This window comes from Poecilia reticulata, chromosome 11, assembly GCF_904066995.2.
Source record: "Poecilia reticulata chromosome 11, P_reticulata-male-v2, whole genome shotgun sequence".
NCBI classification, from domain to species: domain Eukaryota; kingdom Metazoa; phylum Chordata; class Actinopteri; order Cyprinodontiformes; family Poeciliidae; genus Poecilia; species Poecilia reticulata.
In genome coordinates, this window is record NC_088840.1 from 12,569,912 (window position 1) to 12,841,000 (window position 271,089).

At 40.3% G+C, this 271,089-nt stretch overlaps 13 protein-coding genes and 1 long non-coding RNA gene across 25 annotated transcripts in view; 5 read left to right on the top strand and 9 right to left on the bottom strand.

Annotated features, from left to right (window-relative positions):
• The window catches only part of poc1bl (POC1 centriolar protein homolog B (Chlamydomonas), like), an 18,301-nt gene extending 2,820 nt beyond the window's left edge, over nucleotides 1–15,481 (bottom strand). Inside the window, exons 1-9 of the mRNA XM_008421809.3 lie at nucleotides 15,281–15,481; nucleotides 11,491–11,944; nucleotides 7,724–7,893; nucleotides 5,462–5,651; nucleotides 5,176–5,361; nucleotides 4,882–4,999; nucleotides 3,067–3,243; nucleotides 1,281–1,412; nucleotides 825–935 (exon numbers count right to left, since the gene is read on the bottom strand). Coding sequence (XP_008420031.1) covers nucleotides 825–935; nucleotides 1,281–1,412; nucleotides 3,067–3,243; nucleotides 4,882–4,999; nucleotides 5,176–5,361; nucleotides 5,462–5,651; nucleotides 7,724–7,893; nucleotides 11,491–11,876 — 1,470 coding nt within the window. The 5' untranslated portion in view covers nucleotides 11,877–11,944; nucleotides 15,281–15,481. The remainder of the gene's footprint in view (nucleotides 1–824; nucleotides 936–1,280; nucleotides 1,413–3,066; nucleotides 3,244–4,881; nucleotides 5,000–5,175; nucleotides 5,362–5,461; nucleotides 5,652–7,723; nucleotides 7,894–11,490; nucleotides 11,945–15,280) is intronic.
• Nucleotides 15,482–43,452: 27,971 nt separating this feature from the next.
• rmp24 (ribonuclease MRP subunit p24) lies at nucleotides 43,453–62,726 on the top strand. Its single transcript, XM_008421810.3, has 5 exons — nucleotides 43,453–43,812; nucleotides 48,415–48,437; nucleotides 49,572–49,801; nucleotides 61,262–61,455; nucleotides 61,581–62,726. The coding sequence occupies exons 1-5, from the start codon at nucleotides 43,718–43,720 to the stop codon at nucleotides 61,741–61,743; spliced, it is 705 nt and encodes a 234-aa protein (XP_008420032.1). The 5' UTR covers nucleotides 43,453–43,717; the 3' UTR covers nucleotides 61,744–62,726.
• Nucleotides 62,727–63,749: 1,023 nt separating this feature from the next.
• rp9 (RP9 pre-mRNA splicing factor) lies at nucleotides 63,750–72,006 on the top strand. Its single transcript, XM_008421811.3, has 6 exons — nucleotides 63,750–64,075; nucleotides 64,177–64,207; nucleotides 64,303–64,432; nucleotides 67,426–67,517; nucleotides 67,814–67,875; nucleotides 70,227–72,006. Exons 1-6 carry the CDS (start codon nucleotides 63,924–63,926, stop codon nucleotides 70,429–70,431), a joined length of 672 nt encoding a protein of 223 aa, XP_008420033.1. The 5' UTR covers nucleotides 63,750–63,923; the 3' UTR covers nucleotides 70,432–72,006.
• Nucleotides 72,007–76,485: 4,479 nt separating this feature from the next.
• Nucleotides 76,486–174,883, top strand: elmo1 (engulfment and cell motility 1 (ced-12 homolog, C. elegans)). Of its 7 annotated transcripts, none has more exons than XM_008421812.3 (23): nucleotides 76,486–76,650; nucleotides 117,065–117,221; nucleotides 124,188–124,228; nucleotides 124,362–124,434; nucleotides 124,544–124,594; nucleotides 124,685–124,854; nucleotides 128,209–128,244; nucleotides 129,784–129,883; nucleotides 130,303–130,454; nucleotides 130,539–130,617; nucleotides 131,392–131,433; nucleotides 131,743–131,793; nucleotides 131,978–132,100; nucleotides 133,042–133,170; nucleotides 133,956–134,060; nucleotides 135,015–135,123; nucleotides 146,684–146,820; nucleotides 163,419–163,582; nucleotides 165,599–165,711; nucleotides 169,068–169,175; nucleotides 170,385–170,467; nucleotides 172,359–172,436; nucleotides 173,558–174,883. In XM_008421812.3, the coding sequence occupies exons 2-23, from the start codon at nucleotides 117,144–117,146 to the stop codon at nucleotides 173,756–173,758; spliced, it is 2,223 nt and encodes a 740-aa protein (XP_008420034.1). In that variant the 5' UTR covers nucleotides 76,486–76,650; nucleotides 117,065–117,143; the 3' UTR covers nucleotides 173,759–174,883. The 7 variants fall into 7 exon arrangements, with proteins under 7 accessions (XP_008420034.1, XP_008420037.1, XP_008420038.1 ...); XM_081612973.1 differs by lacking the exon at nucleotides 76,486–76,650 and adding an exon at nucleotides 77,005–77,578; XM_008421813.3 differs by lacking the exon at nucleotides 76,486–76,650 and adding an exon at nucleotides 105,551–105,698.
• A 2,747-nt stretch (nucleotides 174,884–177,630) lies between these two features.
• On the bottom strand, nucleotides 177,631–187,925 carry pex1 (peroxisomal biogenesis factor 1). Of its 2 annotated transcripts, XM_017307499.2 has the most exons (25): nucleotides 187,705–187,907; nucleotides 186,611–186,757; nucleotides 186,364–186,447; nucleotides 185,976–186,090; nucleotides 185,781–185,858; nucleotides 185,185–185,690; nucleotides 184,144–184,263; nucleotides 183,897–184,020; nucleotides 183,621–183,727; nucleotides 183,431–183,516; nucleotides 183,221–183,353; nucleotides 182,446–182,542; nucleotides 182,192–182,362; nucleotides 181,965–182,119; nucleotides 181,683–181,869; nucleotides 181,408–181,574; nucleotides 181,051–181,185; nucleotides 180,889–180,953; nucleotides 180,640–180,782; nucleotides 179,887–179,990; nucleotides 179,553–179,729; nucleotides 179,172–179,414; nucleotides 178,436–178,600; nucleotides 178,105–178,235; nucleotides 177,631–177,868 (listed from the first exon to the last, which is right to left on the bottom strand). In XM_017307499.2, the coding sequence occupies exons 1-25, from the start codon at nucleotides 187,810–187,812 to the stop codon at nucleotides 177,793–177,795; spliced, it is 3,624 nt and encodes a 1,207-aa protein (XP_017162988.1). In that variant the 5' UTR covers nucleotides 187,813–187,907; the 3' UTR covers nucleotides 177,631–177,792. The 2 variants fall into 2 exon arrangements, with proteins under 2 accessions (XP_017162988.1, XP_008420042.1); XM_008421820.3 differs by having other exon boundaries at nucleotides 185,185–185,858; nucleotides 187,705–187,925.
• Nucleotides 187,926–188,012: 87 nt separating this feature from the next.
• Nucleotides 188,013–190,144, top strand: rbm48 (RNA binding motif protein 48). The gene is made up of 5 exons (XM_008421822.3): nucleotides 188,013–188,189; nucleotides 188,785–188,975; nucleotides 189,078–189,223; nucleotides 189,324–189,880; nucleotides 189,955–190,144. Exons 1-5 carry the CDS (start codon nucleotides 188,043–188,045, stop codon nucleotides 190,015–190,017), a joined length of 1,104 nt encoding a protein of 367 aa, XP_008420044.1. The 5' UTR covers nucleotides 188,013–188,042; the 3' UTR covers nucleotides 190,018–190,144.
• On the bottom strand, nucleotides 189,882–192,216 carry clxn (calaxin). Of its 2 annotated transcripts, none has more exons than XM_008421821.2 (6): nucleotides 192,032–192,216; nucleotides 191,735–191,893; nucleotides 191,311–191,415; nucleotides 190,556–190,707; nucleotides 190,295–190,399; nucleotides 189,882–190,209 (listed from the first exon to the last, which is right to left on the bottom strand). In XM_008421821.2, exons 1-6 carry the CDS (start codon nucleotides 192,105–192,107, stop codon nucleotides 190,162–190,164), a joined length of 645 nt encoding a protein of 214 aa, XP_008420043.1. In that variant the 5' UTR covers nucleotides 192,108–192,216; the 3' UTR covers nucleotides 189,882–190,161. The 2 variants fall into 2 exon arrangements, with proteins under 2 accessions (XP_008420043.1, XP_081469101.1); XM_081612975.1 differs by having other exon boundaries at nucleotides 191,735–191,850; nucleotides 192,032–192,137.
• Nucleotides 192,217–200,532: 8,316 nt separating this feature from the next.
• On the bottom strand, nucleotides 200,533–210,497 carry sytl1 (synaptotagmin-like 1). The gene is made up of 15 exons (XM_008421824.3): nucleotides 210,340–210,497; nucleotides 208,904–209,029; nucleotides 207,948–208,099; nucleotides 207,742–207,853; nucleotides 207,601–207,655; nucleotides 207,470–207,503; nucleotides 207,347–207,387; nucleotides 206,054–206,173; nucleotides 205,769–205,935; nucleotides 205,508–205,610; nucleotides 205,247–205,408; nucleotides 203,690–203,768; nucleotides 203,496–203,595; nucleotides 202,887–203,092; nucleotides 200,533–201,675 (listed from the first exon to the last, which is right to left on the bottom strand). The coding sequence occupies exons 2-15, from the start codon at nucleotides 209,026–209,028 to the stop codon at nucleotides 201,533–201,535; spliced, it is 1,599 nt and encodes a 532-aa protein (XP_008420046.1). The 5' UTR covers nucleotide 209,029; nucleotides 210,340–210,497; the 3' UTR covers nucleotides 200,533–201,532.
• Nucleotides 210,498–214,371: 3,874 nt separating this feature from the next.
• cd164l2 (CD164 sialomucin-like 2) lies at nucleotides 214,372–217,545 on the bottom strand. Its single transcript, XM_008421823.3, has 6 exons — nucleotides 216,870–217,545; nucleotides 216,490–216,576; nucleotides 216,135–216,227; nucleotides 216,026–216,058; nucleotides 215,727–215,886; nucleotides 214,372–214,786 (listed from the first exon to the last, which is right to left on the bottom strand). Exons 1-6 carry the CDS (start codon nucleotides 216,946–216,948, stop codon nucleotides 214,771–214,773), a joined length of 468 nt encoding a protein of 155 aa, XP_008420045.1. The 5' UTR covers nucleotides 216,949–217,545; the 3' UTR covers nucleotides 214,372–214,770.
• A 1,669-nt stretch (nucleotides 217,546–219,214) lies between these two features.
• Nucleotides 219,215–219,908, bottom strand: LOC145553779 (uncharacterized). Its single transcript, XR_014089823.1, has 2 exons — nucleotides 219,776–219,908; nucleotides 219,215–219,578 (listed from the first exon to the last, which is right to left on the bottom strand). It is a non-coding gene; the product is annotated as an uncharacterized LOC145553779 (long non-coding RNA).
• Nucleotides 219,859–223,174, top strand: gpr3 (G protein-coupled receptor 3). The gene is made up of 2 exons (XM_081612745.1): nucleotides 219,859–220,097; nucleotides 221,571–223,174. The coding sequence occupies exon 2, from the start codon at nucleotides 221,600–221,602 to the stop codon at nucleotides 222,590–222,592; it is 993 nt and encodes a 330-aa protein (XP_081468871.1). The 5' UTR covers nucleotides 219,859–220,097; nucleotides 221,571–221,599; the 3' UTR covers nucleotides 222,593–223,174.
• A 1,392-nt stretch (nucleotides 223,175–224,566) lies between these two features.
• On the bottom strand, nucleotides 224,567–233,812 carry wasf2 (WASP family member 2). The gene is made up of 9 exons (XM_008421827.3): nucleotides 233,551–233,812; nucleotides 231,552–231,715; nucleotides 231,297–231,431; nucleotides 231,065–231,218; nucleotides 230,535–230,652; nucleotides 230,320–230,438; nucleotides 227,718–227,876; nucleotides 227,004–227,473; nucleotides 224,567–225,781 (listed from the first exon to the last, which is right to left on the bottom strand). The coding sequence occupies exons 2-9, from the start codon at nucleotides 231,682–231,684 to the stop codon at nucleotides 225,624–225,626; spliced, it is 1,446 nt and encodes a 481-aa protein (XP_008420049.1). The 5' UTR covers nucleotides 231,685–231,715; nucleotides 233,551–233,812; the 3' UTR covers nucleotides 224,567–225,623.
• Nucleotides 233,813–235,402: 1,590 nt separating this feature from the next.
• Nucleotides 235,403–244,897, bottom strand: LOC103472307 (uncharacterized). 2 transcript variants are annotated; one of them, XM_017307528.2, is made up of 5 exons: nucleotides 241,595–244,897; nucleotides 238,681–238,769; nucleotides 236,644–236,780; nucleotides 236,227–236,494; nucleotides 235,403–235,550 (listed from the first exon to the last, which is right to left on the bottom strand). In XM_017307528.2, the coding sequence occupies exons 1-5, from the start codon at nucleotides 242,004–242,006 to the stop codon at nucleotides 235,530–235,532; spliced, it is 927 nt and encodes a 308-aa protein (XP_017163017.2). In that variant the 5' UTR covers nucleotides 242,007–244,897; the 3' UTR covers nucleotides 235,403–235,529. The 2 variants fall into 2 exon arrangements, with proteins under 2 accessions (XP_017163017.2, XP_081468870.1); XM_081612744.1 differs by lacking the exon at nucleotides 235,403–235,550 and having other exon boundaries at nucleotides 235,557–236,494.
• A 124-nt stretch (nucleotides 244,898–245,021) lies between these two features.
• ahdc1 (AT hook, DNA binding motif, containing 1) overlaps nucleotides 245,022–271,089 on the bottom strand; it is a 28,714-nt gene continuing 2,646 nt past the window's right edge. For 2 of the 3 annotated variants that reach the window (XM_008421828.3, XM_017307526.2), the window contains 5 exons: nucleotides 256,577–256,769; nucleotides 255,043–256,346; nucleotides 252,366–254,068; nucleotides 250,481–252,149; nucleotides 245,022–246,495 (listed from right to left, as the gene is read on the bottom strand). In XM_008421828.3, the coding sequence (XP_008420050.2) occupies nucleotides 250,487–252,149; nucleotides 252,366–254,068; nucleotides 255,043–256,242 (4,566 nt within the window). In that variant the 5' untranslated portion in view covers nucleotides 256,243–256,346; nucleotides 256,577–256,769 and the 3' untranslated portion in view covers nucleotides 245,022–246,495; nucleotides 250,481–250,486. The remainder of the gene's footprint in view (nucleotides 246,496–250,480; nucleotides 252,150–252,365; nucleotides 254,069–255,042; nucleotides 256,347–256,576; nucleotides 256,770–271,089) is intronic. The other variant, XM_008421829.3, reaches the window with a different exon arrangement.

The window sequence follows — 271,089 nt, forward strand, 5'->3', positions numbered from 1 at the left end:
TAGGGTTAGGAAAAGGGTTAGGGTTAGGCTGTAGAAATGAATGGAAGTCAATGGAATGTCCCTTGTTGGATAGTAGCGTACGACTGTGTGTGTGTGTGTGTGTGTGTGTGAGTGCGTGTGTTTGTGTGTGTGTTTTTGTGACAGGTGAGCTCATCAGCAGTGAGAAGGGCTTGGCCCTCTCAATCAAACGGACATGAAGACAAACCCCAACTCTTCCCCTCGGGTGTCATTTCAACAAACTGGCCTGGCAGAACAAAAGATGCCACGCTCCCTGGGCTACCCTTTAAACAGAGGGTCAGGTAATCAATCTTCATACTTCCTCCTCTTCACATCTCATCCATCTTTCAGGTGCGTCGAGGCCTGCGACGCTCGTTTCCAATTAAAAGGCTCACTTGTGGCGCCGCTGTTTCTGGCTTCTGACTTGTTTGTCCAGGCAGTGCCGCTCGCTTTACCTGGGAGGCTCATGTATCTTTTAAATGGTTCTTATGTGGGCCAGGCATGGGAGAACAGGAGGTGGGTGCTGGAGGCTTCTTAGGTTCTTATTTCACAACGGAGAGCTATTCAGACATTGATTTTCAGCTCCGCATGTCTCATTTGTGACTGAGGACAATCCAAGATTTCAAGCAGGTGGAAGATAAAAAATGTTAATTTTTTTTTGTCTAATTCAAGCATTAAATAAACATAGTAGACAAATAATCTGCTGCTTGGCAGGATTCAGATTAAAAACTGTCTGTGAATTGACAGCACGGTGGACTTTGAGCAGAAAACACTGATGTTCCGCTTTGCAACACAGAGCGACAGAGAAGGGTTAAACTAATCATTACCTGGTTGCCTCCCTGGCCGTGGCAGCCAAACAGAGAAAGCTGGGCTCCAATGGGACTGTGATCTGGAGCGTTGTAATCAAGACACTCTGATTGTAACCCCGAGCTGCGTACCTGAACAGAAAAAAAAATTACAAATTTTCAGTAACAATAAGAAGGTGACACTGTAGATTGACTCCTGTGATTGACTCTCTACAAGCAGGTCATATAGAGAGGCCAAACACAGAGCAAAAATAAAACAAAATTAAAAAACAGGTTTCTACCTGCTGTTTCCTTGTTTTCCAATCAGGACACACCTATCCAATCAACTACCTTCAAAAACAGTTTGTCTTAATCCCTTTGTATCTCTTCCAACTAGATCTTGTGTAAAAGAAAACAGCGTAAAAAATGATACAACGCTTCTGCTCAAACATGCTAAGACATATCCTGGAATAAAACAGATGATTATCAGAGACTCACAGCCCCGTGCCAGCCTTCCCGGTCCTCAGGGATGTGTAGATCTGGGTAGATGTTCTTCAAATACCATTCAAAGCTTTTGCATTTCAGCTTGTCCCTCAGCTGCTCCCGCTGCGAGATGTCTCCGTAGTTCTCCTGTAGAGATTGATGTTATTTGCTGTGTGTACTTGTATCTTTTGTTTTGATGCAACTCAGTGTCTTCCATCAGCCCAAATTAACTTTTGGCGTGTTCCGAACACCAGCAGGTTTTGACCCAAAATATTCAGCAGCTACCCACTAGAAAATTCAACATCCGAAGGTATTTCCTTACTCAGCATCAAAGTCCTGTCCAAATTCACACCTAATTAAACAAAAGCAAGCATTCACGAGAGGAAAATACAAGTTCAAGCAAGGTCAAGCAAGACTGACCGAATGATAATGCAAACTATAAGTCGTACCGGATGTGAAAAATGTTTATCAAGTTAAACCTTTGAGATTTACCAGTGGTGTGTCCACTTTTGAGAGCCACTGTGTTTACCTTTCCTAATGTTTATTATTTAAAAGAAAAAAAAACCAAACAAACACAGAGATCCAGAAAGCAAATATTAACATCCTGGATATGACGGCTGAGCCGGGCGATTCTACAACTGCAATCGTTTCAGGTCCTCAGGATAAACTGTGCAGGTGTGCATGAAGCCGTCGGGCTCCACCTAAAGCAATTATAACCCCCACACACCCTAATCCTTTGCTTTACCTGAGGGGGTGGAATGGGAAATCAATGTGTTGCAGAAACACAAGGCAGATGTAGCTGCTTTGTCTAATATTTGAAGACAAAACTAAAAAGTGAAATTCGCTGGAAGGAAAACAGTGATTAATGCACAACAACCTTCACTGTAGAGATATGCAGAAAACCCTTTAAATGTATATTTCACAGCATATTGTCGCAATTAGAAAAACTATTTGAGTATATTTGTTTGATTTAAAAAAAAAAAAAAACACAAGATCATAGAAATTTAAAACTTTCTATGAATTTTTATATTGTAGTAAGTAACTTTCTGTTTTACCAAGGGTTCAGATACAAAGAAAAAAAAAACACATCTTTACCACAGGTTCCAGTAATTTTTTTTTTTAATTAGTTAAGAGCTTTTTATTTATTTTTATAATTTCTAGAACTCTACGTGTTAACATCTCTCATATTCACTAGAATAGTCAAAGGGCACCACAAATGTATGTGGAAAATCCTGCAAAGTTGTTACCTGACTGATGGAATAATTGTACCCAATGAAAGTTATACAGCTATTATTACCACACCAATCAGAACCAATGGCATGTTTGGAGCTCCTTTTACAAACAGCAGGAGATCAAGTCTAGCACTGCTGTGTTCAATCTCCCCCTGACCAGGTAATTTATTGTTTGATCAAAGATCCCCAACATTAATAATATATGTTTTTTTCAGAAAGGTGTAACTGAGATTCATGAATTTTTCATGTCGCCCAACTCTGAGAGACCTGAGAGCCACCGCACACACACACGCTCACACACACATACGCACACACACCTGCGCACGCCCATGCACATACGCAGGCCTGACCTGGTGAGGCAGACGGGGTGAGATCACATGCTGGCCGGTGAATTATATCAAATTAAACATCAAAATCTGACGTCAAGCATAAGAACATTAACATGCTGCTGAAAAGTAGACCGAGGATCACTTGGAGCTTTCTATCCAGCGACAGCTGAACAAATATTAGCGAAAGGTTAAATATTATAAGGACATATGTTAGAAATATTTTGAATTTGAGCGTCAGACCTTTCTGGCTGGAGGGTTCCTGTTGTAGAAGTGCTGTTTGTAGGAGCCCATCCAGACCTCCGCGGCCCGCACGGTATTCTGGAGAAAGTTGGGTCGAGCGTATGGGGCCTTTTTAGGGAACACGTGGCCAACGTGGGAGCAGGGATGGATCTCCAGACTGCCGCCGCACTGCCACACCTGTGGGTGCCAGAAAAGCAAGACAATGTAGTCGAAAAATAGCTGTTTGTTCATTCTAAAATTATCATTTAAAAATTTTTATTATCTTTGTCTATTTTTATTTCATTCAAAATCGCTTTAGTTTTGATAATGTTTTTAAAATGATAAATATTGTAAATTACATTTTTTTTTTTTTAAACAGATCCTCCCAGACCAGAAGCCAAATCGGCTGCTTTCCAGCTCTAAATCTTGAGATACAAAGAAAAAAATAAAATGCCTGATTTGCATTGGAACATAGTGACATCTTCTACCATTCCCTTGATCTTGTAGTGATAAATTCTTCTGAACAAATGTGTTAAAATGCTCTCTATCATCAATCCGTTAGAAAATCGCCCCCTGCTTTGGTATTTTAGCAACATGGTTTGCAGGATTGATGTGTGCTACTTGAATGTCCATCAAAGAAGTATGAAAAAACAAAACAAAAAAAAAAGACTCAAAATGAAAAGAACTTCTCAACAGCATCATTATTGTTTGTTTATAACCAAATGGACAAAACGGCAGTCATTTCAGCAGGCTTTTTTTCCACTGTGCTTTGTTGTTCTTTAACACTCCAGAATAGAGCCAAAAAACCAATTCAAAAAACATTAAATATGCATAGCGACAAGTCCCAGAGGGTGGCATTTTTTTCTTCACATACATATCACCTCACTCATTCATCTTCACAGCGAGGGAGGATACAGCCATAATTTCGCAAGCGGTCTGAAATCTTTACTTTTCGGGCTGACTCATACATTTCAAAAGCAAGGCGAAATTAGAATGTCATTAACTTTCAGAGGCCAGACCTCACTGTGATCCAAAACTAACATGAATCTTTCTAACATCAACGCAGCAGTGACTGTTAGTATTCATACCGATGAATCATGGACTTACAATTGAAACCGGTTGTTTACGTGCACGGTGTAAAACGAGACACGACCAACGCGTTCGCATGGTTTGAAATTCAATCAGAATAAGGTTTTCCTTTTTTTAGGTCACTTAAAACGCAAAGGAGGAGTTTTCAGTTTTATTTGTTGTTTACATGAATTCATCTAGTATTTGCAAGAATTATCTTTTAATTGACTTTTACAACAGTTTGCTGGCCTTTTGACTCATTCTTCCAGATGGAACAAATGGAACTGAAGTAGGTTTTTAGACTATCTTGCTTTAACAACTCTTTTTTTAAGCTCTGCCCAAAAATAAATCCCATAGGATTTGTGCTTGCAACTCCAAAGCATTTAATTGTTGTATTTATATCAATTTGTAACTAAATCGGTTGTATCCCAGGTGTCAATTTGAGATTTAAAGACCCATTTACACCCAACCAAAAACTTTAAACTGATGCCTCGAGACACTGGATCGATATTTTCCAAACTGTTTAAAGCCACAGCATTCCTGTCATACAATTATACGTTTGAAGACAATAGCACAGCTTTGTCTCATTAGCCTGGCATTTGGAAAATGGAAATACTTAACTGACTGAAAATAGGAAAAGTTAAGTCTGAATTAGCGTCAAACAGGAAGCAAAAAGTTCCATCTGGTTTCAGCTGTATTCATCAAAAAAAGATGGGCCTCACTCTCAAATAGCAATGGCTGTTTACACTTATCTAGAAAACAACTCACTCTGAAAGAAAGTTCCAGGTTTTCTCCTCCCCACACCTCCATGCCCATATCATATGTGCCAAGGTATTCAAAAAAGGCTTTGCTCACAGCAAATAATCCTCCTGCCATGGTTGGAGACCTGTTAGGAGACAGATATATTTTTTTGTGTATAATAAAAAAACAAAAAACAAGTTAGTACTGTGTGCTTCCTTGAGGTTTTAAAAAGCAGATCTCTGCCTTTTTCATATGCTGTTGTGGTGAAATAATTGTGTATGCGAGTATTAGCCTTTTGAAAGGCCCCGTGCTCGATCTAACCTGATGGGCTCAGTGCGAGACTTTCGCTTCTGACGTTCCGCTTCAGGAACAGAGTGCCACTGAAAGGTGAGTCTCCAGTCAAAGCCTCCAATCATCGGCTCGTCTGTCTGCATGTAAAACTCAAAGTTGTTCCAGTCAATGGTGTCGATCACAGGGCAGACGATGGTGCTGGCGTTCTGAGCAATCCTATATGACATGGCAAGAAAATACAATTTTAGTTCAGGAAATAGTTCAATAACTTGTCTTTAAACTTCTCAGAGAGATCCAACTCAACTGAATCGGTTACCTTTCCAGCAGGGGCTCGATCCAGCCGGGGACACACTCGCAGTGGCAATCGAGAAATGTCAGGACATCCCCTGTAGCGTAGGTGGCGCCGATGAGACGCGCGCGTACCAGCCCTTCCCTTTTGTTTGTGCGAATGAGCCGCACGCGTTGCAGATTACTGATGTACTCAGCAAGCTGGGATTTCAGGTAGCCTGTTAAAAACCAAAAAAAAGGTCCATCATTAAACTCATTTCTTTTTATGCTACTTTAAAAAATAAAAAAATAAAAAAAACACAGACTTCAACTGTAGCATTTAATTTGAGACGATTGATACACTTTTGTCTCCTAGTGTTAAGGAACACTGCAAACCCCAACAAAGCTATTTCAAAAAGCATAAAGTACCACAAACAATGTTTTAAGTTCTCAGTATTTGGTTTATTTTGCTTCTAAATAGACATATTTTCTTGTAGAACGTTTTGAGCAACAGTTTTCCTGGCCTTCTGATCACCTTTTTTTTTTTTTAACTCTTTTATATGTTTTGTTTAAATACCTTACTCTTTTTAGAAATGTTTACTTTTGTCTCAAAAGACATTTAAACAGACCTACAAATTGTTTAAGCAACCAGTTATTTTAAAGTAGTTCTGTAGGGACACTATGACTGTCACCCCAAAATGGGCCCCATGAGGACACCGGCCAGGACAATTAGGAGGTTTAAGGAAAAAATGGTTCTTTGCCCAGCTGTCTGCCATTACAAGCATAAAACTATTCAATTCCTTTGAGCTTAGGAGCCTTTTTTGAGCAAGAATATGTTACAAATATGAGAAGCGACACATCAAAGAAAACACAAAACAGAAAATCTCCAAAGAGCTTTAAATCTCCAAAAAAGACTATCAGAAAGCCTGGAAAAATAATCAATCGATTCCAATTTCATACTGCAAAGAAGTCAACCTTAGTACAAGAAACTTAAAATTGCATCCTTCATCATTCATGCTTCCATGAGCTGTTTTACCTCATCAAGCCTAAGCCAAAAAGCAATTTGTACATGTCAAAAAGCTCAAAAGACTCAAGAGCTAAGAACTAATCCTAGATGATTTTTGAAAATGCCATCAACTCCACTTGTTACATACTTGTCACATGGAATGAGACATGTGCGTCGATACTGACTTAAAAAATAAACACGAAAGAGTTACTGGGAATATTTATTTTTCTTGGCCATCTGTGCAAAAATAGAATAAGGAATCACCCTGTTTGGTTGGAAAACTGAAGAAAAAGTATTTAATGTATGAGTCAATTTCTCCCTGCAGTATACATTTTCTGATTCCGGAGTGGCATGTCTAGCACTCAGCTGGGTAACATTGGCCAGAGGTGGCAGAAACGATGTCATAGTGGCTCAGCGCTCCCTGAAGTCATCATTATGGTGTAATGTCTCCGACAGACTAGACCAGCTGGGTTCTAATACTAATTCCATTAGGACAGACGTCCAGCTCTTCCTATATCCAGTTTCGGACATGAAGTCGGATCATTCCCAGAGTTAGCGCATGTCTGCTGAAAGCAGATATTCCACTCACTGATGAAATCTGCGTGAGGAAGCTAAAAGCTCTGTAAAAGCCAGAGAGTACACTTACACCGAATAGCAATTATGTCTCAGAAACTCCACCCTGGGTCAAGAATACTCAACACTGAAAGTTTGAATCATTTCACACTGTCTTGTCGTAGATTTGACCTGACATAGGAGACGGCTATCAAAACAAAACCACACATTTGCACAAGCATGAAACCCAGAGAACAGGGCAAGTCGAGGCTGGAGCCGAGAGCTGCGGTAAAATAAATAACTCTGCAAAAGCTGCTCAGTTCAAATATGCACCACGGTATGTTTTTAATGCCATACCCTGCAGCTCATTCTCATTAAAAATATGTTTATTGACTTCTGTCAGAAGATAGTCTTGTAGTTACATTTGGAATTGACAGAGCCTTGCAAAAGTGTCATAAGCCTTTTTGAAGCGGCGTTAAATACAAACACACTTTACATTTTTCAGATTTTTTTTTTTGTTTTGCTCAAAAAGTTATTTTCCTTCCATCCCACAATTATGAGGTATTTCGAGTAGATCTATCACAAAGAAACCCAATAACATGCATAAAATTTGTGGTTGTAATTTGACAATAGGAGTTTCAAAGACTTCTCCAAGACAGCGTACGCAAGAGCATTTCATTTGGAGCTACTCCTTGAACTACTCCAGCATCTCAGTCAGCAAAACAACCTGATGGTTTGTTGTGTGTTTCAGACCTCTGTCACTGAAGTCATCGATTAGGATGATCTCCTTCAACAGGATGGCCGGCGTGGACTCCAGCACGCTGTGAATTGTCCTCAGCAGAGTGGACCAGGCCTCATTGTAGAAGGCGATGATCACAGAAGTTGTGGGTAAATGTCGGTAATCAAACTTCTTAGCCCGGCATCTGAGGTATGCATGTGGAGAGGAGGACAGAGTTCACATAAGCTATAATATATACATCTGCAAAGTGTATTTACAAAGTATCAGCACGCTCCATTTTTTTTCCCCTTTTCTTTTTAATGTCTTTGCTTGGAAGAAGAAGATGTTTGGTCTTAACCCAGATGGCAGTCATTAAAACTATAAGGAGTTGCAGAAATATGGATGTTGGTAAGCAACATACCACTCCGGTGCTTTAGGAGAGAGAAGGGGAATGAGTGCAAACAGAGAGATGAAAAAGAGTCAAGAAGATCAGAGGGAGCGGGAATAAAACCGAATCGATAAAAAAAAAAAAAAAGAAAAGTGAAATGATTTAATTTGAAAGATCAGAGAATGAGAACAAAGTGAGGGATTTGGAAAGAAAACGGACGTTTTACTGTCTGTTTTATGGTTGTGATATGATTGCAAGAGTTTAAGGCACTCGTAAAGACTGAAAGTAGCTTGGGGATAACTTACTAACCAATTAAAACGTAAAATTGTAACAAATAATTAAGCAAACACCAAGAGACTGCTTTAAGTTGTAAAGAGGTGACAGCAGTTGTAAAATGAGATAATTAATCCTGTTTTTCTGTTTGTCTCATGAAATCAGTTGCATGCAAAAAAAAAGAAAAAAAAAACCCCTCCAGCTTCTGCCTACAAACATATTTCCATTATCTATGCATATAACCAGTAAATAATTTATATTCTTATTAAATGTTGTTGTTTTATGAGCAGACTGGGCAGTTTTTCAGCCTCGGCACGCCGGAGTGCGGTGCCGCTCTGGCAGAGACATCCACCTCTAAAGGTAAACGCTAAGCAGTCAGTAATGCTAAATGGGACTGCGACAGCAGCAGTTGCTGCTTTTCATGCACAAGAGGCATTATGACTTTTAAAGGTCAGAGTTTTAGTACTCTACCACTTTATAGGTATGCGATCAATCTCAGCAGGTTCAGCAGGTAAAAAACACAACTGATAACTTCTGTCTTAACACTATAAATGAAGCACCTTTCAGGGCAAAGACTAATAAGTATTGGCTTTCGAAGCCTTTCAGCGGTCCAAACAGTTATTCATTCAGCCATTTTCTTCTACTTAATTCACTATCAGGTCGTCGGGGACAAGCTGCTTGAGAAGAGCAGCCCAGACCTCCGTCTCCCCGGTCACTTGGACCAGATATTCCGGTGGAATCCCAAGGCATTCCCAGGCAGGCCGAGAAATGTTAGTCTCTCCAGAGTGTCCTGCTGGGTCTTCCTCTGGGTCCCAGTGGGACGTGCCCTGAACACCTCACCAGGAAGGCACCCAGGAGGCATCCTTACTAGATGCCCGAAGCGCCTCGACTGGCTCCTCTCAACATGGAGGAGCAGAGGCTCTACTATGTGTCCCTCCAGGACAACGTTTGGCATGATGGATTATGTTCCGAGTCAAAATAACGTAGGTCCAAAATGATTCATTGGACTTATTGTCCAATGAATTAACTAATTCTGCTAATTGATTAATCATTAAAGGAGAATACACACTCTAAAGGCCAAATGGTGAAAAAACAACAGACTCAACGCAGTAACTAAGCCAAAACTGTACAAAAAACACACATTTTATATCATGTAATAAGGCTGAAATGATTAAACAAAGTAATTGTGATGAATGGATTATTGTTGATGTTAGAAATATCTTTTTTTTACCTGCAAATGCATCCGTTGCTACAAGTAATCAAGCTAAAATAACGCCTTCTCTATGTGACAAAATAAAAAGTTTATTTTCTTGTTTAAAAAAGTTATTGAAATATTTGTTTGCTTGCATTATTAATGCATTTCTAATATTGTATAAATACGGCTTGGTTAAATGAAAAATCTGCAAAATGTGCCAATTGTTTACATAATTAATTGAGACAAAATAATCAGTAGAATAATTAATTGCAGCTTTAAAAACTGTATGTATATGGGATTTTTTTTTCATTATTTCCAAGAACTATTTAAACAGTTTCAGCTTAGTTGTAAAATAATATAACTTTACAAAGTGTTGGTAAGAAATCAGTCCAGCAATTGTCCACAAAACAAGTCTGTGGACAGGTTTAGATTTTTTTAAGCACAGACCAGGGAGTTGTTGTGTATTCTGTCACATCCACAAAGAAATCTCATGAGTCTCTCGGGAACTCTTACAAGCCAAAACTATACACCCACCTATACGTGCTAATTCTCTTCAGACGTATCACTTCTACTATCCTACCCACACCAGGTACTCAAATATGTATTAAAACTCTGACAAGGGATAAAAGTGCAGCTGCCACATGGTAAGTCAGCAGTTCCTCAGGACATGAGTCATTCTTTGTTCGAGAGAGATTGTTTCTCCCAGGACTACTTGCTCGTGTTTGATAGTGCTGATATGAGAAATATCCCTATCTCCAAGTTAAGCACAGTGTGAATTGAACCTCCCACATAGTTTCCTCAAACTGATGAGGAGAAAAGAAAAAAGTTTATTTTCAGTCCATTTTTTGGGGGCGGGGGTTTATACAGGTATCACAGTGGAATAGGGGGTTTATTTCTTTTTCACTGAGGCCAACACTGTTTAAAAGATCTGTGGAAGTTAAGATCTAAGTATAACAGAAACTCCACCATCCGTTCCATCTACATCTGGCTTTCATTAGTGACAGAAGCCAGCGAAGCAAGGCGGAAGGGCAAATTTCTAATAAAAAGGTGTTGCACTCTGTGTTTTATCACAGGTGTCGAGCTAAGAATAGCTGAGGTGGAGTAAATGTATTCAGACAACTTTAAACCGGCTTCAGAAACCTCTGTGGTACATCTCAGGAGCCTCCAGCATTGTTTCAACCTGTCAATGGAAAAACCGATTCCAGTGAAAGCCAGATCTGGCCAGAGGCAAAAGAACAGTTTTGCCATCATACAGGATCTTCTCTGGCCTGGGAAACCGAAGCCAATTAAACTTAAACTAGGAAAGTTTAAAAATGCAGTAGTTTGACTTCGTCGGCATCAGTTTCCTAACTGATTTCAAATTTTTTGTTGTTTTAAATCCTGCTAATAATCATTTCAGTGCTTCAAAACATAATGTATTAGTAGTAGTAGTAGTAGTAGTAGTAGTAGTAGTAGTAGTAGTCGTTTTATTATTATTGAACCTAAAGATTTTAAATCACAGACAATTAAAAGGTAACTACTCTGTTGGATTTTCTTCAGTCTTTCTGTTACCTGATCAAAGTCTTGCTTTCTCTCAATCTTCACTCACTGCCTGAATGAAAAGCAAACTTGTCTCACAATGTAATAAAAAAAAAAGTTTCATTTTAAGCTGAAGATTATTGAATTAAGCCAGACTTTACTGACAACTCAATAATTTATGCTTTCTAGTCTGGGGTCCATTTCATAGACATTTTTTTGCTGTGGTTGTTTGAAAACAAAATGTTAAAGCTTGACCCTCGTTACTGACTCCATCAAGTCTACATTGGGCTTAGCAGGAAGTGTGCACCTTAATTAAATTCTCATAAAACCTGATGAAAAGGTGAACTTTACCTGTGTTCCCTCATCACCACTGTGGGCGACATTTCAAATTAAGAGGTGATTCTGGTCTGGTATTCTAACCTACTCACTCATTCATTCTGTGGTCCTGGATGTGCCGATGGAGGGAGATCTTGTCGCTGACGTAAATGTTAATGGCGTACCGCTCCACGCTCTCCTCTTGCTGCTTCTTCTCTTCGGGACTGAGGTTGAGGTGGGTGGCCTGGCCCCACTCCCCCGGCGCGTTGACGTCTGCTGGAGGCTTAACATAGACGGGCCTGGCCAGCTGCCCGTCTATCCCGCTCTCTTCTAAAGCCAGCTGCCTGGCCTGGAGGTTTTGCTCCTCCTCATCTTCTCCTGCAGAGGAAGACGACGGGAAAGAGGCTCGTTCCAGCAGAAGATAACCCAGCCACAGGAGCCACAGCAAGAGGCCGGCCTTGGCCAACACGGCCAGCTTTCTGGAGCAGCGCCCCCTCATGACGGCGAGCGACCGCAGAGGCAACCGTGACGGGCTGAGCTTCAGGGTGTCCGTAAGGACACAACCATCTGACGGAGAGGAAAGAAAAAAAAAAAAAAGCTGAATGAAAATATTTTACACACATTTATTACACTTGACAGATGCGGAAAAACGGATAAAAGAACAAAACGCATTTTCCCCCAGAAAGATTAGGTCTCTTTCTAATTTCACACACGCCTTGGGGACACAGCTCAAATCGAGCCAACCAGCAGTAATCAACATCGACATCATAAACGTAATCGCGCGCTCGGGGCAGGACTAAAGTGCTCATTAAGTAGAAATTGCACAGATGGAAGAGGCTGAATGATGGTGGAGACTACAGCGATGCGGCGAACAAATCGAGTGTGCGATACACCCCAATGAGAAATAGTGTTTGCCAGCCTGATGAACTTCATTATATTGATGTAGCTAGAACCGCAGGACCTCACAGCAAGGCGCCACAAAAACGGGTAGAAAATAGCACAGTTTTGATCTATCACCTAACGTTTCTAATCATCCTATTCAAGCATTTCTCCCAATAGGGATCATTATTCCAATTCATGTCAGCGTCATTACTAAAAAGTTCTTCACAGGCTTGAAGTCACTTGCGAAAAAGCTCATATCTTTTTGTTGTTTTTTTTTTTTTTCAATTTGAAACTGTCCACGAGATCTATGAAAAGATTTTGACCAAACTCATTATTTACTTGTTTGAATTTGAGTGAAGATTTGGAAAACCACAACAGATTTTGTTTTGTTTATGAAATGCATGTATAAGCAGGCCCACAACATCACAGAACTTCCACTACATCCACTGATAGCATGAAGGGTTTTCCCACATATTTACTCCTGTTTGGTGTTTCGAATCGGACGGACGTGTGATGTTTGTTTCCAAAAAAACTCAACCTTAGTCTCTCCTAACCAAAAGGTAGGACTGTATATGTATGAACATTCAAGAAAGTAGCTATTTTCGTGCACACATTAACTGATTTGGGCAGCTCAAAATATGTTTGCCTAAACTGTATTGGCATGTTTTCCTGTCTTTCCCATTTTTAAGAGTGTGTGAGACAAAATGATTGTGTCACATAAAAGCATAAATTACAAAAAAAAATGCAAAGTTGCACTTCTTGTTTGAGATGCACCGACAATTTTGCAAAAAAACCCCCAAAAAAACATTTTTGCTTCCAGCTTTATTTAAGACATCACAGTGGTCGCCAGAATATTCTCAGATAAAAGATTGCAGTTTCAGCCTCTCCAACTCTTTTCTTTCGAAATGCAGCACAATCCCTCAAATCCGTCGACCTTATTGTGTCAGTGCCAAGCGAGGCTTTTGTTTGAATTCAGATTTTTTTTTTTAAAAACGAACCTCACGTAGAGTTTCTCTTTTAGTCCACGGAGCCAAAAGGTAAGGACTGCGAAAAATATTTGCAAAAGGACAAATCTTCTTTTGCTAATTAAAAGCAGGATTAGCTGGAGTTTGTGAAGGAAAACACCGAGTAATTTTAGACGTCCACACCTGACAGATGAGCTTAATGTACCAAAGAGTAAAAGAAGGTTGGAGTAAAAAAGAAAAAAAAAATGGCCCACTTAGTTGGTTGACACTGAACTGAAAGTAATCACATAATTGGCTTGCATTAATATTAAAGCAGGCTGACATTTACTGTTGTGCTAGACACTGCCAGGCAGGCTTAGTGGTAGTACTGATGCATGCACTGCACAAGCCAAAAGTGCTTCCCTTTTTTGCACAGAAGAGCCCAGCAGTTTCCCATTTCCACGAGAGACAAATTAAATAGTCAGAATCGTTTGCTTTGCTGTGGTTTCAAACTAAGAGCGGCAATTAGAATGAAAATTGTAAAGGCTGCTATGTGAGCGCTGGCTGAGCCGTGATACAAACAGAGCTTAATTTTCTCTGAGTCCTTTAAGGCGGCAGCGCAGCCCTTTCACTCCGGTCTGGACTCTGGCCAGAGGACTCTGGACTCCTGAGGTTTCAAAATGGAGACGCCTGCAAACAAAACCCCCTTTTATTGGCCGTCCATCACACCTTCCACCCTCTCCCTGAATCCGATAGTCACACCGGGGAGCTTTCTGTAAGATAGCAGCGGGATGCAGCTTTAATCCTGACCCACTTGTTTTTTTGATTTTGTTAAAAATGTCAGAAAACCGGATAGACGTGTTAACGTTTCCACTCACTTCCTGCAATGAAAGAAACTGAAGGCTTTGATTTTGGATTTTACAACATGACATTATAGAAAATCCCCACCACACACACACACTCACAAACACACACACAAACACACACACGTACACCAGCTTTTCCTAGTTAGCCTGGAATGAACAGTATGTGTGGCACATGAAATGTCGATGGCTCATTTATCCTTCATCAGTCAAGAGGAGGAAGACAAACAGCAATAAAGGGCGTCATATCTGCGAAGAAAACACCAGTGGAACAGGTTGCACCAGCAGCAGCTGACAGGAAAGCATGTGTCTCTCACACCCTAGCTGACCTTTTTCCTTTCTTTTCTTCTTTTTTTTTAAAGACTTTTGGAGAAATGGATCAGATATATACATATATATATATATATATATATATATATATATATATATATATATATATATATATATAAAAATAACTTTTTTTTTGACAACACAAACAGGTCTGACCTGATTTCTTTCTGTCTTGACTTATCACTTTCTAATGAGTAAATATGCTGAATAAAGTGACTCTCTTCTTAAAGAGATTTAAAATAAACCCCCAAACAAATATGTGACACATAAATTCATGCATGGCAAATACTCTTTAATTTTGAGTCCCGTTTTGTCAGCCCAGCCCCGTATCAAATCGTGCAATCACGCTCTTATTGTTTCTTGCTCGTTTCTGTTACATTGCAATGGATTCAAGGGGAACGTGGTGGTAGTGGGAAGAAGAGGAAGAGACAGACCGAACGATGAGAGAGCAGTCCAGCCGCGGTCTCAACAAACAGCTCAGCAACAGGTCCAGGGATCTGTCAAGACTAAATCACTGTTACGATCCCAATTTGTCTGGGGTCACAGGGAGAAAAGCGATAAGGAGCAAACTTTGACTGTTCGTTACGTTAACGATCACCGTCGCCGCAGATCTATAAGAAGATTATCAGCAAAAGTGATGCGGAAGCGGAACGTTTCATCTAGAGTTTGCAAAAACCCTTCAGGGCCATTTCCAGTAATGCTTACCTTCTTCCCTTACGCTCTTCCACTATAAAAACTTTATAACTTAGCGAAAGAAAAAAAAAAGAAGAAGAAGTTTAACGACGTTACGAGGGAAACTTGTAGCAAACTTAATATAATGAAGGTGACAGATGGGAGGGGGAGAAAAAAGTGGTTTCTGTTCAAAGAAGACGGGCTCAGCTTACCTTCTCGGATAGGTTACATTTCTCAGAGTGTCTCCAAAGTCGCTAAGGCCGTTTTTCTGTCCGCCTGCCTGCGGTCGTCTTCCAGTTAAACCGCTGGCGTGCAGATGTCAGCATACCCACATCCTCTCCTCCGAACTGGGCTCTCTTGCTCTCCCTGACCTGCCTGTGGCGAAAGACTCGCGAAGTCCAAACAGGTTCCGATGTGACCTTTCAAAATAAAAGCTCAATTGTATTGACATTGACCCTGAGCAGTAATTGATTTTTATTTATTTTTTTTACCATAAATATTAAGTCGTAAGATTACAGGGGATTATTATTATTATTATTATTATTATTATTATTATTATTATTATTATTATTATTATTGACTCGAAACTTTTTCATTTATATATTTTTGGACATTTTCCTCCACAATTTAAGCGAGAAACACAAATTTGGGAGAAGCAATAACCTGTGTAATAACCTGGTGTGCACAAACTCATAAAGCAACTTCTACACATCCATATACATTAAATATGTACATGTGTATGCATACACAAATATGACTTTACATGCTGATGTACACATACTGCACACATACATATTACAGAAATATATACAAGGAATAAAATGATTAAAAGTGGAATAAGTACTTTAAAAATAGGAAATATTCATAGGTTTATATTTATAATTTCAGATTCGTCATGTTTACTGCAACTGATGTAGTTCAGAACTGAAGGACACTGAAACCTCAAAGTCAATCCAAAGATGCTTCAAAGCATCTCTGGTTGTTAAGGAGAAGGAGAAAAGAAAGATAAAGTTAATTGAACATCTGAGAAAAAAATTCTTTATACTGTATCTTTTTCCAAAAGCAATCAGTTAGACTACAGTAATATAACTTTGTACAATGTTCCTTGGAGGACGTTCAATGAAAGGTGCGTGACAGTGTTTATCAAACTCCCATTCATTCTTTTGTAAGAAAGGAATGCTCCCAAGCTGGATTCACCAAGGGCTTTTTTTAATTGTAGCCAATATTTTTGGCCTATCTTTTTTCTTTTTTTTTTTTTTTTTGTGAGTCTGCATCAATTTGTTGAATAGTGTCTTACTTTTTAACAACTGTGTTTGTTTTTTGCCACTATCCTGCGTTCTTGTTGTAACTGACCTGCTGATATTTGTTGTTTTGGGTCTCATAATTTAGGCCATGTTAACATTTGCATTTAATTTATTTAATGTGAGTACATTGCATTGATCATCACCATGGTCTACATTTATTTCTTGAGTTGTATTCCAGCCTACATGGTTTTGATTTGATCATATTTTTTTTGTGCCTCTTCCTGGAAACATTTCAAAAATAGAAAAAAAATAAAAAGGAAATATCATAATTTCATTCATAACCAAAGTCATGAATGAAGTATTGCTATTTGTAGGCGTTTTATAATCCCCCCCCCCTCCTGCCATTTACAAACGTCGTCTTTCCAAGAAAGTATTAAAGCAACCTCTTTGTACCTCGCTTCCTGTGGTGTCGGCTTTAGTTAAGTTAACTTGACTGGAGGGGAACTACAGCCTAGTCCCTGTTGCCTTTGCTTTTAATTACAACTTCAAAGATCTTTCTGTGTTTATTCATTCATTGAATTTATTCTTTTTTATTGAGCTACAGAATTTTAAGCTCATTCCAATGACATGGAGATAAGCACACACAAAAAAATCCCTCTACATGATGCAACCGGTTTAAACAGAACAAAAGTATCTATATTTCAAAAACACACTGAATGTGGTTGTCGATTGTTTTCTACATCAACTGAGGCCATCTCAGGCCTCCAAGGCCATAATTACAATTAGTGCTGCATAATGCACTGCTGGTAGAAGCAGTACCTACGCATGTTTTATTCAGGTCAAAGACTATATCTATAACTATCTGTAGACTCAGAAAGTTAGAATATCATCAAAAAGTCTAAATATTTCACATGTTCAGATCCAAGTGAAAATAAAACTTAGGATTTATTATGGATTTTACATATTCTCCCTGTGCATGTGTGGCTTCCCATAGTCCAAAAACATGCATGTTAGATTCATTGGTCTCTCTAAATTAGGATATGATTGAGTGCATTTTTGCGTGGTTGCTTGTCTCATTTTTGTCCATGTGATGGGTTAAATTTAAGTGTCAGCTTCAGAGTAAACATATACAGTTGGATTCAGTAACTTTATTCAATTTCAAGCTACCTAACTCAGACTCCTTTTTCAAATTCTCCCCTGACATTTGCGGTATTACCGGCTTGTTATTTGCTTTTGTTTGTTTGCTTGTTTATTTGTTTGTTTGTTTTCTTGGTCCACTGTAAAATTAATAACACGCATTACCGTGCACAGTCATCTCCTATATATTTGCCATTGTAGGCTGAGTTTGTTTTCCCATACTCCCTAGCTCCTGCTCAGACCGGATCGTGCTTGCAGATAGCGTGCCATGTGTCAGTGCAGGCTGTTGTTAGGCAAACACCTGCGTCGCTTGGTACCCTGCCAATATCTTGTATTCTTTCAACTCTTTACTGCTCCTTTTCTTCCTTCCCAAATTGAAATCCGTCTAAATTATTCTCTGTGAGATCATGTTGTCCAGTCCACATGAGGGGGAACGGCAGACCGACTTACTCTGGGTAGTTTAAAAATGATTCACTGTCAGCACCAGTCATTTTTTGGAACGTTTTTGTAGATATTTTAAACATTTTAACTAGACCACAGCGTGAATAAGCTTCATGTTGTATTTTATTGTTCAAGTTAACATCAAAGCTTTTACAACAAAATCCAAAGATCTCATGTTGAGCTGATCTGGGGGGGGAAAGAAACAGCAACAGTCTGTGTTTGATCTCGTGCCATCAAAGCTTAGGGACCAGATGGAACAGTTCAAGCAAAGAGCGCCATCTAGTGAGTATAAAGCCGGTCCTAGTGTTATTACATAGGAGTAATAGATTATCACATTAATGGAGATAAATCAAGCTGATTAGAGATTAGAGAAGTCGATAAATGGTAGCAATATCATGCTGGTGGTGATATTTCCCCTGGTGACAATCAGAAAACCGATCTGCCAGACAGACAGCAGTCAGTGCCCTGAACCACTGCTCCTCTACCCATCTGAAAATGGAATTTTAAACTAAAACACATCAGGCCTATTTTGTGTTGCAGATGTCCAATTTATTTAACCGAGTGATTTAACCTTCCAAGATTAGACGCTGACATTCATCCTGGGTTTATTGAGTGCAGACTTGTGCTGAGTAATGGTGAAACAAGCGACGTGTGGATGAACTTAAGCTGTCCTCTGTGCCTGATGTTCATTTACTCTCCTCATGCAATAAATCAGCGAGAGAGGAGGAGGGGGTCACATTGATGGGACAGGCTCCTTTTAATGTAATAGAGATGGATCTCTGGCTCTCGCTCTCTTTTAGCTTGTACTCTAGCCGCAGTGCTGAAGACACAATGACCCCACCACTGGCGACGCTTGTAGGTCTCTTCGTGACCTTGGCGATGAGATGAGTAATTGTCATTACACAGGCCGGTCACTTATTCACATTTTTCGTGAAGTAGGTGGAGGAAATATCCGTCATTATTACACTAAATTGCTGCAGCACTGTTTAAGATATCGCAGCCTAAGTAGTCTGCAGTGTGTTCAGCTTCTGTCTGTATCCATGAGTGGTTTAGACTGAGGCACTCAGAGGAGGAGACGAGGAGTGGAAAGTTAAAGGCAAGCGAGGAAATTGGATAACAGAACCTCAAGGCCAGAAGGGCATCATATGTTATGATGCACTGTTAAGGAGATGAATCCGTTCTCCCCAGAAAAAAGGGTGTTAAGATGACCCTTTTGTCTTTTGAGGGACGTCGTGCAAACCTTTCTCAGATGTGCTCCCGTTTCACTGTTTCGCTCCAGCTTCCCTCGTTTGGCATCTGATGAGGTGTTTTGGTCAGGTCAGCACTTGTTACGCCAAAACCTTCAGCGTCTTATGTCGGGACTTTATTCAGTAGGCCCAACCCAAGGTAGTGCATTATTGAGAAGTGGAAGAAAAACGACTTGTGGATTTCAATCATTTATTCACGAATAAACACAGCCACTTTTTGTCCGATACCCCTAAATAAAATTCAATAGAACATAATGCTACTCCTGTCTGCAACATAAGTCCAGTCAGATCCATCTGTTCTTTGAAGTTTCTCTTGGTTCGTTAGAGAACAATGATGAATGATCGACATCATTAAGAGCAAGACACAGGATAGACAGGCCCAGGGATGAAGTTGTTAAAATGCTTAAATCAATTTAAGGCAATATCCCCAAGTCTTAAACATCTCACAGTTTGCTGGTAATGCATCACCTTATTAATGGAAAGCGTATGGCACCACTGCAAACCTACCTAGACATGACTGGCCACCCTGAGCAGACAGGAGAAACTGCACAGATTCCCCAATTCAGGTGGAAATAATGTGTCTGTGTGTTCCGTAAATCTTGCCCTCACAGAAACGTGTCGACAAGGAAGTTGCTGTAGAAAGAAAGCAATAAGAAATCTTGTTTGCGGCTCACCAAAGCACACAGCTTGCACGCAGCAAACACGCTGAAGGAGGTAATCTGGTTTAGCATAAACAATCTGAGATTCAATCAAACTGATAACCACTTCAATAAGAGCTTCCTACATTTTGTACTCAATTATCTAAAACTTTGTCATTTTCACTGCACAGACAATTTAAACTTTGGAAAACAACAAAAGCAAGCTTGTTACACTACGATAGTGGGGGGAAAACATTTCTTTTTGATCAGATGATGTATCTATTGGTTGTCTGAAGTGGGAGCTATCGCTTTTGAGTTCGGCTCGACGAAAATGTTTGGATAAGACTCGAGACGCTCGGTTTACACTGATTCATCTTTTTGTTGCACTTTTCTATTTTGAATAATCAAAACAGGGTCCACTTGTTTATTCAGCTGAAGTAGAACCAGAGGAAAACCAGCGTCAGAGAGCGAGGAAGGAGGGAGGTAGGGAGGGCTGCAGGCAGATGAGCAGAGCAGGCGAGGGAGGGAGAGTTTGTCTGCGTGCCAATCAGCCCACTCAGCAGTCAGTCCTCGCCAGCCAGGGGTCCCAGCGGGAGCGTCTCAAAGGCAAACACACACACACACACCACAACCACCCCCTCAGTTTTCCCCAATCTCTCTCAGCCAAGCGCCAGACTTCTCAGGTCTGTCCCTCTGTCACCTAGGCAACCCATCTCATTCGGGCCAGTGTGCGTCGAACTTGTTTGTTTCACTTCTGCCTCACAGTCCGAGTCGATAGGGTGTCGGAAAGGAGACGGAGAGGGGAGGGAAGAGGGGTGAGAGAAAAAAAAACACAGAGCAGAAGACTGTGTGACATGCAAACTAAAAAAGCTGAGACAAAGTTCGGCGCGTAGGGGAAGAATGCTTTGTCTATTTCTTTTAGAACAGGATAGTTGGTGCGTCCCTCTTTTTCATTTACAGACAAACAGTATTTACAATCACAGTGCCCTGGCAAAGTGTCAATGCCCCTTTGACCCCTTCCGCATTCTGACACGTCACACACACAACATTTCATTTGGATTCTCCGTGATAGATCAAACGCAAATAATTTTGGAAAGGAGGTAAATACTGCATCCTTTTCAATGTTTTTTTTTTTTTTTTACTTTACAAACAAAATTATACATTCAGTACCCTGATATCCATAAATTAAATACAGAGCAATAAATCATTTTCATAAGTCAGGAGAGGAGCCTCAATTTAAGCATTATACAGTGGCATCTACACAGAAGAGGTAAACAACCCTTAGGCATGATGGTCAGATGAGACCAACATTAAACTTTCTGGCCTACATATAAAACTTTTTGTTAGGAAACTACCCGCACCTCGACTTTGACACACCGTCCCCGTGGTAAAATTTGATGGTGGCAGTATAATGATGCTACTGATGTAATCAAACTGATCTTGTGCTGTCGGGCAAAGAAGAATGCAGAAAAATATTCCTTCCATGGAGCCATAGATCAGCTAAGCTGGCGGGGACATAACCAAGAAGATATGCAGCAAAAGAACAAACACAAATGCACACGACCGGTTTTTAAATCATCCCTTCTGTCTCAAAATGATCGCCTTGTGTACACATGTTTATCTCTGTAGATAAACTCCAAATAAAGTGTTTTGAAATGTGCAGTTATTATAAAAACACCTGCATGCAATATAAAAGAGCAATAGATAATATTAAAATGAAGCTATTAAAATGAGTTTGAATGTCAGCACTTGCTAACTCATGCTTCAGGTGATTCATCACTTTTTGTTCCGAGTGTTTGTTCCAACAGAAATCTGGCCGTTAAATGGCGCCACACTTTTACAACATCTCAAGAAATGATTTTGTGTTTTTACACAGCAGGATCGCCGAGTAAAGCAGAAAAGAGAGTTTATGTTGCTTTTGTTTGTTTTCCTTGCAGAAATACAACTCCCTGCAGCTCAGCTGTGTGCACAGGCACAGATGCACCTGTGGGTCAACGCAAACATCAGATATAATCAGCCCAGTTGTTTGAAACGCATCCAGGCAGCATCGGGACCCATTCTCGGGGCCCCCGTTGAGCACCAGGCCCCGTTGTTTCCCCTCTATTTGTTCCTGATAACACTGCTGGAATTGTTCCTCTGCTGCATTTCCCATTAATCAAAAGCGCCCGGACAATAGAAACGTTCAGCGCCAGGGTGAACGGGGATGTTTTCATGGCTGCTGCTCTTTAGAAACACCGAGCTTCATCCCAAACAAACAGTTTACACCAACAGCTGCTGACGCCCCGAAACTTTCATTACAGTGCACTGCAGAGGTATTCGCACACCTTTGCAAAGCACTTAGTCACATTTTAGTCATAAGATTTTATTAATTTTATAGGAACTGTATGTGATTTGACAACACAGGACTATAAGGAGGGGAGGAATTACAAATTTTCACCAGTAAAAACATTAGGTGTGACATGGATTTGTATTTAACCCCCTTTACTGTGTTTAAGATTTTTATTTATTGCAGATTTTTCTCAAAAATTGTCAAAAACTTTCATACTTGTACTAAACAACTGCCTCAGCTTTAATTGATGTCAGATTATAGTCCATGATCTAAACAGAACAGTAGTAAAAATCACTGTCATAAATAAGCACAAATATTTCCATATTGGTACCACAAACACTTTGATTTTTATTGTCAAATACCACAAAATCCTGGAGGGATTAAAAATATGTTCAATAATATTATTTGATTTTAAGAATTCATTGATATTTTAACAGTTTGTGAACAGGTTTTATCAATACATTCTGGCACAACCGGCCCTTTAAGAGCATTCATGATCTGGATTTGGCCCAAAACAAAAATGACTTTGACACCCCTGCTTTAGAACAACGGCCTTAAAAATACAACCAAAGGTAAAATTGAATCATGTGGATAAAGAGCAATTGCTATAGAGACTAGACTATAGAGACTTAACAAAATGCTCTGGTTGGGGTTGCAATGTGAGAAAATGTGAAAAAGTTGATGGAATATGATTAGTTTTGTGGGGCAGTGTATTTGCTTTACTTTCAGTCAGATGACATCAAATCAAGTTTTACAAGCAATAATCAAACAAAATGTCTTTTTAATGTTTTAGTCTTTAGAGTAAATTAGAGGGAAGGTCACATTAAATTCACATTTTCTTTTACGCCTCCATCTTTACCAGCCCAAAAGAAGGCTGGATGTTCTTTTTTCTTTTTCAAACCAAAATGGCCAGAAACGATCCAGTTATTCTCTATATTAACCCATCAGGACAAACCGCTTTTAAAACAAAACTCTCTCACAACTGCTCATCTGTCGTATTTGAGTGAATGTAATGAGCTTGTCGAGGTTCTCATTGTTTGCTCAGCGACGGCAGTGATGGGTTTTTTTGGGTTTTTTTCCTCAGTGAATGTACTTTGCGTCGCTCTCTACGACCCTGCGAGGATCACTGTAGGTGAAAGAACGCTTGATTCATGTCTGCCCTGAAGGGGACCTTCAGGGCAGACCCTTTTAAAAGTTTGTGGGAATTCAGAGCGGATGAATAAACCATAATGAGAGAGCGCCGGTGGGAGCCGGGAGCTGAAAGTGAACACCTGTCACTGTCAGCGTTCTGAGGCTCGCTGCCACCAGCTGGCTGATCAAAGAAGGTCACCTTGTCTGTGGGACCTGAGGAGAGGGATTGGCAGCTGATAACTCAGCAATGGACTATACTCCCTCTGAGGACAGAGAGTGGGGACACTTATCATAAGCTGACCTCTATCTGCCATCAGCTGGAGATTCATTTTTCATCTTCTGTAGATGGAATCACTCTTCCCTGTCCTCTGCTTCTCCTCCAATGGCCTGTTTGCTCTCTGTGTTTTTCACATCTGTCTCCTCAGCATCTTACTTGCCTACACTAACATTTTTAAATCTTTTCTACAACTTTTTTTTTTTCTGTCTGTTGATACAACAGATTTACATCTGCAATTCTTTTGGGACTTTCTTTGTTTTTCTTCATCTCTGTTTCCACTGTGCCTTAAACAAGACTGTGTACAAAACAACCATGCAAAACAATATCTCAACCATTGACCCGACGAGGGTCCCCGTTGTCAATCAGTGTTGCTTCCTAAGTGGATAGTTTGATTTCACAGATGTTTGATTTACTTGGAGTTATATTGTGTTGGGGGCTGCACAGTGGCGCAGTTGGTAGAGCTGTTGCCTTGCAGCAAGAAGGTTCTGGGTTCAATTCCTGGCCTGGGGTCTTTCTGCATGGAGTTTGCATGTTCTCCCTGTGCGTGCGTGGGTTTTCTCCGGGTACTCCGGTTTCCTCCCACAGTCCAAAAACATGACTGTCAGGTTAATTGGCCTCTCCAAATTGCCCCTAGGTGTGAGTGTGTATGTGCATGGTTGTGTGTCCTGTGTGTCTCTGTGTTGCCCTGCGACAGACTGGCGACCTGTCCAGGGTGTACCCCGCCTCTCGCCCGAAACGTTGGCTGGAGATGGGCACCAGCACCCCTCCCGACCCCACTGAGGGAAAAAGGGTGCAAGAAAATGGATGGATGGATGGATATATTGTGTTGTTCAAGTGTTCCCTTTATTTTTTGAGCAGTGTATAATAAAGAAAAGAATTGACACAAAATCTGATGTTTTGTTAACTTGTTCAGTGGAAGTTGTCTTGTTTTTATTGGCTGTTTTACGTTTTTAACTTTACGTTGGGGAAATGGAGATTATATTCTTCTCTATAGCAAAAAATAAGAAGTTTTCTTTGTGTTTGGATAGCTTTTGGTGGAGAGTTAAGTTGTAAGCAAAACCTTTTGCTCTAAATCAGTTCAGTCTGCAAACTGCAGCTTAAGCGTACTAGTTCTCTGTTGCAACAAGGCATCACCTCAGATGTGGAAAGGTTTTTAATCAGTTCATCAAATCCAAGAGGAGAGTTGAGTCAGATTTATCTTATGTATCAAATGCTGATGAAATACAAGATTTAAATAAAAACCCCAAATTTTAACATTTATCCCAGCGAGGCTGATCTTCATTCCTACAAGTGCTTTGTTCTGGCACCTTACAATAGCTTTCAGATAAATCATAGAATATCTGGCTGTTTCTGTGCCACAGAGACAGGTATTTGCTGTGAAAAAACTGTGATCTAAATCTCTCCAACAAATAAACCTTTCAAGGGCAGCCCACACACACACACAGTGAAGCAAAAACTGCTAGGGATAATTACATAATGAAAAGGTTCATCTGTGTGAACAGGTAATGAAACTCAAATATCCTTGATGGTAGTCAATTATCATTGGATTTTAAAAAGCTCCAGGTCGCCATTAGTTAGAAAAGTAATGCGTTTTTTCTTTTTTTTTGGACTACTTCCTTTCATTTATTGTCTCTGTGTTACAGATTTGTTGCGTGCAAAATACCCAAAATCCCAAGTCTGCATCAAAGACAGATTTTCTTTCCAACAGAGAGGACTGAACCGTCTGAAATGCCTCTTTTGAAATATTTATGACTTGTATGAAGTCACAGAGAAACACAAACACATTTGAATAAAATCTGACACTTGACTTACAGGCACTCCTCACACAACGACGTTAAAAACACAATAAAATTCAAGAACACAAGTAAATCAGACACATAGCAGCGACAGACGATTGGACTAAGCAGTCCAAGGCAGCACAGGTGAGTAGAAGGCTAGGAGCTTAGACTCTGGTAGCAACTGGGAAAAAAGTACACGACAGGAAATACTGACGGCACAACAGGACAGGCACAACAAGGATCAGGGAACACAGGTGGGATTAAATACACATGGAAGGTAATCAGGGGAAACGAGGTACAGCTGGGGACAATCAAGGGGTAGACGGGACAACACGGAGACACAACTGAACACAGTAAACTAAATGAACACACAGGAAAACCAAATCCTCACACGTTTTCTTTCCACTGAACTTTCCACATGTGCTTGTATACAAAACGCCGTCTTTCACAATAACCTCTTTGCATCTTACCCTCCTTGTGAAAAGGCGTTAATGACTGTCTGCTTCACAACTGTCAAGCCAACAGTCCTCCGCATTATTGTGTCGTGAGTAACAAAACATTTCTGTCACGGAAATCTTTTTTATTAATTGATGTTAGTCTATAATGAAACTAAATAATTTGAGTTTCACATTTTGCACCTGTGCAGTTTCTCCTTGTAGCATCTGGAAAAACCTCCAGGAGGCATCCTGACCAGCTGCCCAAACCGCCTCAGCTGACTCATTTGAAACAGAGGAGCAGCTGCTCTGCACCAACCTCCATCTAGGACCAGTAAATCGAATAGTTTGCTTTTTTGGCTCCATTTGTTTTTCCTTCACCATGTCCAGACAGGAGTGATGTCCTGCCTCATCTTGTCTTGGGCCAGACACTTGAACTCCTGGAGGCAGCAGTCTTTCTATTTGAAGTTGACATCCTTCAAATGAAAAACAATTAGTGCTCAACCTCTGCTATAATATATGTAGGTAATAGCTTCAAATTTCATGTTGGCATCATCCCTTTAAATTAGTAGGTTTTATCCATTTAAAAAATGTATTTGTTGCCAGAATGGTGGGGGGGGGTTCCTTTTTACTAATATTTAGGCGTTTTTATGAAACATGGCCTGTACGCAGTAGATTCCTTAGTAAGCTGCATTAAATCAACTTTTTTCTTCTTTAGAGAGCCCAGCACCAAACACCTGCTGAAAGCTCACATTATGATACACATATCGGCTGTATTATATGGTGCTGACACGGCAATGACTGAAAATGCTCCCTATTACTTCCCCTTTTCAAAGTGCTTATTCAGCTTCAAAACAACTGATAGCGTACTCTTTCTCGCATTCAGATGTTTTTGTGCGCCTTCGCTCCGCAGCGGTTGAATAAGCTCGCACGGCAAACTTGCATAATCACAGGGCTACCGAGAGTAGAAACAATGCCACTTGATTGAAACCTTGCTTCTCTTTTGTGTACCAAAATGGAGCAATGCCAACGGGATGATTAAGGAGAGGGTTTGTGTTTTCAGGGTAAGTGCAACCTAAGAGACCTTCCCATTCAAATGACTAAACCCTGTTCTGAACATTGTTTTGCTAAGCACTCAGTTTCAGCATTTTTAAGTTATTGAAGGCAGTGCCGGTGCCACTCACAGCTCCGGAAAATTTGTCAAAATTGTCAGCTGTCAACCGAGGTGCCGCCTCTCCTATTTTTAATAAATCATCCCCTCTCTTTTCTCCTTCCTCAGGGAGAAAGAGGAGAGACTTTCACCCCTTAACTTCCCTCCTTCAGTCTAATGTATGATTCTTCTTCTCTCACTTTAGTTTGCCGCTGCATGTCTATCTTAATCTTTCCAGGCTCCGCTTAAACCCTCTTCTTTCCCGTCTTTTGGGTTTCTCAAGAACTTACCATTGCTAAATGAATCCTCCTGTGAGTCCTGGCACGTTGAGTATCTCAGTAAATGCTCAGGCTCTTTGGAAGGAGTCCAGGTGCTTCAAATTCTACAAAGTCATGCAAGAGGTAGGGCGTAATTAATGCAGAATGTGCTCTTTTCCGCACCTTCTTCTTCTGTCTCCCATGCGCTCCCCATGCGGTCAAGCGATCCCCTTGCAACTAAAATCCCATTATGACCTTGGGTGTGAGAGTAGATCTACAGCTCCTGGAACAGGAGTAAGGAATTGATTACTTTGCCACCTGCATACTCTATTCTCAAAGTGAGCCTGATTTGTATTGGCGATCCTTCATCACAATGAGCAAGCTTGACTTTATGAGACCTACCTCTCCACTCTTTCATCTCTTGAGTACATTTAAAATGCTGAAATCGATTATGCGCATCCAGCCGATTATTATCCAGTCCGTAGTGACAGTTTTCTGTCTAAAGTTTCAGCCACTGCAGAATATTTTATCAAAGGATCTGGTCACAAGCTGAGAGAAAATCTTTTTCCTTACTTCATCACTCAGGTTCAGGCTGTTTTCTATTTCTCGGAGCACAAAACTGAGTATATTTCTCCTCGTGTCATCATCAAACAAGCATCAGTGTTTTGACATATGCTGCGGAAATATCCAAAATAGCACAAAGTGACACCTCTGGCAAGTCCCTCCCTTGGCATAACACTCCCTCAGTCTGTCTGCTGCTTCCCCTACTCTTAGCTGAAAGAAATTGCTTTACTTGGCACAGTTACAAAATGCAGAAGTGCTCTGTGCACATAATCCAACCATTTCAAATGTTTTTTTGTTTTTTTTAAACATATTGTCAGGTCAAGATCTCAAATGTATGTGAAGTACCAACACAACGTGAGTAATTGTGAAGTAGAAGCCCCTCATTTTTAAAAACAACAGTAAAATTGCAAATCTATACCAGCTTTCCAAATCTAAAGAACCGTGCTTCCAATCAGTCGCGATTTCTGAAAACATACCTGATATATACATTTTTCACAAAAATTATGTTTAGAACATTGGACCTGCCATTTGGATCTAGGACTCAACGCAACAGTGCAATAAAATTATTCCACATCAATGAGATTAGATAAAGTTTTCCCAACTGTTTTTACTTTTAAAATGTTTGTTTTTTTATTATTAGTTTAGACAGTAGTTCATGGTAGTAAAATAAAATCAATGTTCTCTCATTTGAAACATTTGATGGGTTCTGGTACAAAGTTACTTTATGAACATGAAATAACATTTCTCACTTTTTTTGTTGTTGTTTCTTCCTGTGTCATATTGTGTCATGTATAAAAGATGCGAGTAATCACAACATCCCGTCACGTCCCAGACGCTTAGACGATCATTGCTGTTTACACAGGAAGTCTCTCCTTGGAGGCATTACACTCCACGGGAGCTTTAGCGATGCCGGTGGGTGGATTGTGCTAACCACTTGCGTCTGGGTTGTAAACAGTGAAACCAGCAGAAACAACTTGTGAAAAAGTGAAGAAAACTCCTCGGTGGTTGCCATTAGCCCTGCTAGCACAACAAACCACACATATTGATTATAACAATGTCGGTTTAGATGTTCTGTTGTTCATCTACATTAAGATCCACCTCAAGATAAAACAGGAGGACCATGGCAAAGCCTTATTAACTCCTGATTTATGTACTGGTAAACAACAGAGTGTGTTTCTGAGACATGAGCTCCAAGTTTCTCAATACTTGGCTGTGCTCGGCTTCCGTTTTTTTAATTCTGATTGGAAACAATTTAAATTGAGCGAAACCGAAAACAGGGTCATTTCACATACAGATATGTCTTTGAATCCAGTGACCGACTCAAACACTGATGACAGCTTCGTAACCTAAAGCACACGCTCTCTCACACTCGCTCCTTTATTACTGTGCAGTTGAACGGGTAAAGCAGGAACACCTGATGTGCTACAACTCTGTGATCTCTTCCACCCACAGATGCTCATAAAGAAGGATTTATCTCCAAGCACGAGGAACATGGCAACAGATTCTTTCACTATGCCTTGTCTGTCCTTATATTACTCAGGAGAATTTTGTTTTTTTCTTTTAAACTGTGTCCTTCTGCAAAGTCTGTTGTTGTGATCAGTGCGACCTGGATTGCAATATTGTCCTATATGTCTGCAACAGGTGGCTTCTTCCCCTATAGACTTTGGAGGGCAGTGTGTATGGTTTCCAAGACCTTCATTTTAAATGCTTTCCATTTTCCCTCTGGGTTGCAAGAAATTAACTCTGGCTTGAAGAAAACAACTTATTTTCTAGATTTCCTGAGTAGGACTTTTGATGTATGTTTCACGTTTAGTTGCTGAGGATGCAAACGTAAGAAAGAGAAAGGTGGTCTCATGGTGAAAATACACTTTTATTGAATAACAAAAAAGTAAAGAACCAAAATAGAGTCCAAAGCATCAGGTCAGCATGATACATAGATTTTTCAAAAATGATTACAAGATCTTTTTTTTGTTTTGTTTTGTTTTAATAACCTTATATATTTATGCCTAGTAACAAAAGGGACAGCAGCAATAAATATGTTATGACATATTTCAAATAAATAAAATTAAAATAATGAAAAGTTGGAAACATTTTTCATTGAAAAAATAATTTCATTACAAAATGTTTTACATGTCGACTCGTTTCATTTCTTTACCAGTAATACTGTAGTTGTAGGGAGCATGTTTAATTTAAATTTCCAAAAACTGGAAGATTCCTCATATATGAAAACAAATGTGCTTTTAGGGCACTCTGATGAACAAAAATCCAACAAGTGATACTTTTATTACCTGTTTTGAGAATCCCAGATTTTGATTAATATATATATATATATATATATATATATATATATATATATTTTATTTTTTTTTTTTTTTTTTTTTTTTTTGGGGTATATGTAAAGTGAGGATTCTGGTCAGAAAATCTGTGACTTGATAGGATTCCTATGTTCCAGAGACTCAGTCCATCATCAGCAGGGCAGACAGGGCAGCGGACAGTCAAAGCAGGCAGCTCCACTGGCTGCAACACAAGACACGAGTGGTAGGAAGAGGCAGGACCCATGTCCTGTGTTGCAGCCTCTGGCCCAGCCAACGAGTCACCTTCAGACCTGGACAGCAGATCCACTGTGAAGAGGAAAACAGGGGGTCATAAAGGAAACAAATTTGAGGGGGTGAGCTGGAAGGGACGCCAGATAAAGTCGGTCACAATGGATTCTGTATTAGAGAGACGTGGGAAGAAGATGAGAAAATTTTGGAGGTGCAGAGAGAAAGAAATGACAATCCAATGAGGGAAGGAAATGAACACAGAGTGCTAGAACATAAGGAAAATGCTAATGGAGAGTGAACTGCCAAACAAAGGCTCCAAGCCTTGGCCAGCCGCCTAAAGAGATACACGAGAGAGAATGAAGCCAGGAGGATTAACCGGCTCTTCGCCACCCAACCAGCTAAAGTGTACTCTCAATGGCAGGGTAATAACAACAGAGCAGACCCACCCAGGCTGGAGACTGAACAATACTGGAAAGGCATATGGGAAAGGGAGGCGTCCCACAACAGCAATGCACAGTGGCTAACCTCTCTACGAGAGGACCACAGCAACCTCCCTGAACAAGCCCCGGTAACCATCACTGTGGCAGATGTCCAAGACAGAGTCTCGGGTATGAAAAACTGGACAGCACCAGGACCTGACATGATCCATGCCTACTGGCTTAAGAAACTCACTGCCCTCCATGAGCGACTGGCAGCCCAACTGAACCAGCTGCTACAAAATGGGACTCACCCTGAATGGTTAACTGAAGGGCGCACAATCCTGATACAGAAGGAACCCTCGAAGGGTTCAGTCCCATCCAACTATCGGCCAATAACCTGTCTCTCTACAACATGGAAGCTCATGTCAGGCATCATAGCGGCTAAGATAAGCGGGCACATGGATAAATACATGAGCAAGGCACAGAAGGGCATAGGCATAAATAGCAGAGGAGCCAAACACCAACTCCTTGTAGACCACACAGTTGCCCGAGACTGCAAAACCCGACACACCAACCTGTGTACCGCTTGGATTGATTACAAGAAAGCCTATGACTCAATGCCACACACTTGGATCATTGAATGCTTAGAGATGTACAACATCAATAGGACTCTAAGAGCCTTCATTGCAAACTCGATGGGGCTGTGGAAAACCACCCTTGAAGCCAACTGCAAACCACTTGCACAAGTGTCCATCAAATGTGGCATATACCAAGGAGATGCTCTGTCCCCACTGCTGTTCTGCATAGGCCTGAACCCTCTCAGCCAAATCATCAACAAGACTGGCTACGGATACCGACTCAAGAATGGGGCCACGATCAGTCACCTCCTCTACATGGATGACATCAAGCTGTACGCCAAGAGCGAGCGAGACATCGACTCACTGATCCACACCACCAGGATCTACAGCACTGACATTGGGATGTCATTCGGACTAGAGAAGTGTGGTCGGATGGTTACAAAGAGAGGGAAGGTCACCCACACAGAAGGGGTCTCACTCCCAGAAGGAACAATAGCAGACATAGAGCACAGCTACAAGTACCTGGGAATACCACAAGCAAATGGCAACCTCGATGAGGTCACAAGGAAAGGAGCCACAGCCAAATACCTCCAACGAATAAGGCAAGTCCTGAGAAGCCAGCTCAATGGCAAGAACAAGATCCGTGCAATAAACAGCTATGCCTTACCAGTAATCAGATACCCTGCCGGAATAATTAGCTGGCCAATGGAAGAGATGAAGGCCACGGATGTTAAGACTAGGAAGCTACTAACCATGCATGGAGGGTTCCACCCCAAATCCAGCACCCTGAGACTGTACACGAGCCGTAAGGAAGGAGGCAGAGGACTAGTGAGTGTGAGAGCCACTGTCCAGGATGAAACATCCAAGATCCATAAATACATCAAGGACAAAGCGTCAACAGACGATGCGCTCAGCGAATGTCTCAGGCAATGGGGAACAGAAGACAAGGTGCTGGAAGTACCATCATGGGAGGACAAGCCCCTACATGGGATGTACCACCGACAAATAACTGAAGTGGCTGATGTCAGGAAAACCTACCAATGGCTGGAGAAAGCTGGACTCAAGGACAGCACAGAGGCTCTCATCCTGGCCGCCCAGGAACAGGCCCTAAACACCAGAGCAATAGAGGCTCAGATCTACCACACCAGAGAAGACCCAAGGTGTAGGTTGTGCAAGGAGGCCCCTGAGACAGTCCAGCACATAATAGCAGGGTGCAAGATGCTGGCAGGGAAAGCATACATGGAACGACATAACCAAGTGGCGGGCATAGTGTACAGGAACATCTGTGCAGAATATGGACTGGAAGCCCCGAGATCAAAGTGGGGAACACCCCCAAAAGTGGTGGAGAATGACCGAGCTAAGATCCTGTGGGACTTCCAGATCCAGACAGACAAGATGGTAATGGCGAACCAACCGGACATTGTGGTGGTGGATAAAGAACAGAGGAAAGCCGTTGTGGTGGATGTAGCAATACCAAGTGACTACAACATCAGGAAAAAGGAACATGAGAAATTGGAGAAATACCAGGGCCTCAGGGAGGAACTGGAAAAGACCTGGAAGGTGAAGACCACAGTGGTGCCTGTGGTCATCGGGGCCCTCGGGGCAGTCACCCCCAAACTGGAGCAGTGGCTTAAACAGATCCCAGGAACAACATCAGACATCTCAGTCCAGAAATGTGCAGTTCTAGGCACAGCCAAGATACTGCGCAGAACCCTCAAGCTCCCAGGCCTCTGGTAGAGGACCCGAGCTCAGAGGATGAAACAGACCACCCGCGGAGGGTGAGAAGGGAATTTTTTTTTTTTTATATATTTTATTTTTTTTTTTTTTTTTTTTTTTTTTGGGGTATATGTAAAGTGAGGATTCTGGTCAGAAAATCTGTGACTTGATAGGATTCCTATGTTCCAGAGACTCAGTCCATCATCAGCAGGGCAGACAGGGCAGCGGACAGTCAAAGCAGGCAGCTCCACTGGCTGCAACACAAGACACGAGTGGTAGGAAGAGGCAGGACCCATGTCCTGTGTTGCAGCCTCTGGCCCAGCCAACGAGTCACCTTCAGACCTGGACAGCAGATCCACTGTGAAGAGGAAAACAGGGGGTCATAAAGGAAACAAATTTGAGGGGGTGAGCTGGAAGGGACGCCAGATAAAGTCGGTCACAATGGATTCTGTATTAGAGAGACGTGGGAAGAAGATGAGAAAATTTTGGAGGTGCAGAGAGAAAGAAATGACAATCCAATGAGGGAAGGAAATGAACACAGAGTGCTAGAACATAAGGAAAATGCTAATGGAGAGTGAATGAAAGCAACGAAGAGAGGGCCAAACGGGGCGCTGCACCTCCACAGACACCACATTTATCACTCGGCGAATAAAAATAACCTTTTTTCACCTCACAAAGAGGGTTCCCGCATTCCTGGCTACATCTTATATTCACTGCGCTTGACAGCCGGAGAAAAACACTCCTCTGTCCTAAATTGCTTTACTAGAAGGTTAATAACTACCAGCCACTCAGGCCCACAGAGATATGTCTGTTCGGAAGCCCTGCGGTGGAATCGGTGCATGTCATTGGAAAAAAAGATTAAATTGTCATGATAGGTATGCAGTATGCAATGGAAAGAAACTGAATGCTAATGTAAAAAATTTGATACGTGGGCAAACCAAGCAATTGGATACACTACCCATTGGTCTCGTGGTGCAGTCCCCAGAACACCTAAGACCTGACTTTCAATTCACCAGGTCCCTTTAAAATATCATTGACAAAACTTACGATTAATCACAGCTACTTTTTATTTCACGTCCAAATCTGAATGTTTATATGACCTAAAAGGGTGGCGGTCAACAATGTTAGCCTGGAGACCTGTAAAAATCACACATTGTTATTTTGGTGATTTGGATTGGTTTTTTGTTGTTGTTGTTGTTGTTGTTGTTTTTAAACGGGTCTGAATCCAAAGTGAGAAGCCTTTGGACGTCCACAATGGGACACAGACCAGAATCATTCTCCCAGACATATCCTCTGCTGAAACAAAAAAAAACTGACTTCTCTCCAGCAAAAACAGAGAGAGAAAGAAAGAAAGAAAGAAAGAAAGAAAGAAAGAAAGAAAGAAAGAAAGAAAGAAAGAAAGAAAGAAAGAGTCTCTTTGGATCAGAGAAAGTAAAACATTATGCCTGATTTACTGTGGGCACTTGCCAATTCCAGTTCAGTTCAAATTTATTCTTTGGTTTTATTCAACTTTCTTTTCTTTCCAAGCTTTATCTCAGGATTATCATTAGGTATTAAAAGTTGAACATCTGTTAAACCTCTTTCTTTGTCTAACAAGAAACAAAAGAAACCATATCCTTCTGACGACTTCAATCAGATTAGGGGACTGAGATAACTAAGTCCATTAACATAGTTTGATGTAGCTATTAAATAACTAGAAGGTGAACATCTAGAACATCTCAAAGCCTCTTGTTACTCTCTGTGATTGTCTGTCGCTATCTCTAGGGGAGTGTGTAATGTAACAGTCATTAAAAGGTCAAAGCTTAGTGAACTCTTAAGTTTCTGTATCATTAACAAAGGTCTAAAAATGTCATGACTGCATGACATTCCCTTTGCAGATAGGCAAAGGGAATGTCAAAAGACCAAAACAATTTTTTCCCCCCTGACATTTCTTCAAAAAATTACTGCTGTGGTGTGCTTTATTATCCCATCTTGCAGCCCTATCAAAGACGCTCTCATCAGCCTGACTGGTTAAAACCAGGCCTCTGATTTCACGACGCTGTACGGCGAAGCAATTACACGACTATTTTTCCTCCCGCCTAGTTCAGTGCATGAAAATGGCTCCAACCTAGATTTGAAACCACAGGGATATGAACTCAGAGGACGGATGAAAAGGAGATGAAGGACAGAGCGTCCAAAAAAAATAAAATAAAATGGCGAGACTAGAGAACCAAGGGCAAAATGCAGTTTGTACAACCCGCATTCTTTTCTCAAAAACGCAAGAGAGGGAACACAGTTTGGAAGTAAAATGTAGAGCTGAGATTGTGAGTAATGTGGATGTTTTTGAGAGGGTTTTGAATTTGATGTTAGATGTGTTTGCAACGGTAAGACAAAATGAAAGTGGCTCGGGAAACATCTCAAATCTAAAGGACATCAAATCTCACATTTCTGCAATCAAACTCTACAGAACAATCATCAGAAACAGAATTTTTTGCAATAACAAAAAAATAAATAAAAAATCTTCCATTGCTGTGGCAATGCCTTTCAATCCACTCCCTGGACCACTGGGAGAAGCAATTATTAAACGATTGAATATGATTAAAAATAATTAGAGCTTTTGCACTGTGAGAAGGACAATGATCAGACAGTGAACTGCAGCAATTGTGAGCACTGTGCATCCCCTTATAGAAGATTCCACCCTATTCAAAGATTCACACAAAAGGAAGCTGACAATGGTGCATCGTGCCAGTGGTAACAATGGCCTGGCTCCTCTGATTGCAGTGAGATACGGAGGCAGAATTCATGCATGCAGATGAGGAAATTCAGCCCGCACGGTATGATTCCTACATACATGGGGGGGGAAATAGTTCTAAGAGAGAGAGAAGCAAACTCAATTTTCCAAATTTACATAACGCCCGTGCCCCTGTCTTGCTCCTGTTCAGTCTGAGATTCATGCTCATTCATAAAATAACAGGATTAACTTGGTGGAGCAAAGACAGAAGAAAACAAATACGAACTGGAAGATAAATGGCAAACAGACAAACTGTTATCTGCAACAGATAACAGCATTAGTCTTTATGGGCAGTGGTGATTTCTCCTGATCTTACAGTGTGTTTCAAAAGTACTTTCACCGCTTGAATGTTTCAGAATTTCCACAGTGCAGCCACAAATCTTAGTATATTTTATTGGGATTGTACTTTATGTGACAGACCAACACAAAGTAGTACAGAATTGAGAAGAGGAAGGACAATGATTCATGGTTTTATTTATTTTTTTATTATTCTTATAAATAAAAGTGTAAAAATTGCGACGTACGTTATTTCCAGCATTTTTTCTTGTGCACCGGTTTTGTTGTTTTTATGTTATTTTCTATCCGCCGAGTCTGTTGTGTCATTCGGAGACCAAGAAGATGCAATAAATACAATATGTTGCGACTGCACTTACTTTACCCTGCTGCAACTCAACTGCATTAACTACTGTAAGTATTACTTTCATAGGTTTTACATTGAAAAAGATTGACTTTTAGTCTTGACAAGAATGGCGTTTGCACACATCTTTATATATATTTTTCTTCTATGTGATTGTATCACGTTTTAATATTAAGTCAGATGTTATGATTAGTCACGCAGTACTTGTTTACCGTTTTACTTGAGTCACTTCTTGGATACCTACTTGAGTAAAAATATGTTGAAGTAGTGCTCTTACTTGGGTACAATTTTTTTGCTACTCTACTCTGACGTGCATAGATGTTGATCTCGGTTAAGTCCTGCGTTATCTACTCTAACTCTCCTTTTTGTTGATGTCTGCGTGCTAATGTAGGCTAAATGATTACAAATCATCATTAGGTATTTTGATGTCCTGTTTGTTGTTCGCCTGACAGCTCACTGAATTTTTTTTTTTTTACATGTAAAGAAGCCAAGAATGATCTGATCACTCACAGTGAATTCTAATACAAGGATAAAATTGTAGTTTTTAATCGTTTCAACTTGCGTCCTAATCAGGCAGTGTGGATGTTAATACAACTAGGTAAGGGAAGGGCCACTCTTGCTGGTTTACATGCTGCTTGTGTACTTGCAGCTGTAAAAAAAAAATCCAACATGTTGTCTAGGGGATAAATATTATTGGCAGAAAGTTGTGCCTGGCCATCCTGTCTCCATCTCCAAGCAAACCAAACCCCTTCCGTTCTAACTCGGCCAACTGGACCAACCCTTAAGAAGAAAATATGTCACTCAGTAATTTCAACACGTGATCCTTAGCTCCATCAAAAATTTAAAACTACTCCATTATAGTGCATGCTGTCTAAATAAACTCTACATCTGGATCTAGAAAGATGTAGGCAAAGTTGCGTGCCACAATTGCTCCCCTCTGTCCCTTGCCTTGGCTCTCCTGTGAATGCCTCACCATTGTGTTAGGTTATTTATTCTGGAACTATCCTATTCTAGGAACCACTCTTTGCAGAACACCTTTGTTTGCCTTCACAATATTTTGAATGGAAAACGTACTCTGTACCAGCAACTCAAGCTCGTGTACACCGATACATCAGCCAGTGCACAGACCAGAGAGTGATGTACACATAGACACACACACACAGACACACACACACACACGCACGCAAACACACACACGCACGCACACACACACACACACACACACACACACACAAACCTTGTTCAGAAAGACAGAAACAGTCATCTTCTTGTAGCCAAAGTTGGTGTCCAATGGGAAAATATACTTTAAGGGAAATATGTAACAAGGTCAGACAACTGGAAAACCTTATGAAGTTTTTAAAAAAAAAATTCACAAAGAAAAAAACACACTACACACACACAAAAAAGAAATCTTTCAGGTTTTTAGATGTTCTGCTTTCAGTAACACTTGAAGTGACTCAGCCTTCTTCACAACTAATCTCCAGGGGGGTAATCACTTCAAATGTTGAATATAAAATGATACTATTCTTGCACATTTGCTTGGGAAAAAAGCTACTTAAAGGCCTCCGGCTATTGATTACTGTGTAAAACAGGCAGAAGGTGAAGGATAATACTCTGGAAGTAACATCTGAATGTTGGATAATAATCAGTAAAGTGTGGACTACTTCCAAGCTGCACATAGACAAGAATCATTCCCGATCAAGTAAAGCATTGACCTTGTCCCTCTCCTCTATGATAATTACATCCCGAGTAGATTGCATCTGAAGAACTTGTGCTCTCAGACACTAAGTAAAAAATGAGAAACACTTCAATAAGCTGATTTCTAGAAAAATCAGATTATATGCACACAGCAAAAAAAAAAAAAAGAAAAACACTGAACGTTAGCTGTCGTTAATTTGTATATCAAGCCGCATAATTACACTTATTACTGAACAAACCCACCAGTGTTCCAGGCAATATACAGAAAGTTATAGCTCTGCAGGGGAATGACCTCAAACAGATGAATAACTGTGATTCGCATCAGTATGCAGGAGAAAACCGACTGAAGGGGACCCTCAGGTTGTTATAGCTGCATGACTGGCTGAGTGAGAAAAGTCATCACAAAGACACTGAGTGTACCCACACGAATGCATGCATTTAGGCGCACTCACAGAGCAGCGCCGGGCCTCTTCTCCTGAGCTCTCTCAGCACAATCGGAGGCGGTGTTGCGTTTCAGAGGCGACAGCTGACTCTGTGGCTGCTGCTGCAGCTAATAGTGAGACTGGCATTTCCTTGCAAATGCTGACGGGACACTTTTGGGGGTGCCTCTTCTCTTCCTGCTGGTGAAAGAAGAGCCCTCTTAGTCCTGCCTTATCCGAGGTATGACCCTGTGTGTGTATCAATAGCAGAGTCACGGGTACAGCCTCCATCATCCACAAGGGACTTTAAAAATCCCCTTTCACTCATTTTAAACATACACACATCAAAGATATCCAGTTTTTTCTGGTTTTGAAAAAGTCAAAGTGCTCCAACTTTCATGGCAACCTGACAACCTCTTATGCTGCTCATCATAATTTCAGGGTAAGTGTGATGTTGAGCCATTTTTTGTAGAGAACAAAGCCACAAAATTCTGTTTATTGTTGTCAATGTCGTATATGACAGACTAACACCAAATAGTGCAGTGGTGCATTTGAGTCACCCCCCATAAATCAATACTTTTTAGAACTGCCTTGCACTGCAATTACAGCCGTAAGTCTTTTGGCGTATGTCTCAGAATGTCATGTATTGTGGCTGTTAAAGAACCCAAATAGAGGTAGGAGGATTCATAAAACCAATAAGGTGCAAACTGAAACAGGAAAAAACCCCCTGTGACAAAGAACAACCCAGAGAGAGAGAGAGAGAGAGAGAGAGAGAGAGAGAGAGAGAGAGAGAGAGAGAGAGAACAGTGGAATACCAGGAAAATAAAGAGGCATGTCAGGTTAAGTGGATATGGAACATCTGTGGGTGAAATATCACACTGGGAGAGAAAGGGGCATGAAAGCTACAAAAAACACAGGAGGAGGAGCAACATTGGAAACTATGGGCATAGGTTAAAAGACAAACTGGTCTTTTATGTAAAAATGAAAGCGATCATTTGAAATGACATGATTAACTGAAAAAGGTGCAAAACAAAAGTGACAACGTAGAGTCAGACTCAGCTGATTATTTAAAGTGTTGCACAGCTAGAGATTTACCCATGATTCTTTGGAAAATAGCTCAGTCTCAGGTAGATTGGATGAAGAAGTCTATATATTCAGAGAATTCCCAAGGATTCTCAACTACATTTAAGTGTTGACTTAAATTTCATTCTAGCACATGAGCTTGCTTTGATGTAAATGACTCAACTGTGGACGCAGCTGGATGTTTAATGTCATTTGTGGTTTATGAACCTCCAGCTCAGCCTGAAGTTTTCTGCAGCATCTAACAGAGTTGCCCTGTATTTAGCTCCATACAGTTTTTCATGAACACAGACCACATTTGAGGTGCCTGTTGTGGAGAACTCCACTGGATTATACTGCCACCAACCCCAAGATGACAGATTCAGGGTCATGTGCAATGACAGCTTCATTGCACCCACAGAGGTTTGCATGTAGACTCATAAATTCAAAGTCTCCACTTACCAAGTCTCCTTCTTTCACACGTTTCCATTTTTCTTTTTCTTTTTAGATAAAAGTCAAATCTACAGCGTACACAACTAAGAATCATCCTGTCAACCAATTCTCCCACCTGAGATGTGAATCTTTGCAGCTCCTCCAGAGTAGCATGGATCTGATCTGCTTCTCTGATTTGTGCTATGGCTTTCAGTGTTTTAGGTATGATTTAGGTATGATTATACTATACTTCAAAAGTACGCACTGCTTTGTTTCTGTCCATGGCATAATAAAAACAAAGCAAATTGAACTTTGTGGTTTTGTTTCTTTTTGAAAGGCACTGGAAGGGTTAACGGCACATCCGCGTCACTGAGAGGAAAGAAAACTACTTTCCGTCTCAGTCCTGGAGCGATTTCCTTCTAGAGGCGCTTCACACTACACCGACTGGGGATGTGGTCACGCTCTGAACATCATTTTCAGCCTTCCTGCCTGGGTTTATGTGTGTGTGTGTGTGTGTGTGTGTGTGTGTGTGTGTGTGTGTGTGTGTGTGTGTGTGTGTGTGTGTGTGTGTGTGTGTGTGTGTGTGTGTGTGTGTGTGTGTGTGTGTGTGTGTGTGTGTGTGCGTGTGTGTGTGTGTGTGTGTGTTCCCCCCAGCCTCCCAGCCTGACCCTCCTTTAGAGTCAATTTAAACCTGCAGTGAAGGCGAATCCCTTCATCCGCGAGCTACGCTCTATTTCAATCATTTGTGAGCGCTGACATAGCCTGATAAAGAGGATTTACTGGCGGACAAAGTGAGGAGCAATCCTTCACACTACCTTACTCCATCGGTTTCTGTAAGCGCTATATGTCCCGATGATTTAATAACTGGCCAGTGCCTGGTGACAGCTGCCATCTCCATCCATCCACTAATTCAAGAGCGCACGCATCCAGACAGAGATAAACTTGGGGGGTGACAAATACATATCACGCTAATATGAAACCAGAAACTAGACTTACTATAATTTCCACATTTATTCGGCTACAGACCACCAAAGTTGAAGTAAGTCAATTTTAAAAAATGGGGGGGGGGGGGAGCGGGTTGGGAGGGGGGAAAATAGTAGTTTAGAAATGATGTCATCAGACATTTCTGCTTTACAATGAATTCCCAGTTAAATACGAACAAACGCAACCTTGTTGAAATGCTGAAATAAATCGTCTATTTTTCATATATATATACACGGTGTAAAAAGAACCTACCGTTTGAAAGATGTGAATAAAAGTCGCCGCTCATCTCTTTTGCACATTGGCGGTATTTGCTGCATGCTGTTTCTGGCGTTAAGTCTGTCCAAACCCCTTTGTGTCGTCTCTCCTGTCCTCTCACGGTCCCTTGCTCCTGTGTCTGCCAGAGTTCTTCTGTTACAGCCTATCCAAAGGTGCGCACTCACTCGCACAGACACACAGCCTCTCTCTCCCTCCCCGATGCTCCTTCGAACTATATCCAGTTTCACTCCAGCTCCTTCTTTCTGAATTCCCTCAAAATACACTCCGCAACCATTTCCAGCAGAAGCACAAGCGAGGGAGTTATACTCGCTGGGATAGTCAGCGAGTATGCTAACTCTAAAAAAAAAAAAAAATAGTAATAAAAAAATGTTTAATAGGCAGAGTGCGGATATAGCGATGTCTATACAGCTATTCTAATATTATCCAATGATAGCGTTCTCATTGTCCAATAAGATTTAAGAAATGCTGTGACGTCAAAGATCGTGGAACCAGAAAAGACTGCCGAGGAAACTTTGAAGTTGTCAATTAGGATGTTAATCTAACGTCGGTGTTGGGTTGTCTTGATGACAAATGAGAATGTAACTTCTGATTGGTCACTCAGCATTAGGTTAAACTAATGCTGAGTGATGAATACGAGGAAAAGCAACCATAAAGCCACCCATTAATAAGCATGGTGAAGGATGTGTCATAATGTGGGCCCCTTTCTCATCCAAAAGGCCAGCTCCTTATCATAAACTGTTTTTTTTTTAAACAGGTGATTTTAAAAAGAAATTTTCAAGACAAGTAAAATTCTGCAATTACTGAGTATTAGCCAGTAAATGATAACAACTAAATTAAAACAGAAGTGGATTATTTGACACAAAATAGACCGAAACTGAAATGTCAGGTCTCTGTTGAAAAGAAAAACAGTAAGTATACAAAAGGCCATCTCCCAAAACACAACTTGTTTTGAAAGAAAGAAAGAATAAAACTGGCTCCAGAAGTAGAAGACCACATAGAATGGTACTCTCATCCACTAAAAACAAAAACACAGAGGCTACAATTTACACAGGCTCACCAAAGTTGTACAATAACACACTGTAAAAACATTGCCTGCTCTGACATGTCTTCCTTTCAGCAACCGCATCCTAGTTTGGGTTAGAATTTGACTTAAAGCACATGGAAGGATGGATCCCTCCTGTCTTATTGTGAAATCAGCTGAGCAGTGTTTAAATGGCTTTGTCTACCTTGCGGATAATGGTAATCTTTTTCTGACCACAGTGTGGCCATCTTCTGATGGCTACATCTCAAACAAGTTCCTTGAACATGACAATGAGCCATGGCTTCCATGGCAACCAGATCTCAAATCAGATCTCCCTGAGGGCCTATATGGTGAAATGAAAGATTTACACCATAATTATCCAGCTGACAAATGTTTAGGCGCATGGTGCTACAGACTCAGGGGAATGTTTTCAAAATATTGTAGAATTAAATCCATGAATAATGGCAGTTCTGAAGTCAAACAGTACTAAGGTCTACCTAACAAAGTAGATGGTGAGTGTATATTGAAGGAAAAAAATAAATCCCAATTCCTTCCTTTTGTGAGACTTGTGTAAGGTTATTGTGCAGAAACTCTGCCAGATATTGTATTTAATCATATAAAACATGTTTTCATCTTGTGATTAGCAGGTGACCCTTTTCTAGTCACACTGACTACTCAGTCTGCTTTAAACTAGAACAACTTTCAACCAGTTCCACTTGGTAAGCATGTTTTGCTTGTCAGTTGAACTTACAGTTTTCTCACTGCAAGCTGGCGGCTCTATCCATTGATCCACATTTGTCATATAAAAACTGGAGAAGAAGAAGTGGAAATAATCTCAATGGAAATTCAAAATTACTGATTTTTCAACTTGAATGTTAAAATGTTACTTTCAATGCACTACATGAAACACATTATACAGACTAATTATAAACAATCCATTTCTGTTGATTATGGTGATTTTTCACTTAAAGTTAATGAAAACATGACATCTACAATAAGTCTCATATCCGACCAATAAAAAACACTTTTTAATGCAAAAAAGTGATCTAAATGAACAGATATAATGCCTGCATTAGGGTTATCTTCAAAATATACTTTTACTCTGACCACCACCATAGTGAGACAGAGAGAGAGAGAGAGAGAGAGAGAGAGAGAGAGAGAGAGAGAGAGAGAGAGAGAGAGAGAGTTTTACTCGGTTTCCCATGATGCAACGACGCTGACGTCAGAGCCATGCGACGCAAAGTTCGTGTGTGATTGCCCGGTGATCATCTTCACACTTTATATCCACCTATCTTAGGATAACAGTGCCAACAGTGTTTACTTTCGCTTCTTTAAAGTCTCGGTTTTTACTACACGACTATTTCAGAGTTCAGTTTTTTTCTGGTTGACGTAATTTCCGTTTAGTTAGGGAAGACTCTTCAACAGTCACACGAGGAGACCGTTTTGGGTTTTTTTTTTTTTTTTTTGAAAATGCAGCTACGTCCTGGTGAAATGGCTGCACAGTTTCTGCTGGAGGCGTCTTTAATGTATGAGGAGAAATGCCCGGAGCTGTCACGGTATCTCATGTAAGAATTGCTTCTTGTCAACGTTAAACGTAGCTTTACATTAAAGCCACACCACTGTGTGCTGTATCCGTGTAATGACACAAAGAGTCCGCTAGGTGGAAGACCTTCATCAATAACTGAGGGCAATTTAATTTTATTGGTTTAAAACTAGTAACTTTGTTGTCACCGGTATTTTAAAGCACACTAATAGCCCACCGAACCAGAGTTGACCGATTCTAAATTAACATTGAATAATGCAGCCATAATAAACAGCACTAATCAGGTTTTTTCCTGGCTGATTTCCGGTTTTCTCAGAGGTCTTATCTGAGCGTTTCCTGTTAGACGATTCTGCTTCTTTATTCTAAGGACTATAAAACTAAAGAGTAACACAAACCTGCTCCTTCGACAAAGGTAGTACTTTTGAATCGAGAAGAAAATAAGCTAAGTGCAAGACTGTACCTATAAATACCTCAAAGAATATATCCCTCAACCTTATGCATTAAAGTTTATGCTGTTGGTTGATGTGTTTATAGTCCATGGGGACTATTCGTTTCAACTGACTGGTTAATTAGCAAAATTAGATTTTTCTGTATTTCAATATCTGACCAACCATTAGAGCCGATAAAAAGATAATTAGCCATTTCTGATCAAATTATACTCTCCCTTGTAAATGATAACTGACTCTTAATTGTCATATTGTGATGTGTTATAACCAATTATTAATTTATTTATTATACTGTAAAATACATTTCATTGGTTTAGATGCAACTTAACACCAAACTTCTTTTTGTCTGTATACTTAATCTGTTTTCTTGTGTCTTTATAGTTTTTGTTTCATAAACATGGAGAACATCACACATTCTTTGATTTTCTTTTTGATGATTGGCCAATTCTTGGTTAGGGGTATTGCCTTCTTCCAATTTACCACAACTGTCACAGTTTGCTGCTTCATTAGTGTTGCTTTTTATTCTGCTTTGTATCCTTAGTCTTGACTGGACCGTTCAAACACACGAGTGTTGTTCTCTTGTAGCTTTGACTGTATGTTCAGGGGTCGTTGTTTTGCTGGAGGGTACATTTCTGCTCCGGTTTCAACTTTTCTGCTGCCTCTAACAGGATTGCCTCGTCTTTAGTCACGTCCAGCTTTCCTCGAAATGGGACCAACTTCTCTGTCGCTGCTGAAAAAGGGCATCGCAGTGGCGTGATGCTGTTTTCCCAGTGTTTCACTGGTATGTGGTTAGTTTTCACGTAGGCCAACATTTTCATTTTTATTTCATCTGACCAAACTATTCAGGCCTATATAGAAATGCTGCATTCATAATGAAATGAAAAGAGACACCAGTAGACCTTTTTACTGATCAGGTGGCTTCTGAAGGCAGTTTGTTGAACTGGATTAATAACTTTAATCCTCTCACTCCACATTATGTTACTCCTTGATGATACCAAAGCTTTGCTGTCATGCTCCGAATGTCGGTGGTAAAAAATTTTTCCAAGAGCTTTAAAGCGACATAGCTCGAAAGTGTCTGTAGGAATGGAAACAGAAACATGAGTTCTACTGTTTAACCCAAATCAGGGGTATTTTACAGATGTGTGTGTTATCATTCTGTCACATTAGTACTCTGGTCTAGTCCTCATATTTCCTGGCTATAATAACCTGTTATATTGCTGAACATTCTGACAGTTTTTAACAGCAACCGACTGTGCAGCAGGCACAATTTCGAGGTGCATTTCTAGACGGCTATCAAAATCCATTTTTACACCAAAGTGCCTGGCAGGGAAGACATAAACATTACCCGCAGCCAAAATTTTACACTTGACTTGATGAGCTAATTAAAGTGGCTTCAGCCAGGGTGAAAAATGAGAGGCTGAATAATAGGTAGAAAATTACTCCGATAAGAATCCCCATTTTAAGCATCTCTAGACGTGAAGAACTGTGTTAAGGTTATTGTCGGCGTCCATTAAAATAACCCCAGTAATGCCTCTTTGTTTTTCTTTGTGCTTCCACCATTTTCCATTTGCATTGAGGGTCTCTCAGCCATTATTTCGGTAGAATGTTAGTTTGTGGGTGTGTAATGCTCATAAATACAGCCAACTAAATGTGGTGCTAATAATGCCTACTGCTGCTGTCTTCACCTTTTTTCAGTCTACGGATGACAGCAAGTGTCAGTGTGCTTTGATTACATGTCTTTGTCCATCCATCCATTTTCTTTACACCCTTGTCCCTTAATGGGGTTGGGAGGGGGATGCTGGTGCCCATCTCCAGCTAACGTTCCAGGCGAGAGGCGGGGTCACCCTGGACAGGTCGCCAGTCTGTCACATCTTTGTATATATATTTTTTTAGAAAAGATACTTTTAGAGTTTGATAATACTGTTTGTGAAATTGTGTTAAAAGTTTATCGTGACTCGAAAGGCATGACCTGATGTACAGTACCTATGAAAAGTATTCACCCCCATAGATTCTTTTACCCTTCTATTGCTTTTACAAAGCTATCATGATTGACAACAAAATTTATGTTAACAACTTTGCCATTTAACATTAATACCAAAATCAAAACTGATTTCCACAAAATAATTGCAGGTAAATACAAATATGTAATGCAACGTAAATGACTACATAAACACCCCATAATTTTGCTTCAATTATTTTTTTGGATCCATCCCCTGACATGTACTTTGTAATAAGCTTTCCTCTGATTTGCTTGAAGTGTTCTTCTGTCTTCATGCTGTAACGGTAGCTAGGAATATTAATTAACCAGATATAGGTGTCTCTATAGTACAACCACTTGACAAACACTTACTCAGGTGATCTATATTCCACTTATTGTGAGACTACTAGAAACATTGCTTGGACCTCTGTTAAATTAGGTCAGTCACTTTCAAGGGAGTGAATATAAATGCTGTCACTTATCTTATGTTTCGTATTTTTGTCATTTTTATATAAATCAGTTTTTACTTTGACATTAAAGTTTGTCAATGTCTTTTTTTTTACCTTTACTTAAACAGTTTGATTTTGCATGAAAAACAAACACAAAAGAGTTATTACAGTAATACTTTTATTGAAGCCCGAATGAAAACCACTTTATAATTGGTGAAAGTTTTGCCTAATCTCTGAAAATAATTCTTAAAGTCTTGTCTAATTTTCTCTCTTGAGCTGGATGTGTAGTCACGCCCTTTAATCACCGCTTTGACTCTGCATCTCAGTTGGGGACAGCAGATAAAATATAATAAATCACGTATGTTGTCTACCATCACAGCGTATGTTTAGATTAACATTGAGTGTCTACAAGAGTTAATATCAATATCAGTTCCAGTTTTATTTTAAGTGTGTGTCCCTCTTTTCTTTATGAACCACACAGTCCTTTACAGATCGCATCTCCCTGCTGACCGCAGTTCATGTTTACAGCACATATCTCCCGTCTCTATCACCACAACGAAGTATGCACTTAAAAGGAGATGCATGACAAGTATGATAATGAGTTCCGTGCAGTGGGGTGTGTCGTTGTGGTCTGCAGTTTCTGGGAGCCAGCTCATCTGAGAAAAAGGAAGAAGGCTGAATTCCCAGAAGACCCCAGGGTCTTTGCTTTGATTGCGTGCCGGAAAATTTCAAAACAAGGTTTTCTGCAATCAGACTGTGTAGTAGTCGCTCTCCTTTAAGGTTAAACTAAGGCAGTTATTTGAATTGTGGTTTTGCATCTGGATCTTGAGGGAGTCGAATATTATGTTGCCTAATTAGCAGAAAGTGTTAGAATAAACAGCTTTCTGAAGAATTTAAGCATTTTTTTTTCTCAAACCGTTCAAGGTCCTCTGCAGAGAACTACAGCTTGTCTTTAATTACGCGTCTTCTGGAAAGGCTTCGACATAATCCGAAAATGTTTTCCAGTCCTTAATGAGTAGTAGCATTAATGACTGGACTTGGTATTTAAATCACAAATCTTTGTCCACCACAGAAAGCATCAGATTCATTAAACCCCATCTAGCTCTAATACAGACAGTGTTTCAGAGAGAATCAACATACATTGAAGTTTGTTTTTGTAAATGTGACAAAATGTGAAAAAGTTCAACGCTGGCCCACAGTGGGATGCAGCATCCTTCCGCTGTGGGCCAGCTCCAGATTAAAAACAACCCGATATCTCCTCCCTCTCTTTTCCATAAGCCTGACCCGGCCTCACGTGCAGCTGGATGCCAAATGACCCCAGTCATTGATTCAGGCCCAGAGCTAATTTTAGCAGGGCTTATCGGTGGCTTAGTTAAAATGTTTGTGCAAATATCTAATTGAGAATGCTCTAAAAGTAGACGAGGCCCTCTGGGAAGGTGAACTTGCCCTATATTGCTCGGGAGAGACCCCACCGGGTTTCCGGTTGGAGTTTTTCCACCACACATAACAGGAGGAGAGAAGTCGGTGTCAAACATTTTTTTTCTAGATTGATTTTTCCACCCTCTAATAGGTTGTTTCCGGAAATCCATTCATAGGCGAGAAATAAAGAAAAAAGTTATATATATTTTTATTTTGTTATGCACAAGTAACCTAATAAAATGCACAAGAAAGCATACATATATTTTTTTAATGATTTAAATTATTTACAATTTTATTAAAGCCTAATCTCATCTCATGTTCTTCTTTCACAGGCATCTGCCATACCAGCCTGAAAGTAAGTTGAATCTTTTCTTTTTTTTTATCTCTGGTCTCCCCTTTCATTTGAAGTTGTCCTTTAAATTCTTGCATGTGTAAAAGCCAGAACCACAAAACAAAGTAGCGAGCAGGACCTTGTCACCGGCTTGTCAAGGTTGATGAAACTCACTAAATCCGCGGCCAAACATACCCCGCCGTCCAGCTGTCTGCAGCAGACTGCGGGTTGGGATCAAGCGCGCGCTCGCACACGCGTGTTCTGACCCGTGCCAACATAGACCACATCAGGGCGCGGAGAATGACGCTACTTAACAAAGACTGCTAAGGTTTCACTCTGCAAATAGAACGGGAGCCGGTGCTTTAGAAAGAAACAACTGGCTTGTCTGCAGAACACACAGTATTGTTGTGAGAACAACTAATTGGACTGTGGAATTAAAATCTTAGGAATTAAAGACCCACGATTATTAATGGTCTGAAAACGTAATGCGTTCTTGTGTCTGTTCCTGTTGGTTGAATATTTAAAGAGTCCTACTTCAAGTTACGGAACTTGGCTTAAATTTGGTTCCAAACTTATCATTTAGTTTAACTTTTTTGCTTTGTTCACTATATCTTTCTTATCAAGGTTTGTTTTGTTTTGCCTTCATGCACCTTACATAGAGATTCTCAAGCTGGGCTCATCAGCGTGAGGTTGAGTTTGCGTTTTGGAGAGAGGGAAAAATGTTTCTAAAGTTAAACCTATAATCAACTCATGATGCTCTATATTGTGTTCTTTCTCTTTAATTAATCATTGTAATATATTCCAATTAATCAATCACGATTGATTAGTAGTGACTCGATCCAATATAGTCTTTCAATTTCTAGTTGATTGACTGTATTGTATCACAACAGGGACATTTTGATTCAAAAATATATTTTTGTAATATATTCATATTTATTTCTTAAAGTATGGCATAAGGGCTTGCTGGTCAATTAACATATTTGCAATTCTGATTGATTTTTAATAGATGAGACTGAGTTTAATGTGATTGGAGATGCATAAATATAATTAACTTTCTCAATTGCTATTTAGTTTTCCTCTTTTTGTACCACAGAAATGTCAGCTGCTGTAATTTGGTAGGTTGCGGAACATTTGACTGATTTCTTCTTGTCATTTCAGGACAAGAGAAGATAAACAAAGTTTGGGTCCACAGCTTGTTGCAGGACATGTCATTGTGTTCGTACTGCTGCCAGTGGCTGAAGCCCGATAACCACCGGGTGCGGCTGCGGCCAAAGCGGCGTCCTTCTGCGCGGGTGAAGCAAGTGCTGCTTAGGAGAGCCAGAGGAAAATGGTTGAGCCTGGCGCAAAAAAAGCTCCTGATCCGCTTCCAAAAGTCGCCTTCAATGGTGGTGAGTAAAGATAACGCTAGTCTGAGTTTAGAATTTCCCTTCTATCCAAAATCATAATTTTAAGGCAGAGTTGCTACAAAAATCTATGTAAAGCAGCCCAGCTATGTTTAAATGTTGCAGAAAATGTAACACTCTTGAAAAATCCCTTCAACTGGATGTGTGGTGGTGCAGTATTTTGTTATTCCAGTACATAAAATCCTACGTTAATTAAAAGTTAAAGGTTTTTTTTTATTTTTTATGAACTCATATAACCTGGCTTGATGATCAATTTGATGGTATGTTGTTGATGTATGTTTGCAGGTCGGTGTATAAAGATAATTCTCCAATCATTCTCTTGACTTTGAACCCAAATTTGCTCATATGCAAAGATAAACAATAAAGTTTATCTTTATTATTTTCCACGTTAGAAAACAATCCCTGTTGTAATACAAAGTAGCTATTTAATAATGTTTTGTTCATGCCTCTCCCTTTACCATGGCCTTTAGTTTAATATTTGGCGTACCTGGAAGAGAATCCATGTCCTCCGCTGCTGGTCACACTGCTTCTTTTCCCCCTGTCCTCCTAATGGATGGCACCTACCAGTGACAAAATGGAAAGCATATTTTGGCTGTCACACTCCCACTCTCCTGGTTATCTCATTTAGAAGAGGGTGCTGGTGATGGATTGTGCAACCACGGGGTCTTCTTTCCCTTCTATCCGTCAGCTGAAATTGGAGAGAAACACTGAAGAGCCCGTCTGACATTCACCTCATGCTGCTTCAGTGAGAGCACTCAATAAACTCTGCCTGGGTTCATTTGCTTTGCAGAATCTTTGCCTCACGAGAAAGTCTGAACCCTTCCCTTATTGTTTTATGCAATTTACTTTAAGGGCAAATGGGGTAGATAGCGATGGGAAGTAGCGAAAGGACGAGCACAGCAAAGTTCTGAACGTGAAACAGCAGTAGCAGTAATTTTAACACCCGTTGCTCGCTGTGTGCTCTTCTTCTTCTGCCTTTGTGGACTCCTGTGAGTGCTCCATCAATATTACCATAATAAATTGTCTCACACTGAAGTTGTCGACTCCTTGACACCAATCAGAGAGGAGACAGCTGCTTAATAGGCGGTCAGAATCATGAGCGAGCAGGAACTCCGTCTGTGACAGCACTGAAAATAACAATCACATAACTTGGCATGTTTATACAGTGGGAGCATACATGGATCCATAGATAGAAAGACTTGTGAGTTTTTGAAGTCATGTCTTCCATCAATATTGATATGCCATGACCTGTTGAACTCCAGTGTGTCTATTTGGATTTTTTTTATGTGCTAGACAATGGATGCAAAATGAGAGATTTTGTAATTTTTTTGTTCATTTATTTATTTATTTTGAATATGCAAGTAATACCTAGCTTCTCACTTGTTGCGTAATACCATACATCGCACAACAGCAAATAAAAATTGAAGGAAGCACAATAACTATAGAACACTATAACCAAGGAAAAGTAGCTGGCATAACCAAAAAGGAGTGAATAAGAAACAAAGCTTATTGTCCCTTTACAAGTAAAAATCAGAGAAGTGTCGTAATCTGTTTATTTTAAGCCATTTTTACTCTTGTATGTGTAATAATGTGAAGAAAAATAACACCAAGAATGTTTATTAGTCTATAAATAGTTGTTGTTTTTTTAAATTGCTCCATGATTCAGTGGAGTTTGATTCTGAGTTCTCAGGTGTTCAAAATTCATTGCAAGAAATCCCAGGAAACACAAGCATGTATAACTTTTTTTTTTTTTTTTTTTAAGAACTACCAAGTCTCATTTTGCAAGGTTGTATTTATCTCATCCCTTAGTGTTGTGTTTGCAATGGAAAGATACCTTTTAAATCAATTTATCAGCTAGAAAATACCTGTCTGAACTTTAATTGAACGTCTCTTTAACTCTATTTGATGCCACTGTCATCATGGAGTATTTATAGTGTATGAACTCGTGAATAAAATATGCTCCAAAATTATGCATCTGTTACTTAAATTGGATTTACAGATGGGAGCAAAGTTGTTGGTACCACAGAACATGTAATAAGTATCATTATTTCTGGTTCAGCTTCAGCCAAGATTAGCTCTCCTGTTAAACTACGCTGTCATCAAACGTCCTCTGTGTTTACTTTGGGCCTCACTCAGCCGTGACTGCGCATATCTGCTCTTACTCACGTGTCAGCTGTCATTACAACGAACAGTGTTTATGCAGAACTGTCACATGACTTCCTTGTGAAATTATCTGCTCCGTGAATGTCACCCACAGATATTTTTATTCTGTTTTTTTTTGTTGTTTTTTTTTTTTGTTCAAATGGTCGCTGCCCTGTCGTCTTCTGGCGAGTCGACTGGAATTGGCCTCCACCTGCCCTCAGTTGAGGGGCAATAGCAAGGTGTTTGTTGGATCGGTAAAGATGAGAGAGGAGGAATGTGGAGTGGTCCTCTTTGTTTAGCTCCTAGATTCCATGCAGATGAGCAGAGCATGGCAACAGCAAAGTGGCAGGAGGAAAATATTTTCTAGTGTTCTTTAAACATAGAAGATGGCAGTCATGGTTTCAAAATAGAAGCGGCAGAGGTGCTTCAAGGACTGTTTATACCTGAGAATTTTCCTTTCTTCTATTTTTACCTCACCTCCACTTAAACGGCATACTTCCAAAAATATTCAGCTTAGATAATTAATTAAATGAACCCTGTTTCGTATACGGTATGTGTGTGAAAAAGATTAATCCCAGTGTGAGCTCTGGCTCACTCGAGAGCTGCTCGCTTTAGTTCCGTTTTAAGTTTCCCTGATGAGATAAAAGTCAGAACTTTGCTTTGTTTTTTTCCACCTGTTATATTGTTAGTCATTCTCAGGAAGATAGCGGTTAATGTTTATGGGAAATTAAATAAGTGAACACTTAAGTGTTCCCTTTATTTTTTTTTAGCAGTATATATACCTCCAGTACCTTTTTTTTAAAAGCAGGTTGTAAAAATGCAGAGATGCTTACTTGCTTTATTTTTACAGCGGGGTAGCTGAGAACTCAGACTGTGAGGTGTTTGTCAGTCTGAGAGCCAGACTCTGTAGCTCTGACTTGGAGGTAAAAGTAGAAAATGTTTTAAATTTATTATTGATAAAAATCAACCCTGGTTCAAAGGGCCCAAACCGTAATACTCAGCATTTTACAATTGTTTTGCTTTTTATGTTGTTTTTTTTATGTATTTATGAAACACACCAAGTGTGATAAATGCTGAATTGGCAAAATGTAGGTTCCTTTTTTATGTTTTAAAAACAAACATCTGCATTGGTGATTCTTAGTTCTTTTCATTTGAGCACTTTGTGGATGTTATTCCTTTTTTTAGCAGGACAGACATAGATGGTTGGTCATTTTGCAAACAAAAATATTCTAAAAATCCTTTTGCAGGTTGTTGCTGTGTGAATTTTAAATTGACCTGTATCTTCACAGTTGAGCTGTGAGTGAAAATACAGACACAAGAATACCTGGCACCATCTAACTGCTTTTATTTAGACATAGACAGATTTTATTGTCACTCAGCTGCTCACCTGTAATCGACATACTTATCATAATTTTACTTAAAAACAAAAAAATCAGCAATAATCCCATAGCTGAGCCTTTTAAAGCTCCAACCATGAACTGCTGACAACCCAGTACAAAATATAAATACTTGTAGTTTCTTCCAAAGTCTTAACAACTTGTTCAGAAGTTCAATTGACTCTAATAGCCTGGATAAAGCAAGTAGACTTTAGTCTATCTATGTTCAATATTACATCTACATTAAAACATTTTACATTCCCTTAGCTGGAGTCTCCTCTGTCTTCCTTTAGACTTGTTTAAACTCCTTTGCTAGTGCTTTACCACTGTGTCAACACAGAGCTTTATGGCTGTGCTCACATTTGTCTGATCTTCTTGCTGTCAAATACAAAAAGCCGCTTCATCAGATATGAATCACGGCGCTAGGTTACTGTAACCAAGTCGCGATTGCATGTGTGTGTGAGTGTGTAGCCCCTGACACAAGTTTATTTTAAACCAGGTATGAGTATTAGCAGATCTTGGTACCCATTGTTCTTGTTCGCTTGAAGTGTCAACATTTGTGCGGTCCTGTTTTAGACCGAAGGATGCTGTGAGTTACTTAAATTAGCTCGTGAACTATTTATTAATGCTCCACATTATTTGTTTTTGTTTTTACATTCTTTTGAGTGCCTTTTTTTTTTACCCATGTGGTTCCAAGGAGATTGCTTGCAGCTTTGTCTCTAAAGTTTGATGCTGGTTTAAGAAAAACACGTGCCCGTTGTAAACACACTCATTCACTGAGATGCTCAGAATATTTATACTCAAAGCCGTAAATCACCCCTCACCCTCTAATTTCACACCATATTGCCTCCCTGACGTGTGTGTGTGTGTGCATGTATGTGCTGCCCTTGGGGTGGATGCCAACACACAACAGGCTTTCCTCAGCCCTGCGGAGCTTATGTCCTGCAGATATTATAAATCAGAAATGTTTATGCATGCTAGACAGGTTATCTCGCAGCGGATATGGAAATAAGTTGGATTGCAGCCCCCACAAGAGGGAGACGGACCGTAAATGGAGCGAAGAAGAACAGCATATTCTCCTCTTCCATATTTCCCTCCGTCCTCCTTGAGAGTAGATTTACACTTCTCGGGAGGATCATTTATTACAGTGGAGACATATTCAGTTCAGTCGTTTGCCCCGCTAAATATACTCACGGTGTTTTGGGTAGTTAATGACCGAAGAGAACTTGGATTCACTAACAGTTGATTTAGTTGTCCGGTTATAATCACTTTTTCTTATTTATTTTTTTTAACCTCACGAGCCCCTTGTTCTCTCCTGTCATGCCGTTTGTCTTCAAGCAGACATGTTCTCAAAAACAGGACAAGTATTGCACGTAAACTAAACAACTTTCCCCTTAACAGAAGAAAAATGGTAGTATTAAATTCTTGTACAGCTTTAAATAGTCCTTTCATTTGAACATAAAATAGTGCATTTTATCATTTCTATTTCATATTTATGTATTTTTTAAATTAGGGTACACACTGTCCAGCTAAATACAAACAGAGACTTACTACATCGTTGTGGCATGCCATCTATGTTGCTCTCTGCCTCACGTTATTTAATCTTAATGTTATTAATAATTCTGTATACTTGTGATCCTTTTGTTGCTTTAACTGTAATGAATCATGTTGGTCCTTATTTATGAGCCCCCAGTGAGCAGCTTTTGGATTCCTTGACTCACCAGGATTTGCGGTTCTTCTCAGCTGTAACTGAATCCAGCAGCACGTCCTCACATTAGTGACATTCATGAAGCCACCCAGGCCCCATTCATCACCTCTAATGATAATCGGTGATTTCTAAATTCACATCTGTCTCCAAGCTGTTTTGTCCATTTCTCTGTGTGTTAAACATCTTTGATGTGAAAAAACACATTGGAATCTTTTTTGTGCGTGTCCGCAAGACAAAGATGTAGTTCCGGTCAATCGTTTAGTAAGATTTATTTTAGCTGTTCTTTTTGCTGCTTTTGTGATTGTACAGCTCAATACTTGAATTATTATTATTTTTTTTTTCAATAGGAGCTGAGCACAGAAGTTTAAATTCATAGTGGATTTTTTTTTACGCTTCAAAACAATATGTGGAGGCTTGAATATGCACATACATAAATCCTCCTAAGTATTTCAGTAGGTGCTGGAGGTTCTGCTTATATCATGCCGTACCATACCATTTTATTTCTAAAGCATAGCAGCTGACCGAAGTGCTGTGCAAAAATAAAAACAAAGAACAACAGTAAAACAAAAAGACAAGTATTAAACAATAGGAATAAAAACATCACAAACACACAGAGTGCAACATCAAGACACTCACTCTGGGCTTAAAACCAAAAGAGAAAAAATGTTTTTAAACTAGCTTTAAAAGCAGGAAGAGACAGGGCTGCCTGACCGTTAGCAGGAACTCATCCCGCAATTTAGGAACCAAAGGCTCCGTCTCCTCTAGTTATGATTAAATTCATTAGATTATTATGTCATAAAATTATATCTTTGATAGTCTTTGGTAAGGAACTCTGTAACAACATGTGCAGGCTGGTATAACTTTTTCGCACATACCAGGGAGGAAGAGGCAACAGATTATAAAAGTTCAAGCATCACGATTAAAATCATCTTGTCCAATCTGACTGACTGGACATTATCACAACGCCACAGACTACCAGTAATTCAGCAGAAGCCTCTCTGTCCTTTCTGTGGTGCAGTTTGACTTGTATCAGATGAGTGGCGCAGGAGAAAATGTAACCTCTATTATGACCAGAGACTGACTGGAAGAGATAAATGCACATGACATTTTTTATTTATTTTTTTCTAAAATGGCGCCATGTCGCAGATTACATACACTTTTCTCTGCATTTATCGAGCCGTTGGCCTCCAAACGGTGAAACTGTCTAATGGCATCCGATCACAGTGATCAGCTGTTGTTATAGAAAAGCTCAGCCATGCTGGGACGCGTATCGATCACCCCCGGCTGCTCTTCTTCCTTCAGGTTCATTGTGCCGAATCGATGTTCTCTGTGATGACTTTCACAGCCCAGCAGATATTTGTCTACATCACCATCAACACATTGCACTTACAAACATTTGTGATGGGTGATTATCTGAGCTCAGGATCTCAACATGCGTTTAATTCAGTCAGTCGCCGTGTCGGTCGGCTCATCTTCATCCCTTTGGCTATATCACAATGCTAAGGTCAGACTAATCAACCCAAGCCAACCTCTGGCACCAAGAGAGAAATACGGGAAGGGGAGGTATTTATGCAGCCGAGGCTAAATATAGAAGGAGTCCATCTGCAAAATTGATTTATATGGGTCTGTTTGGGCTTGTGTGTCTTTATAGGTTTAGCTTCTAAGCTTATTAAATCCTAAAGCTATTTCTTTTAAACGTATGCATAAGCTCATGCTTAATGAGACTGTGGCTCACATTGCAGATGATGCTCCTGGTAAATTTGCTCTTAATTTAGAGAAACTACCAAGTCCAGAAGTTTATACACACAGACTTGAAATTTGTTTTATTTAAACCATTGGGGATGAGATTATATGTGCTGACTCAAATGTATAAACACCCCCTGACCCGCTAATGTTTGGTCGATTCTCTGTTTGGTCCAAGCAGGCAGCTGCACATTTCAGTCGAGCTTGAAGGTGTCGCTTTTGGAGCAAAGGCTGTTCTTCTCAATTGTCACCCTTTCAGTTCTTGTTGATGTGAAAATGGCTCCACTGTGGACGGTGACATCAGCGTTTCTGCAGCTTATTCTTTTAAGTTGTCTGATACGTGATCAGTCCGACCCCAAAAGGATTAACGTGTCCGTGCGCAGTTTGTTATGTAAAACAGTTTGTTCAGAATTGCAATATGACATTGCCGTTTCTGCCCAGCCTGTGCATGCGTGAGAACCAGTGTTCTTCAGTATCCAGGCATCGTGCGACTTGACAGATGAATTAGTCCTGCCTTCATAACAGCACCTGCCAACAGCATTAAACTTAATAGCTGCATCTGCTGTCATGCATGAAATCCAAAACTAAACAGCTATGATATATTTGTTTTGGGGTGAAGGTTAAGCATTTCTGTCATCTGTGTTGGCCATTGAGGGAAAAAAACACACACACACAAGCATGCAAGTCTGATAAGAAACTTTATATATTTGTTTTGAAGGATAAGGGCTGAAAATACTTCTCTAAAAATACACAACATGGAGAGAATAATAGACTGATAAAAGAATCCTATGTACTTTTTGATCCGTCTGACCATATGGTCAACCTCCATTTATTTTTTTTAACTTTCACCAATAGAAAATACTCTTAATATTCCTCCAGATGTGCATAAATAGGTTCTTATCCCCTGTTCTGTCCTGAAGCATTTCACCTGTGCCATATGCTTGATTGACCATGGTGCTTATTTGTCCGCAGCCAGACTCGGAAGATGAAGAAATTAAATCTCTTCATGGCAGCAGCTCACGTGTGCCCCTCCAAGTTGCATTCGCAACATGTCAAAGGATTAGCGTAAATTAAACAGGCACACGTGGCGCTGTGGCTTGGACTTCCTGTTATATCCATTTCGTAAATCTAGTTCCCCAGCAAAAGAGCTGCCGTTTCAAAGTTGTGTTCCAATACTGCAGTGCTGCAGGGTCTTCTGGGTCGGCAGTGCAAAACGGAGGATAAACCAGCATGATGTCACAGCAGCTGTAAACATCTGTAGCCAGCTGTCCGTCTGCGTTTCATCCAGAACTCTGAGCAACACACCCTTCAGTACAAGCCACTCCATCAATCCCAGCAAACATCGTGACCGGTCAGCGAGTTCAAACCAGTGAAATCAAAGCGTTTACATAAGTCTCTATGACCATAATTCGTTCCAGTATGTGTTGATGAAGGCTGCAGTAGCTAGAGCAAACCGTAGCTTTCAGTTTTCTGTTTGGGCTTAATTTGATGAAGCTGTAATGATTTACCGGAAGGCAGAGGTCGTTGTTGCCGGAACACCAGTAGAATGTGATAGGAATCTTTCCTGCCTTACTGCTCATTTCTTCAGATCTCTGTGTGTATTGTTTCATTTCTGTTTGTCGCCAGATAAACAATATCTGATGACATTGACGTTTAGAGGCAACATCAGCCTTTAAACATCATAGAATATTACATGCTGAAAAATTTGACTTGAAAGGACTTACCAAGTAAGCATTAGCCTGTTTCTGGTAGGAAGGTATACCAATTCTTTAAGAAATTACACTTTTTAAAAAAACTACAAATGTTGCATGTCATGCTTTTGCTGTTTTTTTTAAATTATCTTGATAACACACCAACCAAATGACTGGAGGTTTCTCTGTGTGGAGCATACACTTATCTTACTATATCACTTACCTTGCTCTGTAGGTGGTACTGGCTGTCATTTGACTGAAAGACGCCTCACATATGTTTTCCTTAATTTCAAGGCAGACGAATTTAGCAGGTACAAGTACAGGTGACAATGTTGTTCAAACTATAAAAGCGTTATGAGAGTAATGCTGCTTTAAAACTACAACAAGCAGGTTTGGGGTGCCATGTTTGTTAGTCAGCAGCAGGCTACTTGAGCAGATAGCCTGTCTAGCCAACTAAATATCTGTTTGTCTCCAAGTATTACTTTATAGACAACATTATGAGCAAAAAGCATATTTAATAAAATAGTTACCAAGTGTTGTTGATATTTAGTCCAAGTTTGTGATTATTAAAATCAGACAGTAAACTTAGTGCTATCAAACAGTATTTGTCTGCTTACAGTTTTATGTTTTTCTTTTTTTTTCTTGCTTAATGATTAAGTTCATTATTAATATCTCACAAGAACAATCCGACTTAATATAAACATTTGTCTTCTGTTTTTTGTTTTGGTTTTTTTCCCTAAGGGAAAAACCAACATGGCCCAGCATCATGTCAATTATCTGCTTACATAAAGTCTGTCTGATGAAGATCTCAAAGGGCAACACATAAATAATAACAACAAATAAATGGTTTAGTGGTGAAAGTTCCCATGTGAGAGGCTGGCCTCCAAAAATTACTTCTAGACCGGATTGGTGACTCATCCATGAAGCCTCAGTTAAAGTCAGTGTTTATGATACAACAGTAAGAACAAGCAGATATGACATTAATGGAAACGTTTCTTGGTTACAAAAACAAAACAAGCGTTTCTTGGGGGTTTTTTGTGATAAAAAAAACAAAAACATAACTGACCAAAAGAAACCAAAAGACTCACAGCACCAAAAAATATCCTGATGATGTCAATGAAGACTTGTGTTGTGCAGGAGGTCAGTAATCCAAAGAACATGTCTAACTCCTCCTCTGAATGGTTCTTAAAAAAAAAAAAAGGTTTTGGAGTGGATTAGTCAAAGTCCTGGCTTAAATAAATTTGAGGCTCTACAGCATGAGCCATTTATGCTAGAAAACCCATATATGGCTGAATTAAAACAAGTCTGCAATGACTTGTTTGTAAAAGGCTCATTGGCAGTTATTGCTAATACTGGCTGAAAATAATTCTGTTAACTGAAATAATTAGTTAATTTATCACTTTTTAATTTAAATCATCAATAAATTAGCTTTTTGGTGCATGTTGCAGTTACATGAACCCTGCATTAGGTTCACATATTCCTGACTACTCTAGACTGTGTTTCTGCAGAGCATTGGCTGGTTCTCCTTTGAGCCACGCCCCTGCGTAACAGTGGGAGGGTCAGTGTGAGGGCCTTTATAAAGCTGGACACGCAGACTGGTGTAGTAAACACTTTCTACTCAGTCAGTTTGAACTCCGGCATCCTCGACTCCTCAACGCATACCACCTGTCAGACTCTTGAAATGGCTACGTTCGTCTCGGTGAGTTTTCCACCTCCTCAGCATTTGTCAGCAGCTCCAACCGGTTTTAAAACTTTGCCAACTCTACATGACTTGAGACAGACTAGATTTGCTTTTAATCATGTTAGGAATTAGTTGAACAATTAAAATCTACGGATCATTTTATACGTTCAAAAACATTGCTTCAAGGAGAAAACTAGTGGGTTGTTTTTGCTGTTAAAAAATAGTTTTCTGGCTTTTCTTTTCTTCTTGGAAACTTTGGCTCTTAATATGATTTCAATTACTGTGTTTTTAATCTGGTTCAATATGATTTCAATTACTGTGTTTTTAATCTGGTTCAGTTGCTTTAAATTTATGCTTTAAAAAGAAAAGCAAACTGTTGGAAAACTGCACATTTTACAAAAGGTTGTTGATCACCTCTGGACTTGCTCTCTTGATCAGTCAATGTGGTTAAAATTACCTTTTTTTGTAAGACTCCAATTTTCACTAATTTGATTACTGACGATCTAACTCTGTAAGCAACAACACAATTGTATTTCTTCATGCTCGACTCTAACCTAATGAGCCGCTAATGTTTACTGGAGGCAGGGATCTTGGACTGCCGTCTTGAATCATGAGGTTCTAAAAATGGGAACATTTCGCCTTCTGACGTTTACTGGCGTCTACTGGTTTTTCTTCGACATAGCCAGATGTTTTATTTTCCGACATCCGCATTATATGTCAGGTTTATTTTTTATTTCTCTGCTTTGAGATAGGTCATGTGTAAGTGTGTCGGAACTGTATACTCATGAAGAAATTCTGTCTAGAGTATTTAACGTTTAGAGCCGACATCTGCTATTCAAATAGGCCAAACTGCACAGCAACAGCCCCATCATATCAATACCGCTCCTGAAAAATACAATTATGTTTGACGAGGGTATAAAACATAAACCTGACTACTAAGTCTTGAATATTCTCCCAGAAATGTTTTGTGAACTAAAAAAAAAACTAAACTTTGCTGGACTTTTTGACGAGCCTGCATCCACCTTGACCTGAAAACTTCATTTCGCATGAGAACTCGGGTCATGAAGAATTAATGAATATGTCCTGTTTCTCTCATTATTCCAGATGGCCACCTGCCACGCTTGCAGTAAGACATCCATACACAAAGGGGTGAACAGAGATTTTATATCCAGCTTCGCTAAGACCCACAGCACACCAGGGAGCGCTGGCAAATACAAGACTCCCCAGTCCAGCAGCAGATCCAACACGACCACACCCAAGACCCCTGGCAAAGATAAGACACCGTCTAGTACACCAAGGTACATTACCCAATCATATTGATGTTAATAATTAAATCATAACTTAAGTTTTTTTGGGGGGTTTTCCCAGCATAATTAAAATCTACATTTATCTGAGTTTTGTATCTTCTGTCTCATTCCTTTAGATCCTCAATTACTTCCACTACTTCAGGGTCGAGTTCTTCTTCCTCCAAGTCTTCCTCCAAATCCAAAAACTGGGTGGTTCAGCGTCTCAGCAAAATCCTCACACGAGAGGACAGCCAGGGCAAAAAGAAGGGAAGCTTGAAGGACTTCCTCTCCTCACTTTGAGGTCCTCGCTGACTTTTTGTCGCTACTCTCGCTCTTAAAAAAAAACGAGAAGGAAGACCAATGTTCCAACTTGTTTACAGCACAGGCTAACGAGGAACTTAAATGGCATAAGTTTCCGAGGTGGTGTGGGAAGGATCAGTGTTGCCGGGCTGATTGGAAGGGAGCTCCTGAACGTCCTAAAATTCATAACGAGAAGCGTTGAGCTTTCAATCAGTTCCCGCACATTCTGCTGTGTCAGGCGAAGTGGAATGCTTCCTGAAAACTCCTAAACTGGAGTTGGTTCTCTTACAATGTCTGCTACTTTTGAGGCATTTCCACCAAGCTTGTTTACACACCAATATTCTTTAGTTTTTCTGCATCCACACATTTATGACATGCAACCACATGCAAACAGAAACTTTACCAGCTTCCTTTCATAGGTTGATTTCCTCTTTGTTTTTTTTGTTTTTTCAAAACAAGCTGATCTCATACAATGTGATGTAAAAAGTTTTGGAATTAATTTTTTTTTTTTGCTAACTCTTAGCCTTTAATTCATTGTTAGGCATTTATAATGGCATAGGGAGGCTAATCATGTCTGTGTATATATTTTGCCAAAGCAATTTTGTATATGTATACACATTTTTTTGAAAGTGTAAGTCAAAACTGACAATATTCACAAGTTTAACTGAGAAAAAAAGAAATCACACGTTTACATATCACACAGTAAACTTTATTATTTTATTGTCTGAACATTGAATATCATCAAAACTCCTTAAGAGATTGTTTGATAACTCCTTGGGCTAAATACAGTTACTCTTTTAAACAATTTCTTAAGAGCATTAGTATTAAATGAATCTAGTGTTTGTTTTTTTGTTTTTTTGTACTGACTGATTTCTTGCTATACTGTGGAAATGTTCAGTGAATTGTATTCTGAAATACCTCACATTTGTATTCAAACTGCTTCTGAAATTAAACTTTTTCAATATTAAAAAACTTTCACCATTCATGCTCTTTTTGTGTGATGCTTTGTTTCTTGCACCTAGCCTGTCTGATTAAGGAGAAGGTCTTGATTAGAGTTATAACATAGGATAATCAACTAATTTTATGACCTAGAAGTTTAATGCATTTTGTGAAATGATGCATAATAGTGATCAGCTTTTTTTTGGATCCTTGTTAAAAGTGGTCTGTTAATAGCTAACAGACAACTTTATGTGCAGTAAACAACTATAAAGCAAATTAAAATTATTTAGTTGCTTGCAGAAATAGATGTTCTTCTGATAAGTTTGTCACATGTTCCCTCCCATCTGTTAATGGTTTGCAGAAACACGTTTCGCTGTGAGTTCTTAGGTTCTGTGTGACCAGAGCCTCTTCTCCCCCATTTGCTAAGTCAACCACATGCAAACAGAAACTTTACCAGCTTCCTTTCATAAATTGATTTTCTCTTTTTGGTTTCTTCCTTAAATGCCACTAATAAATCAAGTTTTTTATGATGGATGAAACAGAACTGTGTGAGATGTTCAAAGCTTAAGGTGATTTTTTTTCCCCCATTTATTTAGGCTTTAGATTCCGGCTTTAGATTTTCAGATTTCTTTTTATAAACCATATTATTGTTATTCCGCCTTCCAAATATGTGATTTGCAGCACGTGTTGGGGTATAATATAACACTACAATAAAATGGATTTGATTTTTGATTATAAATGTGATCTATTCCAAAGAGAGTGAATATTGTTTTTATGGTACTGTTAATTGAAATATGATCACACATGGATTTATGTCAATTATACAGGTGGCCAGAATAAATTGGATAGAAATTACAACAGGAAATGTTAAATCCAATATCAACAAGTGTAAAATTTGTTATGGGCTTTGTAATATAGACATTTATACCAGTGTAAAGATGTTATTTTAGGTCAGGGTATCTTAAAACGTTGAACGTGTCGTTTTCGTTTTGCTGGGGAAAAAAAATCACACCATGTCTAGAGTTTTTTCCCACCCGTGTCCTGCAGATGGCGCTGAACTTTCAATAACCAGCCCGACCGCACAGGAAGTAGAGAAACTAGCAATTAGCAGTTAGCCAGCCGTTAGCAACCTAAAGGGACGAGTTTGCGTCAAAACTCTCAACTCGAAATGCTTTATAATGCATCATGAAGTGCAGTAAAGTTTCATTTAATTAGAAGAAGTGCTTGTTGTCGTTAAAACCATGTCGGGAAGAAAACGAACAAAAGATAGGGAGAGTGAGGACAGAAGGGAGCACAAGAAACACAAGACATCCAAAAATGAACTGGACAAACTGAAGACACAAACGAAGAAACTCAACCAAGAGGTACAAAAACTGAAACACATCGAGACTTTGTAAGTGACTTTAAATACTACTTCACATTAAAGAAAGATAATTTCTACGTGTTGAGTTAAAAAAAAAAAAGAAATTAATTTCTTTATTTTCTTCTGTGCAGTTATGAAAAACCCCCACCAGGGTTCATTAAGGTACCGTTTTGAAATGCATACAAACTCATAAAATGCTTTTCACTAAAGGTTTCCTTTAAATTTCCTCCCTTATTAATAACATTTTGTGTTTACAGGAGCACGAGGAAAAACCAGAAGACTGTATTCCTGCTGATCCTGGAAATGAAGACGCCAGGAACTTCCTGGCAAACGCCCCCACCAAGGGGCTCTGGATGCCTCTGGGGAAGGAGGTGAAGGTGATGCAGTGTGAGTGCATTCAGTTACCCTCTACCTGCATTTATTCTGATTGGAACAAAAATGTGCTCTACATTTGTTAAGCGGGATTTTTCACAAGCATATTGCAGTTCTGATTAGCTAAACTCCCAATACAACACATGTTTATGTAAAAGTGTTCATAGAGCGTGTTCTGGCTAGCACTGCGCTATTGCAAATACTTTGTCATCACAGTTTTTTCCCCAAGAACTATTTGGAATGCAGTATTTGTTGTATTTTACATTTCAAGTGTCATGAATTGACTCAGTACATCCCTAAAATATACACCAGGCTTGTTAGATGGAGTCTCACAATAAGCCCAAATAATGCTAGAGGTAACAAAGTGTTGGAAGCATCGTATTGACTGAAAAAAAAAAAAAATTGAGAAGGGTGGAATGATTGTTGCAGTATTCAACAATCATATTACTACATCCCAGTTAACTTGGTGTCCTGCAGTCTGGGACGGAATAGAATTTATTTTTTTCTTTCTCAGATCTGGATAACTTTAAATTAAAATAGATCATTGAAATGTATTTGGATTTCCAGACTTCTTTCTGTCTCTTATTGTCTGTTAATTGTGTACATTTATGTGTCCATTAATCTATTCTTCGATCCATGTATAATTGTGATATATGCATTTGAAAACCTACCTACTCATCCCTTTATCTTGCAGTACATCTAGTTCTCTCTGTTTTTTTTTTATTCTATCTGTCCATCTTCTCTACAGAGCAAACATTTGTCCATTTGTTTATTGATCCATTCCTCTCTTTTCCATTCATTAATGTTTAAAGACTCACCAGTGTAGAAAAATCCACTATAAATTCGTAGAACCAAACTTTCTGGCCTATTGGGCTTTGTCATTGATTCTAATATATTTCATGAAAGCATAAAATCTCAGCAGGGAATTATTGGAATGAACCATTTACTAATCGGCAAATTTTCCACTCAGTTCCTCAAAGTCTAACATTTTGAGGATAGATTCCTTTTTCTGTCATTACGATCTAACGTTTTGAGGAACTGGTGGTACATCATATTTTCAAATATTCAGGCTTGAAACATATATCATGAATCTGGATTTCTGTCCAAACATTTACGTCCGTGGTCTTAATTCTTTTCTGTAAGATCTCAGTGAGACCAGCAGTGTTTCATTTCTAATGAAATTAATCTATTGTCCATTTCAGTGAGAGCCTTTTTTAAATGTTTTGCCTTTGAGAGGAGCATGTAAAAGACCTGCAACTACATGATTTCACTCTAAAGGTCACGCAGATAGTTTGTATCTATTTGTGGGAAAACCAATGTTGAAATGAGAGTAAGCCTTAAACTAAAATAATCATAAATTATTGTTAAACATCAAACTATGCAGTACCATTTCCCGAAAGCACTACTACATGTATTAAAGTACATTCAGTAAAAATAAATTAGTTGTAGGTGACAGTAGATATATGGTCTTTTTTTATAAAGACCATAGCTTTAGTTTTAAAGCGCCAACATGACTTGACAGTAAATCCTCACCAGTGACTCCGCAGAAATCTCGGAAGATAATAAAACCTCATATAAACACTTGTGATTGATTTTTCTGGCTAACAGGAGAGAGAGCCTAGTAATGGCGTTGTAGAGATAACATTCTGTTGTTGTGACACATTAAATAGTGTCATTATACTCTGGGTCCATTCATTCCTTCATCCCACACATTGTCATGCTGCTGGAACAGTCAGGGACTCTTGAGAGCACACAGAAGGTCTCTCCACTAAACTGGCATTTGTTCAAAAGACTCTGTCTTTTTTTCTCTATCTTAGCCCAGTAAGTAAATAAGAGACATTATTGTTCATGTGCTGAATCATCTGGTGTAGATTCTCAGGCATCTAGGACATGACAAGTAATGAAGTAGAAGGGAATTCACCTTCTTGTGTCTTTGAAGACATTCCACTATTCATTCCAAAGCCTTCTTAAGTTTTGAATATAGTTTGAAGTCGCAGACTTATATGTTAATGATAGAATAATCACTAATAGGACCATTAAAAAAAAATACTTTAAGGGTTCTATTAGGAAGATCCAGTGTCGGACAGAATTACTACATCCCTGCAGTTTCTGTCTGTCTGCTAAAGTTTTATTTTGAACCTAAATGTATTATTTACTAGTTAGTTTGGAGACACTCAATTCTTTAAAGATCGGAACTGGTCCGATTCCTTTTTTTATCAGCTCAAAACAGGTGGAAAAAAGTTGTATTCAATAAATTTGTTAAAAGTTTAAAAGATAATTTTATAAAAATACCTATCCACGCACAGGGTTTTTATGCACCTTTTTTTAGTTCAATAACAATAAGATTTAAAAAAAAATTCTTATCAGCTGGTTAAACCTCAAAGAAAATCCCAAATTATCATCAGCCTGCAAGTGTCTGATTGGTGCACCTCTGGTTTGGTTCTCATGAAGCTGAATGATTTAATCTTGCACTCGCTGTGGCAAGCAGCAAGCTGTTGACTAAAGACAAAAGACAATCTTTTTTTATTATTATTTTTGGGGCCTGCCATAGTAAAGCATAGGAGAGCATTGAAATGCCTCCATGCAATGCATGGAGGCATCTGTCTATGTGTTATTATAATACATTCCTTTCACTGTTAATGCAGCTCGTACCGCTGTGTGCACCCCCACCATATATACTCGTCATGCGGGTTATTACTTCTATTGTGTTTGTGTGTGTTTTATTTTTTTGTCATGCGTTGAATGTTAAATGGCATTATTTAGGCTAACATTAGCATTTTGGCTAATTTTAGTTTATACACTAATTTTAACATACTGAATGGAGTACGTCCATGTTGCGCAACATGCTTGTGACTCTCCACATGCTGTTGAGAACATTGTAGCTTACTTCAGCATTGATGCTAATTTATAGCACCAGGATGCTGGGTTCCAACTTACAGGCACACCTTGGTAGGCCCCTTCAGAAATGTTCCAGTTTTAAATTAATATTACTACTTGTCTTTCTGCAGGTTGGAGGTGCAAGCGCTATGGTCACAGGACAGGAGACAGGGAGTGTCCTTTCTTCATTAAAGGCAACCAGAAACTGGAGCAGTTCAGAGTTGTGAGTTTAACTCCTATTGATGTGAAACAACTTCACTAATGATTGCAACAGACTGTAATGCAGCTTGGCTGCCTATTGCCTGAGACAGAAGAGAACTCTTTGTGGAAAAACTCAGCCTCTGCAATGATTACTATAAGTGCAGTTTTGTCTTTTTTTATCTCTTTTATTGTCTTAGTCTTTCTAAAAGTGCTTACAAAACATTGCTTGGAATTTGCAGGGGCAGCCCTTTTCTATTATAGGAATGGTAGCAACTAATCTCTTTTTCTTCCTTTTAATCATACATTTTTAATTCGTAGGCTCATGAAGATCCCATGTATGACTTAATCCGAGAAAACAAAAGAAATGAAAAAGAAACCAGGTAAGCATGTTTTGTTTTTGTTTTTGTTTTTTTACGTCAGCATGATTCATATAGGTACACGTTTTAAACAGGAAGAAAGCCTTTTCTCAGCCACCCTCAGGTAGCCAAGACCTCTGTACAGTTAAGACGCTGCCATTTATGTTTGTTGCTCCTCCAGCAGGTTTTGGTCAATTTCAGATGACCTGGAAATAATGTCACAGCGGCTGGTTCTCTGTGCCCTCTGCTAACAAATAGGGTTTGACACCAGGATGTTTGAAAGTGAGGTTAGTTCACCATGAAAACGCGCTGTGGGGGTGCCTGAGTGCATGCAGAGCAGCAGCAGCACACTCACATGTGTGTGTGTGTGTGTGTCTCAGCTTGCATTACAAAAAAGGTTATTGAAAGGCCAGAAGCATTTTAAAGTTTAAGCTACGCAGCTCCCTGCCACATTCATGTTGGCCTTTTCTTTGAAGTGAAGGTGAGAACCTGAGCTGGTGTGTCTTGTACTTGCATGAGCGGCGTTAGATTTGGTCATTCAAATAACTTCTTCAGCGCTAACGCAAAGATTCGTACTTCACCGAGGTGGTTACATTGTTTCTGTTGACACTTGTTTTTCCTCATCTCTGTCCTTGATTTATTTGATTTATTTTTTTTTTTTTGTCATGCTCAAATTGAGTCTTCACTGTCCCTTTTTATTCGTCTGGGTTCGGAGGGATGAGAGAACGTTAGCAAAAGCCTTAATTATATTTCCCCAATTTTAATTTTCCGTCCAGTCCATTATTAAAAACTTTAATTTCATTGTTTTAGTACATAAATTCCATCAGTTCCTTTTTATTTCCTCAAGTTAAATTTATGACTTTTAGGATTTAAATTTAAGACTGACATGAATAAAAAAAAATATTAAGGTAAAATTGCTAATAAACTGAAGTGTAACAAACATCTAAAACTTTATCCAAACTATAAGGCGGCAGATGCAATTAATCTACTTGCATTAAAAGAATAAGACGGAAACTTAGCTGAAGATTTGTAGCTTAAATGATTCTGATAGTCTGACAAAGACAATCTGTTCAAGCGTAAAGCGCAATTTTCATGATATTTTATTAAAAGAAAAAGGTTTCTTGTGCGCTCACTAATGGTAGTCTAAACTGTTTCATTTTTATTTCCCTTGAAACAGTCCTCTTAACAAGCAACCAAGAAGTGGGGCCTGCTGAGTAGAAGGTCGGCGAGGGTTCTGACTTTTTGTAGCTTTTATGTTTATATTTATAAACAAATCCCATTATTAAAATGATTCAACATCTTTACACCAAAAGAAAATATAAAGGAAATTTCTCAGAGGAAATGAAAGCACTGGATTCATTCAGTGTGCAGAAACACATTTAAAAAAAAGAAACCTAAATCAGATTTAAAGGTTATTATGTAAGCGTGGACAATTAAATGATTATTGATCACCTCTGACATTTGAAGAAAATCATCTCAATGTAGCTTCAGCTTTATTTCTCCTTTCTTAGTCAATTGTTTGTGTCACCTCCTCCTCTTTTTAAAAACGAATTACATGATTTTCTTGTGGGAATTTACTGTTTACAGTAAGCATGGAATTTTTAAAAAAAATTTAAGTTTAAAATATTTAAAGGTTCAGGTCTAGGCCATTGTGTTGTTTTTGTGGTCTTCATTGCAAGGACACTTATAACGTTTCGCTGTAACATTTCAAGCGTTCTTTTCTTCAATGCTTATGGCTTCCCGTAGGATCACTTGTCAAGTTTTTCTTGCAGGATCTCTTGACATTGTGTGAGCCGCTCGAGTCTGTCTCTCCCTAATTTCTGACGGATTGTTTCTTTGTAGTACGTCGTCCATCTTTTTATAAGATGGAAGTGGGCGGGGATGTTTGTTTGGTCTGCAAGACCTAAAGCTGTCATCTTTGTAATTTTCGGTTGGCTGCAACATTTACAAGCGTATTTCTCCGTTTTAGGTATGGGGTACTGCATAGGGGCAGCATCATGCTGTGGGGCTGAATGTTTTGGCAGTACTTCCTATTAATCGTTCACTCCACAAATCTGACCTTAAAAGACAAGTTACACTAAGGAAGCCATTGTCGAGCAAAGGCCTGAAAGAATGACTTTTTGGAAAAAAGTCCAAAAAGTCAGAGGCGAGAAAAGAAGGATGCAGCTACACATGCTACTGAACACGTAAAATTGAATCATGGTCATCAAAACATATTGGTGCTAAAAATACTATTTCTCTTATGCCTGACCGAAGTGACACTATTGGGGGGGAAAGGACTCTGTCTGGCTCGCCGTCCTGAGGATTTAACCCGGCTGTATTTCCTCCCAGATCCGGCCGTGGTGCCTCCTCCTTTCATCCTCTCTTCTTTACAGGATTCAGCAACTGCAGCAGCTGCTCCAGGACACCACCTCTTCCTCCTCAGACTCGGACAGCTCTTCCTCGTCGTCGTCTTCTTCTTCGGACCATCATCGCAAGAAGAGGAAAAAAAGGAAGGACAAGAAGAAGAAGGAGAAGAAAAAGAAGAAAAGGAAGCGAAAGCACAAATCGTCCAAAACCGACAACTCCGATTCAGACTGAAGCTGATGTAGGAAGGGCAAAATGTGGAACTTGGATGTAAAATCCAGTTTGTCCTGCAGAGTGCTCTGGGGAGGCTCATTTAAGCCTTTCTCAGAGAATTCACACTGTAAAACTGTAAATCCACTATGCATGACTTCTCTCAGCTGTTTGGTTCCCCTCTCTGTCATGATTTGGCCAGATCTGCATGATGATATGAAGACAAAAAAAAGAAGCATTATTTCTGATTGTACTTTTATTTCTTTTATGTTAAGCTGTTCATTTCATCCAACAGTGATTGTAGACGTGTTGAATTCAGAGAGGTGGAAAAACTCCTAATAAAAAGCAGCAGTTGGTTCATGTTTTCCGCTGCAGCCAGAATGTTTGAATGCTTGTAAAGGCCCAGAAATGTTTGGAATGACTTGAGGTTGGAATATGCTTATTTGCTCTATAAAAAAAAAAGACCACAGAAATGAGAAAAGATTGTATGTGAATAAATTGTCTGTGTCCAGAGGATAAAGAAGTCTCTTTTATTTTATACTTTGTAGCTGTACAAAAAAATGTCTGTCATCTTTGGCCTCGATTTAATGCGCTTGACTTTTTTTTTTTTTTTTTGTGGGGGTTTGATATTTTGAACATGGTGTTGAGAAGCTGTGTGGAGCTCAGACCATTAAGAGAGAACCGGGCTGACCTTTCTGCAAGTAGCCACAACATTTTTCCTCTGAACATCTCTGGTTTACTGAATACTGCAGTGTTTCTGAAATGCTCCTCTTTACTCCGCGATCCCAACAACATGGAGTAGCCCACGATTAAGAATTTGTTATATTTTGTCAAAAAAAAAAACTCACCAAGAGTATGTACTCCGCTTTTTAAATTTGTACTGCTATTGCCAGAATCTGTATTTTGTCTAGGGGGGAAAAAACAAATTTTAAAGAAAAATTAATATGTTTTAATGGTGTGTTTATATAGCTTACAATTTAGTCTAGAGAGAGTAAGTGCAGAGTAATTTTGAACCCTTGCCACAGATTCTCTTGGCTGTAGGCTTGGACTTTGGCTGGACCATTATTACTTGTGGATATGTTTTGATTTAAACCATTTCCTTGCTGTATTTTCTGGTTCCAAAAGCGTACATGTTGGGTCTTATTTGAGTAGAACACCTTCCTCCACATGTTTGTAGCGTTTCCGTTCGTGCCAACATTGAAACAGGACAGCTTTTTGGCTTTGTGTGATCATCAACTTTCCTGTGGCCTCTCTTCCATTCATGTCTTGGCAGGGTTGTCGACGTACCATCCTTTTTTTTTTTTCATTTTTTCAGAATGTATGTCGAGCGGTTCTCTGTGACATGTTTAAAGTAGAGGTTGCACAGTGACAGTTCTTGTATGAATGTTGCCGTGGGCGCAGTCCTGCATAAAGCATTTCTCTCCATTCCCAGCAGTAAGAAAGGGAGGTCTTCTCAACACATGGGGGCTCCAACTACCCACTGACAGCACATGTGTAAAAGCAATAGAAAACTTGTTCTTGCGCACACCGCTTGCTTTTGTTTTCCTGGGCGGCTGCTCGTATAGCCCATTTTAAAAAAAAATAAAAAAGAAACAGCCATGTGTGATAGTATTATAAACTAACACCTGATTTAACCATCTCCACAACTTTATCCCTGACCTAGCTGGTGTATTCTTAGGTCTTTTGTGATGCTGCTTGTTCATTAATGTTCTCAAATGTCTGAGGTCTTCGCAGAACAACTTTCAAATCACACTGGTCCATTGAAGGCAAGTAAAGTTGGTTTTTATTTAGAGGGTGTTTAAGGCATATGCTACACTTTTTAGAGTGTTACTTGTACAAATGTTCCTTCCACCTCAGAATTGTACTTTATGTTGGTCTAATAGTGTTAAGGTTTGTGGTTGAAACATGACAAAACGTGAAAAAAAGTCTAAGGCCCTCTCTGTATTAAAACCAACAAAGTTAGGTATTTAGGAAAATTTGAGGAAGTCTGATACTTTCCTTCCCCACCAACATGTGTCCCTGTGGAAATAAACTGGAAACATTCCCTCTTCCTAATGGCCCTGATAGTGAGACAATTACGGCAGACCAACAGGGACCAGCCAAACCAGATTTCCATTTAGATTCGAGTCTGGAGCCTCGTGAGCCGTTCCAACGGCTGTCGGGAAAATACGTGTGTTTCTGTGAGAAATTGTATCAAAGCGTGACAGATCATCCGGTCAGGAGAGCCATTTTCGCTGCCGATTCTGAGCAACATAGTTTTCATTTATCCTTTCATCTCACTCCCCTCTTTGCTTGTGCACCTTCTATGGCAGCTGCTCTGTTTCTTGTTTAATTTTTTTTTTTTTTTTCATTCTTGTGCTTTCATTGAAATGCAGAGATAAATCCCCTTCGGTGAAACGGTCAAGTTTAGGACGATGAATCTCTCAGATGAGATCAGCTCACAGGGAGGTGCCGCCACATGCAGAGCCTTTGGTCAGTGGAATCGTTTTATTAAAGCAGTTTGTCATTTTGGACAAGAGGCAGGTCAGACTCAATGTCCTGCCTCACACACTTAAGTTTGGCCTCTGCACACTGCTTTTGAACATAGAAGATTTTTTTATGATCACAAACTCATCCTAGAAATCACCTTTTCTAAGGTTGCCAAGGAAAGAACCATGAAAAAAAAAGGATTTTACATAATTAAAAAAAAAAAAACCTTTCAGTAGTGCCAGTCAAAAATGAACAGAAGACGTAACCTGAACATCCCAGGAATCCTCATATGAGATTAATCCAAAATACGTCTCAAAATTAGGGGGGATAAAAGTTCAAAAAGAAACGGGAAGACTTCTCCAACAGCCTCATGTGAACTCATAAGACAAACGACGGAGAGAAAAACAACTCACTCCCTAAAGCGCCGGCTTCATCTGTTAAACCTGGCGGTGCCTCTGTCGTGGCTTGAGCGAGTCTTTCTGATAATAGAGCTGGCATGGTGGGGTTTATTGTCTCTCTCCAAATAGAATGTGAGCAGGATGGTATAGAAGAGCCTTCTGCCTGCTCAGCCTCAGCCAAGTGCATCACACAACTCTCCAGTCTTCGAAGAAAAGCATCAAAAAGCTGAAGCGACTGAGGAACTTTACAGGGTGAAAAGGGGAGTTATGGTGGGCTGGTGGGCAAATAGCAACCCCCAAACATTAAAGCATGTTTGTTGCAGCAAGTTAACTAGTTCAACTAAATGTGCAATAAAATATACATGACTTTTCTACTATTTTTTTGGGATTTTGTTACAAAATCACCACAAAATTCAGTGTAATTTCATTTGGGGTTTCATCTGGTAGATCAAGACAAGGTAGCACATAAATGCCCCAATCAAAGTCCAGATCTGAATCTAATAAAGAATCCATAGGAAGACCCAAACATGAATTTTCACAGACACTCTCTCAATCCAATCTGACTTTATTGGAGCTGTTTTACACAGAAGAGCGGGCACAGATGTCAGTCTCTAGACGTGGAAAAGACTCACAGATAGAAGTGACTGCAGCAAAATGTGTTTCTATTGACTCAGAACAATAGTTTTTTGTTGTTGTTGTTTTCAGTTTTTGAATGATATTTTCTTTCAATTTCACAATCAGGCCACACTGTGCTCGTCTATCACATAAAACCCCAATAAAATATATCGAGCTTTGTGGGTACATGACAGAAATGTTCAAAGGGAAGTTATAACTTTTGTGAAGAACTGTTTTCGGGGAGGGGGGGACATAAAAGATCTAAAGTGGGTAACAATAGTGACTCTTACTGCTTTGTCTTCGCTTTGCCAAATGCATTAGCTGGCTCTTTCAAACTTTATGCGTCTTAAAAACTACTCATCTGCTTCTTTAAAATCGCAGATGAAAGGACAACTTTGTCAGACCAGTTTAAGATTTAGTTTCTTAAACTGTCACAAAAAGAAGAGATCGCAGTGCCTCACTTAAGTATAGAAATGGCTTTCCTTTATGAGGCAATTAATTCTCCTCTTTGAATTGTTTATGGCTGACCTGTGTCACAGGATGCGCATCCCCCCCCCACCCCCGACCCCCTTTATCTTTGGATCGTTCCTTCCTTGGACGCCCAGTGTGCTCGGCCAAACGAACAGCTTAGCTGAGGACACAGGCCGTCATTAAAATAAGCTGAGGGTTTTGCATCCCGTGCTTTTCAGAAAGCAGAGCCCAGACAGCAAGAGAGGGCACTGGGAGCTCTCTGCTGGGTGTGTCGCTTCAGATTATTTAGCAGGAGGAACAGGGCTCCTGTATAATCCCCCTCCTGCTGCTCCTGCTGTGTGATAAGCAGCACCACTGTCTACCGCGAGACACCACTTCTTTATCCCCCACCGTGCATACACACACACACGCACACACACACACACACACACGCACACACAAACACACAGAGACCAAGGGTTCAATATAGCAAACAGCAGGTAATTACCAAAAAAAAAAAATTAAGGGCAAGTGGCCCCATCTGGCCCTGCGGAGTTGTTGCCTGTGATACACAGAGGCCCTCGGGTTTGTCCTCTGATGAAACTGCGAAATAAAGAGGCGCATGTCCCTCAGTGAGCTGTACCAGGATTGCTCCCAACATAATGTAACATTAGAAGGTCATAATCTCACCCTCCGAACGGCAGGCCAGATAGAGCGCTCAATAATTGTGAATTATTGAAGCCGTTGTCCCCGTTTACTTTTCCTCGCCTGCAGGAGTGGACATAGATATGCCTTTTGTTTGATCCATCAAAATGAAAAATAAACCCAGGTGCCACCCATAATGTGTTGACCTATGTCCCCTCATGCGGTCCGAAGCATTTGTTGTGGGCAGGACGGTGTACATGTTAATCTATGCTACTGAAAAGTAGCTTAGAATTAGTCACATTTATCAATCATTTTTGGTTTAATGTTATCAAACGTGTAAGGAAGCATTGTTAAAGGCTCACAGAAACTGTCCATAAGTCTGTTTTGTTCTAGTTTTTTATGGCAGGGCTAGTCTTTGCTAATAGCATCGTTGCTCGTCTGTGGACCTTGTTGTCCTCACAGCCTCTCATGTACAGTATGTGCAGGAAATAGGAAGGAAAGAGACTTGAAATTGAATCCAGGACAAACGGGTCAAGAACTCCTGCATCTGCAGCAGGTGTGGTGCTCTACCAACCGAGCCGTCGCCTGCTGGACTTTCTTATTGCTAAAGGGAAGCTGTTCCTTTCCACTATCAATTTGTGCCTGTTTGTTTGGATTTCACTAGTAGATTAAAGGTAATCTCCTTATTTCCTTGGATAAACTTTTTTTTTTTTCGTTAATTTGCATTACCTGATCTATGCCTGTATGCTTGTTTGTAATGGCAGTTTTTGAGTTTTCCTGGGATGGAAAGTGGCTTGTCCACGGTGTCCCGCTCCACCTGTGACCATGCAGGATTAAAAGGATATTTCAAGACTTTTGGACTAAAGCTCTGTGAATATGTTAAAAGCAGATAGTACCGTACCCAAGGTAAATAACTCTTTATTCTGGTAAAAGAGTTTTTAGGTTGATAGTAAAATCATTTACCAACAGAATTTATGTGATAACATTTAGAGCATTCTTGTATTTTGTCTCTGAACCCAACTGAGTGTGGCTGAGTACTGATCTTTATCAGAAACAATGATGTCATATAGGTAAAAGCAGGTGATCAAATAAAAAGTGTCAATTTGTGCCTACATGGGACCGATTTTACCCCTGGGGTGGGACACAAATCAGGGCAGTCCTGCACATACCATGTAAAACAGTTCCCCATTCCAACTTCCTGTATATGCATGAAAGCAATACAAAACTTGTTCCAGGAACAACAGACAGTTTTTTTTTTCTTTTTATCTCTGATTTCTGGTGCACCTCCTTTCTCACGCCCCCCCTGGTCAACTGCACATTTACTCCACATCAAAAACCCTTAATGGACATTTTTGAAATATAAATGTAATATGTTAAACGTGTTTTTGTTTTTTTTTTTGTTTGTTTGTTTGTTTTTAATCGTCTGCTTTTTGTGTTTGTTTTGTGTCGCTGCTCCCTTCGTGAATCCTGCGTATCTGGCAGCACCGAGGCAGCCAGCAGACGGCAGAAGAAAGGAGGAAGTGGAAACATCAGCACTATCTCTTCAGGGTGGGAGGAAACACCAAAGAGTGGCACACAGACACACGCACGGAGCGTCGCAGCGGCACACACACAAACTCCGGACATCAGCGCTGTAGGGGAAGAAGTGTCCTCCTCGACTCGACAGGTTTGTTCAGTCACGTTTCCGTTTTTTATATATAAATATATATATTTGCGGCTTACATTCAGCTTCACCTTGCTTTGTGTTATGCGCTAATTGTTGATGTACCGCGATGTTTTGGTTCTGTTTTGCCTCACAGAGCCTTTTTCTCCCCCGTGTGTGTTGGTTACATTGTAGCGGGATATTTCTGTGTTTCCTGTCGGTTCTCTCTCTCCCTCTCTTCCTCTGTCTGTCTCTCTCTCTCTCTCCGCGGCTTTCTCCTTCACCCGCTGCACGTCGCTTACTTTGTGAAGTGGCCTTTAGCGGCTTTTGGGCGCCGTGTTCCCCCCTCTGTTTTTGTATTGACACGCATGCCTGTTGTTCTGTATGGAGAGCCATCGCTGTGTCATTCACAGCGGCTTTCACACCCAAACGCGTTTCAGCCGCGGCGGAGGAATTAAAGTGGCCGGTGGATTGTTCGCCCTGCGCTTCTTTGAGTTCTGGTTTCGTGAAACAAGTGCGCAGCGGCCGTGGAAGTTGCGTGTTTCGCAGGGACGTTATGCGCAGCGAGGAAGCTGACGTTCCCGCTGCCCTCCTCGGGCTTGTTTGCAGAACAAGTGCGCGTTTGTTGTTCTGGATTCAGAAAGTGCAAGCACCTATAGATGCCTTCATTAGCGGTCTCCGACTCCGGCCCCGTCAGGCTGGCCGCGCTGTGGGCCAAGAGGAAAGCTGATGAGCACTGAAAGCCCCTCTGCTTTTCTTTTACATCACACCGATCCACGTGTGCGTTGCAGTTGCGTTCATCGCATTTTCGTCTCCTTCGCATCTCTGCGTGAGAAGTTTCCGAAGGCTTTTGCCTTCGTTCCTATTATATGCATCAGATTTATGTGTCAGAAACTTTTGGGAAGTGTTGCGTTTTTACTGGAGGCAAAGAAACATGATCACCGATATGCAGGTTGGTTGCTTGATGGCTTCTGTAGCCCATGTATTACATCTGATATGAGGGAAGCTTCCCCTGTTTGACCTGTTGTTTTTACTGAAAGTGGTTTTTTTTTTCATTGCGTTTATTTAAGAGGATAGATTTCCCAACATTAATTGATTTTGGGTGTGAAAGCTTGTTGGCATGAGTAAGATATAATTGCAAAGCTGTTTAATCAGCGGAGTGACACGGTTCCTAATCTGTAAGGTTTACTTCGGCATGGTCCACATTTGGGAGCTATAACTCCATCCCTTCTTTGGAGGCTGTGTACAAGGTTAAGGGATGTGTTCATAGAAAAGTTTGGCTATTCTTTAAGAAGCATATCTGGGAGGTCAGACACCAATGTAGGACAAGAAGTGGTCTTTTGATTCATTCCTTCCAAAAAGGGTTCTGACGGATTGAGTTTCCAGTAAGTTTCCGAGGAGCTTCTTAAACGTTGGAATGATACACAAGTGAGACTTTTGGCTCGTGCTTTTATGTTGTGAGGCAGTTTGATGTGCAGGCTATAACCAATGACTTCATCATACTTACATTTCAACTTAAAAATTGGCACAATGTGAATTTTCTTCTTTTTTTTTAAAGATATTCTAGTCTACTTAGGAGGTACGGTAGAAATCGTACCTTCATTTATGCAACTTTAAATGACGGGCAAAGTTGGAAGTTGTTCCATGTCCGTCTGTTTCTCTTCTTGCATGTTTTGCATGTTGCACTTCGTTTTTTGTTGAGTTCTCCGTAGTTTATGTACCCCAAAGAAATTACTCTTGGTAGCACACTTGTTTTTAGTGTTTTCTTTTTTAATCTGGGTGACTCACAGAATATGGAAAAAAAAGAAAGATGTTAATATAGAATGAGTGAAATAAATCACTGGTGCGCACTTTGTAAATATCTGTTTTAAATTTCAGATTTTGGATACAATATCAAGTCTTTTCAATTGAACAGGTTCAAGTCTGATTCAGGCCCCCAAGTCATTGTTGTAAAAGACCAAGTCACAAGTCACATGACTCGAGTCCCCACCTCTGAAATCTCCTAGTGTTGTTTCTGTTTTTGCTAGCTAGCAATAGCGCTGTAGCACACCTACCCGTTTCAGGAAGTTGGGGCAAAACAAGAATTTAAAACCTCTGAGTCTTTTGCTTCATAGCTCATGGAGTCGTTTATGGTGTGCTTAATGAATTTTGCACTTTGTGAACCATTTTGATCGATAGTGACTTTAATGAGCGTGTTCAGTGGCTTCCTGTAGTCGTTGCTGAGGACATTCCTTTTAATACTCTCGATGTTGCTGTGATACAAGTTCATCTGGCGCTGAGTCATCAGCTGGTGGCTCAGCTGTGAAAAACTGGAGATATTGCCCTTTGCTACAGACATATGCATAAAATATAATGCATCCAAGCTGTGGAGCATTAGCTCTGACTTTGAGCATGGTTCCTAGTGAGAACAAAAATGTGTTTCCCTTCTTTCCCGTTTTTATGGAGACTATGTAATCTAACTCATTCTTCTGTTGGGCATCAGATGCAGACTGAGCCGCCAAGCCCCACTGCATTATTTTCTTATAACAGCTGAATTTAAAACACGATTTCTTGGTTTATTTAAAAGCTTACGTTTTCTGCCGGTGCATTATCACCTCTCATTCTTGAGAGTTGTCGTGTACATGAATGTCTGTGTGCCACTGAAATGCAGCAGTGTCTTTTTTTTTTCCTTTGTGTGTTTGCAGACAAGAGACAACTTTACTTTAGATTAATTTGCTTTGCTTTTATGCTAATTAAAGGTTTTTCTACGCTACACAGAAGCTACATGTACTCGACTAGCTAATCCTATTCGATCTTACGAGACATAAATCTATTTGTCTGTAGGTAAAAATAAGCATACTAAAACAAATAAGCCATTACAACTCCTGGAATCGGACCGTTTTTCCCCTTCACACTTCATTCTCTTCTTTTCAGTTATCTAAGCAACTTCTGGTAGTTATAGTTAGATACTAATGAAGCACTTACTTTGATAGCTCATCATGCATGTTTTCTGTGTCGAACCAGTCTAACGACTAGCACAAGTAAATGTGAGGATTACGAAGAAAACTACAGGACTGTGTGCAGTCCTGTCTTAGTTTCTTCTGGGCCTGAATCCGTGGAGGATCTCATCACAGAAAGTTATCGCTCTCTTCTTCATTTAATTAGTACATCAGGTTAAAGTGTGAATTGCTGCTGCGACTTTCTATCAGGGACATGCTTGAATGATGAAACGACGACCCTGAGGAGTGACCTACGGGGAGATTAATTGTAAGGTCAGCGTCGTGTGGGTAGTTCTCATTTCACCGAGCTCTATAACCTTTTGTTCTGCGTGATTGTGATTCTCCGTCGAGGCAACGTGATGAACTTGTAGCTCGCATCTTTTCAAGCCGTTCCTTATGAATACTACGGAGGAAGCCCGTTGAGATACAGCATCACAAACTGCATTAGTCTGAGAGGCTCTAAGGGTGGCTTATTGCTAAGAGTTCTGACTATGCTTCCCAGCATTGCAACTAACATTTAATTTAAACTAATATGAAGCTTAAATGCTGTGACAGACTGGCGACCTGTCCAGGGTTGTCTTACCCTTCCGTTGGTTCCCACAACGTTACCGCGTTAAAACCGTTAGGCCTCTGTGCTTCTATTACATTATTCGCTTGGCAGACATTAAGAGTTCACCGAGTCGTAAAATAAACGTTATCTTACAGACGTGCTCAATTAAGCACTCGCACCCCGACGTCTACCTGCCTTACCGACAGGTTTTTTTTTACTTTTACCACATACTGTAATTGTCTTTGAGATTCTTCACAGTTCTTTATTACATCAGAGGAATGCAAACGGTGCAGAAAATGCCCTGTTTGCAGAGGAGCACATGGGGAGTTTGAAGAGGAAGGCTCGCTTCAGCACAGAGCTGATGGCGTTGAAGCTGAAAATGCTGTAATACCTCATTAAGTATTTAAACATGTCAGGAAACAACCTTTGTAAACTTTGTTTTTATTTCTCGTGTGTATTCTTGTAGCACTTTAGTTATTTCAGTTTTCTGTTTATTGAGAGTATCACTTTTGTTTGGGTTTTTCTTTGTGTGTGGTGTGCATTTTTATTCGGCCACGCTGAATACCTTGGAGAACCGTCTTTTACTGCAGCTTATGCATAGGAAGTTTCTTGGCTTCGTGTCTCTTGTCAGCTTTACAATTCTCAAGACAAAATGTCTTTCCAAACAATCAACTCTGTCCAGCTTTACTGTCCACAGCATGGTGCTGCCACCGCCATGTTTCACAGTAGATATGATGGTTTTAACATTAGTGTTTAACTTTGGTTTCATCTCACCAGAGCGCGTGCTTCCTGTGTACTCTCTGCAACTTTTTCAGATTTACCATTTTATTTCATTTTGTTAGAATGTATCAGCACAAAGGGGGCTGATAACAAATGCACACTCTTTTTTTTTATTAATATTTTCACATGTAGGAGATACGAAACATCATTTTCCTTCAACTTAATTTTGTGGATGTGTCACATAAAACCGCCTGTAAAATGTACTAATATTAGTTTTTTTTTATTTTTATTATTAAATGTGGAAAAGTTTCAAAGAGCATAAATACTTTTTTTAAGGGACTGTGTATTAAAGTTTGCCGGTTTTAGCTCACTCTTCTACTGAACAGGTATATACAACTTAGCTGTCTAGCTTTGCATGATTCAGCGTAGCAGAAGCATCACATTTCACTTTAACAGCCACCTGAGGGACTTGTATGTCAAAAAGAATGCACACCCATGCAAAAAGCAGTTTTATTAGCCTCAGCGAAGCTCATTTTCTTGTTAGCTAGCTTTCCTAAATAAATATTTCTTTACCTCTATGCGGTGTTACACTTCCAACAGCAGCAATGAACTGCCTGAGATTTAAAGAGCTAGGCAAAACACAACATCCTCGACTTGCATCATGAATTAAAAGCCAAATAGACACATTAAAAAAAAACAGAAATTGAGTGCTTTGATCCCCCTTTTTTTTTTTTTTTAGATATTCAGGTCTATTCCAGAAAATCTGATTTATGGACAGAAACTGAGTGGCTGGGATGGGTTTTTGGGGCTACAAGTGCTTACTCCTTAAGCACTTGTAACCAATTAGTAGTAACACATGTTAGATTTTATTGTGTATCTATCTGACTCATGCCTCCCTGTTTGGCATCCTCTCACCACCTTCCGAAGTGCAGTCTCGCCAATTTCTTGCAGTTCTCGTCACATTCCCCGTCCTTGCAGGTTGTCGTCGTTCTCTCATTAGCTTACTCTCCTTTGAGTGCACGGTTTCCATCAGTTTTAACACTTTTCTCCCTCCATCTTTTGCGCTTCCCTCTCATTTGCTATTGCACAGCCCTCATCCTCCTCCTCGTCCTCCCCCAATCCCTTCATCCACTTTCTCCTTCTCAGTTGTCACTCCCCAGGGGAAGTGGAGGTATGTAAATTGTTTTCTCCTTCATTTATGCCCCGCTTGCTATCTGCCCATCTTCGTGAGCCACCCCCCGCCTCCTTTCTTTTTTCCTAAAAGCTTAGAATCGCACCATTAAATAACAGAAACGGGGAAACTTCCCAAAGTCTTTTTCCGCAGCAATTAAAATCGTGTGTTAAATGATGAATCTTTGCGGTATCTTCTTGTCCTGAACGCATTGAAGCCCCTGTCGTTCTGTAGCTTGAAGGTGGACTCATTTGCAGTTCCAAATTGGATGAATGTTGCCTTGCATAATTGCTCCCTGTGGTATGAAGTTAATTAAAACAGTGTGTAGGTACTAAAGGTGCAATGGGACGGCGCTAGACAGCCGAGCAGACAAAGGTGGGTGAGAAGACATCTCAAAGGTAATGTTGTCATGTTCTGCTCTACGTTTTGCCTCTGGTAATATTCATGTAAATCACCGCGTAGCCAGAGTCCCGGGCCTTCTTTTATGTCCTCTTCCCCTCGTCTCACCACACAGGTTTTCTGCTGGAGATTGAAAGAGATAAATACTTTATCTTGTGAATCATTTCCGTCGTGATCATTAGCCTGACCGAGTGATGAACCAATATTAGAAGAAATACAACAATCAGGCCTTTTCTGGCGAAAACCAGTATGTTTTCTGTAAAGGCCATGAAAAAATGAACCAGTTCCAAGCTTTAGCTGATTGGGTTGGTGCATCTTTAGCTTTCACTTTTCTGGCAAATTACAGCGTTTTATATAACCTCCTGGTATTTATAGTAGTTCATGATGGCATTCTAAGACATTCTAAAAGTTTCCCAGTACATTTTGTAGCAAAACAGGCCCACAGTATATCATACTTAACAGTGTCCGAAAGATCTTTTCCCACATTTATACCATAAGTCAAGATCTAACTGGATTGTATATTGCCAAAAAAGATCTTACGTTGTCTGACTAAAGCCTGGTTTCAGTTTAAGTCCCAAATGACTTAAAGTTTTCATGTTCACATTTGTGATTGTAAGGGACATAAAGGCCTTTTCGTAGTATCCCTCTGGATGTAGCTTTGGCAATTTGGGGCAATATGGACTTAAGATAATGTGATATTTTGTTGTATTAAAAATATTTTGTTGATGATAATAAATGTGTCAGGAAAAAGTATTCTTAAATTCATCATAATTACAGATACCGCTCTAAAAATAAAATTACTAATTATCAACAGGCTGTCTTCTTTGCACCATTTACACAAATGTGTGCAGTTGTAACTCCCACAATTGGAAATAATATTTGGATCCCTTGGCACTGGGAGTTTACAAACATCAGACTATGTCTATATGTTGTTAAATTTCAGTTTTATTAGGCTAATGATGTTCCTCTTCAAGACTTGTCAGATTTCCAGATGCTTTTAGCTTTTTAATTATTACACTGACTATAGATGTGGGTAAGTTTATGTGAGTAGTAGCTGAGTAGCTACTTTCCTTGCACCATTTCCTGACTTATCAAGTTATGTGTGGGTGATTGGGTTTCCAATTTTGAAAAGTGGCTTGGAGAAACTGACCTCAGTATCACGCTACATATATACAATTAATTTTTAAAAAGTAGTAAGTAGAATTTAAAAAAAGCTTTACAGTTTGTTATTGCTCTGTTTTTTTAACTAACTGTTTGATTTACTTTTTGTTTTTTTCACATGCTAAAATATATATTTCAGTTGAACGGAAAAGCAAAAACAATTTGTGGAAAAAATGGTATCTAACTAAGTAAAATGTATTTCAGTGGGTCATATTACTAATATGGTATTTTTCCCCCCCACGTTAAATTAAAATTATTCAGATTAATGGTTGGATTTTACACATATTTGCGTGCGAGGTTGTGCTTTTGCTATCAGGATCTGCCACTGTAAGAATGGATTTCAACACGTAAGCCCTTTGCATGTGCATGCTCTTTCCCCAGGGCGTTCAGGATCTACTGTAAGTAAATCTGGGGACCCCGAGGTGGAGTTTTCTGTCCCGACTTCATGCGGCGGGAAGACAGCCTAAAAGACCCAGAAACCGATACGGACGCCTTTGTGTGCTTGCCCTTGCCGCTGCATTCCAGCTGCGGAGCTTGGTAAACACAGAGAGAGCCCGTTTGAACAGTGTATCTCTATGTTTGTGGTATTTAGGCTTTCCCAGCTAAAAGCCTTTCAGCCTCAAACCCTACTGACCCACCATGATAAACGGTTACAGAAAGAGCCTCTCAGTCAAACGGATAAAGTTCTCCTCTCACCCCCCCAAAAAACAGCGCGGGGATGTTTGAGATGACATAGAATCCTGGGGTTTTTAAAAGACAACCGAGTCTGTGAGGGTCGACTTGGCGTGTTGGTGATCTTGTTCTTATGTGATGACGGTTGCGCATTGTGTGTGATTTATAGCATTTGTGCACATGTGCACCAGGAAGCAGAATTTCGCTGCTGTGTCAGTTTTTATGGGTTGCCTGCATCATTTTTGCTGCATAGGTTCATGCTGGTGAGTTTTGTAGGAGCTAATCGCAGGTTTTTTTTCTGCAGCAATTACCCACCGAGTGAGTCTCTTTGTGTGCGTTTTAGTAACAGATGCTTCTTCAAACCATGTGAGCACTGTTCAGTAATACGGCTCAATGCTTGATTGGTTATTTTCCGTAGACAGCTGCTTTTGTGGTTAGTTCAATAACTTACTACTACTACTTTAAGTGTCCATTCTCCTGTTTGCCCCATTTCTGTGTCCATGACGATCGTCACTCAGGCAGTTCATGAGTCCTGATTTCTGTCACTTGAAAGAGGTCTAAGAATTAAGCATGGATATGTTTTTGTTGGAACGTTATCAAAGCAGAAACCCCAACAGTTCTAGATTGAGACGTTGCAAACCTTTTGCTTCTTCACATCGTTGAAGCTGGCGTCTGTTCGCTGAATTGCATTTTGCAATGCGACTTGCGGCCTGTACTCAGCAGGGATGCAGCCTTCTGAGTACTTTTCTCGCTGACGTCATCAGACATTTGTAGTTTTGTCCCATTTCCCTCTTGTATTGTGTGTCTTCGGAATGGGCGATTAAAGGCTTAGATGGAAGCATAACAAAGTCCTTAAACATTCCCAAGGTTTAAAGGATTTCCTCTTGTAAGATCAGCAGGTGCTTGAATGCTCCCAGTCACTTTAGGATCTTTTAACCCCTTTGTTCAGACTTGAAGAATTGAACAACTTCCATTTCCAATAGCAAAAACTGGAAAATCTTGAAATGAGTTGGTAACCTACAACATCGGAACATCTTTGCAAAATGCAAGACAATAAAATTCTACTTTCCTTTTTAAAATATCGTGTGAAAGCCCTTAAATAAATAGTTTGCAAAGGACAGTAAATAAACGCAAAACTCTGAACAAACTCACTGGTGAAAGCGCAGACAGTTGAGCAAGTCAGCAGATCAGAGCTGCCATTGTTGACTGCTGTCGTGTCGTAAATGTGCCTGTGGTTTGCCAAATTGAAACGAACATTTGTCTTTTGACCAGAAACTGTGAGCTTGAAGAAAAGCCTGGCAAGCTCTGAGCTGTTTTTGTTCAGAGTGAAATGGAAACCCTGCCATGAGAATGTTGACTGATATCGGTCGAATTGTTAAGCATACCACAAACTGAAGGCTGGTGCGGCAGTGGGCTCATAAGGAAAAGTAAGAGTTGTTGTATTTTTCATCTTCTCGCTCAAGCGCATGCTGTCTATGTGTTTCCAGCTATGAAGTTCACCTCAGGATATAACTCCATTTTTCAGTAACTTGGCCAGGTACGGCTAAAACTAGGAAAACTAAGTTAAAAGGGCGAGTAAGAACTTATAGATTTGCAAACCTTTTCAAGACGGTGAAGGTAAATCCCAATGAAATGAACTTTGGGGTCAGGGCAGGAGACAAAATTAGTTTTTTTTCCACAATGCTGTTTGCTAAACAAGCTGCTTAATTCTTTTCAGCAGTGCCTCGCTCATGGTGCATCTGTGATGAGGTTTGTGTGTTTTTTTGCAACTTCACTTTTTTTTAAACGATGCCTGTTGCATCAGGCTAAAAGTCAACTTTCACTAGCATTAGCCTCTAGAGTGCTGGAGGCAGTGGACAGAGTTTGATGTTTCTTTCTCCATGCTGGGAGTAAAAGGATGTAAAAAAAAAATTTTTCCTTTCGTCAACATTTTGGTTTTGAGATTTTCTTGGTTTTCTGGCTGTTTTCAATTTTATAACTGTAGAATAAACATCCATCCATCCATCCATTTTCTTTACACCCTTGTCCCTTAGTGGGGTCGGGAGGGTTGCTGTGTCTATCTCCAGCTAACGTTCCGGGCGAGAGGCGGGGTCACCCTGGACAGGTCACCAGTCTGTCACAGGGCAACACGGAGACACACAGGACACACAACCATGCACACACACACTCACATAGAATCAACAGTGAAAAAAAAAGTACTTCATGGGAAGGAGAAACTATGATTTTACAATTTGTTCTGTCATTAATTTTTATAACATGTAAAGCATGCTCAGTAATTAACGTCCTGTAAATTGAAAGCGTATTTCTGGAAAAATTAAATATTTCATTCGCTCAAATATATTTTCTGAAAAAAAAAAAAAAAAAAAGAATTACACCCAAGTAAATCTGACTCTGAATTTCTATAGAGGCGGATATTTACAAGTTCCTACAGGAACGATGGATGAACGATGTCTCTGCTCAGATTTATCGTCCCACTCGCTGTGGCCGAAAGAGAACCTAAAGCCTAGTCTTCAGACGGCTAATTACAAAGTTTTCTATTAACTTTTTGAACAGAGTTCCCACCTATATAAATCTGGCTTTTAATTAATGTATCGCCCAAGATAACAGATTTAAACCCATTCTGTCACTACTCAAGGCTTGCCATGTGATTTAGCAGCAGGTTTTTTTTTTCATTAAACTAGTCAAGGCTGCAGAGGAAGGGAGAAAGAGAGAGAGATTGAGGACGAGTGGAGCGCGCCTCACAACGCGCCAAGGTCATCATCTCGCCTGTTCCTTTTTGCTGGGAAACTGTAAGTCTTGGACTGAAGATGTGTTGCATTATGCTGGAGCTTCTTGAGAGACTCTGAATAAATCAAAACAGAGAAGGACACCTAAAACACTCTCGTTTTTTTTTTTTTGCTCTCACACTTTCTGTCTTTATGTCTTTCTTAAATTAACTTATTCAACAAAAAAAACAAACATTTTTCAATAATTTAGTGGAATGAAAAACGATCTACTCGAGTGCTTTTCCTTAGCCATACTGACCACTCAAAGCATTTTACACTAGAGTCGCATTCAACCAGCTGCACTCGCAATTGGTACACATCCACTTTGATATGGAGGTTTGTGAGCAAGTTGGGGTTTAGCACAACATCGTGTGATGGTGGAGGAAGCTTGAAATGAACTCGCAGCTTACAGATTTCGTTGATCATTTCAGAGTGTTCTCCTCATGCCTGTTCTGAGCATCCAGTTAGCACTTTACTTAAAGTAATGATGTTTTGGTAAAAAAAAATATTTGTGTGAAATTTCTATTTGCCTAATAAGAATGTCAGAGATGCAGCATGTGATATTCTTGGATCTGCAGTTTTTGTAAGCAGAATTGTATGCTTCAGTTTGAAATGGTGACACTGTAGTGCTATTTTTTGGACGATCCCAGGACTTTCATAGCGACGGCAACTGAGGCTGCAGTGAATGAAACTCACGCATTCTGCCGAATTCTGGTAATATTTTTACTGTACTTCGTCTGCGTTGTCTGATTTTGAGTTTTTAGCATTGAAAAAAACATGTAAATATTCCCCAGTTTCTTATCCGCTGTGCCCACACATTGAGCACCCGCGGCGGCAGCGTTAGTCAGGACGTCTGGGATAGATCCACTTGCTTAAAGCTTCATGAGTTATCTTTCTTGCTCTTGCCGTTAAGCTGAGTAGCAGCCTGAGGTGAGCTCCTGTTGTTGTTAACAGGCCGTGAAGTGAAACTATGGTAATCCTCATACCCTGGCGGTGCCTTGGTGGCAACAAAAAAATGTTGATAAGCGTTGCGTCTGCGAAACAGCCACAGCCAGGATTATTCTTCTATTAGCTTTGCCAACGATTTGCTAAAGGTCGTGTTGATCTCTGACCGATGTGGAACAACAGGTCAGCAAGTGTATGCTAATGGATGGATTTTTTTGTTTGTTTTTTTTCCTCGGGCAGGGTGAAGTCTTGGTTCATGTTTTCATTTGCTCCCAAGTTTATTTTCTGTCTTCAGAGTTTGCGGTCATAAGAAAATGGATTTCAAATTTGTCACTGGATATTTCCCTAGTTGTTTTAAATTAAGTCCAAAATGCAAACAGTAGCTATATAGTTAAGCTGTTAGACGTTTGCTTTAACATACTGAAAAATAACATGGTGTCAAAATCAGGAGAAAAATTAAACAGGTTTGTGAGAGTCACCATTTAGGGTGCAGGTTTTTCTTCTGCCTGCTGGTACTAATCGGTATTTGTGCTTTCTTATCGCTCTCTCCTGCTGCTACGGTTGTGTGTGGAGCTACAGGTTTTTCCTACCATCTGAGACTAAACATCCAGTGATTGTTTTGGCTCTCTCAGACTCAGCTGAGACGCCACCGTTTGTGGCCCGAGCAGATCCCCCATCTGTGAGCCACCTGCTTTACCTCGTGTCACCCTGGCCGCTCGCCGGCGTCCACGCATCAGACTTTCCTCCGTTTCCTGCTGATGTTGCGCACTGTCCACACGCCTGGCCCTCATCTTGCACTTCCCCGCTGCCCTGCACCGAAGGATAAATGCGGCTGCATCTCGGCTCGTCGTGCTCGGCTCTCATCGAGAGCAGAGGTACAGCGATGGCAGACGAGCCGGGCTTAATGCTGCCTCCGGGGCACGCTACTGTGTTTGTTCTTCTTGCTGTCTGAAGGAGCAGGCTTAGTTCCCGGTGTTTGTATTTTTATTCATGAGTGTCTGACTTGTTTGGCTGGATTTTCCAGCACAGACAGCACTGCGACAAGAAAGGCTCAGCTAGGAAAGGGAAGTTTTACAACAACAGTAGCGAGACCTGTTTAGAGCACTGTGTACATTTAGTACTTTACAGCAGTGATTTTGCGTTAAGGGTGCATTATGCCAGTGGTAATGGGCCTCTTCTGAGCTGTGGCTGGAAGGTGACCCACTTCCTGCCTCTGTCTGCATTAGTACCCATTCACATCCTGTTGACAGAAAGTGTGAGCAAGAAAGGTCAAGAGATGCAGACACTACCCAATGTTACAAAAAAAAGTTAATGATTTTATCAAGATTTCAGTGAAAACATTTTTGATTTAACCCTATTAACACAAACATTTATATTGTACTAATATTTTCAAAGAAATATTCCTACTAACAGGCAATTATTATTGCCTATTACAGTTGTAATAAAGTTACAAATTAATAGATCCCAATATTTTTAAAATGGCATTATAATCGGTTAAGATCTCTATTTAGGTGACTCTCATGGCTGCTTCATTTACTGAACTCCAGATTGGCTGGTAACGGAGGCGAAACCTAACAGCCGGTCTCCAATTTCAAACATTTCGTAGCAGTTTATGCAACAATAAACAAAATTTTTTTAAACCATTGCGCATTTTAATTGGGCTGTTTAGACAAAGAAGAGTGATTACCCACGTAGCAAATGGAGGAAGAAGGCATTGCGCCTCCAGTTATCTTCCTGTAGGGGAAAAACGTACCGAGGATTGAGCATTCAGAGCACTTCTGGTCAGAGTAACCATCTGATGTAAAAAGTACAATAGTAAATAATAATAAAGGTAACAGAGTTTTAAGTGAACACTGTTTTACACTTGCTTTTTTTTTTATTAGGTTGGCAATCTGACACAAACAAGGTGTATGTGTTTTATTTTCAGGGCGTTTTGGCCAGGAAGATCGCTTGTGGCACATTATCTCTTACCTCTGTTTCCCTCCCACAAATAATCATTGGCTGCAGTGTGAAGAACTACCCAATTTAAATTTGACTACGATTTAAAGGTTCATAAAATAGTGTTCTAATGAACCACTGACATTTTTGAAACTGAAGTTGGTTTAAGACTGCATAAACCCACTTTGGTTTGACCCCCTTTCAGGTCTTAATTTCAGGGTCGGGGATAGACTAACCTGGATTTATACCAAATGGTTATCTACTGCTTGTCAAATACAGACTGTTTCATCAAACTCATTCTAATAGATTGCTCTTTCGTCTATAACCAAATTTGTTTTTCAAATTGTTTTACTATTTTGTTGTAAATTTTGATTTAATTGGGGGGGGGGGGGAAATAATCACTCTTAAAACTAACTGCATTGTGTGAATGTGATTCAAATGGTCCCAGTAGTCTTAGTTTTTAGAGCAGTGCAGCATGTGGCATTAACAAGCGACAAACTAACAAGAAAGTAGTTCAATCAAACGACAATCTAAATAGATTTGAATTTGTTTAAGTCTGACAATAATTGTCAATGATGCTAACATTTATAAGAATTGTGTGTGATGGACTTGATTTTCTATGTGAAACTACAACACTGAGACTGAGGAGCAACAGGTGGAGGAGGGGCTGCTCTGCTTTACACTTTATTTGGAAACGTATTAAAACGACATCCAAACACTAACAACTGCTTTAACAACAGAAATGTAGCCGTTTTCAAAGTGTAACTTTTTAAAACTTGAATATTCGGAACCAGAAGATGCACAATTTTCTTTTTAAGTTTTAGTTAGGGTCGCATAATTTTAGTGACTTCCTACCCGCAGAAATATAAAACCAGACATGAGAAATGCCCACGACTGCTTCTCGTCTTTCCCCTTTTCTTCCCTTCTCTTTCTCTGCTGCACATAAATGTGTATTACATGTAATTAACCCGTAAAAGGCAAAAATAAGTTCTTTGAATCTTCAGCTCCTGTCCAAAAATAGTCAGCCTCCGGCCTCATTTCATTTCTCTGCCACAAGCAGAGCCCCCACCCACAGTCGTTCCCTTTAACTTGACAATAATAGACCAGCTACAAGCAGAGCTCAAACGAGTGGTTTTGAACTCGCTGCAGAAGGGATGAAAAGGATTTTCGCAGTGGCCAGTCACCACACTGTTTGGGTGGAGGAGAGCTGGCACCTGACCCACCTGACCACTTGGGTATGAAGCCTCTAAGTCGGCCGGTAAATACAGGGAAGGGAAAGTATGAGTGGTGGAAAGGGGTTTTTTTTGTGAAAAAAAAAAGAAAAGTGGCAGACAAACAATTAATAGAAAAGCGGTTGAAAGTTGAGGGTTTGTAATTTAAAGGGCGAGGCCAGAGATGGGGCATCTGTCAGGCAAAGGGAGGGCTGTGTGGTGAGCCTGTGCACCATGCGGGACATGGAAGTTAGGAAAATAAACCGAGCAGACGAGAGCAAGCATCTCTGAGACAGAATATAAAAAAAAAGGAAAGGGAAACGGCGTGCATGGAAAATATTTAGAAAACCAGCTACACCATATTATTCAGGGAGCATGAGCTCATGTGTGGCTGTGTGTGTCTGAATGGTACTGATGAGCCGTTGGGAGCTGGTGAAAAAAAAACAAAAAAAAAAACATGTGCCTCCAACAGAGTAGGCAGGTAGTCATTCAGCGTGGCAGATAGGCAAAGAGCGAGCACCGGCAGGGTGGGGAGCAGTGTTCTGGTGTGACCGGGTTCTGGAGCCACAGAGGGCAGGGCGGTTTGTGTGTGCACCCTGAATTAAGGGGCGGGGTGAGGTGGGGTGGGGGGGTGTTTGATGCACAACCGCAGCTGGGGTTGTGAGGAGGAGTGGCGAGGTGTGTGGACATGGAAGGGACAGAGAGACAGCTGGCAGGCCAAAGGCTACGTTGTAACGAGGAGTGTGTGTGGTAGCCACAGTGACTCCTTTGTTCCCACTCGCTTGTGCCAGTCGCAGCGAGTGGACGGCCTATCTGTGAAGTGACTGAACCCTTTCATTGCACCTAGACCAGATACACAGTCTAGCTTCGCGCTCGGCCTCTGCTCGCATGAATAGGAATGTGACTCAACACATGCGACCCACCGGAGGAGACGAAACACGATGCAGAGCTCGGGAGAACTCGTGAGATGAGATGAGGTTTTGGCAACATTTGTAAGAATTTTTGTTTTTATAAGGTTTTACAAATCACATACTACTGTGTTTCCAAATCTTTGGATCCCAAACATATTAGTTTCCGACTCGTGAAATAATGGTGTAGGAGACTCATGACTCCCGCCGCTTGAATACTGAAGGCAAAACTGTAACATCATAGGTCTAATATACTTTTTCTTTCTTATTTCTTGCAGCATTACTAGACATATAAATGCGCTGGTTACACATCATTATTGTTATATAGCTTTTTTTTGCTTTTTTTTTAAAGGTCCAACTGGTGTTAATTTGAAACCTCTGGGTTGTTGGACCCTACTTTAAAAACCTTTGTTTCAGAAAAAAAAAAAAATCTGTAATCGGTGATGAATGGTGCTGCAGGGACACAACTCGAAAGTTTTGGCTTTAAAACTATATTCTTCATGTTTGAAAAATTCACAACCAAATAGTCTGTTGGATTCAGCAGGTGGCGTTAATTACATCTACATTCAAAACAAGAATATCCTACGCACGGCTAAAGCACTGCTAAAATGATTGACGTTGTTTCCCGTTTGCTCTCAGTGATGAACTCTTCAGGTCACACCAGTGGTTTTCCTTGCCTGATTTTAAAAGCTCGGGTTGTTGCGCTTAAGATGTATCGTCACCGGATATAATCTGCTTTCAGCTGCAGTGTGAACGTGGCCTAAGTTGAACGTTGCTTTGAAAAACTGTGTAGGTGCTATCTGTTAGCCAGTAGTTGCATTTTGTCTGGGTAAGCGGAATGTTGCCTTGCAGATTGTTCAAAGGGCCATTTATGCTCCCATCGTGCAAATCAATTGGTCCGTTTGTTTCTAGCACTGCCCTCATGTTTTTAATACATTTGTTAAGTTGGCGTTGTTCTTGGAGGATGTTGCCACTTCGCGTTTCCGTCACTGTCATTATCTTTTTCTGTTCCATCCTATTTTGTCGGTCACGTGTTAGCTTTGCTACGCCACACGCACAGCCCTCACAGTTAGCAGTTATGTAACACACCAGGGCAAGAGCTACTTCCTTTCTTATTTCAAAATTGGAGAACATCGACAAAAATGTTTAGCAAGCGCCAAACACTCAATTCAGAGACACTTTCAGAGTGAGTGTTTAAGTCTAAAATCATTGCATCTAAGCAATACAATAATTGGTAGGATGTTGTCCCCCAGGCAAAGTCACAAATTGAGGCCACGTTGAGGCCACGCACGCTCCATGTTTGTCTTCTCACAAGGAGTTTGTTATGACAGATGTTTTTCCAAAATAGAGCCAATAACCATGCATTCCATAATGTTAGTGCTCCCGTATAACACTTATTACGCTCGCGATGATAGTCATCAGTGGTAACATAATTGCAGCACCAGTAGCCTGTGTCCTCTCCTAATTTAATGAGTGCTGTTTGTGCAGCCTCTGGAGTTACGGTGTAATAAAGTCTTTTTTTTCCTTGTGCACATGTGCACCATTTCTGTGCTGGTTTGGGAGAAAACCAGCACATTCTAGGCAGTTGTCACTGCCTAGAATGTGTTCATCAGGGTGCAAGGTCACATGAGAGCCATTATTTGATCTCTCTTGTATTAAAAAAAAACAACTATGCGAGTGTGTGTGTTGATGTAGGCATTTATCTTTCGCTGCACAATAATGTTCTTCGGATTACCAGAAGTCTTTTAAAACCACACGCTAATGTAGGGAGGATTTACTTAATAGCTTATTTTTCTCTCTTCATAGAAGTTTAACCCCATAGTACCCAGTTTGTCTCTACCAACTGCATTTCATAGCGATTCTAGATGTTCTGGAAGCTTTGGTGATGCTTGACTTCCTCTTCTGAGAATCTGCTACATTAATTTCAAGTAGGACATGTAAAAATAGCAATGAATCTGTGTGCATCTCAATCTAGGCTAGCTTGAGCCAACAGGGGATAGAGCATTCAAAGCTGGGCAAAATGACGGTCAAACTGGCACTTAAGTGGAGGGAATGCTCTCAAAAATGTGCCGAGTGGTAGTTTAGGTCTTAGCACATTTTAAAGCCACTGAAGAGGCAGCAACGGATTATAAATTGGTGAGTTATGATTATGGCCTGACCTTTTGGTTATTACGTACTTCAGTGGAGATGGTAATCCTCTGAGCTATTGAATTTAGCTAAGTGGAGACCATGTTTCCATGTAGAGATGTATAGGATGTCCACCGCAGTCCGTGAGAAACTAAAATATGACTTGCAAATGGCACCAATTCTGCCTCACCTTTTGTTTTTTTTTCTAAGCAATGAAAATCGCACAGAACCCCAGACGACCCTGAAAAAGATATGTATGGAAATGCGATGTATAAGTAAAATACATCGCATTTTACTTATAGATATAAGTAAAAGGGGGAAAAAAATGCAGATGAAACAAAGGTTTTCTCTCTCATGATCTCTTCTCTGCTGCTCACCTCTCATGTTTTCTCGAGGGTTTGGGTTTAGGGACCGAGATGATTGATGGCAGAAGGTTGAAGGGCAATTAGTCTAACGTCTATCATCCATAATAATTTTTCATTTATTGTGCCAGCAATAAACTTGACACAATAATGTTGATACACCTCTAAAACTGTTACTTTTACCATTTTTTTGAGAGTAGCAGTATGAATCAGTATTTTTGAAAATATGAATACATTCGACTGCTCTTCTTAAAATAATTGGTGTCCTGAAGTAGCCTACTCAGTAATTACATTTTTTCATTGATTTTATTATTATTATTATTATTATTATTATTATTATTATTATTTTTAATAGCACTGTTTGTGTTTGTGTGGCTCTGGCCGTCACAATATTCAATCCCAGAGATGCAATCTATTTTCAAAAAAATTGCTAAATTTCACAATGCTTTTTATCATCACTTATCATTTTTAAAATAATCACCTCAAGTAACTTTTAAGTCTGCATCTCCCATCCCTAGTGTCCAATGTACTTTTCCTTTATTGCCTTAACCCTTATATTTTATAACAAGACCCAATTATAACTCATAACCATTTTTCTGGCACAGGTAACAGAGTTTATTTTAAATGTCCTGGTTTTTCCCGTGCTTTCTGACAAGCTTCCCTAAGGGAAACAGGCCCACTGATACTTCACCATGCACACTTGATGCCCTTGAACCAAGTACTTTTTTTACAGTCTTGCATAAATAATAAAAATGTGTCTTTATAAGATTCACTGGTTTGAAGTGCAGTATTTGAAGTATACAATCGGGGGAGGGGGAACAAAACAGCCACATTTGTAATTAGCGAATAACAAATAGAAAAACATACTTTGTCAGACGTCTTGACTTAAAAGTTTCTATATCTAACAACCGTGATTAAGGGCCGTTTAAAGTATTTAGTTAACCTCCATAGTGTTGTTTTTGGATGGTGGGACTTCATTCCTATCCGCAAGCGACTCTGATGAGCTCTAGATTCACTTTTTTAATTGCAATAATATATGAACAAATAATCTTTCTGTGCACAGAACTGTCAGGATTTTCCCCGATTACTTTTGCTGATCTAAAATGCTGAGTGAAATGCCATAGTGTACCTGGTGTTTCAACAATTTGTCATGGAAACACCCTGTCCCGGGATGCATAATCCTTCCCGTAACATTTATCTCATTGTAACACATGCTGTCCTTGCTTTTGCACTGAGCAGGAGGATTTAAGCTCGCGTAATGTAACAAAGCAGATCTAAAAAAGCCATCTGACCATCAGCTTAGCTGTAACCTTTTAGTTTAAAACCCAAAGACTGCAACCATAACTCTTCAGCTTTTTATAACCAACTTTTAGTGTCTCATAACGTTTTATGCTTGTGGTATATAACTGAAATTTGGTCTTTAAAGTCTGTCTTTCTTATTGTGTTATAATTAAATAAGGTAGGAAAACATAATCACTTAGTTTTTTTTTTTTTTAACTTACAATTGTTATTTTACTAATTATTATTTGAGGACCGCACTGCAGAGTTTGATGCAGTAGTGCTGTTTTCACCCTGGCCTGCTTTAAAATGTTTTGAGGTTCTTGTTTACATAAAAAAAAAAATCACTTTTACACAGATTTGTGTAAAAGCTAGAGATTTGTTTTACTTTGTTTTTTAGGCTGTATAATCTGTATAATCTTTGAACAATTCCTCATAAAGGGCTTAAAACATCAATAGCGGAACCAGTTATGGAAATGCTTGGCTTGCAAAATTATTAAAACCCTGTGAACTTTTTAAAAAAAATGTTACATCCCAACCACAATTTTTACTATATTTATGCAACAAACTAAAGGATCATTGCAAAGTGGAGGGAAAAGGGTACCTGAATATGACATTTTTAAAACAAAGATTCTTTGTAGAATCACTTTTGCTGCAATTACATCTGTCACTTGAACTTCCACCAGTGAGGATGGTGAGCTGTGACTTCTAAAGGTAGTTGCACTGAATTTTATTTGGGGGTATCTGATTATAAGGGGATGTATAAATATGAATGTCACAATTTTCTAATACTTATTAGATGCTGCTGTGATTGGTCCATCACATAAAATATCAACAAGATGCAGCGAATCCATAATGTAATATGACAAAAAAAAGCAAGACTATGTGTTTCTTAACTTTTATTAAGCTTGTATGACACATGCCTCCAGCATAGAATGTGATTTTTCTTAAGTTGTTTTTGAGATCATGTTGACCAAACGCTAATTAGTCTCCTTTGCCACGCTGACCATGATGTCAGGCAGTATAGAATTATGCTTTCTCTCTAAAATGAGTGAGATTAAACCTTCATTTCCAGCATTGTTCTCCCATAATCCCTGCATCTCTATTCCGAGATTCGCCGGCTGCTCGGAAGACGGGACACAGCTCATTTTCCAGCCTGGTTTACTTTTCCCGTAACGCCGGGGCTTTTTTGTTTTCATTGATCAGCTGTGCCAACGCCGAGTTCGTGATGGGCAGCGATTATCTAGATAAAGGAATATCCCTCAAGAGCCGTGTTGTTTGCTGGGATCAGAGATCCTTAGGATGTGTGCATCTTTTCCTATTGTCTGGTGTGTTCTTCTTCTTCCGACGTATGAGTTGTAATTTTAGCATATTTTGAGGAAGTGGAGCTTTAAGACCTTTTTTTTTTTTTTTTTTTGTAAACTTGGAAGACTGTTGCACTTGACCTCACCGAAGTGAACGATCCGTGCCAGTTAAAGTCTGTTTTTCAGGAATTCTGGCCTATTTTAAGAACCAACCAGAAAGCAATTTGATTACACAATCGCTGCTTTTGTAGGGGAGATATTTTTGCTGCTGTGGGAGACTTTGTATGAGCCAGAGTACAGCCGGCATATGGAAGTGGAGAGGTATTGATTCGCCCGGCGGGAACATAGTTTGATTGGTCACACATGGCGGCGTGGGACTGCAGCTCATCATGACTTAATGTCTGTCCTGATGTCTTTTTTTTTTTTTTTTTTGCTTCTCCCAGTTTCATAATCTGAACTACATAGTGATAAAAAAAAAAAAAAGAAGTGGTCAGTTTATGTTTAAAAAGGTATTTCTGAAATGCGCCCACTTGGACTGAGAGGGGGTGTAACGGAGATGCTCTGATGCGCTGACTGTTCTGACAAAGTAGTCAAGGTCACTCCATGATGGAGGCGTTTTTTTTTTTTGTTGTTCTGGTTGTGAATGAACAATGTTTCGGTGGTCTTTCCTAAGGACTCATCACTCTCCACCTCCTCCAACACAGCCACACATACACAGACATATACATACAGGCTCTCACAGAGACACAATGACACTACAGACTTGTTTCCATGACTTTCTTCTCTAACCAACCGAAATGCGCCATCTATTCCCTCCTTAGTCACATGACCTGACAGGGGTTTTTTGTTTGGTTCCTACCATCCCCACCATATTTTACCCCCCGTTCACCCAAACACGCACAGACGAAGGGGTCCAGTGAACTTTTTCAGGATGACTTGTTCCTTGAAACGTGGCCCCAGAGGCTTTAATCACTATTGTCCATGGTGATCATCCAGAAAGGAGACCCCACCCCCTCTGCTCTCTGCTGCTTTTGAAGCACTTTAATGTTCTCTGCGACACAAACTTCTACGTTTCAAAACAAGAGAGGTACGCTTGAACCAAGTTCAAGTTTTTAAGGATAAAGGAATTCAGAGTCCTGTGCGGAGGGGAAAGTAGAGGCTGTGGTTTGAGTAGAAGCTGGAGAAATTTCTTGACTGTTTGGTGAAATACAATGTTTTTAGTTGGTTAAATATCATCCTAGACACGGCAAATGACTGACAAACAGCCCATTGATTCGCAAAGATGTACGAAAAAAACGTTAAAGTCTAACTATTTTCCAAGTATACGACAACGACAGGATTACTTGGTAAAATCCTTTTCATAGATGATGACTATACACTGAAGTATTGTTGCTCTATTTTAGATTCCTTTCTGTTCCTTTAAGTATCCATGCTTTCTCATCCAGCATCATTCCTTTAGACAAGCCAAGTAAGACCACAGAGGCCTGCAGCCAGGCCCCAGCATCTGTGGCTCTGAGGACGCACACAGCATAGCTGACATGTTTATCTCCCAAACCTAAGTCTTTAGGTTGGGTAATGCAGAATTCCCTTCTAGGAAGAGTACAATTGCAGACTTCTCTGTCTGCAGATATAATTTACGTTCTCTTTCTGCTTAATTAGCCACTATGTGACTTCCCAAATCTAACTTTGTGAGAGATATTACTTTATATTTTCTGATTATATTCATTTTTATTCGATGCAAAGCTACTGGTACCAGTTACACACACTTTTAAACTCTTTTCTAGACACAAACATAGTTCTTTTGTTATTCCAAAAGTTAGCTTTGAATTTATGAAACTGAATGGACAGTCAGATGAATGAATGATGGAAGACGAGGTGGATGGGTGATGGACAAACAGATTAATTGACAAATGGATGCACGCAAGGATGGATGGAGTTGAATAAGAAACGGATGGATGGATTGATGGATAAGTTGATGGACTGATTAGATGATGGAAAAATAGATGGATGATCAGATTGATTGATGGTGGATGGATAAAGAAATGTATGAATGACTGGTTAGACGGATACGTAATTAATGGATGGAGGATAATGGATGAACAAACATGAATGAATAGATATAGAGATGGACAAGAAATGGATAAAAGCTGAAGGATGGGTAAATGGAAACTGGACAAACCGATGAATGATGGACCAGTGGATGGATACATGGTCATACGGATTGGATGATTTTTTTTTTTTCCACATTATTTATTTACTTTTTTCCACCTGGAAAATGTCTAAATCAAACTCCGTAGTTTTCCGTTCGCCTTCTGTGTGTGTGTTTGTGTTTCTTTGTTATAAAAGCTTCCTGCTCCAGATCAACTTTCTTGGCCACTGATTCAAACATTCCCCTAAGTCAGTCGTACTATATTCTCCTGTTTGACAGAAATACACTGTAGAGAGAGTGGGTGTTTGACCTGATTATGCTGCTTCCAAAAGGCCCCGAGAGCACAGGGTCACATCGTCAGTGACTCAGTAACCCTGTGGGTTCTCCCACTATTTCACACTCGCGCTCATTCTCCCTCTTCCACACCGACTGCGAAAAGGCTTCCAGGGTAAACACCTAATTGCATGCCTCTTTTTGGTTTTAAAGCTCTCATTGCCGCCCTCGATGCTGACTGATATTGAGTTATGCAATGTGGGAGGATGGCATGTTATTTTTACATCCAAAGAGGAAACGACATTGGGTTTGAACGGAGCCTATTGTTTTTCTGTTAGCAGGGGAATAGAGGAAAAACAACACGTATAATAGTTACCTTACGCAATGCTCTTGAATTATGCGCGCTGGAAGTGGACGGGGATTTAAATGTACGCTTTTGGTACAACGTTGCGGATTATGTTTTATAAGCTTTTAAGACATCTGAAATGATCCTGCGCAGAAATGAATCAGAGATGGATAATGACACAGTTGGACATTGTTCATTCATGAGAAACGCTTTAGGATCTGTCCAGATGGTTGCATTTGACCACTCCAGTTGTCTAGCTGTTTACTCGAATAATATTTGTTCGTTTAGACTTTATAGGTCAAACCTTACTTCTCAGTCTCAGCTCTAACCCTGGACATTGTTTCTATTATTTATTGTGAGAGTAAAGTAGGAAAGCTTTATTCACCACATCAGCATACAACATTGTTTTTCCTGCTCCAGACGGAAGATTTGCAGTGAAACCAAATGCAACATGGTGGGATAGGCTGGCAAAAGCACAGTTTTATGGTTTTCACACAGTAGTTAAACGAGTAAAACGTGATCTAATTTATCTATTTTGAAAGAAGAAAAGCAATTATTTGAACTCCAAGTAATTATAAAACATGACTTATCACAGGTATGATATGAGAAAGTTGGTTGTTTTCATCTTTTTTCTAAAAGAAATCTTACCATAAATGTATGCAATACATTTAAATACAACCAAATAGGCAATATAATTATTGATATGACAGTATATTTTTTTAACGGGGGAAGTACTGTTTGATGTTTCCATCTTGCTCGCTCACTTGATGGTGCGATTATAATTGATGTTAGTAAGTGTACGTTGACATTAATGACTCCCTCTGTGAATCATAGACATTGATTTCCATCATTTCCCTCTGCCTTGACATTTGCATAATTTCCATATTAGTTTTCAGCTTTTCCCTCGTATTACAGACGCAGAATCAAGAAAACGAAAATGTCTGGGTGACTGAACTAAGTGAAGCTGACTGTAGCCGTGAGCATGTAATTTACAGGTAATTAACTCCCTTTGAAATGGCAAAACCAGGAAATGCAGGTGTAAAGCACCCGGTGACGGCATCCACTAGGTATTTAAAAGATCAAGGATTGCATCTATAAAAAAAGTGACTCATCTGGAAGGTGATGTTTTGCATTTTGTCTATTCCATTTGCGCAATGTTGACTCATTTTTTTTCATGAAACCTGTTTTCTGGTAATTGCACTGTTAGAGAAGTTGGATGTTGCCACCACACAAGCCCGTGTGAACACATTCCAGTTATTATTTTAGGATAACAGGAGGATACTTAAACAAACAGTGGCCAGCAAGACTCTGGTAAAAACACTGTGCCTGACATTTCATGCCGCATGATACACCCAGGAGTGTTTTGGTCCAATTAAGTAGGTGCTGAAGCTAGCAGTTTGGCGTCTGTTGTTACTGGCTCTTTGCTCTCCGTTTCACACTCTGGCTGTTAATGTCAAACGAAAGGTAGAATTTGGAGAATTGCACAATTTGTCATTTTACAGCACCAAATTTCTACTTATTTATTGGGATTTTATGTCATGCGCCAAAAATCAGAGAAATGAAAAGAAAAAGGGTTCATGGTTTTTAACATTTGTTCACATGTACAAGATCTGAGAGAAGTTTTGTCTGCTTCACTGAGGCAAATGTCACAGAAATGTTTTGGGATTTGATTCCAGTTGGTTTTTCGTCTAATATTCTTTTATTATTTAATTGTCTCGTCCTTGTTGCAGAGAGACCCAGAAGCACTGCATTTTTTTTACTGCCAAATTATTTGTTTTTATGTACTTTGTATGAACAAGCCATTATGGAGTCGGATGCAGTTGCTGTAATGTTTTGTAGCCCGACCTGCTTTGAAGTGCAGTGTGATATGTGGCGAATTTCAGTGGAGATGTGTATAGATTAATGAACAATTTGGAAACAAAAAGGGCTCATTTCTTCTGTTTTTCTATATTTTTGCAGTTACCATATGAACTACAGTCATGTGTGTATGTTACTGAAACGATGATTAAAGGTTAAAACTCCTAAGTGGAATACAATTAAATGCATGTTAAATAATAGATCATCCCCTGAGGTTTTGTGCTCATATCTTCCCCAGAAATCATGTAATTTAAGCAAATTGTGCAAATGTACTGATTCATTTCATGTTTAAAAAAAAATAAAAATAAAACTTATAAATTGGGAAAATGCAGTTACAGAACCCAACCCACAATAAACCGGCTGACGTCAGTTTCTGTTTGACATGTTTTCTCAGACACGCATTTACGTTTTCGTCTCTACGCTGCCACCGTCATCCAGAGCCATTTAGGGGTGAGTGCAACCATAAGCTTGCATTCCTGAAATACCAACATTACAAACAAGCAGTCATGATGCAGGCTGCAGGCAGAGCCACGGCTCCCTGATAATGGCTTCTCGTCAGTGAGACAAACAAAAAATTGCAGATAATTATTTTTGGTTCTTACTCGGGTCATATTTTCCGGTTTGCGGCGATAAATAGGCAGAGTGGATTGTTTTGTTGTTGTTATGCAGACGACGTTTAAGGCTCAGGTGCTCTCAATATGAGAGAAATTATTTTTCAAGTTGCATTGCCTAATCGGCGGAAAATACGGCTGATCCTCACTGTGTCCATGCAGAATTATGTTTGTTTTTTGTTTTTGCAAACCCTTTGTTAAATTCCCATTTCTTAGGTCTTGAAGAGATTAGGGTGTCATTTCATCACTGTAGCCTTTGAGTAAAGTAAACTACATTAAATAATCTGCTTGGATTTCCTACAAAAAACTTCTTTATGAAATTACCAAAACGCCACAAGTACCAAATAATACAATTTTACAATTTATTTATTTATTGAAAACAAAGACGATGCACAATATAACTCCAAGAAGAGAGATGTGCTGTACCAGATTATAGCTCCAAGTGTTAATTTCCACCTGTAGATCCCTGCTGGTAATTTAAAAAATTTTTTAAAGGAGACAAAAAAAACAACAAAAAAACCACATAAAAACGGATAATAAGTGACCAAAAATGACCAGCATCCCAAATGGACAATTCTGGTCATTTTTCAACCTTATTGAACAGCGATGAGGACTGTGTAGAAAAAAAAAACCGTCAACAACATAAAAAAAACTAAACCCTGACTCAGCCTCCAGGAGTAAACGACGGCAAACAAACAAACAAGGCACCATTTAACCGAGGCTCCGATGACTAATGAATAGTCCTTGTGCTGTGACACTATTTTACACAGTTAAATAATGAGCCATTATGAACAAAGCTATGACACACAGCACACCTACGAGGCTGAGTAACTCGCAATAAATCCCAGACACATGGAGACCGTTTGTGTTCTGTGACACTTTTAAGTCGGGCTTGAGACTCCTTCATGAGGAACTGAGGGGACGTGGGGGAGGGGATGGGCGGCGCAAACTGCTCGTATATCTCCTAGCCATCAAAGGGGAGGTATTAGCATAGCCGAGAAGGTGTGAAAAGAAGCCAGTCGAACTCCTTTCTAGCCAAAGGGGCTGCTTCACTCTATTGAGAGGTTGCGAGTTTGTTTCCAGCCCCCTTTCAACATGTCGGAATGGGCAATTAACACCATCTTGCTTTCAGTCAGATGAGTGGGGAAATGTTTCTGATTTTGTGTTTGTCACTGAGTGAATGTGACTTTTTAAATTTGTCATTAAGTCCAGAAAATCACTATGTTTGTAAGTTGGTGGAAAGTGGACGAACTGAGTGGTCAGCATCTTAAAAGGGGGGGGGTCAAAGGGAAAGCATTATGGCTTTACGGCCACAATGCTGTCATGTGGCTTTTAAGGCAGATGATCCACTGGTCTCTTGGGTTGAATTCACAGGCTCAGGGTCTTTGTTGACAGAATCAGTCATGTGTAGGTACCAGTCACCAGTAAGTGGTGAGTCGTTAACGCCAAGGTGACGTGTTTACGGGGCTGATTAAGGCAGTTCAGCACAGTAATTTAGAGTTTGACTGTGTTTCAAAGCAGGGTGGGTGACAGCTTTGAGAGGGTTGGAACATCAATTTACTAGCAAATAGTTTTTTTTTTTGTTTTTTTAGGCAAACAACAAGAGTGAGGAGAGGTGCTAAAAGGCAGGATATTTAAAAGAAAAACAAAGACGTTTGGCCAAGACTGCACCATTGTTGAGATTTGCTCCATTTGGGAATGAATACCTCTGTGAAGATGAGAATGCATGTAAAAAAGGGACACATGTCAGTACTTGCACAACTTAACACAAAGCAAGACAGTTCTGTCTAGGAATCATCCAAAACTACCACAGTTTCGCTTTTTTTTCGTACGTTTTTTTTTCTTGCAACGCTTAAACCCTTTCAGCCCGTGTCTCTGGTGCGACGAGGGTAAAAAAAAAAAAAAGCTTTCTGGTTCATGCTTGAATTGCAAAATAACAGCGAGACAATTAAACAAAAAGGCTGTGATTTCACGAAACATTTTTGAACATTTTTCCACTGTTTACATGTGGACGAGAAGTGAAACGGAGCAGAGGATATCCACTTTCCATAATGTTTTTGTTACCGTGGTCTGGACTTTAAAGTGATTCTCACAACATAATAACCTGGGCTGAACGTTATCTACACAAAAAAATTAAGCAAGCATTTATAACGTAATCACCATGCTTCCCAGCTGCTGCAAATATAACTTGTTTAAATAAATGTGGTTAATCTGTTGTCTCACTGTGCGCCGGGGCAGCTAACCTTATTTTCTAAGGTCATAATAACATTTAAGTTTGCTTTTGCCTAAATTACTAACTGCACTGCAGCCATACACTCTTTACCCTCTGTTTGCTTTCACATATTTTTTCCCACTTGACTCAAAACCTTAGAGGGGATATAATTTTCTTCCTCTGGCTTGTTTGTTTTTACTGGTGTTGCTGGAGTGGACGAAGAAAAGATTCTCTCTGGGAATGTAAGTTGGAAGCAAATATCTTGAATGTTTGCATTTTTGGGGCTTGCAGGAACCAAAGCTGACCTCATCCTGGGTGGAGTAAACATCTGTTTTTTTTTTGTTGTTGTTTTCTGCGTCCCGTTCATAGAGGAATAGCTGGGTGCTGAGTCTGAAATGGCTGTCAGTTTTGACTCAGAGTAAAAGTGACCACAGTGACGGAATGAAACTATCTGTATGGAGGAATTTTTTTCTGCCATCATCCAAGAGCACGCATTTTCAGTCTGAAAGCAGGATTTCATGTCTTTTGAAAGCAAAAGTATTCACAGTTTTGAGAACAAAAGACATGCAATCCTGCTTTCAGAGTGGAAAATGTGTGCTCTTGGATTATGACAGAAAAATTCCTCCATGTATCTGAACCAGAAAGTTTTCAACTTCTCAGCCTTTGGTGTGGTGGATGCATTCAGTTCATGCAACTGAATGCATGAACAAAATCTTCTTAGAAAGGCATGTTTTGCAAAAAAACAACAACCAAAAAACAAACAAAAAAACTTGCATTACATTTCGCAAGGATTTCAATTTCACTCTCCTTTTTCTTGAGATGTTGGTCTTTATCAATACACGTGAATAAGAACTTTGTCAGCGTCTTCTTTATGTCACTTCTTCTTTAAACTTTGCCGCCTTTTCACCAACAAACCTGTTTCCTCTTTCTCAACAAACGCCTACTTCCTCCTTCTGTGTCTCTCAGAACCCTCTGGGTTGCTCTTTTCCTCTACCCGAAGCGCTGCACAGACCGTTGTGGAGCTCTCGCCTTTGGCTTGTGATGCTGAAAAAGCTCTCCGTCCGTCTGAAGTTGCTTAGAGAAAGCAGCTTTTCTTTGTTTTCTGTCGCAAAGCCGTCGCATCTTTGAGAAGCAGGTTGGTGTTTTTATTTAGGAAGACTCGCCGTCCTGTTAGTTGTCAAGTTTGTTTTTTTTTGGGGGGGGGGGGGTAAGTTTTCACATCTTTGCTGTGTGTTTTCTTCACGCGACACAGGATGCAGTAGGCCTCAGGGTGTGGTGGTTGTGTTTGATCTACTTTCTTCAACGGTGCTATCGTTGGAAACAAACGTTACCTTTAGAGGCATATTCTGGAGCAGCTATAATCTATAAGTGCAGTTTATGTGCTCTTTGACTGACCTAGTGCATAAGTTTTATTTGTTTCAAGTGCAGAAGCCATTTGTATCAAAGAGACATGACATTTTAGAGGTTTGAGCTTTTGAGGTATCATGATTTGAAGGACGGAAACACTCTGAATGTGGTTTGGGAGAAAAAGGCCCTACTTATTGGAAAGTAATTACTAGGCAATATGAGGATCCCCACAAATGCTCTTTATGGATTGCATGTTTTCCTGTGAGGCCTTATTTTTGCCCTACATTTTTTTTCCTACTTTTGGCAAGTGTAGTCTCTTTTTCCTACCTCTTATTTTTTATAGCTTCCAATGTTGTGATTAACGGGGTTTTGCAGAACGTCATCCAAGGACCTTTAATTGATTCTGACTCACTTGTTTACCTCAATCTGCTTGCTTTCCCTGATCACATCGGCGCGCTTTGGGTTTGCTCGTACCTTGTTCTGTCGTTCTGCCTCTCTTTCACCTTACCTCTGTCAGAGGTATACCGTAGACTCCGCCTGGCGTGTTGCCCGCTGAGGAGCACCACAGCTGCTTTATGTCACCTCCTATGATCGAGACTTTAGCAAGTGCTCCACTGACTGCGTTGCTGGAGTTGCTACCTGCTGGTGGAAGAGTCGTTTGACAGGATATCCTGGCTGCAGTGGTGTTGTGTCATTTGGGTTTGGTTTCTGACAGAGACCCGGCGGCAAGAGTCACCAAGATGTTGTCGTCTTTTCTTGTTTGACCGCCAAACATTTGAAGATGTAACCCATCCGCTACAATGTTATTTAAGAGGAACTAGTCGAGCTCCAGTATTTTTTAAACTGTTGGCAGTCGTATGTTTTTGTCTCGGAGGATTGCACTTCCTCCTTTGGTTGAACGCCACACTCTTAAAGTACGACCCCAGACTTCACCTTTTTCCCCCTTTGTCTTCTGTCTGCATTTATAGCTCTTTCTGCTGATCCTTTTCCCCCCATTCTTTTTATTGTAAATGTTAGCAATGAAGAGCTACAGCTTTGAACCAAGTAGGAAAGACAATACCCCATTATTTATTTAAATGCTAACTAATTTATTTTACTTTTTAAAGCAGCTGCGTTTTTTTTTACTCTTAGCTCTCTGCTCTGCTTTTGCATGAATATTTTTGCAAAAATATCAAATCCCAGATGTTCAGACAGGATGGGTGACAAACACTGAACATTTTTTCACATCAGCAGTTTTATACAGTGACATACAGTCACAAGCCCACTAACCAAAATAATTTGTTGTGGTTCACAAATGGTAAGAACTGGTTAATTGTTATCAAAATAAATCACAAATCTTATCACAAGGAGATTTTTATTCTTTTTTTTTTGATGAAAAAGCAAATATAACGGCTGCCAACCCCCAATTGAGAGTGGGAACAAAAGCAATTTTCTGTTTTCAAGCTAGCCTTCCTTGTTTCTCCTCGCTTCCTGTAACAATCTAAAAAAACCTCCACCTCTAAAATTTTTTTCTTTTTTTGCTCACAGCACATAGCAAACACCTACTGTGCATGTTGTGCTTTTTTTTTTAAGATAAAATATCTCAGAAGGTGATGCAGAGCAACTGAGTGCTAACTTTAAAACCCGCTGCCAGTTGTGATAAACTTCATTTATCCTGACCGTGATGAATGTGGTCAAATGTATCTTTGCTCTATGCTGCCACACAACGTTACTACAGTTACTATGTTGTGGGAGATCTTTTGACGTCATCGCTTGTTTCGGGGGATTTTTTCTGACTGCAGGCCTTGTGACAAGTCCTTCCTTGTTTTGAACGCTGATGAATCCATCTATGTATAAATTTAAAACATGTGTCCTTAAATATCGTAGATAGTTACTGTATATTTTTAAATATCGGAAGTGTCCAAGCCCTAAACATTCAGAGTCGGCGCCATCTCTTTGATTCAGTCATTATTTATGTAGCTAAATTCAGCTGCTGGGTGTTTGTGTGTGTGTGTGTGTGTGTGTGTGTGTGTGTGTGTGTGTGGTGGGGGGTGGGGGGAGGGGTGTGAGAGTCAAACATTTCTCCAGGATTAGGAGTGAAGTAGCAGCAAGGTGAGGATAGACTAATGAACTTGATTAACTAGTCAAGAAGTGTGAGCTGATTCATGTAAGCAGAAGCTGCAGCTGTTAGCAGCCCTGCACGACTTCAGGTGTGTGTTAGCAAGGAGGTAACACATCAATAACGACCTTGAAGAGGCAACTGGTGCTTCTCTAAAGTCACTGCCAACGTCTTCGGTATAGAAAGGGTTAAAAACATGTGCTAACAGTCTTAGTGAATTCTGTAGTGAAAGATGTAATTCCTGAGAATAACAAAAAAAAAAATCCATTGGATATAATTACCAACAATCTCAAGAGTGGATGTTCGAGCAAGTTCACCCAGAGGTCAGGTTGTGTAATCTGCAGAGAAACCGCCAAAACAGAGTTGCATCCAATCAATCAATCAATCAATCAGATTTTATTTGTATAGCACATTTCAGCAGCAAGGCATTTCAAAATGCTTCACATAATTAAAATAAAAACGGCATGTGACATTGAATAAACAGTGAGAGAGGGAAAGAGATTTTAAGAAAGCATTAAAACGGAGAAATAAAAAGAAATTAAAAAGTAAAGATAAAAACATTAAAGAGATTTAAAAAAAAAACATCAAGAACATCAAAGACATCAAAACCCACAGTCTAACCCTAATTTAGGATCGAAGACTTTTTAGACCTCACATAGTACGGTAATTACTTAAAAAATAATAATAAAAGAAAAAAAAACATAATTTGTTTGAAGAAAGTTTTATGAAAGAAAACATTCAAAGTAGCATCTGGATAAACTACAACGTTTCTTGAAAGCGTTTCTTTTGAACAGTTGTATAATATCTTTCTGTGCTTGTTTGTGAATAGAGAAGCTTTAATAAGCTTGAGGCCATCTGCCTGACAATTGAATCTGCAGAAACTGGGCCCTGCAAAAGGACAGTAATCTCAAGTGCAGCAGCGAATCTTAAAATGCAATCAGAAAGCAAAACCAGAGCGTGCGTCTGTAGGCTTACAATGAAGAGAGGGCCAAAATCTAAAGATACCCATCTTTAGATTTGTCTGCATGCGAGATACAGACTGCATTGGCGATGCATGCTGTCAAACGATGGAATGAATTTTGTGTTTTTATAGAACCGTTTCTTCATTTAGGTCATTTTTAATGTAATTTTATGCCACGATGAGGAAAGCAAAATAACTTTGTATTGCTTTTGAGTAAGACCACAAAACTGTTTAGGCCTCTTCTGGCTCAAGTAATAACCACTCTTGCTCATCTAGAATCAAAATTATAACAACACGTTGCAAAACCTTTGTTCTGTCATACAGGAGCCAAAGGGTGTGTTATACAAACACACAAAGTGCAACATAATCACCCTGTGTGTGTAATGTGTGTGTGCAGATGTTGTAAGGTGTCAAGATCAAAGCGAGTGCAGCTCTCAGCCCTCGTGCACAGAGTCTGTGACCTTTTGTCTCAGTTTGCACATAAAGGATGGAGCAAACAAGCCCAGAGCCCTGCAGCAAGCCGGGCCCTTGTAGAGGCATCAGATGCAGAGCTAGAGGGCACTCTTTTGAAACCTACCCAGCTCAAAAACAGAGATACTGTGGCCAACGTGAACATCAACGGTGTTTGTTCAGAAAAAGAAAAAGAAAAAGAAAACAAACCTTTATTAAATAGACTGCATTAGACAGCTATGTTTTCTGATGCTTTTATGTGTAGTTGTCATAAACAGCAGAATCATAATGATATTAATGTAGCAAACTCAAGCAGTAAGAATAGCCTTTAGGCTGTGTTACCTTTGAAACTAGAGTACTTAAAGTATAAAACTTCTGTGTAAATTTTATACTTTTTTAATGTGCAGTATGATTTCACAACTGAACTGTTTTTTTTTTTGTTTTTTGTTTTTTTAACTAAAATTAAGGGTATGTATTGGAGGGCTTTTAATTAGGGGTGCACCGATTTATCGACCGGCCAATTTATCGGTGCCGATTTCCTTCATTTTGGGAGATCGGTGATCGGCCGATTTTTACATATGAAGCCAATCTTATCCATCGATCTTATCTAGCTTGGCAAAGATCTAAGAATTGATCACTGTCCACTTTTGCTCTCCGGTGAGAGAGGTTTGACTGACAGACCGGCCCACCAAGTCATGTCTGCACATTTACAATAAACAATAGTGACCCCGCTGTTGCCAACTCAACAACTTTCTTGCTATAATGAGCAACATTTCAGACAACAAAATAAACAAAATAAATAAATAAAAATTGGTATCGGACAAAATCCGAATGGGCAGGTTAAGCTTTTTAAAAAATTGGTACTTTTAATGAATTAGTAAAACCCGTGAAAATGTTACACTTCTATGAAAACATGCAATTTATTTTTATTTAAATTTTAAATCTGTTGCTTTTAATCTGGTTTAAACCTAATTTAGAAAAGTTAGGCACTTAGAAATGGACTAAAATGTGTCAATACTTATCTACACCTTGTATCATTTAAAAATATATATTGATACTGAACATATAAATGTCTTTGTTTTTTAAATTGGGGATTAACATGTAAACAGAACTTAAGACAGTTTAACAGTTTATTATACTGTTTTTTTTTTAAAATATATTCTACTGTGTAGTTAAAACAAACCCTTGAGTTTTTGATGGAGACAGTATTGAAGTCAGAAATCAGTGGTTTTGCCAGCATCTGGTCTCTCAGACCATGGCAGCTTAAATGTCAGAGAAATTTCGCAGGTCAACCTCAGGTCACCTATAATTTCAGCACTGACATAATCTGCATGGTGCATGGGAAAAAAGAAAAGGATGACACTTAATAAATGCCTGTTAGCTGAGTCTTTCGGTTCTTCATCAAGGCCAAGAGGCGGTTGGGGTGAAAGGTCAAACTGCTATCTCACGTTCCCTCGCAGCATCACGGCTTCAAAGATCACTGGATAAATTGGCAGCTCTCACACATTTTCTCTGTTGTATAATATGAAAGATTTCAAGTTGATTTGGATATCAAATCAAGTTTTGATATCCAAAATACGCATTCTAGCTTTTACCACCATTAATGTTGGTGTTCTGTTTTCATGCTCATTTTTATTTGTGTGTTTTTGTTTTGCGGTATTATTTGCTGCATTTCCACCTCTTGCATCGCAGCCATTTGTTGTTCTACCGTCTTCTATCAGCATCTGCCGCCTTCAGGCTTTCTTACCTCTCACTTCCTTCCTCCTTCCATTTCCTCTCATGTTTCTTTGAGTTTCTCAGCCTTGTCCTCTCTTTATTTATTTATTTTTCTTTCCTTCTCTCCCCCCTCTGCAGATGAGGTGACCCTCACATAACACTGCATGAATTATTAAGGGGAAACCAAGCTCTGCCCAACCAATCTGTGGTCATCTCGCATCTGCTCTTCCTTTTGCTCTTTCCCTTTCACTGCACTATTTATTGATGCTTATGCTTTGAACCTCCTGATCCAGTCACAGTTTTTACAGCTGTTTTCAAATCACTTTTTAAATATTTTTTGATTTGCTGAAAATCGGAAAGTTCTGGTTGGGTGTAACATTTCACATTAATCTAAATAAACACTTAAAATATTCTGCATGGTGAGAAATCCAGAGGAGCACTCGTCAAACGTGAGAAAACAAAATCAATGGACAAATGGGTGCAGGGAAGTTGAGCCGACTCCTGACAGCCAGAGTTCTCTGCAGCAAATAAAAACAGGGAGAGGTTTCTCTCCGGGACCTTTTTTTTTGTTTGTTTGTTTGTTTTGACCTTCCGGCGGAGCAGAAAATAAATTTTCGCTAGTTCAGAGTCGACCAAACGAGGTTGGAATAAATCAACCTGCTCTGACGTGATGAGCTCTGACAGCAGATGGCTCAGCATCAAACCTCCATTTACAATAAAGCGGCTGTGATAAGACGTCGCAGCGACACAATGGGAATTGACACACAGATCCGTAGGCCTGTAAATACACGGTAAAAAAACCCCAACAAAATCCTGAACCTTGTTGCTTTGAAGTTGTTTTCAAGAGCGGTAGAGGGGAGGAAAAAAAAAAACATGTTAATCAGATGAGGCTTTCTTGTAAAGCTGCTCATGGTGTGGCGGTGCGTCTCACCGCTTTGTCTCTAAATTAGATTTAAGCCTGTTTTTTAAAGAGATGTGCCTCGACTGCCAGCATTGAGGCGTGTGTGTGCGTGTGTGTGCGTGTGTGTGTGCGTGTTCCTGCATGTTTTGTGTGTCTTTCCAGGCAATAATCCCAGAGGGTAACCATGTTTGCATCATCTGAAGTCACTGTTAGATGACAAGATGCTTGAAATAATATACTCATACACACAAAGCATAACCTCAGTGTTTTTATTGGAGCCAGCCTTCGGGCTGCAATGCAGTACTCTTGTCGGGTGGAGAGCCTCTTATTTTGGAGAGAACAGACTAGCAAACCTTCCCTCATCGGTTGCATGCAAATGATCAATTTCGATTAGATCCGAGCAGACCCACCGGTGTTTAAATGACAGTTGAAAAGGTCTGCCTTTGCAATTAAACGGAAAAAAAAGATGAAGAAACTAAAAAAAACCCATAATGCTGCACATCCATATATTTGTTGTTTTACTGCAATGTACGTTGTTTTCTGGTTCAAACAGAAAAGTACAAAAAGAAGTCACGTTTATTTCCGTGCCGCAGACAGCGCGGTCGTTCTCGACGGTTTATGCATCTACCCACAATGCATTGCAGAGAATAAAAAATAAAAAAAACTATAGCTCTGCGGGTGAAAATATTTTTCTCTGATATAGAAACAATGACCTTGCATCTTTTGATAATGTCTTATTTTCAGTCAATGCTGTTTATCAGTAAATAACCACAAGACATCAAGTGTTTCTCTTTAAACAGATTACTTTTTTTTTCATCTTCAAAAATGTCATTTAAAAAATAACAATTTGTGTATATACATGGTCTCCGGTTTTAGTTTTGCATTCGTACCGACGGTCGTCATCCACATGAGAACTACTGAGTGCGCAGACAGAGTTTCCCTCCATTAGAGGGACTCGGTGAGAACTTGACTTTTTGTGGTTGCATATAGAGGACAAGATGTACTCAGTGATGTTGTGGTGGGCAAAATACTCTCTTAGAAATCTGGGATCTCTGTTGTTTTTGCTGTAAAAGTTAAAGTACATAGCATGTAGTCCTCACAGTACTTAATAAAGTTGCTTGGTTCTACTTCTTTTATAAGAAGGGAAAAAAAGCACTGTTACTACTGGTGACTATTATATGAATAATAATCACATTTGTAACGTGTGTGTTGTTATTTTAAGCTTGATAAACTGACTTAAACACAAAAGAACACAGACCAACTTAATTTATTGGTTTGTAGTTAAGATCTTGTTGCACAGAACATGATATCTATTTGTCATTCTACTCAGGATAACGAGCTGATTTAGTTTATTGGGCAATCTGCTCAGGTGACCAGCCTGCTCAGCAGATAATCTGAATTACCTTCACAGAGATGAATATTGCTACTTTTGTCTCCATGCAATGACTGTTTATCTGACAACTAGCTGTGAATCATATTGCAGCAACTCGGTGCATTTCCTTATCTAAAAGCGATGACATATTGAAGTTCAATACGAGTATTAAAATGGGAATGATAAAGGATTTAAGTGATTTTAAATTGATGTGATTATTGATGAGATGGGCTGGTATGAGAAACCCAACTCTGTAAAATCTTGCTATACCTTTTTAGTGGTAACCAGTTCATGCCGGCATGTACAGTGTTGGCAAATAGTAAGAAACTATGTAGTGTATAAGTGACTCTTGCCATAGATAACCACTAACACGTAGAAATGCTATTGTGCTGTGATAGCTGTGTGAAAATCTTCAATTCGTTAATTATTCCATAACTTATCCTTGCAAATTGCAGCTACATTAATATATTGAAGGAGACGCCACATGGAAACTCCTGTAAATCTCTGGGGCTGGATATTTTTTGGGGTTTTACTTTAATTGCTTATTGGGTAGTAAAAACCTATTTTGTGTTCCTTGTTAAGTTTTAACGGGATTAAGAAACCAAAACTGGTTCATTCTTAAAATGTAACAATGCCGTGTTTCCTCTAATGCTGGCTGAGAACGTGAAACGTTGCTGCAAAATCAATTTACAACCCATCATTTAGTCCAGATGAATGCAGAAGCTACAGTTGTTCAACTATAGCTTTGTAGACATTTTTCTTTCTGTAAAAAGGTTTCCTTTGCTTTTTATTTGTTTTCATAAAAATCAAAACATGCAGTGCTAACCATCTTCAACATAACATGTAGTTGTGCTGAAGCAAAATGTGTTGCATTCTATACCTAATTTTCCATTCATACAATACAGGAGACACAACTTGGCCTGGGGGGACAGTGGGGGGAGCAGAAAAGTGTTTCTCCAGAAATTTCCAACTTGTCCAGTCGCTGTTAAGAGATACAATCTTCTCAAATGCCTTACCATCCCGAACAGTGATTCCTAGCAGTCGATTCATTTCGGTGCGAGCCGTAGTGGTGGCCCAAGCATCAGACCATCAGACCAACTCTGCTGCTAAACATGTAGCTTAAGTCTCGGCAGGCTGTGACAGAGGTTGGCTTTCAGCCACCGTCTCTTTGTCTTTACTCTGTCCTGACACAGACGTCTGCGTGTCGATGACTAACATGTTTTCATCTGCCGAAGATGAGTAAGCAAATCACACATGCTGAGTGCATATGTACAGTACCTCAGGATGTACAGTACTGTGAAAAGTTATGTATTCCTTTACTTTCTCTTCTGTTTTAGCTTTTCGTAACTTATTTGTTTGTTGTTTTTTTTAACAGGGTTACAAAAAAAGCACAAGTAAACGTAAAAAAATATTTCAGATTACGTCCTCATTTGTTGGCTGGCAAAAAGTCTGTCTAAAAATCAACCTTACCCTATGTTATAAAGTAGCCACAACAAAAAATGTAACATCTGTTTATGCTAATGAAGCTCCACTTCAGAATTGATTTATTTCAGCCACATTATCTTAAACTGGACTTTTGGCACGGCCAATCCAAGACTTTTAGTCCCAGATGATAATTTTCATTATTTAGCTGTTTGTTTTCATCATGTGGCTGCAGTCCAGCGCCTTGGCATTTGCCATTAAGCATTATTTATTTCAGCACAAGTTCATAGTGGAAAATAAAAAGGCAATCTTTCAAATCTTCCATCCGCTGAGCGTAATTTCAGAGTCTCCGGAAGCATTTAACACATATTAAAGAGCCAGCCTGCTGTCGAATGAGTTCAACTCATTCATATCTCTGTGGTGAGACTTGAGTGGCCGATGTGACTTGAGTATGTCACCCGTTTTTAGAAAAGAAAATCGCACCGAAAGCTCAAGCTATTGATGCAGCAGCTGCCATGACGACGGCCTCTTGAATTAAGGTTATGTGGATTATTATGGGGTGACTCACACACAAAGCTAGGGAACTATTATTATGTATACTCTCTTTTGAATTATTGTATATTTACAAAGGGCCGTGTGTTTTGTTTGGTTGCGTTGTGACTTTGGGTGCAGAGGGTTTTCTCTGTTTTGTGTGAGTGATGAATGGACACACATTCTGTGCATAACCATGCATACAGGATTTTATACATCAACATTCAAAATGTTCTGCTCAATGATGCCCCCCTAGGAATTTGTTCCAGACAGTTTTTATGCATTATGGATTAAGATTTAAAAGAAAAAAAAAAAAAACAGTAAAGCAAGTTCTTCATCCGAAACTTGGATGTTCCGAGCTTTCCAGACAGGGATAAATAATAAATAATTGATGGCATATGCTGTATGAAACTTCCACTTTTCCACTTTATAGCTGTGAGCAGCAGTAGGTTTCATTAGATCTCCCCCTGCACACAAACACACCCACACACACACACACACGCATGCACAAAGCCCCACTTGTGTGCTTCAGAGTGGCTGTGATTTGGCTGTTTTTTTTGGGGGGGGGGGGTTCGCCACTGGTCCTCTAACTGGCTTATCTTGGAAATCCACTGGGTTTTTCAGGTCAGTCTGGTTGCTGGCGCCTCCCTCACATATCGTGCTTCTTTATGCCCTCTCAAGAGTCCAAATTCAGGTAGGAGGAACCCTGGATTATGAGTTCAGCGCTGTGGTGTGCATTTATTACCTTCAGGAGCAGAGAGAGGCTTTCAGCTGGCTTTGAGTTTGAATCCAGTGAGCGCGTCATTGTTTTCGAGTAAACGTGTTGATTTGGAGTGTGTTCACACTTTGACTTGTGGTCATCACCTTTTATGTACTGTAACACCAATCTGTGGTTAAAAAAAAACAAGACAAAACCAAAAAACAGTTGTCCAATTTCAGTTTGCAGGGTTTTCTTCTTTTTTTTTTTCTTTTGTTCAGGAAATCCTTTTTATGCAAAGCCTTTGATTGCACTCTATACACTTTCACATATCAAAGAAAAATTACTGTCATCTTCAGGTTGTCATAATGGGCAATGAGATTGAAATGCATTTGTTTATTTAAATCTGTTTAAACTGTTGTTTTTCAGGGTAAATGGACTGATAATACAGCATACAGGCTCAAAATACATACATACACGCACAAATTCAGATCTCTACTAATATTTAAATAAAAGTTATAGTTATTTAATATTTAATAAAGTTATATTGGACTGTTCATAGACTAAACACTTTGCATCTATTACCAAGCTTCTAGTTCATTTTTGTCACCCATTCTTAATATCAGGTGGATTTAATTTAAATTGTCGGGTTTCCTAGCACAGAGCTTTTACACATGATCCATACATTTCTAATAGGTTTGATGTCAAAGGTTTATTGGTGGTTCCTGTTCTGTCCATTTCAAACCTAGTTTAGATTTTCCTGCTTGCAACCCAATTGTGTCCAACTTTAAAGTGTTTTTTATTTTCTGTTAATGTCAGGTTAATTTTGAATCTTCATTATGTTGCCAACTGTTTGAACCTGTAATACTGATGACAGAACATCCCCGCAGTAAGACGCTGCCAGCAGAGATGTCTGCAATTCCTCACTGCTCAAAGAAAAGTCTTTGAACCGTGTCTTGCGTAACCATGTACCTCTGGACCAACGTGCTGCTCTTTCTGTTTGCAGATTTGGATGAGCCGCCTCTAGAGTTGTTTGACAGTGGTGTGAGGCAGCGAGACTCGCGCCAAGCACTCTCCGGGCAGCCATGCCGCCGCCGGCAGACATCGTCAAGGTGGCCATCGAGTGGCCCGGGGCCTTCCCGAAGCTCATGGAGATAGACCAGGTGGGTGTCTTATAAAAACACTGCCATTCTTTATCTGTTCCATCCACACATCCCTACAGTTAAACAGCTGACGATTTGTTAACACTGTATACAGAGTACATATTTAGTGTGAACACACTGGTGCACAATAATCAGATTTTGTGTAAATAACAAAGACGCTCAGGGAGCGGGGGGGGGGGGGGGCAACAGGGAGGTGGGATCCGGGCTTTAAAGCAGCTTCTCTCATTTTTCTCAATAATGAGTCTAATTAGCCCAAAGGTAGGGCTCTTAATTAAAGATGTCTAATGGAAAAACACAGCTACACAAGCACAGCTTCAAAGTTATTACCCTGACTGCGACAATCAAGCTTTCTTTATTAACGAAAGTCTTTAAAATTCATTTGAATTCTTAAGTAGTACTTCGAAGTCCTTGCACCAGTTTATTTCATAGTTGACTTGTGATTAAAATGAAATATATTTTGGATCCCATATAAAGAGTTGTTTTCATACTTGCTCTATGTTCACACATGCACCCAGCCGGCAAGATGGGTGTTTGGTCTCACACGACAGAGACTGGAAGATTTCGAATAAAGGTTTCATCACCGTCAAACAATTTTTTTTCAAGAATTTTATTGTAGCCTCATGCAGTCCCTGTTTGATCAATCTAAATGTTTATAGTTTTGATTTAGAAATCCAGACTTCTTAAAAGATTTTACTATAATGTAAATTTGATGCTCTACATACCACACATACCGTAGCTTCAACAGATATTCACACTCAGCTGCTGCTTGCATCTATGTAACAAATACAAAAAAAAATCATCTTGACTGCTCATTCAGTGGGACTTAAAAAGCAAGTTTGGTTTGGTGGAAATTTCTCCCTCTAACACCCACTCAGACACAGATGAGCGCATTATGGACATGTTGAAAGGTTCATATTATTGGCTGAGGACTCGTTTTGATTTCGTGACTGGTTGGAGGCTCAACTTTTGAGCTACTGTAACAGTCTGAGCCTTTTGGTTTGTGATCAAACAAACCCAAAAAGATGAAAAACAATTCATCTTTATGGTTAATTTTGAGAGTCTCTCAGTTATGCAATATTGCACACTTCCTCTAATAGTCTCTTGTTGCTATTTAGAAGATCATCAGGCCGCTGTGAGATTCTCACAGTGTGATAATCATGAGTGAGAATAAATAGCATAATCGGTTTAAAAGAGCATTTGCGTTTATTGACCAGACATATCTTCCAAACTGCCGTGTTGGTCTTTTTGTAAATAAGAAAAAGGCTCATCTGTGCGCGGGTAGCAACGTGTGGAGGAAGAGTAGCGCTCCCTTACTTTGTGCTCCATACAGAAAACGCGTTCACCTCCTCTGACGGCTTGTTAAAACGACTTCAAACAACAGAAACAGAAAGTTTCATAAATGTCTGTGTAACTATATAAATAAGAGGCCTATGTCTACTGGGAAATCTAACAGCACATATTGCAAATCTCACCATATTATATCTACCTCACAAAGCACTGAGTTTCTCCCACATCTCTGCACCGAACTCGGCCTTCAAATCTGACTGCTTGGTTGTTTTTTTTTAACTCCACCTAGTTGTATTTTTAGCTAATATATGAACATTTTATGACATATCTGATCATGAAATGACTTTACATTGTTACATAATTGTAATTACTTAAACTTAATGTCAATTTGAGGTTTTAATCTGCTGCTGCAGTGGGAGCTGGACAAAAAATTTAAAAGAAAGAAAAACAAAGTGGGCCTCTAACTTGAAAGTGTGTAGTTAAACAAGAACTTATGTTTAATTTCTCATCATTAGATTCATTGAAAAGCTGATAACTGAGCTGCTTTGAAGTTTAACAATTTGCTTAAGCGCGCTGGCTGCTAATTTAAGGTGAATATTAACCTTTTTATAAATTCTCATTACGGCCTGCTCTGAATGTCAACCGATGGTCGATGTCTGACAAACGGTGACTAACTCGGTAATAAAATAATTAGCCCAAATAATGACTGCCTCGCATAAAGAGGACATGTTTGCTGTTTGATTGTGGCCTTTTTCTCTGTGCTCGTGCGTGTGCGTGCACATGTGTGTGTGTGACTCACAGATGGGTTAATTACTGTACAAGCTATGAGTCACTGAGGCAACTGGAGCTACAAATGCCCTTCTCATTGGATAATCCAATGAATGGAGCATTGAACTATGGAGTACTTGTGCTTCTGGTTTTGATACGAGTCGTTTAGGGAAAAAAAATACAGTGTGGATTGAGGGACATGCCGAGATGTTTTACGAACTACTTATTTATCTTAATGTAAACTGGTTTTAGCATAGTTTTGCATCTTAATCTCTTGAACCCACCTACCTCCGTCGCTCGTTCCTCCGCTTTTCTCCAACTCTCTTATCTGTCATCTCTCTCTCTTGTTCCACCTATTTCTTTTCTCCTCCTCCTTGTCGCTCTTTGCCTCTCCCTCTCATTCATCCCCCCCGCTCACTCCTCCTCCCTCCTTTGTGTTGTGACTGTGAAACTTGCGCTCTTCCTCTTCTTCTCTTGTCCTCCACCACCAGCCCTCCCCTCCCTTCCCTGGCTCTCCATCGCCTCCTCCTCCTGCATCTCCTTGGTACAATAGGCCCTGCAGTAGCATATGGCTGTCTGAGTCATGCGATGAGGAGTGGGCTTCTGCTGCTTGAGTTGTCTGAACCCAGCAAAAAGATTGTTCATTTATAAGCGGGGGTGCGCGTGAATGCAAATGTGTGCGTCTGCTTTTGTTTTGTTGTTGTTCCGTTAATTGTTGATGCGGGTACGGCCCCTTCTTGTGCGATTTCATTATGCAGATGTGTTTGCATGGGAGCTGTTTTGGTGCGGATGCTGATGTGTTTGCAGTCATTTGCGCTCGTATCCGGCTTCTGTCGGGTTTTGTGTTTTCTAATTAATCTGGTTGAGGGTTGCAGGTTCACCCTTAACAAGTACTAGTTAAACGCTTATGGGTTGAAACTTAATTCGTGTTCATAGCTCGCCACCTAAAATTCAGAACTTCCACTCAACTTCTGACACTTGACCTTTGTCTCTATATAGGGATATAATCTCTAAAATGTATATAAAGGCATGATGTAATGAGACTGCATGCAATCTTTAGCAGCCTCTTTATGTCTGCTTAATTTTGCCCTCATTCATTTTTCCTGTGTAATTTGAATACTCCATTGTATTTGTCTTTAATTTCACTGGCATAGATAGAAAAATAACAATCCAGCCTCTTTTTATCTATAGAAACAGGAACAGAGATGCACCAACAATGCAGATTTTATTACAACACTGAATTCAGAGCATTTATGAAATGTAGAAAAACATAAAGTTGGCCAGAAAACGGGTTTACATCAGGCTGCCTTTGGAAGACTGGAGGTTCGCTAACCCCGTCCTGCAGCGTGGCGAAGTGTCCTTGAGAAAGATGATGTTCCCTGAGCTGCCCACGAAGTCGTCTTCGGATATAAAAGTGAGAATAATTAAAGAGTTGCGTATAAAGTGTCATAATATGCACACACATCCAACAGGCAGCACTCTGCATGTCTGTGTTACAAACTCCTTCTAAGACATTTGGCAAAATCCAGCAAAAAAAAAAAAGCAAGTTTATTACCAGTTATCATTGCAAAGGCTTCTCTCCTGCTGCTTTGTATTCTGAGACAAGGACAGTCATCCCAACAAATGGACTAGTCATTTCATAGGAGAGGCATAGATAGAAATATCTTTAATGTTTGACTCCAAAGATTTGCATTTGCTCAAAAATGCTTGTAAAAGTGCAAAGTAGTGTAGTGTTTAAAAAAGGGTTTTGTTGGGAAAATGTTTTTCAACCAAAGGATGGGAAGTTAGCTCTCTGTCCCTGCTGTTATTAAGTACTTGATAAAAAAACAATATTTGTATAAGAAAATGTGGACTTCAAGGAATATGATACCGATGGCTGGGTGAATAGTTTTGTTTTGAGGTTTACATGCACAAAAAAACGCCACAACTATTGATCTGATTTACAGGCGGCACAACAAATATCATAGAATTAAACAGATTTACTTTGCTGGAATGTTTGGGCTGCAGAGCACCGTTTACCTTAAAAAAAATAACAAAAAAACAGCAATAGTTGACTTTCTCATTTGACCAAATACATATTTACATTTTTTTATGCTGCTTTCTCTGTTCTTAGTGCACTGTGCTCCAGGGTGTATATCACAAAGCGCAAGTCTGGTGCATTGTGACAATTATAGGACAACAAAGCAGTGCAGCCAAAATACTAAACTGTACATCTACGCATAATGACACAGAGGCTGCAGTGATCCAGATCGCCTAATTCAATTATGCCCTGCTCGGTACGCGACCTTATTTACTTTATGTTTATCAAAAAAATACTGTTTAGGTTTAGAGGAATCTGAATGACTTGAATTATTTCAAAGAGGAACAAAATAGATTTAGCAAATTCTAAAAAAATAAACAAAGAAATGAAAAGACTAATCCTTCATGCAAGAATCCAGGAATCTCAGTATATCTGACTTGAAGCATTCAGTTGAAACCAAATATTTCTGTACACTGGAGGAAAAGATGCATAACGTTTTTTTGCTGTTGTTGTTTTTTTGTATTTGCTGTCTGACATTGAATCATCCTAAACGTTTATGTTTTAGGTGAGTTAAGATCACTAAAATAGTCACTACGTGCTAAATGCCTGGATAGCGAGATTTTTTGCAAACCCACAAGTTTACATTCACTACAATTAATATGTCTTTTCTAAAAACTGTTTTGGAAAGACTAGAATTAATGACTTCATGACATCTGGCATATTCAAACATACTATTTCTTATTGCGACATAAAAAATAATAATAAAAAAAACGTAATATCAGGGAGAAAAACCTGAACCTCACATAAAAATATAAATACGTCTGTGCCAAATGAACAAAATGAAAAGAGCTGAGGAAAATAACCGAAGCTGGCTCGAGAGTGCCATTATTCACAATGCAATAAGTAAGGGTACGAACATAGTTTAAAAGGCAACTATTAGTATTCCAAAAACAACAAAAGAATCTAGAGTAGTGTGCAAATGCGTTCAGTGACAAATACCATCGCCGCGTTTTGGAGGAAAAAAGGGAGAAGCTTACAAATGTGAGAATGCTGTCTTAATTATGAAACATAGGAGTGGCGACATTGTGTTATAGTGGTGCAGAGGGCACAAATAGATAGTATCATGAGGAAACGCAGTGCGGAAATATTGCAGCAACATATCAGGACATTAACCAGTCAGTTTTTTTTTTGTTTTCGCACAACTCTGAAGTCAATCCAAGAGAACAAACCTGACTTATTTACATCAGTTCTGTCTGACAAAAAAAGTGCTTTATTTAGTCAATTTGCACATCTTTCTACATTTTTTTCCCCAATTTTGCAAGTATTGTTCATGACCAGTGTTGTGCTGCTATTGAGCCTCTCTATCAACTGTAAACTTTGATTATTAGCGGATGAGTCATTGGGCACCAAAGAAATTAACACTAAGTGAAAAGTCTTCACAAAATAGGTGCTATTTAAAAGAAACTAAATTGTTTATGAGCAGACTGAGCTCCCACATCTACATTATCACGCCTCCGAACGGCTTCGTTGGGTTTGAAAAGTAACATCAGAAGCTCCGGGTCTCTCTCGAACGCCTTCGAAAACATCCAATAAAGTGTCGCCGTTATGAAAAGTCGTCGTCTCTCACCGCCTCGTGAGATTCGGTTTCTGAATCTGCTTTGGATTTTGTTGGTTTGTGGCATTTCAAAATGCTCGAAGAATGTTTGTTTTTTTTTCCATCTGGAAAAGGAAAATTGGGGAAATATTTGTGTTTACGGATGTTTATACTCATCATATTGTTTAAATGTTGTGTCCCTCTGTCCCTCCATTTGTGTCTCCTTCCCTTTTTTTGTTCCAAGTGTCTTTTGTGCTATCCTTTTTTTGTTCCTCTTCCCTCTGGTTTTTATTCCAGCCAGATATTTTATTCCTTCATTTATTGTCTTTCCTCAATTTACCTCCTTTCTTTAATTAAATTTTTTTCGTTAGCTTTTCTCTTTAGTCCATTTATTATGTCCCACTTACTTTGTCTTCCTGTTTTCTGATATTTTTGTGACATTTCCACTTCCCTGCTTTTTTTCTTTCCTTCCAAAACCTTTCCTGAGTCCTTTATTTTGTAATTCCTCCTTTATGTTCTTCTTTGCACATATTCTTCCTTGTGATTTTCCTTCTCAGCTCTGTTTTTTTTTTTTTTTTTTTTTTTTTGCAGGCTCCATATTTTAAAGGCTTTCCACTGCAGTTCGTAGTTTGAGTGTGGAGTCTCTCCATAAAAAATGTAGAAACCTTTGGGTTCAGTAACAAGTCGGCTGCCGTGTACAAATCAATACTGAGACGAGTAAGGTTTACGTGGGATTTGATATTGAATTTATGAATGTTTACAAACATAACTTATTCTATCGTCAATTCTGCATTTTGATTATGTGCTTTAAAACAAGCTGAAAATACATTTTAAAACTTGATCTTTTCTGTTCCCTCTTATTGTGCCCACATATGTTCCCTAATCTAAATCAAGAGACATGTTTCACTTTTGATTGTTTTATTTGTTTTGGGGTTTTTTTATCTAAAGTTTTTTGAGGAATTGAGAAGTTGTGGTGTGTTTCATTGTACTGCTAAGATGAGCAAAAAATTTTAAAAATGCGATTAAGAATATGAACTAATGCGCTCCTCAAAGCTTCTAGAGGCAGGATGCCTCTGCTGTGGCCTGAGAAAGTCTTTTAGCATGGCACAAAATGAAAGAAACGGAGCAATAGACTACACATGGTCGGCAAACTCGGAACAGCAGTAAGACAAATAAACAAGATGAACAGTCTCTCATTGTTCCAGCCCTGCTGTTTGAAATAATTGCAGCCCACTCTGGATTGAGTGGAACGTCAGTCTGGACTGTGAACCTAATGTAGTTTTGTCTTTATCCACAGAAAAAGCCTCTTTCAGCCATTATAAAGGAAGTGTGTGAGGGGTAAGTGTGCTGCATGCATTGGAAAGTGCTTATTCTTCATTATACAGTTTTGAAATGCTATTAGGTTCAAGATTTTCTTCACTTTTTTTAATATTGGCTAAAGTGTTCATGTTTTTATTTCATTTGTTTCCAGATGGTCTTTGGGGAGCCATGAAACCTATGCTCTGCAGATTGCCGATGCAACAAATTTCTACATCACAGAAAAGGTTTGGTTGTCAGATTTTTTTTTTTTTTTCACTATAGCCTCCATCTGGGACGAAAGAGAAGCTATGAGCGCGTGCTAATTTGTGCTTGCGTGTTGGAAATCTTCCACAGAATCGCAATGACATCAAAAATGGCTCCATCCTGCGTCTAACCACTTCTCCCGTACGTTTTGACTTCTCTAAACAACATTTAATAATAATAAAAAATTTAAAAAAAGCTAAACAACATGAATGTTTGTCTTTTGTCTTCTAGTACCAGACGGCCCTCCAGCTTCATGAACGGATCCAGTCGTCCAGCATGGATGCAAAGCTGGAGTCGCTGAAAGACCTGGCCAACGCTTCCAGGGACATCACCTTCGCGCAGGAGTTCATCAACCTGGACGGCATCTCGCTGCTCACTCAGATGGTGGAAAGCGGCACTGAGTAAGTTGAACTGTTTGCTCATCTTGCGCGGTGTTTTCTTTTCTCTTGAGATAATTTTTCTCTCCTCTCATTTTCCCAAATGTGTTTTCATCTGAATTTGGGAAGAAACCATTGACATTTATTTGCGTTTCCAAATAAATACGCTCTAAGACTTTAACTCAAATTAAACCTCAGAGCAGTTTTTGCATTTCTTGTTATCAGTTATTGATTTATTTAAATCCGTGACACAGCGGTCCTCACTTAGCAAGTAGATGAAAAACTGATTTTCTGTACAGTCATTTCATGCAAATATATATTTTAGAGAGAACTACAGCAGAGGAAATGCAGATTGATTAAAACTGGTGGTTTGCATGACCAAAAAAAAGCTGCACAAGTTGACAGTGCAGTCGTCTACAGGTGTGTTCTCATGAAGTTAACATAGAACTGAATTTAAGGAAGGAAACCTGGCCCTCCAGAGCTATTAGAGTGCAGAGATTATATTTCTGGACAATAGCTGTCAGGGTGTCATGAATGCATTTGTTTGTGGGGGACATATCAACACTTTCTGCCACTTGTGTGACCTGGCCAATATTCACTCACCTCAGCATGCCAGATGCTTGAGCTTCACTTCTTGGTCTCACTTATAGAGCACTGAAATGCTGTAATCAGACGTTTAGTTAACCCTTAAACATAAAAAACCCTCCAAATAATTAGAAATTGTGACTGCACAGCAAAAGCAACATCTAAATCCTTTAAATTCAGCTCAGCAAACAAAATTACCTTTATTTCCAATGTAGCAGCTGATTTTCAGTACACCAGCATACATGGCAAGGTAAAGTGTCAACCAGGTGTGAAAGCAGGAAGTGTAGAGAAAAGGTCCTGTGAGTTTAATGGATGCTACAAGTTTTGAGATCTTTGAAGATTTGTGTTATGCAGAGGACGGGTGTCTCTTTAAAGCATGTAGGGTGATGATTAATGTTCATGTTCATAGTTTCCTAAGGTGAAATCCATCAGTATTTTATGCTTGATGCAGTTTTCATTATCCAACTCTTTGGTCTGCAAAGAGAAAGTTGATGAAATCGAGAACATCACACAATGTCAAACACGTCCTTAATATAGTGCTGCGAAATTCTAAACCTGCTGTGGAGAAGAAGAAAAACACGCCGTCAGGTCCTGTCACACTCTACGCAGTGAATGTTTCAAAGCAGTTTGTGCTGGTTTTTAAAATGATAGTGCTGTGTAGTTTTTGTTTTGCAGGTACATGGCGGTTCAAATTGCGGCCAGAGAGCTAAACGTCTTCCTTACTGCTGAAACGCCATAATGCTCTCCCATTTCTGCCCACTTGCCTGTTTGGTTACGTGGAAAATCACTCCTTAATTTAAAATTCTGAAGTTCAAAATAAACAAATACTTGCCTGTATTTAGTGTTAATGTCCAGAGCTTTTACAGCATCATACTTGTTAGCTCTGCTCATGCTCCAGGCTCTTTGATTACATACTTTTTATGTAAATGACTGCTTTAGTTATTCGGCTGGAGAGAGCTTGAGATAAGTGTGTGTGTGTGTGTGTGTGTGTGTGTGTGTGTGTGTGTGTGTGTGTGTGTGTGTGTGTGTGTGTGTGTGTGTGTGTGTGTGTGTGTGTGTGTGTGTGTGTGTGTGTGCGTGTGTGTGTGTGTGTGTGTGCGTGTGTGTGTGTGTGTGTGTGCGCGCGTGCGTGCGTGTGTGTGTGTGGGTAAAGGAGAAGATGCAGAGCGAGTGCTTCTGCTGCACTTTCATATCAACAATAGGAGCTTATTAGACCCAGAAATGTAGATGGATATCAGAAACAAACACTCACACACTCATTAGTGCGCCTGGCAGCCAGCTTGGCGAACTGTAATTATTCAAGAGGCGCAATGCTTGAGGCTCCTGAGGGCAGAGCCGCTGTTTGATCTGATGCTTCTCCCAAAAGCGTCAGGCCCTGCATTCATGTGGAAATCAGCTGGCGGGATGCTGCTGCTGTCCACCAGAGCTGTTGCATACAAGCAGATGTCGCCCTCTACTGACAAAACGTGGCGTAGCAAGTTACATTTTCCTTTTTTTTTCTTTTTTTAGATTAGAACAAAAAGAAAAAGGAGCATACCTAATTTATTTCATTTCATCTGTGTACAATGACAGCATCTTCTGCTGAATAGCTAGAGGCCCGAGTTTGCTGGCTAGTCAGAGCAACATCAGGGCATTTTATTTCATCCCATCTCCGACTTTATTGCACGACTGACTTTTTTTATTTACTTAAGGATAACTGTTAAAATGATTTAAACTATCAGCTTAGAATATGCGTAGCAACTCAAAGAGTAAATGTAAACTTGAATAGCAGATGTATTTCTTTATTAGACATACTTTGTTTTTATTTTTTTTATCACAATTTTAATTGTAGTCATTCTCAAAACATTTGCTGGTATCAAATGGATCCCTGACAAAATCCACAGACTTCTAAGCACTCTGAAAATGTACAGTCTATGCAGTAAAAGTCTTGAATTACTTGAATAAAATGAACTGGCAAAGAAATGACGTGAAAATACATTTAATAGCACAATTAAGTGTATTAATTTGGGCGATTTAAATAGCAGAAATTTATCAAACTTCATGAAGCTGTTCTTTTTCATTGCCGGCTTATTATATTCTACACTTCAGTCATCTTTCAAAACAGAAACAATCTGTTAAAAGGTTTGAAAACAAAAGGTTTTCAAAATTTTCGTGTCCTTATTTTTGAAAACTTGGGTTGATTCCTCCAAACATGTGCTTTATCACCGGGAGGCAAATACCCCAAGACATTTCTGATTTAAAATGTTTTTCTAAGTCTTTTAGCTTGAGTTTGTTCCTCATACCTTAAAGAAATCTGCAATGATTTTAAACTTATCTACGCCTTTCTCTGGTTTTGAAATTTTCAAACTTGTATGTTTTAAGATCATTCCAACCTGGAAAAAGAATCATCCGTATGAGTCATTAATAACCCAAAAATAAAATAAAAATAAAAATGTTCACTCAGTACAAGTCGATGTAAACTTCATGTCTGTTCACAGGTAATTCTATTTTTGTCATCTTTCCCATTTTTTTAAGGCATATTTGCAGCACAATGTGGCTTTTAGGCTCGCTTAAAAAATATATATAGTTTGTCGCTTACTGCATTTTCATCTGATTTTGCTTTGCATGCTTTCGATATCCCAGCAGATTCACAAAACAACGATGTGCTTAAGTATTAAAATTTGGATTGAAACACTTTCAGGTTAGCTTCATAAGGAGAGTGCATGAAGAGTATTGTCACCTGTTTTGTGCCAGCTCTAGGTTTTCTTATGTTGTTTCCCCTCTGTGACACCAAAGTTTCTCAAATCTTTGCAGGCGCTATCAGAAACTTCAGAAGATTATGAAGCCATGGTAAGCCCCCCTCCCTTTCCCGCTCCGTCTTTCGGTCGGGTAACACCGCTGGCTCTCTTCTCTTCCTAACCTCGCTGCTCGAGTCTGCATGATTAAGACTCTGGCCTCGAGGGGAATTTTAACCCAGGCTTCCCTTTAAAAAAAAAAAAAAAAAATTCTTAATTTTATTTCCTGCATGTGGTTTGGGCAGCCAGTGACAAAAACGTTCATGAAAAACCCAAAAGAAAACCAAGATTCCCTTTTTTTTTTTTTTTCTAAAATTGTACCACTTTTACCCAAATGTGTGGTTCAGCTGTTTGGTCTTCACCCGAATTATATCTTGGTTTTCTTCAGGTTGAAGGCGTAGTCCATGCGCTCCCATCGAATCCTTCGTTCAGCCTCTTTTTGACCTTGATGTTGTTAGTCCAAAGCTTTTATCGTCGCAGGACCCTCCTCCATCTTTCTGCGAGGACTGTCTCTTTATTTGCCTCTAGTAGTGTTTAGTTTCAGTATTTCCATCATTTCTTATTTCTCTACATTTTTTGTATAAGAAAAAGCTGTTTCGTTTTTTTCCGGGTGTGAGTTACTAATTTTCCATGAAACTGTTTTCCAATCCTCTGCTGTGCAGCAGTACTTACTAACCCACTACATTTACTTTTTAGAGTAGAAGCACTTATGACATCATTGACTGTCGTTTTAAATCTCCAAAACCGCAGAACAGGTTTTATTGCCCTTAAGGCCTAATGGTCAGTGTTGATAAAATCAGGGACTCGAAACGTATCGCTCCGTAATTTAACTACTGAGGTAAATGATCCTGACCTGACAAGTGATCGCTGAAGATGGACACCAGCCACCTGCGACCCTGCAAGGATAAGCTATAGACAGTGGCTGGAAGGTTAATAAAACCAGCAACCAGCAAAGGTTAAGCCAGGTATAAACAGCAGAGGTCAGCATTGCTTCACTTTTGGTGAAACCAGATCATGTTTACAATGTTGAACATTTTACTACAATTTTTTTTTTTTTTTACTTTGAGAAAAGTAATAACAAATCCCTGGTTATTTAATTAGGTTGTTCCTGCGGGTTCACGATAATTAGTTATCTAGTAAGTTCTTGCTTTGGCTTCCTGTCGCGCTCTCAGCCTCATTTACTTAATTTATTTCTGCTTTATTTGTGTAACTGCATCTGTCCTGTTAAAGCAGCACCCTCTGGTCCTGAATGAACTCCATCCAGCTCCTGCCGACCTTCTGACAGCCCTGCTGTTTGCTGACAGCCATTCTGTCTGTGCTTGAGCTCAAAACCTCTTTCCCATGTCTCCTGCTACGCTCGTTTCTACTTCTCTGTCTTCAGCTAGCCATTTTGCAGCCTGGAGTGTTTTTTCAGGTCGCACTCTGCTTCCTCTCCGCCACCTTTCTGTCTCCCTCTCTCTCGCTCGCTCTCTCTCTGCTGACCGCTTGCTTCTCGTTGCTTCCCGAGGCATCTGGGCTTTGCGTCAAAATGCTGCTCTTTGCCAACTGGTGGAGAGAAGTTTTCCATTGTTTGTGTTTGTTTTTTATCCCGTAGTTTCGGTGATCTGCTGTCCTTTACTCTGACGGCCTTTGTGGAGTTGATGGACCATGGGATTGTCTCCTGGGATACGTTTTCTGTGGCCTTTATCAAAAAGGTCAGCTAGGAAAATGCCACATTAGCCAGGCTCTACATTTATTGGGAGTCCGTGATTCTATAGATAGATAGATAGATAGATAGATATTTAATGAGGAGTACCCTTTTCACAGTTTGTCAGATTACAACAACCTGGAATGTATTAGAACGAAGAGTATTTTTTGTTGTTTTTTTTTAATACATAGTTTTTCCAAGATGATTTACAGCAAAACTCTTAACCTCTTTGCTTTCACTTCACAACAATTAACTACTCTGGTAGTGTATGACATAAAATGCCAACAGAAACATAATGTAGAAAAATGACAAAATGTAGAAAAAGTTCAGGACGTCTAAATACTTCCTTCTACATCAGAAAAAGTTAAAAGTAGACTGACTTCGTTGCATTGTTTTAAAAAGCCTTTGTTCTCTGACGATCTAAAGATTGCCAGCTTTGTCAACAAGACCGCCATGGACACAGCAGTGCTGCAGCGTTCTCTGGCCATCCTGGAGTCCATGGTGCTCAACAGTCAAGATCTTTACCACAAGGTGGCGCAAGAGATCACGATTGGGCAGCTCATCCCACACCTTCAGGGGTATGAAATGTAACAGTTTTTTTGTTAATAACCCGGTTTTCATGAATCACTTTAAAATAATGCACACGTTTCCGTTGATTCCAGGACTGATCAAGACATCCAGACCTACACCATCGCCGTTATCAACGCTCTGTTCCTTAAAGCTCCGGAGGAGAAGAGACAGGTGAGGCTTCCAGCTGCGTCGCGTCGCGGTCACCAGCAGTTTTGTGATGCAACGGTGAAATGTGTGACTTTGTGTGCGTTTTGGTTTTCTCTGTGTTCGACGACGAGAACATCTGTCTTTCCCTTCGTCTTTGCCAGTGATGTTCATTCTCTCATCTCTCCCTCTCACCTGTAGTCAATTACACGCTCCCCGCGTCGGCACCACAGGGCCTGGCGATGCACTTTTCACATTAATTATGAATGACGCTAACTCAAGGGCCCGTCTCGTCTTCAGCGCTCGGAGCTGAGGACACGTTAGGCAGAAAAAAGGGACTCATACAAATTCTTGAGTTGCAGTGAAGCCTTTTTTTCTGGACTTTTTAAAAAAAATTTGTTGTTTGCTTGGTTTGCAGAAACTTTTTTTTTTCTGTGTCATCAGGCTCCATTTATAAACGCATATATAAAAATATGTGTCCACGTCTATATATATATATATTTTTTTTTTGCAGACGGGCAGTTCTCTTGTTGCTTATTTTAAGAGTGTGAGCATCAAACAGCATCTATTTGATTCTTGGTGGTGTAGGTGTGCATACGAAAGGACCTCAACCATCAGTGAAGCTGTTATTATGGACTCCAACCCTCCTTCCTCCAATCCCCAGCAGAACCACAAACTGCACCACTGACAGAAATTAGATTTTTTTTTTTTCTTTTTCTTTTTACTTCACGCCACATTCACTCACTCACCCTCTCTGTCTCTGTTTCTGACCTTGCTTCCTCACTGCACACGACATGGTAGTTTGATGAGAACATTGTGGACATCCTAAATTGTCCCCTGACAGTAAGTGCACCCTTGATTAGCACACTTCGTAGTTTGCATTGTAGAAGAACATCCGCTAGCGCATTTACTATCCCCTTTAAGTTTCTGTCTCGAGCTTCTTTTTCTTATTGTTTTGCAGCCTGTCACTGCGTAAAACTGCCATGAACTCTTTATTCTTTTCATTTTTGCATAGAAAATCTTAAGATCAGAGGTTTGCCTTGATATGTTGTCTCACTTTTATCACTCCCCACTTTTTCTTTTCTCTCTTCTTATGTTCTTTTTGTCTATTCCTTTTGTTCCCTCTGTTTTTTTGTGTGTGTAAATCCACAGGAGATGGCCCACATTCTAGCTCAGAAGCAGCTACGCTCCATCATTCTCACAGTAAGTTTTTCTGAAACTCTGCAGTTTATTCCCAATGTTTTCAGTTTATTTTTCCCATAGTCTTCTTTTTTGTTCACCCCCAAAATTCAGACTTTTTCTCACTTCGTTGTCATAAAACTTTCCACCTTTTTGTTATATATTCTATTGATTAAAACTCTTTTTCCATCTTGACATCCTCATGCAGAATGTAATCCGGAGCCCCACGCCCATTAATGATGAGATGGCGCATCAGCTGTATGTGCTGCAGGTGCTCAACTTCAACCTGCTCGAGGACCGCATGATGACCAAGATGGATCCTCAGGACCAGGTTCAAACCCCCCCCCCCCTCCCCCCCCGAAAAAATCTTGAAATTAAGATTATTAAAACGTTTAAGTATTTTTGTTTCAAAAATATATACATTTTGAGTTGAACACCATAAATTGAGCTGGAGATGGGCACCAGCACCCATCCGGATCCCACTAAAGGGACAAGGGTGTAAAGAAAATGGATGGCTGGATGGATGGATGCCACTAGCTTTTTCTGTCATTAAAAAAATATATATTAAAAAAAGAAAAAAAATCTTCTCCTGACACTTTAGCTTTGCATTGTGTTCAGATGTATCCATACTTCTAAAAAGATTTTTAATATATGTTATTTAGTTCATCTCACTCTTGGCAGAAGAAACAATATTTTTCCAGCTAATTAACCAGAGTAGCGTTGTGCAACAGCTTCCAAAAATAATATCCGTTAAACTTCTTCACTTAGTTGATGGATTGACATACATTTGTTGCCAGTTAACACAGGGATCTTGTTCTGTATTTATCATCGATTGCAAATTAAATAAAATGCCTTTATTCATAGTGACATGTTTGTTTATATTGATTAGACATCAATGCACTTTCCTGGCCCTAACTCTTGTCTTGTCCAACTGGACTGTAGCGTGTGGGATTATTAGAGGACAAGCACCCACCTCCATCGGTCATTATGTAATCAAGCTGCCAAAATGGGTACAAAAATTACCGTTTACATTAAGAAAAACGGCCTCACACTTGATCTCAGATATCAAGAAATGATGATGGTAATAATTAACAATATTGATTTGACCTCTTAATAAAGCAGTGTGTGAAAATGGTTGTTGGCCCTCTTTTCATTAACTGCCAGACAGCTCAGATGAATCAGCAGGATTCTTACCTTATGAAGCTCTGAATGGAATAACGTGGCCTGTGGTTCTTGAGCTGCACTTTAATATGCCCCCCTCTGCGTGTTCAGGCTCAGAGGGACATCATCTTTGAGCTTCGAAGAATTGCCTTCGATGTGGAGAGCGAGCCCAACAACGGAGGCAGCATCGAAAAGCGCAAATCCATGTACACCAGAGACTACAAAAAGCTTGGCTTCATTGTAAGTTAGACGTGTGTGAGGTTTTTTTTATTTATTTTTTTAGGGCTGTAGCAGAATAACTTAAGCTAAAACTACCTTTGCTTGACATGAGCCTGGAGCATTTTTGGGTGGAGGGCGACCTCTATGCTTTTGCACTCATGTGCTCAGTAAAAATGAGGTCAACTTGACTGCCTCGTTCCTCTGCGTTACAGCTTTTATGCTTCCATTCAGACACATACACTTAGATGCAATAATAATGGTCCACTCATGTACTAAAACTCTATTGTATCAGTTTTTACTGAAGTAACTTTTTCAAAAGACGAAAAGCAATTTTAAGAGTGCATTTTTATTGCACCATACTTTTAGCTTTGACTTATTTTATTATTTTGAAGTAAAACTACTCTTGAGTAGAAGTTTTGTTTACTTCACTCACCTCTAGTAACTTTTATATGTATATAATGAAGACCAAACCTGATTTAAACGAAAATGCAACAAATAAAAACACACCTACAATTTATGATCTTGCAGATCAAGTAAATGTACAGTAAACACTACATACATATAGTCACTGGAGATACTTTATGCTGTTATATATATGTTACTTACTGTTATTGGTGTTATGAGTTTATTTTAAAAATATTTTATTAAAATGTTCTTTCTTCCCCAGTACCTGAGAACTGAACTAGTAGCACTTTGTGCACTTTGTTTTTATTGATTGTTGGTTGGCTGAGCATAAAATGACAAAGGTTCACAATTAAGAGTCAGTTGTGTGTGTTGAGTGTCGCTCTGTATTTGTGTTTTCCTAGAATCATGTCAATCCAGCCGTGGATTTCACCCAGATTCCTCCAGGCATGCTGGCTCTCGATAACATGCTTTACTTTGCCAAACACCACCAGGATGCTTACATCAGGGTAAGTGCACTCACACACACACACAAAAGCACACACAAAGTGGAGTTGTGTTGATGCATCCTGTGGATCTAGCTGGGAATGGGTTTTTTTTAGGTGTTTGGTCTTTTCTACGTCTATCAAACTTTTTTTTTTCCTCTCTTAGCCATTTATTTGTACCGTAATTTATTTCTCATTTTGAAAATGTAAAACCAATAAAATGACAGTTAAATGTTGCTATAAAAAAATGTTACACTTGCTCTGTAAAACTTAATTTCAAAACCATCTTCTTCTTTGCAGAAAGTCTGACTTCTTTGAGAGTTTTATTATCATGCTAACATGGGAGCAACCCCAACACCCCAATAATTTTCCTATTAAATCTGTCACAGCCTGAATAGCCTGAGACCTTCATGCCAATTTGCCATCACCCTAATGATACAAGTGTGGGCTTTTCATGCATGTGTCACTGACAGCGTGACAAAAAAATGCAGCATTCCACACTTATTCTCCTCCTCCATTGTTAAACCGCTTCCAAAAAAGAAGTACTCACGTTCACAATGAATGGGGAATTTTCTGTTAATCCAACAATTAACTGGAAAGTGGGAGAAAAAACTACATAATTTCCAAAATGTATCAGCGTTTTTTTTTGTTTTTTTTGTTCTTCAGCCTTCTTTAGGTTGAAACACGTCAAATAATTTTCAATTCTCATTGATTTATCTCAGCATAAATCCAGCGGTTCTGTAAAGACTACAGACATTTTTTTTTTCTGTATATTTCTTATATAAAATTCGAATTCATTTTCTTGTGGCATGTGTGACGAGGTTGGCTAAGTGAAGGGTCTGCCCTTTAAAATGACATGCTGACGGAAGGGAACAGGAGCAAGAGCAAATGGCTGAAACACTCTGGGTCAAAGTGGCTTCAAATGTCATTTCACTTTCAGAAATTCCTTTCCCTTTTTCCACCATGTGAATTTTCCAGATCGTCCTAGAGAACAGCAGCAGGGAAGACAAGCACGAATGCCCGTTCGGCCGCAGCAGCATCGAGCTGACCAAGATGCTTTGCGAGATCCTGAAAGTCGGCGAACTTCGTAAGTCGTTGTCAGCAAAAAACACAGACGCTGTCACATGTTCGCACAAATTCCTCGTTACAAACATTGGAACTCTCTGCTTAATGTACCGGAGAGCAAAACAAAATCTCTTTGCCTATTTTCAATCCACTTCACTTGTTTAAATGGGCAGCTTGTTCTCAGCTCTGCTCCAGACTGACCCCTGCTGCTCCCGGTGGGAACGCAGGAGGCAATTTTAGCTTCTGTTTTTAGGTTGACGTGCCCTTTTCCACAGCTCTTGGTTTTTTTTTTTGTTTGTTTGTTTGTTTTCCAAGGAAATGTGCTGCAGGATCCATTTGATGATTCTCTAAAACATGTCCCTCATTTATTTTTAAATCCTGAGTGAATTTTGGCTCTAATGCACCTCTGACTATATAGAAGATGAGAGAACTGCACCAGTTATAAATCTACCAGCCTTATGAGAATCAGTGGCTGAATAGAGGAGCAGGATACATTTTGTATGTTTTCATGTGCTTTGCAAATGTATTTTTTCCTTTTTGGTGTTTTTCTCTTTCAGTCATCTGAGCTCCTTTTATTCTAATATTTCATTTATTTATGCATGCTGGTCTTTGCTGCAGAGCTCTTATTTTTTTTTAAAAATTCAGCTTCTTTTATCCATTCCATATTTGAAATGCCCCTGTGACTCTCTCTTCTTGCAGACTGAAATTTCTTTCCTTTAGTCTTAAATGATAATAATTCGAGAATTGCTTTGTCCTCATTCTTTTTGTGAAAATTCTGCTTTAAGAAAACCTTATTTTTTTTAACAACTGTCCTGATTAAAACTAAAAACGCTGAGTGAAGCATATTGTTTTTGTTAAATATAACAGGTATGTAACAGGTTATTGACATTTTGTTTGAAAATCAGAATTTTTTTCCCTTCATATGCTGATAAAACCTCAGCAGATTCACTGCCCTGACCTTGACTTGTTGTTCTGAGGTTTCCCCTGGTGGCTGCGCTCTTTGCTGCGTCTGTTATTTGAGGGGGTTGAGTCCATAAATATTAATTATAAGCTACAGCGTGTTTTGTAATTGTTCAACATAAGCTGACAGTAGATGTAGGTACAAGAAAAGGAAGGAACCCATGATCTTCACAGACTTATGTGTGTAAGTGCATCATTTGGTAAAAAAAAAAAGATAAAATATGCACTTTGAGTGGTGTGAAGTATGCCATGTGAAACAAAAAATGTCATTGCAGTGAGATATAAAAGAGAATATAGGGAGTTTGTTTTATTGGATGCCAAATCTTTAGCGTTTGATCCATTTCTGTCTGGGCTTGAGTTGACATTTTCACAGAACTGGACCTACATGAGCCTGTCCTACATGCTCTCCATCATTTTCTTTGCCAAAAATTGAACATGTTCACATTTTTGTCTCGGTGCATTCACAACACTACCTGGTACTTGGGTTTAATGTTGCAGGTCACCTGTATTTCAAGTAGATTTCTCCTTTTTTTTTTTTTTTTTTACAAATGAATATTTGAAAAATGTGGCATGAATTTGCATTCCTCCTTAAAGTCAGTACTTTGAACATCCCTCAATTACTGCTACAAATATACCAGTATTATATTTCTGGAGACAGAAATATTTCATTCTTTACAAAATTGCTCATCTTGTGTGAGTTTGGATGGATAGTGTCTAAGAAACATCACTTTTATTTCCAAGTCTGGACTTTGTCTGGATCACTTTAACATCAGTATGTTTTGCCCCAAACCCTGTAGCTGCAGCTGTGTGTTTAAGGTTGTCGTTTTGTTGCATGGTGGGCCTCTAACAGGATTGACCTTGGTTCCGACTCCACCAGGTTTCCCTGTAGGTACATTGTGTTCAGCATGAGCAAACGCCAGATCCGTCCTGCAGCTCCTCCAGAGTTACCAATCATTTCGGCAACTTGTCTGATAAACATTCTGTCTTTGCCTGTTAGTTTAAATGGGTCGCTAAGTTTGTGTCATACGCCTTTGATTTTTGGCGGATGGATTAAACGGTGCTCTGTGAAATACCCAACACTTGGAATCCTGGTTCAGACTTATCCACAGCTTCCTCCCTGACCTGTCTGCTGTGTTCCTTGATCTGGGTGATGCTCTTTGTTCGCTAATGCTCTCTAACAAACCCTAGAGACCTTCACAGAGTAGCTGGATTCATTCCGACATCCTGTCTCACATGCGTACATTAAAACGTATGGAGTCGAATGGGTGTAGCGTAGGGAGCCAAGGGAGCTCCTGTGTGTGTTTCTCTGTGAATATGCAGCGTGTGTGTCGGTGCTTCAGTGTGCCCTTCCCAGAGGGAAGATGACGAGGGGAGCGAGTCCCAGCTCCACATTGAAACTGTCATCATTCGGTTGACCTTTCCGTGGGGAAACATAGAAACTCCTGACACTAATGAGGATGTTGGAGGCTGTGTCAAGACTTAATTTATGCACACACAAAAAACCCTCTTGATTTTGTTAAAGTAAAAGTTTCTTATAAACAATCAAAATCCCAAACCCCAGATGCCATAAAAGTTGATTGGTGTTGCTTCCTTGTACTTCATCAGTTGTGCATAAGGACAGAAGAAAGAGACAGCAGATGAATGTTGACGGTGCTGACGTCTTTCTGGCTCGCTTCTGAAATGTTCGTATTTGACTCTGCTGCTCACGCAGTCTGTTTCCATTCTCCCAAGAATCAAACTCTGAAGGATTCTGGATGAACCGGAGCTCTTATCGCTGTGTTTCTTCTCCTCCTGCCTCTTCATGCCTTTTTTTTCTCCCCACTGGATTGTCTGTGTTTACTTTTTATTCCCACTTTCAGGGGTTCTAATTTTTTTTTAAGGAAATGCAAAAAAATATGTTTCTTTAATGTTGATGAGCCGATGCAGCATTCAGATTTCAAGATTCCCCGTGTCTATCTAATTAAATTTGGTGAAATGAGCTAAGCTTTTGTATTTGAATTGGATGTAAGCGCTCCGAGTCTCTAAATAATTCATAACACACTGCAGGTATCTCTCTCTCTCACCTCCCCCCATTAAATCATACTATTTCCCCCTCACATTTGCTGATGCCCTGCCTCGGATCCCCTGAAAGATTAATTGTGTCACCGTGTTTCTGCTGGAACACGGAGCTTAATGGAATCTGCGACTCACCGAGCCACGTCTTCTCCGACTCCCCGGGTTTAAGTCGGCCTATGTAATATTTATAAAGTTATTTTGAAAGGGTCAGACATGGTGAGTAATGGCCCTGCTTGGTGATTCACAGTGTGCCGCCTCAGCAGCGGGGATAGTGAGCCGGGTTTGGTGAAGCACGGCAGGTCCAGGCCCATATAGAGACCCGACCGCGGATGCGTATATTCACATAAAGGGCCAGAGATCCGGCAGATCCCGTATGGAAACTCACGAAAACAGTCGAACCTGACAGGAGCACTGGGAGAACTTTGATTAAGTCATGGCTGGATTGTTACATGTCACGTTCTTCAAAAAGCTACCCAACAATTTGCACTGTTTAATCCATCCAGAACAAATCAAGAGTATGACACAAACGTATCTATCCACTTCAGGAAACAAGTAATGAAAACCTCAAAGCCCAAGATAGCCATAGCAAAAATATTTATCCAATAGTCCAGCTTCTTCATCATTCAAATTTTCTGATATTTGCAGTTTTGTGTTATAATATTAGACCAGCATTCTTGATTTGGATCAATGCTGCGTCCTGACAAGGCCGAGCATTATTATGGATCTCTGGTTGGTCTACTTGCTAACTTGTGAGGATTAGGCATGAAGTAAAAATGATTTCAGTTTTGATTCATTAGAATACCGTAAAAAAAAAAAAAAAATTTAATGCCTCATCCCAATTCAACCAGTTTTGCAAGCTCGTGTAATAATAAACGTGCGCTGCATCCAAAGCCACGAGATGACTCGGCTATCCAAACTTACCGAGCTGACAACTTTCTCTGTAATTAGATTTTTAAATTAATTTATTTATTTTTCTCCGGCAACATCAAAGCTTCGCTCACACACTCCTACACTCGCATAAATATAACCATTGAAAAGTGTCCAAGTGTGAGATGAAAATATTGTTTGGACTGGCCCGCTGTGTCAGATGCAAGATGTGTGGAGTTTTTCCAAACTCACCACAAGTTTCACGCAGACTCTGGGTCAAAATGGTGTTTTATGTCTGGTCAGAGACTCATTCTCTGGTGGCCAGTGGTAAAATAATAATAATTATCCAATTCTCAATTTATATAAAATCATTATTAGATAATCCTGAAAAACCACTTAACTGAATATTGGTTATTTTTTGTCAGTCGGATCTCTCTATGTGTAGTTTTTTTTGTTTGTTTTTTGTTTTTGTTTTTTTGCAAGTAGTTTCAAAACTTGTTTTTAAATCGGAAATTAATGTTTCTTAATTTCTTTCGCTGAAGATTCAAAGTAAAAAGTTATATAATCTTCATATGACACTCATGTGCTTTTAGGAAATGTGACTCCTTTGTACCAGAATCAGCAGGGGTCATAATCTGTTGTATTTCACCGTAGTCGAACGGCACAAGAGGGACCAGAGCCACACTTAGGTTGGAATATAAAACACAGAAAATAATACATGAATGGCATTAAATCATATGTGAAATGTTAGTGTTTTATGATTATTTATCACTGTAATCCATCAAAATACTTGGCTAATGAGAATTAAATTCATTAAATGTATGAAATTGAAGTTCATTGGGATGAATAGTAATGGTTTAGGATGAAACTGGTTTATGAACTGATGAAGGGCGGCTTTTACTCAAAGCCCTCTGTGACTCTCTAGGGTTTTTTTTAGACAAAATGGTCGTCTAATATGTAAACATTAGTGGTCAGCGCTAGCAGCTGAGCATTAGCTTTGAAGCTGATCTCTTATGAAATGATTAGGTTAGAGCTGGGAGTCCTTGTTAGAAGTCTCGATTAATCACGAGCAGAGTGGCCGATGGCAAGTGGAGCGAAGGCTGAGCAAAGCGCTGCCAAGTATCCTTCAAGCTGCAGCCTGACCATCATTTTGGCACTCGGCGACCACTTCTCTTTGAGTCTGTTTGAGGTCAAGCCGTCTGCTCCGACGTTTTGTGGGTTGCTTCAGTTCAGACGTACCAAAAAGGGAGCGATCCAAAACCAAACCTCACGTAACTTGATTTGAATACTGCAACGTCTAGCAAAACGGGAGAAACATTGTGATTATTCAATAACTGTTATGAAATTATAACAGAATGATGACCTGAAATAAAAAAGAAATTGGCATTTGCACTAAATATTTAAGGTGGAAAAAATATATAATGTAATTACAATGGTTACCAAATTGTAATTGCAGTTTGGTAACCTGAAAATTTACAAAACTTTAGTGTACCATTATACCGGAAACAGTATGAAGTTAACTTTTTAATAACACGTAGGGAATTAAATCTTTGTAAAAAAAAAAAATGCGCACGTCATAAAATCAGCTCTGTGAGGGGAAAGTACATAAATATTCTCGTTTTCCCCCAGCTTGAAAGGTTGGCTTGTGAATTTACTTTCTTCCTTTTGAGCGCAGACAACTCAACTGTGATCAGATAACTTTTAGTCAAACTGCTTTTGTATTTTCTGTGCCTCCTGGTGCAGCCTGTTCTGGTAGCTGAGCACGTCTCTGCATCTTAGTTTGAGGATTCCTCGCTTCTTTGTGACGCTCAAACCATCCTGCATCTGCATTTGGGCAGACTGGGGACCGATTGTGTGTGCATAACAATGAGTCACAACATCTGAAGTATTTATTTTTTTTGCAGATTTCACTGAAATGAGATTTGATACGGAGCACAATGGAGCTGCATATCTGATATATTAAAATGTGAGATGTGTTTTGTTTATTAAGTAGCTGTGACAAAACCGCAAAGCTCAAATAAGCGACACAAGAATTTCTGTTTCCTAAAAAAAAAAAAAAAAAAGGAAAGTGTGCAGATTAATACTGGCGTCAGTTTAGAGAACTGGTCTTTTCCCTTAATGATCCCCGTTGGATTTTACTGTCTCTCCATCTGTCGCAGCTATTTGCTGATCTTTCCCATTCCTAAATGAGTCCCGTCATTTGTGAGGTGAACCTGCTCATCATATGTCATTAACCAAATGGGAAAACGGAAAAGAGGGAAGGGAAAAGTGTGGTTGGAAAAACGATCCACTTGGCGACACAGATAACTGTTGCCTCAAGAGGACTGTGAAACTAAAGCTATTTAAGAATGGGCAGGGGATTTACAAGGTGTGTGGACTGTAGCTTTACTGTTTACACACGGCGCATGGCATCAACCGTCAAATTTATTCATTTTGTTAAATCACTCCTGAGCTACAGACCAGATCAGGACTGGACTACTGCTCAGTCCTCTTTTCAGACATTTCATTAAGAAGTCAAGGTCCCAGTGTCGGGGGGAGGAGCGGTCAGGCACAGAACGAACGTTGCTTGAGGTTCAATGTGACGTTTCCACGGTCGGCAATGATTAAAGGAGCCGTGTTGTCTTCTAATGTTGGTCGACTGTCTTCATCGAGGCTTAATGGTCAGCAAACTGCCCTGACTTATTCACCGGAGAGAATATGTGGTCCCACCGTATTGATGCAAGGCAAAAGAAAGTACAAGTATATAAGCTTTACAGCAAATGAACATACTTAAAAATAAATCATTTTTCATCTTATGTAATTTTCTGATTTTTAAAAAAAAATTTAAAGCAAAATTTTCAGTCTTTCTGGCTTTAAGCTATAAATAAATCTGTGTACCTCATCTTTTTCTTCACAGTTCTTGCTGAGAATGACTTTTGCTCTACATATTGTAATTTTTGGGACTCTTCTTGTACCGTCTCTTTTTGATCTCTCACTCTTAAGTCGAATCTGTCCACTGACTCCTTTCTGCCTTGTTTTATTAGCTTCACTGAGAATATGCTCAGATTAAAAGGGCAAGTACAACACATCTGCCTCTCTGAGGAGGTATGTGTCTCATAAAATCTTTATCATTAGCCTTTCACACTTCACAGAGCTTATGATTAAAAGCTCAGAGGTCTTGCATTTTTAAGTTGCTCATCAATCTTCCGAGGTTGTGTGCTTTATTAATAAGTCGAATTCTCATTCCAAGTTCAGTTTACACTCTGGATGAACGGAGGTATTAGTTATTTCGGTGTTTAATGCTTCTCTTGCGGATTTATTCGACAAGATATGCAGAATGCTCCAAAAACAGACTAAAGAGCAGAAAGAACCTCAGAAGCCTCAGCCATTATAACGTTGCGTATTAATATTTTATGCCTGCGTGGCGATGCTACTGTTTCTTGCTGCATCTTGATAAAGCACTCAGCCGAGTTGCCAAGTCATGCAAGCCCCTCCGCGTATTTGCTGCCTTGCCATCCGTACCTGCAGACGCAACTGGAGTGAAAACGCGTCGCTGGTTCTGCTCCGCTGACGCGTGGAGATACGCCGCTCTTGTTAACGGTTGGACATGAAGACACGCTGGGAATGTAATTAGTGGAACGGCGGTGCTTTCTGCCGTCTCTTCATCGTTTTGGCGGGGCTGAAAGGTGACTCCGAGGGCTGATTCGCCCACTTTGCGCGCTCACCCACACGGTCGCAAACACACAGCGGGCCTTGACAGATGTCAGAGTGGCAGTCAGCCCACATGTGCCTCTTTATGTTTGATGCACAGTCACGCAACTGCTCATGTGCTTAGTCACTTTTCGGTTTTGTCCTGGACAAAGCTGTGTGGCCACCGGTTGAGTAATCGGTTGATGTCACAGAACCCTCCGAAGCTGGACCGTAAGGGGACTTTTGCAACTGCCGCATTCACACACAAGACACTAGCTGGCCATTTTGTTTTAGGGGCATGCAAGTCAGCACTGGTCTTAATATCCAAACAGATGGTAAAGGAGGGGCAGAGGACCAGGAAGGACTCCCATAGGCGCTGGAGATGCACCAATCAGTAAACCAGAGATCAGGACCGGTCAGTTTTCCCTTGTTTATTTCAAATACTAATAAAAGACAGAAATAGTCATCAACTGACAGCATTAGTACTTGTTTTGTCAGATAAAAACCAAATAAAGGTTATGGACAGGATGCTTTGACGACCTCGAGATTTCTTCATTTTCTGTTTGTCTCCTATTTTTTTCTCTCGATTATTAGGACTGTATTTTAGTTAATAAAATTCAGCCAAAACCACATTTAGCAGATTCTGGCTATATAAAAAAAATCTAAATATAAAGTACATCTTTAGTTTAGCTCCATCGTAAACTGTTTATAGTTTCTTCATAAGAATCACACGTTTTTGTCGAAACAAAGCTGTAAATCTCAGCTTTACTTCAGCCCACATTTTCAAGGCAACAAAGCAATTTTTTTTAATCTTTTGTCCCAAACAAAAAGAGCAGAACATTTGTTGGAAAATAGAAATAGAAGTTGCTCTATTTTTATAACTCGAATGTGGTGTGATTTTTATTTTTTTATTTTTTTCACCATAAAACAAATGAAAATCTGCAACAGCTTCAATATAGAGTATACTGCACTGTGCTTGAACATTAATAAGTATTTCTCTAAAAACAATTTTCTTCCCACAGCATTGCAAGAAACCCTTTGCTGTGACCTTGAAAACAATGTGCTCCACGTCACTGCGGCGTCGAAAACAAACGCACAGCTTTGTGTTGCTTTCCTGCTCGTGGAAACGCTGCTGCAAATAACCCACATGGTTCTCCAGGAACCAGCGGCAGAGATACTTAGTTTGCTGTTTGTTACCCAGCCTCCATCAGCAAGCACACTACATTATGTGTGACCCCGCTCTGTTCTCTATAACATCACTTTTTTACATTTTGTATTTATTGCTGCCAGGTGGTTTGTTTATGCTGCCAGGTGGTTTTCTTAAGAGAAACCTTACAACAAGAGCAAATTGCAGAAATTAAATTATTGAAGTAGTCCAACTATCCGGAAACCACTTATTTCCCCTAATTTTATTGTTGAAATCAATCATTTGGCTGATTTGTTTGTTTATTTTTAGCTCTGTCCTGTGGATTTTGCTTCTCTGTAATCTCACTTTTAGTGACAAAATCCCAGACTGACCTAACATTGTTTAGATTAGGGAAAATCTGCACCATCTGTTGCAAAAACTCATTATTTCTCTCAGTCTCATAAACCCAATCCCAGTTCATCTCTTGCCCTCACTGCGCAAAAGGCAAGTAGCTTTTCAGCTAAGCGTGATTATTTTAGTCGTGGCACTTTTAAGTTCTGCTGACCCAAAATGAGCATATGGTTGAGACCAACCTGAACCGGCCATCCTCGTGTCCAGTTACCCACTTCATGAGCGTGTAAACATCTGGCCGTGCAGATGGATGAAACGATAGAGGACAAAGCAAACTCATTAGGGTTCATTAAGCATTCAGCCAGACTGTGCGCTGCAGACCCGAATGCGTTACCCAAAAGATTAATAAAATATGACTTTAAACAAGTCACAGTTCACACCTGCCCCACTGAGCCGTTATCTGGATACAGCGAGAGTTTAGGGTCCCTGTGGTGATATTTATCCCGACACCGTCCTGCTACCATCATCCTACCCTGGCTGTAGTTTGAGATGCTTTGAAAATTGTGTGGTTTTTTTATATATATATATTTTAACCAAAGAGTTTAATTTACTGAATTGTCAGGTGTTGCATTTTCCAACAAGATGGCAAGTTAACACAAACGTCAACTTGTCAAATAATTCCTTCTCTTTATGTTCTGTGCTGCAAAAGCAACTTTCCACTAAAACATGCGTCTTTTCCAGAAGGTTAAATGAAATATTTGGAATTTGATCGAAAATAATCCCTACATTCAAAACGGATGACGTTCAGCTGATTAACATGTGCGTCCTGATAACAACTTTCATGAAATACCGTACATAACAAAATAGTTTTCTTTGAAGGACACTGTGTCGCCCTGTTTCTTGCCTCAACCTTGCTGCCTGGACTCTTGCTTAGCCTTGCAGGAAGCGTTGAAACTGTCTGTGAGGGAGAAATTTCTGCAGAGTCGCTTGAGACGACTTGCTGTCTGTATCTTTCAAATGAGCCTTGACATGTCATTCCCCTTCACCTTGCTACCTCAGGGGCTGCGCCGGCTCTGTCAGTAAACAGCCTTGTAAGCTCTGAGTTCAACACGCCTAATCGGTTTTGTCAGTCTGCCAAAACAAGATAATTTATTAGAGAGAGATTTTTTTTTTCTCTGATCCCGTTTCCTTTTTTTGATTTCTTTATTGTTTTCATCTTATTTAATTTTCTTTAGCCATGAGTGAAACTCCGTTGGCTAAGCAGGTTGTCGGCATCTCTTTTGGCTCCACTCCATTAGTTTTCCGATCGTCTGCCGCCTTTGGTGGCACATCGAGCCCCAATCGCCACCATGTCCTCCACTTTAATCGTCCATCCATCACTTGAAAATCAAGGCCCAGGTCTCTGTGCCTGTGGGCTGATGGCATCACTCATTACACTGTGAAGTTTCAATCGCTGCCCGACCCTTTCCATCCAATTTCATGGCTCCTCGTGGTGGCCGGCGCCCCTGCTGCTCCACTCTGAAACTCTTTAAGTGAACCAACCTTTTGGCTCCGAGCCGCCACTCATCGCTGCGAGGCGAGAGCGCTGCGAATGCAGTTCGAATGAATGTCAAGGCTTGTTATTGTACCTTTTGGGTTAATACAGTTTGGGTACTCAAGAGCCCAGTCTCTATTTTTTTATTTATTTATTTTTTTTTCCCCATCTTACACTCATGTCAAATCCACTCCCACACAAATCCTGGGATTAAAGTGGTTCGCTGCTCTGCTAATGGAGAAAATCAACAGGTTTTGGGTCTGGGGATAAGAAACGAATCTCGACTTAATTTAGCTGGAACTAGTTTTTTTGGACTGAATTTGCCTCGAGGGGACGTTTTGAATTTGATGAGTAGGTTCGATTTTGGTTATGCTCTCATCTCAATTAAATGGATTCTCTGTGGAGGTTCTTGGCTCTTTTTTTTTTTTGGGAACAAATGTGCCTCCTTCTATAGTTATAGTGGGAAAAATATATATATATAATTCATAAACGGCATGCGATATTTCACACTATTAGAGAGTTTGAATTTAAATGTGGATCATCAAAATACTTGAATCCAACTGTTCACGCTTCAGGCTGAATTGAATGGTCAATTTTGGTCTTTATGAACTGGAGTTAAATACCCCAGTTCACAAACATGATTAATCACAACATGATTTATTTGTCGTATAATTTAAAATTCCTGCTGCAAATATGATTCTTTAATAAAGGAGGTCATTCTCCTCTGGTTTTTATTTAATTACCAGAATACTGACTAAAATAATAAGGCCAAAACTTTTTGTGGCTGTTGAAACCATGACTTTTATACACTTCAGTAATGTAAGCCCTCTCCGTGAACATAACTAAAGTTATATATTTCAAACTCTAAGCTTCTAAGATATTCAGACAGGTAAAAAGGATTGAAATGAAATGTAAAGATACAAATAAAAAAAAGTGTAATATTGCTGTGCTATTAACATATTGAATCATTTATACCCTTTGCAAATACTTACCAGTTGCCTCTCTAATTAATCTCCACAGCCAGTGAAAACTGTCATGACTTCCACCCCATGTTCTTCACCCACGAACGCTCCTTTGTGGAGTTCTTCTGCATCTGCATCCAGCTGCTCAACAAGACCTGGAAGGAGATGCGAGCCACAAGCGAAGACTTTAACAAGGTAGGCCGCATGGCTTCGCTGCCGGGGTCAGGCTTGTGTTTCATGCTGAGAGGTGTTTTGATCCATGTGCTCTACTTGTACACTATTTACTGGACAGCCAGAGGAGAGACATAAGTGGATGTCTCTTTTTTTTTTGTCCCCACCATAGAAAGTGCTTTGTTTGAATACATGTAATTTGTAAAATCCTTGTTTTTGTTTTTTTTTTGTTCGTGTATTTATATTTCCAGAATTTCTCAGTAGGCTTACAGTTGATATTAAATCCCCATTAATTTAAAACACAATGACTTTCATATGTTGTCCTACTTTGTTTTTGTTTTTTTTGTATTATTGGTATGTAGTGCATTTATATTGGACTGGAAATTTGAATTACACTTGACACTAGGATTTTTTTATTTCACATCAAGACTTCTGGTTGCAAACAAGTCGGACACATTTAGAAATCATTGCATTGATTCTTGGTTTACTGATATATTTACTGGAAATTTTTTCCTTTAGGTGTTGTGATAATTATTAATAGAGCTTTACTTTTTAATTATTTAATGTCTTGCTGAATAATGGCACAGTCCTGCTTTATTGGCTGCATGTGGTCAAATTCAGTACAGTCACAATCTTTGATAGTAGGTGTAACAAATGCACAAAAAATGTCCACATTTTAAAAAAAAAGTTCTACTTTTCCTCAGATAGAAGTTAGTTTTATTTGTAAACTTCCCTTTAATCTCCTAAATCAGTTCTTTTGTCTTTACTTGAAGCTCAGAGGAGTTTGGATTAAGATAAACGTCCTGTAAACTGGCTAATGTTGAGTCAGTTCACACGGGAACCGTGTCTATGCACACGGCCAGATGGCGATAGTAATGAGGTGTTCATGACCGATATTGTACGTCGGGTAGTCAATTGGGCATCGGTTGTAGGAAGCGGCAGATGCTCTCTGCATTTTTCCTGATTTGTCAGACGGATTGGGTTTGTCTTGGACGAGCTTCAAACCACAGTCGGTTCGTTTTGTTTCAGATTGATTTATGCTGCGTGTTAAATCTCATGAAAAGTTCCTTCGCTGCATTTTACAAGAAGGTTTGGATTGATTAATTCTGTTAACCTTGATGAGAGTGAGTGTGGTTATGAAAAGCTTGAATAGCCAACTATCATCCAGACAAAAAAAAAAAAAAAAAAGATTGTAATAAATCTTCAGTTTAATGTTTTTTGGGGGGTTTTCTCATCCTGAGCCAACAGTGGAGTGCTGTCCTTGATCAGAATGAAGTGAAGTCAGAAGCTGCGTCTATCTGCCTCGACTAGTTGGGGTTGAGAGGACTAGACGGAAACACAAAGAAACACACCAAGGCGAAATTTTTTAAATTAAAAGCGCAAAAAAATCATTGAGAGAAATTACAGAAACATCAGTTACGTTTAAAATTGTACCCACTGGATGAGGGGGAAAAAAAAAATAAAAATAATTCATCAAAATCACAGCATCCGAGGTGTTTCCGCAGCTGCCAGACTCCTCAGGATACCAGTTTATTTAAGAACAAAAGTCCACTGTGCAATTTCTGGTTCAGACCTACTAGCTGTGATTGAAGTGAGCCGCTGCTTAGAGCTGCTCTCAAAATGTCACCCTGCAGAAAATAGCTCTGCTTCAGGGTGGAGCTATTATTGCAGTCAGACTCCAAAATCTGGAAAAATGCACTTCCAAGAGTTTGTGGTTTTTATTGTAGTGTAGTGGGAAAGTGAACGTTGACAAAGGCATACAAGTCTCAAGTTGCAGCATCCTTATTATGGATTTAAGGAGTAGTGACGTCCTTCTTTAGAAATGTTTATTGATCTTATTAAAAGGATTGCTATCAAAATTATGGCTCGTCTTTCTAAAGTTTGGCCATGGTCTTTTAAGAGTGATTATAACAGTTTTGTTACTTTGTGCCGTAGTTTTTTTGTTTGTTTTTAAGAACACTTGTATTTTTAAAAATATGCACTCAGAGGGAAAGCTAACAGTTTTGATTAGGGGTCTTCACTGGTTATCTGGAAGTGGTCAGGACAAAGGATTCAGAGCTAAAAGCAAATCAAATCTGCACTCAAATGACAAATTGATGTTGAGCGGAAAGCAGGAATCAAAGATTTTCAATAAAACTGTGAGATGCAGCAGCATCCATCCACCAGATGGATGCTACAAAACACTCTCTGTACCCACATGAAGCTTTTAGTTGTTAGCTGCCTCGCCAGCATGGCTGCATTATTCGTTTTGTGAATTCACAATAGGAAAAAAAAAAAAAGCTGTTTATGGCTTTACTCCTGGCATTTATTCCTTGTGTTTGTTTGTGTTACAGTTTATTGAGCTATTGATACACAAGGAGAGAGTAGGCAGCTCCAGTTTGTATTAACTACCAGGTCTTTGCTCACATTTATGGATTTCCCGCCTGTGTAGAAAAAAAATATTTTTCCATCTGATTGGTGTGACTTCACATACTTGTGCACCCTATTTTTTTTTTTCTTTGTACCTGCTGTCAATACCTTAAAAGTTTGGATATTGGAAGTACCTTTTTGACGTGAGGACATTTTAGTGTGAGGGCATTAGCTAAACGATGCATGCAGAGCTTAATGCTAAGCGTCACAATTGTTCAGCCTCAGATTATACTGACTGTAAAATTCAGATTAATTACTGCTTGGTGAAGGAAGCGAATGTGCTTCTTGGTGGAGGATTTTGCCCAGCAATGATCCTTAATTTTACTTATGTCTAACTGATCAAACTTGTTTAATTGTAATATTTCTGATGTTCTCCCCCCACCCCCAGCTATGTAGAAAGTTGCAGTCAGCAAAAGAACTGTGGTTTTCTTGCTACGAGGACTGAATTTGTAGCTCGTGACAACCGTCAGCCTGAAACTGGAGTGCACATTTGAATGCATTCTGCAATTTAAAATGTCATGTCAGCACATTATCAGAGGGACTATGCTCTTTACGTATGCATCCTAATGTGGGTGGATAATAAGGGGGGATCAAGGATAATTCAGCGGGCATCCATTTTCTAATCTGTATGGCTTCCCTGCAGCTTCAACATTGGCCGCTGACAGCACTGATGTGTGGAATACTAAAGCACTTGAGTTTTTATCAGAGTCTTAATGCGCACGTCGCCGTGCACTGCAAGTGTGTGTCCGTTTCTTCAGCGTGATTGCCATTTCACTGCCTCGGACTCTGTGGCTGATTGATTTAGCGTCACTCTGCACGCATTACAATATGCAAATTTAGGGAACAGTCTAAAAAAAAAAAAAAAAACACTGGCCTGCTGATTTTTCTTTCGCCTTAATGTGGTGCTCGGTACAAGACGAGGCAGGTGTGTGTTTGTGTTTGTGGTGTGTTTAATGTTAATGGAGGCAAGTCTGACGCCCCCTGGGCACTGCTTTGTCCGTCAGCAGCCGTTTCCCCTGTTTCCATAGCAACCCCGTCCAATTACGTCGGTGGCGGCGGCACACTGCCCTGCCTCTGTTTTAGCTAAAATGGAGCCACTCGCTCTGTGTGCGTATTCGCTTTTGTTTCGGCGGGAGCGCGCCTATCGGCGACTCGTGAGGCTGCCTGTCGTCCGTCCATCCAAGCGTCCGCGCTCACAGCCCAACTCGTTCTCCTCCTCCTCCTCCTTCTTCTCCCCACAGGAGGGGAAGAGGGAGCCTTCATCTCTCTCTTCTTGAGACCTTGGAAAAAAATTTTTTTTTTTAAATCCCTCGGTGATGTAGCGGCTTGCAGCCACTCACATACCCCCTCCCCCTTCTCCTCTTCCTCCCTTCTCATCCCTCTCTCCCTCCACGACTAATCACACACACTCTTGCACACACACAAACACCTATATTTATCATGTGATCCGCTTGCTGCATCACCATTGGTGTCTCTGATTATGGCGTGGGTCCAATCAGTGCATAAGCTCAGAGATCAACATAAGTGAAGCAGAGCAGCTTGGCTGATGCTCTTAGAGCCACAGAGGGAGAAAGGAAGGCAAATAGAAAAGGTATAGGATATTATAATAGTGGCTAGATGATGGGGAGGGAAGCTTAATGTATGAGGGGCGGGCTTAATTGAACAGAAAATGCTCAGATAGAGAGGCAACTGCAGGAGCGAGAGCTAAAACGGGAAAGAAAAGACACAAAAAGAAAAAAGGAAACGGCATTGACAGATGAGTTTTCTCTTATTGTGGCTAAAGCTATAGCTAACTGTCCACAGTCAGCCAGACTGCTCTTCTGAGGAACCATCTGCTCCCTCCATCTATCCACCCATCCCTGCCTCCCTGCCGCGAGCCGAAAAGTCGTTCTCCACCGGCGGCTCGGGGGATTCATCAGTCACTGTGGAGAGTATCGCACGTCGCTCTGAGCCATGGAGGTGACATGTAAGTACAGAGATTGGAAATGTGGCGAGAGAAAGCACCAGAGGAGACGAGGAGGAGGATGAGGAGAAGGTGGTCCTAACGGGAGAAAGAGGACTGTTTGTGTTGTTGCCTGGATGCGGAGGAGGAGAGGGGGAAGTGAAGGAGGAGGAAGGAGGGAAGAAAAGCCAGGGGAGAGATGGAGAAGATGAGGGAGGAGGGACAGATGGGGCAGTGTGGGCTCGGCCAGGCGTAAGCAGGATAGAGCGGGACCCAGATTACAGCCGTTGTATCAACGTGCGCACACTTATGTGTTGGATTATAATTTCACTCTGCCTCTAGTTGCACACATCCACTGTGCACCCCATCGGGGTATTTATCTGCGCTATTGTGACGGTGGGGGGGGGGTCGGGCTTTGTTGTTGTTGGTGGGATTACTCCAAATCACCGACACCCACTGTTTGTCAGCAGAGGAATCCAACACCTCTACTTCTGCTCCTCTGGACTCCACACCGCCTCTGGTAGCTTTGGATGAGCTTCAGCCAGTGTTTGAGCCAGAGGGGTTTGACACAGGATTAGAGTAAGGTCTGCTCCAGATTGTAGAGCAGAAGCCTTTGAAAGGCTGCCAGCACTGTGTTTTATTTGTTTTAGGGCAAAACAGAGAAATATTGCTCTCGCTTTCTCTCTGATGGGTTTCTGCAGTCGGTGTGCATGCTGCCTCTGATGTCGCCGAGGTCAACTTCCCTCATGCAAATGAAATATCTGTATGTAAAGAATATTGGTCGGATGACGGAGTGATCAAGCAGAGAAAAGATCTGTCTGTGTGTTGACATTATGGTGAATCGGTCATCTGTCCTCTGAGTATCATGTTTCCTTGAAACTATCCAAAGGTTTGTTATCGTTAGCATTTTCTACACACAATAATCAGAGATATTGGCCACCAATCAGGTCTGTTGCTCATTTCTGATTCTCTATTTTCTACCTAAAAATAATCATTTGGAAAAAAAATAATGTAAAGAGCCGTGGTTTAGTGTTCAGAATATTTCTTACAAGCCTTGTTGCTTTTACTGTTAATTATTTATAAGTACTAGGAACAGAGGCGATGTTACAGTGTGTGACAGACAGTTACAAAAAAACTAGTACTAATTTAAAATATTAAAAAAGAGGAACTAAACCCTTTTAGAATCTACTAAAATCAACTCTGGACCAGTTAATTTTTTTTTACCAGTTATGAAATCATGTCCCTCGGAAGATGGCTTTTTTTCCAATCTCAGAAAAGTCAACAGAGTTTATGAAATTTATTATTGATAAAATAATAAATTAAATAAGTACAAAATGTGAAAGGAGTAAAATGACCAGCAGCAACTGAGGACTCGTTCTCTGTAGTTTCAGCCTAAGTAACTTGTTTTTAGAGTTTGTGACCGGCCAGTCTCCTGTCAGGGCTGGTCAAGTTGAAAACTGACCGATTTCATTTGATTCTTCAGCGAATATCTGTGACATTTAATGATCTTATTTTCACCTGATTTATCCGGGATAATTAATGACTTCCTAGCAATCTCTCTGTCTCTCTCGTGGGTCTTTTATGACCTTGATTAAACTCATTCGGAAAGTTTGAATGTAGTTATATAGGAAGTGTTTGGGTGCAGTTTATACAAAATTCATGCATTAGTCTACATAGTAGCCAGATACAGGCTCATCTAGCTCACCGTGTCGCCGATTCCTATAAACCTACAAGACGTTTTCATTTATAGAAATGTTAAACTAAACCTTGGAAGTTTACGCTTTTGTTTTGATGCAACTCTTTTTGATGATTCAGCTCATGAGACATTCCGAGTAGTTTTAGTTAAAATGTATGGCAGAAGCTACTGACGTAAACAGAACAGGAGGACTGGGCTCTGCTAAGGTAGCAGATGAAACATGTTTCTAGCTTCCAGCTTCATTTTTTTTTTTATTCCATAACAGCAAAAGTAATGCATTCAGGGATTTTTTTAAAGTTTTGTTTCTATTTTTTGTCTTCTTTTGTAGCAAGAGTAGCAACAAATGTGTTGCTAAGCCTTAAGAGCGCCTTCCACCATGAATCCAAATAAGTGCAAATTACACCCCTGCCTCACTGTCGTCTTTAAACCGTCGTGGACATGAAAAATGCAAAAAGCCTACATCACAGCCAGCCAGCTTGTTGTGATAATGGTTTGGCCTGCATTAGAGGAAACACAAGCTAAATGGAGGCTCTCTGCCCTGCATAAATGACTTTATTTATTTATTTTTTTTGTCATAAGCTCTGGTAAAAGCAGAATATAAAATATATTATACTTCTGGCATTAGAAAATACATTCTACATCAACTTTACATAACGAAATTATGTATTTGCATTTTCTGCCATTAAAATAATAAATTAAATAAAAATAACAAGCTGGGTGTAATGCTGCAGAAGAACCCTGTGGTTGCTCGCGCTGTTTATGAGCGTCAATTAAAGTTGGCCTCAGACTGGCGATCTTGAACTTGGTCCAAGTAGCACTTCAGCTGAACGAACCTAAAAGCCAGAGATAAATAATTAACTTAACTAGCATTTGGTCTTTATGTGTCCGTGCTGGCGGGAAATAAGAGAGTGAATAAATGTAGAGTACTGCCTCCTTTCTGCCAGAACGTTACATTTTATGACGCCATGAAGAAGAGTAACGAGTTTACATTATTCTTTTTTTTTGGAAATCACAAGGTGCTTGGAAGCTGTAAGAGATTAAAGTTGCAGTTACTAGGTGGTGTAAGATCTCAAGATGTCAAAAAAAAACAACATAATTTTTCTACAACAAGTGGAAAGCGATGTGTTTATTATGAGCCTCAGACTTAAAGATGTGCCTCCACGTTTCCTCTTTCTAGTGAAATAAGACAGGAAGTGGTTTTGGAGTTTGGCACTTAACACAAAAAGCCTGATGCAAAAAAAAATTAAAAATTCTAAGAGAATCATGCACATCGACGAAGTAAATGATTTATTAAAAGAATTTGTCAAACAGTATCAAAGTTTTGAAATGCTATATTATTATATGGACAAATGTTCGTGATAAATAACAATAAATATTCAAATGTATTTCTGTGGTATTGTTTCTTAAGCCTAAATTAAGTTATAAATAATTACCCTTTTTATTTTGGTTTTTAAAAGTACAATTTAAATCAGCAATTCCACTAAAAACAATTAATAGATCGACCCATAAATACAGCCGTATACCTACATGTATTACATATGGTACTCTCTTTTTTTCTTCTTGGTATTTATTGACATCTGCGTTGGTATTTACTGTATAGCTATTAAACAGTTTTTTTAATAAAAATTAGTCGATATTGAGAGAGCATTTGACAGAAAATGATTGATTTCTAAGCACTGTGACAGTACAGTGACTGGCTATTGGTCCCTGATGATACTAAAACTAGCATCTGTAGTGCTTCCCATTGGCAGCAAACTAAAGAACTTTTTCATGAAACTGGACCACCTCTAATGGTCTCTACAAACTATACTGAACCGTGATTATTGAAAATGTTCTATTTGTAAAAACTCAATAACCAAGAATATCAGTGCGTTTTCATCTACTTATGACTACCTTGAAGTTACAATATATGGACCAGTGATAATTGGACTGGGATGTTGGATGATTTGTGAAACCTTCATTTCATTTGTGATGAGAAAAATATTTACATTTAAAAATATTTAAATTGCAGTATTTAAAAAAAATACTGCAAGAACTTCATCTCATTCCTGTATCATGTAGCGTCTCGTTGCATGAGCTGCGTGTCCTTTAGCGAGGAATAAACTATTTCAGTTTTGTTTGGTTTTTTTAAAAACCCTTGATTTAGGTCCAGACTTTGTCCTGACTCTGGTCCAACCTAAAGAGTTGGCATATACTGTACGCGTATTTACATGAAAAGAGGGGTCTTGTAGGATTGGATTAGATATGATATTAATGAAATTATTGCTTCTCTTAAAATATTCATGACCGTTTATCTGAGTTCCAAGGAACAACTTGGGACAACGGGGACAGTGAGGGACAGTGGGGGACAGCGCTGTCCTGCTTTGAAAGAAACTGTACCTGGATCATGCTTTGGAAAACCTGCCCCTCTCCCCGCTCCACTTTCTCTCCTGCGATGAGACCTGCTGTTGTCTCATTTCATTACGGGTTTTATGCACCTCTCTTCACCAGCTGTCTGTTTCCTATGCTCTTCCCTTCCTGCAGCTTCTTCTACTTCTTTTGTCTCATATTCTCTCTCTCTCTGCCTTATACTCCTCCTCTTTCTTGTCCCCCTCCTTTTACTCCCCGTCCCACCAGTGTCCTGCACCACCTCCACCACCACCTCTATTGTTGAATTTCAGACAGGCTATTTATATCTTTCTGCTTGGCTGCCTCGCCTCCCACTCTCTTAACAAGGTTTGCTTTATTGTTTTTGCACATGTGTAAGCACAATCCGAAGATGCGTGCATGCATGTGTGCTACAACAAGCCTTTGAGTATGTCGGTGTGCTTCTGCTTTCCCCACTGTTTGCATGCGAGTGTGTATCAAGAGCAAAGCGTGACTGTTCTTCGTTTTTGCTCTGCTGGGACTTGTGTCAGTTTTTTCTTCTTCTTTTCGGTGCATTACTTTTTCATGATTGTGTGTTTGTGCGCCTAAGGGGGCGATCTTTCATCTCTGAGAGCATTGGCCCACTCACATGGAGAACGGCAAAGCTAAGCTCACTAAGCGGACCAGAGAGATCATCCGTCATTAGCATCAAACCATCGGAGCTGTAGGAACGGCGATGCCAGCCCAGCATTTTGTTTTATGGTGAATCAAGATAATTAGGCTCATGAGAAATCAGCAGGGAAATGGACACACAGACTTCAGTTTTTATGCATTGTGATTCAGGCATTTTTCTAGCTTTCGACTTACTTGTGTGTCTGTGGTTGCAGTATTTAGTCTAGATTGATTCCAAAAGCAATGCTCATAAGGTTACCTGAGGTCTTGTTTATCATCAGATATTAATGTGGCACTGCTTAAATCTATGATCAATTTGAATCGTGTCAGTAATTATGAGACCACCAGGGGAAACCACCAGATTAGTCCTTTTTATTCCTGTTTATTACCGTTCCTCAGGCAGAAAACAAAATAAAAGCTTGGCTTTGGTAGAGCCAGTCTCAGATAAGCGGTACAACACAAAATAAGTCATCTTCAAACTTTTTTCACATTTTGACACTTTATAACCACAAGCTTTAATTTCATTTATGTGATAAATCATTACAAAGAAGCAAATAATAATCAAAACAGAATCCAAGGCAAAGCATAAATAGTCATGCTTTCAGACACTCTCCAACCAATCTGACTGTCGTTGAGCTATTTTGCAAAGAAACCTGGACAAAAGTCATAAAAGTTAAAACCATACTGCATGCATTACACAATTTAATCTAAAATCCCAATAAAACGCACATTTTGTGGCTGTAATGGGACATGGTGTAAGAATGACGCAAGTTCAAATAATTGGTTTGCTCGTGAATAAAAGCAGCGAATAAAACAAGTTCACAGAATAAAAGTTATTTGACCAAAACAGACAAAACTTCTAAGTAAGTGTTTCCTTGATGTAAATATTTTCTACTGAGAATCAGTTTTTGTAAGATAAGCTGGTGTAGCTTAATATTTCTTCTGACTCTCTGGAACCACATTTCCATTTATGATTCAGAAATTGTGTCTTCAATCAATCAATCAAATTTTATTTGTATAGCACATTTCAGCAGCAAGGCATTTCAAAGTGCTTTACATAATTAAAATAAAAACAGCATGTGACATTAAATAAACGGTGAGAAAGAGATTAAAAAAAAAAAACATTAAAACCCGCACCCCTTTAGGACTTCAGTTAAACGCCGTTTAACTGGGATTCTAACCCTCAGGGACTTTAGTCAAAAACAAGGACTCCAACCTCTAGGTTTTTAGTTGAAACTCCGTCAACTGGGACTCTAAACCCCGTAGAACTTTAGTTAAACGTCGTTTAACTGGGACGTTTTCCGGGGGGCTTTACATCATTAAAACGTCAAAAAGAAATAAAAAGAAATTAAAAACATTAAAGACATAAAAACATGGAAGACATCAAAACCCACACTCTAACCCTAATTTAGCCATAAGCAACTCTAAACAGGTGAGTTTTAAGTTGAGATTTAAAAGCACCCAGTGTTTCAGCTGTTTTACAGTTTTCTGGAAGTTTGTTCCAAATCTGTGGTGCATAGAAACTGAATGCTGCTTCTCCTCGTCTGGTTCTGGTTCTGGGGATGCAGAGCAGACCAGAACCAGAAGATCTGAGGGGTCTAGATGGTTGGTACAGTAATAACAGATCTTTAAGGTATTGTGGTGCTAAACCGTTCAGTGATTTATAAACTAACAACAGTATTTTAAAGTCTATTCTCCGAGCTACAGGGAGCCAGTGTATCTTGAACATCAAGGTTTTGGGGGGAGGTTTTTCTTGGTAATTTGCACATTTTCTTCTGAAAGCCTAATAACTGGCCTAAATGAATGAGTTTTGCATCATTCATGGGGAAGTTGCTTTAGTTTCTCCGAACAGCATTAGAGCGTGTGCCCTGCTGACGATGAGTCCTTGAATAGATGCTTAATCAAAACCAATTTGATCGTCCATCTGGACTAATTAATAAAAAAAACATTTTCTGTAGCATAACTGTAGAAAATGCCTGAAACCAATTCAGTGCTAATTAAGTCAAGGTCGACTCTCAGCTTTTGTTGTTGATTCTCTATGAGATTGCAGTAAGTGCTGCATTCCCAGGTGAACTTTTTTTTTTTCCATCTGATCCTTCACATGGGCTGCACCACACCACATGTGGAGCTGTTTTCTTTCTTTTTCTCTCTCAAGAAAAATGCAGCTTCTCTGTCGGCTTGACTTGATCTGTAGTGCTGGAACTCTGAATGAGTGTTATTTGGGATTATAGACAGAATCAGTGAGTTCTAAGCGTGTAGCTTGTGGGTTTTCAAGTCTGCTCCAGATGTGAGTACTAAAAAAGAAAATGACAAGGAACATCACAGGATCATTAGTCAACCTGTTGTGTTCAGGCTTATGTTGTATTTTCTCCACATTTTATGTTTTATAAGAGGACTAATGCTGCTTTATGTGCTTTACATGTGTCAAGATTCTAAGTGTGCGGAGCTATTATTCCTATGGTTCTCTAAGTGCTGTCGAATAGAAATTTAAAGCATTCAGTAAAACGCAAAGGGCTTTTAACAGCACTTTAAAGTCACATCCAGCTGTTAACTTGATGTTTTTTTTTTACTTTAAATGTGCAGATACAATGACTGCGAACTAACTTGGAAGCAGGAGGCAGCAAGAGCATATTTAAAGGTTTAATGGATGGGATTGTTACATTTCCACTTTTCTTCTTGCGAAGAAATATCTTGAATTGGAAGAATTTTATCCATGCAGGAAAACGTTTTGCCCTCTTTATTTTCCCACTTTCACTTTGCTATCAGTTGAAAAATATATTGGAATGACTTTGCACTTTTTCTTTGCATTCTTATGGGCACGTCTTCTTTCCCTGGTGCTGCATCCAGCGTGTGTCGCCTGCCGTGGTGACGCCCTCCAGTAACCGGGTTCAATTATCGCCAAGTGAGATTGGATACTTGATTGCTTTCAGGGACTCGTCACGAAAGTCATTATTCCATGATTACAGCCTTGTTATTCGCCCCAACAAAGCGTCTCTCCAGGAAGATCTCCAGCATTTCTCCACCAAATGCTTGAGTGGCGTGCTCAGTTTTGACTGACGGCTGCTAAATGATGTCATTAGCGAGCTCTTAGCTAAACGAAGCGGCTGCGCAGCCGATTGGTCGACGAGAAGTGGACGGTAATTTGTTGCAGCAGGGGAAGCGTGATGGATGGTGCGGAGCGGCTGCAGAAGGTCCTTCCCGCTGGAAGGACGATCTCAGAGGCGCGAGGACGTGATGGACGAGTCGGCGTCTTTGTTACATGTGTTTGGCGGTTCTTGGAATGGCTTTTAATTACTCGGCTGACACTTGCCCTGGTATCTAACGTCCCTTGCGCCTGCGTAATCAAGGAAAGATAAGAAAACATGAAATGGCAGATATATATATATATATAAAAAAGAACTGCTTGCCAAAAGGTTAAAAGAATAAACAAAGCTTTTATCGGTGGATCTGACAGAACAGGGAGAAGAACACAAGGGCGAAGTGGAAGTTTCTTTGAGCTCACCTTGCTTCTGTCAAGGTGCTCTCTGCTGATGGAGGGTACAGATAAAATATTCATAATCCATTCCCGGCCCGGTGACAAAGGACCATGTGTTCGTATTAAATGTGATGAATATTCGCAGTGTTAATTAGGATGAGAGCAGCCACATGGGCCTGCAGAACTGTTTTCCTGTCGGAGACATGGCTGCAAACAAGGCATATTAATGACGACTCTCCAGGGATGACGGCTGGAAAACCAGGTTGGCTAAAAAGCACAGTGATGCTTTAAGATACAGTTTCTCTGCTTTTTTAAATAAAATCTTAGGCTTTACAGTTTTTATCTTCTCTTAATTACAGTGGGATGTTTTGTTTCTTGTATTGCGTTTTTTTTTTTTTTAATATGGTCACTGATTAACGTTCTCAGGAGAATAATAATCCATTTTGGCACCATTCCCAATCTTAATGGGATTCATTTTGCACTTAATTATCTGAATGCTTTGATTTATAATTTTAAAGACGTGATTGAGAGTAAAGATCACTCCTCTTTGCATGGCTTCATTTACCCAACAGTTCATTTGTTCACCTTAAACAGATGGATAGAGGGAGAAATGTACTGTATGCCAAAAAAAGCAAATGGAAAAAAAATACACCGACACCACAGGCTCGCATCGCAGCTCGGATTTTATGTTCTCGACCGAAAGAAAAACGCAGATTCTCTTATCACTGGCATTTACTGTTTGTTTTGGATTTTATGCTGGACCTCATCCTAACAGTGTCAATGAGTGGCTCTTAAAAGTTCACATTCTCATCACAATCACAACCACCAAACTGATCCCAATCAATATTTTTTTTTTAAGAATTGTAAAAAAAAAATTAAAAAATTAATCTGTTTGTGTGCAAAACAGATGGAAACATACCCTAAAACAAAACAATGTCAAAATGTGACAAAATGTGAAAAAGTAGCCAAGTGATGTGGCTACTTTAGCGAGGCACAATGGATATCATTTTAATTAAATCAGGCGGCGCAAACTCAGTTTTTTATTCTGAATATGAGAATTAAATCAAACATTAAGCAACATTTGAAGTGACGCACAGACTTCAGAGACGCTGAAGTCCTCCTCCTGTCTCATTAGATGTGCAGCTTGATTCTTTCCCAAGTCTTGCTTGAGGGAGAAGGGCATGAAATTTTCTTTTATCTCTGCAAAAAAACGTCCGTGTCAGGGAGCCATTATTTAATTCCATTTGCATCATTTTGAAAATGATGTTGGTTAAGGTTAAGCTCAGCACACAGCGGCTTTGTCTCAACCTTGTCTGCCCTGTCAAAGGGTATTTTACGGCTTGGCTTTGCAGTGCCACAGATGTTTTGCATCAGCTTCAGCAACAGATATAATGCCACACCGAAGAGGGAAGACGTGGTTATGTAGCCCGGTTCTTTTTGTAAATCAATCCAAAAACGAAATTATTAAATGTGGTTAACGTCGACAGTGGAGTTTGCAGGTTCAATATGATGTCACGTTGAGATTTGTGGCTAAAATCAGTGGCTCTTCTCGTTGCTTAGTCGTAGAGATGTGTTCAGATCCATTGATTAAAGTTTAATTAGCGACAAGTTCAGGCTAAAAGCTTCCCACCAGCATTTTAACACCGGACTTTAGCAGACGCCGAATAACAAATTGAGTTAGCTTCTTTGTCTGTCCATATTGATTTGCAGCTTCATCTTCAGAGGCAGGACTTTCAGTCCAGATCTCGTCTTTATGCACACAGAGTCCTGATGACAATTAAGGAGGATCACACTCATATTAGTGACCTAAAATCTTTCAGTTTTTTTTTTGTTTGTTTGTTTCTTCTTGCTTGATTCAGGCTTATGCTTCACATGCACTTCCAGAGGCTCAAATTTTCTATTTTTAATAGCCTTATTGCTGGCTCAGTCTGAGTGGTGGGAGTCCAAAGGTTCCTCCAAATGATGAGTAATCGCCTTGCAGCAAAAAAAAAAAAAAAAAAAGCAATGAGATTGCATAAGACTTGTTTGGGATTTTTCACGGGTTTAAGCCTTGTCATTAAACTTGAGTATCCAGACCAGACCTAGCAGATTAGTGCATCACAGAAGAACATAGCAGTTATAGAGCGGAAAGGTTGTCGTCCCTACTGAGCATGTTCACGTTTTCTCATTAGATCACAAATTCCAGTGTATTTTATCTGCACAAACGACAAAATGTGCAGCATAATTGAGGAAAAAAATTATGCAGGGTTTTCAGATCTTCTGAACATTAAAAACAAACAAAAAAGAGTACTATGCATTTCTGTTCAGCCCCGGTCAGCTTGATACCCCTAAATAAAGTCCACTGCAACCAACTTAATGACTCTGGAAGTCATTAAGTTTTAAACCGACTCCACCCGAGTTGAATTTAATTACAGTATCAGTCCAGTGGAGATTCATCTGCAACAGCATCATGAAGACCAAGAAGCAAACGAGACGGAAAATATTAATGCTGCACATCATTTTGAGCACGTAATGATGCTGCGACTGTAGTGTTTATAGAATACAGAAGGAAAATCAGTTTTCTTTCCTGTCACTTGAAAAGGGTTTTGATCCAGTGATGATTTTGCTGCAGGCCCAGCAGCAGCAGCTAACAATGTTGATCCATTTTCAGAGCTGCGTGTCACATCTGATTCCCCATCATCTGTAGCATATAGAGCAACCATTCTTGGCTACAGAAATGTTTGTTTTATTGAAGCCACCAAGCTTTTACTGAGCTCTAGAGTTCAACACAACCTAAGAAACTCATGTTGAAAGTGAACTTCTCCACATGAGGACAAACATTCTCTGTCAACACCCTTTTGTTTGCTGGCTGAATGATTTCAGAAAAAGGAAAAAGGGGAAAACAAAGCAGGCCTTTGGTTTATGTTATTGTTCAAATCATAATTATGCAGAATTCAAATTACTTGTTAGAGCGCAAAGCTAAATGAAAGGAGCTGCTTTTGAATATTTTAGCTTTCAACTCCAAGTGCATATGCAGAATAACGAAGAGACTTTTATGCTATAAAAAAAAAAATCAAGCTTTAATAATGGTGTTAAAATAAGCCCAGTTCTGTCAAACTGCTGAAAATGTAATTTTCTTCTGTTGTAATAAGCTCAAAAACTCCTATAATAGTAGTCAGACTTACTGTCACTTAGTGCAGTAAAGTCACTTTCATAGTTGTCACTCAAGTTGCAGAATGATCAGCTGGTGCTGGAGCACCCTGATTGTTGCTCCCGTCTTCTGAATATACAGGCAATTAACAATCTGAAACTATTTTGGCAACCCCTGCCGACTTCAACATTTATTCAGATTTAAAGTCGGACACAGAGGTAAACAAAATGGTTTTGTTGTTGTTTTTATTCAATGTGTATATCTGGATTTAGCTCTGAACCATAAAAAAGTGACAGCCACAAATGCTGCTGTTCATCCTTTATGTGAGAACCTGGTAACCCAAAACCACAAAGAAATAAACTCTCTACTGCACAGAAAGGTTTCACAGTTCTGAGTGGGTTTTTTTATATTTGTTTTAATGGACATAAATCATTCCTTGAATGTTGTTGTTATAATTCTCACCCACGTTGTCCGTGAGAGCAGATAAAAAATAAAAAAAAATCATTAACAAATGACAAGGACAAACAGACACACAGGATGGTTTATTCAAATGCCATCTGGTATGAGCTGCTTATGGATATGCTGGTGTTTAACGACACACTGCGTTGTTAGATGGATGTAAGGTAATTTAAAAATATTTCTCTTAGTCCTGGTGGCTCATTTTTTCCCCCCATTGCGATCTGAAGAAAACTGTTTGAGTGAATTCACACATGTACTCGGTGCCATTTGAAAAAATGTTTATTGATTAATTATCGGCTTCTTTTGCTCAGTTCCTTTCATTTTTAGTCGGATTAGACAGAAACCCCATGGAAATAAAAGCGCGACGTTGATATTGTTGGAAAAGTTTCCATGCTTTGGTGAACTCTAAAATCAAGAAGCAAAGTTATCCCCCAGAAATACATTTGGCATCTCTCTCCATCTCACCTGCTTCTCCTCCTCCGCCTCTTTCCAGGTAATGCAGGTGGTGAGAGAGCAGATCATGCGAGCGCTCTCTGTGAAGCCTAATTCCTTGGACCAGTTCAAGAGTCGCCTGCAGAACCTGAGCTACACAGAGATCCTGAAGATACGTCAGTCCGAGAGGATGAATCAGGAAGATTTCCAGTCCCGGCCCATCTTGTAAGTCTAAAAGGGAAAAACAAATGGTCAATTCCACTTTTTTTATTTATTTAAAAAAAATTTTTTGCCAGATTGTAAAATCTTTCTAGTAAAAATTCATTTTATGCCGTTTGGAGTAAACGGTATAGACTAGGAGTATCTGCCTAATCCTATTGGTATTAACTGTTGTAATCCATTTTTTAACATAACTCAATGGGTATTTAAGCCAAAATAGTGCAAATATTCAAATCACCATAATCCTTAATGTCTCTGGAATAGCTTTTCCATTTTCTTTACATTTTTCATCTAAATGCCAAGCAAATGGCCTAAAACAGGCTGCACCAACTTGCTCTTTTTTTTTTTTTTTTGATGAATCTCTGCATTAAATTCTAAGTATCTGCAGGCGGCCTTCTTAGTCTGCGCTCAATTAATGGCCCTCTCAGAGAGCCCGTGTATCATTAATCCAAGTTCTGTATCGGAGAACATTGTTCTGTCCTTGTTTTTAATGGAGTAGGTAGCAGTTTTGAGAAATCGTTGCGCTGAGAGAACTCGTCTCTTTCAGCGGTAATCAATGCTGCGCTAAGGGCTTATTGAAGGGGAGAGACCAAAACCTTCACAGACTCCTAATCCCGCCGGACACAATGCAGTGACACAACGGCACACAAGGAGTTCCTGAATAAGTTAAACGTTCACTGCAGAACAGCATGAAGCTTCTGGAAGTGAAAGGCCGCGTTTTAAAACGTAACCGCTGCCTCTGCGGATGAGGAAATCAGAACGAACTGAAATATTTACTTTAAAAAAGAAAAAGGCATTTTTATTTGTTCTTTCATTCCTTCTCTTTTGTTGCTTAATTCATCTCTGAATGTCCTCTCCAGTCGAACTAATCAATGTTTTACAGATGCGTCATGATAGGTACTCCTCAATCCCTGACGGTTTTTTGCCTCATTTCTTTATTCCATCACCTTGCCAGGTGCCTTTCCTTTGTTCTGCCCCTGCGATCCAGTGCTGCGAGATTTTCCGCATTCACTTGAATTAATCAATTTAAATTGAACCTGCTTGCAACGTCGTAATAAGACAAAGTAGACGAGGCGTTCAGAGGTGTGTGGCGGCAGCAGAAAAGTGCCGCACGAGAGATAATATTCACCTTGTTCACTAAATTCTTCAAGATTTCTGACCACAGATCCACGTCTTGAGTGGGACGGTCAATGAACCAAACAAAGTAAAGGTGATGAAGAAGAAAGTTGAAATGATGAATGAAGGGTGCAGAAAAACAGAGATGCGCTCATCAAGATGTTCTGGCCGATAATCTGATTTGGTTAAAAACCCCGACCTGCTGATACTGATTCTTCAAAGGGATGGAACAAAATTCCCAGTTGATTGGTAGCCTGGACCAACATCCAATATCCGGTATTAGGAATGCTGTTGCCTTTTGAAATAGCTTCTCGCTTGTTTTGCGTTTCCTCGGATTTAATTTGAGCAGCTCACACACACTGAAAAAAATCTTATCTTTGAGTTGGAAAAAGGTAAGGGCCTGGGGCTGGTCAAGTGTAAAATTGGCCAAATTGCGTCACCAACCAATTACTCCGTGAATCGTTTTATTATTATTTTTTTTTTGTGTAAAATTGGCTTCGGGTCTCGTCCAGAGCCCACAAATCAATGCTGAGAATCAACTTCTTGACTTGGCTTGTGCATGTCATGAACTTAGCCCTCATAGTGCATCTTTGATTTTTCTGTGTGTTCGTGCTTACATAAACATTTTTTTTATAGTTGTAAATTTTAACTTCTCTCTGTAAACTGCTTTGGTCTCGTTGATTTATTGCTGGTTTTTCCTCCATGTCTCAGGCTTGCCGAATTACAAACACTAGGATTGATTGTGCATGTGTATTTAATGTCTTTTAACACAGATTATTTAAAAGACTTTTTTTGTTTTTTTAGATGGCTAATTTAATCTTCTAGATACACTTTGCAGTTCAGGGCCACTTTAAACAGACTGCAGATGATTCCGCAAACGAGTAATCTGTGTTTATTTTCCCACAGGGAGCTGAGAGAAAAGATCCAGCCAGAGATCATGGAGCTGATCAAACAGCAGAGGCTCAACCGTTTGTGCGAGGGGACCTGCTTTAGGAAAATCAGCAGTCGCAGGAGGCAAGGTGAGGCGCTCTGGACCCACACATGGTTTTTAATTCGCACTCCTCCATCCGCAAGGACTCCTTCTTCTGATTTCTTCCTCATATCCCTCCTTTTGATCTTCGTCACCGTCTCCTCGGTCCCTTTTCTTTGTGAAAACCAGGCACGACACATTTCATCAGCGGGGATCTTTGAGCCTCTGGACTGCTGCAAATCTGCACTCATGATCACTTGCACGAATCCTCTGGCTCTCTCTCAACCTTTGAAGTCGAGAGACACGGAGTGGAACAGGGTGTCTTTTAAGGCATAAAAAATGCATCGCGAGTCTTTTCAAAAGTGCGTGCACGACATCTTTCCTACTCCCATTTGCCCTTCACGACACACCTCCGCGGCATGCAAACACGGCCGCAGTTGGGTTAAAACAAACGTTTTTATAAAGTTAAAAACTTGAAGATCAGCGTAGTGATTTAACTGCAGATTCTGCAGCTGTAATGGCACTCCTTTTCCTCAGTGATGGAAAATAAGAATAAACCACCAAGAATGTACACGTCTGCTCGGGTCGGAGTGCGTTAAAATCATCCAGTCTGACATTTCATATTCTATCTAAAAATGTAGCAACTGTTGCCATAACCCCTCCAACTTTTGCTCTCTGAAATAACATGTTTTTTTTGTTGTTGTTTTTTTCTTTTTGGAGGTGTTGTGAGGGTCTCTCTGAGTCGGTTCATTTCAGCGCTTTACATCCTCATTAGGATTTGTCTGGTCAGGTGCCATCAGAGCAGGATTACATAATCATAACCTTCAAAGGAAGACAAAAGATGGCAAATCAGATTTGAGAGAGGATCCTGCATTAACGAGGTACGATCAGCTGTGATGTAAAACCCTCGTCGTCTTTGGTGCTGATATTCGGTGATGGGGGTTTTTCTTCTCTGTTTTATTACCCTTTCATGGTTCTTATCTCCAGGAGGGAATCCAAGTCTCACCTTGAAGTGTTTTGTGCAAAAAGGTTCGGAGCGGCTGTCGTTGTTATGTCCCACCTTTAAACCACAGAACTTGCTCATCTTTACATGAGTCCAACTTTACGCCACCGTTGATACCTCGCCTCACCGCTCAGAGGCATAACAGATAATCTTTAACCCTGAATGTATTTATTGCAGCTTGGTTTGACTTCCTCTCTTAGATTACCATTTATCCCGCTCCTCTGGAGCATTGCTATCTCGGTTCTGTTTTAAGTGCTTTGCTTTTGGGTGAATCTGCTCAGCCTTCAAATTACTCCTCTCCTCTATCGGTCCTCCAACAACATGCACATATCCGTCTTTCCTCTCTGAGCCTTTGTTCTCGTGCCAGCTGGGCATGTGTGTAAATTTGGAGTGCACTTTTTTAGATGCCTTAATTAAGCTGAATGACGATTAACAGTTTGTTTCGTCTCTCTTATTTATTTTTTTCTTTGCCGTTTTAAATAGGGGTGTGTAATAATATCGATTTTGTGATATATATCAATATTTTCTTTCCTAGACAAAAATTGATATTCATCCGCAAGTATCGTAACATCCAACTGTGTCACCTTGCTCACTCACTGCTTGCTTTGCAGGGAGAGTGATTAGGTCATCAGGCTTAGAGTGATTCCTGTTTCAATTAAACATGTTTTCTCACCGCTTCTTTGATTCATTTTGTCCAGCTGTCTGTGTCCATGTCCAACCAGAGCCAGGTATTGTGTAGTTGGTGCTGTTAATAAGTTTTCAGTTAAATTATTTCAGTCCAACTCTATAACAGTCACAAAATGTCACCAAAATCACTCTGTCCCTCTAAAATCTTTCAGAAAATCGCAAAAGTGTATTGAATTGTATCATTTGCAAAATATTGCAGTATATATTGTATCGTGAACAGAATGCCGTGTATCGTATTTTATCGTGAGATTATTGTATCACCACAGCCCTAGTTTTAAACTTGCCGCAGCTTCTTCTCGTCTCACTGTTTAAAGATCCTCCATCCTGATCAGATGTATCCATAGCATTAAATATTAATTGACCTCAACTCCACTGTTGAATTATTCCCCTCTCTATCCTGTGCTGTCCATTTAAAACGAATATTTCTCTCGGAAAGCTTCTGTTCTTGAAGCGCACGGGGGGAAAAAAGTGCAGCGTTTCTTCAGCGGTTTTATAGCTGGTAGCTGTATTTTCATCTCACCCAGGTGTACTTTATGAAAGGAAGAAAATCTTGGCCAGAACTTTTTTTGTATCTCATCTTTCATGGCTGCATGTTGTTGAATCAGTCGAAGCCAAGAGGAGAGAGAGTTCGCGCTCCGGAGCGCAGACACCTGCAGGCGCACCGATCCATCAGCCTGACGGCGAAGCCGAACAGTCGATCTCGTCTCCTCGCTTCGCAGTAACCAAACGGATCTTTTTTCTTTTTTTTTTTTTTATCAATCTGCTCCCTGTGGATCGGTACCACTCCACACCCGCCTGGAACCAGCCGGCTTGTTTTCAGCAATTAGGATATGGCAACTGTTCAGACTCCAGCCAGAGCGTTGCTGCGTGTGTGTGTCTGCTTGCTGCCAGTGACACTAAGCTTGATGCCCACTTTGGCAGAAAAAGATAAGCTAAAAGAATATCGGACTTGCTGCAGAGTGGTGGAGAAGCAAAACTCTGCAGTTATCACTATATAGAGTACAGGCCCCAATTCTTTAGTCTTTAAACCACTTTAGCTTCACTGTTTATCAACTTTGCACTCATTAAAATGGAGTCTGTGCCAGCAGATTTCCTTTTTTCTTAAATAGGATTTTCATCTTACCCACAACTTTTCTAATATTTTTTAGTTTCATCATCCGGTTGCGTTTGTGTGAAGCTGCTGCTTCTCTGTGAAATTAAACTGTGTTTAAAGCAGGATATTGTCACAACAATTTAGCCATGTATCTGCTTGTAAACCCTCTCAATTATTACAACGGGAAAAACACCGAATCACATAAAAGTTGCATTTTCCTGCATGAAAATGTAACCGTTTTTTCCTGCTGCCAGGGCAGACGTTCGCGTTATGAATCGGATTCATCCTTGAATTTAGCCTCTTCAAGTTTCTCTGAGATTTTTTTACATTTCTTTTACCTTTTCTGAGAAGAAAAGGTCCCTTGTCATTGGTTGACTTGAGGTTACTGGATATTGCTGCTGGTTTGGTAAAAACCGACTGTCTGTCGTCATGATCCCTCCCTTGTGGAGAGGATCTTCACCCGTCTGTGGGTTTTCCTCAAGGCTGTCTTTTGGCTCTGATCTTTTTTTCTTTTTTTTTTTTTGTCAGCTAATTTTCTCTCTCCTCTTGATGACTCATGCTTTTTGCCAGCTGCTGTTTATTTCATAACTCGTCTAAATCCATCTCTTGTTGATTCTTCCAGATAAGTTCTGGTACTGCCGGCTGTCTCCGAATCATAAAGTCCTGCACTATGGAGATCTTGAGGAGAGCCCCCAGGGAGAGGTCCCCCATGACTCTTTACAGGACAAATGTGAGAATCCATCAAATTTAGCTGAAGGTTTAATTATCAGTTTTCCTAAGTGTTCTAATTAAATGATTGCTTTTTTTGCACAAATAACACCAGTTTAGAAACCTGTCATTCTGGTAGATTTGTCAATAATAACAAAACCAAAGTGTTTACCCAGTGCTGCAGAAAAACAAGACTCCAATACTTTATTTTTTTTTATGTTTTAAGTTGCACTAATTGCAACTCTGATGTTTTTAGCGTGCCTTGTATTGAAAGCTGTAATCACAGGATTCCAGGGCTTTCTGGAAAAATGTGACGTTTGATCAAAAAATTTTCTGATGAGCATAAAACTGTATTATGCTGTTATCCATAATCAAAATCATAATAAGCGGTGTTGATTCAGACTTGGTTACATAAAACACAGCAGGCTGCAGGTACAGCTAACAATTCATGTGAAAATGGCTAATTTGAAACTTCAAGTATTGGATAAGGACAACAATAATAATTACCATTAACAGTTTTATATCCTGTAAAAGATAAAACTATTTAAACATTGAGAGGTCAGAATAAAGTAGAAGCTGCATTTTCTGGTTTAGTTTTTTTCACTGTGATTATTTTTTTCCAATATATGGTACAACTTTAATTGTTTGTTTTTAAGAATTTTTGCTACAAATATTTATTGAGCATTAAATACATATCCACAGTAGATTTAAGCTAAAAATGCCATACTTGGGTTTGAAGAAATCTTTTAATTTGATCAATATGTTTCTTCGAACTGGAAGTAATGTTACTGATTTGAAGTGTCAGAGATAAATTGGCAAATTGTCTGTAGAAACATACAAGCAGCTGGTCAGCAGGTATAAAAAGGGCCCGATTGATATTTTGCCCAATAAAGATTTTTTTGTGGCTTGTTGAGAAAGATTTTCAACATCCCGGCTGTGCTGGGAAATAGTATCCCTTCTACGTTGTCCTCTTGCCGTTTGGGAGATGTCGGTCTCATTTCCCCCATCAGCAACAAGGTTCTCGGCTGAAACATAATAAGTTTATGTTTCCTTCTTCCAGGAGTATGAATCATTTCCCCCTTAACTGTCAGTGCAGATTGAATACCCTTTTCTTATTTTACTTAGTTTTTACTTGGATTTTAATTGCTTGAATTAACCAAGCAGCCATCTGGGAGGGCAGAGTTGTGTGTGTGTTGTTGTTGTTGTTAACTGTCATCTGTCCTCTCTGCAGTGCCTGTAGCTGATATCAAAGCTGTTATCACTGGCAAAGACTGTCCTCACATGAAGGAAAAAGGAGCCCTCAAGCAAAACAAGGTGTGTGTTGAGTGTTTGCGTGTGCATGTGAACACATGCAAGTGCCTGGGTGGGTGTGTATCCAGCTAAGAAAGCATGGGTGTGTGTGCGTGCATGCATTCGTGTGCGTGTGTGTGTGTGTGTGTGTGTGTGAGAGAGAGAGAGAGAGAGAGAGAGAGAGAGAGAGAGAGAGAGAGAGAGAGGTTGCATAACATTATGTCAGTTACATAAATTCTGCTTTTGGAAATAACACAATAACTTACATCTCAGTGGCTTTCGCAGAGGCAAACGCATTCATCAGCAGCATTTTGTTCACATAAATGACTAAATAATTTGTTGTTGACTGAAATCAGTCAATTTTTTTTCCCCCATTCCTGTTCTAATATGTCAGTAACATGAGCATTCACTCTGGAGCTTTAACCAGAATGAAAGCTCCGTCTCGTCTCCATCCATGTACACATCATTCAGTAATTTGCCCCTGCAGACCTTCGTCCCCCACCCACAGGACTCCCTTATGTTACGTCTTGTACTGTAGACAAAGAAAGCAGCCTCCTCTGGAGCTTTCCGCCCGTTATATCCCTGTTAATTCTGCACTTTTCAGACTTTTATTTTAACCAAAAAGTTGTGCACGTTTTCCTTCCACTTCACAATTATGTTCATCTTTGTGTTCTATCCTTTAAAAACCAAGTCAAATACATCAGTTACGATGATGATAAATGTGGAAAAACGTCAAGGAGCGTGAATACTTTTGCGAGGCACTGTGTATAATGATGTGACTCAAATAAAATGTCAGATTTTAGACGTTTTAATGTCTTTCTGACTAAAAAAGGAAAATGTGATGTACTTTTCCCCAGACTAGCCTGCATGGCTTTATTTTCAGCAGCGCTAGCAGTACAGCTCTATGGGTTGCCGACTTCTTATCATTTCATCCATTGGCTAAATATCTCTTCCACCGTGGTTCGTTAAGTGCTTATAAAGAGACAAGTGCTAATAAAGAGCTGTATTACTGCAAATGCAGTAATACAGCTTTTTTTTGTTTTTACAGTTCTTTAGAGCTATTGAGCCTAAACCCCCATTGTTAATAAAACACACCTGCTTGGGACAGTGACTATTAAACGGACAGAGCATTTATTCTCTCGCTCAAAAAGCAGAGCGTTTTTCCCTCTGAAACAAATGAACTGAAGCTGCATTATTTATTATCTGCCCAGAAAGTGCGGCTGGGCTGCAGCCCCAGACTAAATGTTTAATTATCTGCTGCCTGAATCCAGACTCAGAGTATCCAGGTGAAATTGGTATTGGATTCCTGCTCTAGTCCACGCTGCATGTCGCGTTCCTCTGAGTTTTGAAATCCTGGTGTCTTCAGACACAGCAGAGTCTGTAATATAGACAAATCTCATATTTTTCTAGCTGGCCCTTTGTATTTCAAATTCTTTTACTCATTTGGATGCTAAAAACAAGCCGCTGATTTTTTTTTTTTTCCTGCAGCATTTTCTGACAGTCTGATGTGATATTGCGTATTGGAAATTGTTTTTTGCATACCAGTTCAGACATGTCCTCTGTATACCCCCATCTGTGAGGCTTCCATAATAACACATATTGCCTTGCTCCATGGACAAAGATAGTTAATGGTTTCTGAAGGGTAGCAGGATCACAACAGTTCAGCATATTTGCTGCACATCACCCACAAAATATTACTTTTAATCTGTAATATTTGTTGCTATGCTAGAAATCCTGTCACATAGTTTTCCCATTGCCCTCCTAAATTCACAGATTTGTGCTACGACTCCCCACCTACCGTTTCGTTTTCCTCTCTTCCTCGCGTATTCCATTCCTGTTGACGACTCCGGTGCCGTTTTTGCACAGTTTCCCCAGCGCTCATCCTCGTCTGCTTTCTGCCCCGTCCTCTCTGCAGGAGGTGTTGGAGCTGGCTTTCTCTGTCCTCTACGAGTCGGATGAGTACTTGAACTTCATCGCTCCTGACAAGCATGAGGTAAGTCGGCAGAGGTCGACTTGGTGGCTGTTGGCTGCGTCAGACAGAATAAAGCATGTTTGATGAAGACGAGGACAGGCGGGTTTCTAAATATAAATTCGCCGAGTGTCATATTTAGTTGATATTCAAGTGTTTAAGTGATAACGGACGTACGATACTTGAGGCACTGGTTTGTTTAGGTCCTACCTCTGCCTTTCTGTTTGAGTTCAAGCATTTTTAAAAACAGTTTTGAGTATAAAAGTAATTTGAAGTGAATGTAAACACTGAAGTTGAATTGCATGTACAATATTACTATGAAAAAAATATATATTTGTACATTTTCAAATTTGTTTGCTTTTTTTTTTTTGTCACACCTTAAATTTGGAGAGTTTTCCAGTGTGATCAGTCTGCTTAAGGTCACATCTCAGAATTTCCATTGGATTTAGGTCCAAACTTTGACTGGACCACTACAAAACCTTCATGATTTTTTTTTTTTTTTTTTTGAGCTATTCGGCAATAAGCCTGCAGGTGTCCTTTAGATCATTGGCCTGCTGCAAACACAAATGTCCCAAAGGTCACCAGAAATCCTCCTGGAGGATTTTCTGGTAGAGAGAAGAATTGATGAAAATCAGGTCCAAATCCTTGGAAAGGGATTTTCTTCATGGCTGCCAGCAGGTCGTCTATGGCCGATTTCCCAATTCTAGAGGTTTCTCAGTAATTAGGCCGCGGCGGAGCGACACTGAACTCCACTACTGCGTTTCACAGCAGTTGTTTCATGATTCAACAAGGGAGATGTCTAATATTAAAATTTGTCTTAGATCTGAAACATTTTAGAGGGTTGGAGAAAAAAAAGAAAAGCAAAAATAGAGGAAATCAGTTTGGGGCAAAGAGTTTTTTACGTCACTGTATGGCATTTGCCTCGATGCAGCATCTGTTTGTCGACAGGAGAGAAGTTGATTTTAGAACAGTGGAGAAGTCTGATTGTGTCATCAAGTCTAAACTGCAGGAAACGTGAACCGTAGTCTGTTGTAATGAGGTTTTTCAGCGCAGCACTGTTGAACTGAAATGTATTTTACAGACATCATCTTTGTTCCTTGGATTAATTTCAATGCGATGCTTTGGTTCGGCCCGTCTCTCTGCAGTACTGCGTATGGACGGACGGTCTGAACGCTCTCCTGGGGAAGGAGATGACCAGTGACTACACCAAAACAGACATGGACACCCTGCTCTCCATGGAGATGAAGCTTCGCCTGTTGGATCTAGAAAACATCCAGATTCCTGAGGCGCCTCCCCCGATTCCCAAAGAACCTAGCAACTATGACTTTGTTTACGACTGTAACTAGACCTGCACCCCCCCTCCCCCCGAAAAGCCTGACCCCTGCCCCCAAAAAACCCAGTCTGCACCGTCTGTATTCACTGGACCAACCAACCCCCTCTTTTCTCAAATACTGGAAGAAGCATAAAGAAAAAGTGAGTGATAATGGTGAGCTCTTGTTTCTTGTCAGAGCTTTATAAGAGGAAAAATAGTAAATATTGATGTTAATATTTCCACTTGATGAACCGAGGGAGTCAGTGCAGAGTCATCAGCCAGGGAGCGTTTGTTTGTTGCGTCTCCACATCGCCGCCATCGCTTTCCTCCTGTGACCTGATGTTTCCAAACTTTCTTTTTTTCTTCCTTTCTGCCCAGCTTCATGCTGTCTTCTTGCTTCTGTAGACAAATGCGTTGACATTTCATTCTCTTCACCTCCTTTGTTGTTTTTTTTTAGGTTTTTGTTTTGTTCTGGTTTTTTTTGTTTGTTTGTTTTTTTTTTCCTCAGGGTTTTCTTGTGAGGGACAAAGATTGCAGAGATCAGGATGACAATTTTGTAAATGGAGGGGATTTTTGTGTCACCTTGTCAGAAGTATTTATATTTTGTCACATTTCCACTTACTTTGTGGCAGCTAAATGTTTTGCAGCAGGCTGGATCTCGCCCAGCGGACCCCACAGTTCATTAAAATACTTCTTTGTCTTGCCCCAGTCTCACTTAACACGCTCTGAAGACTGTTCAAATAAGGTGATTCTCAAAATCCAACCACTTTACCACAGTATTTTTTTATACACACGTTGATGTTATTGAAAACCACAGCTGCTCGTTACTCATAACGTACACAGTGGCAGTGCCATCAGACATCTGTATGTCGTTAGACGACATACTCTCATTTTTTTTCCTAATTTGAGTCTTTTTTTTTTCTGTTTTTATTTTGAAGACTGCTGTAAACGACAACATTCCTAAGCAATATCGGAGCTTTTGTTTTGTTTTGTTTTGTCATGTGTAATGTGGTCATCATTTAGTAATTTTTCAAATTGTGAACAGCCTGGTTGTGGGTGTTTAAGTAAAGGGAATTTGACTTTTTCATTTCTCTCTGTGTATTTTTCAGACTAATGAAGGCCACAAAGTTGAGAATTTATGTATTTTTTTAATTTAAGGGGGAAAAAAAAGGAAGCATCATTTTTATTCCTAGTATGATTTATATATTTTTGTCCTTCCTATTTAATGCCTTCTTATCTTCATTAGAATTTTTTTTCAAAGCCCCTAAAACTGCTGTTTACATTAAAAAATATTACAAAAAAACTCTCTGTCTTCTCTTAATTTATTGGCAAGTTTAGCACACAGTATGTTTAAATAAGCTTAATTTAAACACATCAGAGTTCATGAACTTATTTTAGTTGTCCCTATTGCAACACAGGCTGGAAAATTCCCAGTGTTTTACAGTGAAGGGATGGAATAAGTAACTTTTTGCCATGACGTCGTCACCCCGTTTTCTTTTGGCATACCTAATGATGACATAACGTCTGAGAGGTCCCCAAGTGGCCAAATAATTGCTAGTCGGAAAATAGGTCGGGCTGCCATGATGTTGCAGCTAGTTGCAATCTTTACTTTGACACTTTAAGGATATCTTAAACTCACTTCACCTTCAATCACTGATTGTCACCGTTGTCCATCATCAAACCTCCAGCTTTTCACAATCAATTGCAAGCTAGACAAAAAAAAAATCATACGGTAGCTGACGACACTTCCAAGATCTCCAGTGTCAATGAATCAATATCAACCGTCATCTTTGCTAGCTGTTGTATTTTTCTTTGGTGGGATTTGACTAAAAAGTACCAAGAGAGCCTGATTCCCTGTGGGTCACTAAACCACCCTCTTCTGTTTGATCAAAACAGTTTTGATCTATTTTGGTACAGAGTAATGGGAACATATCCGGGAAGAAAAAAAAAAGTGCTGTGCTTTCTGCTAGTCTGGAGCAAATTCTGGTGAAATTCCCTTGAAGTTTCTATGTTTGAAAGACAGCAGTTCATGAATCATTTGGGATGATTGATGAGGAGGAGGAAGTACTAATGCAAGAAAGGCCCTTTTTCTGGTGGGAAATGAGTATGTTCCCTTAATACACCTGAGACCTAAAGACATCTGAGGGAATTTAAAAGATAAACTGACTCATTTCTGTATGTTTACAGTGCTCTTTGTGCATACGCGACTTTGTCTCATAGCAGGTGCTTGAGACATTGATTAAGGAGATGGAGACTCCCACTGGACCGTTTCTGCTGTCCTCCCTTGATGTGTGGGACTGAAGCGAGACCACGGCGACCTAAAACCATGTTCCTCCTGCTATTTTTATATTTGCAGAACCTGCAAGTGCTTATTGGTGTAGGTTGACAGTAATAGGAAAAATAAATTAGGAAAAATGAAGTCAAGTAAAATTTGAAGCCTTTCTCCAGAAGAAGCTCATATTTTCAGCAAAAAATAATTTAAACTTACAAAACTTAGAGCCTTTTTTTATTTCCTCGCTAATATGATTGAGTCAGGATTTCATTTCAGAATAGACTATATTCGTAAATCTTAAAATAACTAGAAACATTTGCATTTCCTGTGAAAATGCAGTGTGAATGCTGTAAAATGAATGTTTTTAGTGAAAATTGCAGAAGAATTTGAAGTCAACGTCAAAAGAGTTGCAGAAGTGTAACAAATGGGCAGAAGCAGCAGAATAATGCCAAAAGCTGGACTCGTAAAAAAAAAAATCTCTCATCTGATTGGTGCGTTTTGTGACAGACCAGTCACTTTTAAGTATGTTTATGTATTTGGAACATAAAGCCTGATATTGCTTTGATAATTTGGTTGATTGTTGTTGCATTAGACTGTGTCTGAGTGAAACGTGACACAATTTAATCAGGATTATGATGCAAAAGCCCGACTTTGATATAGTGTTTTCAAATTTCTAGTTTTCAGATACCACTGACCTGCAGGTTTTAGATGTTCCCTTTAAAATTGGGTATTAAGGAATTTTTATACCAGCATAACCTTAAAAAGAGCTACAGCTATTTCTGCTTTATCTTATCCATATTCATCCTACCTAAACAGGTAAGTTTGTCTATTAAACATTAAAGTATGCTGACTTTCTACAAGCCAGCTGGTAGACAGTTTTTTTGAAGACATTAATGATTCTACTTGTGTTTTTTCCCCCAGACTAACTCCTGCCAGTTAGGCTACTCGTCTACTTAGTGAGGCCACAAAAATACACAAGTTGTTTTTTATTGTCAAAATAGTTCATACATTACTATTCAGTTTTATCAGATTTTTGTCCAGCCATCCATAAGCAGCAGACGTAGCAGGTCCAAGAGGGAATTTCTGACATCCATCCTCCCTGGCAACATGATTAAACTCATCCCAGTGGATCAGGAATAGTAGGGATGTATAATCCCTCCAGTGAGTTCTTCTCCTTCCAGCGTGACTTACCTGGAAAACTTCCCATTGGACGCATCCTGATTAGATGCCCAAACCACCTCAGCTGATTTCCTTCATTTTAATTCACAAAAGCTACATTTTGGATTATAAATTGAGCACATTTCATCTATATATTGTATGGAACCAAAAAAATAAAAAAGGTCCTACACCAGATTAAAAATTTTATTTTTTCTGTACTTTCAGAACATTTAAGAACAAAATATTCATTTGGAACTATTTATGTAATTCTTATTAAAAGGTACAATGTGTATGTGTGGTTTTTCTTTTGTTTGTTTTAGAACCGAAGATGAGAAACGTCACAAAGGTCGAGCATTATTACATACTCCATTTTCTTTTTCTATACCAATTCAGACATGGAAAATAGTCAAATAAAATTCAAAACAAAACCTTCATACAAAACCTGCACACTAAATAATGGGGATCAGACGTGCACAATCATTTCAATCACATTTTAATTAATTACATTTTAGAATCTCACAAGATCTGAAAATTTACATATGTGCAATAATTACATTTTAAATCTTTTATTTCACCACATCGGTACACAAAATGTACAAAGAATCTATAAACCAAACGTTTAAGACGAATGCTTGCCATCAGGCTAACGTGACACGCTGTCCTGGAGTAAACGTGGGAGGCGATTTGTCGTTCGAACCCCCAAAACTTTCATACCTAAAGACGGAAACAGAGTTTAGGTGAGGAAAAATTGAAAATAATGCAAGTGCAAACATTTCATTAGAGTTAAACTGTGATTATGTGCTCAATTTCTTCACAGCTACAACGAGCAATCATAAACTTTATTTATATTGCTCCGTCGTCAGAACTCCTGAAGCGCCTGAAAAAACTAGATCTATTTAAAGACATCACTGCAGTGATTCGAGAGTCTCCTCTGGTTTCCCAGTACTCACAGTTTGGTGTACTTGCCCCAGTCGGCCGGGCTGAGAGACGGTCTGGTCACAGCTAAGGCAGAACTAATGTGAGCCTGAGACAGCAGGAGTCCTGGCTGGCTGGAGGCTGGACGCGTCCACACAAACTCATCCTATACAGAAAGAAACACAGGAGCAAGCTTCACAATCTGATGTCGCTTCTATTAGAAACGAGTAGATGAGTGTGGCGTTGGAAACCGATGCTGAAATAAACGCAAAGTAATTCATCTGAAGTCAAAAGATTGGTGAGAATAGCTGATGACTGCTGGAAACAACAGCATTTACAGGGGGTTTAATGCACGTTTTTACATACGTTTCCTTTCCTGTAGCTGTTCTTGATGTTTTTGATGTCCTGCTGCAGCCGCTCCAGCTGCTCTGGGCCGAGCTCTTTGTATCCGGTCTGGATGGAGGGCATGTAAACTGGAGCGAGTCCGCTGACCGGGTCTCTGGAGTTGGGTCCAGAGGCGCACAGGGACTCCTGTTAAACACACAGATGTTAAGCTGAGACTTTATTTGCTCCATTTTATAGCAACCTAAGTCCTGGGCCAAGATTAAACGAATTTGTGGTCATTATTAATAGAGAGGCAACAGTGAAGAAAGGTTAGAGGTCCAGGGAGACGATGCAGTGACATCTAGAGGCTACCTCTAAAAACTTTTCCTTCAGATTTGGTCGACTTTCTTTACAAACAGGTTCGAAAACGCTGCTCAGATGAAGCACCCACAACACCTTGCAGAAGTACGTGGATCTATTACGAGTTTGATAAATACGTCACATTAAAACATCTAAACTTTAGTGAGTGTTATGTCACAGAAAGACACAAAGTGGAAATTTTAAAGGCGAGTGAAAATATTCCAGCTATTTTCGTTAGTTTTTTTCACATTTTTGTGAAAAAAAAAAAAGAAAATCAAAACCAATGCATCCTTTTAAAATCCCAATAACATGTGGAAACATGGAGTACTTTCACTTACACATCCAATTTATTAACTGTGACAATACCTGAAGTGAGACATGTGGAAACCGGCTCTTAGATGACGCAGCTGGAGCTCACCTGTTTTGAAACCGGTGAGTTTCCAGTCTCCGACTCAAAGGAACTTCCGAAGTAAAACCTCCAGACGTTACTGCGGTGCTCCTCGTGTTCGGTGTGAAGCTCCGCGGGCTCGACAAGAACCAACGACTGGTCCAGCGCCAAGCTCTGCTCCCCCTCTCCAACAGAGTCGTCCGAGCCGCTGCTGGTGTTCGGGAAGATCATGGAGGACAGGCTCATGTCGGTGTCTGAGGCGGAGGTCAGCTCCTGATGGGCCACACAGACAAGTGTAAGGCTTCCGAGCGCATAAACACAAGGCGCTGAAAGAATCTCCCAACACTCTGCCTCTTGTTTCATCGGTCCCAAAAGAACGTAGAACCGCATGCACATCGAGAACGGGCGTACGTTTGACGTGCTGACGCCCGAGCCGCTGTGAACGGCCTCCAGCTGTGCGTTGTAGAGCAGGGCCTTTAGGTCCGCCCCGGTGAACTGCTGCGTTACTGCTGCCAGCTGTTGCAGGTCAACATCTGGAGCCAGAGAAAGGCCAGAACTTAGAGCCTTCAGGATCTCAACACGAGCCTCCTGGAAACAAGAGGCAAAAGGAGATAAGCTTTTAACAGCCGGGTAAAAAAAAAAGCAGCAAGCAATGCAACGTGGGTCATGCTGTGTAATCACTAGTGCAGTGATGTTGATTTATAAGCATGAATGAAGCAGATGACTGATTTTTAAATCTGCACACCTGGTCTGGAGGGGGGCAGTAGAGACTCTTGTCCAGTCGTCCCGGTCTCAGAAGGGCGGGGTCTATTAGATCTGGACGACTGGTGGCTGCGAGCACATAAACCCCTACGCACGACAGCAGAATACAAGATTATGTCAAAAATTAAAAACCCATGTGTAAGAATTTTTAAAAAAACCAGTGCAGTCCAGCTTAGTTATAGTTAGAATATATAATATAATTACTAAACATGTCATTTTGAGATACTTTATAAAAAGTAAACTCAGTTGTGATCAGTACAGTTCATAACAAGCCGATCCAATCATTTAATGCAATTACCCATGGTGCAATTCAATCTTAATTGTAATTCAATGCATGGATATTATACACAATTGCTAATATAAGGTTATACATATTACCAAATATAGGAAAACAATTATTTTTTCTGTATTGCTCCCTACCGAGTCAAATATGAAATTTTACTCTATGAATTGGTTTAATAAACAAAAATTAAAACCCAAGTGTAATAAAAATCTACTGCCTTCTCAAAAATGCTTTATCAGCCAATCATTAGGAAGTCTGATCATCTCTAACAGCAGTTTTATCTGTTTGATGGTCCCTGGCACAATGTCAAGGAAGAAAGACACCAGCAATAATCTTCAATAAGCAACTGCTGCTGTCAATATTTTTAGGATTAGGAACAGGGCCATATTTCCAAGCAGACGCAGTATCATAACAGCTTTAAGGGTTAAAGTTGCAGTGACGCTCAGGGCCTACCCTGCAGCCCCTCCACACCGTCCAGCTCGGTGAGCAGCTGGTTGACCACACGGTCGGTTACTCCTGTGCTGTCGTGGCCTCTCCTTGGCGCCAGAGAGTCAAACTCATCGAAGAACAGGATGCAGGGTTTGGCAGCTTGTGCCCTGGAACGGAAACGGAAGGCGAGAAAACCAGCGGGAACATTTACAATCATTAGGAGGACTTCGAAGTATTGTCAAAACTCAAAAAAAAGAAAAAAGTGAAGTTCACCTCAGGAAGACGTCACGAACTCCCTGCTCACTGGCTCCAATGTATTTACTCAGGAGTTCAGGTCCCTGCAGAAGTGAAGGTTTATCTCAATACACGAGATCCTGCTTTCCTCAAACACAAGACTGAAGTCCCGCAGACGATGAGAACCAAAGTCCGAGCTACCTTGATGCTGATGAAGTTCATCCCGCTGTCTTTGGCCACGGCTCTGGTCAGAAGAGTCTTGCCGGTACCTGGAGCTCCATACAGCAGGATTCCAGAGCAGTGCCGGATGGGAAGGTTGGAGAAGAGGATTGGATACTGCAAGGCACCAAAGAACAACATCAGCTTTTGTATATATATATGTTGCTTTTTCTGTTGATCTATGATGAAAACTAAAATGCAAAAACAGAAAAGGTGGTCACTCTGAAACCACAGTAATACCGCCGTGCGTCTGCAGATCTTTGCACTCAGACGATATCAGTAGATTAGAAGCATGATGAAATCCTGAATGAGACAGAAAGGGAGCAGCAGTGTGCTGACCTTAGCAGGGAGCAAGATGGTGTCCATCAGCTGATCTCGCACTTCTTGCAGCCCTCCCACTCTTTCCAGTCCGACTCCACCCGGCGTGTGAAGGTCCACGCCCCACTGCGATGGAGGCGTGAACCCACTGAGAGCGTGCGCAAAATCCCTCCATGAAAGACAGACACCTGAGGAATGATGGGTAAAAATCAGGCTAAGCCGAACAGATAAAATAGGTGCATAATGAGGTCAATTAGTCTTAATAAAGAATTTCAAAGCTAAAGAACTTTGCGCACCTTGACTGCTGTGTCCTCCGTGCATTTTGTTAGCATGGACGGCGCGCTCCAGCAGCACAGTGAGATCCTGGGCTGTGTATCCCTCGGTCTTCATGGCAACGGCCTCCAGGTCCAGATCTTTCAAGCTCTCCTCAGAGAGGAAAGGCTTCCTCAGGATCAGACGGTGCAGGATGGCAGCTCTCTGCGCCTGCAAAGCAACACATCGTTTTTAATACCGATAGAATTTTTTTGGGGGGCTGGGGGGTTCTTTTCAGTGTGTGGGTGTGGATGCCGGGCACCGACTTGGGCTGGAGGCTGGATGTTCACAAATCCCTGGATGAGGTGGGACCCCTGGATCTCTGTGAGAGAAGGGTGGAGAGAGCGTTCGCTCTGACTGGTGACAATCAGACACACCAAGCTGGAGTGGAGCACCGCCTCGTCGACCACGTCACACACACCTGCAGCCACAAACCTGCAGCTTAGCTTACATACCCAAACCTTATGTTGCATGAGTGAGTTTCTTAACTTACTTTGTGCAATGTGCTGCTGCAGGAGCGCCTCAGGGCCTTGCTCGTGTTCCGGTGACGTGGCTGCTCGGGTCAAATGATCCAGGTCGTCAAGCAGGACCACGGAGGGCTGTCCCCACTCTGCCTGTTCGAACATGTCCTGTAGGATCTGCTTCACAGTGTCTGCCCTTTTACCTAAAAGTAAAAAAAACAAAAAAAAACATAAAGGTTCTGCTCGTCCTCTCATCCATTCGCGTGTTAAAGGAATGTTTCTTGACCTTGGAGCTTTTTGCAGTCCAACACCTCCACATGTGCATCCAAATCCTCTCTGCTTTTCCTGCAAAGGGCTCGGGCCAAAGAGCTCTTCCCGCTGCCCTGTGAGAGGAAGTGAGGGAAGAACCTGAAGCGATTCACTTGATTAAATATACAGTATTCAGCTAACATTACATTTTGATCATTTGAAATCCATTATTTTGCATATTAATCAGTTGCCACCGTCCACAGGGTGGTGGCAGCAACACGCTGTGAGGAATGTGTTGAAATGGTCCAGTCAAAGACCAGATCAAAATCCACTTAACCAGGCTCGTCACGAAAGCACATTTTTCCAGACCGAAAATTTATCAAGGGAAATAATTGCGATAAGCGATGATATTGTTGTTTTGATACCGATGTCAAGTGATATAATGATAATGGCAAAATAGTGCAAGTTCACCCTCTGAAAGACCAATAAACTTTAATTTTGTTTAAAAAAAACCAAACTAATCTCTATATTTTAAAAATCCTAAATAAAACACAACAACTGGAAACAATAAATAAAACAAAACAAAAAAAAAAACACAGACACACAACCGAAACCATAAATAAAATGGAATATGAAGAGTCTCTAAACAAAACTCTGTCATTTCATTCAACATAACAATTACAAGCCATTTAGTTTGGGTGAACCGCAAAAAAAAAAGAAAAGGAAAACATACATTGTGGTTGTAATGTGAAAACAATTAGGGGGAATGAATATTTTTGCATATTTTTGGATTTTGGATAGTAAAGATTTACCTTAGCACCAGTGATGAGCAGTGCTCCTCCCTTGAGTCCCTCTCCGGAGGTACAAAGTTCCCTTGAGAGGGGACTACCCAGCAGGGCATGGGAAATAAACTCAAACCCGGTCTTAATAAGATCATCAATCCCGCTGGAGGGTGAAAACGCAGCAAGTGGAAGCATATTAAATCTGAAAAGGGTGACTGTACAATTCCTCCAAGATCTTACCCAAATAACTGTAAGGAGGGGAGCTCTGTCTCAGGAGCTTCGGGTTCAGCTTTTGGAGCAGGTTCCGCTATCGTCTGTCTGTCCACCTGGAAGTAGCAACATCTCATTAATGTCAATATTTCTCACAGGCACTGGCATAAAAAATTTAAAAAAAGTGTTTTGGGTGCGGAACTGTTTCCAAAGCTTAAACCTGTATGTTTTCCTTCTGGAGAACGGTGGGTGCTAACAGAAACAGCTGGTCCGGCGGATCGTTGTCTGGTTTGGGTTTCAGCACTGTCAAAGATAACTCCAGCTTTGCTATAAGAAGGGGGGGGGGAATACACATTTCTATTGCAGCTGAGGGAAAATATAGATTTTTAGTCTCATAATTTGATTTTTCTTAACAGCAATCCTAACAGGCGGAGTTTTTTTTTTTTTTGTAATCGCACTTCTTAAGCTTGTAGCAGAAGTGAAAGGAATGAATCACCGTCGTTTCCATGTAGGAGGACGGTGCCGGAGCGAGGAGTCAGACACGCCAAAGGTTCGTGACTCTTTGAGTGAAGCCAGTCGAGGAAAGTTGTCTGGATCGCTTCGTCATCGTCGTCCTCAGGCTGAGCAAAAAAAAAATTTAAAAAAAGACGTATCGCAGCATTACGCAGATGTATATCAAGGCGTTACATCAGATTTGTACAAATTGCAGTTGCGCGGCGGCACACGAACGCCCCAGCGCCTACCAGAGGTATTAGAGGCTGTAGGCGGATGCTGGAGGCTACTTTGGTGACTGATTTCACGGGTTTAATTCTCACTGATGAATGTGGCAGGATGTTCAACTTGCTGGCCAGAGGCTCTGGGATCTGAGAGAAATGAAACGGAAGGACACAGACGTGGTCTTACATAAGAATTTATATCTCCATTATTTTTTTCTCCTTTAGATACATTACAGCTACAAATTTCAAATCAATGTATTCCCATTGTAACTGGGATTATAAGGGATAGACAACTACAAAGTAGTGAATATTTTCAAAGTATAACAAAAATAATACTTTTTTTCTTTTTTTAAAGATTGTGGCCAGAGAGAGGAGATAGACTTTGCAGCCCTTACAAGTTGATAAGCGAAGGACAGTGGATGGATCTGCACATTTTCATGAAAATAAATCTGAAAAGTGTGGCTTACGTTTGTGCAAGCAAATGTCATGGATAGAAATACAGCTGCTCTGTGGAAATCTTGCAAGGAATGTACGACACAAAGGCATCCAAGAGTTTTGCTGTATTCGTGGAGGACCAAGGAAAGATCCACAGCGCAGGTGGGAAAATCTATTGTCAGGAAAATTATTCGTAGTGAAGCCGCAAATTCAATTAGGAATTTGTTGGAAGAAATGAAAATTGATCTTCGGGGTCTTGCCGAGCTTGAGACATTTTGCAAAGAAAAATAGGCAGAGACAAACCCCCAAACGCTTGCAGGTGTAATAGCAACAGAAGCCGATTCTACTGCACAATATGTAACACTGGCAGTATAACAAGACACACTTTTCAGAATTTCATTTGCAACGCATTTTTGGAAACAATCACTCAGCTCTACTTCCACTTCATAACTATGCTTCACTTTGTGCAGCTCCATCACATAAAACATCAAGAATACACATTAAGGTTTGTTATTAGAATGCAAAAATGTTTTTAAAAATCAAATAAAACCTGGGTTTTATTGCAGAATTAGAGAAATATAATTTTTAAAAAAATCCCAGAAATTAGTTTGGATTAATGTTTATTTTCCTCACCCATACTTTTCCACAGTGGATCTTGCTGTGACCTCTCTCCAGCATCCCAGCATCGTGGCACACAACCCTGACTACTGTGGCCTCTTCTTCCTCCTTTGCCTCCTTTGTCTCCTTCCCTCCTTTCACGCCTCTATCTTTGCTCCCTCCCTCATTCTTCCTTTTCTCCAAGGCCTGCTTGGTTTTGTCTTTTGCTTTCTTAGGGGACGACACCTTGAAAAGGCGGCCATACGTCACTACACACTGACCTCCTCTAATTGTTGTGCTCAGACTAGGACTCCAAGGAAAAATGTGAATAACACCAGCAGCGATCTGACTTATGGTACAAAGACGGTCCGGAGGTGCACCGCACACTCTGTAGACAGAGTCGGGAAAGACAACGGGGATGTTGGGCACAGGAGCGTGATCGTAAGGGCCCCGAATTATATGATGGATCAGGCTTCTCAGGTCAGCGATGCCTCCCCACTGCTGGCTGAGACCAGGGTGTGACGTGACATCTGGCGATGGCTCTGATGAGGAAGACAGAGTCGAGTCTGGCTGGAAGTGAGATTGCTCATCAAGGTTGACTCTCCTGAGAGCATCGCTGATTTTGCTCATACCAGTGCGGATCTTCTGAGACACCACGAGCTCTGTGAACTGCTCCAATCGACCGTAGGGGACAAGCGGGCAGACGGAAGCTGCGTTGAATTAAAAACAGGTGACAGCGCGCTTGTGAATATTTAACTCGGACATAATCTGACCTCAGCGATAAAAAAAAAAAAAAAAGGAAATAAAAAGATCAAATTAACACAGACTTATTATAATGTAGATTACTGTATGACTGTCCACCCAAACAGGAAACACGCCATGCTGGAAAACCACTCTGATCTGATCCAGAAGCTTCTGTTCCATTGCAGAATTGTGAAGTTCCTGCGAGATGAGAAACAAATAATAGGGCAGCATGTGGCTTTAGATCAAAAGAGTAACGTATGACACTGGAGAAAAATAAAAGCTTCATGTACGGAGGCCAACAAATATTTTAATACCACTTCAAAGTAGTTCAACAAAAAGTAGACCGGCACACTTTTTGGGATTTGACGTGAGTGAAAGGTGAAACTGTTACAAAGGTGTGAATATTTTTGCAATGTACTTTAGCCATTTTGGTGCTTTTTCAACCATGCATACAATATTTCCATCACTCACCAAGATCTCCCAGTCATCAGACGACAAAGGCTCCACACACACCCGAGTTAAAGATGAGACTTGATGACACGGTTTCAGAAAACCCTGAAAAAAAACAAAAAGAAAACAAACAACAACGTCAATAAAACAATCGATCTGACCACACTTTGAGGCAATAATGGACTTAGGTTTTTTGGGTTGTATTCTTTGTGTATGTGTGTGTGACACTGTAAAAGCGAAACAACAAATCAAGGATAAAAGGTTTTACTCGTTCTCCTTCTTTCAAGCCCAGCTTCTCTCCCATTTGCCAACACAGCTCAACGTCGTTGCTGTGTGGGTCGGAGGACGCCCTGTTTTGGGTCCAGCTGAGGAACACTGGAGGTGCATTGTCCCAGGACAGCTCCAAGGTCTGGTTCTGAAAACAGACCCAGCAACTAACAATGACGATTCAAACTATGCTTGTGCGCTTGTGTGTCTGCGCCTCAGCTGTAGAGAAAGATGGGATCAAAGCTTCAGGAAAACCAAAAAAAAAAAAAAGAAAGAAAGAAATCACAAAAAATACAGCGGATTCTTTTTTTTTTTTTTTCTTGTGCAATTACATGTCTGGACTGAGTTTATTAACCAGGTGTACAGTAAAAAATGAGGGCAGCTAATTTATAGCTGTATGCTATACTAATGAAAATAAAGAAATAAGTATTTATCTAATGTCATGTCTGTTTAATTTATCAAGAAATAATATTAAAAAATAATTAAGAGTTGGTAGAGATAACTAAAATGTTTCAGCATGGTCTCCATAAGCTTTATCTAAGATATCTAGAAATTGATATTTTTGCTGTTTATTCTCATTAGACTGAATGGAGAGCATGCAACCCCAAATTGCATCTCCACTCCATGGTTATCTGGCTCTCTATATTCCACAATGAGGATGATGTGTTCAGACGGTGCAATGTTAATTTTCCTACTTTTTAGGATGCATTTTTACGGTGGCTTTTACTTAGGAGATCCGGAGTAAATGGGGCTGAATATAAATCCAAGTCACATTTTTCAAATTTCTATTTGAGGAAAATATATGTAAGTGTTTTCACTTATATATCTGAAGTATATATTTTTAATGAAGGTTAGAGATTCTTGTCTATAAAAAGGTATCAATCCTACTCCAGATTTTGAAAACACTGACATGAGGCAGCTTTTGTCCTGTATTCTAGTAAATAAATAAGCATACATGCAGAAATAAAAAAATAATACACGACCGCATTAAATAAAGCAGAAAAAGACACATAAATAAAACAACAAGCATCAACTAAGGAACTTATTGCAACTCTGACAACACACTGCAGAGTAGGTCTCGCTAGGCTAACCTACCTCCTGTAATGAAAGGTGCGATATCATCTTCGACGGGAGGTGAAGGAAGCAGTTTTTAGCGTTGTTAAAAACAACTCTTATAGGTTGAATGCCCTGTCTACTAAACATTCTTATCACATTGCCAAAGTAGCTCTGAGAACTCCAAAAAGGCTGCTCCGCTGCTGTTGGAAATGCAACAACTCCTGAATCGATCGATGTCCTCTGCCAACGGCAAACCAGACCAAAGTAACCGAGACTCGATGTTTCTTTCAAAATAAGACGTTTGGAACGCGTCTTCAATTGAAGCAGTAACGTTCAGAACAACGTCTGGCATTTATTTTGAAGAGCGTCGACCGGAAATGCATTTTCTCACAAACATGGCGGCACCTGTCAACAGTAGATCGGATTGTTGGAGCGTCCCAGAAGTCTACAAACATCACGAACAGCAAAGAGTGTGCATTTCTCGACCAAAATACCGAGAAGGGAGAAAAGCCAAAGCAGTTAAGGTAAATTTAGTTTGAAAATGAAAGTGTACCCTAATTTACATAAAACGCTAAGCGAGACTTTGCTCAACCACAAACATCATACAAATGACATATTTCCACAGTTTTAGCGTGATACATTTGGGTTTTATTATGAATCTACCCGAGCTTAGTGTCGTGTTCAAATAATGCAAACAATTCACTCGTGCCAGTTTGCAACAAATGATATTCGGTGGTGCATTGCAAGACAAATGGATCAATGCTATATCCAGTTATATAGAATATTTTTTTTGTGAAATATAAACAAAGAGAATACACAAAGTTAACGGTAGAAATACCTCTGTCAATCGGATTTTCCAGGAAGGAGAGTCACAGCCAAACCCAGAATCAGTAGACAATGTGTTCTACAGAAAACTGGAACAAAGAGAGTACAGTACAGCAAAGTAGCTGGCAGCAATTGCTCCAGCGACGCCACACAAAAAGTCTCAAAATGTTATTTCCTAAACAAAAACCGCAGATGGACTCACCTTAACGGCAGTAACATTTGTTAAACCAGGACTTATTCTTTTAAAAGACCCTTCGAACTACCAATCTGCGCACATTTGTTGTCTTTCATCAGGTGTACACCATAAATCTAGAGTCCCGTTACCTGATGGTTCAAGGGGTTCCAGCCATCGGCGTAATGACGGAGCTGATCCAGCTGTGTGCGCTGTATGGCTCCGTGGAGGAGTACCGACCCCTGGACGAGTATCCAGCCGAGGAATTCACTGAGGTCTACCTCGTCAAGTTTCAGAAACTAACAAGCGCCAGGTACGCTGTGTATGAATTACTTTGGTCATAGGGTTTCAGCAATAAAGTAAAGTACACCCACTGAATGATTTATTTATTTTTGTTTAAATTGTCTGGTTTCAGGGCAGCAAAACGCAACATGGATGAGAAGAGTTTCTACGGTGGAGTGCTGCATGTGTGCTATGTCCCAGAGTACGAGACGGTGGAGGACACCAGGCTGAAGTTGCAAGACAGAAGAAGTTATATTGCGAGAGCAGCTCGGAGTAGAGGTGTGATGACATCAATAAATATATTTTAATCTGTAGATTTAAAGATATGATTTAAAATATTTTAATGTTTGACTTTTTTTTTTTCTTTCTTATTCTAAAGCAAAACAAAGAGAAAAGACAGAAGCAACACAAGAGAGTCCGGTATCATCAGAAGCACCAACCTCATCAGACAAAATTCCCACCAGTTGTGATGTAACATCTAGAAATGAAGATACAGGAGAGGCTTTAAGCCTGAGCCACTATTCAGAGTTTCCTCTGCTGCCATTACCACCTCAAGAACATTGTTCATTCAGACAAAAAAGTCACCGCGGACTTGTGCCAACAGAGGATAAAATGGGGACTTTGCATAATGCCTTCTTTAACGTAGAACAGCAGCAAGCGGAAAGTTTGAGCTCCAACCCAATAACCTCTAACAGGGAGCAAGGCACGGAGGGCAGACAGGGTCCAAATCCTGGTTCTGGAGTCAGATTTATTCCAAGGATCACTAACTTGGAGAGCAGAAAGCGCAAAGTAGAAGAATCTGGAGAGCCTGCTGCAAACATTTCTGGAGAAAACGAGTCGCTGATTGGACCTAAACTACCGGAACCGGCAAAACTGGACATGGAAGATGAGTCATTAAACACAACCGTCAGCCTAATCAGGAGCACAATGATGCAGGTAATTATTCAGTGATTATTTTTATTTTTACATAACAAATATTGTGTTACATTGTATGTCTGTCTAATTCTTAGGTGGGATCAGTTCCAGACCTCAAAACAGCTGAGAAAAAAGCAAAACCACGTCGCCGGATATAAACCGGACCGATGTCCACCACTGCTTTGGAAGTTGGATGTCTCTCTTTTCAGATTGCATTTATTTATGTGTATTTATGTGTTGCAAGCAGATACTACGATTTTTATTAAAGACACAGCTGAAAGTTTACACTGATATGAATTGTTTCATTGCTCTGGTTCCTGAAACGCAAGCTGCTCAAACTTCGTAATGACCTGAAAAAAGAAAAAAAAAACAGTTTATGGGATTAAGAACAATGACAGAAATGTAAACTTTGAGTCCTGTAATTTGTGAAATTACCGTGTTATCAGGGAGACAGGGTCCAAATGCCTGAAGGAAAAGGTTCTCATCTAGTACTGATTTTTGAAAGTCATCAAAAGACAGCAGGCCGTCGTGATCCAGGTCCTAAAAGGGTGGAAGGACGCAACCGGTAAATCAACTACAAATCGACATTTTTTTTTTTTTTTTCTGAGACGATCAGACCAAAACCTCATCTCCAGCCTTGATGAAAAAGATTAGAGTTCCAAACAAACCACTATATTTGAACAGTGATCTCCTCACCATCTTCTTCATTGTGATCTCAACCACATCTTTAATTCCTTCGTCTGGATCCTCCTCACTTGGCCACTTGATGAAGCTGTGCTTCAGCATGTGAAAAATCTCGTCTTTGGAGATGAACTTGTCATTATTTAAGTCGTACACTCGAAAGGTGTCTGATTAATGCCAACAAAAAAAAGAAAAGGTTAACAGCTGGAAAAATGTGGAGAGGCAAAAGTGCCACAGTTTTTAGAAAATGTCCGAATTTAATTTTAATTCTAAACACTTTTAGATTTTAGTCCTAATTATTTTCATGTCTAATGTAGGCATAAATACATATTGTAATAATGTCATATTCAAACTGGAAGTCATGCTAAAAATCATGTGTTCCAATGTACCATGAATAATTTTAAATGGGATCTTAAAGTTCAGGGTTCTTTAGTAGTCTTCAAACCTAAAGACATCTGGAATTTGCTTCTATTATTTTTCCAAGTATGGTTTAGTTTGAAAAAATGAAAGATCCATGGAAAAAAGATTTGATTTGTCAGACTTTTTCTGCTTTCTGAAGGATAAAATTCTAAAAATTCCTAATTATGCTAAATTAATGTAAAACCATTGAGGTGTCAAATTAAGTTTACTATTCATTTAAAAAAAATGTTTCCAGGTCAGATTAATGGCAATATCGGTAAATAAGGATTTTGTTTCTTGACTAGTGGCATTTTTGGACTTCCATAAAGTGCATGGAAGATGAGCTTAAGAACACAGAGCTGAGAACTTGCGCATTATTTTTTCTTCAATAGTCCCACGAAGAAAAACAGCAAGTCCTCTGATCCACTCCTCCAGAATAATGACACCGTGGCCATCTTTGTCAAAACTTCTGAAAACTTCCGAACAGAAAAACTGTTACAAAGCTGCAAACCTAAGATGTTAAAAAAAATGTCATGGGATTGTTAACAAGTCTATTAAAACGTTAGTTTCTATCAGAAGCAAAAAGGTGGGGGTAAGGGGAACGTCAGCACTTGTAAAGGCAAGAAAATATCTAATGTTTAACTAAAAAAGAAAGGATTTTTGCACATATTCAATATGTTTATTATCAAAGACATGTTGAAGTTTTCTAAATGTTGAATTCAAGAAAAATAAGCCTAGAAAATCAGATATTTATCCATGTTCCATTATAATGAATCCTGCCAAAAGCATCAGTACCTCCGTCCATCATTACGGCATTGGTCATCTCAAACGTGCCCTGCAGTAAGCCTCGAAACTTCCCTCTTTTCAGGCCATTTGCTGGTCGCCCTCGGCTGACCTGCTCCGCCATAAGACTGTTAAACATCAGGATCAGACTCTCGAGCTCTGTTTTATTGACTAAAAAAACCCCAAAACAAATACATCATTTCATATACTATTGTGACGTTTTGACAGTTTTAACTTTGTGATTGTTAGGGAAATGTTAGCCAAATCTGAGCAGACGAAAGAAGAAAACAGAGGCAGGTTAAAACTCACAATGTTCGACTTTTCTCGAGAGTGCTTCAACCTGGGCATGTAGCACCTTTTTGCTCTTAGCCGTCATTTCCATCATTTTTGAACAGCTTCTTGGTTGGTTTGACTCCGCTTAGCGAGAACTGTATTGGTTTAGGGAGGAAGAAGGGTTGTTGACTGTGCGTATCCATGGCAACAGCGAGGAACGGTAGCTCGCGTTTCGGGACTGCAATTTAAAAGCCTTTAGCATAGCAGTGTGGTGTGTTTACAGTATAGTTGTGATTTGTAGTGAAAATACATGTTTGTTTTTTTTGTTTTGTTTGTTCATACAATTTAAAAAAAAAAAAAAAAAAACACGACACAGCTTACGTGGGGTACACCCAAATAAATACCCCCAGATCCATGCTTTGTAGAACAGGCGCGGAGCTATAGGGGGGGGACTCGGGGGGCGGCTGCCCCATGGCCCGGGCCCCATGGGTGCCCATGGGGGCCCGGGTCTGGAGGTGCCAGGGAGGGAGGAATGAGAGAGGGAGGAATATATATATATATATATATATATATATATATATATATATATATATATATATATATATATAGATAGATATATATATATATATATATATATATATATATATAGATATGGTGACTTCACATTAGCTGTAATGTGAAGTCACCAATTACAGCTACAAAGTAATATTGTGCGACTGCAGCGACGCACACAGTTTTATTTTGGCATTAAAAGGTTTTGCGATTATGGTTCTGGAGGACCCAAAAGCAGGCATAGGGATGCAGAAGTGGAGCAACAAAACAAATAAAAAATAACAAAATTCAACAATACAAAAATAAATGTACAAAAAACAATCCCAAATCCCAAGAGTTCAAAAATGTAAACGGACAATAATGAAACCAATTAAATCTAAAAATAAATCAGAAACAGTATCAAGCAGCATAGAGCAGAACGGGCGGATGAACTAGTGATGAACAATGAAAACAGGTGAGTTTATACTCTTATATTGAGGGAAGAATAGAATGACATTGAATGCAGATGAGTTAATTAGGTGATTAGGAGAGCAAACAGGCAGACTATGGGAAGGTGAATTAGACACAAAGAAATTACAAGCCAAGCGGAAAAGACTAACAATGATCTGAGAGAAATAAATCGAAATGCATATGGAACCAACCACAAGAAGAAGATTTGCATTAGTCCGGCATATCACCCCCATCAACCCAAAACCAAAACAAAAACAAATATAAGACATTGATAATATGGTTGTAATGGATCAAGAATGATACATACTGTTGAAAGGCTCTGTGTGTTTATAAATTAATTTTTTTCTGTGGTGCCTTTGAATTCTCCCAAAATTACTTCCTGACAAAGTATGCTGGATGGGGGGTTCAGCGGACAAGACTTGGTCAGCTCATCCAGGGGAGGCTGTCGCTGTTCCTCTGGCCTTTGTGTGGGTTACTCAGTTTGGAGAAGACTGTCACCGCCGGGGCCTTTGATCACCTCCTCTGTTAAAGTCAGGCCCTGGTGGGGACCATCATTTGGCCTTGTTAGACAAGCATTGCTGTTTGGAAAATATAAAACACTTCCTGCGTTGGAGTGACCCTGTATCCTCATCTGTCCTGATGGCCTTTATGTTGTGATGCATGTAGTATTCTCATGGTTCATATCTACAGTAAAAATGTAAAGGACTGTCGACAATGAAGAGGAAAAAATTGTCCTTATTTTTATACTGTTTTGTTTTTCTGTTTGAGAAAATGCAAATTGCTTTAGTAATTTGCAGTAAAACTAGATTCATATTAACCTGATATGAATTCAAGTTTTTCAAATGTTTAGACTCTCAGAAGCAACAATATACTGATATATTTATACCAGTAAATATATAGTGACAGGATTGTTGTAGCCTATTTTGACAACCGTGCCAGCTGCCTCAGGGTCTGTTGAACATGTTCAAAAATTGTGGCACATGAGCATCACAACTTAAAGACAACATTCATAAAGAATTTCCCTCTATAAAATAATTTGGGCAATTGCTAGTACTGGAATATTGTAGAAATAATAATAATGTTCTTTAATCTCATGCTGCACTATGCAGATGTTCTGTCTGCATTGATGAAGGTTTAGTCACTTCAGCATCCTAAATTCTGGAAGTGGTTCCAAACAATAATAAGTCTGATTATTAATTAATCAGACTTATTTTTCTGATTGATGAATAAACAATGCCGCTCTTGGGAACACTCAGAAGCTCTGCATAGTGCAGCGTTTCTCGACGGGGGCGGTCCCGCAGATAAATTAATTCGTTTCCATTTTATGAAGGGGGAACAGATTACTTCAGGCAGCAGACATATCCATTCTCTCCTCTTCTCCCCCCATAACTTTGGAAATAAAAAGCAACTGTTTATAAATTCTCAAAAATTCTGTGTGATAGCATACTAGACATTTCCTTAATCCAGTAATCTGTCATATTTTACATTAGAACGGGATTGACCAAAAGGTTTACACTCTGATCTTTTCAGGAAGTCTTTATTTTTGGTGCCCTGCTGTCAGCCAGCTTCCCTCCTCCTTTATCGAAAATGAAAAATTATAAATGCACACTACGTGTTGGTAACCTGTGTTTGTTGACTGACTTTTATTTGTCAGGCTTACGAGACAAAAGCTGGAAAAAAGATCGAATCTCTTCGCGTTTAAAATAACACAAAACAGCGTAAAAAGCCCTCCACACAAGACCTCGTTTTATTTATGTATTTTTATTTTGATAGCTGCCGATTCAACTGAAAGTTACAACATTGACATGATTATGTGAGTATTTTTTATTTATTTATTTTTTTTTTTTTACCGAGAAATCGATCAGAAGCGGCGTGAAAATGGTCAGATCCGCCGGATCCACTTCTCTGGCTGCAATGCGCTCTCCCGACATTCTGGTGAGTGTCTAAATTTGCTTTGTTGATGTTGTGTCATAATTTTTTTTTGCTATAATTTTGTCTGAGTGTTCATGTTCCGTTTATGTTGAGTTCATTTAAGTGGGTCAACCTTGTTTAGGTCGGGCTAATATTGTTTAGGTAGCATAGTTCGAGTTTTGTCAGTGGACATCGGGGTTATTACATTATTGTGAAGTAAACTATTTTACTAGTGTTATCAAATTTGCAGTATTAATACTGATGTGTGTTCTGATATGTCCTCTCAAAAGGCAAACCGACGTATGAAACGGATGAGCTCAATTCAGACTGGGGTCCAGCGCTGAATATGGGTCACTGCGAGGTCAACGCCACAACGTCGGACCGACATGCGCGTCAATTAAAGAGGCGATACAGCAAGACCATGGTGGATCGACTTTTTTCTTCTTTGTTTAGATCTTCACCACGTTGCCAGTCGTTACCTTTGTTATCCATCGTGTCTCCTATTTCATTGTGTTTTGGATTTCCTTGTTTTCCCTGCATTTTGGATTTAGTTTTGTTTAGTTTATTAAAAATAACATCTTCATAAAGTACATCCACTGCCTGCTGTGTGTCCACCGCCACACCACATCATGACACAAACCAGATGAAAGAGCCCATCTTTAAATAATTAATGTGTAATTAAACAATAAAGATGACGTACATTTTATGAAATAGATCACTTTAAGTAAATATTTGTTGTAGTTAACATATTTCAGGTAAGTAAACATGTAATGAAATAGAGCCAGTCCTAGAATTTCATGTAATTGAACATTACAAGTTACAGATGTGCTTATCATCGGAGGTAATACATTTTATGAACTTTTTAAAAATATACTGCTAAAAAAAATAAAGGGAACACTTAAATATTTACTTAAGTGTTCCCTTTATTTTTTTGAGCAGTGTATTTTTAAATATAAATTTGGTTAAAAAATAAAAAAGGGGTCAAAATGAAATAAAAATATGCCTCATCTAAGTGGTCTAGTAGAATAATTTCACTCAGATTTTTAGTTAATGGGTCACATGACCTAGAAGCTAAAAAATATATAAAAAGTGTTACTATGTTTGAGTTAATGAGGCACACAATTTAGAAGCTATTGAAGAAAACCTTTAATATTTAAAATATTGAATATAACAAACATTTTATAGAGGATAGTGTGCCTCGTTTAATAGCATGAATTACCAATTTTTTGTATTTGTTGGTCACAAGACAAAGCATTTATTTACAGGAGTGTTCGGAAATTGACGGTCCCTATGTGAACCTCCGAGCGCTTCAGGAGGCATCGGTAGAGAACAACTGGCCGAAATTAGCGTTCATAAATCGGATGAACCTTGAGCTGAACGTCCCTTACTCCGTGGAGGGCGAATATCCAGTAACCAATTTGCAAAACAACTTCGCTGCGGTCATTAATACAATGACAACACCGGTGTTCTGACTAGTTTGTTTTGGTCTGTGGGCTGCAAACATGGCGCCGAGCGACGTAAACGTCATACGCTGTGACGTCAGCTCCAAAGCTCTATAAAAAATGTTGTTGCTAGCCTGTTGCTAAGAGATGGGTGTGTTTACTGGTAACCAAGTGCCACGAAGTAAACTTAAGATTTTCACTTTCGCAAAATTTGCCAACGGTAAATGTCTTGTATCTAATCAGGTAAGCATTATTTCGGAAGAGCTTATGTTTTATAACTATATAACTTGTTATTAATTTGGTTTTAAGAGATACGCGTTTTCTACTGCTAACGAACTGCCACGAAGTATAAATCTAGATTTTAACTTGTGTTGAATGTGTGTTTTATAATATATTTACCACATATGGCAAAAATAATTAACTTTTCTGCAAAATTCACCAACTACACAATTCTGAAGTATAAAATAAGTGGTATTTCCAAAGAGCAGAAGAAATCTTATGTTTTTTGATCAATAAGAATTTTTGTTGCTAATCTGTTGCTAAGAGATGATCGCGTTCTCTGGTAACCAAGTTCCACAAAGTTCCACAAAGTAAACATCTGATTTTAACTTTTGCGAAATTTACCAATCTTGTGTCCAAGCAGATAAGCAGTATTTTGAAAGAGCTCATGTTTTATAAACAATATTACTTATTATTAATTTGGTGTTAAGAGATAAGCGGGATTTTTTTCTGCTAACGAACTGCCACAAAGTATAAATCGAGATTTTTTACTTTTGTGTTGAATGTGTGTTTTTGTAATACATTTACCACAAGTGACAAAAAAAAAAAAACTTTTCTGCAAAATTCACCAACTGTACAATTCGTGTTAATGTAAAATAAGTAATATTTCCAAAGAGCAGAAGAAATCTTATGGTTTTTTTTTAACAATAACATTTTTTGTTGCTAGCCTGTTGCTAAGAGATGGGTGTGTTTACTGGTAACTAAGTGCCACGAAGTAAACTTAAGATTTTCACTTTTGCAAAATTTGCCAACGGCAAATGTCTTGTATCTAATCAAGTAAGCATTATTTAGAAAGAGCTTATGTTTTATAAACTATATAACTTATTAATTTGGTTTTAAGAGATAAGCGTTTTCTACTGCTAACGAACTGCCACGAAGTATAAATCGAGATTTTAACTTTTGTGTTGAATGTGTGTTTTATAATATATTTACCACATATGACAAAAATAATTAACTTTTCTGCAAAATTCACCAACTACACAATTCTGAAGTATAAAATAAGTGGTATTTCCAAAGAGCAGAAGAAATCTTATGTTTTTTGATCAATAAGAATTTTTGTTGCTAATCTGTTAACCACTGTATGTACACTGTATGGAGAAAATCATTGTAAGACAACATGCTAATTACATATGTTATGCCACTTGCTGCATTTAGGTTAATATCACCATTTTGGCTTGTACACTAATTTTAACATACTGAATGGAGTAAATCCACGTTACTCCACATCAGGGGTCCCCAAACTTTTCCCTGTGAGGGCCACATAACTTTTCCCTTCTCTGGCGGGGGGCCGGAGTCAGTTTGTAACAGAAAAAGTGTGACGATTGCAGGAGTGTCTAAATGTGAAAATGTATTGTTTTCCAGAAAGCACAATCAAATAACATTCCCTGGGTTCTTCACAGAACAAAAGTCAGGAAATAAATAATAACACTGCTAATAAAATAAATAATAACCAAACAACCCTCTCTGGGTTCTTCACAGAAAAAATCCCAAAGTAAACATGTACATATAGCAGATATCTCTGTCGCTCCAGGTTTTCCACAACGATACAGCAGCAGAGTATTGAATAATAACAGGCAGGGGCGGAGCCAGAGGGGGGGCCGGGGGAGCCAGTGCCCCCCCTGTTATCTGATTGGCCCCCCTAGTGGCCCCCCCAGATGACTGACATGTAACAGCACCAGGTCATTCCTCTACATTATTTGGAATCATTCTAAGCCAACCTAATATGTAAAGAAGAAAAACAATAATAAATATATGAAAAGAAAATGTATAAAACTTTATATAAGTCCATGTGATGATATAAATAAATAGATTTTTATCAGACGCGATACCAGCCTCCTTTATACTCATAACAACAAGCTGATATTCTTCTCCTGGGTGTTTCAGTTGCTGCGCTGTGGTGCAACTCAAAGGCTAAAGCACTTCATACCTGGTGGTGATGGTAAAACACCAATAAGTTATTTATTGATCCTCCGCAAAAAAGAGAAAAAACCGAAGAGGGGCCGACAATGTTCGTAGTTTGGAGCAGAGGTGGCGCTGGAGTTTTTTCGTTGTCCGTCAAAGAAAAAAATAATTTTTTTTCTTTGATATTAAGGATGACTTAATATCACCAAAATTACATTTAGGATTTAAAATTAGTGTAAAACCTACATTTTCATTAACATAAGCAACGTAAAATGAAATTATTCATAATTATCGTGTTAGGGATGTCTAAGGATTGAAATGCATGCTCTTATTTTGCAGAGAAGAATTTGGGATTAAAATAATTACTTATTTAAACAATTGGAAATATTACTTAGAAAACGGTTTGGTATCCTGCTGGTACTTTACTTCCAAATACATTTCAAATTCATCCTTTCAAAGTTTTGTGAAAGATGACAAAACATATAGATGACCGTCTCCCTGGCAAGGAGAGGTTGCAGGGTAACTTTTCCTACCTAACAGAGGTGAAACAATAAAGCGATGAATGGATGAATGCCAGTGGGTTTTTCGTATCCTGCGTATACGATTTTGTTTTATCATGCAGAATAATGTTTCAATGACTGAATGAATATGTAATGTCTTAAAATGTATGGGATAATTTTTCACTTCCCACTATAAAAATTGTAGAAATGTCCTTTCATATAAGACTCATGTTGTCTCTGCCTGGCAGAGCTTTCCATCCAGAATTGCTTCATGATTGATTGTCCTCTGTATTGTGCAAAATTCATAAATAAACCCGATTGAGTGATTTTACCTGAACAGTGCTTGATAATAGTTTTTTTTCCACAACAATGAACAAAAACATTAAAGGCTCTCAAGAAAAAGGCGTGGCGGTTTTAGCTAACGTTGGACCCATGAGCAACATGCTAACATTAGCATATTAGCCCGCAAAGACTTTTGGTCATCTCTTTAAAGAAACTTGTAACCATATGTATGCGAGTAGTAAAGACATACATGACGCATGAAAACATACTGAAGACGAATAACCCGCCTTTAAAGAAGCTCTGCTTCTTCCAATGTTCAAGTCCATAAAAGTTCTAGAAGCTTCCCACACTTTCCTGTGCACCGCTGAGCTGAAGCGCTCACGCCAGTAACAAAAATAGTCAAATCCAGTTTACTCAAAATAACGTAGTCTATAACGTAGTAGTACTTTTCTCAGGCCAAACATGTGCATTACTCACATCACTTGAGTTGAATAAACAATTTAGTGAGACTTGAGTAAAGCATACAAACCTAATTTAAGTAAGAATAGGTAAGCCAAGACACTGTGCAGAACCCTCAAGCTCCCTCAAGCTCCCAGGCCTCTGGTAGAGGACCGAGCTCAGAGAGAGAAAGGCCAAGAGAGAAGGGATATATATATATATATATATATATATATATATATATATATACACACACACAGAGAGAGAGAGAGAATACAATTTTTCTGTAAAAGTTGTAGCTTCTTTAGCGTATGTCTGCAGGTGCTTTTCACATCTTCAATCTCTGTCTCTCCTTTGCAAACTCGCTCAAGCTCTGCTCTCTGGCAGCATTCTGAGGATACATGTTTAGCTTTTGCCACAGGTTCTCTTGGATTGGATTGAGATTTGCACTTTGACTCTATCTGAAAGTTTTTGGTTGATGGAAGATGGTGAGAAGTGAGACCAGTCAAAACACATTTAAAAAAAAAAAAAAGGTTTCACCTCACACATTTTGTTTACAAACTCTAGAACATATTACAAAGGATGCAATTATGTTCTTTATTTTATTCTTTAGCCAACGATAGTCATAAGCTTATTAACTATCCAATGACCGTTTCTGGCAAATCACATCATGTAATAGTTAAATATTTGATACTGAATAGAAAAAACTCAGTCAAAAAGCCAGTGTGTCATCAGTTGTCACCATCTTGTTTTACACAAACACAAGCAGTATTACTATCCATTAAAACATCCACTAAGATTCTTTTATTAAAAAAAAAGGTAACACATAGTACATGCAAAAAGATCATGCAAACTGATTTTGTAACAAAATATGCTGACATATTTTGTTACAAAATAGCCCTGTGAATGTGAGACAGGGTTCCGTTTTAAAACCTGACATGAGATTCATTGCACCCAGTTAAAAACCCATCCACTTTTACAGAGTAGTCATTTCAAAGCTATTTTTTTATTCTGATATCATCCAAGATAAGATCAAAAATCCCTTCACTGCCACCTGCTGGACGAAATCTGCATAGGTTCAGACTGCGATTCTGTCATCAACTGTCTCTTTAATAAGAAAAGAATAGAGAAATTAGGGTTGACGTTTAAACACCTTTTGTAAAAGTGTAACATTACAAGACCTTATCTTTTGTTTAGGCTACTAACCACGTAGTCATTTAAATAATTTCGTTACAAAGAGTGTAGTTATGAGGTTTAAACACAAGATGGCGACTAGAATCATTCAAATGTGTTTACAAATGAGTCATTAATAAAAGAATATAAAACTTATGTTTACTAACAGAGTCAAAGATGATTGAAAAGAATGCAACAGCCCTAATACAAACAGGAAAAGGAGTATTAACATTGGGTATCTGCTGTTATCCAGTAAAAACCAGATTTTTATGCTTCCGGCCATAACTGTCAACGAGAACAATCATTCATTTATAGATTACATTTAATATTAAATGAGTAAACTGCAATTGATTATAAATGCTTTTTTTTGCTTTTTTTTAACAGATTAAATACTGAGTGAACAAAGTTAATTTTAAAACGCAGACATCTGCAGACACATGACTTACTCCTATACTTCAAGAATATTGCACAACTATACCGACTTCATTTTCCATGTGAGCGTCTGTGTACATCATAACAGAGAGGTTACATTTGCCAATAACAAGGGGCTTCTCCCATCAGTCCAACAGATGGAACATGAATGAGTGTTGGAGTACAAAACGCTACGGTCACACAAGCCGCTGAGTCAGGTTATTTCTGATCGGCAGCGTCGTGTCGATCCAGCGGTTCGGATTTTCGATCATGGAGGTCCACACGGTGACTTCGTCTTTCGTGGAGTCCATCCAGCTAACGACTTCGCCGTAGCTCTGACCTGGCGTTAGGAAATGACACAAAGAAATGTTGCTGTGGACGTCATCACAAGCATGCAGCCACGATATGTGACCACAAAAAAATATATATATATACTGCATGCATATTTTTGCCTTCTGTCAGTTTTGCATGAAATGATTCGTAATGAAACAAATTGTGCATCATGTCAGGACAATTTGAAAAGCAAAAGTACAATTTGCAAAATTCCACCGTTTGCGATATTTCCGTGCATATCCTCAGAAGGTAAATCATGATGTTTACACATAACTGATTCTTTTAGATGTCAGTTAAGGGAAAAAAACAGAAGCAATCCAAGATGTACAGCATCTTGAAGTCATCAGAAGCAGGAAGTATCCCCAGACCATCATACTACCACCGCCACCACACTATTTCACTATCTGTATGAGTTTTTCTTTTTCCTGTCATATCTCATCAGCTCAACAAATATTTTTTTACATATTTCTTTTAACATAAAGGTTATTTTATATTCAGCTATCTTTGTATAATTTTAAAATAAAATAAAAAAAATTATAATGATCATGTACAGTAAGCATTAAAAAAAATGCAAACATGTAAAAAATCTTTAAGGAAGCAAAAACTTTTTCAAAGCCTTTTCCAAGATGATACTGCTTCTTTAACCTGGGGTTCTATGGGATAAATACAAAAAAAAGCCAACATGTTGCATTTAGAGACAACTTTACTTGGGTCACAGGACCTTCTGAAACATTTGAATTTCTTAAAATACTTCACCAATGCAAAGTATGGAAGACCCGATTAACACCAATCAGCTTTACTGGTGTTATTAACACTAACCAATTTATTATTTAATATGTCATATTTACAGTTGAAAGAAAACCTGCTGCCCTGGCAACTGCATTATGTCATTGAGATTATTTTGCATGGACAAAAGATGAGGGAGGAAAATTTCAAAAACATTCCCAAATGCTAAGCGTAGGTCTTTCTAGGAGCGTTTTTTTTTTTTTTTTACCTTTTTACCTTTTAGCAATACATAATCTAGCTACAATATCAATATCAATGTAAATACAAATACAATATCAATATAAAATGAACAGTTTTTTTTTGTTTTGTTTTTTCCCCCTTTGTTAATTCCAGAACCTGTGTGAGGTTTATTCACTTGAACGTTGCCAGAAGCAGCTGTTTGGTTTAATCTAAAGCAAACAGCTAAACTAATAAAAGCATAAAGATTCTCACCGGTCCCACAGCTCAGACGAACCCCTCCCAGACTGTCCGTCTTCAGTCCGTCTCTGTGCCAGACGGTGAGCTCGGCACAGGCCTCCCTCAAGTCGCTGATTTGAAAGCCGTCGTAGACCATGGTGTGGTTGTACGTCGGACTGACGGAGTGCTTCACCATCCGTGTCTTCTGACCGCTCTGTCGACTGACATCTGGAAGGATGTAGCTTGGTTTGGAAGGGAAGAGAGAGACAATTGAGACTTGATTTTAGTATATATATTTCAACTGGTTACAGTGGGATTACAAAGCATAGGCAAAAAAATAAAAAAATTAATGCACTGCTCTTTTAAAAACCAGAGTGTGCTGATGTGTAGGGAAAGCATTACATAATTCCTTATGGCTTTAATATGCATCTAGACGTTCGTGCAGAATTTAAAATGCAACATATTTTGATAGCACAACCACTTCATACATAAGGATTTTTTTTCAGCATTTCAATTTGCGTGAAAATAGTATAAAGTTGATACTCTATACCAGAGTTGCCAGTGGTCTGTGCTGTATTGTGTGCACTACTGATTAAAATAAATGAAAAAGAATGTGCTGACAAACATACTGAAGAGCAGGCGTACCTTTTCACAAAGGAGTCGATGGCGCCTCCTTTCTTAGTCAGGAGACCTTGAGCTTCCCTGAGCCAGATGTGAACCTCTCCTGTCAAAGGCAGACCGCCACCTGAACGCAAACATCCAAACTTTTATGTCCACACAGAACGTTACAGTACTCGCGCATCTGTGGCGTGGATGCAGTTCAGGTTCATTCTTCTCACCCTCGGATCCCTCAGGAGCAAATTTAATAGACAACATGAGGTTCCCTCTGATGCTAACAGACTCTGGACTCAGGTGAACCTGTATGTAAAAAAAACATTAAATAAAAATAAAAAACATCAAAAGGATAAGAGCAAAGTAATGGATGAAGGCGCAGACTTGTGAAGGCTGGGACAGACCAAGGTTATGTAAAACCTTATTTAAAATTCACAGCATGTCTTCCTCTTCCTTCAGCTCTCCCAGACACAAGACGACACACTCCTCCCCTTTCATCTCCGACAGAGCAGCTAAAATGTCTGGTTCACATTCCGTCAGATGCCGAAGAAATGCTTTCACCGCCATTCATTTCATAACCAAACACAATTTCAGTTCCACTTTTGAAACGGTCTCTCATCATGTTCCCTTAATGATTAGAATAAGTTGGTATTATTACAAATCTTATGTTGTACCTCGCAGCTTGTGTACAGTTAAAACGTCTTGGAAAACATTTTTCACCAGGGACCAGTGATGTTCTTCTGCCTCTTTTGGAGATTCATAGGGAAGACACTGTCATTCTTGTTGAGACCAAAACCGTATGTACACTATAAAAATAAACCTTTTCCCTCACTCTCTGACAAGAAATCAGACAAGCGCTTCTCGTCCTGGGTCAGTTAAGATTACCAAATAAAATATTTCTCTTTGCTTAATGCTAAGCAAATAATCAAAAAAATATATATTTTTTAAAATTATTATTTTACTTACTTCAAATTATTATTTTTAATAAACTGGCCTTAATATTTGAAAAAGTTGCTTTTTAAGCTTTGATCAATCCTGTGTCGAGTGCTTCAACACAAAAGCCGCCTCTCCTTCGTCCTTCTTTTAGCTGTACTACTACTGTTATTGTACATTTTCTGGCTACATGTTGAAATGCTTTTAGTGAATCTTCTCTGTCTAATTTAGCACATGAACTTTTGCACAGGCTTTAACTGACATTAAACAGCTGCCTGGGTCATTACTCCTTGTCGAGCAAATTACTCTGGTCTTTCATTAGCTCCCTGTAAAATACCAAAACGTGTTTAGCTCTTTTTTTATTTTTACTTCCTACTCTCTCTCTGATCTTTTACACCCATATCACTCTGATTTTCTGCACATTATAATTTCTTCCACAGTCTAAGATCCACATCCTCCATTTCCCTCGTTGTACCCCCTGCAGGTCTGGTTGTTACTGACTGCTGCGCTCTCAGTCAAGTGGCCAAGCATCTTAAAATCTCTCTTATCACATTTTCAACTTTGATTCTCTTCCTACAGCCAAAGCTGTTCTTAAAACATCTTTTAAAGTCATATACATTTTAGATTTTTTACTGTTGACATTTATATGTCCCGTTGTGACGACTCTTTAGACTTTGGCCCTTTTAACAACCATTTTCTCCATATTGTCGATTGGTATTTTCGCTGCTGCTTGGTGTTTTTCAGGGTCCAGACAGGAACCTTTAAATAAAATGCCTATTATTTTTATTGCCCACAATATTGCAGGAGCATTTAATTTGCCTGAAACTCTTTCGGGATGAGACATCGCCTACCCTGGGCTGCAGATCTTGCCACAGGGGTTCAGTGCAGGTCCAGTCCCAGAGCCCCAGGGCCACCTCCACCTCCCCGAGAAACACATTTCTTCCCAGAGGTTCAGCGTGCCACACAGAGAGGTTCAACGTCCGACTGCGCAGCTCCCCGATACGGACTTTATACTGAAACAACACAGTCAGAAGAAATCCGTGAACGGTTTTGAAGGACACCGATTACAGCTGCCCGCTTAATGCAATGTGCGCTTTGAGAGAGCATCTCACTCTGAGTGTCTGATCATAGACCGGGTTTAATGTTTTCTTCTTGACCGACGTCTTCTTCTTGCTGTAATGCGACTTGTCTGGCAAAAGATAGCTCTTTACATATCTGTGAAGTATACACACACACACACACACGCGCACACACACACACACACACACACACACACACGCACACACACACACACACACACACAAATTTGCTTATTGATTCAGAGCTTGACTCTACCGCTCTGAAGCCAGTCACATGAAAACACAATTGCTTACGGGTCGGAGCGGTTCTTGCGTGCTGAAGCAATGTCCTCACAGCGATACACTTTCACCTGGAGCTCCTCCCTGTGATTATCATAAACCAGTGAGTACTGGATACGGCCCCTCACCTCCACCGCTCCGAAATCCCCCGAGCTGAACAGACTCATCATGCTTCCACCGAGCTGCAACAAACACACAGAGACCAGCTCCTGCGTCACTGTCCTGAGCTGAGTCATCTTTGCGTCCCCTTGATCGTCAGCTGATCAATTGTGTGTGTTCAGTGAGTGTGCGTGTGTGTACCGTGTAGCTTGACTGAAGGCTACCGTTGGAGCTGCTGGTTTTCACAAAAGCTGGATCTGGCTCTGTCAGGCTGCCGTTAGGAGAGTCTGAGTCCCCGTTGAGACCCGCAATGAAGTCTTCCTAAATGGAAACATTCACAGGAGGATTTAGTTCTCGTGCAAATGTGACATATTTCTTCCAGATGCACATGCGATTCCATGAACGGGTACACAATTTCAGTCAAACTGTTTTGATGATGCCATGACTTTTCTGAACATGGTGCTTGAAATTTAGTTTAAACATTAATTACAAAGAAATTCATACCCTGACTTGAAAAGGGTTGAATTGTGGGACTTTAATGGCACCCTCCACATTTAATGGGGATTAAAAAAAAAAAAATCATTGTTGTTTGCATTCATAATTTACTTTTTATAATTTGATCCATGAGTTAATTCCTGAATTTCTTTTTACCCTCTCTTCAACAATGGAAAAACAAAGAATATGCCATCACAGTAGGGCTAGTGTGTGTTCTCTTAATAAGTCAGGAAAAGGATATGAGCAAATTTCCATAGTTATATAATAATAACATAACATTGAAACAACTGGAAATGTGACAAACTAGACTGGATAAGGGTCCATATTTTTCTTCCCTTCAAAAAAAAAACAAAAAAAAACATGGAGGATGGTAAGTCAGGTTAAAATAAAAAAGGTCATCAAGCAGCAGGATTGATCATTTAGAACCATGAAGTCCCTAAAACAAACATCTTACATGCAAACTGGTTGGTTGGGAGTAAATAAGTGCCATCGCAAACATAAATATGTGGAATTTGTTAATTGCTTCGGCAATGATATGTGAAACTATGTCCTTTTTGTCAAATGAGGCAAAGATTGAATTTTTTGTGGCTGCAATCATTTCAGTATTAGGCAATTTCATTCTCACTCACTAAATGAATGTAGCCAAATAAATTTTTTATGAGATTTTTTTTTTTTTTAGCGGCCAACTGTGAATAGGTAAACTTAGGCGGAGCACAAATGTTTACACATATAAAAACTACTCGTAGTACAACTGTTTTGCTGAAACCTTTTCCGGAGAATATATTGAATCCCAAACACTTTATATTGTCACTGTACAAATATCATCCTCCAAACAATTGAAAAGTTTTGGAAGGGAACATGTCTGACTTATTCTTTCACGCAGTGTCAAATATTGACTCAGTGTCAGTGGATGGGAGATAGAAAACGGGATAGCTGGACACTGTTTACCGAAGCGGTTAGTCATAGTACTGTGTGAGTGTAGGCGGGCAGTGTGATCACCTCAGGTTCTTCTGAGTGGCCATTACTTCTTGTTTCGCACTCTGTGAGCAAAACAATGTGTGAACATTGTTACTCAGAAGCATCCAGTGATGAAGAAAGGATTTTTGAGATTTCTTTTCATACCTTTGCATGGAGAACTGTCCGTATGATTCAAAACCTGTAATTGGAAGAAATTTGGCGTTTAATTTAAAATGGGTAGCTCATAAATAATTTATAGTAGTTTTTTTTTGTTTTTTTTTTATCCAAACACACACATGCTCTGCTGGTGTTTCAGGTCTCAGTAAGTCGGGTTTCAGATTTTCCTCACCTCTGAAAAGGAAGTTAGAAATCAGAAATTTTTCTGATAATGTTTACTGCAAGCAGAGCTTTTAATTTGGAGGGTCACTCTGACTGACCTTCCACTTTCCTCTTCTGTTTTGTCCTGCTGTCTTCCTTCTGCCTCAGGAAGGACGCCGTTCACCGGCGTTTCCTGCTTCTCTCCGATGAACAGCTTATTCAAGTTCACATCTGTTGCCATCACAACAACCAGAGAACATTCAGATAAATAGCCCTGCAGCGGCACAAAAGAGAAGCCCCTCTCACTTAAGTGGCGAGAACTCACCTCTGCTCTTTGTCTTTCTGTGGCGTATGGAGGCCCGAATGAGGTCAGAGCCCGAAGTCCATCTGCAATGGCGTTTGCTGTACTCCTCACTGAACCATTCTCCAGAAAGGAGGCGCAGACGAGACAGGTTTTTCTCTGTCTGCTCCAGGTTCCTGCACCATCGACAGAGATCCAGAAACTCATGAAACTGAAACCTACTGAACTGATATCAGGTTACGTTAACCTCTTCACTGTTAACGCTTGCACGCAAGTCAATGACAGCTAAGGAGAAATTTTACTGTTGACACTTTGACCTCAGTTAACAGTTAATTTTTTTTCCCCCCAAGATAAAGCGTTAATTTTTGAAGTTAAGCAAAAATAAAAATGGTCCATCAGTGAAATATCACATCTGTCTGTAGAAAATGTTGATATTTTATGTTGGAATGGGATAATAGCAGAAGGGATTCAAATATTTCATTTTATTCATTAATAGAAAAATTAAATATTAGGACTAAAAATAAACTTCCCAATTACGTATTTGACCTAGGCTGTTGAAAACAAGCACCATTAACATTTGATTTTGAAGAAAAAAAAAGATTTTTATGCAAATACATTTTGAGATTGAAAATTTACAAAGTTTCAAAATATGAATATATATATATATATATATATATATATATATATATATATATATATATATATATATATATATATATACATTGAATCTACAACTAAATAATCTTTATGTTTTAGACAAAATGCAGCTCTACACCCAAAAACATTGAGCAAACAGACTAAATGGTAGCTTGGCTACGACCTTTACTAAAAACCAGAGCTTAGAGATTATGGAGAAACAATTCCCTCTTGCACTACCAGAGCCATTAATCCTTTGGAGAACAATCCTTATAAACTTGCAGATTTGCTTTCAGTTAATGCACCAAATGTGACCCCTTGGAAAATAATCACCTCTGACTGACCTTACTCGACCTTCATCGAGATGACGCAACTCCAAGTCTCGCTGTAGGACCTGCAGGATGGAGGACTGCTCCTCCTCCGTCAGGTGGCTCAGGTCGAGAGTTGAGTCCACCCGCTGCCCAGCCATCCTGGGAAAGAGATGTTATCTTTAAGCAAATAAGCGCTACCTGTTAGGAATGGCATTGTGTCCTGTTTGGGCTTTATAGGGCTTGTTCAAGAAATCAAACAGATTTGTGTCCAAGCGAAACATGCCCAAGTTCAGATGATCGTTCTGTAAACTCTTGGTTAACACAGAGGGGTCGTCCCACATCATTGTGGTGTGTTGTTCTCTTTAATAGCCTTTAAAAGGAGGAGAACAACAACCGATTGTACAGGTTAATGACCATCTTATGCTCCCGCCACACGTCCAGGGTGAAATGACAACCTGAAAAATGATCTACACCAATATTTTTGCGAACATTTATATAATCTGAAAAAATCCCTGTACATCTATTTTACTGGAAATAGGGGCTGCATACAGTTGGCAGTTGAATAAATACACAAGGATCTTCATCCTGGTGCTACCGAACAATGCTCTGTTAAAAACCAGACTGCAATGTGTAAAGAAAAGTGATCTGGGAGGAAATTGTCACCAAGACTAACCCAGGTTTCTCTCTGTGGCAGCTCACAAAGCTGGATTATCCTCGATTTTCAAAAGACAATGAATAGCATTCAATAACAATATTGAATGTTTACTGCAAAAAAATGCAACCCAATTGCTCATGCCACATCCAAATACAAGTCTTTGAAGTCGTTTCCCCTTCATGTGATTTATGGGCATCAGTGGGCGAGTGGACATGCTGTGTCTCCAACCTGCAATGGCTTTCATCCCCTCCCGACCAGTATATTTCATCTACTGGCAAGTAACACTGTACAACATAAATTTAGAAGACATTGCATCAGCAGAGCTCATGTAGTATTGTCCTAGAGTTAACTTAAGTTGAAAAGCTTAGTAACTCATCTTGTGCAAAACGTTTAATCTTAAATGTGAGTGGGTGTTTTTGGTGGGTGTGTTACCTGTGTTTAATTTGCGTAAGCGCAAACTGTTTGTCTGGAAAACAAATGGGAAACAAAAATAAAGTTTCCGCAAACACCCACTATTTCCATTATGCTCAACAGCCTCTGCTCTTTTGATTATTCTCGTCTAGTATCTCCCTTCAAATTGCTTAAATGTTTTTAAACAGTATATAAACATTAAATTATTAAGCGTATAGCCATCTTTACTGTTTCAGTGTAAAAAAAAAAAAGATAGCTGCGGCAGGATTTTCATCCTCATAAAAACGACGTGAGTGGAGACACCTGTCGCCTCGTTCTCACATTTAATTTCTTTCCTCACCAACTTCTTAAAAAAAAAAATTGCAAATCCATACGCATAAAATACGGTGGAAATATGTTTTACCTTATCTGACAGCTTCCACCTGTTCCATTTGGGAGAAGTGCGGGGGAAAGTTTTCCAGAGTGCGCTCTGCGTCTGTCTGTCTGTTTGTGTGCTGAGCAAACGCAGTGAACACGCCCTCGGGATCAATCCGCACAGGGGCAGCCCTCTGCTTGGAGCTCAGCGTGAGAACAAACACGAAACTATGAGGGGCCACGCACACAAGCAGAGACACAGTGTGTGTGTGTGTGTGTGTGTGTGTGTGTGTGTGTGTGTGTGTGTGTGTGTGTGTGTGTGTGTGTGTGTGCGTGTGCGTGCGTGTGCGTGTGTGTGTGTGTGTGTGTGTGCGTGCGTGTGTGTGCGTGTGTGTGCGTGTGTGTGGGTGTGTGTGCGTGTGTGTGTGTGTGTGTGTGTGTGTGTGTGTGCCAAAGTGGAGGGTCTAAATGAAATTTCTATGAATCAAATGCAGTTTAGAAGGGGTTAAAATGAACTGAAAATAAAGGCAAGAGTCGTCCTAATTTAAAGTAATATTACACACATGCACGCTAAGTATGTAATGATTTGATATAAAATTAAAGGACTACAACAACCTTTAATTGTTTACCTTTATCTATCACATTTTTAAAATACTTATGTTTCTGCTGATCCACTTTTGTTTTAAATAGTAAATGCCGATCAGAGTAAAGTTTGAGGAATTCACAGTGTTCAAATATATCAAGATATATATCTTGATGTGCTATCAGTGACCCAGTGAATGTTTTATCTTTTATTTTTTTATTCGTTTTAAAGGATCATCTGAGCATCTGGAAATAAAATTTCAATGCTCTGTGAAGTCTCCAGGTAACGCAAAAGTATTAGCAGAGTGAATCAGAAATTAGGCCATGCCGCCAGTTTCACTTTTTTTCATCCTGAAATAAACAAATCTTCATCAGAACAGAGTTTTTGTATATTATTGAATTAAATCAAACAATATTATTATTATTATTATTATTATTATTATTATTATTATTATTATTATTATTATTATTATTATTATTATTGGACTTGCTGCGATATTTCAGCAGCAATTTAACAAATTCTGTAGCTGTGTTACACATGTGCAGGAAATATGTTTTATATATTCTATGGTATGAACATCATAATGTTTCAAATACACTGCACATTATATACCACATAAAAAAGTGTGACCTCAGAAACTGCATCAGTCACCCAGTCATAGCAATACTTTTCAATGGGTTGGCAGTTGGTACTTATGTTGCATTAAGGGTACTTATAGACGCTGTATAGCACATCAAGCTTCTCAAAACCCAAAATTAGTAATTAAAAATGAAGGAAATGAGACGGTTAACTCATTACAAAAGTACCTGTGATAGCGGAGAATACTGTTAATGTAAGATCTTTCATCCCAGTATATTTTTAATTATTCACATGTAGTCACAATAAAACATTTTTGGATTAGCCAGCCTATGTGAAAGAATATTATTACGTAGACCATCAACAGATGAAGAGAATAAGACTCTGCATAATGGTGCCTGCTCCTAAACTCCCAGTAAATGTTTTAATGTGCCAGGGTACAGAAATGGGCACACTCACTCCATCTGGGTGTGACACATATGACCGACCCACCAAAGCATTGTTTCAGACCATGTGCTCGATTTCATGGAAACAACATTCCCTGACGGATTATGGCCTCTTTCATAAGGGATAATGTTTCCTATCCCCAAGCAAATATGATTCAGGATTTGCCAACATCTAGGTGCTAAATACCACAGGAGTCTAGCGCAATACATGCCTGAAGTGCCCTTTGGAGTAGGCAGGTGATCTCTATGCATAATCAAAGTACTTGCCACCAATTAAAGGAATTTGATGGGTTTCATCATGAACATGCGTGAAGTGGTTATTCAAAGTAGTTGGATAAATTTCAGGGGTACTCCAAGTTTGACTATTTTTCAGTTGTACTTGACTTTGTGTACACTGTTTTTACCAGTAAGTGTATTTTGGACATGGTTGTTATTATGTTGCGCTTGTGATCCTGTTTCGATATGCTTGTAATACGTTTACGGTCTAATCAACAACAGCGCAGGTCACAAATAGAGAACAGGAAGATGCAGCTGCATGCAACTACAGATATTATCTTTTGCTTAATAAAGTTTTGTATAATGTTCTTCCTGTTCAACAGTGCAACACAGCAGCTTCAGCTTTCACAGCCTTACAAACCTTTGGATGGTGTAATGTTTCAACTCATGAATAGAGATACATTTACTATAACTGGTTTCTCACTGATTTTTTGAGGCAGTTTTTTTTTCTAACACTAGTATTAAAATTACTTATTTATGCTATTACAATAGTTATCTGCTTAAACGTTCCCTGGATGTCAAAAACTAGAAAATGGATCGTAAACAACCCCATCACTGCTACTTTCCTGTTGTAGCCAGCTGTGATACATTGCTAATGCTAGTTTGTATGTGAACAGGAAGTGATGGAGATTTGGTTTCAGTTGTTTTGTTTTGTTTTGTTTGTTTTGTTTATTTGCCACAGAAATTTTGACCTCTTTGCCACTTGACTTGTGAAAAAAAAAAGAAGAAGAATAATAATGTTTGTTTAAAACTTTTGGCTGAAATGTTAAGGAACTCCTTTTAAATAAGTTATTCTGAAACCGGATATTTGGCAGGGTGGCATGACACACACACACACACACACACACACACACACACACACACACACACACACACACACACACACACACACGCACACACACGCACACACACACACACACACACACACACACACACGGATGTTTTGCCAAATGGTAGGGTGGAGGTGGGATTTAACTCGTCTCCCTGCAGTTTTCCACACCTATTAAGCAAATAGTGAGTTAGCACACACGTACACACCTGCTCGAACGAGTGATTCCTCATGTTTTTACGAAAGGAGGAAAGACTGATCGGTTGTACATTAACTATTGATGTTTGTTGGACTTCCCTTTCACGCAGTAGAAAAGTGTTTGTGTGTAGGGGGAGGGGGAGGGCAGATTCGGAGTGAGAAAGGCTTGTGTTCAGTCCTGTTCTTTGTCAACAGTCTTGGAAAGGAGCCATCGTCTGCTCAGTTGGGAAAACCTTTTTGTGTGGGTTTATTCAAGCCTGTAAAGCCTTGGCACACCGGCCTCACTGCTCCTCCCCTGCAGGCCTCCACCACGCTACATACTCACCCTGACTTACACAGGGACACCGTGATTGTTATTTATGGCTGGCAAACCACTGATGACATCCCTTTATCATATCGTCATGAAGTTACAGATCTCTAAAATGTACCTGCTGTCTGTGTCTGCATCCTTACAAGAGACTTGAGAGGTGATTATTCTGAGTCGATTGAAGCAAAAAGAAGGAAAACACAGAAAGACGAGTCATGTATTTGTCCCCAGAACCAGCATTGGCATGTGAAAACATCACCAAGTGATAAGAACGGTCAATGGGAAGTATAAAGTCTTACTCCCCCCCCCCCTGCCCCCCACAACTCTTAAAAAAATACATTGAAAAATAGACAGTAAGTACAAAGATGGTTTCTTGACGGGAATTAAATAGAAGTAAGCGAGTTTAAATGGTAATGTAAGAGGGATGTGAGGTGAAAAAGATCAGATGGAGAGTGATGTTTGTTAAAAAAAATAAAATAAAAAAGAACAGCATCTCAGCATGGCGGTGGTAGTATCAGGGTTTGGTGTTTTATTGTTCTGCATTGGAAACAGGAAGACTGAGTCACCGTTACGAAAACAAGAAGAATAGAAAAATTAGCAACGTAACACAATTCTAAATAAAATGATCGATTTGATGATTGTTAAGTTTTAACAAGAATGACAAACCTTAAATCACTGTTGAAAGCCTAACTTTATTTCCAATTCGTTTCTTTGGGGCAGGAAACTCGATTCAAAGGAGTTTGCAAAGGCCTGGGAATGTCCTGTCTTCTGAAATCAGTTGTGCTAGCGCGTAATGTGCCAAGATGATAAATTATAAATTAAACAAACAAACAAATAAATAAAAACCAGTTCACAAACATTTAAGCTCCACTGTAAAGCAAGAAAATATTTATTGCAATGCTTCTTAGTCGCACATGAAACTGTCTCTTTTATGAACAAGAGTATTTGTGAAGCTTTTTTTTTTTTCTGACCTACTGTCTGCACAAAGTTATGTAACCCCTTCTCCATAGCCGTGCTGCATAATTCACAGCATACGTCTCAAAGCCACTGATGGACTGTAAATACAAGCATAAATATAGTCGAAATCTAAACACGGCCATCCCACAGGGGTTTATGAAGGGCATCAAACCAAAAATGACAGGGGCTCAAAAAAAAAACAACAACACAAAAATATCTTGTCGTCATTACTCGATGAGTCACGCTCTGCTGCTGCCGCCGCTGCTGCTGCTGTCCTCCATCCTGTCTGCCCTTCAAACATCTTGTCCTCACTGTGGCTGCTCTCTGTGCAAAGACAGAACAATTTGTAAGCAGACTGATAAGAGTTTGTCCCCAGACTAGTTACACAATGAAGGTCTGCGAGGCTGACGAGTGATTTCTAGTGCCTTGCAAAAGTGTCCGTAAGCCTCAAGCTTTTCCACATTCTGCCTGGTTACAACCACAAATTTCAAGGTATAATTAGTGGAATTTTATGTCATGGATTGACCCAAGTTAGTGTGTTTCTTCCATTTCACATCAAACTGTGAAATGGAAGAAATGAGATACATGAATATGTCCAAATATGCTTTGATCTAAGAACCTTTTGCATGTTGTCCAATTTTCCTGTGACCATAGCACCTTTCCTCTGCACATCTACCGTCTCCTCTTCACTAATTATGGCAAATTTTACACATGACTTATGATGGCTTTCTTTTAACAATTTCTTTTCACTTTTCCAGGAGAGCCACTGTTGTAAGGTGTGGAAATAAAATGTTCCTGTGGACAGATCATGAGCTTCGGATGCTGACTGTGCCTGGTGGATTCGTGCCAAAATCATGTTCGCCATGTTTATTCTTGCCTTTATCTGATTATGGATAGCGCAGGCAGAGTTTGAGATGTTCAAAATGTCTGGTATTCTAATCCTGCCAAAAATGTCTTCACACCTTTATCCCTAATATATCTACTGTGTCCCTTGGTCTCTATGATGCAATTTATTGACTGATTTTTTCTGCCTTTTCCTTCCACTTCCCAAACATGCTTCAATGTTGGTCTAACACATGACATCCTAAGAAAAGGGCACATTACATTGTAAAATGTTAAAGTCGAGGGACATGCATGATTTTACAAAGGCACAGTGCATTTTGTAAATTATTCTTGCCACCAGGGGCTGCTGGTGCCTCACTTCACCCGGTGACTCAGACATGAAGCCGTGCCGGATCTCTTACACCTACATGCTCAAACTCACATGGGGTCATAGTTGCTCTGCTCTTTGGATTTGAGGAAGCGCATGGCGAGAAAGCCACCACCCTGCAGGCACAGAACCAGTACGATCCCGCCTATGAAGCTGGACATGTCAAACTTGGCCTGGGAGAACTCAGAGGCTGAGTCGGAGCTGCTGTCACTATCTGTAGGGGGAACAAAGTTCACAGTGTTTCCGTTGCCATCGCATCAACACGACCGGGTGTAAAGAAGAATTGTGTTTGACGTAAGAAAGAAAGGAGAGGGGCAGGAAGTGGCAGCTGAGACACAGCTGACTCAATTTACCTGAGTCTCCACCGGCAGCAGCACTCTCCACAACTGGGTGATGAAATATGTGATAGAGTTAGAGGAGCATCTTAGATATACTTAATGGATTTGTGTTTTTATTAAGTACCTGTGCACAGTTCAGAAACTCTGGTCCAACTGCAGTTTATGCCATTGTCAGCAGAATCCCCCTGATCAGTGACACACATGCCTGTGTCGTTACCTGAGAGAAAACAGCAGCAGCTTTTCACCGTGTGTGACTGTGCGTTCGTGGGATGCTAAATAATTCAGCCTTCTGGTTCAAACGGCCAGAGCCTTGTGTTACAGCAGCTGTGATGATTGAATTACTATCAGAGGTTAGATGTGTGTGTGTATATGAATGCGTGTGTGTGTGTGTGTGTGTGTGTGTGTGTGTGTGTGTGTGTGTGTGTGTGTGTGTGTGTGTGTGTGTGTGTGTGTGTGTGTGTGTGTGTGTGTGTACTTACCAGTTGGACAAAGCCTCCAGACGCAGCCTGTCAGGTTAAGCGTGGAGTCTCCAACACACATATCACATGACTCAGCCTGGGAACAATCTGGAGAAAAAAACTGTACCATCAGTCATAATCATCATACGATTCAGGAATTTTAACATTTTCAATAATTAAGGTATGAAATACAAAAAAGAGGGGGGCTACAAATTTATCTCACTGAGTTTGTGAGAAACATTTACAAAAATGTAGGACAGTCAGTAAAAACATAAAGGATGCATATATTTAAATAAAGGTGGTTCAGAAAGACTTAACCAACAAGGTTGGTGTAAAATGTGCAGGACAAAAGTTGTTCTTACAGTAAAAAAAATAAACACAAACCATCGAACGATTCCTACCTGACTGTGAGTGAGCAAAGGGAACCGCTGCTAGAAGCAGCACAGACAGAAAAAGCAGCCTTGGTACTAAATGTTCCATTGTGACGAAGGCCAATGTCTGGAGTTCACACCCTCAAACTTCAGCAAGTTCTCAGCAAAAAAGTGAACTATCTTCAGCCAGTCCTTAAAAGAGAATCCAAAGTCTCCAAAAGAGATATGGTCCCCAGCGAGGACGCACCGAGAAAGAGACCAGGAGAACCTGGTAACATGAGCAAGACCAAACTTGGTTCCCCTGGCAACCAGGTGGCCCACCTCAACCCTCCTGAAACAAACACCGGTTTGAACAGACTGACACCTGTTTACCTCAGCAGTTCCTCTCATGAGCAGGCACATGTGCACATTTCCTCGTGTCTTCACAAAAAGCATGGAGCTTGACTGACTTCATCCAACCGAATCAGGATCGATTAGGTCGATACATTGGTTGGTTTCCAGTTTTCCTTTCACGACCCGTTTCGAGACTGCAGTTTCCTGAAATCTTCTTTGAGCGTCTAAACACCAATTTTTTTGCTTAAAGGTTAATGTGGTGAGATACGGTGATATCAACCCTATTACTGAAAAGTGAGAATACATTTTAACAAAGAAAAAATACAAAATATTCTGTACATCTAAAATAAAACAAAACCTTAGATAGATAGATAGATAGATAGATAGATAGATAGATAGATAGATAGATAGATAGATAGATAGATAGATAGATAGATAGATAGATAGATAGATAGATAGATAGATAGATAGATAGATAGATAGATAGATAGATAGATAGATAGATAGATAGATAGATAGATAGATAGATAGATAGATAGATAGATAGATAGATAGATAGATAGATAGATAGATAGATAGATAGATACTCCATGCAGCTGTCTCATTGAGAAACACTGAGTCACAGCGACCAACCAGACGCATTCAGTCCAGTCACGACACGTTTTGCATGTTAATACAATTAACCCCACAATCGCCACCTCTTTCTCTCACAGTCACGTTGCTTACATGATACAACGTGGCACTGACTCCCAACTTGTCTGGGTGGAAACAATCTGACATGTCAGTAGAGAGAAATAGGAGAGACAGTCCTTACAAGCATTGCTTTTTTCTTCCGACTCCTCCTCCTCAAAATAGATACTTACGCCACTTACAAATAATCAAAATTGCTCGTAGCACAACAAAAACATCTCTATGTGGAGGATCTGCATCTCACTTAAAGACTTGAGTATCAGAATCAGACAGTTTGCAAAAAAAATATTGACGATGTCCCTGACATCACATCTACTATGAGGAAATTATTTATGCAAGACAGATGATCTTAGAAAAAAAAAAAAAAAGCAGCTGTGGTGTTGCATAAAAGAAAAAATATTTTTTTAAATATATATATATAAAAAAAGAAAAAAAATTATATATATATATATATATATATATATATATATATATATATATATATATATATATATATATATATATATAATTTTTTTTTTATATATATATATATATATATTTATTCTTTTTTAAGGTTACAAGCGTTGTAGCTTCTCCAGAGCGTCTCTCTTTGTGGCGTAGGTGGCATTTATGTGCAGGAAGCGCGACCATATAAGGTTCGGTCAGAACGAGATTCCCTCCAGTTAGCTCACTGCTCCGCGTCCACTCAGACACCTCCTGCATCACCCACGCTCATTGTCAGACAGGGGAAAGCCACGTTTTCCTTCACCCCCCTGCAGGGATGGATTTTCTCTGTTGGCTGACGAGAAAATGCATCAGAAAGCAGCAAACTAAATGTGCTGAATTACTCCTAGTTAACAGGAAATGTAATCTGTATTGCAAATCAGATTAGCTATGATAAATGCTCGGAATATAGAAAAAGGAAAAACTCTCCCTTTTTCATTGTAATTTGATTTTTTTTTTTTTAAAGAAGAAGAAGAAGAATAGGAAACAATCTGATTGTTGCTTCCTGGTGGTTTATCTTCACATTTCTAAAACATAACGCCACTGGATTAAACCAATAATAAAGTCACAGATCATTTTAAAATTGCCTGTTTTCTCGTGTTTCGTTACGTAACCTAAAATCTGTGTGTTTCTAGGATGTCTGGGGGTGTGGAAATAAACTATCTCTACCAGTACAACCTATTTTCCTTGCATGTTTTGTAACGAAAGCTTTGTTTCGTAATGTAAAGTCCTTTACATTACAAATGAGGGTGAGAAACAGTTCTAATATCCCTGAATCATATTCAGTTGCTTTCATTGATGCCGTTGCTTTTGTTGATATCTCATTGAAATTACATTTAAAAACGATGACGCAAAAAAAAACCCTCCTCTCCTGCACATCAAAATTATTCTCATTTAATAACATAACTACAAGAAACGCCAGTAGTGATAGGTAGGTTAATAGATAAAAAAAATAATAATGATAGAGCAAATCTTCAAAATCACGCATAATAAATTACACAAATTCGTGGGTGTTAACGCTCACGGTTCTTTATCTGTTGATGTAACTGTATGTTTTTCCATGTTTCACGCAGATTCGCGTGGCTCTGCAGGACGTCTCCCCATGAGTCATCCCCCCCAATGCTGCTCCGCTTCAGCACCACGGACAGCTCCGGCGTCGACTCCCCCAAAACAGCTGAGGACCGAAACGAAGCAAGCCCCATCTCATCCTCTCTGGGTCACATTGATGAATGTCTGTGTTGGAGTAAAGAGAGAGAAGGGGGGGGGAAGGTGGGGGGGGGGTACGTCTGTTGATAGTCATCATTTACCATAAATGAGATCTACATGGAGCCGCAGTGGGAGGGGCGACAGGGATGCCGCATTTTTCTGAATGAAATTACTCCACGTACCCCCCCACCTCCACGTCCTCCTTCATCGTTCTCGCCGCATACCAAAATGCGTGCCTCTGATTGGCCGAGCCTCCCAGTCACTGACGTCAGCCAAGCTCTCTTGTGGACGAGTCCCGCGGAAAAGCATCCATTCTGCCCACCGTGAGCGCTCCGGAGAGATTGAAGAGGAAAGACAAAAAGAGCGGGGGAGCGGAGGAGATGCGAACCGAGCTCGGAGAGAGACAGAAAGAAGCTCGAGGACTGAAGCTTTTCTAGAAACCCGCGCAGCATCACCTCTTCATCCAATTTTTTTCCCCCTCCTCCTGGATCTGATCAGAGAAGAGTACGGATTATATTCAGCTACTGCGAACCACTTTTCTAAAAGGTAAGGGGCATCATTTGGTGCTTCGATTTTCATGCTGTTTTGGATGCACGTTCCGCCCCCCCCCCCCCCCCCCCGTGTATGCGTGAATGTGATGCAGTGAACCTGCAAGCATGACTGCTACACAACAAGGTTCTCCGCACAAGGAGGTGGGAAATACCTCCTCCTTGCTCTGGGATTGGAGAGCAGGGAGGATGAGAGACTCCTGCATGCCGCAGATCCAACTTCAAATAGAACCGAGAAGGTGTGAAAAATAAAATAACGGGAACTTTGATCTGGTATGATTGGTGTTTTCTTGAAAGAAAATATGCACGTTTTAAAATCCTGTCAATCCCGGATTTACTGCGACGCGGTTTTCTGTAATATGCATTAATAATTAATTTGTTGCATTAAAAAGGCCTGTCGATCCTTCAAGTCCTCAAAACTTACCGACAGAATTTGACGCCGCTGATCCTTCTGACCAACAAGTTCACGTTTACAAAATCTGATCCGGATTAGTAGAAATTAATTGACGTAGGCCTATTTCACATTTTCAGAATATTTTATTAGGATTGTAGCTGATAGAACAACACAAATTATCACATATATTTGCGAAGGAGAAAGAAAAGGACACTTTTTTTTTTTTTTTTTTTTTTTTGAGGGTGAGAGAGTACCGAAAAACATGCCGCGAATTTCTCTAGTACTTCACAATTTGTAGAGAAACATATTTTCTGGGGGAGTAAAATGAGATTAGGTAGAGATTAGCTCCATGCGACAACCGATTTTAAAGTTTTGACACAGATCGCCAGGTAGAGGTCCGGTCTTTGACTGAGCTCCTTCGACAACTAAACATGTTTTGATCTAGCAAATCCATTGCAGCTCTGACTGCGTGTTTAAGGTCTTTCAGAAGACGAACCCTCTGCCCAAGAGGTTAGACTTTTAAAACCTCTATCAGGTTTTCTACAGGATTGGCCTTAATACAATTTCCCATAATCACAGAGTGAGGGGGGGGGGGAGCGGGGGGGGGCATTCGTGCAACATGATGCTGCCAAAGAAAACAATACATTGTTGATAATGGCATTGTGTTGGTATGTAACATTTTTTTTTTTTTTTACAATAAAACACTTTGACAAAATGTGAAGATCCAGGGGCGTGACTGTCAGGCAGTGTAGGAATACATAAACAACAAATGGCCTTTAGAAATCAGTTTACCTAAGATGAGCAGTTTCTAGATGTATTGTTTTGGAGGATACATTTAAGAACAAACACGTGATTCTCTGCTCAGAACTATGATTTTTCTACAGAGGATAAATGAGTGAAACAGCTGAGTTTTTCCATAATTGCATTAAGTCCATAATTTCCAGCCATCTGCCCAAGAGGCTCAAAACTACCCAACGTTCCCTGGACATTCCAGCTTAATGGACACCGAAAGAGAGATGCAATAATGAATCACATTAAAAGTAATCTCATTTTCTTCTGTCTTTCCTTCTCATTTAGGTTTTACTGGTGCTGCTGTTGAACCAGCCATGATCCTCAACGCCTCAGAGCTGCCCTGGGAGGAGTCCTCGGGTCTGGAACCTTTCTTCCCGCTGGACCACCAGGAAAGCTCCACTCAACCCGAGCTCCCACCCCTCACCGTCTGGGGCGTGGCCCTCTGCATTTCAGGGACTCTCATTGCCACCGAGAACGCCATTGTGGTGACCACCATCTTGGCCACCCCATCTCTCCGCGCCCCGGTCTTCCTGCTGCTGGCCAGCCTCGGCCTGGCGGACCTCCTGGCAGGCGTGGCCCTCATCCTGCACTTCCTCTTCCGGTTCTGCGTGGAGCCCAGCGATTGGTCTGACCTGCTGACCTCGGGGCTGCTGGTGACCTCCCTGACGGCCTCCCTTTGCAGCCTCATGGGCGTCGCCCTGGACAGATACCTGTCGCTGAGCCACGCACTCACCTACGGCTCGGGCCAGTCGCGGCGCAGGGCCGCCACCCTTCTTCTGCTGGTCTGGTTGGGCGCTTGTGCCATTGGCGCAGGACCCGCCATGGGATGGCACTGCCTTGAGGAGGCAAGCTCCTGTTCTGTAGCACGACCTCTGACCCGCACCTATCTCTCCCTGCTGTGTGGTGGCTTCCTGATGGTTGTAGTTGTGACGCTGCAGCTGTACGTGGGGATCTGCCGCGTTGCGAGGCGGCATGCCCACGCCATTGCAACCCAGAGGCACTTCCTGCCCACCAACCAGCCGTACCCAAGCAGACACAGCAGTGGGAAAGGCTTCTCCCGCCTGATCCTGGTCCTGAGTGTGTTTGTGGGCTGCTGGATGCCCTTTTCCCTCTGGGGGCTGCTGGGAGACGCGTCCAGCCCTCCCCTGTACACCTACGCCACCTTGGTGCCGGCGGCCGGCAGCTCCCTGCTCAACCCCATCCTCTACAGCCTGAGAAACAAAGACATTCGGAAGGTGCTGCTCCACGCCTGCTGCCCACACAGATCCTCGAACACCACGCGCACCCACTACCCAGTCGACGTGTGAGATCAGTCAGAGCAGCACTCAATCTATGCCAGACATATCGTTGTGTAATGTGCCAAAAACTCAAAAGTGTCGTAAACGTTCAAAGAGTGGAAAAACTTTTCCCTCCACTGAGTGAAACACGCCTACACGCCCAAGCAGCATTTTTTTTTTTTTCCAGAGCTGAAGTCCTCCAAATCAGAATGTACTGAATAGTGCTGGCCGGCGGCCAGCTCGGTACTAGATGTACTGTCCGGTGTCTACTTTGTGCCTCAGACGACTGTAGCTCTGCTGGATCTCCAGAATCAAACAATCAGAGGGACGCTGCGAGTTTGGGCCACATCAGTGTGAGCACTTTAAGAGGAGAGGGAGCGCTGGGTCTTTAACACCTCGTGGTGTGAAAACGTGTGATCCAAAGCCCAGTTTTAATTACTTGAAACGTGTGAGAAACAAGCGGGAATATATTTTTGCACATGCTGATAAAAGCACTTTGAGATGTACTGACCGTATGTTTGTTTTTTTTGTTTCTTTTTGTTGCACAACCTTTTGGAGATGGATGAATGTTTTATACTGATGAATAATAAATAAGTCTTTTTTTCTACTGTATGATGCATCGTTCATTTAAAAAAACGTTTTTTTTTACTGCAGCAGGAAGCTTTTAGTGAATTTGTGTCTCTTTCTCTTGCTCGTTTACTCACTTGTGGATAAACTGATGCTGAAGCATCCCGAATGATTTGGCTGCCAATGCAATCTGCAACCTCATTACAGTCTTTCTGAATCTCACGCATCCCTTTAAAATCTACAAAGCAGCCACGGCTTGAGGGAAAAGCGATTATGCAAGAGGGTTTTCTCACTTTCCGCTCGTTTTCTGATCTTTAAACACCCCCGCACATTTTTTTTTCCAGGCGCAGTCAAAAGGTGTCCACTGCTGATAAAAAACAAAAAAAAAAACAAGAGTGAGTCATGGATAAAGCATGTGGATTGTTTTTAAAGGTTTATCTCTTAGGAACTAGGTAATATTTAAAGCCTTTTGAGCAGAGTATGATTTAAACTGAAAATCTTTCTGAATTGTGGAAATAAACCTAACTTAATTCGGCATGGCTCCTCATAACGCGTGTAACTTTTAAAAAAGAAAAACGTATTAAATCACATTTATAATTTTCAGCTCTTGAGATGTGATCTGAATTGAAAGACTTTTAATACAAAACACGATGAGCTTTATAAATGCTATACTCACAAAATGTCTGTTTTCAAGCCAAACTAGATTATTCTCTCCAAGAACCAGCAGATAAGGCAACATAGACATTTCGTTGTCTGCCCTTAAAACCAGATATCAAGTACAAAGTTTTGCAGAGACCAAATTTTTCATTTTGTGCTAGTCAAGCGCTTAACTCCTTTTAAAATAGTGGACAGTGGTGCAGTTTTATAATGTTAAGTACTATTAGAGCCCAATACAGTGGGATCACCACCTACTAATCTATTTGCAGATTTTTCTGTGGAATGCAACTTCAAGTTACTTGCTGGAAACTGGCTGATTTCTTGTAGCTCATTTCTAAACTATTTTGTAAAAACAAAAGAGTGGAAAGCTAAAATACTACTTGGAACGCTAAAGACTGGTATTTACAAAGCAGTCAATCCAGGAGTGGCATTCATCGTACCTCTAAGAGCAGGTCTTGGAGGTACGATGACCTGGCAGGCCTTTAATACTTTAAAAGTATTAAAGTCTTTTAATACTTGCAATTAAAAATATTCAATTTAAGACTGTGAATCCAGCAGAATCTTTGAAAAGACTTGAAAATTACTTCTGTATCCAGTCAGACTGAGCCCAAGTCATTTAGCAAATAATGGGCAAAGCTTTTAGTCCCTGAGCTAAAAAGACTTTGAGCTGTAACAGCAGAAAAAGATTTTTTTATAAAGTATTGACTCAGGGGTGATGAATATATATGCATACCACATTGTTCAGAACTCCCAACAATCTCACAGAAATCCAAACCGGAATTTAAATTCAAATAATATTTATTGAAACAAATCATTCTGAACTTAAAGGGAGGAAAAGCATCAATTTGGCAAGACATGCTGTGCAACTGTGCAGCAGAACTGATGCACTTTACATAAAAGGCACTTTAAATTTGATTAATCAGTTAAACCTGCTATTAAATAGGCTTAAAAAATGAAAGCACAGATACTAAACTGCCAGTAGAAAGGCACTGGATGAGACAAAAGTCTGCCTCATTTGATCACTGATTAAAGCAACAGAATTTGATTCACCCCCGCCTTCCCCAAGAAAAATAAAATAAAAATAATCTCAGGAAAATACATAATACAAATAAAATTCAATACAAATACCTCATATTTATCTCCATGTGTTCAGTATGGCAATATCTTGCATTCATTTAAGGTTAGTTAATTTACCAGTTATTTGCTCCACCAAAAATATAGATAAAAATATAGAAATATGGGGAAAAAAAATGGCAGAGATGTGTCAATGGAATTTAAAATTACAGCAATAATTTGACTTCATGATGGAATAGAAACACACAACTCTGGCATAAAATTACTTTAAAGTCAACATTTCATGTCTCTTTGGAGGGCATTCAGCAACCGTGAATTGAGGATGTTACGTGCAAACCTGTTCTATTAGTTTGGTCATACAGTGAATGAAATGAGGCACGAAATTCTGACTAACAGCAAAATAAAAATCAGAAGTGATTCGTTTATGCAGATGATCAGGAGGGAGACGCGTTTCACGCCTCACAATACTGTTATATCAACCACTACGAGTTGCTTTAAGAAGGCTTTGGCAAACTGGGATGCAAGCAACCACAGTCACACTTTTGATCTTCACAGACGATATTCACAGAGGGCCTCGGAAAGTTTGAATAACTGGAATAAACCGGTAAAGGAATGTGATTTTAAAAACGTCATGGTGCCTGCGCAGAGTGGCGTAGAAAAAAACAAACCGATACTGGAAGAATGTAATACAAAAGGAAATGACCAGATGTTGATCAGGGCTAATAAGGTCAGATGGTGGTAGTGAAGCTGAGAGGAGACGTGATCATTCGGACCACTCATCGTCGTCGAACTCTGAGGAGTCGTCCTCGCTGTCACTGCACTCCACGGCGATACGGCGCGACAAGATGGCGGCCACGTCGTTGCCAAAGTGATCGCTCTTCTCCTGTTCCCGCTGAGCTTCCACCTTACGCAGGTTGAAACCTAGAAGAAGAAGTTAGTTGATGTTTAGTTTGTCTGTGATGGGCTGCAAGGAGCCCACCGCAGAACCAGGAAGGCGAAACCAATCTGGTCTGCTGAAAAACTGCATGATCATCAGCAAATGTGAACGTTTTGGCAGATTTGTGTTGCTATGCAATCCTAAAGAAAACAATATTCCAGTGACTTCATCCTGGAGTCTGGCTGTGGTAAACTCAGAGAAGTTACAAAAATCCCAGACATACATTGACTGAGAAATAAAGCTTGCTTAGCTGTTTGCCTAAAATTGATTGTCTATAAAATGAATCTGACTTCAGGACTTGTCAGCAAACTACAAGGTTTCCATCCTGAAGAAATGCAGAAAGCACACCCGGAACAATAACTTTATAATAAATTATCTCTGAAGCACAGTGGTGGAGGCCTGATGATTGGGGCTCATTCTCAGGCTGCAGAAAAACTTTTCATTTCCACTTATGTTTAATTTCTCACTAAGGTAAGAAAACCTGATGTTAATGCATTTATCTTATATCTAAGGTTCAGGACCTGAGTGAAGTTTCCACCCCAAATACTTTAAGTTAAACAAAATTGGTGTAAACCGTTTGTGCAGCAAAAAAAAAAAACTACTTTTAGTTTGTTTCGCTGTCAATTTAAAGATATAAATAAATGTTGCCAGACGTCATCAAAGGTCAACAGCAGCCCACATTTACAAAACGAAATAAGGTGTCAATTTTTAAGATTAGATAAAAAGGGGATCAGAGATCAACCTGTTCCCTCATTCAGATCAAACAAAACTGATATGAATTAATTTTGCTGTTTGCAGATAAAAAATAAAAAATAAAAATCGGTGCTCAGTTGCTTGACCCTAATTTGTTTGATTTTGTAAATGTTTGGTTGACCTTTGATGAGCGCTCGAAACATTTATTAATATCTTTAAAATGACAGCAGCACAAACAAAACGTGTTCCTGCACAAACGTTTGACACCAACTTCGTTTAATTAGAAGAAGGTGGGGGAGAAACTTCACTCCCCCACCAACTGCTGCTTTTTAGAAATAAAGAGTTCGAGTTAAATGTCAGCCTTTTAGCTTTACATGATGTCACTTAACGCAATTTATACCAAGACATTAAAATGACTAACTCAATGAAAATTATTGCTCGCTGCTCTCCATGAGTCGGAACCTGTTGGAAGCAGACTCATGTTTCCGCTGACGTGCTTCTCCTACGTCTTACCTTGTCGGATGGCCTGCAGCAGGTCACTGCGACCGTCGCTGGCAGGAGCTGGCTGAGGTTTGGGAGCAGAGCTGGAGGCCAAACCACCGCCCGAGGGAGGTGGAGGAGGTGGAGCACTGTAGGCAGAGGGTGGAGGAGGAGGCCCCGGTGGTGGAGGAGGCGGCGGCGGGGGTGGCGGTCCTCCACCTGTAGAGATTGGTGGTGGGGGAGGAGCCATGGGCATATTGGGCGGTGGAGGCGGAGCGGGTGGAGATGGAAAGGAGGGTGGAGGTGGGGAGGGACTGCCATCGAAGCCAGTTGGAGGAGGAGGTGGAGCAAAACCAGAGGGTGGGGGCGGGGGAGGAGGTGCGGGAGGCGGGGAAAGGTTTGGGCGGGAGTTCGGAGGGGGAGACATAGAAGGAGGTGCTGGAGGAGGATGGGTTGGACTCAGCATGCTGACTCTATGCTGCGCTGCTGTTCCATCATTAAACCTGCAGAGAAGAAGTCGCTGTTAGAGACACTGAGACATCAACAGGCCTTAATGGAGACTTCACTTCCCTCCATTAACATTTTATATCTGTGCAGAGGTTCAACCACAGCTGCTCGTGTTCAAGTTAACAAAGAGACGAGCGCAAGGCTGCGGCGAGCGTGACTTCGCTTTCACCACATGCTGCCAAGGGCGACCATGTGCTGGCAACATGTGTGGGCAGAGTGCATGATGCTACAAGTACGTACTCCATGTCTGGGGGTGGGGGAGGCAGGTTGTCATCAGGGCCAGGCGGGGGCGGAGGCGAGCCAGGCTCAAAGTGGTAAGAGTCCGTGCTTTGCTCAAGGATGTCCGAGTTGAAGTCCTCCCCGGATCCGATGCTACCATTCAGTCCGTCTGAGGGATTTCTGAACACAAACAAAACAACGTCAAATCAAGCACAGCAGCTGCTCCGACAGAGCGGAGGAAAAGATCGGAGAAACAGAACAAGTTAGCAACTTCTGCTAATTAGAGGTGAATTTAAAGGAGCAGGTAAAAATAATCCCCTGAACATTTAAGGAACACACAGTCTAACCTGGAAGTATGGAAATTTTATGTAATTTTTTTATTTTTATTTATTTATTTTTTTCCAAATTAATAGGAAACTCTTTAATCAGATCTTGTTTGACATGGCATGATGAATAATGCTCGCCATCGTCACGTATTCTGGAAAGATCTGGTGATGAGATGTTTTAGGCAAAACCCAAACAATAAACTGGGCAAAATACTAAGATATAATTTGCTTTTCAATGTCTATGTTATATAACAGAACGTTAAATATCTGGTTGAAATTCTGAAAGACGGCAACAACAACAAAATGTCATGTAATAAATACAATCACCATCAACAACAAATCAAGCAATGGAAAAAAAACTGACACATACAGTAAGACTGTAGAAAACACAAAGAAAAGAAAAATTAAATAAATGGACAAGACCCAGGAGGAAAACTGGTGACGGAGAGTACTGAAAAATAAAACTGTAGAAAATTCAATGAAGAGCATCGTATAATATTCATTGTTTGAAAATGAGAATGTTTTATTGTTTAAAAAGGCGTCAACCAAAATGAAAAGAAATAAAAGTAAAAAATAAAAGACCTGCAGTGTTTTACAAAAGCCTGATGATAAAACACTGAAAATAGTCAGAAAAGCAACTGGAGAGTATTGATGATTTCCTTCATTTTCCTCCCCTCCTGTTGTCTATAACTACAGATTGCTGCGCAGAAATACAAATATTGTTCTTCAAAAGGATTTTTATACCTGTTGTTGTTAGAACTGCATTCCCATTCTTACTTAGCGGTACAGTTTATTTTAGTCTAATATAATTTAGATTAATACAATCATTTTTACATCTGGCAGACAAGACAAACAATCAAAAGTAAAAAACAAAATGGTGGAGACACTTTTTTTGTTGTTTACTGGAGAGTTTTTTGTGACCATCAGCTCTACACCCTTCCCCTTGAGAACATTCCCAGACAGCACATACCGCCTCATCAGTGTGTACAGATCCGCTGATAAGCAGGGGGATGAATCACATGAGCGGCTAATGTGGATTTTTGCTTGGAAAGCCAAATCTGAGGCAACAGATTCAGAAAGTCAATATTTTGACTCCTTAAATCTTTACCTTTCATAAGTGATCGATATATTGCTGTATCCCTGCCCTCGGCATCTGAAAAAAACTTAAACGCTGCAAAATCTGCATGGAAATAAACACCTCTAGTGGTTCATTACTAAAACTCACTTCTGCATGCATTGATCTAGTGACACGTCTGGATCAATATGTCTTGTTTAATTTTGAATGCCGTCAACTTTAGGGAATTTCTTTGCACATCTGAGCAGTTCTTTTGGTCTTGTGTCTGGTGTGCCTCAGTCACAGTCTCGCCTCTTTTTGTCTGTAACGGTGTTTCTTCCAGGGTTTCCCCTCTATTTAGCGCCATCTATCTTCCCGTCAAACCTGAACAGCTTCCCTGTCCCTGCTGAGGCATCCCCACAGCATGATGCTGCCGTCAACATGTCACTGCACGTATGATGACAGGTGAGAGAATCTTTACAACATTCTTTAGTCACAAAACAAAATGACCAAAACTACAACAGCTGTTGGTGAAGAAGTGAAATAACTGGCGCCCATTGCCATTTATTCTCTGTTCGGTGATAAAGGCTTTAGTTGCTTCTCCCAATAATAAAACAGGTAAGAGAAAATGCAATGTTTTTAAGCTCTTTAAATGCATAACAATCATTTTTTAAAAACACACGGATGTTGTCTTAAAAACTATTGGTTTCACTTTTTTTTCTTTGAAAAGCTGACAAAAATTAATCGGAGACCAGCTGGAAACCATGGCAACCTAGCCTGTCCACTTTAGGTAACCACCAAAAAAAGTATGAGACAAAAGTACTGACCACAGAAATTGTTTTCTTTTTTTTAAATCAATCAAATCTATGGTCTACTACAAATACTACATACTTCTGCTGTAATCCAAACAATCAACAAAAATGTAATAAATCGGGATCAAGATGAAAGGTTTAAAGTTGTTACGCGTGCCGTGTCTGCTTGTGGCAGTTTCTATTAAAAAAGCCTAAAAAGCAAACAGAAACTTAAATCATTTGTTCCAATTACTCCTCTTTCTATTTATAGCGATTCAGTGAACACCCAGTTCCAAAAACAGCATCAAACTCCCTGAAAAAGGAAATGAAATTCGTAATCAGCTGAAAGTTCATGACTGAAACAGCCCATTATGCTCCAGCCTGCCGGGTTCCTGAACACACAGTGCACTTCAGAAAGCTGCCCAAGTGACTCCTCCTTTCAGTTTACTCACCTTTCATTCTTTGGTACGACAAACTCCTGTCCCATCTTCAGCCGCTCCCATTCGTCCTTCCTGGTCTTGATCTTTCGAGGATGAAGCGTCCTCGGGTTCACGTTGTCCTTCTTCTCCCTCTGCTCAGAAAACACAGGGTTTTTTTTTTAAATGGTGGATGTTGTAATGCGTTACTCCGGCTTTGGGATTCGTGTTCTTATGTTGGCGTGTCTCACTCTGTGCTTGCGCTTCTCCTTCATGATGTCCTTGGTGTCCTGCAACATCTTCTCCTTCCACAGGTCGAAGAAGTAGGACGGATCTGTGTAAAACTTCAGAGCCTCTTTACCATCCTCCCTGCAAACAGTATTTACAGGTGCTATAAGCAACAGTCACACTTTGTTGTGAACTGTGAGATTATAATCTTCTTAAAGAGTAGAAGTATATACAAGGCATTTAACTTCTGTTATAAGATTTCTTCACATACCTTTCTGCATGATTAAACTAAACTAATGGTGTCTAATCTGAGTTGACACATTCCTTGCATTGCTGACTTCTTGTTATACAAGTTTCATTTTGCTTTGTGGGGTAGTTGAATTTCATAAAATTAAACCATGAAAAATTACAGCTCTTCTCTTAGTGCAATCTATGCCCCAGAAACACTGAAAACTATAAGTCTTAGCTGCTAAAATATGTCCATAATTTAAGTTTTGATACATGTTTGGGAGGTGTTCATCTGCGTGTGCTGCTCCTGCCTGCTCCATCCTACCTGTACTGGCTGAGCTGGTTGAGGGGTGGTGGAGGATTACAGGTGGTGTAAGTGTCCTGTACAGGGACCGGCAGAGACGGCCTGGTGAACAGCTGCTGATCCTGGGTCAGGCTGCTGCGGAAGGCTTTCCTGGTAGTGATGGCCTGCAGAGAGACTAGGAGAAACAAACGAGAAGTTGAATAAACAACTTGGATCATAGTTTCTGGAGGAACGTCCAGGAGGAAGAACTTACCCTCTTCTTCTTTGGGGTCCAGTTGGGTGACTTTAACCTGCAGGCGATCAACTCTTTCCCCCAGCGTGTTGACTCTGGTAGCAAAGGCTCCAGCCTGGATAAAAAGCTCCCCAAACACGTCCTCTGCATATTTACCTAAATAACAAAAAAAACCACCACAACTTCCTTTACCCTTGTTAAATGTTATACAAGCTATACGAGTACACTCAACCGACAGATATGACGGACAATAAACTAAACCTGGCTGGTACTCACTGAGGCTGCCGAGCTGACGGATGATGTTGGCCAGGCTGATGTTGGTCACACATTCCAGTTCGCTGCGGATGTTTGAAGGGATGGTCTGACGGCTCACGTGCCGCGGCTCTATATTCCTCGTCACCAAAGGCATGATGGGAGGCGGCAGGCAGGGTGGCCCAACCCTGACACAAAGGAAGAGAGAGGATCGATTACTGATCTGTGGCACTGGGTAAGATGTTGTCCAAACTCAGAATTACCTCCTTAACAATATGTATAGCTATGGATAACACAGTTGTAAAGGTACTCATATCCATCAAACTTTTTCACATTCGCTCTACAACCACAAACATATTTTATTGGGATTTTATGTCGTAAACATTAATTGTGAAGTCATAATTTGTAGTCTAACTTCATAATTAGTAATCTATACTACGACAAGTTTTCTTCCAAGACTTCTTTCTTTCTTCCAAAAGAACTGATAAGCCTTCCTGTCCAGGTTGAAGAAAAGCAACACCGCAGCATGATGCTAGCACCACCGTGTTCCACTGCAGGTTGGGTGTTTTTGCGATGAAGTGCACGACACGCAGCGCTTACATGACAGCCTCTGAGGTTTCAAATGACCACATTGCGCTTTCTGGGTATGATTTGACAAAGTGTGACAAAATGGGCAAAAGTTCAAGGGTTCCGAATATTTTCACAAGTCAATGTACGTTTATATATTTTACATGTTTATCGTATCTGTAATGTAACTGAAATTCTATTCATTTAAAAATCTCTATAACATTTAAATGAGGAACTGAAAAAGAAGAAGAAGAAAGAAGAGCAAAATGTAAAAATGTTTTTTTTTTCCATTGGGGCCTTAAAAGGGCATAGTACGTGCATTTTACATTGGCTGCTATTTCACAAATTTTCAAATCAAACACTAAATTGCCAAAAGTCTTGTATATGACCATCAGCAAATTAATATTTCATGTTTGACCAAATGCTTAATGCTAAGCTATGAATAATTGAAGCTTTTACAAAGGCGTGTTAACTGCCAATTTTATCACAAGCAGTCTGTCTGTTTCTTTAGCTTACACTGAAAAATTGCCACACAAGAATTTCCAGTCCATATTTTTGACTTTTTAATGATGTGAAGACTAAATACATGTCTTGTCAGCTACGGAAGCGTTTTTGCACGTCTAAGTAAGTTAAGAGGCTCATGACTAGGCAAGCTCTGCACACACATACATAAATAACACAGAACCAGACAGAACTAAAGCAGAAGCAAAACTGCTGCTTAGCTCAGAACAGCATCTACTACGCAGCAGCTGAGCGAACCAAACTGAAAGGTTAAAATAGAGAAGAGACTCCTTGGGTTAGCTAGTTCCCTACCATTATATTTGCAGCTGTGTAAATATATAGTGATATGTAGCTGACCTGTGTACCTAATATCAGCTGCACACAGTAACATAGGAGAATATGGTTGACAGCTCAGTGGCTTCAGTGCCTCCCTGTTGGGCCCATTTTGGCTGCCTAATTACAAGTTTGTCCAGTTAAAATGATGTACTCAGCTGAAGAGATGATTCATAGCGTAAGAATCACAAAGAGAGCTGTTTGTGTTCCACTTTTTCCTCCACTCGGTGCTGCTATGCTCCAAAACCCCAAAGTGAAGCACTGACACTGATGGAAAAACTTGAAAAACACGAAAAGCCCGGGGGGCTGCCCTGTGCTCGGCAGTGACAGTGAGCCAGCCTGTGGATTTGAATAACTGAATTTTGCTTAATTACTTAACGTCAATAGGGCTTCAGAACGGTCTAACACTACACTTTTATAAATCAAATCGGTAAAAACAGCGAACGCTTTCACGCCCAAACATTAGCTAAAACAGGCTAAATGTAAGTTGGGATCTCGGCCTTGTCGGAGCAGGAAGTAAACTTGTAAGCGCCTCTTATCTCGAAGAAACCCTCAAACAAGGGCGTGTTTTTTTTACCCGTCACCATATATAAACAACAACGAATCAATTTTACTCCCTTACCGTTAAAACTTGCGCCTGTAGGTTCACTCTATTTTATCTGTTGCTTGTTAGGTCGGAAAATGTTCTCAAGAAATGTTGAGAGTTACAGCACAGCGAGTCTAGCCTGAACAGCTCGCGCAAGTCCCGGAATTGGTAACTTCTGATTGGTTGAAGGACAGGATTTCTCGAAGGTGATTGGCTACAGAGGATATCTTGCGCTCTGTGCTGAAGAACAGGATGTGGATATTTCAACGTAACGAGCGCAACTCCACCCAAGCTAGTGGCAAACATCTGTCCGTAATTTTCGTAAGGGAGGGCGGAGGCAACCCCGCATTCCAGAGTGCGCTCCCAGCGAGCTGGAACGCGTCCGAGGAATGACTGGCACTGGAGCCTTCTGCATAGGGAAACACTTAAAAGTTCATGGTGGTAAAGTGCATCCTTCCTCTCAGCGGCGGTATTTTAAACGGGAAGTGCTGAGCCTTTGACGGAAAGAACTTATCTGAAAATTAAATTAAGAACGAAAGACCTTTAAATCTGATACTGTGGTGGAGTGTATAGCTAGGATAGCTATATCTTTGTCTTGCTAATAAAAACCTGAATACTGTTGGTTTTTATTCACTGATTTTACTCTGACAGCTCTAAGTAAAATGCAGTGGAAGCAAGTGCTGCCAGAAATCAGCTAAATAATAGCCCACCTGCGTGTACTTTAGTCTCAGTACAGCTTTCCTGTAAAGGTCTGAGAGGTTTGTTAATCAATTAGAACAACCCCTGAACTCACCATCATCACCGTGAAACATGGTAGTGACAGTGTTATGCTACACTGATGCTTTTCTTCAGCAGGGAAAGGGAACCTGAACAGTGTCGTTGAATACAAATATGCCTCTTTATAGATTAGTATTTATTTAAAAAGAAAAGATTACTTTTGCTTACGGATTTGATCATTTCTTTTGCTGGCTGCCACATAAATTTCTGGTGAATTATGTGATAATAAAGAGGGAGAAAAAAGAGGAAACATTAAAAGAGCTCTGCCAGGCACTGTGTGGTGAAACCAATTTAAAACAGGCTAATTCTCAGAAGATATTGTAAATTTTCTCATTAAGATTATCTTTACTGAAGGTAGCACAGTTTTACCTAATCAATTTAAATATGCACACTTTTAAAAGGGGATTGATGTTTTACATAGATGTACAGAAAAATGAACAAGCTTTATTAAATCTGTCCTTTTTTCTTTGGGATATCGTTGGTTAAGAGGTTGTGATTATTTGTTTAAGCAAAATAGCTTTTTCCAGATAATTATTAACTGTGCATTTAAATAAGGGGCAGTCATTTCAGTTTATGTAAACAGCTCAAACTCAAAACAAAAGTCATCTCAGGATGCCAAGCAAAAAAGACATTTCTGTTCTGTATTTTATTACAAGATTTGCAGAAAATATATTCTTTGAATCACATTATTTTGACCTGAACAAAGAACATCAGCCACTGTTCCCTTTTCCCGCCATTAGAGAGTAATTTTTGTCAGCATTGTATTATGAACACGTCTCTTTCCCTCTCCAGTTGTACAATGTAAATCCCTTAACTTCCACTAGAGGGCGGTGTTGGATGAAGAAATTTGTGGTAAAAGAAAGGCACATTTATTTCCACAGAACAGCATAATTTTTTAGGCGAAACATTCTCAGTCTTGTGTGTTTCCCTCCACAACAGCATTTGTTGAGTGTCAGTGTCGTGTGTTGACCCAGCTGAGGGTGCAGGAGCTGTGAGCGCTTTCCACAGTGTGTTTCAGGACACCGTGATCCCCTCCTGAGGAGCTGTGAACCAGGTGGAGTCCAGCGGCCTCGAGGCCCCGCAGCACACTGAACCAGTAGCGGAGCACCTCCTCGTCGCTGCCCCCCACCTCAAAGCCCGCCCAGTGCAGGTGCACAGTGGCGACCAGATGATGAATGTTCTGCAGAGTCCCCGCCTCGATCCAGTTCCGAAAAAGCCGCCACTCAGCACTTAACAGGTCAGCATACAAAAAAATCAACCTGAAAGGGGGGAGGAAAATATTAGCATAACATTTTTTAATGCACACTAAAATTATTAAAGACTTTTTAAGCATCTGCTGAAATAAAGAAACATTTTAACATTCTAATTCCTTGAACATAACTGCATACATGACTACACAAAATAAAAAAAATTAAAAATGTCCACGTAGCTCAGTGTAAGTTCACAAAATGTAATGAAATACTACTCTCGAGATTAAAGACTGGTGTGATGTCACAGATTTTCCAGTGTTTGTGGTGTTGAACAAGATCTCATGAATCTGGCAGTATGGTTACTTATTACAGATGAAGTGGTTCTATTAGTGTCTTCATGCCGTCACCTTCGTTATGCACTGAAGTGGCTCACAACCGAGTGGTGAGCCCCTGGGATGAGAGTCAGCTCCTCCAGACATCAGCCTGTATTAGTATTTTACCAACATAGAAGTCCAACTCAGACTGCAGGTATGTATCGCCCTCTCGTGGCTGCCGGATGTAACTGGGGGCCCCCTGTGTGATTCACTCACTTAAACCGTTGCCATGGCAGTCAGAGATGGCGCAGAGCCCTGTTACCATGGCAACAGCCAAGTAAAAGTGCCTTTCCGGGTACGCTGGGGTAAAAAAGACTCTGAGGTGTGTTTGTTTGGCCAAAGTTTTTATTGTTTGCGCTCGTGTCTCTTACGGTGTGATGCCCCAGCGCTGCCATGATGTCGGCCAGTGTGTGAGCAGCTCCGCCGGGGCTGCCGCTCGCCCCGTGCCTGCGCCTCTTCGGAGCTCGCCACTCCAGCCACAATTTGTGCTGGCTGACGACGCCCCTGTTGCCATGGTTACTGGCCAAACTGTTGCCAAGGTGACCAACAGATGCACTGGAGGTGCTGGGATCAAAACTGTGGGCTTCGCATCCGAGTCTGGAGACGGTGCTCAGAAAGTCTGCGTCTCCTCCATCCATGCTGGCGAGACAAAGGGAAAAGCAGACAATGAGGCAGAGGCTCGCAGACAGTGGTTTGAAAGGTTTCTGCATGCAGGATTAAATATGCAACGCATTGTTCAGTGCGGCCGTGGTTAGTGTTACGAATGCCTGAGTTTGGGGTCCAGACACCTGAAGGAGTAGGCAACGCAGAGTCTATCTACAGCTGGAAGCAGCCAGTCCTCGGCACACAGCAGCCAGCGAGCTGAAGCCACGGGCGGCACCACTGCCTGGGCCTTCCCTGGTGGTAAAATCCTGGAGCAGTTCAGCTGGGGACAGGCGAAGAGAAGAAAAAGCACACGGCACGGAGCTCTGAGAGCCGACTGTCTTAAAGCTAGCATTAAAATGAGAGGAAGTGAAAGAAAAGAAGACGTGGCTTGACAAAGAGCCTTGTGAAATTTGGCAGTTTTCTCCATTTTTAAAACTTCTCTTAATTTTAGAGACTTTAAACTTGGACTGGACGACTAAAAAGCTTAAACAACACTCGCATGCAGCGACATGAGGTGTAGCAGTAGAGCGGGGTGTGCTATACGCAGAGGCTACAGTTTTCCACACAGCCGTCCTGGATTTGATGCTGCAAACATTCCCCATTTTTCTCTCTTCCCCGTCTCGAAGCTGTCAATAAAAGTCACGGGTGCCAAAAAAACAAACACACCAGCACTGTATCCCGGCTTAAGTTTCTTAATAACTTTCCGTTCTCAGTTTTCCAGCACTTGGGTGTTGTGTAACTCAAAATTCTTTTTGGGAATTTCCAGTCTGAAACATCTTTTTTCTGGCTCCAGAATCGGCAGAATTTGGCTGCCAGCATATTGACAGCACCTGACTGATCGTATTACTGCTGTGTCAACCCCCCACGCATGTCTGCAGTCAGAGAAGTGCAATGTAGCTCATGAAAGCGGAGGGTTTTCTTCTTTCATTATTGATTACTGTTCAATTTTGGCAAGATCTATCTCCTACATAAAATTTCAGCCTCTTCTATGCTCAAATGTTCCAGGATACCTCCAAGAAATGATGCATATGTGAGTCTGACAGGTAGTTCAGGTGGACAAGTTGATTGCAAAGGGGGGTGGAAGGGCGTCTCCCTGAAGGGCTACAATGCTGAGCTGCCAAAGATGTGATTGAAAACAGAACTTTTTTTTCTTCTTAAAACCTAGCTTTTTTCTCAACTTTGTTGAGTGTTTTTTTGCTGCTAACACTAATTTGTTTTTACAATTTACCTAAACATTTCAGATGACAGTGCCTTTCAAAAGTATTCACACCCTTTTATCTCTTCCACATTTTGTTGTGTTATAATTGTAATATGTTTACATTGGATTTTACTGCACAAACTAACAAATACGTGCAAATTTGTGAAACGAAAAATAGTTGCATGATGTTTTTTATTATTTTAAAAATAAACATCTGAAAAGTGTGATGTGCATTTGTCTTCAACCTGCTTTACTCTGATACCCTTAAATTTAATCCTTGAAAAGTCAAAATCCAGGCCTAAATAATTGCGACAGGACATTAAAGCTGTTGCTCACAGACATGCTCCATCTAATCTGACGAAGTTTGAGCTATTATGCAAAGAAGATTGAGCAAAACGTTTAGTCTCCAGATTTGTAAAGCTCGTGGTGTAGCACCCTATAAGTCTTACATGCGTAACTGCAGCAAAAGTATAGCTCTATAAAGTATTAACTCAGTTCGACAACAATACAAATGCATGCCACACTTTTAAGACATACTCATGCAACATTTGGAAAGCAATTTACAGCCTTCTTTTGACTTGTGCTGTTCTTTTACATGAAATCCTATTGAAATACCATGAAGTTCAAGGTATGACGTGACAAAATGTGAAACGCCAAAGGGTCATTAATACTTTTTCAAAGCATTGCAAGTTAATGTGGGATTTTTCCATTTACAGTTCTTTCTCATTAGTGTCTTTGTTATGGCTGAGGAGTTTGTAGAAAACTAGAGAAATGTCTGCAGTACAGTTGTAAAATTTGCATTATTCAGCTCAATACATTAAACTTTAAATATAGTTTTGCACAAACATTAAATAATAAATTTAGGAATGCGCTGGAAAACTTGACAAGATAACTTTTTTTGCAGGCCCAGACAGTTCACTGTCGGTACGAAATCTTAAAATGGCTGCATTTGTTGAGTTTCGGGTGCTTCCGTCGTGCCTACCTGTGGCCTTGTGATATGCGACCGAGTTCTGCTGAGAAGGACGGCTCGTTCACTGCCCATGGCTGCATCTCCATCGCTCTGGGTCCCACCTGGGAGCAAATGTAAAAATAAAAAAAATAAAAACTATATATTGATATACTGCGGCGAAGGAAATAATAGATGATTTGGGAATTAGGAAGGCAGCTGAATAATGCACGGGGATGACAGTAAGAGAAGATGCAAGAGCCGAGGAGGTGGGTCACAGACGCTGACCCCAGGCCCGTTGGTGATTGCTTGAAGCTCCTCAACAGACAAACAGACATGCACACATGCACACAAATACCCCTCTCTCCTCCTAACGCCATGGCAACCTCTGCAGAGCAGGAGGGGTGCACCAGAATGAGTCAGAGAGTTTAGCCTTGGGCAGATAAAGAGAGGGAGAGTGAGAAAAAAGGAAAGCGGAGGGGAGCGAGGAGAAGGAAGGGTTGGGGTAAAGAAGTAAGGGACGGATGTGTGCTCAGCAACACAGACAGAGGCTGAGGATGGAGGCACAATCTGTCCATCCTCGGGGCACAGACAGAAAAGACAGACCAGCTGTCATCCGGCTCTGATCAGGGGTCAGGACAGGGCTTACCCCTTGCCCCCCTCCTGTTCTGACATGCAGGTAATGATCCACAGAGCTGCACACAAGCTGACCTAAGCCATGCTGGATGAGGACGTCTCATCAGCTGTGGTTTATTTTGCATTCCTTGGCGTAGACTGCACCGTTTAAATTACCTTCATCTACTTGGGGAGGGGTGGGGGGTTGGATTAGGTACTGGTCTCCCACTCACTCAGTGACTGGTTTTCCTTAGCATGTGGGCAAACTGAGAATTGGGAAGATGTTTTCCAACACTTTATGGAGTAATCTGAATGTCTTCATGCTTATTTTGGCTCTCATATGGTACTTTATCCCGATGTTGTATTACTTTATAACTCTGTCTGTCTCTCAATTAGTTTGCAATGTCTTTCTTGGCATGTTTTTTCACTGTTTAGTGCAAAGGTCAGCAATGTTTATGATCCATGACTTATATTTCTGCCTTTGTTCTTGCTAAATTAAATCTGTCTATAGCCACTAAACCCTACGGTAGTTTACAAAAAAAAGATGGCTTTTAGGGTTTTACAAGTACTTCTATAAATAAATAAATACATAAATACAGTTGCTTTGTATAAGGCTAAAGAAATGTATATTTATATATTTTTTTACTTTTCAAAATCAAGAAAATCAACAGACTTTTGCAAAAGGAGAAGAATTTATTGCCCTTAATTGAATGTGATATGTCTGGAAAATGAAGAACTCAACAAAAACCACAGAAAATCTATGAGCGCCTTAAATACTTGAATATTGACACGATTCTAATGCAGGAATTCTATGCAAGTGTGTTAAAACACACAATTGCATAGTTACTTACTAAAATGTTGCAACATCCATCCATCCATCCATTTTCTTGCACCCTTTTTCCCTCAGTGGGGTCGGGAGGGGTGCTGGTGCCCATCTCCAGCCAACGTTTCGGGCGAGAGGCGGGGTTCACCCTGGACAGGTCGCCAGTCTGTCGCAGGGCAACACAGAGACACACAGGACACACAACCATGCACACACACACTCACACCTAGGGACAATTTGGAGAGGCCAATTAACCTTTGCTCCTGTTTTTGGACTGTGGGAGGAAACCGGAGTGCCCGGTGAAAACCCACGCATGCACAGGGAGAACATGCAAACTCCATGCAGAAAGACCCCAGGCCGGGAATCGAACCCAGAACCTTCTTGCTGCAAGGCAACAGCTCTACCAACTGCACCACTGTGCAGCCCTGTTGCAACATTATTTTTTTATTTTTGCTATTGGTTTCTTTCAAAAGTTTGTTTTGCCAAATGTCACAGAGGCACTGAAGGGGTCTCAGGGGCCCTGGAGCCACAAGTTGCACACCTTAGACTTAATGCTCTAAACACTGTTTAAATCTGTCTTCTCGTCTAATTGCAGCACATCTTTTAATCATTTTCTCACCTGGAAATCCAACTCCTTCTCCAGAAAGCACTAAATGTTCTTGAGGGTTTAAGCGCTCGGTCCTCTGGGACAGATTTACTAGTTTTTAGTTTATGTGCTGCCCACCTGCTGCGCCGGCCTGAATTGCTCTGCTGGAACTGCTCATTATTTAAAACACTTACACTGCAACTTTTCACTAAATTAGTCACTAAACTATTTTCACTAATATAGAAATACAAGTTAAGCATATATGAGATTTTCTTTGTGATTTATATTTATGTTGTTGCTATGTTATGTCATCTTTTCTTTTCTAGTTATGTGTATTTTCTGTCTCTGTTGTTTAACATGAGTGTTGCTTTAATGCACCAGTTACCAATAAACAACAATAAATCCTTATTCTGGTTATGAGGAGACCTGTGACCCCAATAGTGTTCAAACACTACTGAGTCAATTGGTTGCATCAACAACTTATTTATCGTTTTTATGTATTTATGTGTACTTTTATTTGTATATGTTACAACATTTGCAGCAAAAAAATATACTCATATTATTATAGATTTTGTTTATTACTGTGGTTCCTGAAGAGAATGTCAGGATAGCACATTTGCAGGTGGACATTAATTTGACCACAATACAACAGGCTTATTAAGCCAACAGTTTCAACTCTTTAATATAAATTTATTTTTTATGTTGCTCATGTCCGCTTTAGCTTTTATGTTATTTAATTACGCGACATGTCGCCCATTAAACTGTCACTGGAAAATAAACACATTCATTACAATTTTTTTTTATTATTATTATATTTTAGTTAAAGTGTAACCTTATGAACTCATCCTTTCTGTGAAACATATGAGTAATAACCACACACGAACTTAACTTATAAACTTCACTACAACCTGTTGTTTTATACCAACCTGGCGCTCGTGCATCTCGTTTTACTCCTCGTATGCTCGCTCCACATCCTTCACCTCCTCCTCCGCTCCCGCTCTCCCGGAGCTGACTCCCCGAGCCTTGCCCGTTGACCTCCTCTCCGGCTCTACGCTGATAACGCTGAAGGCGACAGCTCCGTCCCTCTACTTCTCCCACAAACGCGCCACGACGAGGAGCTGCAGGGCGCGGAGAACCGGCGGGATCAGCAGCAGCGGGACGAGGCCCGCTCTCGACCGGGGCAAAGCACCCATCTCCCGCACGCCTCCTCCGTGGCTGAGACGCTGAACATCTCCCTGTAATCCAACTTTTCACCCCCCCATTTCCTCCCCTGTTTTCCCCCAGGGCAGATAAGAGAGGAAGGTTCCAGCTGGGTCCTCCTTCGTTCCCTCCCTTCATCTCCGGCCTTCTCCTCCTCCTCCTCCTTGTCACCCGCAGGGGAAACTTGTGATGACAAGGCGCATTCTTCAGTCAGCGGTGGTCCCCTTCAAAATGCTGTTTTATTTATCTTAACAACTGTGGAGTCAACAATTACCAAATGTAGGCAAGAAAAAATTAATTTTCCATCAGAAAAGAAAAAACACATACTCACACAGGATTCACATTTACAAGATAAATATTAATTTGTTGAAAAGCATAAACTTTATCTCAGACAGAACTGCCATACAGTAAAGTCCACTGACTGTAGTCACTTATATTCTATTTTCTCAATATTAATATTTGAATAACTATATTTTCTTGCTGGCTTTCTTAAGATTGTTTAAAGTTTTTCTTTATTTACCGATGAAAGTATTTTATATTTTACAAGTAGCTTCACATTGGCCCATTTTCCATTCAACCATTTAAGCTCTGCCTAATTTTTAATTTGTATTTCCTGCTGTAAATGCTTTGCTCCTGTCGTTTTATTTCTTCTTATATTATTGTTTATAACCTATTCCATAAATATTTCAGTTTATGTTTGAATGATGATGCCTTTCGGGCACTGTGTCACATCTTTATTATATCATTAAGAAATTAATTTAGAAAGTGGCCTAACTGAAGAAAAATATCCATCTTCCTAATTTTATAAGCAAAGATGCCCCATTTTATTCAAGGCAATAATAAAATGGAGCACATGTCACACATAGAGCAGCCTTAATGGAAATATCTAAATGGCTACGGCACCGTTGAGTTTGCCAGTTTCTTTGTAATCTTCACAATGAACTTTGAGCAGTTTCAGCCAATGCGGCTTTGTGGTTCTTCTTTGTGTTAAGAAGGGATGAGCTCTTAGCCAGAAGGAGAAAGAGCTCTGGTCAAGAAACTGGATCATCTTTTAGGTTTCAGCGATCTAGATGATTGTACGAACTCCAAAAAAAAAACATTTTCAGTTCTGTGGCATTCTATGTTTATCTGGATTTTATGAAAGAAGCCTGCTTAAAATGTTAAAGTATTTTTTAAATCAAGATATCTAATGCTTACCACTCATTGTAACACTCAAGTTTGATATTTGTATCTTTTTTTTTTTTTTTATAAAACACCAAATATTCATTCAACTGCTTCTTTTTCACCCACCGTCTCAGCTGTTGAATCTTGTTTATTGTTGTGGTTTTAATTTAAGGACTTAAAATAGTTTTTTTTTGTTCTAGTTCCTGAAGGTCAGCGGAACTTAGGAATACTGGGTTCTTGCCAGCTTTGAAAACCTTTTTTTTTTTCTTTTTACCTTTCTCAACAAACTTCTGTTATTCTGTTGCAAATGCCGTCGTTTGCAAAACGTTTATTGGTTGTGAAATTTGTCAAGAGTGATGCATTCGTTCATGTCAACGTTTTTTGCGCAGCATCAGTTCCTTTAAAATTGCTGCCATTAGCCCCGTGTACTCTCTTTGTTTTGCTGTCTCATAAAAGGTACCCCTGGGTCAGTGCTTCCATATTTGGCAGCAGATGGCTGCACCCACTGATGTTAGTTGTGCTGGAGGTTTCTTCCTGTTCAAAAGGATCGTTTCATTTCCACTATGACCACTTTCTTGCTCAGGATTAAAGAATGCTGCCAAATCAAAGTCTCACTTAGTTGGCAACTTTTTTTTTTTTACCCATTATCTTTAAATGATCACCTGAATGTGACTGCACATGACTGCTTGTATCCAGGTCTGAATTTACACCAAACTGATTCTCTACAGCTGGATATGAATTAGATCTATTTGTGTTTTCCAGTGCCTTCAGATAACATTCACTGAAAACTGGCATTAGAAAGTTTCAGCAAGTTAGGATGTGCATTCTGAAATAACAACCTTTAATCAGGTATTAAACCTACTTTGCAACATCAAGCCCACATTTCTGTATAAAAAATTTTTTGTTGGTCTGGCGTAATGTAATCTTAGTGTTGTGTTTTAATTAGCTGTCAGCAGAAAATCATAATAATTAACAGAAATAATGGCTTGAAAACATCACTCTGTGTGTAATTAGTCTTCACGCTTAGTAAACTGAGTTACTGGAATAAACTTCTCTAATTTGTGGAATAAAACAGCATATAAACCAGCTGAACCACCGAAAACCAGTGGAGATTAAAGTAGAGAGAGTAAAGTGCCCTCAAATGTAAAAATGTTATATTGAAGCCAAATATTGTACAAAGAGGGCCATGTGGATTATCTTCAGGGTACAGATGGATTATAGTTACCAGGGACTTTACCAGCTATTTAAATGCAGATAAAATGTCAATGTTTTATACAAACACAGAAGAACATAAAAGTGAGAAAGAAAGAGCAGATGCCCCCTTCTGGCCCCCCCCAGCCGTTCTGTCTGTCATGTCGTGTTGTTGACAGAACGTGTCCCCCCCCTCTGCCATACAGTGGAATGTCACAGCAAACACGTTTCCTCCGGCCACGTCTGAGTCTATTTAATCAGCCTGTTGACAAACTGTACACAATCTGCGGCCCGTAAACTTCCCCCATCTGCTTTCACTCTCCGTCACTCTGCGCGTCCGTCTGGCACACGCGTCCACACAAGCTGTGGATTTACAATATTTCTGTCCATCAGCGAGTTACCTTCTAAACATGGCCACCCCTTTTTGATTGACCCTTTTTTTTTTTTTTAGTTTCTACGATAACTCTTACAGCTGGGATTAGGATTAGAAATGTTAAAGTAAAAGCCCTGTGCATTTCTCTTTCCTTTGCATTAAACCCTCTTCTACATTTTGGGTTTCTTTTTTTTTTTTTGCTCAGTCTGGTTTCTTTCCAGCTACCAGCACATCCCGCATTACTCTCCTCATCACTCATTCCTCTCCTCCCCTCTTTTTTTTTTTTAACTCCCCGTCGAATCGTGTCCTTGTTTGAACTCCTTCCCTCACAGTTGCAGGCAAAGCCCGGCACTTACAAAGGCTCTCAAATCACAAGCAAAACACCTCCTCTTGTCTGCTGAAGAAACTGCACGAGACAGACAAGCTTACCAATGGCAAGAACGTAATGTGTATTTAAATATTTTGCACCTCAGATACATACATGATATGTAACAGACAGATATACAATTTTCTTTTCTTTTTTTTTTTGAAGCACAAAAACCACCAAACAACACAAGACCACGAAAAAAAGAAGGGAGAGAGTGAAAGAAAGAAAGAAATGAGGCCCCACCAAGATTTTGTCATCTCTGGAGCCTCAATCCTTTAGACCCCACAGGCACACAAACACGCATACACACGCACACACACATGCATTCAGGAAAAAAAGCAAACAAACTCACAAATACATGCATCACTGCAGTCACGCAAATCCATCCTCTGTCTGGAGTCCACACACACACACACACACACACACACACACAAAACAAGTCTCTTTGGGGCCATTGTGTAATTTCAGTGTCTCTTTCCCTTGTAGTTAAAACAGCAAAACACAGGATGTTGAGTCTCCAAGCTGCAGTCCTCCTCCTACTCCTCTTTTCCCCTCCCTATCAGAGCAGAGAAATCACGGTAAGACGCAGAAGAGAGGAAAGTTGATAATGGCTCACCCCCCCACCCCACCCCCACTCTGCCACCATCCTCCCCGCGGTCTTGGAGCTGAAGTCGTATGTACAGATGCTGGTATTTGAAGAGCAGAAACTGATTTAGTCCGCTTTTTCTCTTATGGGACACAAACATCAAGAAGAAGTGCACAGAGCGGGACGTTTGGCTAGGCTCATGGTATTTAAAAAAAAACAAAAAAAACTTCAATTTTTGGGCTCAGATGCGGCTCAGGTTGCGGCACAAGACAGTTGAGTGGTTTGAGAGCAGAACATTGCAGCTGGCTTTAGCGGTAAATGGAGAAGTTTTGGAGACAGGAACAGAAAGAGCGAAACGGAGAGAGAGAGAGAGAAAGAGAGAGAAAGCAGAGTGATCCTAATTTGTCTATACTGCAGAACAGAAATGGAAAAGGACTCGGCGAGATACTGCATGTGTCACAGAAGGACCCAAAGGGATGGGGATATAGTTTCATCTCTGTCCACCGCCGTCTGGACTTTGTCTGTTAGATTCCTCTTGGCCGTTCCCTCTCGGTCCAGGACAGAGTGCTCACGTATGATCATGGTTAGGTAGTGATCTAATCTGCACATGCGTTTCTCTGTGTGTGTGTGTTTTTCTTTTTCCTTATTTGCCCATGTGCATGTCTGTCTGTCTGTCCGAGTGAGTGTGCGTGTGTTTTCTGTCTGTCTGTCTGTCCGAGTGAGTGTGCGTGTGTTTTCTGTCTGTCTGTCTGTCCGAGTGAGTGCGTGTGTTTTCGTATACGGGCATGCGTTGAGTTTCATGGGTTGATCTTGATTGTCAGTGCTGGAGAATTAAAGCTTTACTGTCCAAGGCTGGCAGCTAAATTCTCACCCTTCAGTTCAGTCTCTCACAAAGAAGTTCCCTTTAAAAAATATGTTTGCAAATCTGTAAAAGCTTGACTCAAACCTGAGAGGAAACACAGAAAGAGAGAGAGAGAGAGGAAAAAAAATGTAAAGATACAAACATTTCGAAATTGGGAATCACATTGTAGAACTTTTATAAAATCATTTTGATACAAGATATTTGTTAGACTTGCCATACTTTATTTTATTTTTTTTTTTTTAGCAAATTTTAAATATATTTAGGATTATGATTAGCACAAAGTGCCTTACAAAAGTATTGTACATCTTTCTACTTTGACACTTTACAGCCAGAAGCTATATTTCACTAACACTATCTAACAGATAAATATAGTAGAAAGAAAATGAATTCCTTTCACAAAGAAGATTTTGAATAACGCTGCAGACATTTATATGCAGATAAATCAACCTGATGCCCCTTAAATAAAATAAAATAAAATAAAAGTGCGTTGGTAAATAGAGTCGATCTGAATTTAATTTAACTGAATTTAGGTATAAATGCAGCAGAAGAGAACAGTAGAGAACAAACAACATCGTGAAAACGTGACAGCTCAGGGAGAAAGTTGTGAAGAAGGAGAAGAAGGTGAGAAGGGCATTAAACAGAGAAGCAGCCAAGAGGCCTGTGGTAATTCCGGATGAGCTGCAAAAACGTAACAGCTCAGATGAGAGACGATAACTAAGAGCCACGAACCTGGGCTAATTAGAGGCGTGGCAAGAGGAAACAAATGTGGAGACTTAATAGGTCCTTACATGAGCCATACGGGTTACAAAGCAAGCTCACATGAAACCAAAATTCAGTGTGTGGTGGAAGTCACTGCACATCACCCTGAGCGCACTCCAGCCACACAGAAGCATGGTGGCGGCAGAGTCATGCTTCGGAGACACATTTCTTTAACAGGAGCCAAGCGCATACAGCCAGAGCAAAAATATGAAATCGTTAGAGCAAAGCGTGTTCGTCTGATATTCGTAGAAGCACTATGTTCAGGCTTACTGAGGTTGAGATGTTTCATAAAGTAAAATGGAAAAACATACTAGTCGAGCCATACCAAAAAAAAAAAACAGCTGCTGCTGTAACTGAAGTAAAAGGTGGTTCTACAAGGTATCGGCTCAGAGGAGCTGCGCACTTTTTTATTTGTAAAATATTTTGGTCTCCAACTTCAAATACCAACAAAAGATGCTGAAGTTGTTAGTAGTAAAGAGAAAAATCTCTTTCCAACCAGGACTCTCTGAAGTCTAGAGTTAGCAGATCTACCTTGGTGAAGCTTTGTTTTGTTGTCAACAACTTAAACGCTGGTCAGCTGGGCAGCGATAAGCTAATTGATTCGGCCACTGCAGAGTCTTCTACTTCACATTAAATTTTGGGTTGTTATTGAGTTGTAACTACAATCGATATTTGTTCACCTTTGCAGCATTTGGCTGAATCGGAGCTGACAGTGGATCCATTATGCACCCCAGACTTGTATTTTCAGCCAGTATAGACTATAGAGCAGGGACGTCAGAAGTATCTAACCTCATTTTTTGGTTTCAGAGATAAAACAAGCAAAATAGAATGATAACTTATCCATAAGCAATCACATCATGTCAGAAAACGCTACACCTGGCACAATGAAGAGCAACCAACATATTTGGATAAATGTTCCTTAGCAACTGTTGGATATCAATAAATCCAGGCATAATTCTGAATGAATATTTGTACATTGTCTGTTTCCTGACATGGATGCAGCTTTTTAATTGTTGAACTGATACATTTTTGACTTATTAATTCAAAAATGTGCTTTGATATATGCATCACTGAACTGTAATGAGATCAAAGTCACAATGCGCCTCTGCACTGAAACATACCCACAGCATGATGCTCTCACCACCATGCCAGACAGCTGCGTCAGTGTTCTCTTTGGTTTTTACATATTCCTTCACACTTACTTCTTGTCATTGTGGCCAAATAGCTCAACCTTTGTCTTGTCTGAATACGAAACGTTTCTCCAGAAGACATTTGTCTTTTACCTGTGGACGGCTGCAAATTTCATTCCAGCTCGAGTGAGTCACTAATTTGTTGCAGGCCTTGCTACATCGTTGTTCCTGTCCTTTATAACCAATTTTCTTCCATCATGGGTTTCCAGGTTTATTCATTTAGTTTACGCTTGAACACAATTAATTGCCTGAACAGGACCACAATCCCAAATGCATATCAGAGCTGTTTCGGAGTGGATCAAGACCGACATTAGCCATTTTTAAGGGGACTTACAAAAGAACAAACTCAACCCTTTTGCAAATGTGTGAACTGTGACTTAAAAGCCAGATCTGTGCCACAAAACCAGGTAAATGAAATATGCATCTGGTCAAAGCTCAGCTTGCTGTTGAATGTTTAGCCAAATGTTGGTGGCAGCGCATGTATATATTACAGGTTGTATGTTTAATTTTGACATTTCAGATAATCTATAAGAAGTTTTCATTTGGTATTGTATTTGCATGTTGCATATCGTTCCACTCTGGATAAACAATGGCTGAATAAGTGATTAAAAGCCTTAAATTAGTGACGTTATTGACCATGATCAATATGTCCAAACTTTGAAACAATAATGTATAAATTGAAGGGGAAAAAAAGGTAACAAGTGGCATAAATCCCCCACTTTATACATGAGGCCTGATATTATATTGAATGATGGAAAATAAAATTTTTGGAACCAGCACCCACAGAAGCTGGAAGAGGCAAAGCTGTCACTTTAGTTGATTTATAAGGAATTTTCTGACCGTAGCTCCACATCTGGTCCTTCTTCTGCTCGCAAGTCACACTGTATTCTTCTAAGGCTGGGGTTACCGGCGTTTTGTTTCCAAGTGGACATATTGACTTGGTTAAAGCCATTAAAGGGCCAGACACTGGAACAAATTTACTTTCCCAGGAATGAGGACGTATGTTGCTTTAAATGTATTTTTCTCTTTCTGGCCAGTTTTGTTAAAAAATAAAAATAAAAAAAAGGTAGAATTCTTCTAGGAAAATGTTTTCCTCAACAGATGGATATTGTTTGGGCATAGATGTCAACTAATTTTTGAGTCAACTGTTTTTAAAGTCAAGCTCAGCATGTGAAAACTTTTTTTTTTGGCAGAAATTTAACATGTTAACTTTGTTATTGATCACATTAAAATGACTTATTAAGATATTGCCTCTTGAGCTGTAGTTCTTGTTCTGACAATCATTTTCCAGGCAGCGTCTGTAGCGACTATTATCATTAGTGTCTTGGTTTCAACTCACATCGACTCATGTGGTTCCTATATTGCTTCCTCAGCTAAATGTTCTGTCGGTGCTTATAGCTTGCCTCTATAAACTAGCTCCTCCATCGCCGTAGCTTCTAGTTTTAAACAGTCGATCTTTAGTGTGGCCAAACACTTCTTTGTAGCACAGCACAACAGGACAAAAAAAAAACCACACATTTAATGGTATTTAAGGAACAGCGGTGAGTTCAGAGGTTCACAGTAATATTTTCTAACTTAAACTTAACACAGTTAATCTAATGCAGTTTTTTACATGACAAAAACATGGGTCTTTTAAATAGATTAAAATTTGAATGTATTAATAACCCCTTAAAATGTTTGTAATTTTTACCCCAGACCTATACAAACTATTGCTGTATTGCATAATCTTGAACTGGAAGTAATTTCAAAAAATAATTTCAAAATTGTTTTACAAAAAAAAAATCTAAAAACCGTTGAGTGCATTTGGTTTTAAATATCGGCTGAATTCCTGGTTTGTGTGAACATCTTTTGCTTAGTTAATCACATCAAGAGAATTAAATGTTAGTTCATTCTTTTAATCCTTGTGTAAAATTACAGTTGCTGGTGCTGCATGTGATTACTGTAGGATGATAACTGTTATTTATTTAATTCCGTTTTATTTTCTCGTGGTTTTTCAGGTACTCAAATAAACACACTTTAGTAGTTTGTGTTCTTGGATAATAAAATGCTTGTCTAAAAAAGAAAGAATGAATGAATCATGTCATATTCAGAAATCTGATATGAATGTTCAATAAACTCACCTGCTGTTACAGGCTGGTGACACTGAAGCTGTCATCACTGGCTGGGTCCAGGAGCTGGCACAACACCCCTCCACCCTGAGCGGTCTGGGGGGGATAGCGATGTCCCACGCCCTGGTAGGATTGCTGGGGCAGGGTGTAGCCACTGGTGTCCTCCTGATGGGGTGAGGCGTCTAGAGGAGGCTTGGAGTAAGGGGAATGAGGGAGGGGACCCTGGCGAAGGCCTGTGCTCATGCTGTGAGGGATCAAATCCCGCTTGTGGGGGGCCATGGCAGAGGAAGGGTTGCGCTCCTCATAAAGCCCAGGCGTTGAGTGGGAGTGCAGGCCAGGGCTGGGGTTGGGGTGTGTGAGGGTGGGCAGGTGAGCGTTAAGGTGGGACTGACTGCTTTGGAGGTGTGAGGCCGAATGGGTGCTGGTGTGTGAGCTCAGGTTAGTGTGGCTCTGGTGTTGTGTGTCACTCATGTGTGTGTGCGTGTTTACAGTTGGGTTAGCGAGGGAGTTAGCATGTGCATTTCCATGAGGACTTGCGTGTGGATTGTTGTGGGCGTGCACAGTTGTGTTTGAGTGCGGACTGGGGCTGCCGCTGTGTGATGTCTGTCCGTACCAGTAAGGAGAGCTGCAGTAGCTGGGGGAGTCATACTGGGAGAACTGGGGGTCTTTCGGAGGAGGTCGGTGCGATGGGCTGAGCGCTGTGCCGCAGTGGGGGGTCAAACGTGGCGAGGGAGAACAAGAGGGGGAAAAGGTCCTGGATGGGAGAAGGTGGTAGGGCTGGGTCGGAGGAGGGGTGGGCTTGGGGGGATAAGGGGGAGACGACACACTGGGTGAGAGGGAAGAGGAGGATTCACCAGGGTATAAGGCTGGATATCGCTCTTCAGAGGACGGAGTGGAGGGATGGGCTGAGTAAGGGGAGGGGTACTCACAGGTGTCCTGGAGGTAGCTGGATGGTGGAGCAGGATTAGGTGTGGCCAGTGGAGAAAGACTGCTACTGTCTCCGCTGTAATAATCCAGCCCCTCCTGGAACAACCCAGAACCCTCTGGACCTCCAGCTGACACCATCAGTCCCGCTCCTGACACAGAGGCCATCTTGCCTCTGCCTTTGGACCCAGTCGGACGCTCTCTCTGACATGAAGATAATCCTCCTCTACCTCCTCTGGAGCCTCTTCCCCGTCCTCCAGCCCCTCCCCGCTTAGGTCCCGGAGCGGGTGTTGGGGAAGGACTGGACGGTGAATCCGAATGTAAGGCAGAACCTCCTTCCTTTTCTAAATGCAGTTCAGTCCGTTTTCTGCGACCACGCCCGGGTTTGCTCGTCCCCCCACCTTGGAAAAGTACATCCTGGCTCCAGTTGTACGACGGTCCTGAAGCACTCTCATGCCAGTCCATCATTAGTTTCTCCAGACTGGACAGACTCGACTGGCCTGCACTCACAGAGGCAGCCTCGTTCTGCCTATAGCTGCCTCCAGTGGAGCTGGGTCCGATAACAGGCGCTGTTGAGCCGACGTGTGAAGAGTCCGAGGAAGATTCTGACAGGCTCTCAGGAAATGGCTGTCGCTTAGCCTTCTGGGGGGTGTAGTTTGAGATATCCAAGATGTCTTTGGACTCATTGGAGCCATATTCACTATAGCCATGATAATGAGACCCAAAGTTGTCTGCTGACCAACCACCAAAAGCTTGCCTGAGGAAAGAAATCATACAAGCAAATTATACATTTGATATTCGACTATATTTTAGATTTTACAAGTTGATGTTACAGTTACACCAATCAGAAACAGTTACATACTGTATATGATCCAAAGTTTTAAAGGAATTAAACACCCCTTTTAAGGATGAATAGGTGAATACTCTCTAGAGCACACTGGAACCTTGTCATCTAAAAGTTCAATCATGTTACCTGCAGCTCCACTGGTTGGAGTTGTACTGTTTGTAGCCCTCTGTGGCAGAGGAGCTGAAAGGGCTCCCTTTGGCCACAGACATGTACCCTCCTCCAGGTGATGTGGGTCCTGCTGACTCCCCTCTCCCCATGGGGGAATGGCTTACTGCTGGATAGCCACTGTAGCCTCTCTTGGTTGCTCCCTGGTAGTTCAAATAACCCATCTGATTGGCAGGTGTCCCTTTGCCACCATAGCCAAAGCTGCAGTCAGAGGGCCTCTGTGGCCCTACGGGAGGAGAGCAGGAGTAACCAGAAGGGTAGTGACCATAAGAAGCTGGGTGGGGGGAGCTGGGAGAATGCGAAAGAGATGGCGGAGTGGATTTAGGATACGTAGAGGTGGTGGGAGATACTTGGGCTAAGCTTCCATAACTATAAGGGGGTCTTGCAGAGGAGCAGTGTGCCTGTGCTGAGCCTTCCACCCCTGCATTTGCTCCTTTAGTGCTCCACTTGGGGAATGGAGGAGACCAGCTGTGAGAGGCCGCAGAGCTGGATGGATCATAGGCAGAGGATGAAGATTTACGGGGGTCTGACTGGGAGGAGATGTCCAGAAGGTCGGAGGAGTCATCAGAATCGAGGAGGGATCGAAAATACCCAGCAAATAGTCCTTGTGAGTCCTCTCCTGCTAGTCCACCCCCTTTGCTTCCAGCTGGACCACTGTAGGCACCTCCTCGTCCAACATTACAGCTGGAGAAGCCCCCCCTTGGAGATCCACAGAGTTGATACCCACCCAAAGCTCTTTCCTTATCCATAGCCCCCTCCTCGTCCCATCCACCTGTCCCATTGGGCCAGTCCTGCCCCATGGGCACCACTCCCCCTTTAAATGCACCGTTTTTTCTCATTCGTCTCCTTCTGACAATTTTCTCGCCCCCAGGCTCTGTTCCCACCATGCCCCCTCCCCTACCCACTCCTCCTCCCACACCCTTCCGTCTTTTCCTTGGTAATCCATGCTGAGACAGGAGGTTCAGTTTTCGCTTTTTCCCAATAGATTCAAAGAAGTCACTGAATGTGCTCTTATTGCACTCGCTGCCCATGACGCCCCCTCCTGCTCCTCCACCTCTGCCGAGCCCCCCTCCTCTGCCACCCCTGGGTCGCCTAGACCCGGTGAGCCTGTGGAGCAGGGTGGATATTCCAGGGTTTTCCAGGGGGGTGTGAAAGCTTTCTGGCTCACTTGGTGTCCAGCAACGAGGAGGGGAGCAGCGACCAGTGGCAGGGGGCTGGCGGTTTAAAAATGCCAATTTGGAGAGAACATCCCCATATTCAGTTTTCACATCATTTGTGTCATTAACGTAGGAGGGAAATGGACAGGGGAGTTTAGTCCGACGTCGCCTTCTGGGCTTCTTGGGCTGGTCTCCAGTAATCGCAGTAGTCCCAGCACTGGGTACTTCGACCTGTATTCCCGGTAAAGCCTGTTTAGGGGGTCGCCCCCGCCTGCGTTTGAGAATTACAGGGAGTTCTCCAGGAGGAAACATCACCATCACACTTTTCCCATTGTTCTTCATGCGGAGGAGTGCAGTTGGCTCTCGTGTCGCCTCAGACCCCTCCAGACTGCCGTCATTAGCCTTCTCAGTCCCCGTAACTGTTTCCAAACTGGAAATTTTATAGCTCTTTTGTCGGCGACTTAGGCTGACAGGAATGCGAGGCACCTTTACAACAATCTTCCTTACCTGTTGAGTAATGGGGAAATACAAAACAAAGCATTAATTTATATGTAGTTTAAGGTTGAATGAAGAACAAATTATAGCACAGTGATATGTTGGTAGCGCTTTGCAAAAGCATTCTAACTTTTTGAACTTTTCTCACATTAAATCTTGCTTAAACTACAAATATGTTAAGTTGACATGATGTCAACAGACAAACTCGCAGTTACGGAGACGCTTAAGAACAACATCCACAGCTTTGAATAACTTGCATAGGTTATTTCAATCATTCAAAAACCAAAAGCGTGTAAAACAGCTGCAAATTTACCAAGACATGGCTTTCTACCTAAAACTGACAGCTGACATGCTAAGTCCGGAGGAGCTGAAGGGATCCACACCTGAGGTGGAAGAAATGTTGAGTTGTACATTTTACAAATCTGGCCTAAACGGAAAAGAGGCAAGAAGAAAGCTATTGCTGAGAGAAAGACATAATATGCCTTGTTTGTAGTTTGCCATAAGTCTTAGGGGACAGAGCAAATAAAAGGCAGTAGGTCCTTTTCTTAAAGAGTGATACTGAATTTTTTGGCCTACATTCAAAACCCTGTATGTAGCAAAAATACTAACACTGCACAACACCTGAACACACTAGAACCACAGTGAAACATGGTGGAGGCAACCTCATACTCTGGGGATGCTTTTTTTTTCAGCAGAGGCAAGAAGGTTAGTCAGACTTGAAGACAGGTGAAGCTAAATAGGGGGTAGCCTGGAAGAAAACCTGCTGGGAGCTGCAGAAGACGTGACACTATGTGATTCTACAAATAATTGTCTAAGAAGGTTGAATACCAAATTTTAAGCTCTTTGTAAAAAAGAAAAGCATGTCTCAATGTATCAATTTGAAATACACCGTCGTTTGTGGTGGCAGCAAATCAAGCTGTGAAAAGGTTCATTTTGTTGGGAGCACTTTTGCAAGGCACTTTATTTCTTAATGTTAACACACTTACACCAACATAACGGCCCTTTTTGCTGTTACTTGGAGGACAGACCCCCAAGCCTGCACCAGGTTCTTCCTTCATAGGCAACAAAGGAGCAGGTGGAGCAGATTCAAATGTGAGATGAGAGGCAGCACTCTGGCGGAGGGCCTGCGCTGCCAGACGCTGTTTTAAAATACTCTTAGGAGCTGCTTTGTGCACATATTTCAGTGGAGGCTTACATCTGGATTTAGGTCCAGGTCTGTGCCCAAGTCTGGGCCCAGGCTTAAGTAGAGGTTTGGGAGCAGGCTTAGGTTCACTCGGAGTAAGAGGCATATTTGTATGGCAAGTAGGTGCAGAAACAACAGCCTCCACAGAAGAACGCTCTTCTTTAGCATCTGCAGTGATTTCGTCCTCTTTAACCATCCAGATCTTCTCCTCTAATGTTTCCTCCTCTTCTCTACCCCTGTCCCTGCCTGACCCTTTCCCCACATCCTCGATGCTCCGATGCAGCCGAGAGGATTTACGCAGGTGCAAGGGGAAGCGAGGACGCCCAGAGCTGCGGAGTGCATACTTCTTCTCTGTCTCTACGGGTAGAGAAGAAGGCACCGTTATTGGGTTAGGGCCAGAGGGGACTGGACCGTAGTTTGAGGGCGTGTCGAACTCCGCAGTCCGGACTGCTGGGGCCTCCAGCAGGTTGGTAGTTGCAGGATGATTGCCAATCGCCAAAGGCAAAGTCTGAGGTGAATTTGTGTTCATGGCCTCTACTGTGAGAGTTTTAGAGAGTTCTGAGTCTATAGAATCACTGTGATTGCTGATTTCGATGATTCCACAGTTGTCCATGTGCGGGTTGGAGAAAGCTTCTGCGTGCACTTCCGGGTCTACGTGTGTTTGCATGTTTCTGAGAGTCGCTGAAAACGTGTCCGCCTCGGCTGTCTTGCAGGTGTCAGGGTGCCTCTGCAGGTAGGTGCCGTGCCCCAGCCTTTTCTGCAGATGAGCACCAGTTGCCAGGGTGGAAGGGGAGGTGGGGGCAATGTCAGAGGTCACAAGTGCCAGTTCATCATGAAATGGATCTTGGAACGCGCCATGGAGTGTGAGCTCCCCTGTCCAGGACTCAGGTCTTTCCAGTTTCTCCAGTCTAACCACAAAACCCTTCTGTTCTGGCCGAGTCTCCCCACGACCTGCCGAAGCGCCAGTTTGGCCTGAATGCTGAGGATCTGACGAGCCACTCATCCAGTGGACGGTGCTGCAGGTAGTGACGCAGGATGTGGAGAGGTGGTTTCAGCTGTCTCTGTATGAAACTTTCAACAGCTTGTAGGGGCAGAAGACTTTTACACCTAAAGATGGAAATAAAAAATAAAAAACCAGGACGGTTAAAATATGTCAACACCCTCGAGTTGAATTTCAGAAATTGGGAAAGACTTTCTTTCTTCTTACTGCTGCTAAACTTTTACAGACCAGACTGTCAACGAATTTGGCAACGTGCCAAAATCCTACTCTGTAATGCACCCTCTTTTATTAACTGTGCCACCCACACGCCGGCATTGTAAAATTAGATTACATTTACCATTCATACCCCACTCAGTCGGTTGCTCCGACCAAACGGCCGTGGCGCTGATTTTTGATTCTGAGGCGAGCCTGACTCGGTCTGCCTGACTGGCTCTGTTCTGCAGGGGATCATTGGGTCATCAATACTGCAGTGGAGAGCTCACAAGACTTTTCTCTCTCTTCTCCCTGGCTCTGTCTTCTGCCCATGGTTGCTAGAGTGAAAGAAAAAGAAGACGGAGACAGACAGAAGGAGAAAAGGGACAGAGTAGTTGGGGAAGGTGGAGGGGAAGGCACGTGGAAAAGGGAGGAGCACAAAGAGAAAGAGAATAAGTGATTAGTACATGATGTCACAGCGCGAATTGGGCCAGACTGGAATCAGTATTTGAGAGAGGGCTGCACCGTCTCGCATCAGACACAATTATGTTAGAGGATGACTTGCAGTATAAATTGTTTAAGTTGACTTGTGGCTAAAATTTCTGATCTTTTAGCAGATTCTGGGAACATTTAAGTACTGGGTGCATGTTATGCCGATCATAGCGTCACGCCGCTCCATTATGTAAGCAACTGGAAACATTTTGCACATACAAATCTCAGTGAACAATTGAAACAATCAATCGTGGCTAATGTAGGGAGAACACATGCACATGTACAGCCAGTGTCATGTTTTCTTGCCTAAAACTGCAGATTCCTGTTGGGATGCAACAAGAACGGAAATGTGTAAACAACATCTGCCACCAGGGGGAAGCAGAGAGGCAGTGAAAGTCGAGGTGTTGAGAGGATGTAGAGATGAAGGTGACACAAAGACAGGAGTGATGGAGGGATAGCAGAACCTCAGAGAGGAGGAGAAGTGCAAACCCAGGATGGAAGAAACAGAAGAACGAGACTTGGACCACATGTGCTGGCCGCCACGCATGCTCGTCAGGCACAAACACAGGAAGGCTTGCAACATTTGTGAGCAGATATGCATGCACGCTGCTGGCTCTCTTAACTCTGTAGCGCACACACTCCACATTCAACACAATTATGTCCATTGTCAGATCTCTCTGCCTTTCCCTTCCAACATATGGCTCTGATTATGGAGGGAGGGAGGGAGGGAGGACGTTGAGCAGGAGGCAAAGAAAGTGAGAGAATGAAAGGGTGGGAATGTATGAAAAGGCGACAGGGCTGCAGAAGAGACTGGAAAGTGAAAGATGTGACTGAAACAGGAGGGAAAGAATCGTGACTGGACAGGCAGACGGGGAAATTAAGAGGGAAAAAAGTTGTGGAGGAGCAGGAGGAAGAGGATGAGGCAGTCGAGGAAGAGGAGAGGGGGAGTTTTGCCGGAGCTGAGTGCTGGGCTGCACGCATGAAGCGAAACAACCTCTGCTGCTCTGAGGAATGACACAACTGGGACAGACAAACATGGAGATGAACACACACACACATGCACACACTGCTCGTACTTCTTTAACCCCATCACCCACTCCCTTCCCCTCCCTTCTCTTCCCTTCCCTTCCCACTGCCACCTCCCTGACTTTCTCTGCCGTTCTCACTTTCTCTCCGGTCTAATTAACGGCGCTCATTAATCGTGGCTTCATCTGACCAGTTTGTGAGGGAAGGAGAGGAGCACATGCTTTAATTAAGCGCCGCATCACATGTGCTCACACATACACGCTGTCACTCCCCGACACATACCAACACACACATGCAAATATGCCCCTGCAGCTTCGTCCTCCCACACATCGATTTACACATAAAGACAGACACAACACACGCACACACGCACACACACACGTATGTGCTCTCCGCACGCAAAAACAAAGACACACATGCAAATGCCCCTCTTCTGTGCTCTGCAGGGGGCATTTTGACAGGGTTTAGATGCGAGCCAATCAATTCTGCTATGATTCATTGTTTAGGCAAAGCACTCCTGGCATCCTTCAGCCGCCATTCCAATATAATCATACGTAGCGAATGTGTTTTGGTGCATTTTCCCGTGGATGGCTCTGGGGCTTTGGAACACACAGCGGCGTAGTATTGTCTCGGTGAAAACAGACGATGGTATGCGCTGCTCCCACATCATGATCTGTTGAATCTGCCGCACAAAGACAAGCTCTTGTACGAGAAGTGTTTGAACACTTTTGATCTGGTACAGTTTTTCTTTTTTTTTTCCTCCACTTTCTTCTAAAAAGTTTTTGGTGTTATTGTGCAAATGCGGGGAAGCCAGCGACAACAACACAACAAGCCACAGAATGCCTGTGCCTTAGTGTGTTTGTGCAGAGACAAGAGGCTGCCAGCTTCGAGTTTGGGCAATTGCCCTGTTACGCAGTCTGGGAGGCGCAATGACTCTGTAGATGGTAGTTGTACAGCATATCTATTCTCTCCTCATCTATCTCACTGCCACAAAGGCTTGCAGACTCACAGGCCTGCCAGCAGAAACCCTCAATGAGGAACTAGACCCAGTGCGTGTGTGTGTGAGCTTGTGCACGCGTACGTGCAACTGATTGTGTGTGTGAACAGGAGTGTGCACATGTGAGAGTGTGTTTTCCTGGGTGTGTTTGTAAAAGCACTCACTGAGCTCTAACGGGTGTGCAGTTGTTGCTAAGAGACAGGCAGCAGCACCGAAACAGCATGGGGGGGTTTGAGGGGGGGGTTGTGGGGGGGCACAGAAGAGAGAGGAAAAAGAGAGGTGGTGAGGAGGAGGGGGAGGGGGGAGGGAGATAGAGAGAGAGAGGGGGGGGGGCTCCAACAAGAGGTTTAGACAGATAAGGAGAAGGAGAGGGATGGAGGAGAGAAAGGGAAAACGAGATGGAGAAAGTGTGCGTGAGGGCCAGGAGAGAGAGGGAAAGAGGTGGGGATGGGGTAGGGAGGGGGAAGTGGGTCAAGGGGGTCCACAGAGACCGAGTGACACGGCGTGGAAACCCAGCCAGCATCGCGGTGCCGCTCCCTCCACATCACCTCAACCCTGATGCAACCTCAACCTGCAGCCCAGACAGCCTCAGCCTCTCGCAACAACAACGGAAACATCAGCAAAGCGAACGAGGAAGAAACGGAACAAGTTGGCGGCTATTTGAGTTTGTCTGTGAGAGAAGTCTGCAGAGGAAGACAGAGGAGGAGAACTTAGTGATGTGTTGCATGATGAACAATCCACGTCAGAGTTTAATGAAATACTTGAAAAATAAAGTTCAGCTCTATGCAGCGGCGGCTCCTACATGAACGCTGGCACTTTCTCTTCTCTCCATTCTGAACACTTCCAAATACATAACTTATCAGAAACACTATGAACTAAAGCACATTGATCAATCACTAAAATCATCAATAACTTTATTAATAGATATATACCAATAGATATCTACCTATCTGGACAAACTTAATGACCAGCATCTAGATCCTGACAGGCCTGCAGTCCTGATACACAGTCCATCCTTACACCTCTCTGTCACAGCCACCAGTAATGTCTTTAGCAATTTGTGCTGCAGTATCTAGTCTGATAAAAGCAATCACGTTGCAAACCTTCACTTCACATGTGTTTTAGCCTTGGCTCCCCATGACCCTGCCGCAGTTTCACCATTGTTCCTTTCTTGGATCACTTTTGAAAGGTGCTGACCACTGCAGGCCTGTAACTTCAGAAGAGCTGCAGATTTGGAGATGATCAGTCCCAGGCATCCAACCATTATGATGTGACCCTTCTCAAACTTTTTTTCTTACTCTAATGCATTGAGCTCTGAGGACTCAATTAGGGATGCACAATATATCGACACATCCCCCTGAAGCAGAGAAGCAGTGGTGAAGTCAGAAGTGTGTTTTTTTGCCAGGTAGTGCGATATACATATATACAAGCCTGATCAAAATCTTAAGACCAGTCAAAAAATTGCAAGAATTTGCATTTTGGATCTTAAGAAGGTTCTAAGTAGAGCTTCACAATGTTAAAGGAAAAAATCAGTGCAAGAGACAAGAACTTTTGAGCAGGGAATTTCTGAAAACTGCATTTACACTCAAACATGATTTTTTTCAGCTGATCAAAAGTTTAAGACCATAGTCTTTAGAAGCCAAAAGCTGTGCAAAAATATGGATTCCATGTCATTTTCTGTCAAGTCTTTACACTGTCAAGACCTCCTGATGGCAAAAATGCTGACTGACTTTGAACGTGGTAGGATTGTTGAGCTGCATAAGCAAGGCCTATCACAACGTGCCATCGCTGCTGAGGTTGGACGCAGTAAGACAGTCATTTTGCATTTTTTAAAATAATCCTGAGGGTTATGGTAAGTGGAACAAAAAAGTCAAGTGGTAGACCCAAAAAAATTTCACCAGCTCTGAGCCGCAGGATCCGATTGGCTGTTCGTCAAAACACGGGACGATCTTCTACCCAAATTAAGGCAATTACTGGTGCTGACTGCAGCCCAATAACCATTAGACGGCATCTGCGAGAGAAGGGCTTCATAAACAAAAAACCTCTTCAAAGGCCACGTCTTCTTCAACGCCACAAAATTGCCCGTTTGGACTTTGCAAGGGTGCACCAAACATGGGACATTGAAAGGTGGAAGAAAGTTGTCTTCTCTGATGAGAAAAAAATTTAACCTTGATGGTCCTGATGACTTCCAATGTTACTGGCATGACAAGGAGATCCCACCTGAGATGTTTTCTACATGGCACAGTGGTGGAGGCGCCATCATGATTTGGGGTGCGTTTTCCTTCAATGGAACAATGGAGCTTCAGGTTGTGCAGGGGCGTCAAACAGCAGCTGGCTATGTGGAGATGTTGCAGCGGGCATCCCTCATGACTGAGGGCGTGGTAATGATTGGGTTTTTCAACAGGACAATGCTGCAGTTCACAATGCCAGCCTGACAAAGGAGTTCTTCTAAGAGAATGACATCACTCTTTTGGACCATCCTGCATGTTCCCCGGATCTAAACCCAATTGAGAACATTTGGGGATGGATGGCAAGGGAAGTTTACAAAAATGGACATCAGTTCCAGACAGTGGATGCCCTTCGTGAAGCCATCTTCAACACTTGGAGCAACATTCCCACTAGCCTCCTGGAAACACTGGCATCAAGCCTAAATGATTGTTTGAAGTCATCAACAAGAATGGTGGAGCTACTCATTACTGAGTCCTTTTTTTGACACTTTGATTTCTGATTTGGGGGGTTTTGGGGTTTTTTTGAGCTATGGTCTTAAACTTTGGATCAGCTGAAAAAAATAATATTTGAGTGTAAATGCAGTTTTCAATTAATCACCCGTTCAAAAGTTTTTGTCTCTTATGCTGATTTCTTCTTTTAACATTGTGAAGCTCTACTTAGAACCTTCTTAAGATCCAATAGTGCAAAATGCAAATTCTTGCAGTTTTTGAACTGGTCAAGATTTTGATCAGGAGTGTATGTATATAATATCTGTAGATATCAATTATCAGCAATATTAATATGGGATATAAATATCAGCCCAAATCTTCATGTTGGTACATCCAATGGTACACAATGTCCACTTGTGGACATTGAGTTTTACTAATAAGTGCGACGGCGAATAAATAAGTGCTATGCATCTCACTTTCAGACACAATGTTTTGCCTTGCTGGTATATAAAGTTTCTCAAATCACAAAGAGGGATCCGGAATCGTCATAGACTAATTTAGACCAGATTTGATCACTTTGTGTATATTATTTTCTTGTCTAAATCTGAGGTTCTCCTAATGCCAAAGTGCAATGAATGTACCACTTTTTGTGTTTTCACAAACAGAATAAAGGTATGACAAGTGTCTAACGCTATTTTTATTTATTTTTTAGTATTTTTGGCACTTGTACCCTTTATTTGATAGTAAATTGACAGGAAAGTCAGCTGTGAGAATCGGGGGCAGACATGCAGCAAACGTCAACAGGCCAGGAACCGAACACGCGACAGCCGCATAGAGGACTAAAGCCTCTGTACACGGGTCGCGCGCCCATTTATGATAAATCTAGTCAAATTAAATTCAATAGTGGTAAAAAAGTTAAATAATCCTTTAACTGAGTGAACAGTCATAACAACATATCAACTTCAGCGGCATCTGCATCTGAATTATTATACAGAAGGGGGTGCACACATCCCCATATGAAAAAAAAAGCAATAGAAAACATAGACTGGGCAACTCCAACATGACAATATTATGACGACATTACTTCCAGTCAGAACACAACTTAACAGAATAGAATAGAATAGAATAGAATAGAATAGAATAGAATAGAATAGAATAGAATAGAATAGAATAGAATAGAATAGGCAATGGGCAAGACACCTCCTCTATCTCTGGCGTCTCATAAAAAGGAATGATTAAACAGTATGAAGAATTGTAACTCTTGAAAACTAGTACTGTTTACACTGATAGAGAAACTTTACCATGAGTAGTTTAAATATTTTTTTGTTGTTGTTATTGATGAGAAAAACAACATGATGCAATGTGTGGCACCAATCCCTGCACAGGTTGTGGATTTACAGGTCTAATTTGTTTGAGAGATTTAGGTCCTGATTAAAGTTGGAAAAGCTAGCAGGGACTGTTGGAGCAGGAGTCAACCTACCATTATTTTGCACATTTAGTTTTGAGGGGCTGCAGCTCAGCATGCACACACACACACACACACACACACACACACACACACACACACACACACACACACACACACACACATATGCACACGCACACACACACACACACACACACACACATCAGAATCCCACCAACACACTAAAACAAGAACACCCCCCACCCCTTATCCGCCCCGTCCACCCCTCCACCCACAATCTCCTTCACCGTGACCTCTCTTCTCCTTCTCACATCCCAGCCACCCTCGACGAAGAAATCCACCACCACCTCCCCAGCTGCAGGAAATTCCTAATGATCTCCATCACCAGTGTGTGCGTGCTGCGTCTCCTGCCAAGAGCAGGCACGAGCACGCACAACAAACACGCACACCAGGCGCACAACTCAACAGAGACCAACACATAAACCATATGTGCAGACAAACAGACACACACAAAAAAAAAGCAGACAGACGTTCAGACGCACATCTAAACAGACTTCACAAGGGCCAGATACAGCGGCAGCTCAGCCAAAGATGCACGCAGGGGAGTTGAGAAGAAGCGGAAAGCACGAGAAATCAGGACCCTCTCCGCCGCAACGACCACCAAAAAAAAACCCCACATGTGACTGCTTCGCTCCGATTCGTTTCACAGGAACATGCATGCCGAGGTTATTTTAAGACAAGGACCAAAGTACCCCCTTCCTTTCTCAGACCCCCTTTGCTTGTCTCCCTCATGCTCAAGCATCCCCTCTCCTCCCGCCCCCACTTTCTTTCCCACAACCCCCTCTCCCCAAACACTCCTTCTTGATCTCCAACTTAGCCTGACACTCTCCCCTGCTCTTCCTCACTCTCCTGCAGGCAGTTTTCTGGCACTGCTTATGGCCATCCTTTGAATCAGGTCATGTGACCAACAACAACACCAGTGGGGAACAGAGGCATGCATATGTGGATGCGGGAAAGTAAAAACAATACAGATGTAAGAAGAAAAAAAAAACATCTACCTAGCCGAGGCCGAGTCCAAGAACTCCAGTTAAATAAAGACGTAAGTGATGAATGGGGATTTCCTGATACCTCCGAGAGGTTTTTACTGCGCGTCCCCTTATGAAAATATGTCTGTGTATCCTCCAGGTTATACATTTATTTCATCCAAGCCTAATTATATAACATTGTTAATTTTAAAGTAAAGCTGGAAAGGAAATAAGCTCTCAATATCTCTAAGAAAGTGTAGGAAGCTTAAACTAGACTTTCTGGGATTCAAGATGTTCAACTAACTTGCAAGAATTTAATAGATAAAACTACTAGAGGTTCTTTCCAGTCACAGGTATGAAACGACTGCAATAAAATGTTTTAATTTGAGATGTACAAACTTTTAGACTGCTTAAAATGTCATTGATTAAAAATGACATATTTCTTTTGTCAAATGGAACAACTAACACTTATCATTCAGCCAGATACATTTGGGACAATTGTTATACTCATTTAAAACCAGAATTTGATACTTCCTAATAGTGAGGCAAAATCTGTCACCTTGTTTTCCTTAATTAAATTAACAGTTGGATGAAAACAAAATCAACACAAATTGGTTTGTAAGTTTCAATTCTTCAGGAGAACATATGCCTCCTGTGTGTATTTTCAGCAGAATGCAGCTATCTTAGGTACGAACAACAAATAATGAACTCTTCTTCTTCAATGTTAAAAAGTGCAGAAAACTTTCATTACAATAATCCTTTGGTGAAATGGCTGTAGAAGTTTAAAACTACAAGGAGCTGGAAGAAGTGGCTGGGGAGAGGGAAGTCTGGGCCTCCCTTCTGAAGCTGCTGCCCCCGCGACCTGACCCCGGATAAGCGGAAGAAAATGGATGGATGGATGGATGGATGGATGGATGGATGGATGGATGGATGGATGGATGGATGGATGGATGGATGGATGGATGGATGGATGGATGGATGGATGGATGGATGGATGGGCTAGCTGCTCTGCAGCGCTAGCAGCTAGCTTACATTAGCTTGTGTTTAACGGGAACAACAGCAGATAATTCAGTGTTGGATGTGTTTTTTATTTTCTTTCTACCCTCATCTAATACAGCGCAAGAGCAAAAAGCTAGTTAAAATTCCAGCTCATGAAAAAAATTATAATTTTTGCCGTTTGTGGTGTAAATCTTCTATTAGGTTAATCTGTTATGTCCTTCAGCCACTGTACATGCTAATGACTGGTAGTGAATAAAAAGGCTATCACAACAGTCATTAAAATCAGAACCATCAACAGCATTTGAGCAGATTAACATAAATTCATTCAATAGGAATCAGGGTTAAAATTAGAATTGGGCTACGTTAAAATTGTGCTTTTAAATTTATGTTAAAATGTTAAAAGGATGAAAACAAGAGCTGTTAAGATTACTTACTGTCCAGTTCCTAGTATCAAGGAACACCGAGGTTTTATAAAGTAATTATTTTAGAGCAGCTTAAATTTTCCCTCATACCAAAGGCAAAGTTCATATTTATTTTCATGCTAGAGAAAATTTCAGAGTGACCGGATTTTCTCTGACTGTATGCACCGTTTGCCAACTCCTTAGTAAGAAAATTAATTTCAAGTCTTTAATGGCATCATCACGAATTTGCATTATTAGTCACTTGCATGTAATTGTAATTGGAGCTGCAGAAGAAATGAACAACCTTGTGAAAGCTACAACAATACAAAAAGGCTCCCTAAATATGTTTAGAACATGTAGTTTATAGTTCAGTTTTCTAGAATACAGTTTTGCTAAGAAAACTCCATTAAACTACAGTACAGCATCCATCGACTTTTCCAACAACCTATGTTAACAACCTGAATGGTCTAAACAGATACAAAAAAATGGAGTGAATCATTTCAATGCAGTGACATGCTTTGGAACCAACGACAGCACCCACCACATGTTCAGAAGAATAAGAAAAAATGTAGTTACACAAAAACAGCAAAAGACAAAAAGCACTAGATTTGTTGCTAGTTTTTTTTTGTTTTGTTTTTTTTTTAAACCTGAAAAGTCAATAAACATAAAAACAAAGCTTCTAAGGTGGAAACTGCAGCTTTATGGGGCACGGTCACTCTGTGTTAACACACTCCCCCCACCCTCACCTGTTTCTGCAAACTGTCCATCATTCATTACAAGAAAAACTAAGTCAGGTAAGGTAATGCGTTTTGGGGTATTTTTAAAGTAAAGTTAGAAAGTCAACTCTGGTGTAAGGCAGTTGATTACAGGTTGGCATTAACCTTCTAATATTAGCTTTTAAACATTTAGTGTAAGACAATACACTTCTAAAGTCAGAGGGCAAACATATATTTTTGCTCTGTTAAAATAAACAAGCATTGTAAATTATTGCACTGTTTAAGCTAACACATTAAATTTTATTTCGCTACTTGTGACAAAGAATAATTGAATCCACGATTTCCGATCAGAACAAATCAGAATGAATGTTGCTTTATTCGAGTTAAAAGTTGCCTTGTTTTTGTGCAAATCCAGTGATGAGTGCTGCAGATGCAACTTTAACTGATAGCATTACCGGTGGCAGCTAATGAAACGTTTTATTCTCCTTATTGATTTTCCTGATATTACTCCGTCCCTTGAAGTAAGCACGAATCAGAAGCAGATCTTAATCTTCTTTTATTTGTACACAAACTTTGCTTGGAAATCAAGTTGGCTCGATCCTCTGACTCTTTCATTGTACAGAAAGAGCAGATGAAAGTTGTGCTTCATGCATCACAAAATGTACTATGATGTAAAGTCCAAAATGTGTTCACATATAGTCCTAATTCACAATTTCAACCCTTAGCACATAGATACACATCAACCTCACACACACAAAGAACACACAAGCCAGATGCTTGGACCCCTACAAACGCTCAGACCTTGAGGCCAGCGTGTTGGACAGGGGCCCCCATGCTGCGGCCCTGACTTCCCCAACTCCTCCTCCTTCCTCCGTACTCCTGCTCCACAGTTGCTGTGGGAAACGCTGCAGCAGCGCCCGTTGCCAAGGAGAAGGCTGCTGGCTGTTTGAACAACAATGGCCGCCTTGTGAACATTCCAAGTGTAGGTACTGACAGCTCGTCAGCCGCAACCCCAGCAGACACACCTCAGGAGAAGGCACGCGCTTTCGCCGTCCACCCCTGCCGTACCTCTCAGGGCTCTTGGCCCCGAGCCCGAGTGAGGCAACGTAACGCATTCAGACACAAAAAAAACACACACATCTGTGCAACACTCTGAGAAATTATGACTTCTACTGTCCCTCTGTGTGCCTCTGTATCTCTTTACCATCTCCTTTTCTCTCTCTCTCTCTCTCACGCAGAAACACTCACACGTTGTGCAGTGCATTCATCCATCCCCCCACCCCCCCTCTCCCCGACTACTCTCTGTCTTTCCCTCTTATCTCTTCCTCTTTCCTCACCCCCATCCCACACCTCCCACCCCACCCCCCACACCCTCCTTCTTCCACAGCCTCCTGCTTTCACTCGCTTTCCATCTCAGGAAGTGTGTGTTCTCACTCTCACGCACACACACACACATGCATGCAATCTCTATCTCTCCTGGAAGGTAGCGAATCCCTACAGTCCCTCGGGGGCATACACTTCCTCGGAGAAGGAGGGAAAAGAGAAAGAGAACTTGAAACAAGAGAGGAAGAGGAGGGAGAGGGTGAGAACTGTATTCGAGGTGGGGATTTATAGACAGACCCCTTAGTGCGCTGATTATCGACTCATATTGATGGGACAATACTGATGGTGGAAATCAAGTTGGCTTTTAATGTGTGTGTGTGCGCGCGCGCATGTGTGTGTGTCTGTGAGGTCTCTGCTGAACCTCTGACTCATTGTTTTTTAAAAACACATACCCAGACTCATGAATACGCGCAGAGCAGAACCCAAAAACACTCCGCAAAATCAGACAGACTGTAAATTCTAATGATCTACAAATAGGTGTGTGTGTGTGTGCGTGTGTGTGTGTGTGCGTGTGTGTGTGTGTGTGGGGGGGGGTGCGTGCGTGAGTGAGTGTTGAACGCCAGACACCGGGAAGCGTGCTTGCGTGCGTGCATGTTTTCCCCATCTCTCGCTCCTCTTTAATAATTGAGCTGATTCTGTCCAGCTTGTTAGGGAGGTACACAGCCGTTTCACACTCCGTCTTTCTCCCATCTTCCTCGTCCTCTCGCGCTCCGTCTCCTCTTTCAACTTGTCCCTCCACTCGCTCGTCATTTATCACCCCTTCTCCTCCCTGACCTCTCTCTGTTCCCTCCCTCCTTTCCCTCCGTACCAGCTCTCTCTCTCTCTCTTCCTCTTTTCTTGGTAAATCCCTCCTGTTCTCTGACCTCTCCCTCGCCTCTTGCAGCCTTGCCGCCCTCCATCCACTTCCATCCATCCATCCCGGCTGCCCTCTATCATCCCTCTCCCGCTGCCTCCCTCCATCCCTCCAGAGGTGAGAGGTCGCAGCTTCCTCTCTGCTGTCAGACTCAAACCGGCTGCAACCAGCTTCGCCCGGGGGGGGGGGTGATAGAGGAGGTGAAGGAGACGAGGAGAATGAGGAACGTAGGTAAGAAAAAGAAAGGAAGTAGGATGGGAATGGGAAGGGGCTGACAAAGAGGACGGATAGACGGGGGCAGAGAGGTTAAAAGAGTGAAGGAGGCGAGGGAGAAGAGAGGGGGAGACGTCTTCTTTTTGAGTCACTGCCTTTGGCGCCGAGGAGCCGTTTTATGAATGTATCGTGTGGGAGGTGACAGAATGGAGCATACAAACACTGCTTACACTAACACTAAATGGTTGCTGTGAATGTGTGTGCGTGTGTGTAGATGTGTGTGTGTGTGAGTGGGAGATGAACCACGTTTACCTGCCTTCGGCGAAAGCCATTTCACTCCAGGTGACGTTTAGATTAACGGGAGCAAGAAAGACAGGTCTCTGAATCCTCAAGGGCAAATTAATGACTTATTGTTTTAGCCAGCAGTGGGAATACGGAAACCTGTCAAATATTCCAAATATATCCTGTTACAAAACATTAACAGAAGAGTTTTTTTAGTTTTGTTTTTTTTTACAGAAAATACGTTGGCGAGTGTAATCGCCGCTGTATTCTTAGAGCCGTCCGCATGACAGCTCTATTCATAGATGGAAGAATCAAATCAAAATTCTGTTAAAAGGGAAATTTTGTTTTCCTGAAACGCGGAATGCCGTGTGAAAAAAATCAGACGTATACCGACTCTAAAACGTTACAGGTTCAAAACCACAAGCCACACCTCCTCTACAGCTTAAAATGCTCCTGACGTGAGGTGTTGTCTGGTCTGGTTTGGGTGTCCGACCTCGCCGGGATGAAATCGCTGCTGAGGATCTTGCAGAAGAGTTTGTGGCCAGATCATTCGCAACACTCTCAGCCAACAATACAATCCTAAACTCTTCGGTGTGTAAATTAAGGAGGGATTTTTAAGACTTCTGCTTACCGCCACTCAATATGGAACAGATCTCAACGTCTCGATGTTATTGATTTGTTGCTTGAAAAGGCGGCTCTCTTCTTCACCAGATAAAATTGAGCATGAAATGTTTAATGGCATTTAAAAAGTTACAGTTTCCAAAAACAATAAAAGTTTCTGTCACACTGTCCCTACTGTCTAACATCAGTTACCCTCCCTCACCTGTTGCTGGCCACTGGTGTGAAAGCTAAAGGAGCGACACCCATCAGTCTCATTAAGGCAGCGCTGTTTTAAGACTGCAGCTGGGAATCTATGAGCTACATGTCTGTCAAGCAGCTGATTAATTCAGTGGCTAATATCGGCTTGTTACACTGTTACTCCAAAACAAGCAGAGGACTAGGATGAGACTCTGACTACCACATCCGTATATTATTACCACTTTTAGAGAAAAACGTCAGAATGTCAGACAGAAATTGCATAAATGGAGCAGTTATTCCTACTGCTGTTGAAATATTGATTATTACATGAACTATAGTACAATTATTCAATTATCTTATTTGGATACTTTGACTTAAACTCAAATACAGAAGCTGCAACATTTTTGCAGTAATCTTCACGTACGTATTGCAAAAACCCTTTTGGTCGTTCTGCTCTGCATAGACAAGTTAGTATATTAAATTTGGCTTGTTTATTAGTTAAGATATGTCCTAAGTAGCCAGATCTACAGTGTCGATAACAGTAGATTTCACAGAACGTTTCCTTAGTGAGAGGGGGTTTGTAGTTGGTTCCCTTGCAATAAGTGTACGCTTGTTTCACCCATCCATTCTCTATACCTATTAGTCCATGAAGGGTCATGGGGGCTGGTGCCTGTCCAGCGGTCATTAGGCGAGAGGCGGGGCCACGTCCTGGACAGGTCGCAAGGCTAACGCAGACACACATAGGAGGCAAAAAAAACCATGCACACACACTCACATCTAAGTGTATCTTGTGACTAGAAAAAGAAAATCCAAGCAGACAAAAAAGAACAAGAACACACTTACTTCCGCCAATGGGCTCACACAAAGTCGTGCAAAGTAGCAACAGGTGAGGGTGGGGGGTGCAAACGGACAAAGAACACTCTGGTCACATAGACACTTTCTGTGGTCTCTGCTTCAGATGACTAAAAACCGCAGGAACGATGTGACAAACCACATCTCTGAGATGTTAAAAAGCTGACTTTATAAAGTGTAGCTCAACAAAAAAAATATATTATAGCACACGATACGAAAGCGTACTCAAAAACTAGGGATTGGCTTTAATTGTGTCATTTATTGTTATGGTAAAAAGTTTCTAATAATGATAAGAATTTGATTTATTACTGGTAAGACAAATTGAAAACACCCAGCGCTGACAGTAATGTTAACTGTGTGTTAACACGGTTAACTGTTGGTTCCATGAGATCATCGATAAAAATCAATAAGTTCACCACTATGATTTTTTTAAAAGCTACTCTGTGCAGTTTAGTGATAAGAAACACACTTCATGCATCTGATGTCCTGAATAAGATGTTTTCAAAATGAGTATGTCACTCCCCCCCCCTCATACACG

Excerpts from the sequence above, each read along its gene's own strand:
- rmp24 (XM_008421810.3), top strand. The coding sequence starts at position 43,718 with ATGCAGCTACGTCCTGGTGAAATGGCTGCACAGTTTCTGCTGGAGGCG. Across the intron at positions 43,813-48,414 it reads GAGCTGTCACGGTATCTCAT|GCATCTGCCATACCAGCCTG; the intron begins GTAAGAATTGCT and ends CTTCTTTCACAG. Across the intron at positions 49,802-61,261 it reads AAAAGTCGCCTTCAATGGTG|ATGGCCACCTGCCACGCTTG; the intron begins GTGAGTAAAGAT and ends TCATTATTCCAG.
- rp9 (XM_008421811.3), top strand. The coding sequence starts at position 63,924 with ATGTCGGGAAGAAAACGAACAAAAGATAGGGAGAGTGAGGACAGAAGG. Across the intron at positions 64,076-64,176 it reads CTGAAACACATCGAGACTTT|TTATGAAAAACCCCCACCAG; the intron begins GTAAGTGACTTT and ends TCTTCTGTGCAG. Across the intron at positions 67,518-67,813 it reads AACTGGAGCAGTTCAGAGTT|GCTCATGAAGATCCCATGTA; the intron begins GTGAGTTTAACT and ends TTTAATTCGTAG.
- elmo1 (XM_008421812.3), top strand. The coding sequence starts at position 117,144 with ATGCCGCCGCCGGCAGACATCGTCAAGGTGGCCATCGAGTGGCCCGGG. Across the intron at positions 129,884-130,302 it reads CTGTGGCCTTTATCAAAAAG|ATTGCCAGCTTTGTCAACAA; the intron begins GTCAGCTAGGAA and ends GACGATCTAAAG. Across the intron at positions 131,794-131,977 it reads TACGCTCCATCATTCTCACA|AATGTAATCCGGAGCCCCAC; the intron begins GTAAGTTTTTCT and ends ATCCTCATGCAG.
- pex1 (XM_008421820.3), bottom strand. The coding sequence starts at position 187,812 with ATGTTTAGTAGACAGGGCATTCAACCTATAAGAGTTGTTTTTAACAAC. Across the intron at positions 183,728-183,896 it reads CCTCCTACATGGAAACGACG|CAAAGCTGGAGTTATCTTTG; the intron begins GTGATTCATTCC and ends CCCTTCTTATAG. Across the intron at positions 179,415-179,552 it reads CGGGCGTCAGCACGTCAAAC|GAGCTGACCTCCGCCTCAGA; the intron begins GTACGCCCGTTC and ends GTGGCCCATCAG.
- rbm48 (XM_008421822.3), top strand. The coding sequence starts at position 188,043 with ATGCATTTTCTCACAAACATGGCGGCACCTGTCAACAGTAGATCGGAT. Across the intron at positions 188,976-189,077 it reads CAGAAACTAACAAGCGCCAG|GGCAGCAAAACGCAACATGG; the intron begins GTACGCTGTGTA and ends GTCTGGTTTCAG. Across the intron at positions 189,224-189,323 it reads GAGAGCAGCTCGGAGTAGAG|CAAAACAAAGAGAAAAGACA; the intron begins GTGTGATGACAT and ends CTTATTCTAAAG.
- clxn (XM_008421821.2), bottom strand. The coding sequence starts at position 192,107 with ATGATGGAAATGACGGCTAAGAGCAAAAAGGTGCTACATGCCCAGGTT. Across the intron at positions 190,400-190,555 it reads AGATCACAATGAAGAAGATG|GACCTGGATCACGACGGCCT; the intron begins GTGAGGAGATCA and ends CCACCCTTTTAG. Across the intron at positions 190,210-190,294 it reads CCTGTCTCCCTGATAACACG|GTCATTACGAAGTTTGAGCA; the intron begins GTAATTTCACAA and ends TTCTTTTTTCAG.
- sytl1 (XM_008421824.3), bottom strand. The coding sequence starts at position 209,028 with ATGGCTGGGCAGCGGGTGGACTCAACTCTCGACCTGAGCCACCTGACG. Across the intron at positions 207,504-207,600 it reads CTGAAACACCAGCAGAGCAT|GTTTTGAATCATACGGACAG; the intron begins GTGTGTGTTTGG and ends TTCCAATTACAG. Across the intron at positions 205,611-205,768 it reads CGCAAGAACCGCTCCGACCC|ATATGTAAAGAGCTATCTTT; the intron begins GTAAGCAATTGT and ends TATACTTCACAG.
- cd164l2 (XM_008421823.3), bottom strand. The coding sequence starts at position 216,948 with ATGGAACATTTAGTACCAAGGCTGCTTTTTCTGTCTGTGCTGCTTCTA. Across the intron at positions 216,059-216,134 it reads AGTTTCTGAACTGTGCACAG|TTGTGGAGAGTGCTGCTGCC; the intron begins GTACTTAATAAA and ends TTCATCACCCAG. Across the intron at positions 215,887-216,025 it reads TGCTGCCGGTGGAGACTCAG|ATAGTGACAGCAGCTCCGAC; the intron begins GTAAATTGAGTC and ends TTCCCCCTACAG.
- gpr3 (XM_081612745.1), top strand. The coding sequence starts at position 221,600 with ATGATCCTCAACGCCTCAGAGCTGCCCTGGGAGGAGTCCTCGGGTCTG.
- wasf2 (XM_008421827.3), bottom strand. The coding sequence starts at position 231,684 with ATGCCTTTGGTGACGAGGAATATAGAGCCGCGGCACGTGAGCCGTCAG. Across the intron at positions 231,432-231,551 it reads CCGTCAGCTCGGCAGCCTCA|GTAAATATGCAGAGGACGTG; the intron begins GTGAGTACCAGC and ends TTTGTTATTTAG. Across the intron at positions 225,782-227,003 it reads GCTGCAGGCCATCCGACAAG|GTTTCAACCTGCGTAAGGTG; the intron begins GTAAGACGTAGG and ends TTCTTCTTCTAG.
- LOC103472307 (XM_081612744.1), bottom strand. The coding sequence starts at position 242,006 with ATGAAGGGAGGGAACGAAGGAGGACCCAGCTGGAACCTTCCTCTCTTA. Across the intron at positions 238,770-241,594 it reads ACGAGATGCACGAGCGCCAG|GTGGGACCCAGAGCGATGGA; the intron begins GTTGGTATAAAA and ends ATTTGCTCCCAG. Across the intron at positions 236,495-236,643 it reads TGCGTTGCCTACTCCTTCAG|CATGGATGGAGGAGACGCAG; the intron begins GTGTCTGGACCC and ends TTGTCTCGCCAG.